The sequence below is a fragment of the Erinaceus europaeus genome, chromosome 5, assembly GCF_950295315.1.
Source record: "Erinaceus europaeus chromosome 5, mEriEur2.1, whole genome shotgun sequence".
In the NCBI taxonomy this organism is placed as follows: domain Eukaryota; kingdom Metazoa; phylum Chordata; class Mammalia; order Eulipotyphla; family Erinaceidae; genus Erinaceus; species Erinaceus europaeus.
In genome coordinates, this window is record NC_080166.1 from 88,291,183 (window position 1) to 88,579,540 (window position 288,358).

The window sequence follows — 288,358 nt, forward strand, 5'->3', positions numbered from 1 at the left end:
CTGTTTCATAAGAGACAGTATTCACTGAGTTACCTATTTCAGTCCCAAATTATTCTGAAATGAAACATTCCTGTTTCCTAAGGTTTTGGAAAATAAGTCATGGGTCTACATTATGGTCATTTTACAGATAAATCACAGAAGTATGAGGTGGTACGGCATATTGCAACATCACACATCTTGTCAGTAGTAAGCATGCTTATTTTCCTGTAAACATCTCATTGTTTGTTTTTACCAGAACCCTGTTCATCTCTGGTGTGTGTGCCCATGCTGGGGATTCAACCTATGACCTTAGATGCCTTGAGCATGAAAGTGTTTTTGCAAAACCATGATGTTCTCTCTACAGCCCAGAGGCTTCATGCTTTTCTTAACCCTCTTTTCTTTTTCACTAACTCTAAAATCTCAAACACAGAATGTTAAATGTATACCTAAAACAAATGTATCAGTTTTTGAAAAGACTTACAGAATAAATTGACTGCACCCACTATTTCTGGCTACAGCATCACATTAGATTCCAGAGATATTGATTAGCCTAGTGGGCCAGTTGCATTTGTGACACTAATTTGTGAGTGTGTGTGTGTGTGTGTGTGTGTGTGTGTGTGTGTGTGTGTGTGTGTCTGAGTGTGTGTGTGTGAGCATGTGTGTGATTGTGTATACCAGTGTGTGTGCATGTTAGTGTATGTGAACATGTGTGTGCAATCATGTGAGTGTGTGTATGTGTGTGTGTGTTTGTGAGTGTGTGACAGTGACACTAAAAGGGTACAAATGCTGAGCCAGCTTGTACTGTCCAAAAATAAAAATCACTTTGAATTACTATATAGTAACTGGTCTGCAATGTGGAATTACAGAGCAAGCAACACTTTCAAAAGACTTAAATGCATCTTGATTGGAACTTCACAGATGAAATCTCCAGCTTTGTCACAGAGTAGCTTGGGGGCATGTTAAGAAACTGAGTTTTTTCTTCTAGCTGAGAAATCAAAGTATTGAATGACCTTGAATAAACAACTAAACAGTTTTTGACATCATGGGTTCCCAGATCTAAACTCTAAATTATGTTTAGAGTTCTATTTCCATGAATTCTAAATGAAATAAGCACACAAGTACAGTTAACTGAGTCTTTTTTTAGGAAGATCTAAAAAAAAAAAAGAAGAAGAATATGTTTCAGTATCTAAAATTCTGGAGCTGCTGTCGTATTTTGACAGTATTAAAAGCCAAACTCAGATAAGGTATCTGAAAATTTCCCCATAAAGTTAAACATATAAACTAGCTAGCAAATTACTTAACAGCTTTTTTTTTTTCTTTCCTTTTTTTTTCAACAGGTCACTGCTTAACTATGCTCCGGTTTACAGTGGTACCAGGGACTGAACCTGGGATCATGGAGCCTCAGGCATGGAAGGCTCTGCAGAACCATTATGCTATCTCTCCAGCCCAATATTTTTTTCTAAAGTGGCAAAATAATAATTTCATAATCACAGCTCTATACACCTCATACTTCATAATGAGTTAATAATTCCAGTGTATTTCTTCCCACCTACATGCATTATGAATGTGCCCCAGTTTCAGTTATTGGAAGAGCAGAATACTGCAGATTCAAGTTCTATTATCAGGAGCAAAGAGCAGGTTCCTGCTCTCAGATGTGTGATGTCAGATTTCTAGAGCAGTATGAGGTCCATTACTCCAAAACCTCTCCCCCAGTAAGACCCTGGCAGATGTCTGCTTGCCTGTTGAATCACTAATGTCAAAGCATTCCTTCAAAATTAATCTGAGTTCCTGACAGAGTATACACACTGTGATAAAAGTATAGAAAAGTTCAGACAAACCAGGGATTCAGATGGTAGACTATCTTAGAAGTTTTAAAGGGTTGATGTCAAGTCTAAGCCTTTTCTCTCCATTCCAAAACTGAGATTTTAAAAAATTAATTAGATAAGAAAGCATACAAAAATGTGTTTTCAAAAAAGAACTTGGGGATTGGGGCCATAGCATAATGGTTATGGGAAAAGTTGCATCACTAAAGCTCTGAGATCCCAGATAGAGTACCTAGCATCACCATAAGCCAAGTGGTCTGGAGGAAACAAAAGAAAAAAAGGTATTTGAGCAGATGGAACGAAGCATAGAACTTGCAGGTGTGAGGTTATTTTGATGTAATCTATCTCTATCTCTATCTCTATCTCTATCTCTCTCTCTCTCTCTCTCTCTCTCACACACACACACACACACACACACAGAGACAAACACAGCAAGCAATACTTTTTTATTGCAACCAGGGTTATTTCAGTGCCTGCATAATGAATCAATAGCTCTCAGTGGCTTTGCCCTCATTTTCCCTTTATTTGTTAGAACAAAGAGAAACTGAGAGGACATGGAGAGATAAAAAAGAGAGAGAGAGCTAAAGAAACTTGAAATACTTACTTCACTACTCATAAACTCTCATTACTAAAAATATTAAAAAACAGTTCTTGGGCCAGGGAGACTGCTTAGTACTTAACATCATTCTCTATGTACCTCTCTGTCTCTTTTTTCTTCTTTCTTTCTTTCTTTCTTTCTTTCTTTCTCTCTTTCTTCCTTTTTTGCCTCTAGGGTTATCTCTGAGGCTTGGTGCCAGCACTATGAATCCACAGCTCCTGGAGGACATTTTTCCCTTTTTTATTTGTTGGGTAGGACAGAGAGAAATTGATAGAGGAGGGGAAGATAGAGAGATGGAGAGAAAGATAGACACATTCAGATCTACTTCACTGCTTGTGAAGTGACCTCCTCCCAGCAGGTGGGGAGCAGGAGGCTAGAACCAGGATCCTTGCATGGGTCCTTGTGCTTAACCCTCTCTTTCTCATTTCTAAATATAGCAATAACTAAAAATATTTAAAATAAGAAGACCTTGGGCATAGGAGCTTTCTTCAGAGTCCTGCCAAAGATTTATAAGCCTGTGACTTCAAGAACCCAGTTTCAACCGCCTGCTTTCTGTAGTTTTCTGGGAAGAAGACTGCATTGGGAGTTGCTATGTAGAAGAGCTGCATTCTGCTGTGTGTCCACAAGGTGGCAGAAAACCCCAGAGTTGTGCCTAGAGATTCTGTGCAATGAGGAGAGCTCAGGATTTGTGCCCCGTGGATGTCAAAGTTTGAATTGCACACAGGCTTCACAAATCATTTATTCATTGCTCTTGGTTGTGGATATCTCCCTTTGGCTCTCTAAGTGGATGGAGTTTCTCTACTGGTTTGGGAAGACTCCATTGGAAGCTTCTGAATTCTTGTGCTCCACTGCATTCTGCTGCATGTCCACAAGAGGGCAGCATAAGAGCAAGACTGAGGCTCACAGGGAGGATCCCTTGGGATACTGGCCAATGAGATTGCTGGCAAGGTTTTTGGGTGTGCCCAAGGAGCCTGGCCTGTCAGAGTGCAGACATTGTCCAGAGGGAAGGACTCAGAAAATAGACCACTAAGAAAAACCAGATAGGGGATTTGGGGGCACATTTACAGAAACTGACCACTCAGAGGCCAGCAGAAGGGCCTGGGGGCAGGCCTTAGAGACACTGCCCAATGAGCATGAGGAGAGGGCTGTGTGGGTGGTTCTTCTGGCTGCTGGCCAATTGAAGAACAGTAGCACTGACCTTCCTGGGCAAGCCCTAAAATAGTAGCCAGTGAGATTGCTGGCATGGGTTCTGGGCAAGTCCTAAGTCCCTGGCATATCAGGGCATGGACAGAGGCTTGTGGGCGGGCATTCCGAAGGAAGCTCACCAATGAGAGCCGAGAGATGGCCTTTTGCGGGGGTTGTGTTTCCAAGAACTGTGAATCAAAGTCCAGATGGGGGCCCTCAGTGGCAGCCCTTGCAGACACTGTCCAGTGAGCATGTAGGGAGGGCGCTGTGGGTGGTCATGGACAATGCTTGCCAGTCACCCTCAAGGAGCACTCACACCCCCTCCCCCGTCCCTGGGCGGAGACAAACAGTCCTGGCCAATGAGAGTCAAGAAAGGGCAAGCTGGCAGTGTCGCCAGACCCTGGCCATTTTGAGGGTTGGCAGGTGTTCCAGAGCTGGCTCTGGGGAATCCAGCCCCCTTCTGCTGAATGACAGCAGGCTGCTGGGAAGAGCCTCAGTGCCTGGCAGTGATTCCATTGCTGGTATCTCCAGCTTTGGAATTCAAAGACGGGAATTTCTGCCCTCCCATCAATCTGCTGCATGTCCCCAAGAAGGCAGCAAAACAGCACAATTCAGGCAGTGGTTACTAAGCATTTTGGGACAATACAGGGTGCAGAATTCCTCCACAGTGCATATGCACATATGAGTTGCACAGATTCAGGAAACATTAATTACACCTGTGATGTAGCAGGGCACTTTGGGGCAGGGAGACCGTGACTCACTAGCACTGCACCAGCAAACATGATCTGCCATCAGTGCTAAGATAAGCCTGTTTTTCAAAAAAGTACCAATCACATAACATCTATTTTTTTCTCTCTCTCTCTCCCTTTCTCCCTTTCTGCCTCTAGATCAATCCGAACACTCTCAAATAATGGGAGAGAGAGAGAGATGGTGCAGGAATCTGCACAGGAGAGGCTGAGGCTGGAACAGGGAGGGAGATGCAGTCAAGCAGCCTGGAGCTCTTGGCTGGAGCACCACCAAGACTGGTTCAGATTTCCACAGGTGCGGGTGGTTTAGGCGAGGGGCCTGGCTCACAGGTGCTGCTTCTCAGAGGGGCTGAGTCCTAGATATTCTAAACCTCAGCTTCAGGTAAGAGAGTCTCTTCACATCACCACTATCTGATCTATTGCTGCCCATCTCGGTCTCTGCATCTTTCTCTCTGTAACTCTAGCTCTAGTTACTAAAGATAACAATAAAATAAAATAGGATAAAACAGTACATAAGAAAGGAGAGCTTGGGCAGAAGTGATCATCTATCTCTCTAAACTTTTCTCTCTTTATGAAAATTATTAACAAAGTAAAGTAAAATAAAAATATTAAAAAATAACTCCTTAGGCAGGGAGGCTGCTTAATGGCTAATATATATATATATATATATATATATATATATATACATATATATATATATATATATCTTTGTGTGTGTGTGTGTGTGCGCATGTCTCTGTCTCTCAGTAGCCAAACATAATAATACAATAAAATGCAAATATTTAAAATATGAAAACCTTGGGCATAGGAGCTAACTTCAGAGCTCTGTCAAAGACTTTCATGCCTGTGGCTTCAAGAACTCAGTTTCAACCCCCAGAACCACCAGGCCTTGAGATGAACAGTGTTCTGGGGTTTCTCTGTGTGTTTTTCTCACTGGATCTGTGGCAAGAAAAAGATGGTGAAGACGATATTCAGAGAAATACTGGAGCCCTTTGCTTGGCTCTAGGCTCCCTTCAGGTGCATTCTACTCCTTGTCCACAAGGTGGCAGCATTTTACAGCAGTGCCTCTGCTGGGCTCACCTTGCTCCCACTGGACTTCCCCTTGGGTGTTCATGTGGGGAGGCTGTTTGCAGCCTGTTCACAGGGTCTGTTCTTGGCAGCTTCCTTGCCAGGAGCTAGAGAGAGGCAGGGGACAGTTCACTGTGCAGAGCACCAGGCTTGCAGGCCTGAGGTGCCAGGTTCTCTGGCCTAATGGGCTGGTCACAGAGACACAGGGGTCCTAAGCTCTGCCTTGGCTCCCCCGCCCTCTGTCCCTGTGGTCAGTCCCTTTCTGTCTCCTGCACTGTTCAAACCCCCTGCCAGGAAAAAGACTATTTGAGAACCTCTGCTGGGTACTGGGCAGTTATGAACTGCATGGAGTTCCCAGACTTGCATGCACAAGAACCAGGCTTGGAGCCCTGTGCCCCACCTGCAGGGGGAGGAGAGGTGAAGTGGGTGTTCAGGGGCATCTATTTCTCTCTCCCTCTCTCTATCACCCTCCCCTCTATTTCTCAGGGTGCTTCAAAATCAAAGAGAAAGAGCAAATGACAGAGGGTTGGGGGTAATAGCTGCTGGCATCCTTGGATGCCCACTGCTGGCCCAGAGCCTCAGCAAGCAACCTAGTGGTATCAAAACCAGAAAAGGGGGTGTGAATAGAAATCATAATGGTGGCAGAAAGACACTCTCATGCCTGAGGCTCTGAATTCCCAGCTCAGTGCCCCACAACACGATAAGCCAGACCTGATCAGTGTTCCAGTTTAAAACAAATAAATAAAATAAGTAGACAAGAAACAGAAAGAAGAAATAAGTACAATGAAGAGGAGATTTTAAATGACAGAAAGAGACAGATCGACAGAGAGAGGAGAGAGAAAAAGAAAGAAATAGAAAATGGGGGGGAGGAGTCGGGCGGTAGCACAGCGGTTAAGCACAGGTGGCGCAAAGCACAAGGACCGGCATAAGGATCCTGGTTCGAGCCCCCGGCTCCCCACCTGCCGGAGAGTCGCTTCACATGCAGTGAAGCAGGTGTGCAGGTGTCTATCTTTCTCTCCCCCTCTCTGTCTTCCCCTCCTCTCTCCATTTCTCTCTGTCCTATCCAACAACGAACACATCAATAACAACAGCAACAATAAAGAAACAAGGGCAACAAAAGGGAAAATAAATAAATATAATAAAAATTCTAAAAAAAGAAAATGGAGGGGACACATATGCAGTAATCCACACAGGTGGTGATAGGGATTGAACTCGTAAAATGAAGGACATGGTTGTAGCTTGTCATTGGGCAGCAATCAAATCAGAGAGAGACAGTGAGAGAGACAGAAATCCCATTGTCTTGGGTTGCTTAGTGCTAGGAGAATGGAAAATCCATACAGCAGGAACAGTTTTGGGCAGTACAAGGGGACTTGTGTCAAGGACTCGTCTTTGGCCAGGGAGTTGGAGAATTTGCATTTACAATTCTGCACAAGAACTCACTCTTTTTTTTTTCTACAGGGGGAAAACAGGTTTGTGTATTTAGCTAAGTAAGTCAAGAGAGGGGGGTCACAGCAGCTGGGCCTGGAAAGGGAAGGGGATAGATCTGGGGCTCTCAGGTGTAAGCATCACTGTCCTGCATTAAGTCATGTGGCAGGCTGATTCATTCTGGACCTGAATCAACAGTCTGTGGGCTCCTGTTGAAAGAAGCCCTTGAAGGACCTGCGTAAGGATCCCAGTTTGAACCCCCAACTCCCCACCTGCAGGGGAGTTGCTTCACAGGCAGTGAACAGGTCTGCAGGTGTTTATCTTTCTCTCCTCCTCTCTGTCTCCCCTTCCTCTCTCCAGTCCTCTCTGTCCTATCCAACAACAACAATAATAACTACAACAATAAAAACAACAATGGCAACAAGAGGGAAAGTAGATAAATAAAATTTTCTTAAAAGTTTTTTAAATTAAAAAAAAAAAGCCCTTGGAGCCAGGCAGATAGCTTAATGTTTATGTCCAAAGCTTTCATGCCTGAGGTTTCAAGGCTTCAGGCTTATTGCCCAACTCTCCAGCATAAGTCTGAGCTGAACAGTGCTCTGCTCTCTGGAGTTATTTATTTTTTATTTACGTATCTTATTAATTCATTTTTTACCATAGCCCTGCTCAGCCCTGCATCATGGTGAGTCAGGACCCAGAGAACTCCAGGTATGAGAGACTATTTGCATCAGCGTTATTATTTTACACTTGCCCAACTCACTCTCTCTGTATCTCTGGCTTTCATTACTAAACTTCAGAACAATATGAAATAGGAAAAAATTAAGTAAAAAGGAGAGCTTGAGTGAAAGTGACTGCATAGCATTTATCATATTTCTTTCTTAAAACCCATCTCATTACTCAGAATAATAACAAAGTAAAGTAAAAATATTTTAAAAGAAATTCCTTGGTTGTGAGACAGTTATATACATAGCATCGTTGTCTCTGTCTCTCCCTCACTGTCTCCCTCTCTCACACAATTTCTGTATTTCCATAAATAAATATAATAATACAAGAAATTATAAATATTAAAAATAAACAGACCTTTTTTCTTATGAGCTATAGTAAAGAGTTCTTCTGCCAAGGACTTTCATTCCTGTGACTTCAAGAACACAGTATCATTCCTGGCACTGTCTTTAGCTTGAGCTGATAGCTGATAGCATTCTGGTGTTTCTCTGTGTATTTTTCTCCCTGGGTCTTTGTGAGGAAAAACAACTGGAGGGAATATTTAGAGAAATACAGGAGCCGTTAAGTTGGTTCTAGTCTCCCATAAGGTGCATTCTGCTCTGTGTCCACAAGGCAGTGACATAACATAGCAGGGGCCCTGCTGGACGGGACTTGCTCCCACTGCTCTGCCCCTTGGTCTGGACTAGTGGTTGCTTTGGGCAAGGTGCTTGCAGTCTGCTCACAGGATTTCTTCTCGGGAGCTTCTTTTCCCAGGAGCTAGAAAGAGACAGTAAACAGGGTTCACTGGGCAGAGCAGCAGGTTTGTAAGGCTGAGGCCCTAGGTTCTCTGGCATGGTGGGGTTGTCCACAGTGCCAGAAGAGTCCTGGAGCCCTGCCTTTGCTCCCCCTGTGTCTGCACCACGGGTCAGTCCGCTTCCATCTCCTGCACTGCTCCAACCCCCTTCCTGGGAAAAAAAGTGATTTGAGCTCCTGTGCTGGGCTGCTGGACTGCTGTGCTATGACGAACCCGCTGGAGTTCCCAGACTTCTGTTCACAAGGACCAGGGTTGGAACCCCGTTCCCCACCTGCAGCTGGGGGGAAGGTAGGTCTGCAGGGGTCTTGCTTTCTCTCCACATCTCTATCTCACCCCTTCCTCTCAATTTCTCAGTGCACATTGAACTCAGAAAGAACAAATGGGAGAGTGTTGGGGAGGGGGTGGAGAAGATACAGGCAAGCCTGGGTTCCTAGTGCTGGCACAGAGCCTCAGAAACCAACCTAGTGGTATCCAAACAAGAAAAGGGGGCAGAGGCAGATACCATAGTGGTGATGCAAAGACACTCTCCTGCCTGAGGCTCTGAAGTTCCAGGTTCAGTGTCCCCCACCACCTCATCAGTGCTCTTGTTTTAAAACAAAGAGAGTAAGAAGAAAAAAAAAAGTGGAAAAAAGTACAGATCAGAACAAATGGAAGAAAAAAGAAAGAAAGAAAGAAAGAACAAGAGAGAAAGAAAAAGAAAGAAAGAAAGAACAAGAGAGAAAGAAAGAAAGAAAGAAAGAAAGAAAGAAAGAAAGAAAGAAAGAAAGAAAGAAAGCACAATGGGGGGAAAGCACATTTGTAGGAAACCTCACAGGTCCTGATGGGGATTGAACTGGTTGAATGAAGGTCTAGGCTGGTGCTTGTCATTGGAGCGGCAATCAGAAAGTGCATCAATGTTTCCAACCTGTGCACAGTGCCTGGTGTCATGGTGGAGGTCAGCTTAGCAGGAATCCTTCAAGGGGCTTCATTCCCTTGCAGCTATTGACCCAGGAAGCTTTGAGCTTCCCCCCTCATTGATACAATTGTCTGTGGTGTCCCAGGAGGTGGGTCTGTGCACAGGGCCTTGGATGGTGATGTCTGAGTTCCTTTGACCTTTATCTGAGCAATAAATGCTATAAATCTTTGTGTGTGTGTGTGTGTGTGTGTGTGTGTGTGTGTGTGTGTGTGTGTGTGTGTGTGTGTGTGTTGGTGTGTGGTTGTAATAAATACCATCTTGAAAATGTTACATCCTACTTTGATACCATTTTGAAAAAAAATCAGAGAGAGACAGTGAGAAAGAGAGAGAGAGAGAAATCCCATTTGGCTTGGGTTGCTGAGCGCTAGGAGAATGGAAAATCCATACAGCAGGAACAGAGTTTTGGGCAGTAAAAGGGGACTTGTGTGAAGGTCTCCTCTTTGGCCAGGGAGCTGGAGAATTTGCATTTGCTAGGCTGCACAGGAAGTCACTCTTTTTTTTTTTCTACAGGGGGTAAACAGGTTTGTATATTTAGCCAAGTAAGTCAAAAGAGAGGGTCACAGAAGTTGGGCCTGGAAAGGGCAGGGAATAGAGCTGGGGCTCTCAGGTGTAAGCATCACTGTCCTGCATTGAATCATATGGCAGGCTGCTCCATCCTAGGCCTGAATCAACAGTCTGTGGGCTCCTGTTGAAAGAAGCCCATGGGGCCAGGAAGATAGCTTAATGGTTATGTCCAAAACTTTCATGCCTGTGATTGCAAGGCTTCAGGCTGAATGCCTAGCTCTCCAGCATAAGTCAGAGCTGAGCAGCGCTCTACTCTCATTCATATATATATAGTTTGTTTCACCAGAGTCTTGCTGTGCCCTGCCTCATGATGATTGGGAACCTCAAAACTTCAGGTATGAGATTCTCCTCACATCAGCTATATGCTATTTGCCCCTACCCATCTCCCTCTCTCTGTATCTTTCTGTAGATGTAGCTCTCATCACTAAACATAACCGTAAAATAAAATATGATCTGATAGTAAGTCAAAAAGGAGAGCTTGGGGAGAACTGACTGCCCAGTATTTATCATCTTTGTACCTACATCTCTTTACTAAAAATATTAAAATCAATAAAATATTTTAAAAGAAGTCCTTGGACTAGAAGACAGCTTAGTAGCTAGCATCTTTGTTTATCTCTGTCTCTCTCTTTATAGCTTAATATAATGATACAATGAAATATAAATATTTAAAAATAAGATTACCTTGTGCTTAGGAGCTATCTTCAGAGTTCTTCCAAAGACTTTCATGCCAGTGGCTTCAAGAACCCAGCTTCAATTCCTGTCACCACCTTTAGCTTGAAACAGATAGTGTTGTAGTGTTTCTCTGTGTGCTTTTCTGCCTGGCTGTGTGTGAGGAAAAGAAAGTAGACAGGGACTTGAGCGGTAGCACTGTGGGTTAAGCATAGTTGGTTCATAGCTCAAGGACCAGTTTAAGGATCCCGGTTCGAGCCCCAAGCTCCCCACCTGCAGGGGAGTTGCTTCACAGGTGGTGAAGCAGGTCTGCAGGTGTCTCTCTTTCTCTCCCCTTCTCTGTCTTCCCCTCCTCTCTCCATTTCTCTCTGTCCTATCCAACAATGATGACATCAATAACAACAACAATAAAATAACAAGGGCAACAAAAGGGAATAAATAAAATAAAATAAAAAAGAAAGTGAAGACAATACTGGGAGAAATATGAGAGCCATTCAGTAGGGTCTGTTCTCCCTTTAGGTGCATTCTGCTCTGTGTCCACAAGGCGACGACATAACACAGCAGGACCGGTGCTGGGCGGGACTTGCTCCCACTGCACTGCCCCTTGGTTGTTGCTTTGGGCAGGGTGTTTGCAGTCTGCTCAGAGGATCTGTTCCCAGGAGCTAGAGAGAGACAGTAAACAGGGCTCACTGGGCAGAGCGGCAGGCTTGTAAGGCTGAGGCGCTAGGTTCCCTGGCATGGTGGGTTGTCCACAGTGCCAGAAGGGTCCTGGAGCTCTGCCTTTGCTCCCCCTGTGTCTGCACCACGGGTCAGACCCCTTCCATCTCCTTCACTGCTCCAACCCCCTTCCTGGAAAAAAGTGATTTGAGCACCTGTGCTGGGCTGCTGGGCTGTGAGGAACCCGCTGGTGTTCCCAGACTTTCATGGACAAGAGCCAGGATGGAGGCCCATTCCTTCTCCCCCTGCAGGGGGAGGTGAGGTGAGGCAGGTCGGTTGAGGGGGTCTCTCTTTCTCTCCATGTCTCTATCTCACTTCTTCCTCTCAATTTCTTAGTGTACTTTCAAGTCAGAGAGAATGAACAAACTCTCACTCTCTGATACACTCACTTTTATTTTATTTTATTTTATTTTATTTTATTTTACCAGAGTCTTGCTCAGCCTTGAGTCATGGTATTACAGGAACCTCATAGCTTCAGATAGGAGTCTCTTTGCATCAGCATTATGATATCTACCCCTGCCCATCTCCCTCTCTGTATCTCTAGCTCTCATCACTAAACATAACTATAAAATAAAATGTGACGAAATAGTAAGTAAGTAAATAGAGCTTGGGCAGAAGTGACTGCTTAGGAGTCATCATCTTTCTGTCTTAATATCTGTCTCTCATTACTAAAAATATTTAAAAAGTAAAAAAGAGAAAAATATTTTAAAAGAAGTCCTTGGGCTGGGAGACAGCTTAGTAGCTAGCATCATTCTCTTTGTATCTCTCTCTCTCTCTTTCTCCATAGCCAAATATAATAATACAATAAAATATCTAAACTAAGAAGACCTGCTTAGAAGATATGCTAGGAGTTGTGCCAAAGACTTTCATGGCTTTGGTCTCAAAAATCCAATTTCAATACCTGGAACCACCATTAGCTTTAGCTGAGCAGTGTTCTGGTGTTTGTCTGTCTGCCTTTCTTCCTGGATCTGTGTCAAGAAAAGAACATAAAGACAATATTCAGAGAAATACTGGAGTCCTTTGGTTGGGTCTAGTCTCCTAACATGCATTCTGCTCCATGTCCACAAGGCGGCGACATAGCACAGCAGGGCCCCTGTTGAGCGGTCCTTGTTCCCACTGCACTGCCCCTTGGTATGGACTAGTTATTGCTTTGGGCAGGGTGTTTGCAGTCTGCTCACAGGATCTGTTCTTGGAAGCTTTCTTCCTGTAGGCTAGAGAGGCAGGAGACAGGGTTCACTAGGCAGAGCACCGGGCCAGGTTCCATGGTGGGATGACCAGAGACAGAAGGGTCCTGGAGCCTTGGTTCCCCCATCTCTGTGTCATGGGTCAGTCCTTTTCTTTCTCCTGCACTGCTCCAACTCCCTTACAGGAATAAATAAATAAATAAATAAATTTTAAAAAGTGATTTCAGGGGGTTGGATGGTAGTGCATTGGGTTAAGCTCACATGGCACAAAGCGCAAAGGCCAACATAAGGATCCTGGTTTGAGCCCCTTGCTCCCACAGCATTGCAAGCAGTGAAGCAGGTCTGTAGGTGTTTATCTTTCTCTCCCCCTCTTCTCTCCATTTCTCTCTGTCCTATTCAAAGATAGCAGCAACAACAACAACAATAATAATAACCACAACAATGATAAAACAACAAGGGCAACAAAAGGGGAAAAAATTATCTCCAGGAGCAGTGGATTCATGATGCAGGCACTGAGCCCCAGCAATAACCCTGGAGGCAATCAGTCAATCAATCAATCAATAAATAGCAATTTGAGCAGCTCTGCTGTACTGCTGAGCTGTGAGGAACCCGCTGGAGTTCTCAGACCTCTGTGCACAAGAACCAGGGATAGAGCCCCGTTCCTAACCTGCACCAGAAGGAAAAGTGAGGCAGGTCTGTGGGGGTCTCTCACTCCATGTCTCTATCTCACCCCTTCCTATCAATTTTTCAGTGCACTTTAAAGTCAGAGAGAAAGAACAAATGAGAAAGTGTTGGGGTGGGGAGCCACCAGCAACCCTGGATTCCTAGTGCTGGTGCAGTAGAGTCAGCAATCCACCTAGTGGTATCCAAACTAGAAAAGGGGGGAGGGCTAGATACCAGAGTGGTGATATAAAGACACTCTCAGGCCTGAGGCTCTGAAGTCCCAGGTTCAATGCCCCACACCACCAGAAGCAATAATAACAAATCAATGTCTTTAATTTGTTTATTTTTGCTGCCAGGGCTATCACTAGGGCTCAGTGCCAACACTGCGAATCCACTGCTCCTGGAAGCCTTTTTTTATTATATTCCAATTTTATTGGATAGGACAGAGAGAAATTGAGAGAGGAAAGGGGATATGGAGAGGGAAAGACACCTTCAGATCTGCTTCATGGCTCATGAAGTGTCCCCCTGCAGGTGGGGAGTGGGAGCTTAAACCCTGGCCCTTGTGTGGTCCTTGTGCATAGTAATACCCATGCTTAATTGGGTATACCACTGTCTGGCACCATGAATGAATTTATTTTAATTTTAACTTCCATTTTGGGATAGATCAAAAAGATGGCCTCTGAGCAGTTGCCTGGGATTCTGGGGACATTGAGAACATGCCATGCTGGTTAGCAGGGTCAGTCCTGTGTCCCCCCAGCAGGGACCTGAAACTGACTCACTCCAACTCCCGCCCCAGGCTCAGGCCTCCAGGGCTTTCCAGCTCCCCAGCTGCCTCAGGCTTTCTCAGTTGGACACCACCATCACCTGGGCTCCCCCCACCAGGTGACTTTTATTTGAGATGGGAAGACATGGAGGGAAGATCTCACAGTTCTGAAGCTTCCTCCTTCAGAGGCCGTGTCTTGCCGTCACCCAGCGGGCATCTCACCTCCTCACAAGTCAGAAACTAATTCTGTGCCCACCAGTCCCTAGAGTTCTGTTTGATTTCCTTGTCTGAAATAGTCTCTTGCTTTGTCAAGTCGGCATTCAAATCTTCAAATCTTAAATAATCTTGACAGGTAGGATGTAGGCGAGTAGGCAGATAGGTATGTGAGGCTTACATACACAGATGTAGGGAATTCTTATAAATTTATTACTATTTTCTTAATGAGAGAATGACCATGTGCATCACTCTGGAACTTGTGGTGCCTGGCATGGAACTTGGGTCTCATGCTAAAGGATCCAACACTAGCCACCGTGCCACCTCCTGAGCCCTGTGGCCATGAGGCATCTGAGCACACAGGGTTTGCACGGACATTGTGGAGCTCTCAGCTGGGCTTCTCGGGAGAAGTGATTAAGGTTTGCAAAGACCTTCAAATGAGTGAGCTGGATAGATTTCACCTGGAGGAGAAGCCCTGCTAACCAGAGGGGAAGGAGGAGAAAACACCTAAGAGACACCAGGACGGGACGGACAGAAGACACTGGAGGAAGAGGGAGCAGGCATCTCCACAAAGGACAACACAATATGTGCTGTTTCCTGTATCTTTGAAATCTTTTTTTGTGGCTGGGGGTGGGGGGGTGTCTGTCAGCAGTCTCTCTATGGCTTGGGCTTTCCACGGGGCAACCTTGGTCTTAGTGGGTCTCGAACTCTTCTGCCATCACCCAGAAAACTCTAATAAGCTCTCTGGGTCCTCGGGACACTTGACTGCAGTTTGCTTTTGGCCCCTCAGATGCTCCTGAATCCTTAAATCTTTCTCCTCAGAAAAGCTCTAAGATCCGTCTCTCGGCTGCACTTACAGCCCAGGCTCCAGCTGCTGTGCTGGGTAGTCAGAGAGCCAGTGCTGATCCTGCAGGGACTGGGACCTGCTTCCTGCCCTTTTCCAGCCTCTCCTTCTGCCTCCGGGGCTGAAAATTAAAATCATTAATCACTCCGGTTGTGTTCACGGCAGACTTGTTGCTGAGAACTCAGGGAATAGCAGGGCTGGGATCTTCCTCACTTTTATATTCTCTCTGCTTCCTAGTGTGTCACTTAGCCCCATGTCCTCTCCTGCCACTCTCAGAAGTCTGGATGGCAGACAAGGTTGGAGTCAAGCTGCAGAGGACAGAGGGCACCCTGCAGACACTTGCAGTTCCTGCTTGAAAGATGAAGACCTGCCTCAGGGAATTGGACCTGAAGAGATTTTATGGTTTGTAAGTTTCTCCTGTGGTGTAAGCAACAGGTTTCTAGGGGCCTCCCGCCTCTCAGCCCTCTCCCCTATCTTTATTTAATAAGAGTTCATGAGAATAAAACGCATCAACAAAAATAAACTGCTTCATGTTGTTAGTGCAATTTCTACAGCGGCTAGAACCGGGGACCTGGGACTTGTGAAGTAAGTGCTTCCACAGGGCTACTGAGCCAGCCCCCACCCTCCTCAGCCTTACTGAGTACATGTCTTCTCCAGGCTGCCGGGACCTAAGGCTCGAACAAGTGTGAAAAACTTTCCAGGGGTGGGGGATCTGAGCCAGAGACCTGGGATGTGAGGCAAGACCACTAGCAATGTTCCTATTACCCCACCCTACATGGACTTTTGCCCATAAGTCTCTTCCAGGCCCCAACAAGCAGGAAAAACACTCGTCTCCTGGGGGGATCTGATCCCAGGACGTGATAGGCGAGAGCGTTGAGCATGTTCCTATGGGCTCTCCCTCCCACCCTTCGAGGACTTTTGTGTACTTAGCTCTCCACCAGATCTCACCCCTCTCAGGCTCAAACCCACATGAAAATGCTAGGCAATCTCAGCAGAGCTCCAGCCTGGGATCTGGGGTGTGTGAGGTGTGAGAGGCCAGAGCGTTTCCATGGAGCTATTCTCCTGCCCTACAAGGACTTCTGAGTACTTAGCTCTCCACCAGCTCAGAACACCTGCCTGGGACCAGTCCTGGGAGCTGGGGCGTGAGAGGCGAGAGCTATGGGGGCTATTCACCCACCCCCTGGACTTTTCCCCCAAGTCTCCTCCAGGCTGCAGATTGGGGTGGGGGAGGCTGAGGCCTGGAAAGCTGATAATGCTTCACACACTGGGGTGGTGGGGTTACTAGGGGGACTGAACCCCGGACCCGGGACATGAGAAACATGCGAGTTCCTGGGACTGTTCCCCCAAACTGACTTTGACAACTCCTTCACACTGTGACAACCAAAGACTGAACCTAAGGCCCCGGAGTCAATGTCCCCCACACCCAAACAACTCTCAGCTTCCTGCAGGTGAACTCCGCTATAGCAGGCCCTGCTTGGAGAAGGGGCGGGGCAGGGTGAGAACTGACCAATGTGGAAACAGGAGGGGAAACCCCAAACTTCTGCAGGCCAGGGGCTTGGGAGGTCCTCTGGGGACAGGTGGATGGGTTCACCTGGGTTAGCAGCCCGTGTCCAGCAGTGGGCCGTGGGGACATGGCCACATCTGTTGACTCCAGAGGTTGGTACCCTGCTCCTCAGTCCCATTATGCCATATGCCCAGCCTTCACCCCCCCACTCCTGCCACCCAGTGCCCGCCTTGCTGTCTTGGATTGGAAAGCACGCAGAGCACACTCACGCAATAGACTCCACGGGCTGGGGCCAAGAGTGCCTGCCGCCACAAGCCAGAGCTGACGGGGACTCTGGACAAAAGGAAAAGTACATCAAAACTGACCATCTTTAAAAAAGATTTATTAGAGAATGAACCAGAGTATCACTCCAGCCTTGGCAGTGGCTGGAGTCAAACTCTGGGCCTCACACATGCAAGTCCCTTGCTCTAACTGCAGTGCCATCTCCCTGCCGCAGGGTTCTTTCAGGCCAGGGAGAGAGCTCAGTGGGAGAGCAGAGGACCTGTGTGCCCAAGGCCTCCCGTGCAAGAGTTCACCCCCAACCCCACCCCGCACCCAGGTCCAGTGCTCTCCTCCTGGAAGCCATTCAAGAACAGGAGGGGGGAGAGGAGAGCAGCATGAGGACTCACCATGCTTCCTTCCAGGTGTGGGGGGCTGCCCTGGGGATAGGGGTGACCCCTCACTGCTCAAGGCTTTTCCCCCAGCGCAGATGGCACAGTCCTGTGTCCACACTGAGATCCCACCCTGGATGTGGGACAGGGCTGCAGAGGCTGCAGTGCCACCATAGTAGCTCAAGTCCTGCATCTGCACATTCATGGACTTGCAGGCAGTGCCCACATATGCTGGGGCATCTTCACATCTGGCCCCACCTACCAGGGGCTGGCCCCGCCCACCAAGTGCTGGCTGATCCTGGCAGCTCCCAGATGACCTGCAGCAGAGGGAGGGTGTGGAGCCCCAACCCAGATTAACCACACCTGAGGCATCCTTGGCCCTGCCAATCAGCCCGTCCATCCCCACGAAAGTGACTTAGGAGATGTTCTGCATTGGCATGGCCATAAGTCTAGCCGAGGCAACAGTGGGGCTGTGCAGAGAGGTGCCTTGATGTGTGGCATAAATAAACAAAGAACTGGAAGTAAAGGTGAGGCAGCCCGGATGGAGAAGCTCCCCTCCTTGTGGGACTGTGCCTATGAACCTGCACCCAAGTGCCAGGCAGGGACGCAGAAGCCCGTCCTGCAAATGCCCCTGTGATTCTCCAGCTCCCTCACTGACACTTCACTCCATGACTTTGAAGTGACCCACAGGACAGCCTGCCTGGGAGGTTTCCAGAGAATACAAAATCAAGGAGTGAGGGCATCTTAAACCTTTGCTGTCAGCAGACCACACTGTCAGCTGCCTTTATGGGGGTTTATATAGTCCAGCTTAAATGTTAAAGGGAAGAGATGCTTTGTTGCAGGAACTCTCAGAGTGACAGACACGGTGTTTACCGTCACTCTAACATGCTAAAATTAAGGGAAGCCAGAACCCTGTGTGATGAGTCAGTTTCCCGTGTGAGGAGGTGCAGTCTTGGGGGGGGGGGTCATCTCTGTTTCTCCCTTCATCTTATAAGACAAATGTGGGGCCAGGGAGGTGGCATAGGGGGTGAAGCTTTGGAGTCTCAGGCCGAGGCACTGACTTAGATCCCCTGCATAGCAGGTGCAAGAGTGATGCTCTGGTTCAACTTTCCTCTTCCTGATTCTCCTCCTCCTCCATCCTCCATGAATAAATATTTTTTACAAAGTGATAAAAATAAAGAAAACAAAATGAACAAGAGAAGAGTTCACAAAAAGTAGTGGAATAAGATAAAGCCCTGCCAGTTACATGTACACACACACATACACACACACACACACACACACACACACACACTCACACTCACACTCACAGATGAAAAGTACTGGGGAGCTATAGTAACACTTTGTGTTAGCAAGCAGGACCTGCATGTTTTCTTTTGTCAAGAAAGATGCCACATAATTTCAAGATAGCATAAGCAGCACAAGGGTAAAGGTAACAAAAATAAAATCAATTTTTACAATTTAAATAGCATGAGTTATTTACAACCTAGTAAACACAATCACCAACTTATTTTTAAAGAGTGGTTTTCTCTCAAAATATTTTAATGACAGCAATACAGAGAGAAAAATACAGATTGAGAGAGAGAGAGAAAGAGAGAGAGAGAAGAGCACTGCTCAGCTCTGGCTGATGTTGGTGCTGGGGATTAGACCTGGGACTACAGAGTCTCAGGCAGGAAAGTCATTTGCTGAACCATCATGTTGTCTCCCCAGCCCCCAACTTATTTTTTCTAACCTTTTTTTCTTTATTGGTTATCTCTCTCTCTATCTATCTATCTCTCTCCTTCTCTTTGTCTCTCTCATGGAGTCTCAAGCTCTTTACATCAGGAATTTCATGCCTATGGAAAAAAAAAAGCCAATGCTTTCATCTCTCGTGTTAAAAGCAAACAAACCTGGCAAGTATTTTTATACACAACTAGAAACAGTAGAGCAAAGTGCTGATATTTGACCTGAAAACTTACCTACTTAGTAAGGAAGCTCCAGGCTATGCTTTGGAAAAGCCCACTTCATTGGGGAAGGTTTCTGACTGACAGTACAGCTGCTGACACCGGGATACAGTTCTCTCCCTTCTCTCTCAGTCCTGTCAAATTTGAAAAAGAAAGAAAGAAGGAAAATATGGCCACCAGGACTAGTGATTCATCCTATAGGCAAAGAGTCCAACAGATAACCCATGTGGCAATGGGAAATAAGAAAAAAAGACAGAGAGACAGACAGACTGCAGAAGTTCTTTAAACACCAGTCAGCATATGAGAACACCTGCACAGGGGAAGCTTCACAAGAGGCAGAGCATTCTGTGATCCCTCTCTTTTTCCAATCTGCTTTCACGTCTCCCTGTCCACATTTCTCCCTCACTGGCTCTTACCTCTAAATTAAAAATTAAACAGCAGTCAGTCATTATCCATGGAATCTACCAGGTGCCTAACTAAAGAAAGATGTTCATAGAATATAAATTAATATATTCTAAACACTAGATACTCAATATGACATAGGGAAAAAACAAAACAATGGTCTAAGAGTAATTTGTGCAGTTCACCTGTTAAAATCCACTGTGCAAAAAGCCACATTACACAGAATACTTAGAAACAACCAGATGGGGAGTCGGGCTGTAGCACAGTGGGTTAGCGCAGGTGGGGCAAAGCACAAGGACCGGCATAAGGATCCTGGTTCGAACCCCGGCTCCCCACCTGCAGGGGAGTCACTTCACAGGCGGTGAAGCAGGTCTGCAGGTGTCTATCTTTCTCTCCTCCTCTCTGTCTTCCCCTCCCCTCTCCATTTCTCTCTGTCCTATCCAACAACGACAACAACAATAATAATTACAACAATAAAACAACAAGGGCAACAAAAGGGAATAAATTTAAAAAAAAGAAACAACCAGATGGGGGGCCAGGCAGTAGCACACTTGGCACAAAGCGTAAGGACCAGTATAAGGATCCCGGTTTCAGTCCCTGGCTCCTCACCTGCAGGGGGGTTACATCATAGGCAGTGAAGCAGGTCTGCAGGTGTCTATCTTTCTCTACCCTCTCTGTCTTCCCCTCCTCTCTCAATTTCTGTCTTAGCTGAAAATGAGAGCAATAATAACAACAACAATAATAATAACAATGACAATGATAAACACAAGGGCACCAAAAGTGGGGGGGTAAAGTAGCTTCCAGGAGCAGTGGATTCGTAGTGCACACACCGAGCACCAGCAAAGAAAGGAAGAAAGGAAGAAAGGAAGAAAGGAAGAAAGGAAGAAAGGAAGAAAGAAAGAAAGAAAGAAAGAAAGAAAGAAAGAAAGAAAGAAAGAAAGAAAGAGAACAGATGGTGGTATTCTTCTGCCACCTTGTGGACATGCTGAAGAATACATCTGACTAAGAAAAAGACTATCTTTAGTTAATAATACATGTTTACATGGAACCTCATTTAAAAAAATCTTTAGGAAATGCACTGTAAGGGGTCAGGGGTCAGCACACCTGGCTAAATGCACACACTACAGTGCACAAGGATCCGGGTTTAAATCCCAGCTCCCCACCTGCAGGGGAAAAGCTTCTCAAGTGTTGAAGCGGGGCTGTGCCTCTCTGTCTCTCTCCCTCTCTATCGCCCCTTGCCTTTCAATTTCTCTGTTTCTGTCCCATAATAAATAAATAAATAAATAAATAAATAAATAAATAGCTTTAAAATGAAATGCACTGTGAACAAAACCCGAGCTCCCCTTCCCACAAAACACTTAAAACTCAGAACTGTGGTGTTTGCTGCTGCCTTGTGGACACACCGTAGAATACATCTGAATAGACAAATTCATCAATTCCCAATGTAAGCTTTATATATTCAAAGATATTTGTGTCACTGCACTTCAAAATAATGGAGGGTGAGGGAGACAGCATACCGGTGATGCAAAGAGACTCTCTGCCTGAGGTTCTCAGGTCAGCCCCTCAAACCAGAGCTGAGCATGAGCCAGAGCTGAGCAGTGCTCTAGTAAAATAATAATAATAATAATAATATAGAAGTAGGGGAGATGGCTCAGTGGTGGGCAGCAGGTGTTGAATATGTGATCTCAGGTTCAATCCTGGGCCCTCCTGGGTCTGGCTGCATATCTACAGCCCTTGCCCTCTTTACATGGATAGAATTTGCTTTTAAATGAAGAAATACAGACCATAAGCTTCTCAGAATAGGAGAAAGATCCCGAGAACATGGGGAGGTAGACAAACATACCAGATAGAAATAGCCTCCGGTACCCAGGGACCGCTGGCTTTACCACCCTCCATTGGAATTAGCAGTAAAACCTGTGGCCAGCAGCCAGCTAGACTAGGGCCTGGGCCTAAGACACCCATCAGTGGAATTTGAAGAAGAAAAACCTGTGGCCAGAGGCCAAAAGGAGTCATCCCCTAAGTGGTAGAGACTTGGCCTAGGTAGTTAGTGCTCCAAATTACCAGTAACCACACAGGTCAAGAAGTAAAGATTGAAGGATGCCGGCATCCACCTAAGAGCCCTCAGGACATTTAGGGTGTTCTCAGCTGGCTCCCCTGCCTGAGAGGTACCTGACCTGGACTGGCAGTCAGGAAGGGCTTCCTGCAGGAGAGGACAGCTCAGCTGAGCCTTAAAGAGCAGCTGGGTGGCCCAGGGGAACTTGATGGAAGGTGGTGTGGTGCAGTGGTGTATCTCCTTTCTGTCTGTCTGTCAGTCTCCTCTCCCTTTATCACTCCCTCTGTATTTCACTGTAACTAAAGAATAGAGCTGGAGAGAGAGTGTAATGGCTAAGTTGCTGAGTACAGTAATTTAGCAAAATTGTGTTTGTATTATTAAAGGTAAAAAGAACTGCATAGAAAAAAAAGTTACTAGGGGTCAGCAAAGTAGCTCACTTGAGAGGCTCCAACAGTGGGGTACCTGGTGAAGCACATACACTACAGAGTACAAGGACTCAGGTTCAAACCCCTAGCCCCCACCTGCAGGGGGAAAGCTTCACGAGTGGTGAAGCAGGGCTGAAGGTGTCTTTCTGCCTCCCCCTCTCCTCTCAATTTCTCCGTCTCTACCCAATAATAATAATAAATACAACAGTTCACTTGTATGGTGTGCCACGTCTCCATGTGTGCCTTGCAGGATCCAGCCTGGCCCTCGCCACAGTGAAGGAAGCTTCCAGGCTTGGTCTCACTCTGCCTGGCTGCCTCTATTTATCGTTAAAAATATTACTTCAGGGGGAAAAAAAGGATTCCGCCCTTTTTGAAATATAGGTTTTTTAATATATTTATTCATTAATAGATAGAGACAGAGAAATTGGGAGGGGAGGGTAAGATGGAGAGGGAGAGAGACAGAGAGATATCTGCAGCCCTGCTTCACCAAGCGCAAAGCCTCACCCCCACCCCCCTACAGACCTGCCCTGGCAGACAACCACAACAAAGTGTCCTAAAACCTCCAGAGCCCTGCCCAACCTGGGAAAGACAGGAACAGGCTGGGGGTATGGATCCACCTGCCAACACCCATGTCCAGCAGAGAAACAGAAGTCAGACCTTCCACCTTCTTCTGCACCCCATAAATAACTTTTGTCCATATTCCCAGAGGGATAAAGAATAGGGAAGTGGTCCAGGAGGTGGCACAGTAGATAAAGCAATGGACTCTCAAACATGAGGTCCTGAGTTCAGAACCCAGCAGGATATGAACCAGAATCATGTCTGGTTCTTTCTCTCTCTCCTCCTTTCTCATTAAGAAATAAATAAAATCTTTAAAAAAAAAATAGGGAAGCTTCCAATGGAGGGGATGGGACACAGAACTCTGGTGGTGGGTACTGTGAATCGTACCCCTATTATATCACAATCTTGTTAATCATTATTATATCACTAATAAAAGTGAATAAAAATTAATTTTTTAAAAAAGGTCAGCTTTGAGTCACTCTGCTTCTAGAGCTGTCTGGATGAAGGTGCATAAAGCAGCCCCAGTTGACAGGAGCAGATTCTGAGCAGCTCAGGCACCGGCCCTCCCTCATCCTAGGCCCCAGTCTGAAGTGTGTCTCAAACCTACCCTCTAATAATGAGGTTCTCTCTCTCCCTGTCTGCCTGTTTGTCTCTCTCTCTCTCTCTTTCCTCCTCTCTCTCTCTCTCTCTCTCTCTCTCTGTCTCTCTCTCATGGAGTCTCAAGCTCTTTACATCAGGAATTTCATGCCTATGGAAAAAAAAAGCCAATGCTTTCATCTCTAGTGTTAAAAGCAAACAAACCTGGCAAGTATTTTTATACACAACTAGAAACAGTAGAGCAAAGTGCTGATATTTGGCCTGAAAACTTACCTACTTAGTAAGGAAGCTCCAGGCTATGCTTTGGAAAAGCCCACTTCATTGGGGAAGGTTTCTGACTGACAGTACAGCTGCTGACACCGGGATACAGTTCTCTCCCTTCTCTCTCAGTCCTGTCAAATTTGAAAAAGAAAGAAAGAAGGAAAATATGGCCACCAGGACTAGTGATTCATCCTATAGGCAAAGAGTCCAACAGATAACCCATGTGGCAATGGGAAGTAAGAAAAAAGACAGAGACACAGACAGACTGCAGAAGTTCTTTAAACACCAGTCAGCATATGAGAACACCTGCACAGGGGAAGCTTCACAAGAGGCAGAGCATTCTGTGACCCCTCTCTCTCTCCCCCTCTTTCACTCCCCAATCTGCATTCATGTCTCCCTATCCACATTTCTCCCTTACTGGCTCTCATCTCTAAATTAAAAACAAGGGAGTCGGGCTGTAGTGCAGTGTGTTAAGCACAGGTGGCGCCAAGCGTAAGGACTGGAGTAAGGATCCCTGTTCAAGCCCCTGGCTCCCCACCTGCAGAGGCGTCGCTTCACAAGCGGTGAAGCAGGTCTGCAGGTGTCTATCTTTCTCTCCTCCTCTCTGTCTTCCCCCTCCTCTCTCCATTTCTCTCTGCACTATCCAACAATGACGACAATAATAACTACAACAATAAAACAACAAGGGCAACAAAAGGGAATAATAAATAAATAAACATTTAAAAAATTAAGATAAATAAATCTTAAATAAGTATTAAAAACAAAACAACAGTCTGTCATGATCCCTGGAATCTACCAGGTGTCTAACTAAATACTAATTAATACATTCTAAACACTAAATACTTAATAAGTCATAGGGAAAAAAACAAAACAATGGTCTGAGAGTAATTTGTGCAATTCACCTGCTTAAATCCACTGTGCAAAAAGCCACATTACAAAGAATGCTTAGAAACGACCAGATGCCCCCCCCCCCACCCGCAGTAGCACACTTGGCACAAAGCGCAAGGACCTGCATAAGGATACCGGTTTCAGTCCCTGGCTCCTCACCTGCAGGGGGGTCACATCACAGGTGGAGAAGCAGGTCTGCAGATGTCTATATTTCTCTCCCCCCCTCCGTCTTCCCCTCTTCTCTCCATTTCTCTCTGTCCTAGCTGAAAAAACGAGAGCAATAAGAACAACAACAATAAGGGGAGTCAGGTGGTAGCACAACAGGATAAGCGCATGTGGCACAAAGTGCAAGGACCAGTGGAAGGATCCCGGCTCCACACCTGCAGGCTAGTCGCTTTGTCTGTCTTTCTGTCCCCTTCTGTCTTCCCCTCCTTGCTCCATTTCTCTCTGTTCTATCCCACAACAATGACATCAACAATAACTACAACAATATATCAACAAGGCCAACTAAAGGGAATAAATAAATATTTTAAAAATTAAAAGAACAACAACAATAATAATAACAATGACAACGATAAACAACAAGGGCCCCAAGAGGAGAAAAAAAATAGCTTCCAGTAGCAGTGGATTCCTAGTGTAGGCACCGAGCCCCAGCATAACCCTGGAGACAAAAACAAACAAACAAAAAACACAGATAGTGGTGTTTTGCTGCTGCCTTGTGGACACCCTGAAGAATGCATTTGATTACGAAAAAGACTCTCCATATCTTTAGATAATAATATATATGTTTACATGGGACCTCATTTTAAAAAAATCTCTAATAAACGCACTGTGAGTGGTCAGGGGGAAGCACACCTGGCTAAACGCACACACTACAGTGCACAAAGACCCGGGTTCAAGCCTCACCGGACCCGTGTTCCAGCCTCGCAGGACCCAGGTTCAAGCCGCTATTGAGACTGAGATTTTGGCAGGGGTAGATAGCATAAAGCATATGGAAACAGACTCTCATGCCAAAGTCCCAGGTTCAATCCTATACCTTATCATAAGACAGAGCTGAACAGTGCTCTGGTAAAAAAAAAAAAAAAAATCAAACAAATATATTTATCAAACAAACAAACAAAAAAACTGGGTTCTTGAAGCCACAAGCATGAAAGTCTTAGGAAGAACTTCACTCATAGCTCCTAAGACCCCAGATCTTCTTATTTTAAATATTTGCATTGTACTGTATTAAATTTAGCTACTGATAGAGAAATAGATAATGTTGCTAGCTAGTAAGCTGTCTCCCAGCCCATGGAATTCTTTTTAAAATATGTTTATTTTACTTTACTTTGTTAGTAAGTTTAGTAATGAGAGATAGGTTTAAAGAGAGAGAAGGATGATAACTAAGAGGCAGTTGGTTCTGCCCAAGCTCTTCTTTCTGATCTACTATTTCATCCTATTTTACTTTACCGTTATCTTTAGGAATGAGAGCTAGAGACCCATGAGAAAGATACAGACACTGATATGAGCAGGTGTTGGGAGCTGCAGGTCCCTTGTAAGGCAAGGCCCCTGGGCTTGTGAGCAAAAGGCCTACAAAGCAGCCTTTCTGCAAAGCTCCTCACATTTTCTCCTAATTGGATCAAAAAGAATTGAAGGTATAGATCAAATGGAACTGAAAGTAAGATAAACACTTTGCAGACTCCCTGAGATTATAATTGTCTAACTACGTGAACTTTTGCCCCAACTGTATCTTGCTTATGTTTTGAGAAACTGTACTTTGCATATGCACCTGGATTAAGTTTTGAGAAAACTTATGCAGAGCCAGCATAATTAAGCTTCTTGCTGTGTGTGTTATAAAAGGACTGTGAGAAAATAAACTGGTGCTCTCAGCCATTGGACTGTTGGCCCTCCTGATCCCATCTTTTGTATGTCTGTCTATTCTTCATCCTCACGCCCTCTCCAGGTTTCGGTTCGACTTGTCGGCTGGCACCAACAAAGTGGCGCTGGAACAGGGACCTGGCGCAAGGGATAATGAGAAAGACCCCGTGGAAGTGAAGTCACAGGGGATTCTTTTCTCATCCTCATTCCCTCTTCAGGTTCAGGACCTGGCAGGAGGGACAACGTGAAGGACCCCGCGGGAATGCACCGGTGAAAAAAGAAAATGGCGTGGGAGTCAAGGTATAGTCTGGAGTAATAAACTATAGGGCAGCAATCAAGTAGAGAACTTTTTGCATAGGTTCTGAAAAGCGTGCTTAAAAGTAGGAGAGCTGCAGATTACTAAGGTCTTGCAATTAGTAGAGGAAGTTTGTTCTTGGTTCCCGAAAGGTGAAACTATTAGTTACAAAACGTGGCTACAATTAGGAGAAGAAACTTACAGATAAAATTTATCAAATAAATGTCAGGCTGTCTAATGTAGAGCTGTATAGATGTTTTAGATAACCAGTTATCTATCTTTTTTCATTTCATTCAAGAAGTGTGCCCCTGGTTTCCCCAAGAAAGAACTTTAGATATTGAAATATGAGGGAGACTAGGTGAAAAATTAAAAGAGTTTTATGTTCAAACTTGACCAAAAAATGTTCCGGTTGAAACCTTTTCACTTTGAAACTTGTTAAGAGATTTTTCAGATCTTACTCATGATTTACTTTTACTTTCACAGCGACTTGCTACTTCTGATATAGTTGTTACCGAGATAACTCCCCTATTTAGAAAGACTACAAAAATTATTATCAAACAATTGGCTTTTGAGAGTACAAATTCTATTTGTCAAACTTTAATTAATCCTTTTAGAGAGTCGGGCTCACATCCTCCATAGCCTTGGCTGCCGCCACTTCCCTGTCCACCACACCCCGAGAGGGGGAGAGAGAAAGAGAAAAAAGTGGCAAAAAAGAGGATGGAAGGGAGAAAATTCCTTTCCAGCTTTTGCTTCAGTTTCTCATCACTGGGGCCAAAAAAACACCATTAATAAACCCCTGGTTAAATAGAAAGGTTTGCTGACAAACAAATGAAAAAGACCAGATGCCCTACCAACATTGGGGCGAGGGTATGCTTATCTTTCCACAGGAGCAGATTCTCCCATTTAGAATTCCTGCAGTTGCAGTCAAAGGACCTGAGGACACCTCCACCCCTGCCACAAAATAGCTCACCTTACAAATGCAACAGCTGATCCAGGAAAAGACTTCATCAACTCTCTCTAATTTGAATAGTAACAAAAAAGATTTTTGGATTTTAAAATTAATGATGTTGAGATCTAAAATATTTAATGATGCTTAGAGTGAATTTTCTGTTATTCCCTTTCCTCCTTGTACTAAGTTTCTAAAAGATTATAATCATACTTGGGAGTGTATAGATAAAACTAAAAGAATGTTGCAGAAAAGTTGTGGAAGTCGAAAAGGGAACTCAAGTAAAATTAAGAGGAGGCTCTGATGAATGAGGTTTAGTGTAAATAGGATGTGTGGGTAAAAGTAAGTGAAGATGTGTGGGTAAGAGTAAGTGAACTTTCATTGGCTGGGGGTTGGTGAACTCTCATATGTGCCGGTGGTGTTGGCCAGGGGGGAGTGTCCATGGCATGTGCTTGCTTTGCAGTGGAGGATTTCTTTACGTGGGTTAAAAATGGGTTAAGAAGGAAAGCTGTTAGATTTAGCTCCAAGGAAAAATGTTTATTCATACAGAAGGTTAGAGCAGGGAGATGATCAAAACACAATTGGTTATTTCAAGGGAACTTCCAAGGGAATAGGTAGAGCCCAAGAAAAATATACCCTTCAAAGACAGTCTCATGAACCCCCTATTTGTTTCTCCCATAGTAACCATTCAAAATGTTTACAGGTAAAAAGAATCTGTGACAATCAGGAGATCAGTCAATGAGCTGGTCAGGGTGGCCAGAGACTAAGTAGACTGTTAACATCACTGGATTGCCCCTTGATCAAAGACAGTTTCTGAATGGAACTCCTCCTATGGAACTTTTGCCCTGTGACTATCAACTTTCCGGGACAACAAGAAAGCTGGTATGGAGATCCTGCCACAGAGATCAAGCAGTACAATATGACATTCCAGGCTTAATTTTGTTAATAATCTATCCAAAAATATCACTCAAACTTAGAGAAAACAAAAAGACATAGATGATAAGATGGGAGCCGTCATGTTTGCTTTAACCTGTTTATTGCCAATAATTACCAGGAGTCTAATTAAGTCAATCCATATTATTTAAGTGAGACTACACCAAGTCCAGTTACATAATCAAAATTCTTAATAAAATAAAAAAGGGGTAGGCAGGAGCAGATATCATAAGGACGACACAAAGAGACTCTCATAGCTGAAGCTCTGAGGTTCCCACAGCTACATGAATTGGGATTGATCTAGGTATAGGAAAAAAGAAAAAGAAAGGGGTGTCAAGTGGTAGCTCAGTGAGTTAAGCGCATGTGGCGCAAGGTCAAGGACCTGCTTAAGGATCCCAGTTCGAGCCCCCAGCTCTCCACCTGCAGGGGAGTCGCTTCACAGGCGGTGAAGCAGGTCTGCAGGTGTCTATCTTTCTCTCCCCCTCTCTGTCTTCCCCTCCTCTCTCCATTTCTCTCTGTCCTAACAACAACTACATCAATAACAACAACAATAATAACTACAACAACAAAACAACAAGGGCAACAAAAGGGAATGAATAAATAAATAAATACATATTTTTTTTAATCTTTAAAAAAAAAAGAAAGAAACTTTCCATGGAGTCGGGTGGTAACATAGCATGTTAAGTGCAAGTGGTGCAAAGCGCAAGGACTGGCATAAGGATCCCAAATTGAGCCCCATCTCCCCACCTGCACGGGGGTCACTTTACAAGCAGTGAAGCAGGTCTGCAGTTGTCTACCTTTCTCTGCCCGTCTCTATTTTCCCCTCTTGGTTTCTCTCTGTCCTACCCAACAACAATGACATCAATAACCACAAGAACAATAAAACAAGTCCAACAAAACGGGAATATATAATATAAATTTAAATTTTATATATATATGAGAGATTCCAGATTGAGGGTGGCCACACCACTCCTCAGATCAGACTTACACCAGAGAGCTGGGAGTTGAAACTCAAGCCTTGGGACATCAAGCATAGAGCCTTTGACATCACCATTGTGCCATAGCCCCTAAGGTGTTCTTTTTTTTTTTTTTTTTTTCTTTTTCCTTCTCCAGGGTTATTGCTGGGCTCGGTGCCTGCACCATGAATCCACCGCTCCTGGAGGCCATTTTTTTCTCCCTTGTGTTGCCCTTGTTGTAGCTTCGTTGTGGCTGTTATTATTGCCCTTGTTGACGCAATTCGTTGTTGGATAGGACAGAGAGAAATGGAGAGAGGAGGGGAAGACAGAGAAGGGGAGAGAAAGATAGACACCTGCAGACCTGCTTCACCGCCTGTGAGGCGACTCCCCTGCAGGTGGGGAGCCGGGGGCTCGAACCGGGATCCTTACGCCGGTCCCTGCGCTTTTGCGCCACATGCGCTTAACCCACTGCGCCACCGCCCGACCCCCCAGGTGTTCTTTCAATTTGAGCCCACAGATTGTTGATTCAGGCCAAGAATGGCGCAGCCTGTCAGAGGGTTCAATGCAGGACAGAGATTCTCACATCTCAGAACTCAGTTTGATTCCCTCTCCCTTACCAGACCTAACTGTTCTGATCCTGTCTTTACTGGCATGAGAGCTTAACCCACTGCACTATGGCCCGGCCCCCACAAACAGACTGTTATGCCTACAGCCCCCGGAACCGAAAAGCTTGGGGTGCTTTTCTTTATTATTATTTTTTTCCCTACTAGGAGACTGTTCAGCTCTGACTTGTAGTGGTATGAAGGGATTGAGCCTGGGACTTCAGAGCCTGAGGAATGTAAACAGTTTGCATAACCACTATGCTGTCTCCCCTGTGGGGAGCTGTTCTGGGGCCTTGCTTTGGCTGATTACTCCTTTTTCCTCTCAGAGACCAAGATCATGGGCTCTCATAATGGAAGGTACCTTTAATAAATAATACCTTTAATAAATAATACCTTTAATAAGGTACCTCATTCTAAGAAAGACTTTTTTTTTTTAAGCAGAACCTTGGTAAGCCAACTGACATATGGTGGTGTGGAGGATTGAACATCACACTTCGGAGCCTCAGGCATAACATTCTGTTTACAGGGGCTGGGCGGTAGTGCAGTGGGTGAAGCACACATGGCACAAAGTGCAAGGACTGGCTTAAGGATCCTGGTTCAAGCCCCTGGCTCCCCACCTTCAGGGGGTTGCTTCATGGGCAGTGAAGCAGGTCTGCAGGTGTCTGTTTTTCTCTTCCCCTCTCTGCTCCCCTCCTCTCTCAATTTCTCTCTGTCCTATGCAACAACAGCAGTGACAACAACAATAATAATGACAACAACAAGGGTAATAACAAGGGCAAAAAAAAAATGGGGAAAATGGCCTCCAAGAGCAGTGTATTCCTAGTGCAGGCAGGGAGCCTCAGCAATAACCCTGAAGGTGAAAAATAATAATAATAATGCCAAGGGGCTGGATATGGTTGAGCAGCCGCAGTGGAATATTACAGAGGCAGTTTCCCACTGAACCCACCTGTCACCATATTTTTGCATTGCACCCCAAATATATATCTACATCATCAGGGTTATCTGCTCCACTGCTGGTAAAACTTCCTACACATATGCTTATGAGGTTGTGACAGTAGCCAGAGGGATTGAACTCTCCTTCCCCTGTGCTTTACTAGGGAACCACCCCACCCCACCCCATTTTACATTTAAAAGAGAACAAGTGTGGGTCGTGGGAGTTAGCATAATGGCTATGCAAATGTAAACCTAATTGCAAGGCCTGAGGCTCAATCCCTCATAACAACATATACTAGAGTTATGCAGTACTTTGGTAAAAAACAAACAAACAAACAAACAAAAAAACAGAAAAGAGGGACTGGGTGTGGCCCACCTGGTTGAGTATACATGTTACAGGGTGCAAGGACCCAGGTTCAAGTCTCAGTCCCCACCTGTGGGGGAAAGCTTTGTGAGTGGTGAAATCTGTCTGCAGGTGTCTCTCTATCTCTGTCTCTCTCCCTGCCACCCCCTAACCTCTTGATTTCTGGCTGTCCCTATCCAATAAATAAGTAGATAAAAAAAAAACAGAAAATAAAAAAAGGAAAGTAATCAGCAACAATGCCTGATGAAATAGCTCACTTGAAAGTTTTTTTTCCATGTGTGAAACTCAAGTTTGAACCCAGCCTCCACTTTGAAAAAAGTTTCAGTGCTCTGTATTCTCTCTCTCTCTCTCTCTCTCTCTGTCTCCCATATACACACCCTCTGTCTCTGTTAAAATGAAACTAAAACCAGCAAAGATACAATGAAATACAGCCCCATAGTTTACAAAGATGAGTCTGTGTCATTTGAAAAAAAACCTGATAGAGCTGGTGACTGTGCTAAGCCAAAAAGAATTGAGAGTCTGTTGGTAGCGCAGCAGGTTAAGCGCACGTGGCGCAAAAAGAATTGAAAGACAAATCCAACATAATATTTCTTATTTGTGAACTTTATATAACCAGAGCAAACCAATTTACAAGAAAGGGATCACCACACAGGAAGTTCTGCCCCAGAAACCTCTGGAGCACAGGGCCTACCCACCCAAATACCTGACTCTAATTCTCACCCACATGCCCCACCAGGGGTCCCATACTTCCATAAAGCAAAAAGCACCCCCCAAGGTGCTCTCCAACCCAGAAATCCACCTAGAGCATGACTGACTTGGTACATGTGGCTTTCAAAGCTTCAGACAAGTCAGGAAAACACTAAGTCTAAAAAACTCAGTTCAGTCATGCAGCTCACAAGATCTTCAGCAGCAGAGATGGGGGCCCACTTGTCCATGCCTTGTATCTGTGGCCAGGCTGTAATGTCTTCTGGGGGTCAGCCATTTCAAAGCCTGCTTCCCTAAAGCAGACCAAGCCTTGCTTACCTCTCCCAGGAAAGCCAAAATCAGATTTCAGTCAAAACAAGCCCACTCACCTACCAACTCCAGGCTGACACTTTACAATGTCTATGGGAGTGATGCTGGTGGTGAAGGTTAAGAAAGTGGAGGCTGGTGTTAGCGAGCATAAATCAAACCACCATCCACTGTAAGGAAGCAAAGATGTATATTGACGAATTGCAATCCGGGCTGAGATGGTGACTGGTGTTAGTCTAACAAGCTCGACCCCGAACAGGGCTCAAACCATACAATTTATAGGAATTCAGACTACACTCAGGGAGGGGGAGCACATCACCTTATCAACCTACATCCAATAACAGGCTATAGCAAACACAAGATCCAGTCATTTCAAACTTAGCAAAAGCATGATCCATTCAAAGCAAAGCGCGGGCTAGTTTCAAATATAGTAAGATCACACAACCAATAGAATTCAACCAGGCACATCCTCCTGCCATCGGCTATGACCACCCATCCGGTAGACAGCACACCACAAAGTCTGTTCAAAGGTCCTGATAAGGCTTGTCCCCATGTAGGGTCCTTCGAACAATGGGTGGCCTTCACTGATGAGGTCCTGATAAGGCTTGTCCCCAGGCAGGGTCCTTCGAACAATGGGTGGCCTTCACTGATTAGGTCCTGCTTATTCAAGGGGGAAGGGGCAAGGAATTTTCCACCTCATACTACAAGCAATTCATACTAAAAGCACTTAACAAACAACTGCATAAAAAGGGAATTTCAAGGCTACTGCCTTTTACATTCCCCACTTGTCTTAGCCGAGAATCAAATCTTTGATTCATCTTCATCTTTTTTTTCTTTTTGGGTCAGTGGGATCAGCAACTGTCCTCTTCAAAGGAATGTGATGAATCTAGTGGCACTTTCCGGCAACCTTTGCAGCAGTTGGTGTACTCAGGATCACAATATAAGGTCTTTCTCACTGGGTGTGCCTTGTGGAGCAGGCAGCAGGTGACAGGGTCCTTCCCAAAGGCTTGTAGCACAGCATTCTAATTGTCCTGCAATATAGGCTGGAGATCTGTAAAAACTTGGTAACAGTTGTGGGATAGATCAGAGACAAGAGCATCACAGATCATGACAGCAGCAGTCTGCCAAAAACCATTTCAAAGGGAGACAGTTTGTTTACAATGGGAGACAGTGTACTCTCAGAAGGGCCTGAGCCAGGAGCGATACCCATCCCCTGCCAGTTTCAAGGGTTAATTTAGTTAAAGTCTCCTTTAAGGTCTAATTTATCTCTCTACCTGCCCAGGGATATGGGACTCGTTAGCATAATGAAATTTCCAATTTGTTCCCATTTCTCTGGCCACTAACCGAGACACAAAAACAGTGAATGTCTGCTTACCAGAACCAATGGTGAGAGGGAACTCTCCACCTGGGCACTGTTTTATCTAAAATTTTCTTGCTCACCATCTATGCCCCCTCAGACTTTATTGGTTATACCTCTACCCAACTTGAAAATGTGTCTATAAATATCAGCAAGTACTTATACCCAAAAGTCTCTGATTTTACTTCTGTAAAATCTATTTAGTCTCTAGTCCTAATCTCTTGCCCATCTTATTTCTCCTTACTGTATCCAGGGTCCTTTGGAAGCAGGGAGCCTAGTAGAATCAATGTCAAGGCTGGCTCTGCTTGTTGTGTAGTTGCACAAGTGGTTTCATCTGCCCTCTAGTTTCTTTTCTGATGTCTGGAACAATGGGTCACGGCTGCTTCTTGCAGGGTCCATGCGGCCTCCAGTAGGTTCTTTTGCTGGATCATCTTCCCGGTGGGAGTCAGGAATCTTCTCTCCCCACATGCTCTGTGCACACACCATGTAGCAAAGGCATACCTCTTGGCAGTCATGCTTTTGTAGGGAGCCTCAGGATCCGTCTCCAACATCAGGGTGGCAGGGTTCAGGCCGGTGGCAGCACTGAATTTCACTCATGGCTGGTCTAGGAACAGAACTTGGTAGCAGGTTAGGTGGGCATTGGACTTGCCCCAGTGATGGCTTGTCTGCTTTCCTTACCAGCTGTGCCACAGGTGCTACTGTCTTCAGGCATTTTGTCCATCCAGCAGCTACAGGGTTCAATATTTGACAAATAGGCAACGGGTCTGTGCCATGGCCCAAGTTTTTGGGTCAGCACTCCCCGGCTTATGCCTTTAAGTTCATCCACCAGCAGTCTAAATGGCTTGTTGATAAAACAGCCTTTCTTCCAGTGTCCTTTTTCTTTGCAGTAACATCACTGATCTTTCTCTACCCTTAGCCCCCAATTTTCTGACTTTCCTTTTCCTTCTGGGCACTGCCCCAACTTTCTCTTTCTTTCTTTCTTTCTTTCTTCCTTTCTTTCTTTCCAAAGTCTAGTGTCAAAACATTTACCAACTTCTTAAAAACCCTCTGAGCAATCTCTCAGCTTTTCTTTAAAATCTTTCTGTCTTCTGTAACTTTTTTTCTAACACCTGGGGCAGATTTGAGCAACAAAACGCCAAATTTAGTGTCATTCTATTTACCTTAGAGAAATTTGTGGGCCATTTTACTGCCTCTTGGAGACCCCCTAAGAGAACCTGGCAGTATGATTGAAGGGGTATCACTGCCGTACTCGTACATTTGTAACCAGTAAGACATACACAAAACCAGATTAAGAGCTTACCAAAACTGACAATCTAATGACCAGAATTTGCCTATACATCTCTATGTAATTTTAGAAGGTCTTTTTAACAAACAGATATACCAGTATAGTATATAAAGTCAATATCTAATGTGTTGACATAATAAAATGATCACCATTTTTTAGCATTATTTTAAACTGCTTGGACAATTTAAGCACAATATCAAAACAGTTTTTGTTAAGATCTTTACTCATCACAAAGCTATCATGAATAAGTGTAGATATAAAACTCTTAATAGATTTTACCCCTTAGAACTCTAATATGGCAACTTAAAAGGCTAAAATAAACCTCATAACTTAAATATTCAAAATAATAATTTTGTTAAATCAGGATTTGCCAAAACAAATCTTCTATCAGACCAAAAATACCATTTGTCAAGAATAAATCTCTGACAGTGTCTTAAAACAAACCAGATAATTTTTAAAAGCAGAAAGATATAAAGAGGAAAACCAGAGCAAAAGCCTCAGGCTAGAAAATCATTAATATAACCACTGTGTTATTTTTCACTCACCTAAGCCAGTTCTACTTCTTTAGTTGAGAAGGTATTTTAAAACGTTTACATGTCAATAACCTTTCTGCCATTTTCCACACAAGAGATAGAGACACATCTTCAGTGTGTGATACCTAACTTAAGAGGCTCTGTTTGAATTTTAAAGAGCATACATTTAAAAGTTACCTTTTTAACCTACTGTAGCAATTTCTATGACCAGGATCTCTAAACCAAATTCAGTTTAACTAAATTTTTCCTTAAACTTTAAACAAACTCTAATTACTTAGAGAGTTAACACATACTAGTGACTTCTCAAAGCATTTTCAATGTCAGACAAATGCCAAATTTGCTGTGGACCAATATCTATAAAATAGATAATTTGCATATCAATTTGGAGAAGATGAATTGTCACATTAAATACTTAAGACTTTAAATCTTTAGCTGTCTTAGCAAATGAATTTTTACCCTTATATTACCACATAAGAACTGTATTGAAAACTCTTTTTTTTAAAGAACTTTGATAAGAATGCAGCTTTAAAGTTACTTACACTTTTAACCTTAAGATTAACATTTTTAGGCCACAAAAACAAACCTAAAACACACATATAAACATGTAAGACATCTCATAGCCACCTTTTAATCATTTATATATCTGGGCTGATTGCTTAGGGGAAAAGAGCAGCTTTTAACCAGTACAGACACATCTTAGCAACATACCTGGTCAAACACAAATTTAGATCTGCACTCACACAATTTTTCAAGATGAAACATCTCACATTTATATACTAAGATTTTTCTTTTATCCAATAGCTCCTAGGACAACCTTAACTAGCCCTAAATAAACAAAGAGGAAGAAACAAATTCTTTCAGCTTCTCTCCACGAGGAGCCCAAGAGGACCAAGGACAGTTTTCAGACAGCTCCAGTCAGCTCTGGGGGCATGGGTAAAGCCACACACATGCTAGCACTATCACCCATCTGCACCCATGGGCCCGTCCCAGGTCACAGCCACACCGAGGCAGGGCGGGGTGTCGCCCCTGCACTAGAGCTGCTGCCTGGCCCAGCTCCAGGCCCCTGCTGTGACCAGCCAGCCTGACTCCTGTGAGGGCGGGGTGGCACCCTCAGGGTCCTGCCTGGACTAGCCTAAGGACATGATTCTGCTACTCAGGCTTAAAAGAGAGACAAAGACAAGGCAAAATTCAGCTGGCAACTTCAGGCCGGAACCAAATCTGGTCCCGTCGCTCTGAGATGATTTCTTAATGTTGACCAAAAAGACACAGGGACACAAAAAAGCACAGAAGCACATCTTACATCGAAGGTGAGCCTCTCTGAGGAACAAAAAGTCATGAGTTTATATTTATGCACTCCTACCCCCAAACTATGAGTAACCAGGTCCAGTGGGGTAGATGCCGCCTGGCCCATTCCTGCAAAGTGAAAGTAAGTGAACACGAAACACAGACTGACAAACAGACAAGACACACACAGACAGACAAGCGCGCTTAACAAATGTCCAGACAATACCTAACACCCCAGATTTCACGGGTTCTTTTTATACTCTTTCTTACAGCCAGCTGGCACACCATTTTCTCATTCTCACACACTTTTTCCCTATCAACCCAAAGGGTGTCCACTTGGGACCTTCTTCCCTTTTTAGGTTGCAAGAAGTTTTTATTAATGGAGACTCCAGTTTTTCTAAAAAAAAATTTTTAACCTTTAACCTCCTGTGGTACTGTAACACAAAATAAGGGAAGGAGACAAACAAAAAGACAAACCGCAAATTCTGCGAGACCAACAAGGCAGATTGTAAGTGGGGAAAAGGAACTGACATCTGACGGATGTCAGGCACACAACGATGCTCGCCTGGCCGGGCCCCTCGTGGGACCTTAAGGGGTCTTAGCTTAGGGGTGACCGTATGATCCCCGGTCTAGGTCTCAACTACATTGAGAACCCCCTCTTAGCTGAAACGACCCCACGGACACGCAGGTTAGAGCCCACTCAAGCCCCGTAGCTTTTCAGGCCGTGAGGCACATAACATTCACACACACGCAGCAGACCATCCATTCAGTCAAGATTGGGCAATTACCATTCCGGCCGCTGCTACTAAGGAATGTTGCTAATTAGGCCTTCAGGAGAGGCCACCGGAGAGTAGCTCCGGCCAGACCCCCTCAGTTGCACTAATAGGCTCAGCCTTTTCGCGAATTGCCAAAGTGAGGAGAGTAAAGGAGACAAACACAGAGTGGCCACGAGAGACAGTTCGGAAGCGGACCCTGTTCCAGATCCTTAGGGGACCCTGTTTCAGGTCCCGGGTGAACCCTGTTTCAGGTCCCGGGGCGGACCCTGTTCCAGATCCTTACCCCAGCAGCCTGGGAGTCGTCACTCCCCAGCGCTGCGGTCTGGGATTTTTAACGCGGCGCAATCCACAGACCCCCAGGCCCCGCGGGAACTTACACAAAAATCAAGCTTGACTCACTGATCCTCCGGAGGTGCAGAGCTGGAAAAGAAATGGTACCATACAAAATTCAGGCCTGACTTACCGGCGCCGGGCAGGACTTCCAAGGCCTCCGAGGGTCCGGACCCAGGATGGGGTGTCCTCAGGAATACCCGTCTGAGGGATCTCGCTGGGGCCTCCAAATGTTAGCGAGCATAAATCAAACCACCATCCACTGTAAGGAAGCAAAGATGTTTATTAACGAATTGCAATCCGGGCCGAGATGGTGACTGGTGTTAGTCTACCAAACTCGACCCCGAACAGGGCTCAAACCATACAATTTATAGGAATTCAGACTACACTCAGGGAGGGGGAGCACATCACCTTATCAACCTACATCCAATAACAGGCTATAGCAAACACAAGATCCAATCATTTCAAACTTAGCAAAAGCATGATCCATTCAAAGCAAAGCGCGGGCTAGTTTCAAATATAGTAAGATCACACAACCAATAGAATTCAACCAGGCACATCCTCCTGCCATCGGCTATGACCACCCATCCGGTAGACAGCACACCACAAAGTCTGTTCAAAGGTCCTGATAAGGCTTGTCCCCATGTAGGGTCCTTCGAACAATGGGTGGCCTTCACTGATGAGGTCCTGATAAGGCTTGTCCTCAGGCAGGGTCCTTTGAACAATGGGTGGCCTTCACTGATTAGGTCCTGCTTATTCAAGGGGGAAGGGGCAAGGAATTTTCCACCTCATACTACAAGCAACTCATACTAAAAGCACTTAACAAACAACTGCATAAAAAGGGAATTTCAAGGCTACTGCCTTTTACAGCTGGGGCTTGAATTCTTAAATATGCATCTGCTCAGAAGCTAGCCTGCAGCTTCCCCTTTGCAAAGGGAGCTGGGGGCTGGGGGCTGGATTTTGGCTTTCTAGGTAGTTTCTTTTCTCCTCTTCTAACTGCTCCTCTTTCTTTTCCTTCTTGTTACCAGAAACTTCTTGGTTAGGTTTTATGGTTGTGCTGAAAACTGAACCTGGGACTTCAGTGCCTCAGGCATGAAAGTCTACTGCAGGGAGTTGGGCAGTAGCATAGCAGGTTAAGCACACCTGGTGTAAAGCTCAAGGACTGGTAAGGTACCTGGTTCCAGCCCCCAGCTCCCCACAAGCAGGGAAGTCACTTCACAGGATGTGAAGCAGGTCTGCAGGTGTCTATCTTTCTCTCCCTCCTCTCTCCATTTCTGTCTGTCCTATCTAACAACGGCGATATCAATAACAACAACAATAATAACTACAACAATGAAAAACAACAAAGAACAAAAGAGAAAATAAATATTTAAAAAAAAGAAAGTCTATTGCATACAATGCTCTGAATAGTTTCTTTGACTGTCTTCAAAGCACTCATGTCCAGCTTCATCTGTTCTTGACACTAGTAATAGCCAATGCAAATAGTTTTTCATCTCTACCAAACCAACTGTCATGGGTCTTCCTATTTATTTATGTATGTATGTATGTATGTATGTATGTATGTATGTATGTTTAACCAGAACACTGCTCAGCTCTGGCTTCTGGTAGTGCTGGGGGATGGGTGCAGCTTGAACCTGATGCTCTGAAGCCCCAGGCAGGAGAGTCTCTTTGTATAACAATTATGCTAACTCCCTACCCTAAGTAAATCTAAAAAAGGAAGGTAGGGCAGTCAACAGCATCCCTGGAAATGCATTGCTTTACCCTGTGAATGGGCCAGGTTTGAGGCTGGACCCCACCTCATTGAAGGAAGCTTTGGTGTTATGGTCTCTTTCATTCTTTCTGTCTCTGTGCTCTCTATCTATATCAAAATTAAATCAACAGGGGATCAGGTAGTGGCACATCTGTTTAAGTGCACACATTATAGTGCACAAGGTCCTAGGTTCAAGCCCTCGGTCCCCAACTGCAGGGGGAAAGCTTCATGAGTGCTGAATCGGGGCTGCAGGTGTTTCTCTGATTCTTCCCTTCTCTCTCTCCCCATCCCCTCTTAATTTCTCCCTGTTTATGCAATAATAGATAAATAAATAGAAATTTTAAAACATTAAAAACAAAATTAAATAAAGAGAAGTTATGAGATACTCAGTGGAAATTGATGGTGCAACTGAAAATATCATAAATATTCATCAGTTCCAAATGGATGAAGCAGGAGGTGATTCTGCCCTTGTTCATCCCCTCCTGGAGCTTTCACATTTGTCTTTCTGCCATTCACCTTCCCCATCTATGACCAGTGAATTTCTCTGCACTGGCAGAGGCAGGTTTTGCAACAGTCAGTTCCCACATTCTCCTGCACCTTGACTCCAGAGCATTCTGGTCCTGCCTTGCCCAGACCTCTCAGTCCCCTGTGTGTTCCTGGGGAGAAGACATGGTGCTTCTGGATAAAGCCCCATCTCTGACTGCACATCCTGCCATAACTACAGTCCTTGTTGGGAGACTCAATTAACATTTAATCCAAACAGAGATGGCATGGTTATGCCTAGGTGGTGGCACAATGCATAAAGAACATTAGTGTCTCAAGGATGAAGTCCCAGATTAGATCCCTGGCACTACATAGGACAGAGTAATGTTTCAATCTCTCTCTCTCATACATACACACACACACACACACACACACACACACACACACACACACACACACACATCTTTCAAGAAAACCTAATTTGTTTATATTCATTTTGGATAGACACTGAGAGGGAAAAGGAAAATTGAGAGTGGAAGAGAGACCCTGCAGCACTGTTTCACCATTCATGAAGCTTCCTCCCTGCAAGTGGGAACTGGAGACTTCAACCCAAGTCCTTGCAAATAGTAACAGGTGCATTCAGCCAGGTGTACCACCACCCAGCTCCTTTCATTATCCTTCTAATACATGTACTAATAAATATGTATAAACATTTACTGACATTGACTTGTAGGTACTTAATAATTTTCATAATCTGACCTCTATATTTCTTGTAGAAATCACAAATACATTTTTGGGATTGTGTGTTTTTTTTTTTGGGGGGGGTTGCCTGTTAGTCAACCCAGCTTGCTATATAAAGGACAGGTGAGACGGAGCATGCTCAGTCTGCTATGGCAGTAGACTATGTAAAGAACAGGAAGGGCCTTCTGGAATCCTGGGATCCTGTGGAAACAGTGTGACTGAAGGTATGTTTCTACAACCAAAGGAGTTTGTTTTCTCTAAACTCTGGCTACTGCCCTTATAACCAGCACTTATTCAGTCTCTAATGGAAACTTTCATGATCTGATGCTCAGAATGTGTCTGTAACTTTCTTGAAGAAAGGAAAACAAAATACAACATAACATTTAAGGTGGGACAACATTTACATGTATTTCAGAAAGTGATTCCCAGCTGAAATGTATATCTTGTGGTGCTAGGGACTGAACCTGAGACTTATGGTCCCTCAGGCCTGAAAGTCTTTTTGCATAACCATCATGCTATCTCTTCAGCCCCTCATTGGTTTTTAAAGTTGCAAAATTAGTACTTGAGGTTTAAAAGTTCATATCAAAGCAAATAAAACATGGTCCATAAAATGTTGCAGTGCATAAAGCATTGGATTCTTACACATAAGGTCCTGCTTTCAGTCCCCCACAGCACAAGAGGCAGAGTGGTGTCTGATCCCTTCTCTCTCTCTCTCTCTCTCTCTCTCTCTATCTATCTCTCCTCTTCCTAACTTCTTCATGAATAATCTTTCAAAAAAAGGAAAAAAAAACACCTGGAGCCAGGTGGTGGTGCACCTGGTTGAACAAGGAACCATGTTCAAGCCCTGGTTCCCACCTACAAGGGGGAAGCTTCGCAAGTGGTGAAGCTGTACTGCAAATGTCTTTCTATTTCTATCTCTTCCTACTTCCCCTGTCCCTCTCCATTCATGGCTGTCTCTATCCAATTAATACATTAAAATAATGAATTTATTTTAATTAAGAAATAATTATTAGCCTTAAAACTAAACCCAGACACTGTAGAACATGCTGTGTGTGTGTGTGTGTGTATGTGTGTGCACGTGTGTGTGTGTGTGTGTGTGTGTGCGCATGTTTGTGTGTGTGTGCGCGAGCACCTAAAGTAGGTTTCTTAAGTCACTTTAAGATGTAATCATAAAGTTGTGTTGGTGGTATGGTGATGAGCATAGCTGCCTTCCAAGATGTATTCATAAATGCAAATGGTGATACTTGGTTTTTTTTTATACTGCCTGGGTTTCATTCAAATTTTGCACTTGCCTAATTCTACTGGTTGTGGTAGATTTTATATTCTTTTCTCTTTTTAATGTATTAATTATTAGTTATTTAATATTACAAAAGTTACAAAAAGTATAAGAAAATAGGGGTATAATTCCATACAGTTCCAACTATGAGAGTTCTGTGTCTCTGTTCCCCTCCATTGGAAACTGCAGTAGTTTGCCATGATCACCAACATGGGCTGAATTTATATCTGTCTATATCTTTGTGTCTTGATACTTATCTGGGGGTGATGTGAAACTGTCACTATTGTGACTACAGTCTTATGAATCAGTATTTCCACCATACAGTAATCTGGGGAAAAAACTAACTATAAACATATCCATCTCCTGTGTTTTTTGTCACTGTGCCTGCCTAATCCCACCACTCACAGTAGACTTTTCCCCCCTCTTCTGCAAATAGAGAGAGAGAGACAGAGAGAGAGAGAGAGAGAGAGAGAGAGAGGAAAACAGAGAGAAGAGATGACAGAGCACAGCTTCTCCCTGACATGGTGCTGCCAAGTGTCACTGGGGACTTGAACTTGAGTCCTCAAGCACTGTGAAGTATGTATTGTTGGGTATCATCCCCTGTCACCCTGCTCACTCTTTATTTCTTTATTTTTATTGTCACATAAGTTATCACTGCGGCTCAGTGCCTGCACTACAAATCCATTTCTCCCAGCAACCATTTATTCCCTTTTATTTATTTATTTTTCTACTTTGTATTAGGGCAGAGAGAAATTGAGACGGGGAGGGAGATAGCGACAGACACCAGCAGACCTGCTTCATTCCTAGTTGCTGCCTGCCCATATCCAGCACACACTAAAGGGAACTACAACTCCCAGAAGATGCCAGTCCTGGAGGTCGGGTCACCATGGAAACGAGAGCTGTTGACATCAGTGATTGATACAAATCCCGGAAATCCTGGTGATGTGCCGACTGGTGGGGGCATGTGAATTGGGAAGGAGGTGCTGCCAGCAGCCCCCAAGGGCCAGGCCGGAATTGGCAAGTTCTGGCCCCTGGGACCGAGCTACGCAGGGTGACATGAGGTGCCCAGAGCACAACCTGGGCAGTGGTGGGTGTTGTATGCTGGGAGGGTAGGTATGGGGAACTGCTGGAGGCTGCAGTCCATGCAGGGCACACTGGGAGAAAGTCCAGTGGGGCAGGGCTTCTGGGTCAGTGCACAATACGGGAGAGTGTGAAAGCAGAGTTCCAAGATGATGGTGGGGCTGGTGCGGTGGGGCTCCAGTGCTGGAAGCTGGGTCTGTGGATCCGGCTGCTGCAGGGCCCCCACTGCCAATTGCCATGTAGGTGGCCTTGTGGGGACTGTAGTCCAGCCTCTCCCTGGTTCCCCTGGAAGCTGGAGGAAGAGAGATGTGGCCTTATAAGTTAAACTCTTTTTTCACTTTTTTTTTTTTTAGAATTATTTATTTCATAGGAGCTAGAGAGTTTCACATACCCCAGCAAGAAATCAGAAGACCACTCTCACTCTGTTACCTGCAGCTCTGATGAAGGAACTGGGAAGCAAAGACATCTGACTCCCACCCTATTTATCCACTGAGCTATTTCCCCATCTGCCATCTTTCCTACTTGAAAAGCAATAGGTTGATTGCAGAGGCCCCAGGCCAGAGCTTTGAATCCAGGAATGCTGGCATCTCCTCCCCCAAAATCCCTGACAATTGTCCTTTCTCTTTTATTATAAAGTCCACAGAGAGGGGGCCTGGTGGTAGTGCAGCAGCAGGTTAAGGGCACATGTAAGAAGCCTGAGGAACCATGCAAGGAACAATGAGTGGAGCCCCTGGTCATCACTTGCAAGGGTGGTCGCCTAACAAGTGGTGAAGCCAGTCTGCAGGTGTTTATCTTTCTCTCTCTTTCCCCATCTCCCACACCCCTCTCAATTTCTCTGTCCCATCCAATACAGTAGAGACAAAATGCCCTCCAGGAGCAGTGGATTCTTAGTGCATGCACTGAGCCTCAGCAATAAAACTGGTAGCAAATAAATAAATCAATAAATACTGGAAAAATTACCCCGAGAGGGGATCGAGCAATAGCACAGTGGTTAAGAGCAGGTGGCACCAAGTACAAGGACCAGCGTCAACATCCCAGTTCGAGCCCCTGGCTCCCCACCTGCAGGCACCAAGCCCTGGTGGCAAAAATAACCCTGGAGGCAAAAATAAATAAATAAAAATAAAAATACCCTGAGAAATTGAGAGGGGAGGATAGGATAGCAAAGTAGAGAGAAACAGAGACCCCAAACACATTTGCTTCACCTCTCCTTTCCCTGATGTTGAGCAGCAGGGCTGTAAACCTGGTCTCTTGCAGGAAGTCTGGGAACCCAGCACCCAGCACCGACATTAGCTTCTCAAGTCTTTCCTGGAAGAGGGTTTGAACAGTGCAAGAGATGAAAAGGGACTGACCCAGGGGACAGAAAGGGCAGCAGGTTAAGTGCACAGGGTGCAAAGCTGTGCAAAGCGCTAGGACTGGCATAAGTATCCAGATTTGAGGCCCCAACTCCCCATCTGCAGGGGGAGGGGTCCCTTCACAAGCAGTGCAGCAGGTCTGCAGGTGGCTTTCTTTTTTCTCTCTTTCCTTCTTTCTTTTGAGAATTTATTTATTTATTTATGAAAGACAGGCAAAGAGAGAGAAAGAACTAGACATCACTCTGGTACCTGTGATGCTGGGGACTGAAGTCAGGACCTCATGGTTGAGAATCCAATGCTTTATCCACTGTGCCAGCTCCTGGACCATGGTGGTTATCTTTCTCTCCCCCTCTTTGTCTTCCCCTCTTCTCTCCCTTTCTCTGTCCTATTCAACAACAACAGAAGCAATGGCAACAATAACAATAACAACAAGGGCAACAAAATGGAAAAAAATACCCTCCAGGAACAGTGGATTCCTAGTGCAGGCATGGAGCCCAAGGGAAAAACCTGAAGGTTAAAAAAAAAAAAAGAAAGAAAGAAAATCCTGCCTTGGGCTCCTAGGTCCCAGGAGAGCTAATTAAGATGGAAAGTCCTAGGTCCCACCATAGATTGCTCCACATCCTTGCTCTGTCCCAGTTGGTTACTAGAAAGTTTGAGAGGAGCAGTGTTAGAAGACTTTTAGAGGGGACTCGGGTGGTAGTGCAGTGGGTTAAGAACGTGTGGCGCAAAGCGCAAGGACTGTTGTAAAGATCCCTGTTCGAGCCCCCGGCTCCCCACCTGCAGGGGAGTCGCTTCACAGGCGGTGAAGCAGGTCTGCAGGTGTCTATCTTTCTCTCCCACTCTGTCTTCCTCTCCTCTCTTCATTTCTTTCAGTTCTATTTAACAACAATGACATCAATAACAATAATAATAACTACAACAGCAATAAAAAAGAAGACTTTTAGAGGGTTTTCAGAAAAAAGAAAAAAAAAATCTTCTTTTCTAATGTCCAGACATTATTTTCTGTGGCTAAGTAGCAGAGGAAGGCTCTGGAAAACTCTAATCTGTCATGGTTCTGAGCCATGCATCAAGACAGGTATCCTTCCATATGCTTCCATATGTCAATCTACTGTCCAACTTTCTTTTTTTTTCCTTGCCTCCAGGCTTATTGCTGGGGCTCAGCATCTACACTATAATTCTACTGCTACTGTGGCCATTTATTTTTATTTTTTCATAGGACAGAGAAATTGAGAGGGGACTATGCTACTGCCCTGCCCCCAGGTGTTCAGCTTTCCATATCTCTGTCCGTCATGCATCTATCCATCCACCTATCCACTTACCATCTGTCCATCTATCCATCCATCCTCTCACCATCCATTCACTCATCATCTATCCATCATCCATCCACTTAGCATTCATATGCCCATCATCCATCCATCCATCAATCCGTCCATCCATCCCCTCACCATCCATTCACTCATCATCTATCCATCCATCCATCTGCTTAGAATTCATATACCCACCATCCATCCATCTATCTATCCATCCTCTCACCATCCATTCACTCATCATCTAGCCATCATCCGTCCACTTAGCATTCATATACCCACCATCCATCCATCCATCCATCCATCCTCTGACCATCCATTCACTCATCATCTATCCATCCATCCATCCATCCATCCATCCACTTAGCATTCATATACCCATCCACTCACTATTCTGCTAGCTAGCTGGTCAGGTGGTCACTCCTCCACTCACCCATGCATCCGTATCCATGCACTTTTTGCCTCACCAGTGTTCTCTCACACATTTATTCACCTCGCTAACTCTACACATGCACTTTCCTCTGTATGTTTTCCTTGAGGAGGGAGCTGGAGGCAGAGACATCCTCAGAGGCAGCTTTATGAGTCTCCCATTGCCACCACTTAATGCCAGTAAATTTCTCAGCTTAATGATTTTAAAAACACAAACTTATTATAACTCATGAGCTCAATGAAATTTTTAAAGTGAGTGAAAATCAAAATGCATTATTCCTGAAGACATCTAGTGGAATAGGCTTCTTGTCCTTTCTAGGGAAGTTGGCTCATGATCTCTCTCTCTCTCTCTCTCTCTCTCTCTCTCTCTCTCTCCTGTGCTTCAGTCACATCTCATCTTTCTCTGACTTTCGTATCTCTTTCTTATAGGGACCCATATACACAAAGATAATCTAAGACACTCTCTCCATCCCCATCTCAGGAGTATTCATTTAATGACACCTGCAAAATGTCTTTGATTAGGTAAGGTAGCATATGCACAGATTCAGGACTTTGATGTTAACATTTTTTTTTCTTTTTTGAAAAAAAATGTGTGAGGGACTGTGCTGCCTACTGTAGCACTTTGTGCATGTGTGTGTTGGTGGGACTCTCAGCTGGGTGTGGCCATAGCAGGTGGACACAATCCTGGCTTAGAGAGCAGGCAGTTTTCACTATTGAACACTTCAAATTGAAAAGCTATGGAAATGCTTGCTTCCCCACTGGATTATGGGTAAGTGCATCCACTCCTCTAACCCTGGGTTTTGGGGTCCATGACAGGAGAAGCACAGGTAGGGAGTGAGAACCCATGAGGGGAACATGGAGAACTGGGTGTAGGGCTGGCAGTCAGTGAGGGTCTTTTGATGTGACCTGAGGGTGGGCCTCAGGGTGGAGGAAGCTTAACTCACAGTAGCTTGAGGGGGGACAGATGGGGCAGCTTGAAAGGCACCCCACTGCTCCACCTCAGCTCCCTGCCTGTGATGTCTGAGAACAGACTGTCCCCCTGCTAGAGGCAGAGAGGGGATCCCCTACCCTGTATCCTCTGGACACTGGGGGCCAGAGCCATAACTTTTTCTCCAGGAAACAGCACTCTCAGTTTAATAGAGGATGGCTCCCAGGCCAGAGAAGCAAGCCCCCAAAGTGTGTCCCCGGAGGACTGAACCTGGGGCCCAGGCATATGGAAGAAAAAACACCCTCTGCCTCTGCACTGACCCTGCCTGGGTCCTCGATGGCTTGTTTCTTGCCCCCCCCCCCCCCCCCCCCGTGCTTTCCTCTCAGGGCTGGGGCACAGGAAGCCAGATCTCTACTTTCCTGCTGGCCTTGCATTAGTAATGTCACCACCCCATGGGCTCTTGCTAGCACTCTCCACATGGCCTTAGAGGCGAGGGACTGAGATCTCCCCGAGGTGGCATGGCCGGGACCCTGAAGTTCTGCCAGCCTGGAGTATTCATGCCAAGTGGACCGTGCCTGCTTGCTCAGGGACCAGAGTGCTAACATCCGTGTGCTAGATTGGGAACCATACCCAAATCTGGCCGCTGCTGTGGACCCGCCAGCCTCTGGAATAAGAAGGACCCACACCCTCTGCCCCCCAGCTAGGACACAGCTGTGGAGCATGCAGCCCTTTTTGCCTGCTGGATACCTGACTCTTTGCTAAAGGTTCCTGAGCTCCTCTCTGACTCCTGTCTCTGTTTCTCTCATGTTCTTTCTCATGGCAGGGTCAAAGCCTAGAGCTAGAGGGCCCTGTGAGCCCACACATTGGACCAGTAACATGGCTCACCTGAAGAGTGCACCTACTTTGTCATGTACAGGACCTAAATTTGAATGTGACCCCCACCACACCAGAGGAAGCACTTCTGTGTTGTGGTATCTTGTACTCTATCCCTCTATCTCTTTCCTTCTCGGAAAAAAAAAAAAAAAAAAAAAAAACTTGGCTCAGTGTTGAAGCCCATGAGATGACCAAACAAAAAATAACTTCTTGCAAAAAAAAAAAAAAAAGAGAGAGAGAGAGAGAGAGACATCTGTGAGTGAAATACTGCTCACACCTGCTCAGGGGGAGGGGATGCAGCTCTTAGGCCCCCTGGGTCAGGACACTCTTCCCACTCCTCAGTTTCTGCTCTGTCACCATCACGTGACCATGCTTGTCTTGTCTTTAATTTTTTTAATATATTTATATATTTCCCTTTTGTTGCCCCCCTTTTTTGTGGGGAGCCACATGTGCCCTCAAGGTTGCTATTGGCATGGCCATAGAGTCTTTGTTAAAAGATAAGTTCCGGGAGTCGGGCTGTAGCGCAGCGGGTTAAAGCGCAGGTGGCACAAAGCACAAGGACCGGCATAAGGATTCCGGTTCGAGCCCCGGCTCCCCACCTGCAGGGGAGTCGCTTCACAGGCGGTGAAGCAGGTCTGCAGGTGTCTATCTTTCTCTCCTCCTCTCTGTCTTCCCCTCCTCTCTCCATTTCTCTCTGTCCTATCCAACAATGACGACAACAACAATAATAACTACAACAAGGGCAACAAAGGGAATAAATAAATAAAATAAATATAAAAAAATTAAAGATAAGTTCCTGGGAGTCGGGCGGTAGCACAGCAGGTTAAGCACACATGGTGCAAAGTGCAAGGACTGGCATAAAGATCCCGGTTCAGCTCACATCTTCACTATAGAGCCCCTACTTCCCCCAGTCCTGGAACCCTTGGATAGGGCCCACTTTCCCGTATGCATCTCCCAATCCAAACCAAATAATATTGCATCCGCCGATCACAACCTAACCAACGCAACGATTGCCACCTCAACATGCTTCACCTCAGACTGTATCCAGAGACTTCACGTGTGGAATGACAACCCTTCAACTTCATTACTCGGGTGAGACCTTTCCTTTTATAGTACACTCTAATTTCATCTCAGGTAGTTCACTTTCTAACAAAGTCCCATAATCTAGATATACACCAGTTTCTGTGAGAGAGAGCTTATGTGCACACGTATCCATAAACTACTGCAAAATATATACCTGAAAGCAGAAGTACACTAGAGTTTGCAGTGAGTATCTCCCTAACACTTCCTCTCCACTATTCCAAGCTTGGGATCCATGATTGCTCAACAAATTGTTTGGCTTCATATGTTAACTCTCTTTTCAATCACCAGGTTCCAGATGCCACCAGGATGCTGGCTAGGCTTCCCTGGATTGAAGACCCCACCAATGTGTCCTGGAGCTCAGCTTCCCCAGAGACACACCCTACTAGGGAAAGAGAGAGGCAGACTGGGGGTATGGACCGACCAGTCAACGCCCATGTTCAGCGGGGAAGCAATTACAGAAGCCAGACCTTCTACCTTCTGCAACCCTCAATGACCCTGGGTCCATGCTCCCAGAGGGCTAGAGAATGGGAAAGCTACCATGGGAGGGGGTGGGTTATGGGGATTGGGTGGTGGGAATTGTGTGGAGTTGTACCCCTCCTACCTTATGTTTTTGTTCACTAATCCTTTCTTAAATAAAAAATTTAAAAAAAAAAAGATCCCGGTTCAGGCCCCTGGCTCCCCACCTGCAGGGGGTTTCTTCACAATCAGTGAAGCAGGTCTGCAGGTGTCTCTCTTTCTCTCCTCCTCTCTCCATTTCTTTCTGTCCTATCCAATAAACCACAATATCAATAACAACAACAATAATAATTACAACAATAAAACAACAAGGGCAACAAAAGGCAATAAATACACACACACACACACACACACACATATATATATATGTTCCCACTTCCCTACACCTTAGAGTCTTTGTTAAAAGATAAGTTCTTTTTCCCCATGAATCACCCAGGACCTTCCAGATAATGGCTGATTACCATGATAAATAAAAATAATAATAATAAATAAATAGGAAAGATACATCCCCCAATACTCAGTTGGCTAAGGCACCAAAACTCTTTTTCTATAAAAAATTCAAATCAGATGCCCTGCTAACCACGAGAAGCAGATTGTTTGTGTTTCTTCCACAGGAATCCCGGAAAAAAACCATCTGGACCCCTGCACACCCTGACATCACCCACTAGATGGCACAACTACAGTGGCACACCCCCCCCCCAAACCCTAGATGTCACCTTACGCGATCTGAAGAACCTGATTCACAGACTCTTACGCAATCTGAAGAACCTGATTCACAGACTCCAAGGACAGAACTTTTTTACTGCCTGTCTGCCTTTCCTGCTTCTGCTTTGCCTGTCACGTTTTGGCAGTTCCAGCTCACTCTCTACAGAAAGCGGAATTCCAGAGGCTGATCTTCCTCATGCAGCATTTCATCCCCTGCCATTTCTCCCCCTAGTCGCCTACTTTGGTCTGAGACTTCTATCGGACTTGCTGGTATACCCTTTAGACACTTTAGACAATTTTACAGCAGCTTCCTTCCCTTCACGTTGCTGGTTTTTCATAGACTGACCCTGAGTAGTTCATAGACTTTACAGACTGTTGCCCTGGCCATTAGATAAAAGGAAAGGGGGAGATGCTGGGAAATTGTGCCAATGCAGTCACATCTGCCATGTTGTCCCCTCAGGCTATTGCTAGTTCCCGTGAGAGTTGGGACATTCTCGGAGCGCCTGTTCCTGTGCCCTCAGGGCATTGTCTATTCCCCGCAATGGTTGCAGTGCTCTGGTTGCTCCTCCCCCTTCCCATTCTCACGAGAGTTGTTATCCTACCCTGGAGTGCTGTGGCTACTCCTCCCCCTTCCCATTCTTGCGAGAGCTGCTCCCATAGAAGCCCTTCTCCTTCAGCACCTCGCTCTCTTGCGGGCACTTCACTTTGGTGTTTAGATGCAGGAAAGGTTACTGCGTGAGGCGGCCTAGGAACCTAAAGATCTGGAATGACAGGGACAAGAGACACGAAAGAATGACAGCAAGACAGGTTTCTGATCAAGCTGCAAAATTTTATTGTGTTCACAGGCGTTTTAAGGCTTTGGGGAAGGGGGAGCATAGGGGGAAGGGGGAGGCAGAGATCGCGGTGGAGGGTCCCTTGCAACTATTTCTGTTAAACTATAACTATATGGTATGTCACTATAACTATATGGTATGTCACTTAGTTTCTGGCAAACATCCTTCCTACGGGAATTAGAAACTTATCTCGAAGGCTTCTGTTGTTTCAAGGCTTAGCTTCTATCAAGCAGAGAAATGGCTTCTGGCACAACTCTGAGGTGCCAGTGCAAATAAAGATTTGTGTTTCCTCTTCGCTCCAGATCTCCTCTCTCTCTTCTCCGCGGCGCAGCCCGACACTTTTTATTGTTGTTATTGATGTCATTATTGTTGGACAGGGCAGAGAGAAATGGAGAGAGAAGGGGAAGACAGAGAGAGGAAGAGAAAGATAGACACCTGCAGATCTGCTTCACGCTTGTGAAGTAACCCCCTGTAGATGGGGAGAACCCTTGCAGGTGGGGAGCCAGGACTATAAGCAGAATCCTTGTCCTGGTCCTTTCTCTTTGTCCTGTATGTACTTAACCTGGTGCACCACCGCCTGCCCCCTAACTCTGTGTTCTTTATAAGCTTGCCTAGCAAAGAAGCCCTCTTTCCATAGGAAGGAAAAAAAAAAAAAGAGAGATCAATTCAAATATAATCACTTCTGGGAAGACGTCCCAAATAAAGAACATTTCCTTAAAAACTGTTGCTTTTGTTTAAGAATAAGAGATTATGTTCCATAATGCATTTCAGTAAAATTGGCACTGTATGAGGATGCATTGTTTTATTCCCGAAGCTTCACTTACCCCTGGAGTTGTCTAATTCTCCATCTCAATAAACAAAACATAAAACATCCTTAAATGGTGTGCAGAGTGCTAGTATTGTTTGGGAATTCCCAGGACAACATACATAGTAAAGTCAGGGATAGAAGACATTTTTTTTTTGAGCTCCCTGCTATTTCCCCCTCGAATTTATGGAATATGCATAATAATCAGCAGGTGAACCTGAAGTAGAAACAGAATGTGACAATCTGTGGCTTTGCAACAGTAAATAAACTACCTTCTGAGTTGCTTTCCAGTGACGTCAATGGGGACCACTGAACACCAATGATAACCACTAATGAGTTACATTAACTATAGAATTATTAAATTGTTAGATGTGATAATACTATTGTGGTAATTTTATTTATTTATTGGACAGAGACAGAAATTGAGAGGGAAGGAGGAGACAGAAAGAAAGACACCTGCAGTACTGCTTCATTGCTGGTGAAGCTTTACCCCTGCAAGTGGGGGCTGAGACTTGAACCTGGGTCCTATGCATTGTAACATGTGTGTTTAACCACTGGTGCCACTGCCCCAGCACCCATTGTGGTCACTTTAAAAAAATCATAAATTATTAAAAGATTTACATAGCAGGAGTTGGGCGGTAGCGCAGCAGGTTAAGCGCATGTGGCGTGAAGTGCAAGGACCGGTGGAAGGATCCTGGTTAGAGCTCCAGGCTCCCCACCTGCAGGGAAGTCTCTTCATAGGCAGTGAAGCAGGTCTGCAGGTCCTTTATTTGCACCTCAAGCTAGAGTGTTACATGACAGCAGTGATAACAGTGACAATGAAGCGCAGGAAATGGTTGGATGTTAGCTGATGGATTAAATGAAATTTATCTCTCAATAAGGCAACCTCAATATTTGTGTTTTTATTGTTATCATCACCTCCAGGGTTATCGCTGGGGCTCAGTGTCAACACTACAAATCCACTGCTCCTGAAAGCCACTTTTTCCATATTATTGGACAGGACAGAGAGAAATTGAAAAAGGAAGATAGAGAGGGATAGAGAAAGAGAGCCACCTGCAGACCCGCTTCATGGCTTTTGAAGTCTCCCTGCTGCATGTGGGGAGCCAGGAGCTTGAAACCCCATCCTTGCGCTTTGTACTATGTTTGCTTAGCCAGGTGCATCACTGCCCAGGCCCCAATATTTGTATTTTGCACTATTAATTCCACTCTTAGTGCAAAATATACATGTTCAAATGAAATATTGCTATTTTTGAGTAACTTGCATAAATTCAGATATTTGTAGGTATTTATCTCTTATCTATAGGTATTTATCTTTTTAATATTTTTAATCTTTATTTAGGAATATAGACTGAAGTCTATAAAGAAGGGGGAGACAGAGATAGAGAGGGAGAGAGAGTCCTGCAACCTTACCTCACCACTTGTAAAGCTTTCCCTTGCAGGTGGGGGCCGGGGGCTTGAACCCAGGTCCTTGTGCACTGTGCTATGTTTGCTCAACCTGATGCACTGCTGCCGAGCCCTTGTAGACATCAGTCTTAATACACGCATTCCTAGTTGCCACATTATCCAAGTAATGCAAGTAGAGGCTGGATGTCCTTTCTGCCTTGTTTCTGTGTATCCCGTTAGTGAGCTGCAGACCCCAGCAATAACCATGGAAGTGGTAGTAGTACTAATAAAATTAATAATAGTAATACAAATTGTATAGTGCAGGCACTTTGCACATATACCAAGAGGGAAGAGATTATTCCACTTTAGGTATAATAAGAGCAAGAATTATATTTATTTACAAAAGAGCTAGTCACATTTTGGTTTCAGAGCATCTGAATAGCACATGTATTTAATATGAGGATGTCTCCGGGCAACACAGGCTTGTACAAAGATCACAGTTTCATATTCTTAAACTACCAGTGACTATCCCACGTAAGCCAAGCTACTGAGACGTGGGTATTTAGGTCATCTCTTGCCGCATGAAAGCAAATTTCGTGCAAGCTATTAAACTGTGAGTCAAGCACAGTTTACCTCACAGTCTACTCACAGAATGTATCCTCTCCTAGCATCGAATTTGGAAGAACTTGAGAGTTCACTTTAGGTTTTCCAAGGAAGGATGGCAAGTTTATTTGCAAACACTGTCCAATGTTAGAAAATACAGGCTCTGAAGTCTGAGTAGTTTTACACGGTCTCTCTGGAAGAATTTCAAATCTCAGTAGGATGTACAATTCTGAGTTATCAAAGTTAAAATCTGGGAGTCTGGGTGGTGGTGCACCCGGTTAAACACATATTACCGGGCAGAGGGTAGATAGCCTAATGGTTATGCAAACAGACTCTCATGCCTGAGGTACCAAAGTCCCAGGTTCAATCCCCTGCACCACCATAAGCCAGAGCTGAACAGTGCTCTGGTTAAAAAAATAAACAACAAAAAAAAAAACACATATTACCAAGCACAAAGACCTGGGTTCAAGCCCCTGATCCCCACCTACAGGAAGGTCACTTCATGAGTGGTGAAGCAGGTTTGCAGGTGTCTTTCTCCTTCGAGTTCTTGCTGATGAAGCTAAAAGCTTGTGTGGCAAATGCTGGTATTCCTCTCTGATCCTGCACAGCTTTCTGGAATTGGTTCTTTTTTTTCTTTTTTTAAATTTTTTATTTAAGAAAGGATTAATTAAAAAAACAATAGGGTAGGAGGGGTACAATTCCACACAATTCCCACCACCCAATCTCCATATCCTACCCCCTCCCCTGATAGCTTTCACATTCTCTATCCCTCTGGGAGCATGGACCCAGGGTCATTGTGGGTTGCAGAAAGTAGAAGGTCTGGCTCCTGTAACTGCTTCCCCACTGAACATGGGCGTTGACTGGTCTGTCCATACTCCCAGTCTGCCTCTCTCTTTCCCTAGTAGGATGGGTCTCTGGGGAAGCGGAGCTCCAGGACACATTGGTGGGGCCTTCAGTCCAGCTGGCATCTGGAACCTGGTGACTGAAAAGAGAGTTAACATATGAAGCCAAACAAATTGTTGAGCAATCATGGACCCAAAGCTTGGAATAGTGGAGAGGAAGTGTTTGGGGGGTACTCACTGCAAACTCTAGTGTACTTCTGCTTTCAGGTATATATTTTGCAGTAGTTTACGGATACATGTGAAGATATGCTCTCTCTCACAGAAACTGGTGTATATCTAGGTTTTGGGACTTTGATAGACAGTGAACCACCTGAGATGGAATTAGAGTATACTATGAAAGGAAAGGTCTCACCTGAGTAATGAAGCTGAAGGGTTGTCATTCCACACGTGAAGTCTCTGGACACAGTCTGAAGTGAAGCATGTTGAGGTGGCAATCGTTGTGTTGGTTAGGTTGTGATCAGCAGAAGCAATATTATTTGATATAGATTGGGAGAGGCATACGGAAAAGTGGGCCCTATACAATGGTTCTAGGATTGGGGGAAGTAGAGGCTCTATAGTGGAGATGAGAGGTTCCTGCTGTCTTAGGGTTCAAAAAGACAATCGATAGTTAATGTTATCATCACATTATTTGGTAGTTGGGTTAACTTTGAAAAGTCCTTTTGTTAGGGTTTGCTGTATAGTACCCAGTATCTTGTATATAGCTGTGCTATTGATTGCTTCTGATCTACTTGGTCTAGGCTTTTGAGAGAGTCTGCATATCAATTACACAGCCTATATATTGAAAAGATTCAGTTTGTGTTTTGAAAAACTTCGAGACATACAATTAATTTTCCCCCTCTCGTATTAACTAGTGATTTATATGACTACATTTTACTAGGAGTGTACATAAACACCATTCCCACCACCAAAAGACTGTGACCCATCCCTCCCACCCATTCCCACCCCCAACAGTCCCAGGAAGCTGCATGTCTACTCCTCACCACAGGGTTTTTACTTTGGTGCCCTACTTATAATTTGCTCAGGTCCTGCTTTTAGTTTCCCTTTCAGATCTTCTTCCTCAACTTCTGTTGATGAGTGGGGTCATCCCATACTCATTTTTATCTTTCTGACTAAGCTCACTTAACATAATTCCTTCTAGCTCTGTCCAAGAAGGGTCAGCGAAAGTGGGTTCATTGTTCTTGATAGCTGCATAGTATTCTATTGTGTATATATACCACAGCTTTCTCAGCCACTCATCTGTTGTTGGGCACCTGGGTTGCTTCCAGGTTTTAGCTATTATGAATTGTGCTGCTATGAACATAGGAGTACACACCTCTTTTTGGTTGGGTGTTATGGAGTCCTTGGGGTATAACCCCAGGAGAGGAATTACTGGATCATATGGAAGGTCCATGTCTAGCCTTGTGAGAGTTTTCCAGACTGCTCTCCACAGAGGCTGTACCAATTTACATTCCCACCAGCAGTGTAAAAGGGTTCCTCTGTCCCCACAGCCTCTCCAGCATTTGTTGCTGCTGTCCTTTTTGATGTATGCCATTCTTACAGGAGTGAGGTGGTATCTTAGTGTTGTCTTAATTTGCATTTCTCTGACAATCAGTGACCTAGAGCAGTTTTTCATATGTTTGTTAGCCTTTTGGATCTCCTCTGTAGTGAATGTTTTGTTCATATCCTCTGCCCATTTTTTGATGGGGTCATTTGCTTTTTTGGTGCTAAGTTTGCTGAGCTCTTTATATATTTGGTGATTAGTTTCTTATCTGATGTCTGGCATGTGAAGATCTTCTCCCATTCTGTGAGGGGTCTCTCTGTTTAATAGTTTCTTTGGATGTGCAGAAGCTTTTCAATTTGATGTTGTCCCATTGGTTTGTTTCTGCTTTAGTCTTCCTTGCAATTGGGTTTGATTCATCAAAGATGTCCTTGAGGTGTATGTGGGAAAGTGTTTTACCAATGTTTTCCTCTAAGTATTTGATTGTTTCTGGTCTGACATCTAGGTCTTTGATCCATTTGGAGTTGATTTTTGTTTCTGGTGAGATAAAGTGGTTCAATTTCATTCTTCTGCATGTTACAACCCAGTTTTCCCATTTATTGAAGAGAGCCTCCTTTTTCCATTTAATCCTTTGGGCCCACTTATCAAATATTAGATGTCCATAGTTGTGGGGATTTATTTCTGGGCTTTCAATTCTGTTCCACTGGTCTGTGTGCCTATTTTTGTTCCAGTACCATGCTGTTTTGATGATGATGGCTTTACAATATAGTTTAAGGTCTGGGCTTGTGATGCCTCCATTTCTGTTTCTTTTCCTTAAGATGGTTTTGGCAATTCTAGGTGTTTTCATGTTCCAGATAAATGATTGTAGTGTTTGTTCTATTCTCTTAAAGAAGCTTGGTGGAACTTTGATGGGTATTGCATTAAATCTGTATATGCCTCTAGGGAGAATATTCATTTTGATGATATTCATTCTTCCTATCCATGAGCATGGGATATCTTTTCACTTCTTGGTACCAGTTTCTATTTCCTTGAGTGGCGACTCATAGTTTTCAGCATACAAGTCTTTCACTTCTTTGGTCAACTTTATTCCTAGGTATTTGATTGATTTTGCTGAAACAGTAAATGGGAGTGATTTCTGGATGTCTTCTTCAGATTTAGTGTTTGCATAAATAAAGGCCACTGATTTTTGTACATTGATTTTGTAGCCTGATACCTTGCTATATTGCCTAATAACAGTAATTTTCTGCTGGATTCTTTAGGTCTTTCTATGTATACTATCATATCATCTGCAAATAGTGAGAGCTTGACTTCTTCCCTTCCAATCTGTATTCCTTTGATTCCTTTCTCTTGCCTGATTGCTATGGCAAGAACGTCCAATACTATGTTGAAGAGTAACGATGACAGTGGACAGCCCTGTCTAGTCCCCGATCTGAGGGGGAATGCTTTCAGCTTCTGTCCATTGAGTATGATGTTGGCTGTAGGTTTGCTATATATAGACTCCACTATCTTGAGGAATTTCCCATCTATTCCCATTTTTGTAGAGTTTTGAGCATGAACGGGTGTTGGATTTTGTCAAAGGCTTTCTCTGCATCTATTGAGATAATCACGTGATTTTTGGCTTTGCTTTTATTGATGTGGTGAATGACATTGATTGACTTGCGGATGTTGAACCAGCCTTGCATTCCTGGGATGAATCCCACTTGGTCGTGATGAACAATCTTTTTGATATGTTGCTGTATCCGGTTGGCCAAGATCTTGTTTAACATTTTGGCATCTATGTTCATCAGAGATATTGGTCTGTAGTTTTCCTTTTTTGTTCTGTCCCTATCAGCTTTTGGTATCAGGGTGATGTTGGCTTCATAAAAGGTGGAAGGGAATATTCCTGTTTCTTCAATCTTATGGAAAAGCTTCAGAAGTATGGGTACTGTTTCCTGAAAGTTTTGTAGAATTTATTTGTGAAGCCATCTGTTCCAGGACTTTTGTTGTTGGGGAGGTTCTTAATAACGGTTTCAATTTCTTTGTCTGTGATTAGTGCATTTAGATTTTGTAGTTCTTCTTGGTTCAGTTTTGGAAGGGCATATGCCTCTAGGAATTGTTCCATTTCTTCCAGATTCTCTAGCTTGGTGGCGTATAGTTCTTCATAGAAGTTTCGCAGGATTCTCTGGATTTCTGTGGTGTCAGTTGTGATATCTCCTCCATTGTTTACAATTCTATTAATTTGAGTCTTCTCTCTTTTTTGTTTGGTGAGTCTGGCTAGGGGTTTGTCAATTTTGTTTAATCTTTCAAAGAACCAACATTTGGCTTCATTGATATTTTGTATGGTTCTTTTATTTTCGATGTTGTTTATTTATGCTCTAACTTTAGTGATTTCTGTCATCTGGTTGCTTTAGGGTTCCTTTGTTCCTCTTCCTCTAAGTCCTTGAGGTGTGCAGTAAGGTCGTTCATTTGAGCTTCTTCTTGGTGTTTAATATGTGATTGTATAGCTGTAATTTTCCCTCTCAGTACTGCTTTAGTGTGTCCCAAATATTTTGATAGGTTGTGTCTTCATTTTCATTTGTTTCCAGGAACATTTGAATTTCCTGTTTGAGTGAATCTCTGGCCCAGTGGTTCTTAAGGAGTATGTTGTTTAGTTTCCAAATTCTGTCTTTTAATAATTTTCTGTTTGTTGTTAAATGTTAGTTTTACTCCACTGTGGTCTGAGAAGATACTTGGGATGATTTCAATGTTGTATTTATTGATGCAGTCTTTGTGGCCTAACATGTGGTCTATCCTTGAGTATGTATTATGTGGATTTGAAAAGAAGGTGTATTCAAGTTTTTTGGGGTGAAGGAGTCTGAAAATGTCCAAGAGGTCTAGTCTGTCAATCTCTTCATTCAATTTTCTTGTTTCTTTGTTGATTTTCTGCTTTGTTGATTTGCCTAAGTGTGAGAGTGGGGTATTGAAGTCTCCCACTATTATTGTACTACTATTGATGTATTTTTGAAATTCTTTCAGTAAGTGCTTGATGTATATAGATGGTCCCTCATTGGGTACATAGACGTTAATAATTGTTAAGTCTTCTTGGCTGATTGATCCTCTAATCATTATGTAATGAATGTCCTTGCCTATCTTTTATTACTTTATTTAATTTAAAATCTATCATGTCTGAGATGAGAATGGCTGTTCCTGCTCTTTTTTGTGGTTCGTTAGCCTGTATGATAGTTTTCCATCCTTTCACTTTAAGTCTGTGTTTATCTTGTTGTGACAGATGGGATTCTTGCAAGCAGCATATGGTTGGATTATGTTTTCTGATCCATCCCCCAACTCTGTGTTTAAGCCCTTGACATTTATTGATATTATGGATTTAATGTATTGTAGTGCCATTGTTCAAAAAAATTTTTTTTCTGTTTGCTCTGATATATTGCCAGTATTATAGTGATGTTCTTGTTTATAAGAGGTCTTTTAGAACCTCTTTCGGGGCCGGTTTGGTGATGGTTGCCTCCTTTAACTGTTGTTTGTCTAAGAAGGTTTTGATCCCTCCATCTAGTTTGAATGAAAGTCTAGCAGGATATATTTTCCTTGGTTGAAACCCTTTTTCATTCAGGGCTCGATAGATATCTTGCCATTCTCTTCTGGCTTTTAGAGTTTGAGTGGAGAATTCTGCAGATAATCTTCTGGGTTTTCCCTTGTATGTGACTTTTTGTTTCTCTCTTGCAGCCTTTAGAATCCTTTCCTTATCCTTACTTCTTCTCATTGTGACTATGATATGTCTTGGTGTCTTGAGGTCTGGGTTGATTCTGTTTGGTACTCTCTGGGCCTCTTGAATCTTGATGTCCTTTCTGTTATTCAGGTCTGGGAAGTTTTCTTCTATTATTTCCTCTAGAATGTTTGCTTCCCCTTCCTCTCTTTCTTCCTCTGGCAGGCCAATTATGTGAATGTTACTTCTTTTGAGATCATCCTATATGTCTCTTTTGTTGTTTTCAGTGTCTCTCAATCTCTTTTTGAGCTCTTTCACCTCTTTATTAGTTTTCTCTAACTCATCCTCTGTCTGACTAATTCTGTTTTCTGCTTGTTAGTCTGCTTTCCCTTGCCTCAGCTTCTTTCTTCATTACAGCTATTTCAGATTTCAGTTCTCTAATTGCCTCAAGATAATCAGTATTTTCCTTGGGGGTCTCAACTGTTGTTTCCCTAATACTGCCATTCCTTTCCTCCAGTGTTGTTTTCATTTCTGTGATTAATAAGTTTATTACTGCTTGAATACTTTTCTTATCTATGGTTACTTCTGGCTGATTTGTAGTTTCTTCTGGGCTCTTGTCATCATTCACTGGAGTAGCAGTTTTGTTTTTGATCTACCCATTTTTTTGATTTATGTGTTTCTTTTTTTTATGCTCTGTTGTTCTTCAGTTGTTGTGTCTTGAGTACAAGCAACACTGTACTAAATACCTTTATGACAACTGCACTCACCAACCTCAGGAATTACAGTAGCAACTGAAGCAAGTATTGAAGCAGTTTAATCACTACCAGTTATCCAAACAATTTCTCCAGTCTGTGAAAAAATAATAACCAAATCCCAGTGAAGAAGAAAGAGAAAAGAAAGGATAGAGAAAATAGACAGTTATGTGAATCTACTATCCACTGTATATTCTAGGGTTAACAAGAGGGGAAAGGGAAGTAGAGCAGAGATACACACATAGAGAGTCCACTCTGAGTCAGATTTCTTCCCCCAAATAATTCACAAATTCAGAAAGGCAAAGAAGGAAGGATGAAGTGTATGACAAGATAAAAAAAAAAAGAAAAAAAAGAAAAAAGAGACAAGAGAGAGAAAAGAGAAAAGATAAGAAAAAGAGTTGTAATTAAAAAGCAGTGAAAGGAAAGTTTTTTTTTGATTACTTTATTTTTAATTTAATTTAATTTTTTTTAATTAGCTAGGAGGAGGAGGGAGGGGAGAGTCTGTAGAGGAGGTAGGAGCAACGAGACAAGTTCCTCCCACAATAAATAAGATGCCCACTACCCTAGCAATGAATGATACCCTAAGAGTTAATTCTGATCAACCTAAAGGGGGGAAGATATATGTCTTCACATAATACCAATAATGAAATAGAGTAGGGTTAAAAAAAAAAAACCTGTCCCAGATTACCTCAAATCTCGTGATCAGAGGCAGCTGATTGTAAATAAAGAGAAAAAAAAAAACCCTCAGGACTAGACAAGGATAGCTGAAATAGACAGTTATGTAGAGCTACTATCCACTGTATATTCTAGGGGTAGCTAAAGGAGGAAGCGATGTTGAGCAGAGATACTCGCAGTGAGAGTCCAACTCTGAGTCAGAATTCTTCCCCAAAATAATTCCCAAATATGTATCAGTGAATTCAAAAAAGCACACTGTTTGGTGGTGTGGGGGATGGGGCCTGTGGCTTTGGAAGCTGTAGGATTAAGGAAGAAAGGATGGCAAGAATGAGAAAAAGGAAAATAAAAGAAACAGAGAGAGCAAAAAGAAAAAGATACGAAAAAGAACAGTCATAAAAGAGCGGTGAAAGGAAAGAGTTTTTTTTTCTTTAATTTATTTTTATTTATTTAATTAGCTATGTGGGGTGAGGTGGGGGGGGGGTTGGCGACTTAGAAAAAAGGCCAGAGGTTTCAGAAGGGTATAGACTTAGAATGAATGATACTCCCTGGTGGGACAGGAATTTTGGTAAAGAAAGGGGCTCAGCAGGGGAGCCTGCTAGGAGCTGGTCCCCAGGGACTGGTTATGGGGGGGGAAGGGGGAGGAGGTGTGCTTAATAATTTAAAAGAAAGAAAAAAAAATTTTCCCTTTTTTCCTACTCTATATTTTAACCCAAATTAAGTTATAGTCACCTCCTTGGTGTCACTGCTAGGACCCCTTATTGACTGGCCTGCTAAAGGCAGAAAATCCTACCATTTCCAGAAGATGTGGTCAGAGCTCAAGCCACTAGCAGCTTCTCAGTCCATCATCTTCCAGGAAACCCCCCCAACTTTTTTTTTAATAGAAACAGAAATCAAGAGGGAAGGGGAGATAGAGAGTGTGAGAGAAAGAGAGAATCCCAATACCTGCTTCTAAGTTTTTGAAGCTTCCTCCCTGCAGGTGGAGACCAGACTGGGAGCTTGGATCCTGGTCCTTATGCATTGTAACATGTCGAACTGGTTCTCTTCTTCAGATGTGTTTGCTCTGCTTGGCTTTTACTTTGCTTTCCTCAACAGTTAGGCCCCTGTAAATGGCTAATACATTAAATCATGGCACTCAATCCACACTCCAGAGAAATTCATCCTGAAAAAGGACAATTTCTGCTAATGTCCACATCTAGGAAGGATAGTCTACGCTTCTGATTCCGAAGTAAATTATTAGCTTAGAGGTCATAGTTAGACTTAACGGTCCCCGGTAAGCCTCCACTGTCACCCTACAGGTGTGGAGACTAGAAATTGTATATTTTATCTCCGAATCTCAGACTAGAGAAATATTTTTACCCACCTGCAGGAGGAAAGCTTCACAAGTGGTGAAGCAGGGCTGCAGGTTTCTCTCTCGCCCTCTATCTCCCCCTCCCCTCTCAATCTGTCTTAGCAGAGTCCTTTCTTCCCCTGTGCCTTTATTTGGTGGTGTTGCTGTGGTTTATTCTTTGTTTCAGTGGGAGATGTCAAAGTCAAAACCTGTTGGCGACTACCACTTAGCCAACTGCTGATTTCCTGCTGCTTGATCTTATTAAGCACCAAACTTTGGTCAGGAAGAGTTTCCTTTCTGTATTTCCTTTGCTGTTTGCACATACATTCCTTCTGTGTTCCATGTCCATTTTTTGTTGCACAGATTCAATCAAAAAGATAATGATAACAGAAGCCCTTTCCATTGTCAATAAAAAAAATACTTCCAGTTCCCTGTGTTAAGCCTTGTTTTCTAGTCACAATGAGTGTAATGAGTCATCAGCAACTATAATGAAAATTGCCTTTTTAAGCCAATCTCAGTATTGGTCACCATCACAAGAGGGAGTACTAAACTTGCTTACGAGTGCATTGCATTTTAATCTCCTAAGACAAAACCCTGCCTGAACAAAGACACATGGGGGCGATACTCCAGCTCACTCCAGCACGGAATCTTCATGCACAGAGATGCGATGTGATGCAGTAATGCAGTCTATCTGTGCTTAGGCTTGCAGGCCAATAATCACACATTCGGTTTCTTTTCTAAAACCTGATTAGAAACCACAGACTCTCACATCTAGAGGTAAAAAGAATATTAAGAAAGCATAAAGACCCCTTCACTGTATCAAATAATTTCTGCCACATTCTAAAATTCACTGACTAAATAGAACTCAGAATCTGTATTCATTTTGACCATCAATATTATGAATGTTCACATTTTAATGAGTATGATTTTATATAAACGAAGCTGTTTTTTAAGGCAAAGCAGTTCTCATTTGCACACATTTTTATAGCAAAATAAGTCAGTGAATTAGAAAACAAGTTTCCATATATATTTATATGTATATGTATATTTTCAGAGCTCTACTCAGCTCTTGCTGATGGTGGTGCACGGCACTGAACCTGGGATCACAGAATCTCAGCTATAAAAGTCATTAACATAACCATTATGCTTTCTGCCCTCTATACACTTTTAAAGGAAATGTTTCTATTCTCATTATTCTGATGTACTCAGATAAAAATATTTTCATGGAAATCCCAGCAGAATCTCATGCAGAATGCATTTCAGCCCATTCAAGTAAGCACACCTTTTTAAGGATGGTCTATTGTTCATCTTGAAGGTACATTTAATTCTGTGTAGTTGAAGGAGCACCTGGTCAAAGCGCCTTGTGCTAGGTATTACGATAGGCAATCATTTTCCTTCCAAGATGTAAGCAAATCTGGTGAGCCTATGTTTCTTTCCCATCTTGAGGCACATGAGAAGAATAGTATTACTCTCTGACTCTCCAAACCAGAGACATAGCCTCAGCCAGATACAGCCAAGAGCTGCCTCCTTGCATTTCAGACAGTCTTCCAGTCCCATTCCACAGGGATGTAACAACATAAGACTGTCTGCTTTCCTGTCCCTTCAAATTTGATTACCAGGAAAATGGGCAAGAGGACTGAAGACACCACCTTGGCATACTTCTCAGATCCGCCTGCATTTCTGCCTTACAAAGAATGCACCAGCGGGGACAGAAATTGCATTTCAAAGTCACTGACCTTAGGCTTCAGAGTCCAACTTTTTACCCACTCAGTGCTCCACCTCAAATTAATTGAACGTTATATGAACAAAAAAATAGGGAGGTACATTTCAATGCTATGACACAGCAAATGATTTGGGTAAGATAACAGTGTGGTGATGGATACTCAAGAGTTTAAGTTACTCATTTTGAATTTATAAACTGAATGTCTATGCAGTTCATTTAACTCAGATTTTTGAAAGAATGAAAAGGGAGTAGCTAGATGAATAAATTTCATCCTCAAGTATGACGTGTGAAAAGAGAGTATCAAGAACTGCAGAACAGCTCACCCAAACAGTGGGCCCAGGTTCCAGCCTGGCTCCCATGCCCTGGAGGAAGCCCTGATGCTCCCCGTTTCTGTCCCTGTTTCTGAAAAAAAGTTGGTTCACAGCAGTAAAGTTCCTGCGATGGCCAGAAAGAAAGAAGAAAAGAGGGAGAGAGAAGAGGGGAGGGGATAAGAGGGGAGAAAGGAAGGAAGAAAGGGAGGGAGGGAGGAAGGAAGGAAGGAAGGAAAGAAGGAAGGGAAAGAAATTTCATTCAAAAAGGAAATTCCTTGTGTTGCGGGAGACTTGGGACCCCAGAAGGCAGCTTAAAAGCAGGATTTTAAGGTCCACACTGTATCAGCAAGCAGTTCAACAGCATTTTTTACACACACACACACACACACACACACACACACACACCCTCAATATTCTGACTTCCAAGCACATCTTTTCATTTGGATGTCACAATATTACTAGTGAACTATTTAAAAGTAATCAGAGGTGTCACATACAAATCTGAATTTTCAGATTCTCTAAAAAATCTTTCTTGGCATAGCACATAAACTTGTACATTTCTTCCAGAACTGCCCTTGACAGTCTGTCCCCAAGTCATTATTCCATAGTGCATGATTTAAGATCCGATCCTGGAAGGGGGCTCAAAGCAGTCCTCATCTTCAGCACAACAGATTGGAATCAATGACCTCGCAGCTCTCGCCAGGCCTGTCATTTCCTCTGACACAGTGGCCAAGGCACTGCTGTATCCAGCGCACCCCATAGTCTGCAGGGACTCGACTAGTCCAGTGTTTCTTCCCAGAATCTCTCCGGATCATCACCTTTCACTTCAGACTCCATCTCTTTGTTTTAAAAATAACCAGGCATGTAGGCACTTAAAAATATTAGAAAATATTCAGAATTTCCATACACCCCCCAATGTAATTATTTCTGACTTCAATTTGAGTGTTCGGTGTTGGACCAAAGCTTCAGATTCCTCGTTCAGGAAGTGGTTCTGTATTTTCACTTTCAAAGAAAATGTTCTGGGATAGAGTACACTTTTAAAAAACTTATCTGTTACCTGTATATGGGTGTATGCATGTGCATGTGCGCGTGTGTGCGTGTGTGTGTGTGTGTGTATGTATGCATTTTAACTTTTAAGCCACATTCCAGACAACTGGTGGCAAAGTGGGTTGATCAGGAAGAAGGTATCTCACAAATCTTCAAGTACAGGTTTTTCAACAAAGCTTCAAAAATTTACATTTCGATTTGCAAGTAATTTCTATTAAAATTTTTTGTTCTGAAAGTCATTGTTTTTTTTTTTTAAGCAGCTAGAGTTCAATTAGAAAATCAACTCAAACATAAAATATCAGGATGCCTTCTTTAGCACTTCTTCTATGTGTCCAAAAATGCTGGGGTCTTCAATGGTAGGTGTTATCTGAAAAAAACAAAAACAGAAATTAACGAAGAGATGAGAATTAAAATAGAATCCAATAAATTCCTTCACCCCCTTTTGACTTCTGTAGTCAAACAAGTATATACAACATTATATTCTACAGGACTTGTTAATGCTCCTCTGGACATAATCAGAGATAAGGAAAACTGGTTCTCAACTCTGGCCCTAGATGATTCTTTCTCACCCTTTTCTCTCTCTCTCTCTTTTTCCCCCTTCCTTCCTTCCTTCCTTCCTTCCTTCCTTCCTTCCTCCCTCCTTCCCTCCCTCCCTCCCTCCCTCCCTTCCTTCCTTCCTTCCTTCCTTCCTTCCTTCCTTCCTTCCTTCCTTCCTTCCCTCCTTTTCCCTTAAGATTCACAATGGAGCATTCATTACTCTGCTCTGGCTAACAGTACAAGGGAAGGAACTAGAACTAGCTTCCTCTCAAATGACAGATGGATATAACCCTGGCCTTTTTATGTGCCTTTATAGGTAAATTGGTTTTTGTTTTTTTTCTCATACAAATACTCTTACTGTTACACTGCTTCATAATAGAGTCTGAGGATTAGACATACATTAATTAAACAGACCTAGTCATGTTTAATGTGCATGCAAATTGAAAAGCCACATGTTTGGATCAGCCTGTCTCCGAAAACGATTTCCACCCAATAGAACAGAAATAACTAGCCTATGTATTGGCTAGAACTTTAAAACCATCTAGCAGTTTCAATCACTTATTCATTCACTAATAGCCAGTCTGAAAGAAATATGTGGAGCCCTGACTTCCTAATCTCACAGGGAGAGCTTATCTCACTGAAAACAGAAAGAAGAAAATCCTCATCAATGAGAATCTACCCCACCTGCATCAAATATCCTCAACCAGAATCAGAAGAACACCAAGCCCAGGCCATTCTCATTGGATAATCTCAACCAGAATTTGGGTCAGAAAACCTGAGACATGATCCACTTCCAGGGACCTCCAGGCCAAAAGCTAACAAGTCCTAAACATATAAAAAGGCCCCCAGCCTACCCCTAGGGGTGGCCCTCCACTGTAGACCCCCTAACCAGCCATGGAGAGTCCCCACTCCTAACTCTTCTTCCCTGATTAAGTCTTTTCTCTATTTGTTCTCCCAACTCCGCTTGAAGTATTTTGCTTCGACGTATTTTATGCCTTGTAACTCTAACACTTCACACCACACAAAGCTAACACAGTTGGGACTGCTTTGAAAGGAAATTTATTTTTAATTCAATGACTTGAGATTCCACAAGTTAGTTTGAATTTAATTGCTCAGTTTACTGACGGTAAAATGTTTTCACATACTGGTTTTTATTGAATCATCGACATAATTAGTCTACATAACTCTCCAAAGCAATCACTTTTTAAAAAATATTTATTTTATTTATTTATTCCCTTTTGTTGCCCTTGTTGTTTTATTGTTGTAGTTATTATTGTTGTTGTCGTTGTTGGATAGGACAGAGAGAAATGGAGAGAGGAGGGGAAGACAGAGAGGAGGAGAGAAAGATAGACACCTGCAGACCTGCTTCACCGCTTATGAAGCGACTCCCCTGCAGGTGGGGAGCCGGGGTTGGAACCGGGATCCTTATGCCGGTCCTTGTGCTTTGCGCCACCTGCGCTTAACCCGCTGCGCTACAGCCCGACTCCCAGCAATCACTTTTTAAAATACTCTTGGTACTTATTTTTAATGAGTGAGAAAGAGAGAGACACCAGAGTCCTGTTCAGCTCTGGCTAATGGTGGTGCTGGGAACCGAACCTCAGAGCCTCAGGCATGATTTCTCTTCTCAACTCTTTTAAATTTATTTATTTTAATGAGAGAAATGGGGGAGAGAGAGAGACAGAAAGACAGACAGAAACCAGAGCCCTGCTCAGCTTTGTCTGATGATGGTGCTAGAGAGTGTATCTGGGCCCTCAGAGCCTCAGTCTGTTGCAGAACCATTATGCTATCTCTCTGGCCTTCTCCAAACCAATTATTCTGACACAACGATTATGCCTTTCCTAGGAATCATAAAAAGGAAAGAGAAAGAGAGAAAGAAAGAGAGAAAGAAAGAAAAGAAAAGAAAGAAAGATGTACTCCTATATGATCTTAGAGATATAATTCAGGGGGGCAGGCAGTGGTGCACCTGGTTAAGTGCTCACACTACAGTGCACAAGGATCTGAGTTCACGCCTCTGGTCCCCACCTGCAGGGGAGAAGCTTCACGAGTGGTAAAGCAGGTCAGCAAATATATCTCTGTCTTTCTCCTTCTCTCCTCTCAATTTCTGTCTCTAATAATAAATAAATAAAAATAAAAGAATCTGTTAAAAAGAGAGAGAGAGATGCAATCCATGCCTCATTTCTTAAAGATGTTTATGGATGCCAGAGCAATAGTATAAAAACTTTCAGGCCCATCTTGTCTGTTTGGGAATCTCAGGACTCTCCTACTAGGGCCCCAGCTGGGCTTTATATGTTAACTCTTTTTTCAGCCACCAGATTCCAGGTGCTAAGATGATGCCAACCAGACCTCCCTGGGCAGATGACCCCACCAATGTGTTCTGGAGCCCTGTGTTCCCAGATCCCTGCCGCACTAAGGAAAGAGAGAGACAGGCTGGGAGTATGGACCAACCTGTCAACGCCCATGTTCAGCAAGGAAGCAATTCCAGAAGCCAGACCTTCCACCTTCTGCACCCCATAATGACCTTGGGTCCATACTCCCAGAGGGATAAAGAATAGAAAAGCTATCAGGGGAGGGGGTGGGATACAGAGTTCTAGTGGTGGGAATTTTGTGGAGTTGTACCCCTCTTATCCTGTGTTGTCGGTATTTCCTTTTTATAAATAAAATTTAAAAAAAAAAAAGAGAGAAAGAAAGAGAGAAACAACCACAACAAAAACAGTAGGTCTGGCATTTTCAGAGACAAACTCATCAAATAAAAATTTTGATGATAAACCATTAATCTCCCAATAAAGAAATAAAATATTTTATGAAAAAAAAAACTTTCAGGGACCCAGCCCCAGGCCTCTTGAATACTTTACCTTGTAGGGCTTTCCATTGACAAGGGCAGACAATGCTGACCTCGGGATCTTGCCAGATCTGGTTTTGGGTAACTGCTTGACAAACACGGCGTTTCGAAAGGCAGCCACCGGCCCAATGGTCTGGCGAACGTGTTTCACGATGCCCTCTAAGATCTGTTCCTCCGTGGCATTTACATCTAGGGGGTGGGTCCAGACAGCAGCAGTGGGTCACACAGAGGGAAACCAGCTAGGCCCCAGCCACACAGGGGACCAAAGGGCTCACCTGTCCTCAAGGCACACAGGGCCAGCGGGCCAGGCCCCAGACATGCAGGGGAACAGAGGGCTCACCTGTCCTCAACACACACAGGGCCAGTGGAACGTGGCCTTTCAGCGGGTCCTCCTTGCCCACCACGGCACAGTCCACCACGGCGCCATGGGAAAGAACAGACTGCAACAATAACAACAGAACAGCATTCATTAGAACTTGCCTGCCTTATAAATTTAAGTTTACTTGGGAACAAAAGATGGCATTGTGTCCTTTGGGGTAAAGGGGATGAGAGTGGAGAAGTTGAGGCTCAGTGAAGCCAGTCAGTAAGTGAAGGACAACGACAGAATGGTCTCACTCACATGAGGAAGATAGACCTTTGAAGATACAAATGAAAAAGAAAAAAGGAAAGCGAGACAAATGGGATTCTAAGCAAGATGGCAGAGGGTGAAGGGTGGTTTTGTGGGTTCTGCCTGGAGCGGCTGGTGTGATTCCTAAGCCGGCATGTGCTATGGAGAACAAGACTAGGAGGAGAGTTGATTGATTCTTGCAGATGCTTGCTCTCACAACCTTCCAGACAGCTGAGGTGACACAGACTGAGGAGAATCTTAAGAGGCATATGTGGGCTTGAATATTATTAGTTTATAGATGGTAATGAAAACTATGGGTGAGGATGTGTATGGGATTATCTGGAGAGAAGAGAGCAGGAGAGAATGAAAAAGATAAGAAACCATGGGAGTCGGGCAGTAGTGCAGTGGGTTAAGCTCAGGTGGCGCAAAGCGCAAGGACTGGCGTAAGGATCCTGGTTCAAGACCCCGGCTCCCCACTTGCAGGGGGGTCGCTCCACAAGTGATGAAGCAGGTCTGCAGGTGTCTGTCTTTCTCTCCCCCTGTCTTCCCCTCCTCTCTCCATTTCTCTCTGTCCTTTCCAACAATGATAACATCAATAACTACAACAATAAAACAAGGGCAACAAAAGGGAATACATAAATATTAAAAAAAGATAAGAAACCATAACATCCGGGCAGGGCTAAATATCCTAATGGTTATGCAAAGAGAGACTCTCATGCTTGAGGCTCCAAAGTCCCAGGTTCAATCCCCTGCACCACCATAAACAAGAGCTGAGCAGTGCTCTGGTAAAAAAAAAAAAAAAAAAGGAAAGAATGAACGAAAGAAAGGAAGGAAGAAAGAAACCATAACATACAATGGTTGCAGTTGAGCACACATGTTATAGTGTTCAAGGACCCGGGTTCAAGCCCTTGGTCCCCACCTGCAGGGGAAAGCTTTAAGAGAGGTAAAGCAGGACTGCAGGTGTCTCTGTCTCTCGCCCTCCTCTCTTGATTTCTGACTGTCTCTGTCCAATAAATAGTTTTTTTTTATAAAAAGGAAAACTAACACAGTAGACTAAGCATGCACAGCCAGTGACGTAAGGATATCCAGGGAATCTGGGATGTGCCCCTTTCAAGTCCCAATCTGATTCTTCTTCAATTGATTAAATTGAGATAAAAATGAGCTTTTCTCTTCTCTGAACTCCCCAAAGACTCAAAAGCCTGGAAAAATGTATCCAGAAAACTTATATCAGGGGGATAGGAAGGCCAAAAAAGGGCCCTCAACACCAGCTGGACAGGGACTCAGAACCTGTGACCAAGAACCTTTGTTTTGCCATATTACAAAGTGGGAAGAGAATTCAGGAACACTGGAGGAAATCAGGCTTGTCTCCCTGACCTGAATTGGAAAAATGAAAAGGAAGTAAAACCCAATTTCTGCCTTTTTGCTCACACACCATCATGCATGCATGCCCTCACTTCTCCTGAATCAAGATTTTAAAAGCCTGAAACAATGCTATTCTCTGCCGTTCTTTGCAAAGGAGTGAAATTAGACACACTGAGAACAGACTCCTCATCTTCTTTCCCCATCACAATTCTTCCCCTAGTGAAACAAACAAACCAACATTTTAACTGCAAGGAATATCAAAATGTCTTGTATGCTATCATTTTATGCTCCATTTTAATTCATGCTTCCATCCTAAGTCTTTGTGTGTGTTTTTTTTTTAAAGAAGTGGATAGAAAAAGTTCACTGATATCTTTATTTATTGGATAGACATTGAGAGGAATTTAGAAACAGAGAGGAAGGGAGACAGAGAGATACCTGCAGCCCTGCTTCCTCGTGGGAGACGTGCTAACTATACGCCTTGTCTTGATGCTGAATGCGAGCAACTACTAAAGCAGTATGATGAGTCGGGCGACCCAGATGTGGCTGACCATCTCATTGCCTCCCTGGATGCAGCACGCCAAGCCCGCTGGCAACAACTCACGGAAAGTCTGAACTTCACCCACTCAAGTAGGAAGGCCTGGAAGCTTCTTCATAGTCTGGGTGCCGGTAGCCAACCCCCTCCCATTTCCCACCCTCCCTTATCTCCAAACTCAGTGGCCAGTCACCTAACTCAAGTTGGACGTGCTAAGATCGACCCAGTCTGGAAAAGAGAAATTTCCCATGAGTGGTCATCCCACTTCCGTTTATCTTGTCCATCTCCAAAACTCTCTCCCTTTACACTGTCTGAACTGGAAGACGCTCTGAAGAGGGTTAAACCGGGAACAGCTGCTGGCTATGATAACATCACCCCAGAGCTCATTCTTAACTTGGGCCCCGCGGCAAAGAAGTGGCTCACTTCATTCCTGTCCCACATCTTGGAATCTGAATCTATGCCCAAAATTTGGCGTCATGTGAAGATAATAGCAGTTTTGAAACCAAAGAAAGACCCAACACTGGCCGCCAGCTATAGACCAATTTCTCTCCTCTCCGTGTGTTACAAACTCCTTGAGAGGCTGCTTCTGTCACATATTTCTCATCTTACAGAGAAATTCCTATCACCCGCCCAAGCTGGTTTCCGCCCAGGAAGATCTACCTGCGAACAAGTCCTGGCCCTCTCAACTTACATTGGAAATAGATTCCAGAAGAATTTAAAGACGGGTGCTGTCTTTGTTGATCTCACAGCAGCCTATGACACGGTCTGGCACCGTGGTCTCCTAGTCAAGATCTCAAGATGCCTGCCTCCATGGGTGGCCAACACTATATCGTTTCTTCTCCAAAACAGAAGATTCCGGGTGCATCTGGGTGACAAGTCTAGCAGATGGAGACTTGTCTCAAGTGGCCTCCCCCAGGGCTCTGTTCTGGCTCCTACACTATTTAATATTTACATCAATGACCTTCCAGAAACTTCTTCAAGGAAGTTCATCTACACCGATGACATCTGCTGTGCAACTCAGGCATCCAAGTTTGACATCCTCGAGGAAACACTCACGAAAGACATGTCTCTGATATCTGATTACTGTAAAAAATGGCGACTAATCCCTAGCACTGCAAAAACGGTATCATCTGTTTTCCATCTACACCATGCCTCGGCCTCGCGTGAGCTTAATGTGCAGCTTGGCGATACGAGAATCCGGCATGAAGCCCAGACAGTCTATCTTGGCGTTACTCTCGATCGCACCCTGTCATTTCACGAACATCTCATAAAAACTGCAGCAAAGGTGGGCGCGAGGAATCACATCATTGCAAGACTGGCCAGCTCCTCATGGGGCGCGAGCGCTTCCACACTACGATCATCATCCCTGGCATTATGCTATTCCACTGCAGAATATTATGCTATTCCCCAGTATGGTTCCATAGCCATCATGTCCACTTGGTCGATTCCACATTATATTCCTCCATGAGGATAATTTCTGGAACCATCCGTTCCACCCCGGTTCCATGGCTGCCAGTTCTTAGCAACATCGCCCTGCCAGATATTCGTTGGGATGCGGCATCATCTAAGTTCATTTCCCACGTCTACGCTTGACCGGACCTGCCAATATACACGGATATCTTCGCCCACCCTGTCCAACGCTTGACGTCTCATCATCCAATCTGGTCCCTTACGCCTACACTGAACTTCTCTGCTCCAGACTCTTGGAAACAGAGCTGGCAGTCAGCTGAGGTAAAGAACAAACACCTCATCACAGACCCCTGCAAGCGTCAACCCGGCTTTGACCTAGCACGTTATGATTGGGCCCTCCTCAATCTATCGAACAGGCCATGGCCGGTGCGCCGCTATGTTCCATCGCTGGGGAGCCAGAGACGACCCGAACTGCCCCTGGGGCCACAGACAGACTATGACCCACACAGTCAACGACTGCCACCTCTCCAGATTCAAAGGAGGTCTCGAAACTTTACATCAGGCTCAACCTGATGCTGTTGACTGGCTACGGAAGAAGGGCAAACGCTAGAAGAAGAAGCCCTGCTTCACCACTCGTGAAGCTTCCTCTCTGCAGTTGGGGGGCAGGGGCCTGAACCCAGGTCCTTGTGCACTATAACGTGTGTGCTTAACCAGGTGCACCACCGCCTGGCCCTGGTATATATACTTTAAAATTAGGAATAAATAATTTCTTTTAAAAAATATTTTATTTATTTATGAGAAACATAGGAGGAGAGAGAGAGAAAAAGAACCAGACATCACTCTGGTACATGTGTTGCCGGGGATCAAACTCAAGACCTCAAGTTTGAGAGTCCAATACTTTATTCATTGCACCACTCCCCAGACCACACCATAATTTCCTATATTCCCAAATATGGATAAATTCTTAACTATCTGTAAGAAACAATCATTCTTCTAACTGTGTCATCTTTTAGTGAAGTTCCCTAGTCCAGTGAACACAATATCATATTAACTTCTTAGTATAAACAGAGGCTATCAAAAGAAGGCAGACTTCTATGCTGGCTCCAAAAACAACATTTGCAAGTCAGGTAATGATTCCAAGAACACTAACTGTTTAAAATGAGAGCATGAAAGTATGTTGGGTAACATCTGAACAACAGAAACAGCTACAGGTCCTATGTTGAGGGGAAAACAGTCATTCATAACTTCTCTCCATAGAAAATCCATGAATCATTTGTTGTAAACTGGCATTAAAGTGCAAAAAAATAAATAAATGGTTATGTCATTTAAAAGGTAACTCTCCAGCAGGTTAAGCGCACGTGGCACAAAACACAAGGACCAGTGTCAGGATCCAGGTTCGAACCCCCGGCTCCCCACCTGCAGGGGAGTAGCTTCTCAGGCAGTGAAGCAGGTCTGCAGGTGTCTATCTTTCTGTCTTCCCTTCCTCTCTCCATTTCTCTCTGTCCTATCCAACAACGACGACAACAATAATAACTACAACAATGAAACAACAAGGGCAACAAATGGGAATAAATAAATAAAGAAAAAGGGTAACTCACCAAAAATGCAGGGTTTTTTTGGATTTTGTTTCAGTTGTTGCCAGGGCTTCACTGCTCTGGGCAAACATATGCTCCCAGAAGCAACTGCTCTGTGCCTGAGATGGTTCCTTCTTGCCTTGCCCTGCCCCTCTAAAAACAGAATGTTGGCAAAGACACAGAACCTTTTCCCATCCCCAGGGACACTGTACAGGTCAACTTTCTGGGACAGAACCCAGCTACCACTGCAGAGAGGCTAACACCCTTGTCTTTTCTACTCAGAAGACACAAAGGTGTGGAGTATGTCTTCCCAAATGGATCAAGCAAGCTTTAATCAATATGCTCAAGAAGGTCTCTTCCAATAAGCTTCACCTTGGTATGAAAAAACAAGGTCAACTGAGACCCTGTGGACCTCTGGAACTCTGTCACTGTGTTTAAAAAATTGTAAAAAAAAAAAAAAAGTAAAAAGAGGGAAGGTCCTGGAGGCCAACATTAATGATAACTCTTTTCTTTGTCTTGATACTTAGCCCTTTCCTTTAAATTAAGAAGAAATCCCCATTTTCTTTCTCCATAACCTAAAGGGATATAATCTGGTTGGAGGCCAGTTGGTTGCACACCTGGTTGAGCACACATGTTACAGTGAACAAGGACCCAGGTTCAAGTTCCTGGTACCCACCTGCAAAGGGGAAGTTTCAGGAGTGGTGAAGCAGGGCTGCAGGTGTCTCTCTCACTCTCTACTCCCTCTTCCCTCTCAATTTCTTTTTTTAAATTTTTTTTTAAAGTTTATTCCCTTTTGTTGCCCTTGTTGTAGTTATTGTTGATGTCATCGTTGTTGGGTAGGACCGAGAGAAATGGAGAGAAGAGGGCAAGACAGAGAGGGGGAGAGAAAGACACCTACAGACCCGAACATGAAAAGAAGATCACAAAAAGGAAGGAGCTGAAGAAGGTGAAATCATCATTTTTAACAGCTGAGTAGTATTCCACTTTGTCTATAGACTACAACTTACTCAGCCACTCATCTGTTGTTAGACACCTGGGTTACTTCCAGGTTTTGGCTATTACAATTTGTGCTGCTATGAACATAGGTGTACACAAATCTTTCTGGATGGGTGTGTTTGGTTCCTTCACCCCATCTTGGATGGAGCTTGAAGAAATCATGTTAAGTGAGATAATTCAGAAACAAAAGGATGAATATGGGATGACCTCACTCACAGACAGAAGTTGAAAAACAAGATCAGAAGGGAAAACACGAAGCAGAACTTGGACTGGAGTTGGTGTACTGCACCAAAGTAAAAGACTCTGGGGTTTGTGGGGGGACGTTTCAGGTCCTGGAACAGGAGCAGAGGAGGACTTTGCGGGGGTTGAATTATTATGTGGAAAACTGGGAAACGTTACACATGTTCGAGCCCCTGATCCCCACCTGCAAGGGGAAAGCTTTGCGAGTAGTGAAGCAGGGCTGCAGGTGATTCTCTCAGTCTCTCTTCCTATCAACCCCTTCCCTCTCAATCTCTGGCTGTCTCTATCTAATAAACAAATAAAGATAAAAAACAATATAAAATGTAATTAAGAGAGAATAAATGCTAGGGGAGGAGGGCAGTGGACAAAAAGGAAAGGCAAACAGAGGAATAATTATAGATTTGTAGGTGCAAAACCCAACTTATCTGGAAGTCATTCCAATGCAAACCGTCCCAAGTACCAGTTGAAAGTAGCACACAACAAGAAGCAACCATATCAAGCTACCGTGTAATTTGCAACAAGTTACAAGTGCTGAAAATGACTGACTGACACCCAGACAGGAGTGGGGGTATAGGGTATGGATATCTACATGGAAGAAAGGGAGGGGAGTCACAGAAGGAACCTCCAGGTTGCATGAAGGGTGTGGCAGTCACCCCGGTACAATGGTTATCCTCCAGGTTGACTCTGACACCGCTCTGCTCCCAAGGGCTGCCTGAAGCCAAAGACCCACATCCATCCATACCTCTTCAATGGCACCCGCAGAAAGCCTGTGGCCAGCAACATTTATGACATCATCAACACGAGACATGACATACAGGTAGCCTTCTGCATCCATATAGCCCGCATCCATGGTGTCGTAGTAGCCCTGGAAATTGGAGCAGGTATGCAGTTAGCAGGAAGGGTGAGAGGACAGACACTATCGCTTGCAAACGTGGCCAAACAGAAAATGTCAAAGACAGCCCTTTGCTCTGTGCATTTTACTGTTTGCATCATTAGTCTATGGAAAGAAATTACTTTTTTTCTGAAAGCCTCCTAAGATCTCTCTGCTCTTCTAATGGCAATGAATAAATTAAGGTACTCTTAAATATATTCAAGTTAAGTGTTTGGACTCAGAACTGTGAAATTTAAGAACCCAACTTATTATTTTCTAATGAAGTATGAGTTCACTACTTCCACTATTGCAAAGTAATTCCTCAATATATTTCTTCATTCATTCCACTAATGTTTAATTATTTATTTATTTTATTATTTATTTTCCCTTTTGTTACCCTTATTGTTTTTTATTGTTGATGTTGTCATTGTTGGATAGGACAGAGAGAAATGGAGAGAGGAGGGGAAGACAGAGAGTGGGAGAGAAAGATAAACACCTGCAGACCTGTTTCACCACCTGTGAAGCAACTCCCCTGAAGGTGGGAGCTGGAGGCTCGAACCAGGATCCTTGCACCAGTCCTTGCGCATTGTGCCACATGCACTTAACCTACTGCACTATTGCCCAACCCCCAATTCCACTAATTTTTAAAAGCTTTGAAGCTCTGTACGAATAATTACAAGAAAGAACACCACTTTATTAACATGACTGACTGGGTATTGGACTCAGCTTCAGTGACACAGTAAAAAGCATGAAATTTAATTTGTAATTAACTCAAAGTAGCAGCACATCCCCCACTGCTCCACAAGTCACGCAAAGAAATGAACAGCCAAAAGGAGACAAAGAGTGGGTCAGACCAAAAAGAATTTGGGTCCATCCTCCCAGATGGGGAGAAATGTTAGGGGAAGATGACCAGAGGGCTCTGAGTTCCAACCCCATCAAGACCCGGAGAGAGAAGAGGAAAAAGGGAGGGACATTTGGATATAGTAATAGGTATAGGTGTGACTTGGAAAGGAAGAGAAGATGGGACCATAGTACTATACAAATATAGACAGGTAGTTTTAGAAATAATAGTTAACCCATATCTGCAACCTTAGGAGAACTTCCGTAGCTTCCAGTGGAGGGGATAGGGATACAGAACTCTGGAGGTGGGAACAGTGTGAAGTTATACCCATTATATTGTAATTTTGTAAATCAATATTAAATCACTAATAAAATTTTTAAAAGAAGTGGGTGAGACAGCATAATGGTTTTGCAAAGGGACTCTGATGCCTTAGGCTCAAAAGCTCTAGGTTCAGTCCCAAGCAAGTCTCATGCACCACCATAAAACCTGAGTAGTGCTCTGGTGTAAAAAAATAAAATAAAGGAGAAAAAAAAAAAGACATAGAAAGAAGTAAATATTCCTTTTCCCAATAATGACACAGATGTTTATGAACATGTGCTGTAGGGAAAATCCAGAGGAGCAACTATTTATGCTTCTTAAAATTTCTAAGACTCATATGCTCATCTGTTGAAAGGAACAATAAGAATATTTATAGGCTTCTGAATCACGAAGATAGGTGATGCATTTAGAGCAATGACACTGGATGAGTCCTCAATGGTTGATTAATTAATGCAATTAATATGAGAGAGACAGTTGGAAGTAGAGTTAAGTGCAAAGATGCCACAATCAAATGCATGGGTTCAAATGTTACCTCCATTACTTTTTAAAAAAAATTTAAAAATTTTATTAGGGATTTAATAATGATTAACAAGATTGTAAAATAGCAGGGGTACAACTACACACACTTCTCACCACCAGAGTTCTGTGTCCCATCCTGACCATGGGAAGCTTCCTTATTTTTTATCCCTCTGGGAGTATGGACCAAAATTCTTTATGGGGAGCAGACGGTGGGAGTTCTGGCTTCTGTAATTGCTTCACCACTGGACATGGATATTGGCAGGTGGGTCCATACCCCCAACCTGTTTCTGTCTTTCCCTAGTGGGGGAGGGGCCTGGGGAGGGGAGGTTCCAGGACATTTTGGTAAGGTTGTCTGCCCAAGGAAGTCAGGTTGGCATCAGTACAGCGTCTGCAACTTGGTGTCTGAAAGGCAGTAAGATATAAAGCAGAACAAAGTGTTTAACAAACAGGAAAAAAGGGTCAGAATAGAGCAGATGGGATTAGGGGTCTCCAGGTGGGAAGAAGCTAGGAAGTCAAGTTCCTCGATCTTCCTGTGCTATTATTAAGCTTGCAGGTGAGAGGTCTGAGATGAAGGATCAAGTCACTCCATACTGGTCAAGCAAACACTTGAGGTCTGAAGGAGCTTCCAATGTTAAGTGTGATCATGCTAAGACCCCATGACCCATATCATCAGGCCCTAATTAATCACAGAAGCTCTGCTAACTGGAGAGTAACCCACCAGGGAGACTGTGGTCAGCTACGCTGACAGATCTCCCTGCCTGCCACCCTCCCTTGAGCCATGCTTCTTCCTCTCAGCATCACTGAACTCAGCACTCTCTCAAAGAAAGCTGTTTTCCATTTCAAGCTGTTTTTCTATGTGATTAGACGAGCTGCATTTCACAAAAGTTAGAAGGTTAGGTACTTTCATCAAGCAAATTCTGATCGCTATGGGTATCAGAAAAAGAGTTCCAAAGCATTTAGCAGAGAAAGCACACACACACACACACACACACACACACACACACACACACACACACACACACACACACACACAAATGGAGAGTACTAGAAAATGCTTCTTTTGAGCAAGCCAAATGATTTTTTTTTTTGCCTCCAGGGTTATCACTGGGGCTCGGTACCTGCACTACAAATCCACTGCTCCTGGAGGCCATTTCCCCCATTTTGTTGCCCTTGTTGTGCTGTTTGTAGTTGTTATTGTTGTCATAGCTGTTTTTGTTGGATAGGACAGAGAGAGGAGGGGAAGACTGAGAGGGAGAGAGAGAGACAGACACCTGCAGACATGCTTCACCGCTTGCGAAGCTATCCCCCTGCAGGTGGGGAACTGGGGGGCTCGAACCGGGATCCTTAAGCCAGTCCTTGCGCTTTGCGCCATGTGCACTTAACCTGCTGCACTACCACCCAGCCCCCTCCAAATGGTTTTTTTCTCATGTAATCAAGAGAGGAGTGTTGACTCCTGATCAGGTGCTCTTACTCAGGAGTTCAGTAGAGGAAGTAATATAGAAAGACAACACAGTTTTAACTGAGAAAAAAAAAAAATACCGTCATTGCCAAAGACTGTTAGAGTCTAGGAAAAGATGCTAAAGGAATCTAAGCAATTCATCTTCCGGAAACATATGACCTATTCACATCCATAGGGGACATCATCATAAACCTTTCTGTAGGCTTCTTCAGGACTACTCTCACAATGAACTAACAATGGTAGAGATAGCCCCACAGTCTGAAGGGAGGCAGGGTCAGCCTGCTCTGCCACTTTAGGATGGGTCTTGAGTGTTCCCAGCTGTGGCCATAGACTGTAAGCTCAGACTGACAGGGACTCAGAGGTCACACAGGCTCCTGTGCTGAATATGACTAGACATGGGCCCAGAATTAGATCATTGCGGTAAACAGTTCATTGCTTTATATATTTTTGGTTTTTGAGAAACTCTCTGCCTTAATCCTGATTCCTAGTTCTACTCTCAAATCAGACACCATCTTCCCAGACAATATTTCTGGTCCCGCCCTATGTTACCTATCAAGTTCAAGCAAAGATTACTAAGACATAAATTCCTAATAACATTCTCAAAAGAGACTTTGTAGCTTCCTTCTACCTTAAGGTCCCTCTACTCCTACTTCCTGTTCCTGTTTATTAAACATTTTGTCCTACTTTTTATGTTAACACCTTTCAGATACCAAGTTTCAGATGCTACCATGATTTGAACTTGATTTCCCTGGGCAGACGACCTTACCAATATGTCCTGGAACCTCCCCTCCCCAGAGCCCTGCCCCACTAGGGAAAAACAGAAACAGGTTGGGGGTATGGATCCACCTGCCAACACCCATGTCCAGTGGAGAAGTAATTATAGAAGGCAGACTTCCACCTTCTGTTCCCTGTAAGGATCTCTGGTCCGTATACCCAAAGGAATAAGGAATAGGGAAGCTTCCAATGGAGGGGATGGGACATGGAACTCTGGTGGTGGGAACTATATAGAATTATACCTCTATCATTTTACAATCTTATAAATTAATATTGATTACTAATAAAATTAAAATAAATGACTTATTTAGACAACTATGGATTCTGCATTCTTACCACTATCATCGGAACACTGGTCTAGATAAACTTTTGCTTAATTTTTATTCATATTTATTTATTATTTCTTACATTGCCTTATTGGAAGGATTAATGGTTTATAGTTGACAGTAAACTACAGTAGTTTGTACACGTGTCATATTTCCCAGTTTTCCACCTAATAATTCAACCCCTACTAGGTACTCCTCTGACATCGTGATCCAGTACCTGGCACCCCCACCCCCCACCCGCTCCAGAGTCCTCTACTTTGGAGCAGTACACCAACTCCATTCTAAGTCCAGATAAACCTTTAAGTGATGCTTTGTGACCTCAGACTCAAGGGACACACTGGTTAGTCTTTCCATAGACAAAACATACAGAGATGCTCATGACAATGTGAAAAGAAAAGCATAATGAGACTCTTACAGGAAATTTCTCGAAGTATAAATGCTTGAACGCTTCCTGGTTCTTCCAGAGTCCTGAAAAAGCCCCGGGTGGTAATGGCAACCTGACACAGAAACACAACAGTCAGAATTAGGCTGAGATGCTCATGGAGGCCACTGATCAGAGTCAACAACTTCCCAGTGTGATGGATGATTGTGATTCAAAGCCTCCTGGGAGTGTCATCCCTAAGTCAGCTGTCCACGTTATGTCTACATGAAGCAGTTCACCATGACAGACAGGGATCACTGAAGAAGGATGTTACTTCCTGGAAAATGCCCAGAAGGCACAGGCATTTTATATTCAACTGGCTATTAGAAACAGTCAGTCGTTTAGTAAGAAGCATAGCACCACAAAAATGGAATGAGAAAGGCCATGTTTCGACAAGTAAGGACCTGGGTAAAGGTGGCTATTGCCTATCTACAGAGGAGAAGATTTGCAAATGTTGAACTAGTGCTGCAGATCTCTCTCTCTCTCTCTCTCTCTCTCTCTCTCCTCCTTCACCTCCCATTTTTCTCTATCCTATCTGAAGGAAGGAAGAAAGGAAGGAAGGAAGGGAGGAAGGAAGGGAGGGAGGGAGGGAGGAAGGAAGGGAAGGCAGGGAAGGGGAGGGAGGGAGAGAGGAAGAAAGGAAGGAAGCAAGCTGAGGGAGAAAGGAAGAACCATTGAAATAGTTGCTTAAAAGGAATATTCTGCTATGAGAATCAACTAAACAAATTTACTTTTTGAAGTACGAAAGTACCAACTGTTATACCTTTGTCCATCTCTCAGTTAAGAAGAACTTATCTTCACAGTCAGTGTGCCTCTCCACTCTGGGAATTCCTGCTTTCTCTTCTCTTTTTATGATTTATTTATTTATTTATTTATTATTGGATAGTCAGAAAAATTGAGAAGAGAATGAGATAGGTAGAGAAACATTTGCAGTCTTGCTTCACCAGGGGCTTGAACCCGGGTCCCTGTACATTGTAATGTGTTCTCTCAACCAGGTGGCCCACCCCACCGCCTGGCCACCTATTCTTGTTTTTTTTTAAACTTTTTAAAAAATTTATTTACAAAATAAAAAATAGGAAATATCCACAAAACCATAGGATAAGAGGGGTACAATTCCACACAATTCCCACTACCAGAGTTCTGTATCCCATCCCCTCTAATGGAAGCTTCCATATTCTTTATTTTTCTGGGACCATCGACCCAGGATCATTATGGGGTGCAGAAGGTGGGACGTCTGGCTTCTGTAATTGCTTTCCCACTGAACACAGGCATTGACAAGTGGATCCATACCCCCAGCCTGTTTCTGTTTTTCCCTAGTGGGGCAAGGCTCTGGGGAAGTGGGTTTCCAGGACACATTGGTGAGGTTGTCTGCCCAGGGAAGTCAGGCTGGTGTCTTCTGCAACCTGGATCAAATCGACAGAGTTCACAGTTAACAGTATTTATATACTTTTTTCATATTTGGGAGCTACTCTCTTCCCTGATCCAGCTTTCTAGTCCTTTTTCCATCCTTGACACCATCTTCCCAGATAATATCTTTAGCTGTCAGACTCAGGCAAAAACTAGTAAAGTCATGGGCCCCTTGGAATAGACCTAAAATAGACCTACTAACCTTTTTCAAACTGGAGACCCCAAATCTCACCTGCTGTATTCTTGCCTTTAGGTGCTTGATTATGAAACAATTTTTTATTTTGCTTTATATCTATTCCTGTTTTTTAATGACTTAGACTTATAACTTCTCACTCTTACATAGATACAGGAGTTTATAAATGAGAAGGTAGTGTGTGTTTCATCCTTCCAGCCAATTCCCTCCTCCCCTCCCTTATGAGAATCAGGTTTTACACACGTGGTGAAGAAATTCTACGTCTCTCCCACTCTCGCTCTTTAAATCAATACATTCTCATCTCAGTTCCCTGTAGAAAGTGCCACTTAGTAAGTTTATGTCTTCAATTTGCTTTCTGGACAGAGACGGTAAGTGATGACAGCTGGATTCCTGCTTCATTTGGGAACGTGTGTACTGTAAGATACATACATGACCCTCCCATACTTTCCCTGAGAAAACACTAAGTGAAGTAACGAGTGAAAGCTGGTGCTGGGAAGATGAAAGTGAGGCAGGAAGCTTACTGGCCCCAAGAAGAGCACCGTACACTGCCCACCCCACCATGAAGCCCCCAGGACTTAGACTCTCACACTCCGCCACAGCTTGTGCTGTGTCCAGCTGTGACAGCCAGCTGCTACAACGTTCAGGTCCTCCTGGGAGACCTTCCTTGCTCTGCTTCTTTTTTTATCTTATAGGCCTCTCCCTCTCCCTCTCCCTCTCCCTCTCCCTCTCCCTCCCCTCCCTCTCTAAATTATATATCTTTATTTATTGGATAGAGACAACCAGAAACTAAGAGGGGAGGTAGAAAGGGAAAGAGACAGAGACACCTGCAGCCACGCTTTGCCACTCCAAAGTTTTCCCCTGCAGGTGGGAATTGGGGGCCTGAACCTGGGTTCTTATGCACCGTAATATGCACTCAACCAGAAGTGCCACCACCTGGTCCTGATTTTTGTATAATTTTAAGATGGAAAAAATAACTATAGCTGAGTTACTGTTATAACTAAGTTCTGGACCTTACATCATCACATGGTCCATACCATTCCTTAAATATATAATTAAAGAAAACACAATGGAAAGCTTTTAGTAGTCTGTTAAAAAAAAAAAATCCTGCAGAAAGGGAGTCGCTTCACAGGTGCTGAAGCAGGTCTGCAATGTCTTTCTCTCCCCCTGTCTTCCCCTCCTCTCTCAGTTTCTCTCTGTTCTATCCAACGATGACAACAATAATAATAACAACAATAGCTACAACAATAAAACAACAAGGGCAACAAAAAGAGAATAATTAAAAAAAAAAAAAACCCTGCAGAATGCCGCTTATTATCATTAGAACTATTAAGCATAATGTGTATGTGGTCAGAAGCCAGCTCACCCAGTAGGGTGTATGCCTGTCATGTCCATGGCCTAGGTCTGAGCCCTTGCTCCACATGGGAGGAGGACCACAGCACCAAGGGATGATCTGTGTGACATAGTGTCTCTCCTCTCTTTCTTTCTCCCTTTATCTAAACTACAAAAAGAACTCTCAGTGTTTTCAACAGTCACCCAAATGAGTTAGTGCTCAGGGTGACTGACCACAGCTTGGCCTTCCTGGTGGCCCAGTAGAGCCAGGGTTTGCCAAGGAGCTTTTTTTTTTTTTTTTTTTTTTTAACCTTTCTTGGTGTCATGGGAGAAAAAAAAAAAAAAAACCTGATACTGTCCAGAAATTAGTTAAGTCTGCAGTTTCTAATACAAGATGATCTGATAATCTGCTCTCTCTCTCTCTCTTTTTTTTTCTGAGATAAACATGGGAATAACAATTTGTAAGGAATAGATTATAGGGGGGCAGGTGGTGGCACATCTGTACTATTCTAGCCTTTAGGTCCATGATTAGTCAACAACTTGTTTGGCTTTATATGCTAACTCTTCTTTCAGCCACCAGGTTTTAGATGATACCATGATGCCAAATGGATTTCCCTGGGCAGATGACCCCACCAATGTGTCCTGGAGCCCCACTTCCCCAGAGCCCCACCCCACTAGGGAAAGAGAGAAACAGGTTGGCAGTATGGATCAACTTGCCAATGCCCATGTTCAGCGGGGAAGCAATTACAGAAGCCAGTCCTTCCACCTTCTGCACCCCATAATGACCCTAGGTCCATACTCTCAGAGGGCTAAAGAATCGGAAAGCTATCAGGGGATGGGATGGGTTATGGAGTTCTGGTAGTGGGAACTGTGTGGAGTTGTGCCCCTCTTATCCCATGGTTTTTGTCAATGTTTCCTTTTTATAAACAAAAATTTTAAAAAGAAAGAAAGAAAGGAAAAGAAAAAAGTCACCTGAGTAGGAGAGAAATTCATCAGATACTTGATGTAGAAAGGTGATGTAGGATGGGCGGGGAGGCCAAGGAGCCAGTGGAGAGAAAAAGAAAATGAGCAAGTTAGAGAAGAAAGCAGCAGAGGCACTAACAGCTCATTCATACACACATGCACACATCTGCTCTCTTCATTCAATCCATGTTTGCCGGATACTTGCTATTCCTTGGCCTCTGTGTTAGACGCTGGCAAACACAGCTATCAATTATGGCTTAAACTGAAAGAAGATTTTGGCATATTGTGCAATACAGTAATTAAGATGTTTAGAATACAGATCATGAGAGAGACACATCCTGACTGAATGATGTCCACTTAGGAGTAACCACAATTTCCTTCTCTCTGGGCAGGCAAAAACAAACGAACAGAACGTCTGGGAAATCAATGTGTGTTCTAGCTGTCCATCTACTGGTAACACTTAGGTCCCCATGCGTAATACCATACCTCTGCCTCACACAGCTTTGGGAAGTCTACTAAAGATCACACTGAAAACTGCCATTTACAGAGGAATAGAATCAGCACCCCCATCCATGGCATCCTTTGTTTCATTCAAATGAGGTTGACGGAAAGTCGTCTTGACCCACTCCTGCAAACCTGTCAAGAGTCCAGCACACTGCACTAAGGGCCAAGAGTCGATTATCTGGGGGCTGAGACACTGGCAGTCACCAGAGGGGTCCCTGGTGGGTCCCTGGCACCTGGTCATTGGCTGCAGGGCACAGCAGAAGGGAGACAAGTCCACATCCAAGTGCAACAGAGGATCAGGTCAGAGAAACATGTAAGCCCAACACAGAGGGACAGCCAGAGAACTATGGCTCTAGTAGTGACATCACTATGGAAGGGAGGAAGGCGCCACCTTCTACTCCCCAGAAAGAATTTTGGTCCACAATCCCAGAGGGATAAAGAATTGGAAGCTTCCCATGGAGGGGACGGAACAGAAAACTCTGGTGGTGGGAACTGTGTGGCATTGTACCCCTCTTATCTTGCAATCTTGTTCATCATTATTAAATCACTAAAATTAAAAAAAAAAATTTTTTTTGTCCTGCTGTATGTTGCTGGGAAATTAGGAACTTGCCATTTTATTTATATTTTAAAAATATTTATTTATTCTCTTTTGTTGCCCTTGTTTTTTGTTGTAGTTATTGTTGTTATTAATGTCAGAATTCTTGGATAAGACAGAGAGAAATGGAGAGAGGAGGGGAAGAGAAAGGTAGACACCTGCAGACCTGCTTCACCGCTTGCGAAGTGACCCCCCTGCAGGTGGGGAGCTGGGGGCTTGAACCGGGATCCTTACTCAGGTCCTTTCGCTTTGCACCACATGCGCTTAACCTGCTGCGCTACTGCCTGACTCCCAGGGACTCGCCATTTTAATGGGGGATGTAAAAAATGTAATGTAAAAAATGGCGACTAATCCCTAGCACTGCAAAAACGGTATCATCTGTTTTCCATCTACACCATGCCTCGGCCTCGCGTGAGCTTAATGTGCAGCTTGGCGATACGAGAATCCGGCATGAAGCCCAGACAGTCTATCTTGGCGTTACTCTCGATCGCACCCTGTCATTTCACGAACATCTCATAAAAACTGCAGCAAAGGTGGGCGCGAGGAATAACATCATTGCAAGACTGGCCAGCTCCTCATGGGGCGCGAGCGCTTCCACACTACGATCATCATCTCTGGCATTATGCTATTCCACTGCAGAATACTGTGCCCCAGTATGGTTCTGCAGCCCCCATGTCCACTTGGTCGATTCCAAATTATATTCTTCCATGAGGATAATTTCTGGAACCATCCGTTCCACCCCGGTCCCATGGCTGCCAGTTCTTAGCAACATCGCCCCGCCAGATATTCATCGGGATGCGGCATCATCTAAGTTCATTTCCCACGTCTACGCTCGACCGGACCTGCCAATATACGCGGATATCTTCGCCCACCCTGTCCAACGCTTGACGTCTCATCATCCAATCTGGTCCCCTATGCCTACACTGAACTTCTCTGTTCCAGTCTCTTGGAAACAGAGTTGGCAGTCGGCTGAGGTAAAGAACAAACACCTCATCTCAGACCCCTGCAAGCGCCAACCCGGCTTTGACCTAGCACGTTATGATTGGGCCCTCCTCAGTCGCTATCGAACAGGCCATGGCCGGTGCGCCGCTATGTTCCATCGCTGGGGAGCCAGAGACGACCCGAACTGCCCCTGCAGCTACAGACAGACTATGACCCACATAGTCAACGACTGCCACCTCTCCAGATTCAAAGGAGGTCTCGAAACTTTACATCAGGCTCAACCTGATGCTGTTGACTGGCTAAGGAAGAAGAGCAAACGCTAGAAGAAGAAGCCATTTTAATTCTACACTTTGGAACTCAAGGAGTCATTTCAGAAGCACCTTCTAAAAGTCATGATTTTTTTTTTATTCCTAGTAACTCAGAGACCATATCCATTAAGTTAACTGCCTGGTGTAGCTTTCAAAAAAAAAAAAAAATCAAAAAGATTTTCTAATATCCATGGAGACATGAAGTTTTCTCTTCTAGGAGAGAAAAACTGGCTGAATGAAGGTAATCTACAAGAACTTCAGGATTCCTATTGATTACCTCCGGGGTCAACAGCAATTCACGATGACTAAAATGTCTGTCTTCAAGCTCAGGAGCCCTCCAGGAGAACAAAGCAGTGATTTTTAGAAAGTCTTAGCAAAGAGTTAGCAAAATACTAATGTGGATCAAGAGGGCATTAACATTTTTTTCTCAAAATTTTCACATATGTATGATGTGAGGGTGAGTCATTTCAATATGATAAATCATTACAGAGAATATTTAATAAGATGTGGAACTAAGACTACAGCTTTGGATTTTAAAGGTACTGTCCGAGAACGATCATTTCCAAATGTTACTTACAGTATTCATAACACCCCTTACTGAAACAAGAAGCTTTAACTGTACTTACAAACAGCAATCGAGGTTGAGATTGAAACAGTGAGACGTTTTTTAAATTTTGTTATAGTTTGAGCCCCTTATTTAAGTATGCAGATTATTTCTTCTCTTTATAATCATTACAAATATAATTAAGAGAATATACACACTAGGCAATACTGCGATTTCAACAAAGTCCATTTAGCTCTCACATAATATAATAATGATTTTTTAAAAGGCAAGAGTAAAAATGAGAATGGGAAAATGACACAATGGCCATCAAAAAAGATTCTTCTCTGAGGTTCTGAGATCCCAGGTTCAGTCCCCAGCCATCAGCCAGCTGAGCAGGGCTCTGATCTTTCAATATTTCTTTCATTGTAAATTAAATATATTTTAAAATAATATAATTGAGAATGATGGACTACTAATGATTCTCAGTGATAACTTTGGATGGCAGTTCAGGTTAAAGTACTTCACAGACTTCTGTTTTTACCAGAGTCCTGCTCAGTTCTGGCTTATGGTGCTGCGGACTGAACCTGGGACCTCTGAGCCTCAAGAATACAATGGTGTTTTTTAAAATTTTTCTCTTTGAGAGAGAGGTATACAGAGAAAAGCTCAGAGATAGAAGATGGATAGATATCAACCAGAGCACTGCTCAGCCAGTTTGTGGGTTTGTGGCAGTGCTGGAGAATAAACCTGGGACTTTGGACCTGGGGATGGAACCCCAGGCATGAAAGATCTTTTTCATAACCATTACACTGCCCCCCACCCCACCACAAAATGGTTTCTCTGTGTTCAGCAGAGAACACCGCTGATTCTGGGTTGCAGTGGTGGAAGGGACTGGATCTGGGTGCCTTCATAGCCTCAGGCACTGAAGCCCTTCTGCAGAGACACTACACTGGCTATTACATTTTAATATATGCTGTACATGTTTGGGAGCCATAGAAAATGAGAAAATATGGCCTAAGAATTGCTCACAGATTGAATTTTATGGGTAAGATAAAATATTCATAAATATGTATACCACATACCAATACTTAAAAATTTATAAATACATTTATTCATAAACTGTGTATATGGGACAAGTAAAATATTTGGAGCTTGATAGTGGTGTTATGATGAGGTATCTTAAAAAATCCATTATTGGATAAAGACAGAAATTGAGGGGGGGGGAGGGAGAGAGACAGAGAGACACCAGCAGCCCTGCTTCACCACTCATGAAGCTTCTCCCCTGCAGGTGAGGACCAGGGGCTTGAACCCGGGTCCTTGCACACTGTAGCTCAACCAGGTGCACCACCACCCGGTCCCTGGTAGATGTGTTTAATTGAATGTGTATACATTTTCATTAGACATTTCTCAAAGTTGGAGGTCAACATATTTCTTTAAAATTTAGTATTACTGTGATTTTGTAGGTAACAAAATGTCTGATAAAACCTCTCTCTCTCTTTTTAATAGGAACAGAGAAGGCAGGGAGAAAGTTCAGACCACAGCACCGATGTGTCCATCAGTGAGGTGGCGGCTGGGCTCAAACCTGGGCGGCACACCTTGTGAAGCAGCAGACTATCCAAGTGAGCTATTTAGCAGGCATCACCAGACATCTTCTCTAGATGCCCAAGCTGCTTTGGGTGCCCACCGAACTGGTCTCTACACAAGACCTTACGTTTCTTCAGTTTATGAGTGTAGTTTTGACTACAGTCTGCATGAAGAGAATTTACATCCTTCAAATTATTAATACATTTCATTGTTATTATATCAAGCTGGGCCTTTCCCTTTTCCTGAATGAGTCAAACATATTTATAATGTACTCTTGGAAAGTATTAATTGGCCAATTCCCATTCCGGGTGACGCAAGCACCTCAAGGCAGATAGGACAGCTATGGTGAGGCACTAAGTCTCCTTAGTTGAAATCACACAGGAGAAAACCCTGTTCCCACTTTCAGCAGCCAAGGAGGGGCATGGATAACTGTCAGGTAGATGCACCAAGAAGAGACTGGCCAATGGGCACCACTGGGAAAGACAATCCTTCATCCTGCTCTCTCTGGCTGATCTCACTTCACGATTCCTTCAAGCTCCATCCAGAATGAGGTGAAGAGGGTGAATTCCTCATTCTTAATAGAGGAGTAGCACCATAGCAAGGAATTCTGGGGAAGGATGACAGGGAGAGAGCTGGTAGGAGGGCAGTGCTGAGTCCTGGTGCAGGATGATGGGAAAGAACCTAAGCTGGGGGTGAGAGCGTCTGCAGACACCTGTCACAGGGAAGTGTCAGCAACTGTGGGGCAAACACTGAGCCCCAAATAAATAGGAAAAAAGGAAGAGAAAGAGGAGGAGAAGAAAGATGGAGAGAAGAAAGAGGAGGAGGAGGTAGAGGAGGAGAAAGATGGAGAGAAGAAAGAGGAGGAGGAAGTGGAGGAAGAGGAGAAAAAGAGGAGGAAGAAGAGGAAGAGGAAAAGGAAGAAGAGGAGGAGAAAAAAAATGGAGAGAAGAGGATGAGGAGGTGAAAGAGGAGGAGGAAGAGGAGAAAGAAGAGAGGAGGAAGAAGAAGAGGAAAAAGGAAGAGGAGGAAGAGAAAGAAAAAAGGAGGAAAAAGAGGAGGAAAAAGAGGAGGAGGAAGAGAAGAAAGCAAAGAAAATCTTCCTCTCATGGATAAAGATGAGTTCCCAAAATAAGGCTCAAGGTTCTGTTAAATAAAAGAGATTTTGGTGATAATTTTCTTTTCTTAACACTTCTACCTTTTCTTCTGATTTATAGTATATGAACCATACACTGTTTTGAATATTTATTCACACTGTCAAGGAAGGAATCCAATCTCACTACATACAATATACTGCACCACCAAATAGCTTACAGTGAAATGACAAATCTCCACCTACAGGATAAGATACTTGTTTAAAAATACAGAAGAAGGAAATGCCTTTAAAAAAAAATTTTTTTTTTGTTCCCACCAGGGTTATCACTGGGGCTCCCGGAGGTTGGTGCTGACACTATTTTTCTATTACATATCAGCACTGTTTGCCTAACAGACAGACAGTGACGGAAAGTGTCAAACTGTGGTACTTGATGAGCCAGAAATTTTATGTCATGCTACTATTGAACCCCATAACTGTATATGTCAAATCTGATCAATACCACAGCAATGACTAAGATGGGGGGCAGGGCAAAGCAGAATATTCAACTTAGCATGATTTATGACCACAATCATTAAAATAAAGACTAAGAACTAGAACAGAAATAAACATTCTTAAGAGGCAGCCTAAAGTTAAAAATGCAAGATAGGGCTAAGAAAAACCAAATACACAAATACCAATAATAAGAATCAAAAAGGAGAAACAAATCATTATATTACAAAATTAATGATGCATAGCTCAAGGGTGAGGAAACCAAAACACGGTTGACTTGGTAGCACTGTTTTAGTATTTAAATGCCTCTTGTCATATATGCGTTACTTATATAATAAGAAAATATTATTAAAAACACAAAATATTAGCAGGCCAGGCAGTGTCACAACTAGTTAAACACTCACATCACTGTGTGGAAGGACCCAGGTTCCAGCCCCTGGTCTCCATCTGAAGGGAGAGAGCTTCACGAGTGGTGAGGCAGGGCTGCAGGTGTCTCTCTGTCTCCCTCTCTTTCTCCTTATTCCCTCTCAATTTCTCTCTGTCTTTAACCAATACTAAGTAATTAAATAAAATCTCAAAAAATATAAAGATATGAAACATGTTTCAAAAACTATCTGACGCTGGTTCATGTTTTGGGGCTTCCATGTTTCAGTGACATGAAGTTGGCAGAGTAAGTGCCAATGGTGAACACTAGATTTCCGCCTCACTAGTAGCGTCTCCACAGTCATTCACTCCTCCTGTCATTCCCACCAACTTGTGGTCTGCTCAGCTGGAGATCAGTAGATTCTACTTACTTCACCACGATGTTTCCCAGACTCCAAGCTTTCAGTTTTTGCATGTTGTCATCCAAAATCATAACTGCAAGATAAAACAGAAATCTTACTTCTTTCCACTTTTTTATTGAGATTAATGGTTTACAATAAGTACAGTTGTTGATACATGTGTAAAGTTTCTCAGTTTTCTGCAAAAGACTCTCACCACTACTTGGTCCTCTTTTGCCATCATGCACCAGGACCTAAACACTCTTCCCCGAGCCCTAGAGCCCTATACTTTGGCGCAATACACCAAACCCAGTCCAAGTTCTGCTCTGCGTTTCCTCTTCTGTTCTTGTTTCTTAAGTCTTGCCCATGAGTGGCACACCTGGTTAAACACACACATTACAGAGTGCAAGGACCCTGGTTCAATCCCCTGCTCTCCATCTACAGGTGTCTAACTTTCTCTCTCCCTAACTCCCCCACCCCCTCTTCAATTTCTCTATCCTATCAGAAGAAAAAGAAAGAGAGAAAGAAAGAAAGGAAGGAAGGAAGAAAGAAAGAAAGGAGGGAAGGAAGGAAGGAAGGAAGGAAGGAAGGAAGGAAGGAAGAAAGAAAGAAAGGAAGAAAGAAAGAAAGGCTACCAAGAGTGGTGGATTCTTAGTGTATATACCAAGCCCTAGCTATAACCCAGGTGGCAATGAAGAAAGAAAAAAAATTCAGACAGTCAGTCATTGTCAATAAGCTTTATCATACAATTTCATTCTTTAACATTACATTTTATTCTAACTGGTGATGCATAAAATTAAATAACATCCTTAAAAAATAATAACTCGGGGGAGTCGGGCGGTAGCACAGTGGGTTAAGTGCACATAGCACAAAGCACCAGGTCAGCATAAGGATCCCAGTTCAAGTCCCCGGCTCCCCACCTGCAGAGGAATTGCTTCACAGGTGGTAAAGCAGGTCTGCAGGTGTCTATCTTTCTCTCCCCCTCTCTGTCTTCCCCTCCTCTCTCCATTTCTCTCTGTCCTATCCAACAATGACGACATCAATAACAACAACAATAACTACAACAATAAAACAAGGGCAACAAAAAGGAATAAATAAATAAATAAATACTTTAAAAAATAAAAATAAATAACTCGGGGTTGGGTGGTGACACACCTGGTTGGGAGCACATGTTACAGTGTGCAAGGATCCAGAACCAAGCCCTGGGTCTACCCTGCAGGGGGGAAGCTTCACAAGTGGTGAAGCAGGGCTTCAGGGGTCTCTGTTCCCCTCTTCCTCTCAATTTCTCTCTGTTTGTATCCAATAAATAAATAAAATAATAGAATTTTTAAAAAAATAACTCATGAAGATATAATTATAGTGGCTGTCTACCCACAGGTTAGAATCAGAAATGAAAGCAAAGCAACCAAAAATTTAAAAAAGAAAAGAAATACCTGGTGAATCAAATAGACAGAAAATGAGTTACAAAGGGAAAAAGATGAGGAAATAGAAAACCATTAGCAAAATGATAGATTTGTATCAGTTATTATATAAATGTAAATTATTTAAATGAATCAATTAAGTTAGATTTGGTTTTTTGGTGTGGTTTTTGTTTGTTTTTATTTTGGAAACAAACAGACCAGGCAGGTAGCACCCAAGCAAGGTGTGCCACCACCTGGCCCCCATCCTTTCTTTTTTGTAAACAAACACAGAAACTAACAGAGCAATAAGACAATTCATTGTGAGAACAAAAGAAAGGAAGAATCAATCTGTCTACTAGTAAGAGTCATCAACGGACAGTACCATAGGACCATTGTTATTTACATTTGTAAATGATGGAAACCCTAGATTTGAAGTAGCCCTGATTACAAATATATATATAGTGCTTACCTAAGAATAAGGCATTCATTAAGTAGACATGTTAAAGTCATATAATTGTAACGGCTGCATTATTTTAGAGCCCACGAGCATAACTTTTAAATCCTTAAAATGCAATTTTATGCCTCAGCTAATAATCTCAAGAAAAATGCCTTTCCCCCTAAAAATAAATATATAATGATTAGAATAAAAACACCTATTCTTTTTTTAAAATTTTTTTTTATATTTATTGTATTTATTTATTCCCTTTTGTTGCCCTTGTTTTTTTTTATTGTTGTAGTTATTATTGTTGTTGTTGTTGTTAGATAGGACAGAGAGAAATGGAGAGAGGAGGGGAAGACAGAGAGGAGGAGAGAAAGATAGACACCTGCAGACCTACTTCACCGCCTGTGAAGCGACTCCCCTGCAGGTGGGGATCCGGGGTTCGAACCGGGATCCTTATGCCGGACCTTGTGCTTTGCGCCACCTGCCCTTAACCCGCTGCGCTACAGCCCAACTCCCAAAAACACCTATTCTTAAAAATTTCCATCTTTTCTAAATTTAGCCCTCAACATGTCAGCTGTAAAAAAGCATCCTTCATTGCTGTGAGGCCATGAGCATATATAAATAGACCAAAATGCCTCATAAAAACAGAGAACATATCTTTATTCCTTAAAAAAAACTTCATTTTCTTTCAGAATCTCCCTTAAGGATTTAATACTCCAGGATGTCAGTAACTGCATCAGCTGTTTTTACATATACTCAAACACATTCTATCCTAAACTTTAGAAGTTCAATTTTTCAAACATTTAAGAAAAAGGTAAGATTTAAAAGGCATTCAAAACATGTTAAAGAAGTATTTTATTCTTTTCATTTTTATTTGATAAGACAGAGAGAAATTGAGAGGGAAGGAGGCACAGAGAAGAGAGAGGAAGAGAGACACCAGCAGCCTTGCTTCACGTCTGGAAAGCCCTCCCCCGTAGATGAGGACTGGGGGCTTGAACCCGGGTCCTTGTGCATGATAATACGTGCTCAGCCAGGTGTGTCACTGCCTAGTCTGAAAGTCTGGTAAAAGCTGGAAAACCCTCATTCTGACTTGCCACTTAAAATCTCTTTCCAATCAGTCTGACTGGCCTGCTCAACCTTTGCAAATAGCATCCTAAATGCCGTCAGTGCTAAAAGTGAAAATCTTGAAGGTTTCAGAGCTCAGAGTTTACATCCACATCCAGTAACCTTGATTTCAAACTGTAAGCTCTAACGCACCATCACCAACATCTTTTAAGCTTTAATTAGACCCTTCATGTTACTTCACTCACTCAAGTTATTTCCCTGAAGGAATCCATGGAACAAAAAAGCAACTATTGCTGTAAAAAAAAAGTAACTACTCTCTGGGTCTACTGTGTGTTTGAGCAAGGATGGTTGACCCTCCGGAAGCTTGTCTATCAGACTCCCCTTGGCATGCCAGCCTTGTGGTTGAGCGAGATGTGGCCAGTGTATACGCGGGGAATTCCAACCTTCCTATCAGCCTCTCTGCATCACCCCACTCCTCCTCCCTCTAGCGGGCTTTGCCTTCCTTATGTTTCTATTTCCCTGTTCCTGCATCACCATTCATACCTTCTCATTGCCTTGCTCTCTTTTCCCTTATAAGGAGATATTGGTCTCACTGGCCAGCTTGGCCACTCCCCCTGCAGAGCTACCCCTTTATAAACTTGTAACTGCGTCAATAAAACATCCTGTTTTCCGCCACGGTACCCTAAGGAGGTTTGTGTATCTTCCGCTGCCATGGTACTCTGGAAGACCCCTTAGTGAACTCATTCCTGTCTCTGCTAGCCCCGCTCTCGGTTCCCAGCTCTCAGTCTGTCTCCTGGTGGCCAACAGGCCAGCCTGGGAAGTGGGAGCCAGTCTGGCTCATTTCCCCCCAAGGAACCCGACACTACTCTTTTGTCTCTAGAGCATCTTGCTTTAAGATTCTGTCCCGATGCCTACTAGTGGTGTAGATTTCTGTCTCCCACTAGACTACCAGTTTGTTAAGGGCAGAAGCCAAGCCTGACTGACATCGGCTTCTCCCAGCCACAGTGGCCGTGGACTATGTGTGTCTGACCGTACTCCACTGTACCTCCAATCTCCAATCTCCCTGTATCAAAATGAGTCATTCATTTCTTTCTTTTTTTTTTTCTTTTTTGCTTTCAGGGTTATTGCTGGGACTTGGTGCCTGCACTACAAATCCACTGCTCCTGGAGGCTATTTTTCCCCATTTTATTGCTGTTGTTATTGTGGTTGTTGTTATTATTATTGCTATTACTGTTGAATAGGACAAAGGGAAATTGAGAGAGGAGGGGATGAGAGAGAGGGTGAGAGAAAGATAGACACCTGCAGACCTGCTTCACTGCTTGTGAGATGACCCCCCTATAGGTGGGGAACCGGGGGCTTAAACTGGGATTCTTACACAGATCCTTGAGCTTTGCACTATGTGTGCTTAACCCAGTGTGCTACTGCCCAGCCCCCTGAGTAATTCATTTCTAATGGTGTTGACACAAGGCTGAAGGAAAAATAAATCAATAAAATGAAAAGTCTGCATAAGGTACTCAATGGATGAAAAATTAGATTTAGCCCACAGAGTATTTTCCACATAACATGTATTTCTTTCCTTTTACCAAAAGAATACTGCTTTTCAGAAGTCTAACAGCAAGAGCTGGGTGGTGGCACACCTGGTTGAGCACACATGTTACAATGTACAAGGCCCCAGGTTCAAGCCCCTGGTCCCCACCTGCAAAGGGAAAGCTTCACGAATGGTAAAGCAGGGCTACAGGTGTCTCTCTGTCTTTCTCCCTCTCTGTCTCTCCCTATCCTCTCTATTTCTGGCTGTCTCTACCCAGTAAATAAATAAAGATAATACAATTTTAAACTTTAAAAAACAAGTCTAACAGCATGCACTGTGCTTTGGAATCTCTGAATAACCGCTAATACATAAAAATTATGACTCATAGAATCAGGCCTTTCTTGGCTATAAATACTTTCTCTGACACCTAACCTGTGGTGTCTCTAAGCCAATGGCTTTGAGATGAGAAAGTTCTCTAGTGAATTCCCAGGAAGCATCAAAGCCTAACTCTTTCTTACAGTGAGCCATGAAAATGGCACCGTGGCACTGAAAGGGAGCAGTGTAACATCTCCCATAATCATCAGACCCTAAAAATATCTCAGTACAAAAGTGACTTCCCTATGTGTGCGTGTATGTGAAAAGGGGACAGATGACAGAACTGTTCACAAAGAGCATTTCACTAAGGTTGGGCTCACCTTTCCACGCCTGTCCGAGAAAGTAGCTTGACTTCAAAAAGGGTATATTTCTGCTCTTTAAAATAACCTTGTCCCTTTTTATAAATACATCTGCTAGACTAAAGCCCAATGATCTATAATTCCTTGCTAGTCATTGTCCCTGAAGGAAAAAAACATTGTTTTTTTGTGCTAGAGAAAGAAATAAGGGACAGATCTTTAAGTGCTGTATTTACATGCAAATAGGAGGAACAAAACAAGAATCCTCTTCCATTTTCAAAGTAACTTTTTTCCTCACAAATTAAGCTGCCTTGTGTGACACTATAAGTCAGACACTGCAAGCTCTCTGCCTGTTTGTCCTTGTGAGTCTCAGTCATCTAGCCTCTCTGGCTTCTCTAGAACATCAGGAACTATGAGGCTGAGACACTATCTTTCTACTTACAGGTGATCATGTTAACGTTTCATTGTGTCTTGTCACAAGGATCAGCCATACGCAGCACATGGAGGATGGCCTGGAGGACAGCATAGTACCTAGTATATCTCATGCGATCTGGACAGCACTAGGCACAGAAATACAGTGTTTTATTTATGTCCGGCATCACAAGTAAGTAGGGTCAGGGCTTACCATTGTAACCAGGGACGCTTTTCCCTGCTTGTCCAGGAGGAGGTGTTTTTGAATTCCCTAATCCAATGCAGGATGCTGTGATGGGGGATCCAGTCTCTGGCAAGAAAGATGGCTTGTCATTCCATGTTTCCACGTGAGAATGTGGTGTTAATTCAGCGCCTCCCCCTCCCCAGCTGGTCACCACATTTAATTGCATTAATAACAGATGAGAAATTCAAATGAATTATTTTGAGAGAAAAAAAACAGTAATATGATCCAGATGCCTCTGTGTGTGTGTTTCTATTTGCTATTGATAGTTTGTTGCAAGATTGTAAGATGACAGTGTACAGGTCCACACCAAAGTTATGTATCCCCACCCACCCACCTCCCAAAGAGAACCACTAGAGTTCTCACAAGTCTGAAAGAGTTTGCTTGCTTCTGTTTTTTTTTTTTCCAAGTTCATGTAAATCAGATCTCTAGATTCCACATGAGTGAAACCATCTGGCAATCGTCTTCCATCTCTTTATATATTTTGCTAAGCAGAATCACCTCCAAAGGGACACAATAACATCTTTTTTGATTGTAGAGTAGTATTCCATGGAATATATATCCCTTAACCTCTTTACTTTATATTTATTTATTTATTTATGTATAGCCAGAGAACTGCTCTAACAGTGGCTAACAGTGGTGTGGGGGCTTGAACCTGGGACTTTGGAGTCTCAGGCATGAAAGTCTCTTTGCATAACCATTATGCTATCTACCCCCGCCCTCCCATAACTTCTTTAGCCAGTCATCTGACAATGGGCATCTAGGCTGCTTACACTCTTTGGCTGTTGTAAATAATGAGGCTATGAACACAGGGGTGCATATGTCCCTTCTAACTAGTGCTTGAGTGTCTACTGGATAAATGCCTAAGAGTGGTATTGCTGGGTTACAAGGTAATTCCATTTTTATTTGTTTAAGAACACTTCCTATGGTCTTCCAAAGGGGCTGCCCCAGTTTTATTTCAGATTCTGAAAAGAGATGTTGGTGTTTTTTTCTTCCTATTCCATCCAGGGAAAGGAGTGTAGAAAGAGGAAGTGAGAATAAATCCTAGTCTTCTTATATTTTAAAGACAGAGAGAGAGGAAGAGAGAGAGAGGAGGAGGAGGAGGAGGAGAAGGAGGAGGAGGAGGAGGAGGAAGAGGAAGAGGAGAAGGAGAAGGAGGAGAAGAAGGAGAAGGAGAAGAAGAAGAAGAAGGAGAAGGAGAAGGAGAAGGAGAGGGAGAGGGAGAGGGAGAGGGAGAGGGAGAGGGAGAGGGAGAGGAAGAGGAAGAAGAGGAGGAAGAAGAAGAAAGCACTGAAGCTTTCTCCAATATAGTGGAAAATGGATTTTAAGCTGGGCTGTGTTCATGACCAAGGAGCACACTGCCCAAGTGAGATCTGCCTTGTCTGAAACACCAGACCTTAACTGCAACATGGCTAACAAGGATGCCCTCAGCATTTCCATCTGAGCAAACTGACTTTGTAAGTACTCGCTGATACCCTCAAGTACCATGCTATGGTGATTTCATCATTTATAAGCATTTAACCTTTAGCTGTCCTGTTTTAGTTTGTGATTGTAAGACAAGGAAGATGACTGTATCCTTCAGATGACTGATCTGACAATGGTTTAAAGGCAGTGAAGTTTTTTTTTTCCCATGCAGGCTTAGAGAATATAAGCTCACACACTGAGCACTAGTCATTTGGACATCATGACATTCTTTTGATTTTAACTCAGGGTTTTGAAGAGTATTACTGATGGTGACATATGAAGGACACCATCTGACAAGATGGCAGTTCCTCCGACTTCAAGCAGCCTGAGTCCAGGGGCCATTCATGCTTAGGACAGGAGGAGTGGAAGAAAGCCCACAGAGGTTGCTCTAGTAGCTTGCTTTGTTCTCCCTGTACTTTTCAGCACCCTAAGACCCCAGGACTAACACACCTGCACAGGAATACTCAGACATTCATGCACACGGACTGTATAACCACCCCGGACTGTGAGCTGGTGCTGATGCAAAGTGAGCTCTGGCTAGGGAACCTGAAAACACGCTCTGATCCTTAACCAGCAGCCCTGTGTTAGCAGAGTGGACACCAGAGGCCTAGAGGGAGAGGCTATATCCTTAGCTCCTCTCAGATTTCAGCACCAAAATGTTAGAATTGATTAATTTGAATTAACTCCTTCCTATGAGCTTGAAAATCATTTTCATCTCAGCAGAACCAAACGCCATCTAGTCAAATATTCTGTGCTCATGGAAGTGTTGGCTGACTAATAAATCCATTCTTGAACAAGATTTGAGTCTCTGATTCCCATTGTTAAGATCAAGGTTCTTTAAAAAAAAAAAATCACAGGCTGTAACCTGCAAATGAATTGGAGAGCAGGAGAAGCAGAGGACTTGGGGAAGCATGAAAATGGTTTCATTCTGTCAGGACCTTCTCTTACTGCAGGAATGATATTCAAAGGTCAGTCATTCAATATATATATTAATTGAATGTATCCTATCACTGTAAGGTTGTTTTGTGTGGTTTTTTTTTGGGGGGGGGGCAGTGAGGGGGTAAGAGTGGAAGCAGAAATAGCAGGATAAGCAAAGGTTGAGAAGCACTTCCACTATCAAGGTAGGTCTCAGAAGTAGGGGAGGAGAGGTTCAGGGAGGGGTTGGGGAGGAGTTGGCAGACTGGGTGAGAGGTGATAAGAGAGAAAGTAGGAGGGAACAACAGAAGACAGGGCTGGAAATTTGCAAGATGAGTTGCTCAGAACTGCATCTAGAAAAACCTCTTTGCTCTCTGACTGGAGAGCTCAGCTGAGACTCCCCCAGCACAGAGGAAGACATCTGCAGATGAGAAGCAGACATGGGATTCAGCTGGAGCTCCTCACAGAATGAAAAGGTCATGGTGCTTGTCTGTCTCTGAGGAAAGAGCCAGAGAAGCTCCAGGGCAGCCCCAGAATTCTCTGCTCACAAAATAGTGAACAAAAGAAGAATAGACGTGAGAAAGGGATGAGTCTGGATTTCCATCCCTGCTGTCACAAATAGCAGGGCCTCAGCTTTTTCAAAAAGCACTTTATTCATTTAAAAAATATTTTTATTTGTTGATTCTTGGATAGAGACAGAGAAATTGAGAAGGAAGGGAAGATAGAGAGGGAGAGAGAGGGGGGTCAGGCTGTGTGCTTTACCTAATGCGTCTTAGTATGAAGCACAAGGACCTGCACAGGGATCCTGGTTCAAGCCCCTGGCTCCCCACCTACTGGGGGTTCACTTCACAATCGGTGAAGCAGGTCTGCAGGTGTCTGTCTTTCTCTCTTCCTCTCTGTCTTCCCCTCTTCTCTCAATTTCTCTCTATCCTATCCAATAAAAAACAAAATAAAATAATTTTAAAAAAGGAAAAAAATGACCTCCAAGAGTAGTGGATTCATAGTGCTGGCACCACGCCCCAGCGGTAAAACATGGAGGCAAAAAAAAGGGGGTCGGGTGGTGGTGCAACTGGTTGGGAATACACGTTGCAATGCTCAAGGACCCAGGTTTGAGCCCCCAGTCCCCACCTGTAGGGGGAAAGCTTTGTGAGTAATGAAGCAGGACTGCAGGTGTCTCTCCCCCTCCCTATCACCCTCTCCCCGCTCAATTTCTGGCTGTCTCTATTCAATAAATAAATAAAGATAATCCAATAAATAAATAAAGATCATTAATTCTTTATTATCTTTATTTATTGGATAGGGACAGCCAGAAATCAAGAGGGAAGGGGTGATAGAGAGGGAAACAGACAGAGAGACACCTGCAGCCCTGCTTCAACACTTGCAGAGATTTTCTCCTGCAGGTGGGAACCGGGAGCTCGAACCTGGGTCCTTGCGCATTATAATATCTGTGCTCAACTAGGTGTGCCACCACCCAGCCCCTAATAAAGATAATTTTTTTAAAAAACAGCTATTTAAAAAAATTCTGGTTCTACTCTTAAGCAGTTAACTGACTCCAGGAGTTAAGTTACCTGGGAGATGTTTTGTCACATATATACTGAGACCCGGGTTCTAGATTTTCTTGAGTTTGCTCTTCAGGCCAATGTGGGGAAGAAGGTCTTTATGTTCACAAAGTTTGGCTGATCACAGAAACCAAAGAGAACTGTCTGTGGAGTGTCTGCTAGAGGCCAGGAACTCTGCCACACCCCTTAAACACACTTCACTCTGTTTCCAGCTTTCTCCAAGCCCCTGAGGACATGCGTGAATAGAACATGAAGATGAAGCAAGGATCTGCCAGTGGCTGTGTCAGGAATCAAAGCACTTTGACTGAGATTCCGTGTCCCTTCTCACCAACTACATTGCTTTTCCAAGGAGAGCAGTCACCTTTTGTTTTTCAGATCGGAACTGACAGCAAAGGGGAGTTTGGAACTTTGGGGCGGGGGTGCTGTGGGCCCAGCGTGCAAGCAATGATATTTAACAGGGGTAAAACTAATTTCCATAGTGCGGTTCATTGATGAAGGGTAGAAACTTGGTTTTTCTTGGAAATATCTACTGAAATGTGACTTGTTCTCAGCTTTCTACAGTAGTTGAGATGTGACTCTTGCTGAGAAGAGTTAGGGCAGCTAGTATTTCCAAGTTCAAGCCAGTTCTGTGATTCAGCAATTCCCCAGTGCTTATTCTCTCGTCACTGATCATTATCACTAGTAAGGTGAGAACATCAAACTCCTCTCAACATTAGCACTCATATAAAATGAGAACAGAGATTCTTAAATATATTCAGTTATACATATTCACCCTGCCTCACATGTAGTAATCTTACTTAACAACAGCAACAACACACTTATTCTCCCGATGGTGTAATGTTGTGAAGATGAACACGCTCAATCTCATGACTGCTAGTGTACTAGGGGTCTTTATTCTCCAACAGACTACCAATTTGTAAACAGTCATTCACTTTAATAAAAGAGAAAGGGTCTTCATCATGCCTGTCCTACTGCTGACAAAAAGATCATTCCTCTCACAAGCAAAAGACCCAGGTAGCTCACCTCTCAAATTATCAGGAAAATCACATAGCAACTAATTAATACAACACCAAATAATTAGGAGGGATGTGGCTGCCAAGCAATAAGACTGAGGGGGTGGGGGGATCCCTCTCTTCCTGATGGGTATTGTCATAGTACTGCCAGCTCACTACACAGTGCAGAAATGATGCTGTCTACACAACTGTCTACTAAGGCATAACTGCTCCTGCTAAATATCAAAGAAATAAATTCACCATGCACACAAAGGCCCCTAATTTCATCTGCTCTATTCTGCCTTTGGGTTCCTGTTTATTAAACAATTTGTCCTGCTTTATATCTTACTGTCTTTCAGACACCAAGCTGCAGATGCTACCATGACACTATCCTGACTTCCCTGGGCAGATGACCTCACCAATATGTCCTAGAACCTCCTTTCCACAGAGCCCTGCCCCACTAGGGAAAGATAGAAACAGGCTAGGGGGATGGATTCACCTGCCAACACCCATGTCCAGTGGAGGAGCAGTTACAGAAGCCAGAACTCCCACCTTCTGGACCCCATAAAGAATTCTGGTCCGTACTCCCAGAGAGATAAAGAATAGGAAAGCTTCCAATGGAGGGGATGGGACATGGAACTCTGGTGATGGGAACTGTGTGGAATTGTACCCCTGTGATCTTACCATCTAGCTAATCATTATTAAATCACCAATAAAAGATTAAAAAGAAAGAAAGAAAAGAAGAAATGTCCCATGATGTTGAAAGGCATACAAAAGTGTATTACGTCACTAGGACAGTGTGCATGCTTGGTCATGGGCAAAACTGAGGTTGGAGTTGGCCCCCCATCACAATGAAAAAAAAAAAGTGGTGCTGTGGTGTCTTTCTTTCTGTCTCTCTACTTCTGTCTCTGCATCTGAAAACATTGGCCTCAAGCTGGAAAGCCTTAGTGACAACAACAATTAGATAAGGACTCATCTTTTCACTAGCAACTCCCTGCATCCTACAATTTGACTTTGGTACATCCTGGTGGACTGCCCTGCTCCCGGCTAAATGGCAGCACAGTCCTCCAGCTTTTGCATGTCATGAGGAGTTGACTTGGGAGTCCAGTTCAAGCCACCACTGAGAACTAGAGTGATAATCTGCAGGGGTGGAGATGGGAACACAGACCTTTGGTAATGGGAGTGGAGAAAAAAAACTCATATATATATATAAAAGAGAGCAGAGAACTTGGAGGCAGGGTGGTGGCGCACCTGACTAAATGCACACGTAACAATGTTCAAGGACCCAGGTTCAAGTCCCTGGTCGCTACCTTTAGGAGTAAGAGTCACAAGTGGTAAAGCTGGTCTGCAGGTGTCTCTGTGTCTCTCCTATTTCCCTTTCCCCTCTCAATTTCTGACTGTCTCTAGCCAATAAATAAATAAATAAAGATAACTTAAAAATTAAGAAAGCGGGAGTTGGGCTGTAGTGCAGCAGGCTAAGCGCAGGTGGCGCAAAGCACAAGGACCGGCATAAGGATCCCGGTTCGAACCCCGGCTCCCCACCTTCATGGGAGTCGCTTCACAGGCGGTGAAGCGGGTCTGCAGGTGTCTTTCTCTCCTCCTCTCTGTCTTCCCCTCCTCTCTCCATTTCTCTCTGTCCTATCCAACAACAACAACAACAATAACAATAACTACAACAATAAAACAACAAGGGCAACAAAAGGGAATAAATAAACAAAATAAATATAAAAAAAAGATTTAAAAAAAATTAAGAAAGCAGAGAACTTGCATGTCCCTGAGTTCAGTCCCCTGTACTGTATATGCCAGTGTGGTCGTCTTTCTTGGAACTTTATTCATGATTGTGTGAGAGCCAACTTAACTCCAATATTAAATGCTACAGATATTTTATTTAGTGTACTTAGAGCATGAGCTAAAAAAATTAAGTAAGTGGTCCAGGAGGTGACACACTGACTAAAGCGTTGGACTCTCAAGCACGAAGTTCTGAGTTCGATCCCTGGCAGCACAGAGTGATGTCTGGTTCTTTCTCTCTCTCCTCCTATCTTTCTCATGAATATATGTATATATAATAAAAATTCAATCCACTGTGTTTGAAAGCGGAACTCTGCACTTGGGTCAGTTCCTACTAACTGATCTACGACACCAGAGCTGATGGATTCAGTTGTTAGGTTTCCAAACCCAGAAGTAGGCAAGGACAAAGGTGAGAACAGCAGGCACCTGGCAATGCCTCAGTCCAGGGGAGTTCAAGCCCCCACCTCCCCACCTGCAGGGGCAAAGCTTCAGGAGTGGTGAAGCAGGGCTGCCTGGGTCTCTTTAACTCCCCCTACCCTTTCAGTTTCAATCTTCTCTATAAAAAGAAAAGGAGAGAAAAGGAGAGAGAAGAAAGGAAGATAAAAAGGTGGTGGCGGAATAAAGACCGCCAGGTGCTGTGTATTTGGCAGACAGGCACTGAACACCAGTGACTATTCTGGTTAACAAGAAAAATAGAAAGGTAAAACCGTCAGACGTGGGGGCCCAGGAAGTGGTGCAGCAGGGAAAGCTTAGTCATGCTTGAGACCCTGATTCCTGTCTACAGCCTGTATGGGAGCAACCTGGGAAGTACCCAGTGACCCCACCCGTGGTGGACTGACACTGCCTCTTTGTTTATCTCTGTACTTATTTACTAGTATTTTTAGTATATTTTAAATTTGTTCTTATTTATTTTGGATAGAGCAGAGAGAAACAGGGCAAGGGAAGATAGAGAGCAAATGAGACAGAGAGACACCTGTAGTCCTGCTTTACCAATCGAGAAGCTTCCCCCACCCCTGCAGGTGGGGACCAGGGGCTTGAACCAGGGTCCTTGAGCACTGCAGTGTGTGAGCTCAACCAGATGCGCCACCGCCCCGCCTCCTCCTACTTTATTCTGTCATAGCCAGGCTTCATCTCTCAAGGCTAACTTGAGATGGAGAGAGAAAGAGACAGAAAGACAGGAGTACCTACTGGGTCATGCTCACTACCCAGGCTTGCACCAGCCACCATTGCTCTGGGGGAAGCTTCTGTGCTGGGCTGTCTCTGCTGGTGCAAGCCTGGGCTGTGAGCATGACCCAGCAGGTACCCTCTGAGACAGGTGAGATGTCCTGCAGGCCAGAGTGGTTGTTTTCATGGGATCTACCCATTCCTCTTTAACAACAGAGTGGATTTTTTTAAAAGATGAAAACAGGAAAACCTTTGATGTGCTAAAGTCCCTGAATTTCTTCCCCCAGTAGCCTCTTAGGAGAAGGGGGGAGAAGAATCCAGGAAAGGAACATTTGGTTACAGATAAAGACACTGTATTCCAAGTTGTGCAGCCGGAGAAAGGCTTGCTCTTACTCGCTGACACTCAAGTCACACAGAAGAGTTCTGTAAGGGATTCAAGATGGAGGATTCAAGTAAAGTCACCAGGCGGGTTAATTTCCTCACTGTCTTGTTCGCCATATGGAGCGTCTTGTGTCTTAGTCAGAGGGAGACATTTTACACAAGCTTTTCTGGGAGGTACAAGACAACAGTGTTTGCAAGAAAGTCGCACACCTAGCCCATCTGCAAAACGTTTCTTTCTTTTTTTTAAACTCAATACTTAATTATTTGTAAGAATAGAAAGATATAACAGGGATTAGAATTGCATAATATACATTAGATATTTATGAAAAAGACATCCTGTAGTTTCCTGTTTTTTTTTTCTAGCTTCTGCAAGGCAATTAGCTATAATTATTATATGAGCTGCAACAGTAATTGTATTTTTAGGTTTTTAGTCATTATCACCTCCCAAATGCTCTCCTTCATTGTACAGTTTCACAGTAAAATTGTACACCATTTATTAGAAGAGTACAAAGAAATCAGGGCAAATTCATATGAATGAAACCTAGAGGCCCAAAGACTTTAAGTACTGATTTAGTAGCAGCATTAATGGCATCAACCTTCTATTTATTCATATTATTAACGAAAAAGAAGCTTAGAGGTGAGGTCATTAAATACATCTAAAATATAAATATGTGTTTCCTGGTCCACATAAGGAAATCATTTAATCTACCTCACATTCTATCTGGTCTTCAAAAAAAGGTCAGAGGCAATTACAAAGAGGTGCTGCACATCACCAGGTCCATTTTCAAAACAAGGAGGGCGCAGGGAAAGTCCCTGCAGTGTTTCTTTTTATCAGATGTTTCTGCTGTTCCTCTGCTTATTAAACCCCTGTATGCCTGAATCCTGATAGTCTCCTTTGCTTTTGTTTTTATCACTGGATTCTGGGATAGTTTTTTAGGCCACATTCAACTAACAAAAAGTGAAATCAAAGGGTAGCGGTATGGTGCTAGAAACTTTTTATAGACCCAGAGCGGAATCAAAATAAAGATACAAGAAATGCACACCATTGTCTCAGGCTTGGGGTCCTAGACTGTTAATACTAGTGACCACCAAGCCCAGGCGAAAGGTCCGCACTTCGCAAAATGTCCCCATCTGCAGGGAAAAAGCTTCATAAGTGGTGAAGCAGGGTGGCAGGTGTCTTTCTGTCTCTCTACCTCTCTACCTCCCCATCTCCTTCCAATTTCTCTGTTTCTATCCAATAACAGATAAATGAAAATATTTTTAAAAATCATGAACATGTGAGCCGAATCTAAAATAAATGAGTAAATAAATAAGAAAATGTTAACAAGTGCTCCTTGTCTGATCTCAAGAAAATCTCCTCTTACTTCTCAAATGGATCTGGACAGTACAGTGCTCTGACGAAGTGTTTCCTGTTCACTGTATGAATTGGGGTGTGCCTGTGTTGTCAATGGGGTTTCACCACTCTGAGCCAACTTGTTCAAAGAGAGAGAGGGGCCAGGTGGTGGCATATCTGGTTAAGTGCACGTAGTGCTAAGCACAAGGATCTGGGTTCAAGCCCCTGGTCTTCACCTGCAGGGGGAAATTTCACAAGTGAAGCAAGTCTGCAGGTTTCTGTCTCTTTTCCTCTCCTTACTCTAAATTTCTGCCTCTCTCTATTTAATAAATAAATACAATAAAAATTTTAAAAAGAGAGGACACCATCAAACTGAAGCTCCTTATTATATCTTCAAGGTTACCAAGCCTACTGAAAATCTCATGAAACCTGACATGTAAGACAGTAGGAAATTCACAAATTGAAGTGATTTCCTGAGGGTGGTGGTACACCTGGTTGAGCACACATGTTACAACGTGAAAGGACCCAGGTTCAAGCCCTGATCCCAACCTGCAGGAGGGAAGACTCGAGTGGTGAAGCAGGGCTGCAGCTCTCTCTCTCTCTCTCTCTCTCTCTCTCTCTCCCTCTCCCTCTCTCATCTCCCCCTTCCCTCTCAATTTCTGGCTGCCTCTAATAAATAAGATAATAAAAAATAAAAGAAGTGATTTTTCCTGAAATAGTAATGACCCACATAGTGCTTGTCTTTCCCTTCTGAGTTCACATAGACTTGATGCCCACTTTAGAAAGGTAGACCACTGGAGGGGCTTAACTGCAGCCTCTCCATCTCCATCTAAATACCAGAACATCTGGTTGACTTTGAAAACAATGAATTGAGTTCCCTGAAGCCAAGGAGTGGAATGGACCTGAACTGTCTGTTCGTAACTGACATCTGCACCACCTACGATGGATTCATTTCCTGAAGAGATCTACCTTACCAAATCAAGTGACCACCTGCCTACCCTCTCCGTGCCTATCCAAGTACATTCATGTGCTTTCACTGAGTAGGATAAAATTAATGTTTTTTAAAAAATTATTTATTATTGGATGGAGACAGAGAAACTGAGAGGGGAGGAAGAGACAGAGAGGGAGAGACGGGCTTGAACCCTGTCGTGTGTGCACTAATCAGTTGCACCACCACCTGGCCCCATCCTTGGTTAGGATAATAAGCTCCAAAGAACTGAATTAGAAGATGGGGAGAACAGGTCATTATTAACAGAATATGCAATGTGCTGCAAGTAATGAGCAGTCACTCAAAGCTGAGCAACATGACAGCACACTGACGCACACCAGCTATTAATTCTCTTTGAACAATACATTCAAGATGCAGATTCACAAGGAGACTCACTAGCCACCAGGGCCTCCCTCCCATGCCTGTCCCTCAGGCTTCACTGAGCTTCTGTGAGAGGCTGGCGGCCTTAGCCACATACACCTGCACTGGCTCCGATGGACAAAGATGTTGATGAGAATAAGGAAATGGATCCCAATTTTAAGGATTCATGCAACTTGCTGGTTTCCTTCAACAAGCTATGACTTTGTCCATCTTTAAAAGAGAAAATGAAAGTGCCAACCTTTTTAAATGGGGACACAGCCCCTCTAATTTGAGGAGGAGAGGAAAGTCTACACATGGGCTACAAGACAGTTGCCCCCTCTTGCCCAGGGAAACACTTCCTCATCTTCTGGTGCACAGAGAATGAATAACATTACAGAAACCATTTAGATCTGGATCAGCAAGGGTGGGGCTGCCTCCCTCTCTGGAGGAAGGCTGGACTGGCCTACTCTGCCACTTAAGGAAGAAAGGTCCTGCAATGAGTGTAGCCTAGAATGTTCCCAGCTGTGACCATGGACTGTGAGCTCAGACTGACAGGGACTCAGAGGTCACACAGGCTCCTGTACTGAATATGGGCCCCAGATCAGATCGATGGGGTTTACAGTTAACAATACTTATTTACTTTCCCCATATTTGGGAACTACTTTCTTCCCTGATACAGATTTCTAGTTCTATTCCGAACTCTGACACCATCTCCCCAGACAAAGTCTTTGGCTCACCTGCATGTCAGCTGTCAGGCTCAGGAAAAAATTAGTAAAGTCATAGGCCCCTTGGAATATACCTAAAATAGTTTTTTCCAAAATGGAGGCCCCAAATCTATCAGCTATATTAGTACCTTTATGTTCCTGATTATTAAACAATTTGTTCTGCTTGCTTTTTCAGCCACCAAGATGCAGATGCTACTACGAAGCCAACCTGACTTCCCTGGGCAGACAACCTCACCAATGTGTCCTGGAAACTCACCTCCTCAGAGCCCTGCCTCACTAGGGAAAGAGAGAAACAGACTGGGGGTGTGGGTCCACCTGCCAACACCTATGTCCAGTGGAGAAGCAATTACAGAAGCCAGAACTCCCACCTTCTGCTCCCCATAAAAATTTGGGTCCATCCTCCCAGAGGGATAAAGAATAGGAAAGTTTTCATTGGAGGGAGTGGGACATAGATCTCTGGTGGTGGAATGGTGTGGAATTGTGCCCCTCTTAGCTTATGGTTTTGTTGATCATTATTAAATGAATAATAATAATAATAATACTCTCTAGTCCTTCACTTGTTTTTATGTTTGTTTATTTATTTATTGCCACCAGTGTTTATCACTGGGGCTTGGTGCCCCCACAATGAATCCATGGCTCCCAGCAACCATTTTTTTTTTTTTTAGCTTGAAAGGACAGAGAGAAATTGAGAGGGAGGAGAGATAGAGAGGGGAAAAGGCAGCAAGACCTGCAGCCCTTCTTCACTGCTAGCGAAACTTCCCCCCTGCAGGTGGGGAGTTATGTGTTTGTACATAGGAGACTGCTCTAGCTTCAAATTCACTCAAGTTTTTCCTTCCCTAAAGAGTTGCCAAAGAGAACTGAGAGAAGAAACTTCTCTTTTAACGAATCAAACTGGAGAGAATTAGAAGATCTTTTTTTGATTTTCATTTTATTTAAGAGATACATGGTCTGCCCCTACTACTCATTTTATATTTCATATCACAGAAAAGATAGAAAACACATTTTCCAAAGATACCCAAGGGTATCTTTGGAAAAGGGTCACGCACCACAAGCAAACAATCCTGAAATATCAGACCCTGACCCTCATTTACACTGACTCCTTTGATCTTCTAGACTCTAGTTAACTGCGAAGTCAGACCAAATCGCTGAAAGGAACTTTACTAATGTTTTTAATCAAAATTTGATACTCGACTCCCATATATTCAGAAGACAGGAATTCTGAAACCATTAAAATTAAAAAGGCCAAACTAACTCATCGGACTGGACTGAAACCTGCATCTACAAAGACTACATGTTCTCCTCAAGTCTACGCCCAACCTTGCAAGATCCCCATATTCAGAGAAAACAACAAATAACTTTCAGATAATTGGTTCGTTGTCACAGATACACAATACTCACACACAGCACAAAGGGATGTTGATTTTTTTTATATATTTATTTATTCCCTTTTGTTGCCCTTGTTGTTTTATTGTTGTAGTTATTATTGTTGTTGTCGTTGTTGGATAGGACAGAGAGAAATGGAGAGAGGAGGGGAAGACAGAGAGGAGGAGAGAAAGATAGACACCTGCAGACCTGCTTCACCGCCTGTGAAGCGACTCCCCTGCAGGTGGGGAGCCGGGGTTCGAACCGGGATCCTTATGCCGGTCCTTGTGCTTTGCGCTACCAGCGCTTAACCCGCTGCGCTGACTCCCTGGGATGTTGATTTTTTAAAAATTTGTATTAACCTGCATATTAGAGAAATGCAAATTAGAACTCCACTGAGATCCCATTTTACACTTGAGAGAATGGCTTCCATCAACACACCAGGAAAGGACAGGTGCTAGAGAGGCTGTGGGGACAAGGGAACTCTGCTCCACTGCTGGTGGGGATGCAAAGCTGTCCCTTTGGAGATTGTGTGGAGAGTCCTTTAACAAATAAAAATGGAATTACCTTATCACCCAGCAAGCCCACTCTTGGAAATTTATCCAGTGGACACTTAAGCACTAATTAGAAGGGACACCTGCACCCCTGTGTTCACAGCTGCGTTATTCACAACAGCCAGAGAGTGGAATCAGCCTACGTGCCCATCATCAGATGACTGGCTAAAGAAGTTGTGGGATATAGACTCCATGGAATACTACTCTGCAATAAAAAAAGATGACATTGTGTCCTTTGGGACAAAATGGATAGAATTGGAGGTGATTCTGCTTAGTGAAATAAGTAAAGAGAATAAATACAACTACCAGATGGTTTCACTTATATGTGGAATCTAGAGATCTGATTTACATGATGTTGCAAAAAAAATAAACCAAAGAAAACAGAAGCAAGCAGACTTGTGAGAACTCTGGTGGTTCTCTTTGTGAGCTAGAGGGTGGGAATACAGTTCTTGGGTGGTGTGTGGTGTGGAACTATACATTATAATCTTGTAACAGAATATTAATAACAACAATGTTATCATGATGCCAACTAGACTTCCCTGGGCAGATGACCCCACCAAAGTGTCCTGGAGCTCTGCTTCCTCAGAGCCCTGCCCCTCTAGGGAAAGAGAGAGACAGGCTGGGAGTATGGATTGACCTGTCAATGTCCATGTTCATTGGGGAAACAATTATAGAAGCCAGACCTTCCACCTTCTGCACCCCATAATGACCCTGGGTCCATACTCCCAGAGGGATAAAGAATAGGAAAGCTATCAGGGGAGGGGATGTGATACAGAGCTCTGGTGGTGGGTATCGTACCCCTCTTATCCTATGGTCTTGTCAGCATTTTCATTTTATAAGTAAATAAATTAATAATAAAAAGAATATTAATAACAAATCAAAAGTTAAAAACAATAATAACGGAATGGTGGAATTGTACGGGCATCAAGTCCCAGTGATAATCTTGGTGGCAAAAAAATAAATAAATAAAATAAATTACACTTATGTAATGGATGATTCATGTTCTGAAGAAAAATAAGTTTCCCTGCTCTAAATGCTAAGAATCAAAGAAGTAGTTTTACATAAGACAGGGAGGAACAAGGGTGCACAAGCAATCCTAAGAGAGGAAATGTGCTTCAAATACTCTGGGCGCAGTGAGCACAGTGCTTTGGAATAGCCCAGAGAAGAAAGCTGGGCGGTCATAGTCATTTACACCATGCCCCGTGGCAAAGGCACCAGTGTGTTTCAAACAACAGGAGTAGCAAGGGTGGCTGAGTGCAACAGGACTTCAAAGGACAGCTTGAGATTTCAGGACTTGCTGGGTGTAGGGAACAAAGAGAAGGCAGACAAAAAAAGGTCTCCAGAGCTTTAAAGCAGGAGCCCAGGGATGGTGGCATCAAGGTCACTGCATTTACAAAGACTTATAAACAACAAATAAACAAAAGCCAAAGGAGGTAGAACTGCTTCCTTCCACTCCCTGAATGCTTAGAATGGCCTGAATGCTCTGTTCCTGCTTGTCCTAGTTCAGACTATATACCAAGGCTTACTTTGATATTTCTATTTAGTTATTATTGGATAGAGACAGAAAGAAACAGAGAGGAGGGAGAGATAGAGAAGGAGAGAGACAGAAAGACACCTGCTGCCCTGCTTCACCGCTCGTGAAGCTTCCCCTCTGTAGGTGGGGGCCAGGGGCTTGTACTGTGATGTGTGTACTTGACCAGGTGCACCACCACCTGGCCCTTTCCAAAGCTTGCTTTGTCTCAAGATTTAGACATTCTATGTGCAATGTGCAGGCCCGTGTATGGAGAGCACTCACCCGTCTGCCACCAGTGGTCCAAGACTGGTACTCTGAAGACCTTTCTGGACCATTCCAGGGTCTCCACGTCACACCGCTCCCCAGCCACAAACAGTGTTTTGAACCTGCAAATAAGCAGGAGGGTGAATTCAAATGATCTTTCTTTACTGGATAGAGACAGCCAGAAATCAAGAGGGGTGGAGGAGAAAGAAAGGGGGAGAGACAGGGAGACACCCCAACCACAAATAATGTTTGAACCAGCAAAAAAGCAGGAGAGTGAATCTAAAGAATGACTCCTTGAAAATAAAACCTAGCTTCACCCACACTTCTGAGTCATAGAGGAATCTCAGCACAACAAGTAATTGCAGGAAAGCAGCCATGATTGTCATACTGTTGAACAGAGACAGACAGCACTCTTCACTCTTCCTTTTGATCCAAATATAACCAAAGGAACACCACTTCACCCAAGTGAGATGCTTCAAAGGTAGAATTCTCAGCTAAGCTTCTCAGGGTTAAACGGCTCTTTGTCACATACTTGTCCTTTTCACCTAATAATCAAAGATGGGTAACATTTCACTCCTTGACTTTATTGCCACTAATTTTAGCTCTGGATTGATTACTGCATTTCCACTTCAGGTTATAGACAAAAATACACCCCCAAGGATCTGCTCAGGCAACAAACACACTCTTAACATAACACTTGCTCTTTGACTCAGAATTATTTCGCAAGGTAAAAAAGACTCTGCTTTCAAACACGTTCTTCTATTCAGAGGGTATTTCTGGGGACAATCGATGACTGAAAGCAAAATGCCAGTGTGGCATGCCAGGCTGAAAAGGCCATTATCCGAAGCAATATAAAGTTACAAAGATTTATAGAAAAATCTTTGACATGGAGCATCACGTCACAAAAATAGAAAGAGTGAGATAGGAAAATAGAGCCCACTTAACACTTCTGGCAGGGAGTAGTAAATAGAAATTAATGACAACTGCTTGTACCAGGCTCCTGACCTAAGCCCTTTTCCCCATGGTGTTTGTAAAATTCCCTACAGCCTCTGATCTTGATGACCTCTGCCCATCTCTTAGTCCTTGTGTGCATAATCTGAATCACTTTTGGTCAACCTTTCTTTTTGTATAAAAAGGACATCTTACTGAACATCAGAGCCCAGGAATTTAGCATAAGCTGCCTCTAGTGCCAACTAAACTGTTTTCCAGCATCCAGGTGTCATGGCCTTTGTTCTGCTTCCCACCTTTACAGCGGAACTTGGAGATCACAACTATTTTTCAACCAACCTCAACACCTGCATGGCCTGTTAAAACACAGAGGAAGAGGGGCTCTATGCAGAGAAGAATCAATACACCTTCATCAAAGAAGAAAACAATTTAAGCAAGTAAGACCTGCCACCCCAACGTGCACCGTAGGTAACAGAGCCAAAGGAACAATACTTTATCAACCACCTCTTGAAGATTCCATATTCCCACATCTATGTTTGGACAACTAGACCTGTCCTTTTTCTATAAACATGTATTTCTAGCAGTAATTATTTATTTATTCTATGTTTCCCACAGTGAAAAGTGAGCTTCTTAGTGGTATTCATCTAAATTTTTATCTAAATTCCAAATAGGCATTTTGATAATGCAGGATTTAAAGGTACTTAAGGATGTTAAGAGTAGGGATAGCTAGTGTGATAGTTATACAAAGAGAATCTCAAGAATGAGGCTCTGAGGTCTCAGGTTCAATTCCCGCCTCAGTTCCATCAGCTAGAGCTGAGCCAGGCTCTGGTAACTTCCTGCATCTGGGGCTTGAGTGAGTGAGTATTCACAGTACTCATCTTTATGACAGTGTCTACAGCCAGATCACCCTCACCATGAGTGAGTATTCACAGAACTCATCTTTATGATAGTGTCTACAGCCAGATCACCCTCACCACTCCAGACCTTGGGAAACACTGGCAAGACCCAGGCTGGAACCCCCAGCAATGCATATATTGTAGTGGTGATATCTTTCTTCTTCCATCTTTCCCTCCCTCCCTTACCTTCTCTCTCTTCCTCCCTCCCTCCCTCCTTCCTCCCTTTCCCTACCTCTCCCTCTCTCTCCTTAAATAAATAAGCAGACAAACATTAAAAGTAACTACTTCTTAGTAACATGAACCCTTGTCAAGAGTACTGGGTGTTGGTGTACATGTACAAAGACCCAGGTTCAAGCCCCTGGTCCCCACCTGCAGGGGGAAAGCTTTGCAAGTGGTGAAGCAGGTCTGCAGGTGTCTCTCTCTGTCTCTCTCCCTATCTATCTTCCCCATCCCTTCTCAATTTCTTTCTGTCTCTACCCAATTAATAAATAAAGATAATATAAAAAAATTAAAGCTGAATTCTAGTGATGGTTTCAGGTAACAAATTAGAGACAGAAGGAAATTGAAGTGAATGTTTCTTTCAAGGCTCATAAACTACCAAACAAGAGAAAATTACCATTCACTTGTGCCAACAGACGCTAATAGAAATGCACTGTCCCGGTGATGCTCATCAGCTCCCGTTCACATGACAGAACCTCATTACTCCTTGGCATCCACGTCCCTGTGCTTATCTCCTGCATTCTGGCTTCTCCTGCTTCTCTACTAGAATTCACTCTCAAAATGTAAATGCAGCAATGGTACGGCCTCCCCACTCTCAGAAGGGAGGCTGGTCAGCATACTCTGCCCCTTGAGGAAGATGGGTCCTGAAATGAGTGCAGTCTAGAATGTTCCCAGCTGTGACCATGGACTGTGAGCTCATACTGACAGGGACTCAGAGGTCACACAGGCTCCTGTGCTAACTGTGAATAGACATGGGCTCTGGGTCAGATAGATGGGGTTAATAGTTAATGGTACTTACATATTTTCCTCATATTTGGGAGCTACTTTGCCCTAATCAGGCTTTCTAATCCTATTCTCAACTCTGACACCATCTTCCCAGATAATACTTTTCATCCCACCTATATGTTAGCTATCAGGCTCAGGCAAAAATGACTCAAGTCATGGGCCCCTTGGAATAAACCTAAAATAGATTTCCTAGCTTCTTCCCACATGAAAACACCCAATCTCATCTGCTCTGTTCCTACCTTTGGGTTCCTGTTTATTGAACAATTTGTTCTGCTTTATATCTTAATGCTTTTCAGCCACCAAGCTGCAGATGCTACCATGACATCATCCTGACTTCTCTGGACAGACGACCTCATCAATGTGTCCTGGAACCTCCCCTCCCCAGAGTCCTGCCCCACTAGGAAAAGAGAGAAACCAGCTGAGGGGTGTGGATTCATCTGCCAACACCCATGTCCAGTGGAGAAGCAATTACAGAAGCCAGAATTCCCACCTTCTGTTCCCCATAAATAATTTGGATCCATTCTCCCAGAGGGATAAAGAATAGGAAAGCTCCCAATGGAGGGGATGGGGCAGGGAACTCTGGTGATTGGAACTGTGTGGAATTGTACCTCTGTGATCTTACAATCTTGTTAATCATTATTAAATAAGTAATAAAATTTTAAATGCATTTGGTACTATATTACATATATATATATATATATATATATATATATATATATATATATATCTGCTTTCTGTCAGCAACCAACAAATATTTCAGCAAGAGATTCTGCTAATCTCTCAAGTGTGTGATCACAAAATGATCTAAATGTGGAAAGAAAAAACAAACAAAAACCATATCTTAGAATGAACAGTGCAATGAACAACAGATGAGGTTTAATGGTTTCAAAGAGAAGAACTGTCCAGGAAGCAAGGCTGACACTGCCTTGCTACAGTCCAGTCTTTAGGCTATTAGCCCAAGCAAACAATGGTCATAAAAAACTGGGAAACTAAACAAAAACCTGCAGCTAAAAAATGAACATGAATCCCAGCAAGACACCATTGTTGACAGTACATATTAAAGACCTACAGTGTGGGTTAAAGCCCCCAACCCCCACCTGCAGGGGGAAAGCTTCACGAGTGGTGAAGCAGTGCTGCAGGTGTCTCTGTCTCTCAACCTCTACTTTCCCCTTCATCTCAATTCTTGGCTGTCTCTATCCAATAAATAAAAGATAATAAAACATTTTTAAAAGACCTACAGCATAGAGTGTGTACTACAGGATTCCCAGGGGTTCACCTGAAAATGCAGCCTTCTAAAACACTCAAATCCACTGCAAATCAGCTAAACCTCTCACTGAATTAATGTGATCTTCTTTTAATGTCATCTGCTTGCAATATAAAAATGCCCTATGTGACTCTAGACATCCAGAGCGTCTGAGTGGCTATATGATTTTTCCATATACAGTGATGTATCAGGAGACAAAGTCATTAGACGAACTCATGAGAGCAAAAGCAGAAGACACAGAAAAGCTGGACAACCCTTGGAGGAAGCTTTGTTCCCCTCTCTCTGCCTCTGTCTCTATAAAAGCTGGCTGAGAACAGTGACACGTCAGTGACAGCGATAGGTAAATATAATAATGACAGACACTTCCAAATAACTATGAAGACCATGGTTATGAAACATATGTATGGAGTAAATAAATAAATAAATAAGAAGCTAGAGGGGAGAGTGTGAAACAGGGGTTGGCAAGGTGCAGACACATAGCCCCAAATATGGTGCCTTGGCCCATCAATTATGTAAGGTTGAAGGGCTGAGATGAACAGCATATTCAGGAAAGGTTTTCTGCCCTTCACTGGAAGTATGTCATCATACAACCAGGTAGCACACCTGGTTGAGCTCACGTTACAATGTTTAAGGACCTGGGTTCAAGCCCCAGTCCTCACCTGCAGGGGGGGAAAGCTTTGCCTGTGGTGAAGCAGGGATGCAGGTCTCTCTTTATCTCTCTTTCCCTTTCTCTAAATGAATCCAATGAATAAATAAAAATTCAAAATAATTAAACATATGTATGTATTTTAGCAGACATTAGAAATGATGAAACAGAACCAAATGGAAATCTTTAAACTTAAAAAAAATATCAAAACATGAAAATGAACAACTAAAGGTTATGCACAACTGGAAAGGGCTAGAAACCCAACATTTTGATTAAAGAAAAAAAAACATTACCAAAATGCAACTGAGAAAAGTAAAGAGGGTATAATGTGAAGTAGAGCTATGCAATACAGCTGATCTTATAAAATTTTTTAAGACATTTGTACTTAGTTTTCAATTCTAAATAAGAAAGAACAAGGTAGAAGAAAAAAACTGAGGTAAAAAACCAAACAAAACTGAAGTCTATAATTCATGAAAATTATGAAGGCTCGTATTGCATAGCAGTTTGAGCCTTGAGACATTAAACTTATTATTTAAAAATATTCCGACAGTGCAAGCAGTAGCTCAGGTAGTTTCCCTTGTAAATATCACAAAACATGTTCCAAATTCTTTTACCTGGGAACAAACCTGAAACTAATATCTATGATGCTGTAAAAAAAAAAAAGAAGAAAGAAAGAAAAGAAAAAGGTAAATGTGTAATCAATCATGGTCTAAAACACAGGTTTAATAATCCTCACTGTTAGGTAGGACAGCAGAATTTTTTAAAATCTTTATTGGTAGAGACAGAGAGAAATTGAGAGGGAAGGGGTGATAGAAAGGGAGAGAGACAGAGACACCTGCAGCCCTAATCCACAGCTCATGAAGCTTTCCCCTGCAGGTGGGGACCAGAGGACTGTAATGTGTGTGCTTTTCCAATTCTGTTGGAGCCTGGGGGCTCGAACCCGGGTTCTTGACCATTGTAGCATGTGTACTCAACCAGGTGCACTCAACCAGGTGCGCCACTGCCCAGCCCCATTAACAGATTTTTTTTTTTAGTCACACTAAGATGACAGTGACGGTGGATAAATGTCACTATATATTGATCAAAAGTCCACAGAATTATCAAGATTGAGTACTAATTAGGCACAACTAAAAAAGAAGTAAGAGATATCAAAAAGAAATTAAAGAGATACAGAAAAACAACAACAGAGACCTGTGGGATGACGTCAAAAGAAACAATATATGCATTATTGGCTTACCAGAGGAAGAAAGAGAGGTAGAGAGGAAGAAAGCATTCTTCAGACCATAATAGCTGAAAACTTCTCTAGTCTAGACAACATCAAAGACATAAAGATTCAAGAAGCCCAGAGGGTCCCAAACAGAATTAACCCAGACTAAAAGACACCAAGACACATCCTATTTAGAATGGAAAGGAATAAGGATAAAGAAAGGATCCTGAAGACTGCAAGAGAAAAAGGAAGAGTCACTTACAGAGGAAAACCCATCATATTAGCAGCAGACTTCTCCACACAAACACTACAGGCCAGAAGAGAATGGCAAGGTATCTATTGAGGGCACAATAAGAATGGCTTTCACCAAGACTACTGTATACTTCTAAACTGTCATTCAGACTAGATGGAGGCATCAAAACCTTCTCAGACAGGCAACAATTGAAGGAATCAACTATCACCAAGCCTGCCCTGAAAGGAGTTCTGAAAGGTCTCCTATAAACAGTCAGAGCACCATAAATAGGACATATATCAGAACACTCTAAAACTCTACAAGAATGGTGTTAAAATATCTTCAATCTTTGATATCAATCAATGTCAATGGCCTGAAGTCACCTATTAAAAGGCACAGAATAGGAAGATGGATGAGAAAACACAACCCAATAATATGCTGTCTACAGGAAACCCACCTAACTCAACAAGACACACACAGACTCAAAGTGAAAGGATGGAAAACTATAATACAAGCCAATAGCCCACAAAAAGGGGCAGGAACAGCTATTCTCATATCTGATACAATAGACATTAAGATAAATAAGATTTAAAAAGATAGGACTGCACACTACTTAATGCTAAGAGGATCAGTCAATCAAGAGGACTTAACAATTATTAACATCTATGCACCCAATGAGAAGCCATCTAAATAAATCAAACGTCTACTGAAAGAGCTACAGCAACATATTAACAGCGACACAGTCATAGTATGGGACTTCAACACCCCCACTCTCTCAGCTTGACAGATCATCCAGGCAGAAAATCAATAAAGACATGAGGGAGTTAAATGAAGAGATAGATAAACTAGAACAACTGGACATTTTCAGAGTCATTCATCTCTAGAAACTGGAATACACATTTTACTCAAGTCCATATGGGTCATTCTCAAGGATAGACCATATTTTAGGCCACAAAGACAGTATCAGAAAACTCAGCAGCATGGAAATTATCCTAAGCATCTTCTCAGAACACAGTGGAATTTAACTAACACTTAACAATCAACAAAAGATTAGTAAGAGTCCCAAAATGTGGAAGCTCAACAGTACACTCCTTAAAAACTACTGGGTCCAAGAGGAAATAAAGGAAGAAATCAAAATGTTTCAAGATTTCAATGAAAATGACGACACAAGCTATCAAAATGTTTTGGGACACAGCTAAGGCAGTACTGAGAGAGAAGTTCACAGTCATACAAGCACACATTAGGAAACAGGAAAAACACAAATAAACAGTCTGATTGCACATCTTAAAGACCTAGCAGATGAAGAACAAAGGAACCATAAAGCAACCAGAAGGACAGAAATCACTAAAGTTAGGGCAGAAATCAATAACATTAAAAATAAGAAAACCATACAAAAGATCCACGAAAGTATTGGTTCTTCAAAAGAGTGAACAAAATCGACAAACCTTTAGCCAGACTCACAAAACAAAAAAGGGAGAAGACCCAAATAAATAGGATAGTAAATGAAAGAGGAGATTGCACAACAAACACCACAGAAATTCAACATATCATGCAAGGCTTCTATGAACAACTATATGCTATCAAGTTAGAGAACCTGGAAGAAATGGACGATTTCCTAGATACCTAGAACTTCCAAAATTAGGTAAAGAGGAACTAGATAACATGAACAGGCTCATCACAGCTAATGAAATTGAAACAGTTATCAAAAATCTTCCCAAAAATAAAAGTCCTGGGCCAGATAGTTTTACAAAAGAATTCTACAAAACCTTCAAAGAAGAACTAATATCTCTACTTTTAAAAGTCTTCCAGAAGATTGAAGACACTGGAATACTCCCTTCCAGCTTCTATGAAGCCAACATCACCCAAAAGCAGACAGGGACACAACCAAAAAAGAAAACTACAGACCAATATCTCTGATGAACACAGATGCTAAAATACTGAACAAAATTCTATCCAACCAGATACAGCAGTATATTAAAAAAATTATTCATCATGACCAAGTGGGGGTTATGCCAGCCATGCAGTGTTGGTTTAATATACGTAAATCAATCAACGTGATCCACCACATCAGCAAAAGCAAGACCATAAACCACATGGTCATATTAATAGATGCAGAGAAAGCCTTTGACAAAATACAACATTCCTTTATGATGAAAACACTATAAAAATGGGAATAGATGAAAAAATTCCTGAAGATAATGAAGTCTATATATAGCAAACCTACAGCCAACATCATATTCAATGGTGAAAAAATGGAAGCATTTCCCCTCAGATCAGGTACTAGACAGGGCTGCCCACTATCACCACTACTATTCAACATAGTGTTGGAAGTTCTTGCCATAGCAATCAAGCAGGAGCAAGGAAATAAAGGCATACAGATAGGAAGAGAAGAAGTCAAACTCTCCCTATTTGCAGGTGACATGATAGTATACATAGAAAAACCTAAGGAATCCAGCAAGAAGCTTTTGGAAATCATCAGGCAATACAGTAAGGTGTCAGGCTGCAAAATTAACATTCAAAAGTCACTGGCATTCCTCTATGCAAACACTTAGTTAGAAGAAGTTGAAATCTAGATATCAATTCCTTTTACTATAGCAACAAAAGCAATCAAATATATAGAAATAAACCTAACCAAAGAAGTGAAAGACTTGTACACTGAAAATTATGAATCACTACTCAAGGAAATTGAAAAAGACACAAAGATGTGGAAAGATATTCCATGTTCATGGGTTGGAAGAATTAACATCATCAAAATGATATACTACCCAGAGCCATATACAAATTTAATGCTATCCCCATCAAGACCCTAAACACATTTTTTTTAGAAGAATAGAACAAATGCTACAAATGTTTATCTGGAACCAGAAAATACCTAATATTGCCAAAACAATCTTGAGAAGAAAGAACAGAACTGGAGGCATCACACTCTCAGATCTGAAATTGTATTATAGGGCCATTGTCATCAAAACTGCTTGGTACTGGAATAGGAACAGACATATTGACCAGTGGAATAGAATTGAGAGCCCAGAAGTAAGCCCCCACACCTATGGATATCTAATCTTTGACAAAGGTGCCCAGACTATTGAATGGGGAAAGCAGAGTCTCTTCAACCAACGGTGTTGGAAAAAATGGGTTGAAACATGCAGAGGATGAAACTGAACCACTATATTTCACCAAATACAAAAATAAGTTCCAAGTGGATCAAGGACTTGTATGTTAGAGCACAAACTATCCGATACTTAGAGGAAAATATTGAAAGAACTCTTTTTCACATAAATTTTAAAGACATCTTCAATGAAATGAATCCAATTACAAAGAAGACTAAGGCAAGCATAAACCTATGGGACTACATCAAATTAAAAACCTTCTGCACAGCTAAAGAAACTACTACCCAAACCAAGAGACCCCTCATGGAATGGGAGAAGATCTTTACATGCTATACATCAGACAAATGGCTAATAACCAAAATATATAAATAACTTGCAAATCTCAACAACAAGAAAACTAATAACCCAATCCAAAAATGGGGGCAGCACATGGACATAATATTCACCACAGAAGAGATCCAAAAGACCAAGAAACACATGAAAAAATGCTCCAAGTCTCTGATTGTCAGAGAAATACAAATAAAGATAACAATGAGATATAGCTTCACTCCTGTGAGAATGTCATACATCAGAAAAGGTAATAGCAGCGAATGCTGGAGAGGTTGTGGGGTCAAAGGAACCCTCCTGCACTGCTGGTGGGAATGTAAATCTGTCCAACCTCTGTGGAGAACAGTCTGGAGAACTCTCAGAAGCCTAGAAATGGACCTACCCTATGACCCTGCAATTCCTCTCCTGGGGATATATCCTAAGGAACTCAACACACCCATCCAAAAAGAATTGTGTAAACAAATGTTCTTAGAAGCACAATTTTTAATAACCAAAACCTGCAAGCAACCCAGGTGTCCAACAACAGATGAGTGGCTGAGGAAGTTGTGATATATATAGATATAGATATATAGATATAGACATAGATATACACACACACACAATGGAATACTACTCAGCTATTAAAAATGGTGACTTCACCGTTTTCAGCCGATCTTGGATGGACCTTGAAAAATTCATGTTAAGTGAAATAAGTCAGAAACAGAAGGATGAATATGAGATGATCTCACTATCAGGCAGAAGTTGAAAAACAAGATCAGAAAAGAAAACACAAGTAGAACCTGAACTGGAATTGGTGTATTGCACCAAAGTAAAAGACTCTGGGGTGGGAGGGTGAGTGGGGAGAATACAGATCCAAGAAGGATGGCAGAGGACCTAGTGGAGGTTGTATTGTTATATGGAAAACTGGGAAATGTTATGCATGTACAAACTATTGTATTTACTGTTGAATGTAAAGCATTAATTTCCCAATAAAGAAATTTAAAAAAACAAAGACTAGGGAAGCTTCCAAAGGAGGGGATGGGACATGGAACTCCTGTAGTGGGAAATGTGTGGAGTTGTATCCCTCCTATCCTATGGTCTTTTCAATAGGTCCATTTTATAAATAAAAATAAATTTAAAAAATCAAACTCAAAGTTCATTCCATCATCAATTGAAGCATCTCAGGTTCAGAGGATCACTTTAGAAACATGGATGAGACTAAAAATATGATCTCTCTAGAGCACACCTGCAAACCCGAACTAGTGCTGTGCCCAGTAGGGCACTGTGTGCGCTGTGGCTCTCTGGAGGGACCCAGCACATTCCATTCTGGGGCTGGAGCTGGGGAGAGGGGACTGAGCAGAGCTCAGGACTCTACTAAGCTACTCTACTCACAAGAGTTCTCCAGGGAGTGACCCACACCTGTGAAACTGATGCTCTGTACCACTGCCCGGACCACCAACATCAGGCAGTTTATGGACATGGAATATTGCACCAAAGCAAAGGACTCTGGGAGGGAGGGAGAGCACAGAGTGAAACACGAACTGGACATGGGGTATTGCACGAGAGGAAAGGACTCTGGGATGGAGGGCACACTATGAAGGTATTTTTCCAGTCTTCAATGGAAAAGCCCACTTTGACCATTCTCCCTCACACTATGGGGATCTTAGCCACTGGTCTCTGGCAGGAATAGGAACCTACCAGATGCTGCTCTTTGGTGATCTGTAGACTCTTCCCTGGAGCTCATTAGACTGCATCTGCAAGCACACTTAGTGTTCTGCAGTTCCAACCTGTCGCCCTCAGTGATAAGTTCACTATATAAATCCTCACTAATGTGTCCTGGAGCCCTGCTTCACTGGAACCCTGCCCCACTAGGGAGAGAGAGACAGGAGAGAGAGTTTGGATCAACCTGCCAACACCCATGTTCATTCAGCAGGGAAGCAATTACAGAAGCCAGTGCTTTCACCTTCTGCACCCCACAATGACCCTGGGTCCATACTCCCAGAGCGATAGAGAATAGGAAAGCTGTCAGGGGAGGGGACGGGATACAGAGTTCTAGTGGTGGGAATTGTGTGGAGTTGTACCCCTCTTATCCTATGGTTTTTGTCCATTCTGATAGAGGGTATCGCTCTACCAACTGGAAAATCCTTAACAGATATATTCTACGTATGATCTGAATGCATTGCTGAAGAGAAATCCCCTGCAGTGGTCTGGAAGGTGATGCAGTGGGTAAAGCATTGGACCCTCAAGCATGAGAAACCACCTGCAGCAGATTCCTGCTCTAACCATGTGCTTTACTGGCATTCTATTTCCTGCCGAGCTTAGGGAGGTTGCTTTTCAGGGTTTTTCTTTTTTAACGGTTCTTTGTTGTGGTGATTCTTGTTTTTATTTTACTGAGAGGAAGATAGGTAGTAGATAGATAGATAGATAGATAGATAGATAGATAGATAGATAGACAGACAAATGACAGATAGATAGACATAAAAACAGAGAGATAAGATAGACAGGCAGACAGATAGGTAGATAGATAGATTAACTGATAGACATATAGATGATAAATAGATATAGAGAGAAAGCAGAGCCCTGGTTGGCTCTGGCTTATGGTGGTTCTGGGGAATTGAACCTGAGACCTTGAACTCTCAGGCGTGAGAGACTATTTGCATACCCAGTACACTGTTTCTCTAGCCCTATTTTAATGCGTTTTTAAGCAATTGTCCTGTATGCTATTCCCACCTTCCTTCCCTATCCACTAGGATTGTGATTGATGTAAACACCCATCTGAGGACTGACCCTGTAATGATGGCATAGGCATTTTCATCTACCGTGTCCTGGGATAACATTTCCAGACAACAACCAGGCAGCTAGATTCAGTCTCCTTTCTCTGGGATTCTTTCTGTCTCATTCAGAAATGCAAGGTGTATGCAAGGTCTTTCTAAGCCACAGTCCAAGAAAACCTAGTGATCAAATTTCTAGCAAACTGGATATAGCAGTATATGAAAAAGATTGTTTATCATGACCAAGTGGGGCTTATTCCAGGGATGCAAGGTTAATTTAATTCTTCTGCATGTTTCAACCCAAAGAAACCATGTGGGATGGAATGGAATACTACTAAGCTATTAAAAATGGTAAATTCACCTATTTTACCTCATCTTGGATGGAGCTTAAAGGAATCAGGTGAAGTGAGATCAGCCAGAAAGAGAAGGATGAAGATGGAATGATCTCACTCATAGAAAGAAGTTGAAAAACAAGATCAGAAGGGAAAACACAAAGCAGAACTTGGACTGCAGTTGGTGTAGTGCACCAAAGTAAAAGACTCTGGGTGGGGGGGTCAGGTCCTGGGACATGATGGCAGAGGAGGAACTAGTGTATTGTTATGTGAAAAACTGAGAAATGTTACACATTTAGAAGCTCTTGCATTTTACTGTCAACTGTAAACCATGAATCCCTCAATAAAGAATTTTTTTTTAAGTATGTACAGACAGAAAAAAAAACCAATCCAAGAAAACCACAGATAGCCACAATCCTCTCCCTCCTCCTCCTCTTCCACTGCCTCCTCATCCTCCTCTTTCACCACCTCCCCCCACCCCCTCCTCTGTCTTCACAGTTGACAGTTGCCACCATGCTGCCAGCATCTGGGTGTGCACCAGCAAGCCTCTCACAGCAGCCACTCTCAGCACTCTGCAAATCTTTTCCCTTCCCAATCCCCAGAAACGTTTCTTTGCCGCTCACTCCAGATGCTCTGCTTTGTCTCTTCTGGATTAGCTCTCAATTAGATTGTGTTAACCAACTGGGAAAGAAAGCCAGCATGTATGAGCTACAGTCAAACTGAAAATAGATATTCTAGCACAAATGTAATTAAAACTGAACAGAAGATCTCAGGCAAAATGAATCAGGCTGGTGTGATGAAAAAGAGCAATGAAATCAAAAGTAGAAGGTAGGAGGAGCTCGGGGTGGGGGGACAGGCAGTGGTGTACCTGTTTAAGCATACATACTATGGAACACAAGGACCCGGGTTCAAGCCCCCAGTCCCCATATGCAGGAGGAAGCGTCATGAGTAGTGAAGCAGTACTGCAGGTGTCTCTCTCCCCCCCAATTTCTCTCTGTCTCTATCCAAAAGTAAATAAATAAAAATTTAAAAAGAAAATTAAAAAAGAAAAATAGAAACAAACAAAGAGAGCAAAAGAGAGACCTATCTTGCTGCCAAAACCACATTATGCCCAGTGATCAGAAGGCATTTCTCAGGAGAGTGATACCACAGAAATGACCAGCTCGGTTCCTTCAAATGCCCCCACACTGTCAGAAGTTGTGGAGATGAGAAAGATCCTAGCATGAATGCCAGCTGGAGACTCACCAGAGGAGCACAGCCAAGGACGAGGCCTTGAGTTCAAGCTCAGTCCCCACTGCAAGTGTGTGTGCATGTTGGGGAGAACCGTGAGCAGTGGAGCAGTGTTGCAAGAGTGTCTCTTTCTCTCTGTCTCTCACCCTCTACCAAAAATGGGGGGAAGAGACATAAGGAGAGAGAGAGAGAAGAAAGCAAGAGAAAGATAGAGAAAGGAAGGAGAAAGATCAAAAGAGGGGGGAGGAGAGAGGGAAGGAGAGAGAGAGAGGAAGAGAGAGGGAGAGGGAGAGAGAGACTTGGCTGCCAATAACTCTGGACCTGAGCAGTCATTGAGTCCCAGCAATAACTCTTGTGGGAAAAAAATAAAAATAAAAATAAAAATAAAAATCCCAATGAGTTTAGCAAAACCTGTTTCTACCACTTGGCTGAAATAGAGGGATCTACTGAATTGGAGGAAATTGAACTGCAGTGAATGATAAATACACAAGTACCAAGGCTGGATCTTACTGTCAGCTGTAAATCATTAATCTCCCCAAGAAAGAAAAATAAAGTAAGATAAAAATTTGCAATGGAGGCAGCTCAGCATGAGCGGACATGACCTGAATGCCTGAGGGCTGTGAAGTCCCAGGTCCCATCAGCACTGCATCTCAGAGCTGAGCTATATTCTACCAGAAGACACCCTGTCTCAAATACATATACTTGGTGCTGGATGGCATATCTGCATAATTCTTCCACTCCCTGAAGACTACACTGATTTTTAATTTCATTTTTTTTCCATTTTTAATTGGACAGGACAGAGAGAAATTAAGAGGGAAGGGGAGAGAGAGGGAGAGTGACAGAGAGACACCTCAGACCTGTTTCACAACTCATGAAGCATCTCCCCTGCAGGGAGTGGAGCTAGGGGCTTGAACTTGGATCAAGGGTCCTTGTGCTTAGTACTTTGTGCACTTAACTGGGTGTATCGCCTGCCTAGCCACCTTTAATTTCAGATAGGGAGAGACAAAGTGAATGTTTTGTTTTGCTCTCAGCACCTGCAGCTATGTGGCTAACATGGATATAAGGTCCCACATACTTTTGAGTTAATTTTGCTGGATTAAGAGATTTTGACCATTGTGAGCGAGGCTGGCCAGGTTTTGTGAATTCCAGCTGATATCTTGGCATCTTTCTCAACAAATTCCTTCCTTTTTACCCCCTCCTTTTGCCCCCTCTCCCCCCTCCTCTTCCCCCTCCAAGGACCAAACCATATCTACATACCCAACTTTCACTTTACGTGTCCAAATGATAGAACAATACACATATACATCCACCCATCCCCTTCAACCTAGGAAACACGATAACCTTTCCCTATGCTCTCTCTGCACACACTCTATACCTTGAGACCAAACTAACTCAACATTCTTCTTCTGACACCAATCCTCGACATCAGTTGCCTGATTATTTCCTTCCAAGTAGCAACAATCAGGGGAAAAATCATATGTAGGGGGAATGGCAAAAAGACAGCTGAGACAGAGACAGCAAAATCGACACCCAGACGATTCCCCCAGGGTGTGGCCCACAGTGCCCCTGTGCCATGCTGGGGGAGGGGGTGGTGTCAAGGCCAGGTGAGCAATGTCAGGCCCAACATGAAAGAATGATTTAAAAAATTTAAAACAATTAAACCCACTTATAACTTGAAGAAACTCTTCATTCAGTGTATGGTAACAATGATCAATTTCAAAGAGGTCCAATGAGAACTGATGTTGGAAACTGCCTAGATGGTACAAATTGCTATAATTTCCTCTGAATGTACATATCATTAAGCTCCAATGGATGTCAATAAATCCATCACAAATACACCTAAGCCATCCCAGGCATGTCATTAGAGAACAATAGAGAAATCATTTCCTTCAGTCTTCCAAGGAAAGCAATTTGTAGACTGTAATTGTTATGTTTTATCTGTGCACTTTCCCTCTATTTAAAACAGTTTTCAATTGCCCATAGATGGCTAGATTTCTATACATGTAAGGTTCAAATTGAAATAAACAGTATACGGGTATTTAAAAACCTCCCTGGTACCTTGTCAGATAAAGCAAGGACTAGAAACTGGATAAGGGCAAGAGAGTGGTACACATTAATAATGCCTTTTTGGTCAATTCCAAGCCACCCCATCATCTGGTCCCTATTCAGGGAATCCTAGGATTCCCACATAGACCTCTAACACACCCCTCTCTCCACCATCACTGGTCACTTCCATGAGGAGCGTCATCACAAGCCCTCTCCTGAGCCTCTCCAGGACCTTGTCCTCACTGTAGAGCAGCGATGGCAGGGACTTCCCACTCTCTGAAGGGATGCTGGGTCAGCCTACGCTGCCCCTCAAGGAAGACGGGTCCTGAAATGAGTGCAGCCTAGAATGTTCCCAGCTGTGAGCATGGGCTGTGAGCTCAGACTGACAGGGACTCGGATGTCACACAGGCTCCTGTGCTAAATGTGAATAGACATGCGCCCTCAGTCAGGTGGATGGGGTTAATAGTTAATGGTATTTACATACTTTCCTCATGTTTGGGAGCTACTCTCTACCCTAATCCAGCTTTTCAGTCCTATTTTCAACTCTGACACCATCTTCCCAGACAAGAGTTTTAGTCCACCTGCATGTTAGCTGTCAGGCTCAGCCAAAGATTACTGAAGTCATGGGCCCCTAGGAACATACCTAAAATAGACTTCCTAGCTTCTTCCCACATGAAGACCCCTAATTTCATCTGCTCTATTCCCACTTTTGGGTGCCTGTTTAATGAATGGTTTGTTTTATATCTTACTGTTTTTCAGCTACCAAGTTGCAGATGCTACCATGACTACCTATCTGACTTCCCTGGGCAGATGGCTTTACCAATGTGTCCTGGAACCTCCTCTACCCAGAGCCCTGCCCCACTAGAGAAAGAGAGAGAGAGAGGCTGGGAGTATGGATTCACCTGCCAAGACCCATGTCCAGTGGAGGAGCAATTACAGAAGCCAGAACTCCCATTTTCTGCACCCCATAATGATCCTGGGTCCATACTCCCAGAGGGATAAAGAATAGGGAAGCTTCCAATGGAGGGAATGGGACACAGAACTCTGATGGTGGGAATTATATGGAGTTTACCCCTGTTATATTACAATTTTGTTAATAATTATTAAGTCACTAATAAAAAAATATATATTAAAAAATATGGGGCCAGATGGTGGTGCACCTGTTTGAATGCATATATTATAGTGTGCAGGAGCCCAGGTTTAAGCCTTCCATCTCTGACTGCAGGGGGAAAGCATTGAGAGTGGGGAAGCAGGGCTGCAGGTGTCTCTCTGTTTCTCTCCTTCTCTATCTCCCCACTCCCCCCTCGATTTCTTGTTGTCTTTTCCAATAAATAAATAAAGATACTTTTTTTTAAAATCCTCCGTGGTATTGCTTAGATACTAAATGTGAAAGATACCAGAATGGCTGTTCCTGATAACACTCAGAATAGTTTGGTTCTTCCCACAGATGCATCCCAGTACTGGGAAAAATAAATAGACGTAGTATTCACTTACTCATTGTGACCCTGAACACCTAGAACCCACCTGGTGAGAGCATACTGCTGCCCCAATGCGGCCCCAGGGTCCTGCTGACGGATGGCTCGAATGGCAGTGGGTGCGGTGAACAAGGCAGCCACCCCATGCTCCGCCAGCACTCGGAAGTAGGCCCCTGCATCTGGTGTTCCCACAGGCTTCCCCTGCAATGAGATGAGTTTAGAATGGCCCTGGGTAAATGGTTCACATCTCATTACCAGCTCAATACTTACATATTGAACACAGCAACATTAACAATCGCCCTGGATTAGGTGGGTGGGGTAAAGAGCTAATTCTATTCATAGATTTTTCCAAGATTGAGAGCTACTCTCTGCCCTAATCTAATGTTCTAGCCCTTTTCTCAACTCTGACACTATCTTCTCAGAAAGTATTTCAGTCCCACTCCATGTTAAGCTCTCAAACTCAAGCAAAAACTATGATACTTATGGCCCTCTAAGAACATGGATTTACTAGTTTCTTTCCACCCTAGGATTCCTATTTTCATCTGCTCTATTCTTACTTTTTGGTTCCTGTTCATTAATCATTTTGTCCCACTTTATATCTTACTGCCTTTCAGCCAACAAGTTGCCGATGCTACCATGATGCCATCATGCTTTCCCTGGGAGAGGACCTCATCAATATGTCCTGGAACCTCACCTCCCTAGAGCCTTGCCCCACTAGGGAAAGACAGAAACAGGTTGGGGTGTGGATCCACCTGCCAACACCCATGTCCATTGGAGAAGCAATTACAGAAACCAGGGGAATCTTCTGCACCCCATAAAGAATTCTGATCATACTCCCTGTGGTGGAGAAATGATAGGGGAAAGATGACCAGAGGGCTCTGAACTGCAACTCCATTAGGACCCAGAGGGAGAAGAGAGAAAATGGAGGTATATTTTGGTACATTAGTAGGTATATGTGTGACCTGGAAAGGAAGAGAAGATAGGATTATAGAAAAAAAAAGAGCAAACATATACAAATATAGATAATATAGAAATAATAGTTAACCTACATTTGCAACCTTAGGAGAACTGCTGTAGCTTCCAGTAGAGGGATTGGAGATCAAGAGCTCTGGTGGTGGGAATGGTGTGGAGTTGGATTCCTGTTTATCTTGTCATTGTGTAAATCAATATTAAATTACTAGTACAAAAATTTAAAAAGGTATGAAAAAATAAATAAAAGTAAGAGGGTTCTCAATTAATCTTAATTTTCAAACTGACCCATGCTCTATAATCCAGAAAGCCAGACAATAGGGCTGGGTAGTGGGTGGCACACCTCCAGGTTTAAGTGCACACACTCCAGTGCCCTGGGGCCCTGATTCAAGTCCCCATTCCCCACCTGCAGCGGGACACTTCAGGAGTGATGAATCAGGTCTGCATGTGCTTCTCTCTCTCTCCCTCCTCCCCCCTCAAAGTTTCTCACTCTTATATCAAATTAAAGATAAGATAAATATTAAAAAGAAAGCTATGCTGTGACCCTGAGATTCCTCTCCAGGAGATATATATTACAGAACCAAACACACCCATCCAAAAAGATTTGTGTATATCTATGTTCATAACAGCACAATTTGTAATAGCTAAAACCTGGAAGCAACCCAGGTGTCCAACAACAGATGAGTGGCTGAGAAAGTTGTGGACAATATACACAATGGAATATTACTCAGTTATTAAGAATGATGTATTCACATTCTTCACCTCATCTTGGGTGGAGCCTGAAGGAATCATGTTAAGTGAGATAAGTCAGAAAGAGAAGGCTGAATATGGGAGGAAGCCACTCACAGGCATAAGTTGAAAAACAAGATCAGAAGGGAAAGCACTAAGCAGAACTTGAACTGGAGTTGGTGTGTTACACCAAAGTAAAGGACTCTGGGATGGGGGGGGGGGTTGTTCAGGTCCTGGAACAAGATGGCAAAGGAGGACCTAGTGGAAGTTGAATTGTTATGTGGAAAATTGAGAAATGTTATACATGTACAAACTGTTATATTTACTGTTGACTGTAAAGGACAACTTCACCAATATGTCCTGGAACCTCCCCTCCTTAGACCCCCTGCGCCATGAGGGAAAAATAGAAACAGGCTGGGGGGATGGATCCACCTGCCAACACGCATGCCCAGTGGAGAAGCCATTACAGAAGTTGGAACTCCCACCTTCTGCTCCCAAAAAAACAACCTTGATCCATACTCCCAATGGGGGGAAAGTGATAGGAAGATAAGAAGTCTCTGAACTCCAGCTCCATCAGCACCCTGAGAGAGAGGAGGAAAAGGAGAGGGACATGCGGAGGTAGTAATGTTGTCATGAGTGTCTTGGAGGGGAAAAGAGGATTGGATCAAGAAGAAAAAGGGGTAACTATGTATAAATGTGGACAGATAGGTGTAAAGATGATGGTTAGCCCATGTCTACAACCTTGGGGGAACTGTGGCGGCTTGCAGTGGGGAGACTGAAGATTCAGAACTCTAGTGGTGGGAACGATATGGAATTATACTCTTGTTGACATGTAATTCTCTAAATCACAAATAAAATAAAATAAAATTTCCAGATACAGTCTAGGGCCTCATATGCAGGTTTTGACTCACAAATCTTGAAACCGCAGGCATCTTACTCTAAAATGAATCAACACACATCCCCTTTTCTTATCAATGAGGTAAACACTGGAGGTTGGGGGGGTTGCTTGTTTGGTTTTGGCTTTTTGTTGTCACCATGGCTTTACCACCCCAGGTTGACTATGTTTCAGATATAGTGACAAAGAGAGAAAAAGGGAGCGACCACAGGATGGAAGCTTTCTTCAGTGCTGTAGCACCTTCACCTTACATCCCAGGGGTTCAAATCTGGGGACCCTCCAAGGAGGGTGCTGTGCAGCCGAGTTACCTTTCAGAGGGTGAGAGGGAAACACTGTGCGTTTCTTTCTTTGATTCATTAGTCCTTGACAGACTCTGTTTTGACTTACAAAACACGATGTGTTAACTGGCCTAACAGGATTGGCCCACCCTTCTTATGCTTCTATTTTCTTGCCTGCTAATTAAACACCAATTCCTTCTACTATATACATTTAATAAGTTAAAAACACTAAGATGGAGACCAGACAGTGGCGCACCCGGTTAAAAGTGCATAGTACCAAGAGTTCAGGACCCACTCAAAGATCTGGGTTCCAGCCCCAGCTCCCTGCCTGAAGGGGGAAAGCTTCATGGGTGGTGAAGCAGGTCTGCAGATGTCTCTCTTCTTTCTCTCTATCTCCCTGTCCTCTCTCAATTTCTTTCTGACCACCCCCCCAAAAAAAGCTTTCCTCCTGCAGGTGGGGAGTGGGGACTGGAACCCGGGTCCTTGTGTTTAGTACTATGTGTGCTCAACCAGGTGCACCACCTAAGTTATAGCATTTTTAAAATTGTAACTCATGCGCGCTATCCAAGCTGAGCTTCCTGGAGAAAACAACATTGATTTCAGTAATTTCTCTGCTGGAGATTTACCAAAAGGAAACAAAGACATTGATTTCAGAGCCTGTACACTCCATCAGGGGATAAAACTTATGGGTAGCTCAATTACACACACACACACAGTGAAGTTTTACAAGCAAGAAATGTACATAGCAAACACTGTAGACAAGTTGAAAGATGACAATAACTCTATAACTCTGTTTCTCTCTCTCTCACACACACACACACCAGTCTTCCTGTGCTTTCTCAGACTTTGACATACTATGTGCAATGTTCCTAGCTGTGACCACAGAATGTGAGCTCAGACCTACAGGGATGTAAAGGTTACAAGGACTTCTGTGCTGACTATGGGCCCAAATCAAACCGATGGGGTTTACAGTCAATGATATCTGTAAACATTCCCCATATTTGAGAGCTACTCTCTTCCCTGATCCAGCTTTCTAGTCCTTTTTCCAACTATGACACCATTTCCTCAGACGGTAACTTGGGTCCACCTGCATACTAGATGTCAGGCGCAGGCAAAAACTAGTAAAGTCATGCCCCCCTTGGAATATACCTAAAATAGACCTGCCAGCCTTTTCCAAAACGGAGACCCCAAATCCTCATCTGCAATATTCTTGCCTTTAGGTTCATGATTAGCCAACAATTTGTTCTGCTTTATATCTTAACTCTGTTTCAGCCACTAGGTTCCAGACACATTGGTGGGGTTGTCTGCCCAGGGAAGTCCAGTTGGCATCATGGTAACATCTGGAACCTGGTGGCTGAAAAAGAGTTAAGATATAAAGCAGAACAAATTGTGGGGGAAACAAATACTGTACAATCCAGATAAAACATGAGAGAGACCAAGCATTTAAAGGCACCTGTGTAGAAACCCCTCATCAGATGGCTTCCCAGACTCCAGATCCAGCACAGAAGCCACAGAAGCAGCCAAAGATGTAGAAGACTTGCTGATGGGCTAAGGAGACAGCATCCTGCTGATAAAAATGGATTTTGTGTCTGAGGCTACAAGATCCCAGGTTCAACCCCCATCACTACCATGATCTAAAGATGAGCAGTGCTCTGGGGGGAAAAATGCCAATAATTTAGAAGTAGTTAGTATCCTCCATTTGTTTATTTATTTATTTATTTATTTATTTATTTATTTATTTATTTTAGCCTTCAGGGTTATCTCTGGGGCTCAGTGCCTGCATTATGAATCCACTGCTCCTGGTGCCTATTCTTTCCCCCTTTTATTCGATAGAAACAGAGAAATCGAGAGAGGAGGGAAGATAAGAGAGATACCTGCAGCCCCCACTCCACCACATGTGAAGCTTTCCCCCTGCAGGTGGGGACTAGGGGCTTGAACTGGGATCCTTGGTAGGGTCCTTGCACTTTGTACTATGTGTGCTTAACCCAGTGCACTATCCCCCCCAAAAGTATCCTTTTTATTTTCATATGAGATGTTATTTTTTTTTTTTGGAATCACCTTAAAGTTTTCAGTCAAGTCTCTAAATAGAAAATAACCATCACTATTTTACACTGTGTGTACAGTAAGTCCTATTTTATAAACACATAACTATTTGTTTACATGTCATGTCTTAGTATATGTGTAATTTATATTTGACATGCATTGTCTCGAGTCCAACTACGTATAAAGCAGATTATAGAACTTATTTTCACATAGTTCACTTTATAAAGGAAAGAGTTCTCTCTTCCTTGGGGCCCAGTGGTGGCACACCTGGTTGAGCACACAGGCTGCCATGTGTGCACAAGGACCCAGGTTCAAGCCTCCCAGTCCCCACCTCCAGGGGGAAAGCTTCATGAGCAAGTACTGCAGCTATCTCTCTGTCTCTCCCTCCATCCCTCAACTCCCTTCTTAATTTCTATCTGTCCTATCAAATCAAAAATAAAAAAGAAAAGTAAAAACGGCCACTAGCAGCAGTAGATACATCCTGTAGGCACTGTGCCCCAGAGATAAATATATATTTCTTCCTTTCTATGAATTCCAGAAAATAACATTCAGTGAATACCAAATATTCTGATATTTTAACAGATGCAAGACTCGGGGCTGGAAAATGTCTCAATGGGATAGTGTGTCCACTTTGTCTTGTTTGTGGCCCAGGGTACGGTGCGACTAGCACTGAACAGGAGGCATCTCTGGTGCCATGGTCTCTTTCCCCCTCTCCACCTCTCACTCTTTCTATCTCAGAAACATCTGCCAGAGTGTGGACAGCCCCACTCTCCAAAGGGAGGCTGGGTCAGCCTACTCTGCCTCTCCAGGAAGACAGGTCCTGAAATGAGTGCAGCCTAGAATGTTCCCAGCCATAACCATGGACTGTGAGCTCAAGACGTCACACAGGCTCGTGTGTTGAATAGGAATAGATAATGGGCCCTGGGTCAGATCAATGTGGTTAACAGTTAATGGTATTGGAATTACTCTCTGCCCTGATCCAGCTTTCTAGACCTATTGTCAACTCTGACACCATCTCCCCAGAAAATACTTCAGCCCACCCGCGTGTTAGCTTGTTAGGCTCAGGCAAAAATTACTGAAGTTATAGGCCCTTTGAAACATACCTAAAATAGACTTCCTAGCTTCTTCCCATATAAAGACTCCTAATTTCATCTGCTCTATTTCTACCTTTAGGTTCCTGTTTTTTAAACAATTTGTCCTGCTTTCTATCTTACTGCCTTTCAGCTACCATGTTGTAGATGCTACCATGACTCCATCTTCACTTCCCTGGGCAGATGACCTCACCAATGTGTCCTGGAACCTCCCCTCCCCAGAGCCCTGCCCCACTAGGGGAAAACAGAAACAGGCTGGGGGTGTGGATCCACCTGCCAACATCCATGTCCAGCAGAGAAGCAATTACAGAAGCCAGAACTCCCACCTTCTGCACCCATAAAGAATTTTGGTCCTGAGTGGCCAGGTGGTAGTACACTGAGCTAAGCACACATAGTACTAACTACAAGAACCCACCTAGGATCCTGGTTCAAGGTCCTGGCTCCCCACCTACAGGGGGTCATTTCACAAGCAGTGAAGTAGGTCTGCAGGTATCTGTCTTTCTCTCTGTCTCTGTCTCTCTCTCTTTCCCTCTTCTCTAGATTTCTCTCTGTCCTGTCCAGTAAAATGGAAAAAAAATGGCCACCAGGAGCAATAGATTCATAGTGCCAGCACCAAAGCCCAGCAATAACCCTGGAGGCACAAACACAAAAAAGAATTATGGTCCATCCTCCCAGAGGGATAAAGAATAGGGAAGCTTCCAATGGAGGGGATGGGACACAGAACTCTGGTGGTGGGAACTTTGTGGAGTTGTACTTCTGTGATCTTACAATCTTGTTAGTCATTATTAGATCACTAATAAAAAAGAACTTTAATGTTACTACTCATTTAAAATTATAATCAAACTTAAACTATGGTGGTACATGGCTTTATTTCTCTCTAGAAAAAATAACATTACAGGAAGTATAGGAATGATGAGTTCAATTACTTTGTTCACTATATAAACAAGGATTTTTTTGTTTTGTTTTTTCACCTAATGGAAAAGTGTAGCTTCCTAGATAGAAATACAAAGAATATACACTAAAGTGATTCTAAATATTAACTTGGTCTCCACCTAAATCCAGGGCCTAAGACGGAAAATCATGGTGTGGAGGGTACACACACCCACACATACACACAGCCCCTGCTGGCCAAGTGATAAGTGAAGACTCCTTTTCACTTTAGGATGGATAGTTTTAATCAATCAAGCATACTTCCCCTGCATTTTGCATGATTAAGCAAAGTGATCATCTTAGAAATAGTTCATTTGCACAATAAAGCATTTCTTGGCTCCTGGAGGGCACTGTGCTATGATTAAGGGCACAGAAATGACAACCACCTCTTGCCCTTAAAGAGTTTAAAGTACCACAGTCAGAAGAATCTAGACATAGCATAAAAGAGCAAAGAACACTTCAATCAACCCTAGGAAAGCAGAGTAAGTATCAGAGAGGAGTTTAATATGATATTTAAGTTTATCCCTTAAGACACAAAACTGCTTTGCAGTATCACTGGAACAGAAGTGGAATTTGAGTAGAGGTAACAACTCAGTCAGAGATAGTAAGTACCAGCATGATAAACGTACTGGGTAGAAACCTTCCTCGAGGTTAGGAATCACACCCAGACTTGCAGTGTAAGCAAAGGGCAGCTGACGCCATGTATTCAGACCACATGAATAAATCTGAATTATATTAAAATACAGGACTTCCTTGAAGGCTCTCAACTTACTTTAAAACTAGCTTATGTTACCTTATTCTGTCTCTTTTCTTTTTAAGCTATAGAGGGAAAAGGGAAACAGCATAATTGTGTTTGTAGAAAACATTCATGCCTGACACTATAAGACCTTAAGGTCGATCCCCAACACCATCATAAGCCAGAGCTGAGCAGGGCTCTGGTGTCTCAATATCTCTTGTGCTATTATCTATCTGTCTGTCTATTCGTCCATCTGTCCATCCATCCATCCATCCATCCATCCATCCATCATCTATGTATTTATCTATCTACCTACCTATCTACCTATCATCTATCTAATTAAAGTTCTTCTAAATTAAGTTGTTTAGGTGGTGTTGGCTTGTTTGCATGCTGTAGGTGTTTGATTTCACATGTCTTCACGATATATGTCACCACGCTACCACCAAAGTCCTAGTTTCCCTCCAGCAACATGTACCGGCCCCCTGGGCATTTACAGCCCCTTTCCTCCTCCCACACGGGGGGGGGGGGGGGGGGAGCTCATTCTGCAGTCAGAGTCCAAGGGCCTGGATTTCATGCCTTCCTCTCTCCCGTGCTCTGCTTCCTTGTCTGGCACTTATATGTGAGATCATCCGCCACTGGCCCTTCACCTTCTGAGTTATTTCATTGATCATAAGCACTTTCAGCTTTCTTACACGTTGTTATAAAGGCACGATTTCAGCTTTCTCGTAACAATGCATCACTCCATTGCGTGTACAGACAACAAGTTGGATGGAACTGGAGAAGATGATGCTCAGGGAAGCAAGTCAGGAGGTGAAGGACAGCAATAGGATGGTCTCGTCTCACCCATGTGCAGAACAGAAAGAACTGAGTACATGACTGTGAAAGAACAGTATCAAGCTATTTCCAAGGCTGTGGCAGAACTAGAGTGGTTGCTTATCAGTGGTGGTAGGGATGCGGACACAGACTGTTGGGAATGGTGAAAAAAAGTAAATGAAAGAAGTGATAAAGAAATAGATGAGAATTTTTTAATTTACTGTTGAAAACTCAGGCTGTTCCCGGGTTTGAGCTATTGTAAATACTGATCAGTGTACAGGGCGCATGTGTCCTTAAAGTTTAGTGTCCTTTTTTTAAAAAAATTAAATTAATTACTTATTATTGTATAGGACAGAGAGAAATTGAGAGGGGAGAAGGAGACAGAGAGGCACCTGCAGGCCTGCTTCACCACTCGTGACTTTCCCCCTGCAGGTGGGGACTGGGAGCTTGAACCCGGGTCCTTAAGCACTATAATGTGAGCATTTAACCAGGTGCACCACCACCTGGGCCCCCAGTTTAATGTTTTCTTCAGATAGCTAGCCAGGAATGAAATTGCTGGATCACATGGGTATTCTATGCCTAGTTTTTTGGGTAAACTCGATAGTGTCTTACAATCCTACTGACATCACACCATGGTTTCCTCTCCAAATTCTCACAGCAGGTTACACCTGCTCCTTTTTTAGCACAGTTAATCCACACAAGTGTAACACAGTGTCTGGTAACTTTCTTATTCTTGGGTGGATTAGTTCACACATCAGAAACTTAAAATGATGTGTTTGACTTCAATCTGCTAAGTCTATGCGACTCTCTGGCCCCCCTCCCCTCTCTCTCCCTTTCTCCTTCTCCTTCTCCTCCTGCTCCTTCTCCTCCTGCTCCTGCTCCTTCTCCTTCTTTTTCTTCTTCTTCTTCTACTTCTCCTCTTCCTCCTCCTTCTCCTCCTCCTCTTCCTTCTTCTCCTCCTTTTTCTCTTCTACACAAAGCTACGATCCATAACTGGAAATATCTAGCTAAAATTAAGAAAACATCAAACCTTGGAAATCCAGGAATTTATAAGAACACAAAAAAGGCGAAGATGTTACTTGCTTTTTAAAAAAAAAAAAAAAAACCTGTTTTCTAGGATTCTAAAGTCAGCATATCTTTGGTAGCTCTACATTCAGCCTGTTGGTATCTGTTCTTTTCAAAATGTGCTGGTTTTGTTTTTTTGTTTGCCTCTGGGGTTAACACTGGGGCTCAGTGCTGACACCATCAATCCACTGCTCCAGGCAGCCATTTTTTTCCATTTTATTGGATAGGACAAAGAGAAATCGAGAGGGAAAGGGGAGGTAGAGAGGGAGAGAGACAGAGACACACCTGCTTCACCGCTTATGAAGTTTCCCCCCTGCAGGTGGGGTCTGGAGACTCAAACCGGGATATGTGCGCTTAGCCCAGTACACCACCGTCTGGCCAATAATATATGCTCTTTACTGACTTTGCACAACACAATTTATATTGTTGGCTAAGAGTATACATACCTACTTGATTAGTCTTTTGAAGCTATAGTCTCTTTATTTCATGAGAAAGAGAGAGAGAGAGGAAGAGAGAGAGAGAAACAGAGTATCACTCCTGACATATGTAATTCCAGAGATAGAACTCAGGCATGTTCTCTCCCACGGAACCATGTCCCTGACGTGGTGTGTGTGCATGCGTGTGTGTGTGTGTGTGTGTGTGTGTGTACCACAGCACTGTTCAGCTCTGGTTTATGGTGGTGCAGGTCATTGAACCTGGGACCTCCAATCTGCACCTCAGACATGAAAGTCTGTTGTGTAAGTCACTGTGTTATGGAACCATCAGGCTCTCACAAGATTTCTCAACATAAGCCCGAGAAGCAAGCAGGGAATGTAATGACATTTTGACAATTGTAAGAGATAGTAATTATTATCCACATGTACTTTATCCTGCCAAATAATCCTTCAAGGATGAATGAGAAATGAAAAGCTCCTCAAACATACAGAGACTGACTCTGTAATAGATTATCAATGAAAACTCAAGCAAAGGCAACAAAAGCACCAACCATGTAGGAAAGGGAGGGCCAGAAGGTCAGAGGTGACCCATGTGAGTGAACCCAGCAGAGGCCTCCACAGCAGGACAGAAACTCTTCCATCTCCATCTTGGCCTCACCTTCGCTGGTGACAGAAGAAAAATTATTGGGTGGGAGAGTTCAAGTAAAGAAGGACAGAACTGAGGTAACTCTGCAGCAAAGTACAACATAGGGGAAAGTTAGGAAGGGGAAGAGGGAATGAAACTTGGGCTGAGGGATGAGTACTATAAGAAAGCAAAGAGTTCTGAGGAAGAAAAGCCACCTGAGATCTGGGGAAGAGGGGTCTGAGGCCCCTGATGGAAGACAGAAATGTCCAGCAGACACCTGTTGTGAAGAAAGGGGAAACCATATGCACACGTAGACAGATGTCCCGTCATTCATTAACCAGCTCCAATAAAATTAAAAGGAAAGAACAAAACAAAACACCATACTATGATCCAGACCCTGAAATTGCATTCTTTTCCCACACGGGGAGAAAATATTAACAGATCCTCTACTCTTACACCCCTCCAGGTTTTTTCATTCCCTACTTAGGCAAACTTTTCAAGATCTTTCAATAGTACCTGTAGCATGGATAGGTGGTGTGACTTCCGTTTGCTTACCTCATATAAGACTGTTGGATTCCCATGTAGAAGAGGTCCGTAGCAAATATAGGAATGTCCCACCACCCAGCCTAAGTCAGAAGCTGCCCACCATACCTACAAAATAAATAAATAAAATAAGAAGACAACGTAATGATGGTGTCGGTCAGTTAGAGAAATGTCAGGGCCAGGTGGTGGTATACCTAGTTAAGTGCACATAGTACTAAGCACAAGGAATCACACAAGGTTCTGGGTTCAAGCCACCACCCCCCACCTGCGGGGGGGGGGGGGGCGCTGTCACTTCACAAGCAGTGAAGCAGGTCTGCAGGTGTCTCTCTTTCTCTCCCCCTCTCCTCACAATTTCTCTCTGGAAAAAATGGCCACCAGGAGCAGTGGATTCAGAGTTCTGGCACCATGTCCCAGTGAGAACCTTGGAGGCAAGGGGGTGGGGGAGATATTTCATGTTATGTGACTGTAAACCAGGGTTACCTCTCCAGGCTTAAGTCCATAAATAGAAGACATTGTCCAGTTGAGCATGACAGCATAGCCACCAGTGGGTCTAACCACACCCTACAGGAGAGAAAAAGAAAAGAGATCAATAAGCAATATGTTAAAAGAAGAAGAGGAGGAGGAAGTGGACAAGGAGGAGAAAAAAACAGGTTCTAGGTCTTTGTTCTACCCACTTGAAATAATTCCTATTTAAATTATTTTATATTTCGGGGCTGGGGAAGTCACTCAGCAGAAGTGCACTTACCTCGCCTGTGTGAGATCCTGGGTATGATCTCTTTGTATGTATTATATTTATTGGATAGAGACAGCCAGAAATCGAGAGGTGAGGGGGAGATAGAGAGGGAGAGAGACAGAGACTCCTGTGGTCCTGCTTCACTACTCATGAAGCTTCCCCCTACAGGTGGGGAACAGGGGCTTAAACCCAGGTCCTTGCGTATTGTAACATGCTCTCAACCATGTGCGCCACCACCTGGCCCCCTAGGTATAATCTCTAACACCACATGAAATGACAGGTTTGTGCTCTGCTCTCTCTCTCTCTCTCTTACACACACACACACACACACACACACACACACTATTAAAAATAACTTGAAGTGGGCCCAGGAAGTGATGCAGCTGGTAAATCTCATAAGTTACTATGTGCAAGGACACAGGTTCAACTCCGGAGTCCTCATCTTCAGGAGGATGCCTGGTGAGTGGTGGTGTACTCTGCACATGTCTCCCCATCTCCCCATTTCTCTCTACATCTATCACAACTGAAAGCAAAAAAAAATATAAAGGAAAAAATGGCCACCGGAACAGTAGACTTATCATGCAGGCATTAAGCCTCATAAATAAATCTGATGGCAAAAAATAATAACTAAATAAAGTTTTTAAAAACAAGTAGTTTATATCCTTTAAACTGGGCCAGATTGTGGTGCACCTGGTTAAGCACTCACATTACAGTGCACAAAAACCCAGGTTCAAGCTCCTGGTCCCCACCTGCAGGGGAAAAGCTTCACAAGTGGTGAAGCAGCGCTGCAGGGGTCTCTCTGTCTTTCTTCCACTCTATCTCCCCCTTCCTCTTAGTTTCTCTCTGTCTCTACCCAATTACTTTGTCTTCATAATTTCAATTCGTGCCTGCAATAATAAACCCACAATCATCAGTCAACATCAATCTATTTCTAGGTCCAATTCACAGACTATTCTTGACTTTCTAAATAAAACTTGTCATTTCATGAAATTACACGCAATAAAAATGTTTGCAGGTGTGACAGAAATTATGTTTGAAGATATATTTTCAGAAAAACAAAAACTTCCAAGATTAAGTGCATAGGGAGCTCAAAGGTAACTATATGCCTAAAATACAAAGCAATACAAGAATCTCTATTCTTAAAATTATCAAGCAAGAGACAGAGAGAGAGAGATCCAATAGGATCCTAATTACCATAGTCTCCTGGGCACTCACTACTTCTCTAATAATCAGGAATTTCAAGGAATTAATCATGATGAATTGGACTTGAGGCTGACATTATTCTCTTTACATAGTATTAAGCTGTCGAAAAAGTCACAGCTTATTTTTCTATGTAGCATTCACATCATGACTTTTCTGACAGCCCAAGATGTTGGACCTAAGTACAAACTACTGCATCATGACTGTCTTGCATCAGCTCCTAGCAACTACCCGAACATTGCGCACTTAACTTTATATCAGATTCATATTTCCAGACTGGACAAGAGTGACCACAGTGAATAGCTGGCAGCAAACTCAATCATCAGTTTTGTTAATCTCCTTGCTACAAAGAGGAGTTATCATTGATATAAAAGATTAGGCGATTAGGCACAGAATACTCAGAATGAACAAGTGAGCATATTCTGGTCTATTCTAAGGTCTGCTCTATTCATTTGCCATTTTTAAATATTGTTCAGTAGAGCAAACTATAAAGGCTTTATGCAGAAATTTATTTTTACCTAAAAGGACAAGTATGCCTTAACTGATAGGTGTATTTTTTTTTATCAGTTTTAACAACTGAATAGCATTTCTTTTATTTTTCCCCCTTTAATGGTTTACAATCAACAGTAAAATACAGTAGTTGGTACATGTGTAACATTTCTGTTTTCCACATCACACTCTAACCCCCTACCTATATCCTCTTCTGCCATCACAGTCCAGGACCTGAACCCTCTCCGAACCCCAGAATCTTTTACTTTGGTGCAATACACTAACTCCAGTCCAAGTTCTGCTTAGTGTTTCCCTTCGGATCTTTTTCTTTTTCCAATTTCTTTATTGGGGACTGATGGTTTATGGTCAGCAGTAAAATAAAATATAATAGTTTGTGCATGCATAACATTTCTTTGTTTTCCACATAACACACTAACCCCTTCTAGGTCCCCCTGTCATCCTGTTCCCCCCACCCCAGAGTCCTTTACTTTGGTGCAATACACCAACTCCAGTCCAAGTTCTACTTAGTGTTTTCCTTTCTGATCTTGTTTTTCAACTTCTGTTTATGAGTGAGATCATCCCATATTCATCCTTCTCTTTCTGGCTGATCTCACTTAACATGATTCCTTCAAGCTCCATCCAAAAAAGGGGTAAAGAAGGTGAATTCACCATTTTTAATAGCTGAAAAGAGACTCTCATGTCTGAGGCTCCTAAGTCCCAGGCTCAATCCCCTTCAGCATCATAAACTAGAGCTGAGCAGTGCTCTGATTAAAAATAATAATAATAATAATAATAATAATAATCCACTGGGAAAAAAATAGCTAAGTAGTGAGTAGTATTTCATTGTGTATGTAGATAGATATATTTTCTTTTTTGGCAAAGTACGCACATCTATGAACTGGGAAAAATGAAAACAAACTGGTGTTCTGCTAGTTGATAAAATCCCTGCCCTCTTCAGGTCTCCCTAATAAAACGCAGTCTTTAAGATGTGGGGGAAACCTCCTCTCCCAGCAGCACCCGGCCTCCTGGAGAGCTCGCAGGCAGCCTCTTGGACTTGTGCACTGTAACATGTGCATTCGACCAGATGTGCCACCCAGCCCCTCCTTTCTCTATCTTTCTCCCTCTCTCTCTCTCACCCATAGGTTAGATAACTTGAACAAGTCAGCTAACACATAGGAATAAAATATCATATTATGTACAAAAGCATAGCAGGATGAAAGAGTTTATCTATTATTTTTCTGTCATGCCTTTTTTTGCTCTTACTTTTGGTTTCTCTTCCCCAGTTATTCTTTGGCGCTGGAGGGAGGTGGGGAGGAGGAGGAAAAGCCTCCATAATTTCAACCATGCCATCACATCTTGCACTCTCTAAGGACATCCAGATGAGGAGCTCTCTCTTAAATTGTGGAGCATTTTGATACAGGTTGAATACAGACACCAGGTCAAGCAAGCTAGGAGCCCACAATAAGACATAAACATATGCAGAGCAGCTCAGCTGTGGTTGCTGGAATATTTGCTACAATGAATGGATTAACCTGTCAGACAACAACCTGACAACTCCAGGGCTGCCAGATGCAGAGACGCTAACATGCCCTAAATATATCTGCGGAGTCAAACCAAATGGCAGACAGCCTTATGCACATCTCCTCTGAGCCTGTGAGAAGCAAGCGTTTTTCAGTGGAATAATCCCCAGAGCATAAAACACTGTCTCATGAAGATCACGGAACAAGGAAAGCTTCAGTGTGACACAAGGGTTTTATTTCCATGCCTCTTGAAGGTCTGCATACTCATCTTTCCTCCACTTCTATTCTGGGAGTCCTAATATTAAAATTTCAGATCCTATTAATTCCTGTTACAGCTACCAAAAGGAAAGTCAGGATCTTATGAATATTTGTTTGGCAGCTGACACATTCATGAATCTTGATGCTGCTGATGTCCCTTTCTGGAAACATCTTTCCTGTTCAGCTGATTTAAAGACCTTCAAGGTCATCACTGTGACACATCAAACCGTTCAACACTCTAGGTAAATCGCCTGGTGTTCAAACTATCCATGCAATTCTCAGACTTGTATATATAAACAGAGAACTGAATCCCCCAGGCAAAAAAAAAAAAAAAAATCACACTGAATGAAAGGTATGATTCACTTTTAAATGTAAAAATATTTCATTTAAAATATATAGTTTGGCAGAGGTCAGTCGGTGGCACACCTGGTTGAGTGCACACATTACAGTGAGCAAGGACCCCAGGGTTCAAGCCCCTGGTCTCCACCTGCAGGGGGGAAAGCTTCACAAGTGGTGAAGCAGGACTGTGGGTGTCTCTCCCCCTTCTCTCTCAATTTCTCTTCATCTCTATCCAACAATAAAAAATAAATAAAACATATAGTTTGGGTTCAAGCCAGGTCCCCACTGCACTGGCTAAAATTTCAGTACGGTGATACTAGGGTATCTTCCCTCTCTCTCACTATCTGTCTCTATCAGAAAAAAACTGTGTGTGTGTGTGTGTGTGTGTGTGTGTGTGTGTATGTGTGTGTGTGTGTGTATGTGAATGTATATGTCCCACAAACTGGTGGAAGGTGTGGTGTGCTGACTTACCCTGAGGAGATATACTATACACCTGTGACAACAAAAAGTCATTTAAGTCAACATTTCCAAGAAAATAATCTATAAAATATATTGTTTTCAATATATTTAAATAAGTACTAGATCAAATATCTATTAATTTTAATAACCTTCAAAAACCAATCTATGTTGTCTATGTGAAGATTAACGGAGAAACTGAGATAAACAAAACATCAATAATATCAAATATAATTAATTCCTCTTATATGTAGACACAGTATTTCTGTAAGAAAAAAAAGGTGCCGGAGTCTAAAAACAAGACACTGTCTGCAAAGAATTTTCTGCCCACAATCCAATATTCTCAGTGCAAGAAGAGCCCTGCCTCCCTTATGGAGACGCAGCCCTAAGAGAATGAATACCTTTGGGAGCCCTGTGGTTCCGGAAGTGTAGAGGATATACAGCGGGTGTTCTGAGAGGACAGGGACACAGTCATGGGGGTGTGCTCTAGCCATCTCTTCATCCCAGTCAAGGTCACGGCCTGGAGTCAGAGGAACAGCTTCCTGCACAGCAGAGACACCGGGGGAGACATTGAATATGGAGACCAACACGGGAGACAAAGACAATGGGGAAGAGCTAAAACTATAGGGGTGTGAGCACAGGCCGGACGGGCTGGATAGCATTACACATCCCATTCCTCACCTACCACCTTTCTTTTCTTTCCAGATAGAGACAAACACAGAGAGACAGACGGAGAGAGAGAGAGAGAGAGAGAGAGAGATGGCCAGCACTGGAGCTTCCTTCATGGGAGCAGGGGTCAGGCTTGAACCTGGATTCCACACATGGCAAAACAGAACACTCTGCAAATGATCGATTTCACACTCCCCATCCCATTCTTTCCTTCCTTCCTCTCCCTTTCTTTCTTTCTTTCTTTCTTTCTTTCTTTCTTTCTTTCTTTCTGTCTTTCTTTCTCTCTGTCTCTCTCTCTCTCTCTCTTCCTTTTATTAATAGTTTGTTACAAGACTATAAGCTTACAATGTATAGTTCCACACACACATCCACCAATGTTCTGTGTCCCCACCCTCTCACCTCCCAAAGAGAACCACCAGAGTTCTCACAATGTCATTCATCTCTTTACTAATTTTTCTAAGCATCACCACCTCCAATTCCATCCATTTTGTCCCAAAGGCACACAGTCTCATCTTTTTGGTTGCAGAGTAGTATTCCATGGAGTCTATATCCCAGAGCTTCTTTAGCCAGTCAGTCACCAGATGATGGGCATCCCATTCATTTCTAAATAGTGTAGAGTCACAAGCTAAGATACAGGCTGACCAGGCCAGGCAAAAGCTTGCCAAGCAGGAGGCACACTCTTCACACAAGGACCAGGGCTCGTGCTATAAGGGAGCATCAGTACATGGAAAACTGCACAGATGGTAACTCAGTGCTAGAGTCTCTCTCTCTCTCCCAATTTCTATCTGAGAGAGGGAAAGAGAGAGAGAGATACGCAAGGAAGCTGTGGAATCACTCATGCTGTGAATGTTCCTATGAAGTTCAGGCAGCAAAGAAAGAAAGAAAAGAAAGTTTACAGTCATAACAACTGGGCTGTGAAGTTGGATGATGACGGTCTCTAACTTAAGAAGGCAAACATGGCATCTGCTGCCTAGTGGAGAAAGACCAGTCCAAGCCTGAGCTTTCTGAGGAGCACAAGTAGGAGACCTGGGAAGTGTTTGATCTCTTTGATGCAGCCAGTACAAGGACCCTAGATGTAATGGAACTTAAGGTGGTATTGAGAGTGCTGGGTCTTGAGCCCAAAAAAGAAGAGATCAAGAAAATGGTAAATGACAAAGAAGGGACAGGAAAAATGAACTCTGCTGACTTTTTGATGGTGATAACCCAGAAACTGTCTCACAAAGATAACAAAGAAGAAATCCTAAAAGCTTTCAAGCTCTTCGAAGATGATGAAACTGGGAAGGTGTCATTTAAGAATCTCAAGCATGTGGCCAAGGAACTGGGTGAGAACCTCACTGATGACGAGCTGCAGAAGATGATCCATGAAGCAGACTGAGGTAGAAATGGGAAATGAGCGAACGGGAGTTTCTGCGTATCATGAGAAAGTCTAGCCTCTACTGAGCCCAGTGTCCTCAACTCTGCCACAAGCACATGCAGATTTAGAGGCTTCCATTCTGTGAAACCTGGCTTTTAGGAACACAACCCTCACCCTCACGCCACCCCACCTTAAGTAGCATCCCTGAGTCCCCTTTAAAAAAAAGAGCACAGCAAAAGAAACCACCACCCAAACAAAGAGACCCTTCACAGAATGGGAGACAGATGAATAAGTAAGGCTGAGTTAGTTGTGGTCTATATACATAATGGAATACTACTCAGCTATTAAAAATGGTGAAGTCACCTTTTTCACCTCATCTTGGATGGAGCTTGAAGGGATCATATGAAGTGAGATAAGTCAGAAACAAAAGAATGAATATGGGATGATCTCACTCATGGTCAGAAGTTGGAAAACAAGATCAGAACGGAAAACACTAAGCAGAATTGGACTGGAGCTGGTGTATTGCACCAAAGTAAAGACTCTGGGGTGGGGGGAAAGGCACAGGTCCTGGAACATGATGGCGGAGGAGGACCTAGTGGGGTTTGAATTGTTATGTATGCACAAACTGTTGTATTTTATTGTCAACTATAAACCATTAACCCTCAATAAAGAAATTAAAACAGAAGGAGAGAAAGGAAGGAAAGAAGAAAGAAGGAAAGAAAGAAAGAAAATTCACAAGAAGTCCAACAGTTCACTGATAAATGTTGTATTTAAATTTTGAACCGGCCTTAAGAAAATCAAAATGATGCAACTCCGCTGCCCTCAGCAGAGCTTACCTAGTCCACAGTGATGTGCCTCTCAGTGTCTACACATTGCTACTAGCTCTAGAAAGCGTTTTCTATCTTTATAAGCTTTCCCTTTAACTTTCGGGCTGTTGTCTTCACAGTAAATGTCAACAAATCCATGAAGCTTTCTATTTTTACAAGGACCACTTAAAAGTAATATTGCAGTATCTTTCCAAATGATAGAATATTAAACTATCTGTGGGAATTAAAAAAGAAAGAGAGAAAAGAGTTAAAAAATTAAAAAAAAAAAAAACTATCTGTGGGCATAGGTGAAACAACTCTGCTTGTTTTATCCAGAACAAAAATCAGTGTTGACTATATAGGAACCCATGATCCAATGTGAAATGTTATCCAAGTTTCCCTCCATCTAGTTCATTGGTGAGCATTCAAGAAAGGTTTGCTTTCTTTTATGTCCCTAGAACCAATGTCTGTGATAAACATTAACACAGATTCATAAGTTAGAAACACCTTAAAATAAATTCAATGTTCCTTCCTAAGAACAATATCAATGCAATAAGCCCGGGAGAAGAAGAGTAAGGAAAGAGCTTATGCAGAGGAAAAAAGGGGAGGGGGACCAATGGGGCATTAGAGCTGTTTAAATAGAGTCATTCTCCTGTAAGCGTCTAATTATTACCTAAAAAGTGTTCATTTAGCTTGAAATGACACCCAGGCAGTTCATGGTTGATGAACCTGTGGTCTCCACTCAAGGCAAAGCTACACTTACATTCCTGGGTAAGACATGGTAAAGACCACCACCTACAGGGTCTATGAAACCACTCAAGATGTTCCCTGAGCAGTGGCGCACCTGGTTGAGCACACATTACAGTGCAAAAGGATGCAGGTTCAAGCCCCCACTCCCCACCTGCAGAGGAAAAGCTTCACAAGAGGTGAAGCAAGACTGCAGATGTCTGTGTCTCTCTTCCTCTCCTTCTCCCTCTTCCCTTCTCAATTTCTCTCTGACTCTATCCAATAATAAATAAATTTAATTTAAAAATGAAAAAAAAAGTTCCCTAAACAGAATCCAGAGACTTAGAAATACAAAGGTATTTCTTTCTTTTTTTTTTTTTACTTTCTTTTTTTTTTTATTTATGGGGGTGGTTGATGGTTTATAGTCGACAGTAAAATAGAGCAGATGGTATATGTGTAACACTTCTCAGTTTTCCAGATAACACTCTACCCTCCACTAGGTCCTCCTCTGCCATCATGATCCAGGATCTGAACCCTCCCCCACCCCAGAGTTTTATTTTGGTGCAATATACCAACTCCAGTCCAAGTTCTACTTAGTGTTTTCTTATTTTTCAGCTTCTCTTTTTTATTATTAGTGATTTAATACTGATATACAATATTGTGGGTTATAAGGGGGGCACAATTCACACAACTCCCACCACCAGCATGCCATATCCCATCCCCTCCACTGGAAGCTTTCCTATTCTTTTTTTTTTTTCATGTTTCTTCAAAGGACTCCCATATTCACATAAATATGATGACAAATTGATATCACATATGTGACTAATATGATGCCTATGGATAAGCATACTGATAGTTAACAATCTGAAGGAACTGTGCATTTCCATTTTCCTTGTGTGTGTGTGTAGGGGTATCACATGTATAATGACAGAATATCTACTGAGTGACACTGCTGACAGACTGAGCAGAATGAATACACAGCTGGGTTCAGCATGGTTATTCCACTGGGTAAAAGAGATTATATACAAAGAAGGTGGTTTCCCCTTGTTACATTACTTGCAGACATGTCTTTCCCAGATGTTTTTTTCCAGAAAACCAAGATTAGGAGAGCAGCAGGGGTGAGGGATGCAGATGTACTGGTGCTTGCCTGTGGCCAAAAAGGGTGAGGCTGCCAGGATTTAACCTTTTCTGGCCAAGGAGAGAGAGAGAGAGAGAGAGAGAGAGAGAGAGAGAGAGAGAGAAGGATCTGCAGTACTGATTAATGAGAGAGACAGAGGGAGAGGGAGAGGGAGAGGGAGAGAATGAGAGAGAGATGATTAATGAGAGAGACAGAGGGAGAGGGAGAGGGAGAGAATGAGAGAGAGAGAGAGAGAGAGAAGGATCTGTAGTACTGATTAATGAGATATATCACTGAGCTGCAGAAACTGTGTCTCTCAACTTAAAGCAAAGCCAGGCCACTGGACCTAATTACTATCTAAACAGCAAGTCTGTCATGAAATACAAGAAATAGTCAATGTCCTCTCCTCTAAGAAAGGTAAGTGACAGAGAGGAGGAGGGGAGGGAATTGGGAGGGAGGGAGGGAGGGGGACTGAGAGTGGATCTCTGCTCAGTAAGAGGTGTGCATTGAAAAATAGGAATAGAAGCATTAACAGTTACAGCCAACGTCTTTACAAAGTAAAACAAAAAGCGTATTTTGTTGGTTAAGATCATTAATATAGAATTCAAACACTGGGTCTAACACTTTTTTTTTCCTCCAGAGTTATCATTGGGGCTCAGTGCCAGCATTACAAATCCAACACTATCTGCAGTCATTTTTTCCCTCTATTTTATTTTATTTTGGTTAGGGCAGAGAGAAATTGAGAGGGGAGGGGAGGCAAAGACGGGAAGAGACACCTGCAGAACTGCTTCACCACTTGGGAAGCATTCCCTTTTAGCAGGTGGGGAGATGGGGGCTCAAACCCAGGTCCTTACACAAGACCTTGCACTTAGTATCATGTGCACTTAACCTCTACCACTTATTAGTTGCAACTCTGGGCTATGACCTCTCTATGACTCAATTTTTTCTTCTGTACAATGAGGTCAGTAATAGCACCTACTCCAATAGGTGATGAAAGTCAAATACAAAAAATTATTGGAAAGTAGCTAAGACCAAACCTAACATAGGTTCTTTATAAATTCTATATGAGTTCATAGACGTGTGATCAGTATGCACACGCCCATGTGAACAAAGGGTGTGGGTGCGTGAGTCTAAATTCCTACTTTCCCTCTAATCTCATATGTCATTTCTTTACTGCTAACTCTGCATTCCCTCACTTAACAGAGACTTAGCCTTTGAAAACAAGACTCTTGAGGTCATCTGGAAGGAATGAGATCCTTCTTTAAGACAGCGAGAACATTAAAATCAGAGTGCAGCAGTTCACGAACCACAGACTACTAAAACTTCACACAGGAATTGAACGTAGTAATGGAAATTGCTAGCTCATAATCAGGATGCCATAGCTGTAATGCTCTCTGTTCTGATGTCTTATCATTTAAGCACTTTCGGCTGACAAGCTCTCCAAGAGTTCCACAACATTATAATCCTTCTTTGCATTCATTTAATATATCCTCTGCAAAAGGGGGGAAAAAAGGTTTCATCCGCTAGAAAGCAAAGCTATAAATAGTTGGACACTTGCCTGGATGTAAACTAGGGGTCAAGTTTACTAGGCACAGAATTATAAAATAACCTTACTGATGAAAACAGGATGACCCCAGTCATAGACAGAAGTTGAGAAGTAAGAACAGAAGGAAAAACACAAAGCAGAACTAGAGTTGGTGGAGTTGGTGTATTGCACCAAAGTAGAGGACTCTGGGGTGGTGTGAAGGGTTCAGGTCCTGGAACATGATGGCAGAGGAGGACCTAGTGGGGGGTTAGGTTGTTATGTGGGAAACTGAGAAATATTATACATGCACCAACTACTGTATTTTACTTTATTCCCCCAATAAAGGAAATAAATGAATAAAAAACTGATATATATACATACATCCTGGGGCCAGGCAGTGGCACACCTAGTTGAGTGCACATGTTACAATGCACAAGGACCCTGGCTTGAGCCCCCAGTTCCACACCTGCAGGGGAAAAGCTTTGTGAATGGTGAAGCAGTGTTGCAGGTATCTCTCTGTCTCTCTCCCTCTCTATCTCCCCCTACTCTCTCAATTTCTGGCTGTCTCTGTCCAATAAATATAAGATAATAAAAAATAAATATATATGTACATACATATATTCTTACAGATGTTATACTGCTTTCTCTTCCTCTGTGGATCACAGAATAAGTTATACATAAACAAGTCATATCTGGTTGTCCTCAAAATGGTTTTTTTTGCCTCCAGGGTTATTGCTGGGGCTCAGTGTCTGCACTATGAATCCACTGCTCCTGTAGGCCATTTTTCCTATTTTGTTGCCCTTGTTTTTATTGTTGTTGATCTCATTGTTGCCACTGCTGTTGTTGTTGGATAGGACAAAGAGAAATCAAGAGAGGAGGGGAAGACAGAAAGGGGGAGAGAAAGACAGACACCTGCAGACCTGCTTCATCACCTGTGAAGTGACTCCTCTGCAGGTGGGGAGCTGGAGGCTCAAACCAGGATTCTTATGCCGGTCCTTATGCTTTGTGCCATGTGCGCTTAACCTGCTGGGCTACCACCAGGCCCCCTCAAAATGTTTTTTTAAGATTTTATTTATTAATGAGAAAGATATGAGGAGAGAGAAAGAACCAGACATCACTCTGGTATATGTGGTGCCGGGGACTGAACTCAGGACCTCATGGCTATTACAAACTGCACTACTGTGAACACAGGTGCACATAGATCTTTTTGGATGGGTGTTTGGTTCCTTAGGATCTATCCCCAGTAGAGAAATGGAAGGGTCACAGGGCAGGTCCACTTCTAGCCTTCTGAGAGTTCTCCAGACTGCTCTCCACAGGGGTTGGACCCATTGACATTTCCACCAGCAGTGTAGGAGGATCCTTTGTCCCCACAACCTTGCTTGAGAGTCCAGTGTTTATTCCAATGTGCCACCTCCTGGACCACTCTCAAAATGCTTTTTCCTTTCAGACTACATCTTCACAAAGTTTTCACATCAAAGTATTTTACGTGCAAATGATCTGCCCCTCTCAACAGACAGAATAGCTGTCCCAGTGTTAAACATGCAGTCAGGGCACAAGCGCATCTGCCAGAGAGACAAGTTTCTGGGTCCTTCTTTTCTTTACTCTATTCCCACTTTCCCTCCCTCCCTGCTTTCTGATGGGTTTTTGCACCTGTGATTCTACCACTTCTAGCAGATGATTGTTTTCCCTTTCAATGTCTGATAAAGAAACAAAGAAAGAGATATAGCAGGAGAAACGGAAGGAGAATCACCACAGCACCAAGCAACTGCTTGTAAGGATACCTGCTGCTCCTGTGCAGTGGCTGAGGGTTCAAAGCCAGGCCCTCAAAATACATGGTGAAGTGTCAATTCTCATCTGGGCCCCTGGATTCTTTCTTAAAAAAGAAATGATGCGGGAGTCGGGAGGTGGCGCAGTGGGTTAAGCGCACGTGGCGCAAAGCGCAGGGACCCGCGTAAGGATCCCGGTTCGAGCCCCCGGCTCCCCACCGGCAGGGGCGTCGCTTCACGGGCGGTGAAGCAGGTCTGCAGGTGTCTATCTTTCTCTCCCCTCTCTCTCTGTCTTCCCCTCCTCTCTCCATTTCTCTCTGTCCTATCCAACAACAAAGCAACGTCAACAATAGCAATAATAACCGCAACGAGGCTGCAACAACTAGGGCAACAAAAAGGGGGAAAAATGGCCTCCAGGAGCGGTGGATTCATGGTGCAGGCACCAAGCCCAGCAATAACCCTGGAGGAAAAAAAAAAAAAAAAAAAAAAAGAAATGATGCTCATTCAAAGAGTTGTAAGCCAGATTTAAAACTGTGGCCGTGCAGGGTGGGGGTAGATAGCATAATGGTTATGCGAAGAGATGCTCATGCCTAAGGCTCCAAAGTCTCAGGTTCAATCCCCTGCACCACCATCAGCCAGAGCTGAGCAGTGCTCTGGTAAAATTAATTAACTAATTAATTAATTAGTAAAATAAAAATGGGTCCATGTTTACATTTAACAGTATTTATATACTTTTCCCAGATTTGGGAGCTACTCTCTGCCCTGATCCAGCTTTCTAATCCTATTCTCAACCCTGACACCATCTCCCCAGACAATACCTTAAGCTCACCTGCACGTTAGTTGTCAGGGTCAAGCAAAAATTAGTAAAATCATGGGCCCCTTGGAATATACCTAAAATAGACCTACTAGCTTTTTCCATAATGGAGACCCCCAAATCTCATCTACTATATTCTTGCCTTTAGGTTCCAGATTATTAAACAATTCCTTCTTGTTTTTTCAGTCTCCAGGTTACAGATGCTACCATGATTCTAACCTGACTTCCCTGGGCAGAGGACACCACCAATGTGTCCTGGAACCTCCCCTCCACAGAGCCCTGCCCCACTAGGGAAAGACAGAAACATGCTGGAGGTATGGATCCACCTGCCAACACCCATGTCCAGTGGAGAAGCAGTTACAGAAGCCAGAACTCCTACCTTCTGCTCCCCATAACAATCCTTGGTCCATACTCCAAGAGATAAAAAGAATAATAGGGAAGCTTCCAGTGGAAGGGGTGGGATATGGAACCCTGGTGATGGGAAGTGTGTGGAATTTTACCCCTCTTATCCTATGATTTTATTGATATTTTGTTTTGTATTTTATAAGTAAATTTAAAAAACAAATAAATAAAAATGTGTCCATTAGTAGACAATCATTGAAATCATAAAGTCAGAGCCTGCTAATATTGCTATCATAATTTCAGTATATAAGTGATAGAATACTAGACTGCATAGAGATTCTGATTTATTAATTTCTGGACAATTCTGTCTTTTAATCTTCTGATTTTAAGCTAATCTTTCAGGAAAGGAAAACATCACATATTACACACACACATATATCTGGGTTACAAGTAACAATGATATAAAGGAAGTATAATAAATGATTTATAAATCAACAGTCTCCATCGGTCAATCCAAATTATCCTCACCCAATTATTAGATGCAAGAACCAAACTCAATAATCAGGTTACCATATTTGGACGGTTATAAATGAGAACTTTGTCTGGTGCATGCTGTCCTATTCTCAGCGCCTCTTCGAGAAGTGGTATGTATTCTACTCTCCTGCCAGGTTCAATACCAAATGATGCTGTCACGACCAGTTTGGGCTGAAATGACAAAAACAAATAAAACATCTTTGAAAAAACTTGCTGAATTAAAAAAAAAAGGCCCACCACCCCAAACATAGAGACCTCCCACAGAGTGGGAGATCTTCATATGCCATACATCAGACAAAAGACTAATAACCAAAATATATAAATAGCTCACCAAACTCAGCAACAAGAAAACAAATAACCCCATCCAAAAATGGGGAGAGAATATGAACAGAATATTCACCACAGAAGATATCAAAAAGGCCAACAAATACATGAAAAAATGCTCCAAGTCATTGACTGTCAGAAAAATGCAAATAAAGACAACAATGAGATACCATTTCACTCCTGTAAAAATGTCATGCCTCAGAAAAGGCTACAGCAACACATGCTGGAGAGGTTGTGGGGACAAAGGAACCCTCCAGCACTGCTGGTGGGAATATAAATTGGTCCCAACTCTGTGGAGAGCAGTCTGGAGAACTCTCAGTAGGCTAGAAATAGACCTACCCTATGACCCTGCAATTCCTCTCCTGGGGATATATCCTAAGGAGCCAAACATACCCATTCAAAAAGATTTGTGTATACCTATGTTCATAGCAGGACAATTTGTAATAGCCAAAACCTGGAAGCAACCCAGGTGTCCAACAACAGACGAGTGGCTGAGCAAGTTGTGGTTCTATAGACACAATGGAATACTACTCAGCTGTTAAAAATGGTGACTTCACCATTTTCAGCTCATCTTGGATGGAGCCTGAAGGAATCCTATGAAATGAGATCAGCCAGAAAGAGAAGGATGAATATGGGATGATCCCACTCACAGGCATAAATTAAAAAACAAGATCAGAAGAGAAAACACCCAGCAGAACCTGGACTGGAGTTGGTATATTGCAACAAAGTAAAAGACTGGGGTTGGGTTCAGGTACTGAACATGATGGCAGAGGAGGACCTAGTGGGGGTTGTATTGTTGTGTGAAAAACTGAGAAATGTCACACATGTACAAACTATTGTGTCTACTGTCTACTGTAAAACATTAATCCTCAATAGATTTTTTAAAAAGGCAAAGAGGAATGACTTATTACAGTATTAAAGGTCAAAATTTGAATATAACCTCAGTTTCAGGATCACATATCTCTAAAGAAATGCTGGAATGATTATGTTCTCTCTAAAATAAACAAAGGACCTTAAAACCAGTAGCTCTTTCTGAAGTGTTACAGACCTCATCACTTCCACCCAAGTTCCACTGGCTCACAGCTTCATATTCAGCGGCCCTTCTGCTAAGTAACTATGATGTCTAAAAGGGAAAATCACCACCTTCCCAAGGACAAGGCGACCCTACAGCTGCAAGCCCCAAGGGTTTCTCGTTTTTGTAGTTCCTATACAGGCAAGCTTTTGCAGGTGTGTGCGTGCATGTGCGTATGTGCGTGTGTGTGTCCGTGCATACATGCGTGTGCACTCGTGTGTGTACATGTGTGTGTTTGTGTCCCTGCATGTGTGTGCGTGTGTGTGTGCATGTGCGTGCATGTGCATGTGTGTGTGTCCGTGCACATGTTTTTGTGCGTATGTGTGATTTAATAATGATGAACAAGTTTGTAAGATAACAGGGGTACAGTTCCACACAGTTCCCACCACCATGCATGGAGAGGACAGGAAGGAAGCTGGGTAGAGCTTCCTGGAAACATTCTGGCCCGCCTCCCAGGCCCCACAGGAGCCAGGGGTCCTCCAAGCACATGGCTCCCCAGGAGAATCTGGAGACCTCCAAGCTCTCAAGGCAAAGATGGAGCCCAGTGAGCCCAGTGTCTCCTGTTTGCTATCACATAATCTCTCAGTGAGCGTTTGTGAAGCTGAACACAAGTCTCGTCAATCTGCAGAAACAAGTGCACAGTTATTCTTCCAAGTACACTACTTCTTTACTTAGCAACCCCAAACCAAGGAGACAGATGATAAACTACTCAGAGGTCACACAGGCTCCTGTGCTAAATATAAAGAGATAGGGTACTGGGTCAGATCGATGGACTTTACAGTTAATGGTATTTATATACTTTCTTCAAGTTTGGGAGCTACTCTCTGCCCTGATCCAGCTTTCTAGTCCTATTCTCAACTCTGACACCATCTCCCTAGACAATACTTTTTTTTTTTTTTTGCCTCCAGGGTTATTGCCTGGGCTCGGTGCCTCCATCACGAATACACTGCTCCTGGAGACCATTTTTCCCACTTTTGTTGCCCTTGTTGTTTTATCATTGTTGTGGTTATTATTATTGCTGTTGTTGTTGCCATTGTTGGATAGGACAGAGATAAATCAATAGAGGAGGGGAGACAGAGAGGAGGAGAGAAGACAGACACCTGCAGACCTGCTTCACTGCCTGTGAAGCGACCCCCCCTGCAGACCTGCTTCACAACCTGTGAAGCAACTTCCCTACAGGTGGGGAGCCAGAGGCTCTAACTCGGATCCTTACACTGGTCCTTGCACTTCGAGCCACATTCGCTTAACCCTCTAGACAATGTTTTTAATACACCTGCATGTTAGCTGTCAGGTTCAGGCAAAAATTACCAAAGTCATGGGACCTTTGGAACACACCTAAAACAGACTTCCTAGCTTCTTTCCACACAAAGACCTCTAGTTTCATTTGCTCTATTCCTACCTTTGGGTTCCTGTTTATTAAACAATTTGTCCTGCTTTATATTTTGCTGCTATGTAACCACCAAGTTGCAGATGCTACTATGGTGCCATTCTGACTTCCCTGGGCAGACAACCTCACCAATGTGTTCTGGAACCTCACCTCCCCAGAGCCTTGCCCCACTAGAGAAAGACAGAAACAGGCTGGGGGTATGGATCCACCTGCCAACACCCATGTCCAGTGGAGAAGCAATTACAGAAGCCAGAACTCCCACCTTCTGATCCCCATAAAGAATTTTGGTCCACTTGTCCTCATCATAAAGCAATGACAGGAGTGATAGCACCACTATCCAAAGGGAGGCTGGGTCAGCCTACTCTGCCCCTCCAGGAAGACAGCTCCTAAAATGAGTGCAGCCTAGAATGTCCCTCCCAGATGTGACCATAGCTGCAAGTTCAGACCAATAGAGACTCAAAGGTTATACAGGCCCTGGTGCTAGATATAGATATAGATACAGATGATAGAGATAGAGATAGAGATAGAGATAGAGATAGAGATAGAGATAGAGATAGATAGATATAGATAGATATAGATAGATATAGATATAGATGCCCTGGTTCAGATGGTTGATGGTAAATAATTTTAGCCATAGAATTTTTTTTTCAAGAATGGGATCTACCCTAATCCAACTTTCTAGCCTTTTTCTCTACTCTAACACCATTCTTTCAGACAATATTCTTACCCAACTTCAGGCTAGCTACTAAACTCAAGCAAAACTACCATAGTGATGTGCCCCCAAGGAACATGCCTAAAATAGATTTCCTAGCTTTCTTCTACCCTAAAATCTCTATTCTCATTCACTCTAATCCTCCTATTTGGTTCCTGTTCATTAACCATTTTGTTTCAACTTAGGTCACTCCACCTTCCAGACACCAAGTTACAGATGACTACATTCTGACCTCTCTGGGCAGACAACCTCATCAATGTGTCCTGGAATCCCACCTCTCCAGAGCCCCATCCCACTGGGGAAAGATAGAGACAGGCCAGGGCTATAGATCCACCTGTCAACACCCATGTCCAGCAGAGAAGCAGTTACAGAAGCCAGACCTCCCACCTTCTGTACAAAAAAAAAAAAAAAAAAACCTTGATCCATACTCCCAGAGGAGAGCAGTGATAGGAGGAAGATAAGAAGGCTCTGAACTCCAGCTCCATCAGCACCCGGAAAGAGAGAAGGAAAAGGAGAGGGACACATGGAGATAGTAATGTTGTCATGAGTGGCTTGGAGGGGAAGAGAGGATTGAATCAGGAGAAAATGGGGCAACTATGTATAAATGTGGACAGATAGTTGTAGAGACGATGGCTGGCCCATGTCTACAACCTTAGGGAACTGTGGTGGATTGTAGTGGGGAGACTGAAGATTCAGAACTCTGATGGTGGGAATGGTGTGGATTCAAACCCCTGTTGACATGTAATTTTGTAAAATAAAAATTAATTAATTAATTTAAAAAAGAAACAAAAAAAGAAAAGGAAAAGAATTTTGGGGTAAAAAGAATTTTACCCCAGAGGGATAAAGGGAAGCTAGGGACCTGGTGATGGTGCACCTGTTTAAGTGCACACATTTCAGTGCATGAGGACCCGGGTTCAAGCCCATGGCCCCCACCTGCAGGGGAGGAAGCTTCATGAGTGGTGAAGCAGGGCTGCAGTTTTTCTTTCTCTCTCTCTCTCTCTCTTTCTCTTTCATGATTAAAATAAACTTTAACGTTTTACAAAAGGCTGCAGGGTGGCACTCAGAAACAAATCCAGAAGTCTGCTTCAGGTACAGCTGGACCCAGTGCCTGAGGATAGGTGTCTGTCTGTCTCTCTCCCGCTCTATCTCTCCCTACCTCTTGATTTCTGACTGTCTCTATCCAATAAATAAAGAAAATAAAAAATTGAAAAAATAGGGAAGCTTCCCATGGAGGGGAAGGGATGAGGAACTCTGGTGATGGGAACTGTGTGAAACTGTACCCCTGTGATCTTACAATTCTGTCAATCATTATTAAATCACTAAGAAACATAAAAAATAAACTACTCAGGAGTCAAAGGACCACTCTAAGATTTCACATGCATTTCTGAACTCTGATTTCTCATTACAATACCTTTCAGACATGAAAAGGTTTGTGTTATGTCAAGTGTATGCATGCTTAGAACTTTCTGCCTTTTGAATATTCATGGAGCTGAGGCTTGGTGCCTTCTATAGCTTGGCCCAGATTAGCCATGATGGAATCGGGGGGGGGGGGGGGGGCACTTCTGACTGATTGCAGACCTTTCTCTTTGCTACATCAAGCTCCCTTAAAAAAAGAGAAATAGGGAGTCGGGCGGTGGCGCAGTGGGTTAAGCTCACGTGGCGCAAAGCGCAGGGACCCGCGTAAGGATCCCGGTTAAAGCCCCCGGCTCCCCACCTGCAGGGGAGTCGCTTCACAGGCGGTGAAGCAGGTCTGCAGGTGTCTATCTTTCTCTCCCCTCTCTCTCTGTCTTCCCCTCCTCTCTCCATTTCTCTCTGTTCTATCCAACAACAAAGCAACGTCAACAATGACAATAATAACCGCAACAAGGCTGCAACAACTAGGGCAACAAAAAGGGGAAAAAATGGCCTCCAGGAGCGGTGGATTCATGGTGCAGGCACCGAGCCCAGCAATAACCCTGGAGGAAAAAAAAAAAAAGAGAAATAAATCTTGTCTCCTTTTACTACTTTTTTAAAGGTCAAGCATATGAATATAATTCTTATTTTAATATCTACAATATCTACAAAAATAGCTCTAAATAATATAGCCTAAGCTAGAATCCTGAATAAATGAAAACAAGCTATACAACATATTAAGACAGAAGCCAGACCTCCCACCTTCTGCACCCCATAAAGAATTTGGGTCCATCCTCCCAAAGGGATAAAGAATAGGGAAGCTTCCAATGGAGGGGATGGGACAGGGAACTCTGGTGGTGGGAACTGTGTGTAATTGTACCCCTGTGATCTTACCATCTTGCTAATCATTATTAAACCACTAGTAAAAAAGGAAAAGAAACAAAGGATATAGAACTTATTAAAATGGTGTAACATTATACAGTTAAAAGTAGAGTCTTTCTTGGAATAAACAGTCATTTGACAGTACTACTGGCATTTGGCCATATTATTCTGCATTTGTCTTTTACTCCCCAAAATATGGCAAGCTAGCTTGCAAGGCATACAGTTTAATGCACAGAATAATCACTTCATTGAGGACATGTTGACTTGCAGAGCTGCTGTCACTGGGCTACAGTCCCAGGTCTCCCGAAACAGATGTCTGCACAGCTTACCTTCCTCCTCTTCCTCTTCTTCCTCCTCCTTTCTCTCCTCCTCCCCCTCCTCCTCTTTCTTCTCCCCCTCCTCCTCTTCCTCCACAGTGAGGCAACTGCCCTCTTATGGGACATGTCATGTTCCCCACAGAACCTAGCAAGATGTCCTTCACACAGCAGGGCTTCCCCAATGTAATTATGTATGTAATATATGCCAAAGAGAATATAAACATTAATCGTCCCATTTGAAAGCAGAGGATACTAAGCACTGATTCCTTCAGAGTAATTCGTCTCAGACAGATATGGCCATAGCACAGCTACTGGCCATCCTTAATGATAACACTCACCTTTGCATGATCAATCCGACTGCTCAGTTCTTTGGACGCAAATCCCCCAAAGATGAGGCTATGTATGGCCCCTATCCTTGCACATGCCAGCATGGTGTACATGGCCTGTGGGATCATTGGCATGTAGATGACCACTGTGTCGCCTTTCTTGACGCCATGTTTAACCAGAACGCCAGCCAGTTTAGACACCTGGAAGAAAGTCAGGAATCATATCATCTGTGTTTTATGAGTTGCTGCACGAAGCCTCTAAATTAAGGCAGAAACACAAGAAGATCACCCTGCTGATGGTGAATTAAAGAAGACTGAAGGTGGGGGTGGGGGTGCACCTGGCTGAGTGCACACATGTCACAGTGCTCAAGGACCCAGGTTCAAGCCTCCGGTCCTCCCAACAAGAGGAAGATTCACAAGTGGTGAAGCAGGGCTTCAGGTCTCTCTCTCTCTTTCTCACATATTTTATCATCTTTATTTAATTATTGGATAGAGATAGCCATAAATTGAGAGGGAAGGGAGAAATAGAGATAGACAGAGTCAGGGCCAGGTGGTGGTGCACCTGTTTGAGCAAACACATTACACTGCACAAGGACTCAGGTTCAAGCCCCAGGTCCCCACCCACAGGGGCAAAGCTTCACAAGTGGTGAAGTAGGGCTGCAGGTGTCTCTCTGTCTGTCTCCCTCTCTACCTCCCTCTACCCTCTTGATTTTTGGTTGTCTCTATCTGATAAGATAGTAAAAAAAAATCATTTTTTAAAAGAAAGGGGGGAAAAAGAAGACTGAATAACATATATATGGTGTGCTAGTGATGGGGTTTCTAGTGACCAGCTTCTGTATTATAATAATCAATGACAATCAGCCTTTAGGAAAAGAGATCCCAGGATATCTGGCCTTTTTTTGGCCACAGGCTTGTCTACCCCATGGCCTCATATTCTGCATGGCCAGCCAAGAGCTGGAACTCCTGGAATGCAGAAGGGGTGTCCATGGAGCCACGGCTCTGGGTGGCACAGTGCCTGGTCACCGCCCATTGGTGCCTGATGGGAATGAGAGGGGTGTGCAGCCATGAGATCTGCTGACATCCTCCTGAGAACTGGAGACCTTGAATGAAACTCAGAGACTTCCTTATCAGGGCACCACCTTATGTAGACTCCACCCATAAAACCTGGTTAAGCACACGTGTCACCATGAACAAGGACCCAGGTTCAAGCCTCTGCCGTCATAGCAGCTCCTAGGAGGAGAATCAGCTCCAGTGGATAGGGGCCACATTCTGTCATTTAAAAAATGCATATTATGTAATTATAGGTGTCAGACTGTTCTCTTTTCTCTCTGGTTTGTTTGTTTGTTTATCCCCAGAGTTTTTGTTTTGACTCGAATCCACTGCCCCTGACAGCCTCCCTCCACCCCATCTTATTGGACAAGACAGAGAGAATTTGAGAGAGGAGGGGAGAGGGAGACAAGACACCTACAGTCCTACTTCATCGCTCATGAAGCATCCTTTCTGAAGGTGGAGAGAGGGGTTCACACCCAGATCCTTGGGCGGTCCTTACACTTAGTACTATGTTCAATTAAGCAGATGCACCACTGCCCTGCTCCTCATTTTTTTGGGGGGTGAGGGGAGCCTCCAGGGTTCTCTCTAGGGCTTCACGTCTGCTCTACAAATACAAATTCATCACTCCCGGAGGCCCCATTTTCCCTTTTTCCCCTTCCTTCCTACCTTTCTTTCTTTATAGCTTATTGGATAGGACAGAGATAAATTGAGAGAGCGGAGAGGGAGGGAGAGAGGGAGAGAAAGAGAGACACCTGCAAACCAGCTTCACCACTCGTGAAGCTTCTCCCCTGCAGGTGGACAGCAGAGGCTTGAACTGGGTCTTTGTTCATGGTGACATGTGTGCTTAACCAGGTTTGACACCACCTGGAAACCCCCAGTTGTTTTCCTCTATTTTAGTAAAGCCAACAAAGGCAAGGATTTCTACTCTCAGAGCACTTCGATTTTAGCCTGGGCCATAGTGACATTAAATAGAACCAGCACATTGCACACTGATTTTAAAGGCTCTGGGTGTGGAGCAGAAGAGGAGGAGGGCAGAGGAGGAAGACCTGGAGCCCACAGGAGGGGAGACTAAGCTTCTCAGTGAGACATCCCAAAGAGACTTCCCTAGGAAAAGAGCCTATGCAGGGGTCATGCCATGGCGAGCAACCCAGCTGAGTGCACAGATCACCTGGAGCTAGCGTCCAGCTGCAAGCCCCCCTGTCGTGTAGAAGCTTCCTGAGCAGACAGGCAGAGAGGTAGGTGTCTTTCTCTTGCTTGCTTTCTTTTCTCTATCTTCTGGACCATTGTCAATTTCTCTGTCTTATCAAATAAAAAAAAAAAGTCAGGAGGAGTAGTGGATTCATTGTGCAGACAACAACCCTGGTGGCAATATAAATAAATAAATAAATAAATAAATAAACAAACAAACAAACAAATAGTTGTTTTAGAAAAGACTGGGGGGATGGGTGGAAAGAGACTTGGGACAAAGTGTCTATCTGAACACATATGAGAGACTCTGGAAGAGAAATAACAAGAAGGTGACCAGGTGAGAGAGTTCAAGGGCCCGTTCCATGGTTTGTCTTTGAATGTAATGGTTCAAAATGATAAACTACAGAAGCCTGTACCCCGCCCCAAGAAGAAATAAGGCCACATGGCTACCCAAGGCTCTTTTTGTTCCATGCCACCTCTCCTGCTTTTCTGAACAAACTCAGAGGTTCCTGCGGCCTGCTCAGCACCCCCTTTTCTCTATCTCCCTCTCTGTGCACTGAGGAAAGATATGTAAAGGTTAAGGAGCCTCCTCCTAAGAGGTGAGAAACAGCAAGCAGTCATCTCACCATTTTTACTCCTCCTACAAGGCGAGTTCTCCTCTACTGCTGTTTTTGGAGAACATGCAACTTCCCAGCAGGAAACTACAGGAAGGCCACACCAAAGCCATATAAATCACAAGCTCAGAGGCCAGAAGGAGCTTCGGAGCCTTGTACCTGCGGCAGGTGGGCTCTGCAGAAATGCTTGCGTCTGCCTAAGTCTTAGGACTGGGAGATACAGCAAAAAGGATTGTGTAATCCACGCCCCCCACTTTTTTTTTGTTTGTTTTTACAGTTATAAGCTCCAACTGTTATCAACATCTGCTGCTGTTGAATAAACTAACCAAGCCCCGACCTACAGGTGACACAGATTCCAGTCTCAGTTCCAGTCTCAGTTCACAAGGATGCCATGCTTGTCCAAATTCTCTATTATCTGGGTTAATAATAATAATATTAATAAAATGAAAATCAATTTAACATATTGTGGGGGAAAAAATATATGGGGGCCCAGGCAGTGGTGCACTGGGTTAAACGCAGAAAGTACTAAGCACAAGGACCAGTGTAAGGATCCTGGTTTGAACCCCTGACCAACTGTGGTACAAGGGTGTATTTGAGTTGGGACTATAGGTTTTCTCAAAAAAAAAATTATCCATCATTAAAATTAGGAGGTTTTGGGACCTGGTGATGGCACACCTGGTAAAGCAAACATCTTAATGTTTTAATGGACTTCCGAACTTTCTCCCAACCTAAGATTCCCTACTCTCATCTGCTCTGTTCCCACTGTTTGGTTTCTGTTCATTAAGCATTTTGTCTGACTTGACGTCCTGCCACCTTGCAGCCACCAAATTGCAGATGTTACCATGACACCATCCTAGCTTCCCTGGGAAAATGACCTCACTAATGTGTTCTGGAACCTCGCCTACCCAGAGCCCTGCCCCACTAGAGAAAGACAGAAACAGGCTGGGGGTGTGGATCCATCTGCCAACACCCGTGTCCAGTGGAGAAGCAATTATAGAAGCCAGAGCTCCCACCTTCTGTACCCCATAAAAAATTTTGATCCAAACTCCCAGAGGGGAAGAAGTGATAAGAGGGCTCTGAACTCCAGCTCCATCAGGACCCGAAGCAAGAGGAGGAAAAAAAGAGGGGCATTTGGATGTAGTAATAGGGTCATGTGTGGCTTGGAGGGGAAGAGAGGACTGGACCTGGGAGAAAAGGGGGGGCACTTATGTATAAATGTAGACAAATAGTTGTAGAGATGGTGGTTAACCCACGTCTGCAACCTTAGGAGAACCGTGGAGGACTTTAGTGGACGGATCAGGGATTCAGAACTCTGGTGGTAGGTATGGTGTAGAACTATACCCTTGTTGACATGTAATTTTATAAATCAATATTAAATCACTAATAAAAATAATATTCAATTAAAAAATAAAGCACACATGTTAATATGTGTGAGAACCTGGGTTCAAGCCCCCAGTTCCCAGCTGCGATGGATGCCTCACAAGTGGTGGAGCAGTACTGAAGATCTGTTTCTCTCCCACTCTCAGTTTCTCTCTATCCTACCCAATAAACTAGAAAAAAAAGGAGAGAGAGAGAGAGAGGGAGAAAGAGAGAGAGAGGAAAAATGGCCAGTACTCCTGGATTTGTAGTGCTGGCACTAAGCATCAGCGACAAGCCTAGTACACATGGGGCAAAGCACAAGGACAGGCTTAAGGATCCCGGTTCGAGCCCCCAGCTCCCTACCTGCAGGTGAAGCAGGTCTGCAGGTGTCTACCTTTCTCTCCCCTCTGTCTTCCCCAATTCTCTCCATTTCTCTCTGTTCTATTCAACAACGATGGCATCAATAACAACAACAATAATAATAACCACAACAGCGATAAAACTAACAAGGGCAACAAAAAGGGAAAAAAATGGCCTCCAAGAGCAGTGTATTCGTGGTGCCGGCACCGAGCCCCTGCAGAGGTGAAGCAGAGCTATAAATGTCTCTCTGTCTCTCTCCTTCACTACCTCCTCCTCCCCTTTCAATTTCTGTTTCTATCCAATATTAAATAAGTAATTTTAAAAAATTAAATAGTTAACTAAATCATTATATATCCTGTGCATGTTGTAATATGCTTACACAAAAGTTCATGGGAATATAATTTACATCAAGAATTAATATTCTTTTCCCACATCTCCTTTAGACACTTGTGTTAACTACCACTTGCCCTGATCAGACTGGCCTTACATCAAGTGAAGATGCACCAGGTGGGCATGACCACTAGATGGCGGCTGGTGGGCCCCAGAGCCATGCTTCCCACACCTGCTTCCCAGTGTTCTGGGCACTACAGGCAACACCAGGGGAGTTACAAAAACAAAATTTACAGGGGCGATGGGGGCCAGGCAGTGGTGCACCCGGTTAAGAGCACATAGTACTAAGCGCAAGGCCCCACCAGCAGGGGGACCCCTCACCAAGTGGTGAAGCAGGTCTGCAGGAGTCTGTCTCTCCCTCTCTTGTCTCCCCTCCCTTCTCCATTTCTCTCTGTCCTAGAGAACAAAATGAGAAAACAAAGTCAAAAACAAAACTTATACATGGTCAGTAGAGAAAACTTCTGTTTCAGTAGTCCCGATGGCTAGAGATCCCTCCAGCAAGATTTGCCACTGTTACTTGTAAAAATAATAATACTAATAAAATAAAAAAGATTGTACGTACCAATAGCTATGGTGTGTGTGTGTGTCTGTGTGTGTGTGTGTGTGTGTGTGTGTGTTCATCAGGACTCCCCTGTTGCAGACTGTTTTAGACAGAGACAGAGGCAGAGAGGTGTAGAAGAACACCCAGCACCCAGCACCCCAGCACTGAGACTTCCTCCAACAAGGTGTAGTTCAGGCTCACAGCCAGCCTCGAGCTCCACAGAGCAGGCATACTACCCGGTGAGCTATTTTGTAGATCCCTGCCGAGCCTTCTGGTAAAAAGGATCCTTAGAAAGGATTAGTGGTTGTCCTGAGAGGTGGCTCACCAGAGAACTGGACCCTCAAGCATAAAGTCATCAGTTTGATCCCCACCTTCGAAAATGGCAGAGCAATCTTCTTTTTTCCTCTTTGTTAATAATTTTTTTTTGCCTCCAGGGTTATTGCTGGGACTCAGTGTCTGCACTAGGAATCCACTGCTCCTCAAAGCTATTTTTTCCCTTTTGTTGCCCTGTTTTATCATTGTTGCTATTATTATTGTTGTTGACATTATCGTTGGATAGGACAGAAAGAAATGGAGAGAGGAGGGAAAGACAAAGAGAAGAGAAAGATAGACACCTGCAGACCTGCTTCACTGCTTGTGAAGCGAACCCCCTGCAGGTGGGGAGCCAAGGGCTTGAACCAGGATCCTTAACCCGATCCTTCCACTTTGCGCCATGTGCGCTTAACCAACTGCACAATCCCCTTAATAAATATTTTTTAAAAACAATTTTAAAGAACTGCTAGTGAACTAGAAAAATATCACAGTGGCTGATTCAAGACTTTGATGCCTAAAACTGGGAGATGCCACATTCAATCTCCAGCACTTCCATAAATCAGAATTGAAAGCATTTATAGAAAAGTGTGTGAGATTATGTGAACATACTCCTCTTAAAAATATCCCTTACTTGGGAGTCGGGCTGTAGTACAGCGGGCTAAGCTCAGGTGGCGCAAAGCACAAAAACCGGCATAAGGATCCCGGTTCAAACCCCGGCTCCCCACCTGCAGGGGAGTCGCTTCACAGGCGGTGAAGCAGGTCTGCAGGTGTCTATCTTTCTCTCCTCCTCTCTGTCTTCCCCTCCCTCTCTCCATTTCTCTCTGTCCTATCCAACAACAACAATAATAACTACAACAATAAAACAACAAGGGCAACAAAAGGGAAAAAAATAAATTAAATAAATATTTTTTAAAAAGTAAAAAAAAATATATATATATATATATCCCTTACTCACTACAAAATCTGGATAAGGGCAAGAGTCTGGCACACTTTAATGATGGCCCTTTTGGTCACTATCAGGCCACCTCATCACCTGGGGCCCTAGTCAGGGAGTCCTGGGATTTCCACGCAGACATGATGGGCCTAGACCTCTAACAGATCCCCTCTCTCCACTGTCACTGGTCATCTCCATCAGGAACAACATAACGGGTCCCTCTGTGGGCCCCCATAGGATTTTGCCCTCCACATGGATCAACAATGGTAGGGTCTCCCTACTGAAGGGAGGCTGGGTCAGCCTACTCTGCCCCTTGAGGAAGATAGGTCCTGAAATGAGTGCAGCCTAGAATGTTCCCAGACGTGACCATGGACTGTGATCTCAGACTGGCAGGGACACAGAGGTCACACAAGCTCCTGTGGTGAATATGGGCCCCAGATCAAATCGATGGGGTTTACAATTAACAGTATTTATATACTTTCCCCATATTTGGTAGCTACTCTCTTCCCTGGTCCAGCTTTCTAGTCCCTTTTAAAACTCTGACACCATCTCCCCAGCCAATATCTTTAGCCTACCTGCATGTTAGCTGTTAAACTCAGGCAAAAATTAGTAAAGTAATGGGGCCTTTGGAATATACCTAAAATAGGCTTCCTAGATTTTTCCAAAGTGGAGGTCACCCCAAGTCTCATCTGCTATACTCTTACCTCTACGTTCTGGATTATTAAACAATTTTTTCTGCTTTACATCTTAATGCTTTTCAGCCACCAAGTTACAGATGTTACCATGACACCATCGTGACTTCCCTGGGCAACGACCTCACCAATGTGTCCTGGAACCCCACCTCCCCAGAGCCCTGCCCCACTAGGGAAAGACAGAAACAGGCTGGGGGTGTGGATCCACCTGCCAACTCCCATATCCAGTGGAAAAGCAATTACAGAAGCCAGAACTCCCACCTTTCTGTACCCCATAAAGAATTTTGGTCCATACTGCCAGAGGAATAAAGAATAGGGAAGCTTCCAATGGAGGGGATGGGAACTGTGTGGAATTGTACCCCTCTTATCCTACGGTCTTATCGATCATTATTAAATTAATGAATAAAATTTTAAGAAAGTAAACGTGTTATTCATAAGTGGAACTTAAGAGTCAAGAATAGTTAGGGAAAACATAAGGTGAACCCTGGATGGGTGTGTTGTATTTCAAAGAGGTCTGGGGAAGGAGGGAGAGGAGTGGGATGTAGGGAGAGGGTACTGGGGTCTCAGAGTGTGTTGGTAGAGAGGGGTAGATCAGGGGAGAGTGTCTGCAGGCACCTGTCATGGGGAGGTGAGAGCTGATACCTCTGTGTCAACACTACTAACCCAAAGAGTGAAATATAGAAGCGTAATACTGGGGACAGGCAGTGATAACCCCGTTAAGCACACATAGTATGATGCAAGGACCCACGCAAGGATCCAGGTTCAAGTCCGAGGCTCCCCACCTGCAGCAGGGATGCTCCACAAGTAGTGAGACAGAGCTACAAGTATCTCTCTCTCTCTCCCTATCTCCCCTCCTTTCTCAATTTCTCTCTGTCCTGTCCAATAAAATGGAAAAAAAAGATGGCTGCCAGGAGCAGTGGATTCATAGTGCTGGCACCGAGCCTCAAGTTTATTTTGAGGTTTGGCTTTGCTTTTGTTTTTCTTCCCTGAGGTAAGGAATAGACTAGGGGTTTAGAACTTCAAGGAAGAACTCACTGGATGAAAGAACCAAATGCTCTCCTTACAAGTTTGTTCTACTACAGAGAGGTTCCTGTGACTGAAAAGCACCTGGAGAGTACCCCCCAAATTGGGACCATAGCCCCAATTTTACTTATCTGGGGAGTTCGACAATTGCTTCAAATTTCCCTGAGTCTGCAGGACTTCAACTCCCTTAGCTGGAAATAATAACCATGCCAAAGGTGCCTATTTGGGGAAGGTCTACTGTGGCCTTCTTGGTACTAGAAGCAAATGAACCTGTTTATCCTACGAATGAACTTGAAGAAAGGTGTGACATGAGACATTTATTGGATTCCACAAAAGAGTGTTGGCCTAACGTGGGTCCATGTCACTTTGGCACTTGCTGGCTCAAGATAACAGCAAGAAGTTAATCATTAACACAAAATCCTCCTCCAGTCCCCCCATGGGATGGGTACTTTGGGGGCTCATAACCTTATCTATGTGTCTATCAAAGATACACACACACACACACACACACACACATACACACATACACACACACACAAACACACACACACATTTTCTTAAATTTTATTTTATTTCAACCAGACTCTGCTCAACTCTGGCTCATGGTGGTGCAGGGGATTAAACCTAGGACTTTGGAGCCTCAGGAATGAAAATATCTTTGTATAACCATTATGCTGTCTAAATCTGCCTGAAAAACAGTACTTTTAACACATTTTATTTTATTAACACATTTGAACACCTTCCTCGTCTCTTGGTTTTTTTCATTACCGGTAGAGAGCATCTCTGACTCCAAGTCTGAGGTCAAGAGAGGTGGATACAGCAGTATATTAAAAAATATATCTCCCCTATCTTGAAGGAGTTTTTACTCTGGTAAGTGGAATGCTAGTAAAAAGTACACTGAAGGGGCCAGGTGGTAGCGCACCTGGTTGAGTGTGCACAGTACAGTGCACAAGAACCCAAGTTCAAGCCCTCGGTCCCCACCTACAGGGAAGAAGCTTCACAAGTGGTGAAGCAGGGCTGTAGTTGTGTCTCTCTGTCTCTTCCCTCTCTATCTCCCACTCCCACTTGGGGACTCTCGTATACACAAACAGGAGTGCAATTTGGGAAAAACCTTGCGGAATAGTGTTTGTCACTTTTTACTCATCAGTCATCTCTCTCCTGTGCACACTCGAAAAAAAGTGTATAGATAAAAAGTGTATAGATATCGCCAACACAATTTGGACACAAACATATTTATCTTTCTATTTGCAAAAGTCTAAAACCTGTCATTACCCACATGACCGAACTATAACCTCCTGCAATGAAGCAAAAGAATCTAATAAAAGTGTTGGGTGAAACATGCCAGATGCAAAATAGTACACTATGTTATTCAATTTACACAAAGTTCAAAAGCAGGTAAAGCTTGTCGTGGAAAGTTCAAAAGCAGGTATAGCTTGTCATGAATCCTGTTGGGTATCTAGATACAATCGTGAAGGACTATGGGGAAAACCGACTAATGGATAGAATACTTCAGGCTTGTAGTACAGGGAATATATTCTGTCTCTTCATCTTATTGACTGAATGTGCTCTGTTTCTTGTTTTGTAAAATTTTCTTTATTTCATATTGAGAGAGAGAGAGAGAGATTGGGGGAAGAGAGACGGAAAGACACCAACAGAGAGAGCACTGCTCAGCTCTGGCTTGAGGTGATGCTGGGTAGAAACTGGAACCTTAGAGTCTCAGGCATGAAAGCCTTTTGCAGATCTGTTAAGTTCTATCTCCCCCTCCCTACAGTGCTCTGCCTTTTAAACACATAACAAGCTCTATACTTAAGATCTGTGCACTCTTTGCAATTCAATGAAAGTTTTGAAACACAGCATGCTAGAAGAAGACAAAATGTATACATTCTGTCTTCTATCAGCATCATTCACTTACCCAGGAAGCATGTGAAAGGTCCTTTCCCTTTACAGAGAGACACTTTTTAACACAGTGCAAGTATTTACTGCCAATCCAGTAAGTTTGGACACTTGGGAAGAAAATGCAGCATGTGCCCTGCTGTATCTCCCTCCACCCCAATAAAGCAATCACTGGCAAGGCTGAGTTTCTGCATGTTCTTTTGGCTTTTGCATTTTAAATTTCTGCTTCAGAAAATACTGATAATTCAACAGACAAGGGAACTAGATTATCCTGTGCATTTTGAAGAAGTTGGAATTCACAAACTGAGGAGAGCATTCTAAACGAAAGAGCCAAGATCTCAGGGGACTCTGATTTCAGAGTTCTCTTCTCAATAATCCCACCTTGATAACCACTGCTATCACTGCACTTCAAAAATTAACCTTTTGTGGAGATAACATACACTTTCAGCTTTAATTAAATTGGGAGAACAGGACACGGTGGACTTTCTCTCCCCTCAGGAGCTCTTGCCTCTGCTATGCCTTCTGTCTACAGGTGTTCCTCCAATTTCTTGTTCTCCTTATCGGTGGTTTGAGTGAACTTTGGACACTGGCTCTTTCAAACAGATCCCCTAATCCTCAGTTACCCCTGCTACGCTGTGTGTACCCCTTAGGAGTGCCTTCTATGCTTCCACCCTATGCTTCCACCTGCCATTCGTTCTCTGAATAGGACACACCTTTATCGTAGCCTCTAGGACTTTCTTGTGATTTTTCAGCCCCTTCTAAGTAGTAAATGACTGTGGGTAGGCAACATATCTAGATAATGTCCAGCCCAGGCCTGCCTGAACTCTCAGCATGTACCATTCTGGAGGAAGCTTCAGTACTGTACTATCTTTCCCTCTGTCTATCTCCATCTGTCCCTTCCCATCTGAAGAAAAGAAAAAAGGGGGGAGGGCAGCAGACGATAGTGCACCTGGTTAAGCTCTCACATTACAGTGTGCAAGGATGCAGGTTCAAGCCCCTGGTACCCACCTGCAGGAGGAAAGCTTTGCAAGTGGCGAAGAAGGCTGTAGGTGTCTGTCTCTCTCCCACCCCCCTCTCAATTTCTCTTTATTTCTTACCAATAATAAATAAGTAAATAAATAAAAGTCTACCCTGAGTGGTGAAGTCCCAGTGACCAAACAAACTGCACTGACTGGTCCCATCTAAACTGAATCTCTGTGGCTTGCAAGTTTCAGCAAAATAAACATGTGTTGACTTGGTAACAGCAGGTCTTGAATCAAGAAAGGCACTTAAATAACCATACCCGAAAGAGGATTGCCGGGAGGAAGCTCTACTGTTGAGTAACTATAAAACTGTCAGAAGCTTCCCCTCACAGAAACAAGTTAGCCTGAGATGAGTTAGCTTATGTATCAGATGTATTATGTTTATACGTTAATTTTGGAAATAAGCCTTACTCCACTGCTCGTAAAGCCCCCACAGGTGGGGGATGGAGGGCTTGAGCCCAAATCCTTGTGCATGGTAAACTGTGCACTCTGTTAAGTGCGCCACTAGTTTTATTTCAAACTCCTCCTAGCTTCCCATTGTCCTATGGGATGTGTCATTTATCAGAGTCTAGTTAGCTAGACTTTCTCTTTTACAATTCCCACATACATTTAAATTATTGCTCTAGCATACTGATTCCCAGTCTGAGCAAAACTTGTCTGATTTTTCTCATTTGATTATTTGCAACAACTCAAAACTAGAGAAGCAACTGTTTTCTTAAGTTGCATGTCTTAAACCTCTTAGAAGGCTCAGCAGAAGCCTTCTATCGATATAAAAGGATGTAACTTGGGGAGTCAGAGAGTTGGTGCAGCATTCTAAAAGCGAACAGAAAATTTAAGCCAGGAGTGTAAACAAGGCAACGGCTTTGAAATCTTTCTTCAGAAGCCAGGGCTTCCCTGTGGCCTGGGAGGTGGGTCAGCAGCAGGAAAACAAGACTCACCTGTCTTGTCTTCAATCCCTGGAAGTCCTTTAACCAGAGTGATGCTCTGGTTCTCTCTCATAAAATAAATACATTTTTTATAAAAAAGGTGGAATCTACCACGACAGACTAGTCAACCAATGATTATTATCTGCTATACAAATATAGACAGATCACTGTAGAAATAACAGTCAACCCATATATGTGACCTTAGGAGAGCTGCTGTAACTTCCAGTGGAGGGACTGGGGAATCGGAACTCTGGTGGTAGGAATGGTGCAAAGTTTACCTCTGTTATCTTGTCAATTGTAAATGAATACTAAATCACTAAAAAAAAAAAAAATTTAAACAACCAAAAAGGTATAGTCTCTATCAGCAGGGTCTAGATTCTACTCTCTGAATGTTGCCCAGTTGTGGGGCCAGGCGATGGTTGAGTGCACATATTACTGTGCACAAGGACCCGGGTTCGAGCCCCTGGCTGTCACCTGCAGGAGGAAAGCTTCAGGAGTGGTGAAACAGTGTTGTAGGTGTCTCTCTGTCTCTCTCCCTATCTCCCCAATAAATATGTAAAGATAATTAAAAATGAAAAAATGAAATTTGAATGTTGACCAGCTGTAAGGAAAATACTTCTCCAGTGGGAAAGAGAAATGGTTTCTTCTTAGGAAGAAATCTAAAGTGTCCTGTTGGGTGATGATGGAACAAGAGCAGAGCCAAGAAGAAGAAGGCAGGCAGGAGGCAGTTTTGACAACAGTGCAGCTCTGCTGCTAAAGAACTCATGTTACCACGCAGGGGTCCCTGGTCCCAACCTGCATGTGGGGAAGAGTCACAGGAAGTAAAGCAATGCTGTGGATGTCTCTGTCTCTCACCACTTCTTCTCCATTTCTGTTTTTATCAAAAAAATGGGAGAAAAATAATAGAAGAGCCACTGGACTGGACTGGGGACAATGTGGACGGAAAGCAAAGGCCTGAGGGGACCGAAACATATCCGTAGAAAGTAATGAATGAAAGATGGCGACTTTGGAGCTCCAATAGCTTCAAGAGCCAGAAGCTTGCAACCCTGGATCTGCTGGATAGGGTAGGATGCTGAACATGGGCTGGTCAGAGTGACACTGAAATACAGTCCCATAACTCTCTTGGGCTAAGAAACAGAGGTCAGAGGGACAAAGGAAAATTCTTTGATTATTTCTGTGCTCACCCCCCCCTCAGTACCAGCCCCCAGGGGCAGTGCAGCCACTCCTAGCAGGCTCCCTGCTGAGCTATTTCCTTTACCAAAATTCCTGGCTCACCAGGGGTGTCATTCTAAGCCTCTTCCTTTAACTTCTCTTTTTTTCTTAAGTGGCTGGAGCTCTATTTGAGTGACAAAATACTTGAACAATCAGAGCCTTATCCCTGCCTGGGAAAGACTACCTGGAGGTTTTTTTTTGGACACTAGTTACAATTGGCTGTCTTTGCTCAGGCTGTATGCAGCCAATCAAGCAGTCCAAGCTTCAGACTGACTGTTAGGGGTTTTATTTTATTTTATTTTATTTTTTTATTACTACAATTATTATATACACATGTCCCTTTTCCATCCACCTTCTTCAGATTGACCAAAATTAACCGTTGTTGTTTTTCCATTGCTAGGTGACTGGGTGTCCTATCCACTGTGAGAGGAACTTGTTTCTCTCTACCTCTTCTCTCCACTCTCCTTTTTCCCTCCTCCTAGCTAATTAAAAAAAAAAAACTCTTTCCTTTCACTGTTCTTCCTTTTTCTTTCTTTATTTATTCCTTCCTTTTCTTTCTTTTGTTTTAATTCTTTTCATCCTTCCTCTTGCTTTTGTTTTCTGAATTCACTGATACTCACTTGTGAATTACTTTGGGGAAGAAATCTGACTCGGAGTGGACTCTATGTGTGTGTGCCTTCTCTACTTCCCTTTTTCCCCTTTCTATCCCTAGAATTTATAGTAGACAGTAGATTTGCATAATTGTCTATTCTTGCTTTTCCCATATGACCCAGTAATTCCTCTCTTGGGGATATACCCCAAGGACTCCATAACACCCAACCAAAAAGATATGTGTAACCTATGTTCATAGCAGCACATTTCGTAATAGCTAAATCCTGGAAGCAACCCACATGCCCAACAATAGATGAGTGGCTGTGAAAGCTGTGGTATATATACACAACAAAATACTATGCAGCTATTAAGAACAATGAACCCACCTTCTCTGACCCATCTTGGACAGAGCTAGAAGGAATTATGTTAAGTGAGCTAAGTAAGAAAGATAAAAATGAGTATGGGATGATCCCACTCATCAATAGAAGTTGAGAAAGAAGAACAGAAAGGGAAACTAAAAGCAGGATTTGACTAAATCTGGAGTAGGGCACCAAAGTAAAAACCCTGGGGTGAGGGGGAAAGTGGATATTCAGCTTACCAGGGCAGCGGGGTGTTGGGGGGTGGGATGGGATATAGTCTTTTGGTGGTGGGAATGGTGTTTATGTACATTCCTATCAATTTGTAGTCATATAACTATTCAATTAATATGAGGGGAAAATTGATTGTATGTCTCAAACTTTTCAAAGCACAGAATGAGTCTTTTTAGGCTGAGTCTTTAATATGTTGATTTTCTCAAAAGTCTAGACCAGGGAGAACAGAAGCAACTGGTGGCACAGCTATATATAAATAATGTCAAAGGACATAAATTATGGTGATGTTGGGTATTATACAGCAAATCCTAACAAAGGGATTTTTCAAAGTTAACCCAATTACCAAATAATGTGATGATAACAATAACTATCCATTGTCTTCTTGAACCCTAAGACAGCAGGAACCTCATATTTCGACTATAGAGCCTATATTTCCCTCAGTCCTGGAATATCTAGGGTGGGGCGCACTTTCCTGCATGCTTCTTTCAACTCATACCAAATAATATTGTATCCACCGATCCCAACCTAATCAACACAACAAGTACCATCTCAGCATGCTCCACTTCAGACTGTGTCCAGAGACTTCAGGTGTGGGATGACAACCTTTCAACTTCATTACTCAGGTGAGACCTTTCCTTTCAAAATATTCTCTAATTCCATTCCAGGTGTTTCACTTCCTAACAATGTCCCAATACCTAGATATAGACTAGGTCCCGTGAGATAGAGCATATGTTCATGCCTATCCATAAACTAGGGCAAAATATATACCTGAAAGCAAAAGTGCACAAAAGTCTGCAGTGAGTCAGTATAAAGTTCCTAATGAAATAGTACCTAACTAGACTTAGGTACCCTCCTCACCTACTTTCTGTTACAGTTCTCTCACTAACTCCAAAGCTAACCTTAGCAAAACAAGGACAGAAAAAGCCGAATAAGGGCAAGAGACTGGCATACTGAATAAGGGCAAGAGACTGGCCCCATAATGATGGGGCCCTGTTCGGGGAGACCTGAGATTCCCAAACAGACAGGATGGGCCTAGACTTCAAATAAATCCCTCTTTTCATTCTTACAGGTCATCTCTATTAGGAACAACAAAATAGACCCCTTTGTGGACCTCCCATAGGACCTTACCCTCTACTTGTATCAACAATGGTAGAGAATGTTCCATCCTCCGAAGGGAGGATGGACAACATACTCTATGCTACACCTGAGGAAGATGGGTCGATATTGGGGCAGCTTGGAATCTTTTACTCAGGACCACAGAATGTGAGCTCAGATCTATAGGGATGCAGAGGTCACATAGGCTCCTACGCTGAATATGAGCCCCAGACCAAATAAAATTGATAAGGTTTACAGTCAACAATATTTATACCTTTTCCCCATATTAGGGAGCTACACTCCTCCCTGAACCAGCTTTCTGTCCCTTTTCTAGCCATGACATCACATCCCCAGACAATAACTTGGATCCACCTGCATATCATATTTCAGGCTCAGAGAAAAAAAAAAAAAACACTAGTACAGCTACAGGTCCTTTGATATATAACTAAAATATGCCTACAAGCTATCTACAAAGTGGAGGACTCCCCCAACTCTTCATCTGCACTATTCCAGCCTTAGGTCCATGATTGTTCAACAATTTGTTTGGCTTTGTATGTTAACTCTCTTTTCAGCCACCAGGTTCCAGATGCTAGCAGGATGCCAACCAGACGACCCCACCAAAATGTCCTGGAGCTCTGCTTCCCCAAAGCCCCACCCTGCTAGGGAAAGAGAGGCGCAGGCTGGGAATATGGATCGACCAGTCAACGCCCATGTTCAGTGGGGAAGCAATTACAGAAGTCAGACCTTCCACCTTCTGCATCCCACAATGACCTTGGGCCCATACTCCCAGAGGGATAAAGAATAGGAAAACTATCAGAGGAGGGGATGGAATACGGAGGTCTGGTGGTTGGAATTGTGTGAAGTTGTACCCCTCTTATCCTATGGTTTTGTCAATGTTTCCTTTTTATAAATAAAAAATTTAAAAAAAAAGAATAGGAAAGCTATAGGGGGAGGGGATGGGATACGGAGATGTGGTGGTGGGAATTGTGTGGCTTTGTATTCCTCTTATCCTATGGTTTTGCTAATGTCTCCTTTTTTAAATAAATAAAAAAGTAAAAAAGAAAGTTATGAATGTCTCCCTGCCAGTACTGCAGCACACACAGTGCAGAAAACATCTGGAGTAAGGTCATAGCACAGCATCCGCCATAAAGGAAAGCATGGAGGCATATCAGTGAATTCAGAGGATTCACTCATATGTCTGAGAGAAAGACAGACACCTGCAGAACTGCTTCACCGCCTGTGAAGTGACTCCCTGTAGGTGGGGAGCCGGGGGCTCCAACCAGGATCCTCACGTGGGTCCTTGAGCTTTGTGCCATGTGCACTTAACCCACTGTGCTACCACCCAACTCCCAGGTGTCTTTCTCTCCCCCCTCTGTCTTCCCCTCCTCTCTCCTTTTCTCTCTGTCCTATCCAACAACAATGCCATCAATCACAATAACAATAACAACTACAACAATAAATCAAGGGCAACAAAAGGGAATAAATAAATCATTTTAAAAATTAAAAAAGAAAAGTCATGACACATTTTCACAGAGAAAAATCCATCATGATTGTTCTAGGAGGTGGCACAGTGGATTAAGCATTGGACTCTCAAACAGGTGGTCCTGAGTTCAATCCCTAGCAGCACATGTACTGGAGTGACGTCAGGTTCTTTCTCTCTCTCTCCTCCTATCCTTCTCATTAATAAATAAATAAACAATACCATTTTAAAAAAGAAAACAAGAAAAATCCATCATGACTAAGTACATAGATAGATAGACAGATGACAGATGACAAGAGAGAGAGAGAGGGAGAGGGAGAGGGAGAGGGAGAGGGAGAGGGAGAGGGAGAGGGAGAGGGAGAGGGAGAGGGAGAGGGAGAGGGAGAGGGAGAGGGAGAGGGAGAGTTACCTGCTCCAGGACTTCTTTATAGGCAATAGTTGCCTTGGTATTTGTAACAGGACTGTCATAGATGATAGCAATTTTATCTCCTTTACCATTTTCAACATGACGATCGATGGCGTTGTAGCAAATGTTGAGCATTCCTTCCACAAACCTGAACAGAAATGGAAAATGAAAAGTAAAGGACTCTTCTAAATACACTCCCTCTCTCCCAGCCCCCCGTGTTCTAGCTGGCCGAGGGTGCTCACAGCAGTGGCCCCTCACCCACCCCCCACACAACACAGGGTCAACATGGCTGTGAGGGAGATATTGAAGGCTGGACAGAAGTGACATTTTTATTCAATCAACATGCATTTCTTTTGATATGGACGAGACCAAAAATAGACTTGAGGCTTGCAGGAGGATGCCCTGTATTTCCTTGTGCAACAGTGAGAAGTCTCACAAACAGGGACTTCACATGGGTGAGATGAGCTGCTGGTAAACACAGAGCACATGTGCCAGGCCAAGCTGGGAAAAGACCTTTGCTGGAGTGAAAAGGGAGTAGCTGCTACTAAAAAAAAAAAAAAAAAAAAAAATCAGGGGTCGAGCAGTAGCGCAGCAGGTTAAGTGCACATGGCACAAAGCGCAAGGACCAGGAGTAAGGATCCTGGTTCCAGCCCCCCTCCACTCCCCACCTGCAGGCAGTGAAGCAGGTCTGCAGGTGTCTATCTTTCTCTCTCCCTCTCTGTCTTCCCCTCCTCTCTCCATTTCTCTCTGTCCTACCTAACAACGACAAAATCAATAATAACAATAATAACTACAACAACAATAAAAAAACAAGAGCAACAAAAGGGAAAATAAATAATAATAATTTTTTTAAAATCACAGGAAAGTTCCATTCTTCTTTGAGATTCTGGTTCAGTGAAATGAGGTTTTCCGGATTTCCTAAGGAATGTGTGTGAGCCAGTCTGCACGTGCAGATCCCTTAGAAGCTGAACAGAGGACATACACGGCAAGTGTTTAGGAGACTCTGAAAATGGCAAGTGTTTAGGAGACTCTGAAAATAATCACTTGCGACCCCTAACTGGCCAGTGCTTTCCTCTTGACAAACAGGCACGATGAACATGCACGGAGGCGCACGGCTAGAGGCAACAAGAGTTCCTGAGGCCAAAATAACAAGCTTCATGTTTGTCCATTTTCTGAGAGTAGGATATGCATAAGTGTAGTGGTCTGGGTGGGAGAGGGTGCAGTGGGCAACACACTGGACTCTCAAGCATGAGACCCCAAGTTCAATCCCCAGCGCAGGTACCAGAGTGATATCTGGTTCTTTCTCTCTCTCCTCCTATCTTTCTCATGAATAAATAAATAATTAGTCTTTTAAAAGGGAGAAAGACATGTAAGTACAAATGTGACCCATTTGCTGCAACAAGACTACCAAATATAACAATGAAAATAAAAGTGGGGATCAATATTTTTAATAAGGAAGAAGAGGGGTGGGGAGACACCATAATGATTCTGCAAAAGACTTTCCTGCCTGAGAAGCTGAAGTATCAGGTTCAGTCCCCAGCACTACCATCAGCCAGAGCTAAGCAAGGCTTTGGTGTCTCTGTCTCTCTTTCCCTTTCTGCCTCTCTCTCCCTTTCTGTCTCTCTGTCTCTGCCTAAAAATAACCCGGTTAAGTGCACACAATGAAGTGTGCAAGGACCCAGGCCTTCTCACACCACCATGACAAGTGGTGACACTTGCAACACCTGGTCACTCAGCCTGTCCAGAGTTAACGTCCAGACCTGGCCATCATGTTCTTCTGGCAAGGAAGGAGTGAAGGGGACAGGTTGTTTTCTGATGTGCTTGGTCAGACTAGGGCAGTTTTTGTCTGAACATTCTCTCTCTTGCTAACTTACCCCTTTGCAGGGTGTGTGTTTGTGTGTGTGTGTGTGTGTAAGGTATTTTTATTCTTAATATTATGATTTATTATTGGGTAGAGCAGAGGGAAATTGAGAGAGGAGGGGGAGATAAGCGAAGGAGAAAGACAGAGAGACACCTGTAGCCCTACTCCACCACTCATGCAGCTTTCCTCCAGCAAGTGGGGACCAGACACTCGAACCTGGGACGTCGTGCACTTAACTAGGCAGCCACTGCCTGGCCCCACTGCCCCAGTTCTTTCACATAAATTAGTGAGACTGAGAACACATTGGTCATAGGGTTGAAAGGATATGGCGAATTTGGGAAGCTTCCCCTGTAGGTGGGGGCTGTTGCCTTGTACCCAGGTCTCCCTGCACTGTGATGTGTGCATCTAACCAGGTGCCTCAATGCCTGGGCCCTTATTTATTTATTCTTTGCTAAGAGGGAGAGGGTAGTGGTTTCCAATGGTCTTTTTTTTTTTTTTTTGCCTCCAGGTTTATTGCTGGAGCTTGGTGCCAGCACTGCAAATCCACTGCTCCTGGAGGTCATTTTTTCCCCATTTTTTGTTGCCCTTGTTGTTCTTCTCGTTATTATTGTTATTGTTGTTACTGATGTCATTATTGTTGGATAGGACAGAGAGAAATCGAGAGAGGAGGGGAAGACAGAGAGGGGGACAGAAAGACAGATACCTGCAGACCTGCTTCACTACCTGTGAAGCGACCCCCCTGCTGGTGGAGAGCCAGGAGTTTGAACTGGGATCCTTACACCGGTCCTTGTGCTTTCCAACAGTCTCTAACACAGAGACACAGCCTTTTGTCTCCCCTTGACCAGGATACCAATGTCCCTGCATCCTGTCCCTCTCCCTCCCTCCCCAGCATCCCTTGCTTGGGTGCACTACTTCACAAGTCTCCTCTTACATCTTTACTTGCTGTTCTTAGTCCCACCTCTAAGTGAGATGGTTCCACACTGGTTTTTGCCTGGTTTGTCTCACTCCACCTGTTACCTCGAGTTCAGACCACAATACTGCAAATGAGATGGCCTCAACAGTTTTAACTCCACTAAAAAGCACTCCGTTGTGTATATGGACCACAACTTCCTTAGCCACTATCTGTCATGGGCATCTAGGTTGTTTCCATGTTTGGGCTATTACGAACTGTGCTGCTGTGAACACTGGTGCACGTAGGTCTTTTCAGATAGGTGTCTTTGTCTTCCCAGGGTAAATCTCTAGGAGAGAGACTTCTGGGTCACACCTATCACCTTGTTGCCACCCGTCAAGGGAGACAGGTGAAGCAAAAAGAGAAGATGCAGGGAGATGACCACCATGCCAGAGCTCCCTGCACAGAGCTCCTGGCTAGCCTGCCTCCTCCCTGCCCCTGTCTTTCTGCATGTGCCTATACACACCACCGTGGGTCTTCAGGGGGATTCCTATAGAGGGAGTTCAGGGGCAAGTGCATTTTATTCTTCCTATCTAGAAGATAGGAGTCCTGAAGTAATATTTGCTGGAGCTATGAGATAGTTCATACAATAGAGTGCACACCTTACCCTACTAGAGACTCTGTCCATGCCCCAGTGCATCATGGGGCAGCAGAGAACTGCAAGCATGGTAATGTGACGCTCTAACATCTCTCTACCCCCCCCCCCAGCCTCTCTCTGATTCCCCTCTCTAATGTTGACCTGGGGAAGGCCTTTCAGCAATGGTACTATATACACATGCACAGGCCCAGGCATTAGAATAAAGAAGATCCTGGTGGTTCAGGAGGTAGCACAGTGGATAAAGCATTGGACTTTCAAACATGAGGTCTGGAGTTCAATCCTCTGCTGCACATGTACCAGAGTGATGTCTGGTTCTCTCTCTCTCTCTCTCTCTCTTTCTCTCTTGCTCTCTCTCTCTTTCTATCCCTCTCATTGATAAATAAATAAGATATTTTTAAAAAAGAGAGTTGGGCGGTAGCACAGTGGGTTAAGCGCACATGGTGCAAAGCACAAGGAGCAGTGTGAGGATCTCAGTTCAAGCCCCCAGATCCCCACCTGCAGGAGGCAGTCGCTTCACAAGCAGTGAAGCAGGTCTGCAAGTGTCTATCTTTCTCTCCCCCTCTCTGTCTTCCCCTCCTCTCTCCATTTCTCTCTGTCCTATCCAACAACGACAACAACAACTACAATAATAACCACAACAATAAAACAATAAGGGCAACAAAGGGGTATAAATATTTTTTTTTAATTTTTTTAAAAAGAAGACTCTGTAGGGCCCCCCCACCACTGAAGGCCTAAGTTCATGAGGATCATTAGCTCACTAAGCCCCCGCTCTAAGAGACAGCTGTTGACTTATCAGAAAAGTCCTGATGCATTTTTACATAGAAAAATATGTCATAAGTCATTCTCTCAGACAATATTCTTACACAATCTCAGGCCAGCTACCAAACTCAAGCACAACTACCATCGTTGTGTGCCCCCAGGAACATGCCTAAAATGGACTTCCTAGCTTTCTTCTACCCTAAAATCCCTAATCTCATCTGTTCTGTACCTACTGTTTGGTTCCTGTCCATAAGTCATTTTGTCTCAACTTAGGTCATGCCACCTTTCAACCACCAAGTTGCAGATGCTACCATGATGCCATCCTGACTTCCTGGGCAGACGACCTCACCAATGTGTCCTGGAACCTCCCCTCCCCAGAAGCCTGCCCCACTAGGGAAAGATAGAAACAGGCTGGGAGTGTGGATCCACCTGCCTACACCCATGTCCATCAGGAAGCGATTACAGAAGCCAGAACCCCCACCTTCTGCACCCAAAAAGAATTTTGGTCCATACTTCCAGTGGGGAAGAAATGTCAGGAGAAGATGGGCAGAGGGTTCTGAACTCCTACTCCATCAGGAACCAGAGAGAGAAGAGGGAAAAAGGAGGGACATTTGGATGTAGTAATAAGTGTAGGTATGATTTGGAAAGAAGGAGAACATGGGACCATAGTAAAAAAAAAGGTGAGGGGCAAATGTAGGCAGAGAGTTGTATAAATAATAGTTAATCATGAGTGGGGGTAGATTGCATAATGGTCATGCAAAGAGACTCTCATGCCTGAGGCTCCAAAGTCCCAGGTTCAATCACCTGCACCACCATAAGCCAGAGATGAGCAAGGCTCTGGTTAAAAATAATAATAATAATAGTCAACCCATATCTACAACCTTGGGAGATCTGCTGTAGCTTCCAATAGAGTGGTGGGGATACAGAAATCTGGTAGTGGAACAGTGAAGAGTTTACCCCTGTGATCTTGTCATTTTGTAAATCAATATTAAATAATTAATAAAATTTTAAAAAATATGTTACAATTTTTCTGACAACCCAGTATTAATATAGGCCTCACCTTACACAAGAGGAAACACATCTGACAGTAACTTCCTCAAAGCAGTCTGACCTCAGGATTAATTAAGCCTTTATCATCAGCCATCTTCTCTATCTATACAAGCAAAACTCAAGGAACCAGAGGCTTTTACTGACACGCATGGTAGCTGAATGTTAACTTAACATTCTTAACTTAGATCCACCTGCATATCAGATTTCAGGCTCAGAGGAAAAAAAAAACTAGTATAGCCACAGGCCCTTTGAAATATAACTAAAACATGTCTACCAGCTATCTACAAAATGGAGGACCCCCCCCCCAACTCTCCATCTGCACTATTCTAGCCTTTAAGTTCATGATTGATCAGCAATTTGTTTGGCTTTGTATGTTAACTCTCTTTTCAGCCACCAGGTTCCAGATGCTAGCAGAATGCCAAACAGACTTCCCTGGACAGATAACCCCAGCAATGTGTCCTGGAGCTCTGCTTTTCCAGAGCCCCACCTTACGAGGGAAAGAGAGAGGCAGGCTGGGAGTAGGGATTGACCAATCAACACCCATGTTCAGCGAGGAAGCAATTACAGAAGCCAGACCTTCCACCTTCTGTATCCCACAATGACCTTGGGCCCATACTCCCAGAAGGATAAAGAATAGGAAAACTATCAGAGGAGGGGATGGAATACAGAGGTCTGGTGGTGGGAATTGTACCCCTCTTATCCTATGGTTTTGTCAATGTTTTCTTTTTATAAATAAAGAAATAAAAATTATTTATTTATTAATGAGAAAGATAGGAGAGAGAGGAAAAAAAAGAATCAGATATCACTCTGGTACATGTGCTACTGGGGATTGAACCCAGGACCTCATGCTTGGAAGTTTAATGCTTTATCCATTGCATCATGTCCTAGACCACAGTAAATAAATGTATTTTAAAAAGGAAGGGGGGGCAGGGTGGTAGTGCAGCGGGTTAAGCGGGCACGAAGCACAAGGACTAGCACAAGGATCCAGGTTCGCGCCCCAGGCTCCCCACCTGCAGGGGGGTCGCTTATCAAGTGGTGAACCAGGTCTGCAGGTATCTGTCTTTCTCTCCCCCTCTCTGTCTTCCCCTCCTTTCTCGATTTCTCTCTGTCCTATCCAACAACAACAACATCAATGGCAACAACAACAAATGGGAAAAGATGGCCTCCAGGAGCAGTGGATTCGTAGTGCAGGCAGGAGTCCCAGCGATAACGCTGTAGGCAAAAAAAAAAAAAAAAAGAGGAGGAGGGAAGGAGGAGAAGGAGGAAGAAGGGAGGGAGAAAGAAAGGAAAGTGTATGGCAGTGAGTATAATGGCCCAAGATGACACAGGGGAGGTTATCTTTTTTGTTTTATTTTGTTTTGTTTGCAATAATAAAAGGTGTGATAATACCCAAGAGGGAAAGAATGGCACAGTGAACAGCTATGTTGGAGAGAGAAGTAGGAGAAGAATGAAAAGAGCATTAACAAAAAAGCCCAGACTCCTGAGGGACCAGCTAGAGAGAGCCATATGTCGAGCCTGCCCTACCACCTGTTTGTGTAAAGTAACATTTTTACTAAATCAGCCACCCTCACTGTGTACAGAGTTCTCCACAGCAGCTTTGTTCAGTAGTAGCAGAAGAGCTGAAGGGCTGCAACAGGGCCTGTCTCTCCTGCAGGCTGAAAGTGTTTGCTATCTGAACCTTGAAAGAAACACTGCCAATTCTTACTCTAGAGAAGTTCAAGTCAATAGAAATGCTTAACCCCTCTGGGGGTCCCCATAGGACCTTGCCCTCAATGTGGATCAACAATGGTAGAGAATGTTCCATCCTCCAAAGGAAGGCTGGATAGCATACTCTACCTAACACCTGAAGAAGATGGGTCCTGAGATTGGTGCAACTCACAATGTTCTTACTCATGACTGCAGAATGCGAGTTCAGACCTACAGGAATATAGAAGTTACACAGGCTCCTGTGCTGACTACGGGCTTCAGATCAAATCGATGGGGTTTACTGTCAACAATATTTATACACCTTTCCCATATTTGGGAGCTACTCTCTTCCCTGATCCAGCTTTCTAGTCCTTTTTCCAGCCATGACATCATCTCCCCAGACAATAAACTGGGTCCACCTGCATATCAGATGTCAGGCTCAGGCAAAAAATAATGAAGTCATAGGCCCTCTGTAATATACCTAAAATAGACCTACTAGCTATTCCCAAAATGGAGACCCCAAATCTTCATCTGAAATATTCCAGCCTTTAGATTCATGATTAATCAACAATTTGTATGGCTTTATATGTTAACTCTTTTTAGCCACCAGGTTCTAGATGCTACCATGATGCCAACTGGACTTCCTTGGACAGACAACCCCACCAATATGTCCTGGACCTCTGCTTCCCCAGAGCCCCACCCCACTAAGGGAAGAGAGTGACAGGCTAGGAGTATGAATCAGCATGTCAATGCCTTTGTTCAGCAGGGAAGCCATTACAGAAGCCAGACCTCCCACCTTCTGCACCCCATAATGACCCTGGGTCCATATTCCCAGAGGAATAAAGAACAAGAAAGCTATCAGGGGAAGAATGGGATACGGTACTCTGGTGGTAGGAATTATACCCCTTTTATCCTATGGTCTTGTCAGTGTTTCCATTTTATAAACAGATAAATTAAAAAAAAAAAGAAAAAAGAAAAAAAGAAAGAAAGAGAGAGAGAAAGAAATGTCTAGGGCCCTGGGTCAGATTGACAAGGTTAACAGTGATATTTATTTACTTTCCTCATCTTTGGGAGCTACTCTCTGCCCTGATCCAGCTTTCTAGTCCAATTCCCAACTCTGACACCATCTTCCCAGATAATATCTTTAGCCCACCTGCATGTTAGCTGTCAGGCTCAGGCAAAAATTACTAAAGTCACAAATCCCTTGGATCATACCTAAAATAGACTTCCCACCTCCTTCCCACATGAAGACCCCTAATTTCATCTGTTCTATTCCTGCCTCTGGGTTTATTGAACAATTTGCTTTCTATCTTACCACCATCCAGCCACCAAGTTGTAGATGCTATCATGACGCCATCCTGACTTCCCTGGGCAGACGACCTCACCAATGTGTTTGGAACCTCCCCTCCCCAGATCCCTGCCCCACTATGGAAAGACAGAAACAGGCTGGGGGTGTGGATCCATCTGCCAACACTCATGTCCAGTGGAGAAGCAATTACAGAAGCCAGATCTCTCACCTTCTGCACCCATAAAGAATTTTGCTCCATACTCACAGAGAAGGAGAAATGTTAGGGGAAGATGAACAGAGAGGGCTCTCAACTCAAACTCCATCAGGACTCAGAAAGAGAAGAGGAAAAAGGGAAGGACATTAGGAAGTAGCAGTAAGTGTAGGTGTGAATTAGAAAGGAAGAGAAGGTAGGAACATAGGGAAAAAATAGGCAAATATATACAAATATAGACAGTTATAGTCAACCCACATCTGTGAGCTTGGGAGAACCACTGCAGTTTCCAATGGAGGGAATGGGGACACAGAACTCTGGTGGTGGGAATGGTGTGGAACTGTACCCATTACGTTGCAATATTGTAAATCAATGTTAAAACACTAATAAAAGAGTCAATTTAAAAAATTTTCTGCAAAGATGGAAACAAGTTATATCACCACTACTGAATGGAGCTGGTTACAGATGATCTTTGACTGAATTAAATGTAATCTGACATTTTAGGGGGTCAGTAAATAGCTCAGAAGGGGCACCCTTCACTTTGCACACAGACCCAGACTCAAGTTCCCTGGCTGTCACCTGGGAGCCCCTATTGAAGACAGGAGTTTCAGGAGCAGTGCCTCTCCTCCTTTCTGTCTCTTTCTCTCTCTTGCATCTCTCTATCTCTCTATTTCTCTCTCTAGTCTCCAGGGTTCTGGCTGGGGTTTGGTGTGGCACTATGAATCCACTACTCCTGGTGGCCATTTTTCCCATTTCCTGATAGGACAGAGAGAAACTGAGACAGGAGGGGAGATAGAGAGGGAGAGAGAGACAAAGAGACACCTGCAGACCTGCTTCACGACTTGTGGAGCTTCCCTCCTACAGGTGGAGACCAGGGGGCTCGAACCTGGGTCTTTGCACAAGTCCTTGCGCTTTGTACTGTGTGTGCTTAACCCAGTGCACCACTGCCTGGCCCCCACATTTCTTTGTCTTACTTTCTAAAATAAATTTTAAAAGGCCACCAGAAGTATAATTGTGCTAGCACCAAGCTCCAGCTATACTACACCACTAATGGAAAAAGAAAAAAGGAAGCAGAGAGAGAAGGAGAGAGGAAAGAAAGGAAGAAAGAGGGGGACAGAGGGAGGGAGTGGGGAGGGGGGGGTAAGGGAAGGAAGGGGAAGGGAAAGGGAAGGGGGAGGGGAGGGGAGAGGGGGGAGGGGAGGGGAGGGGAGGGAGATGGAGTTGCAAAGGCAGGAAGGCCCAGCAGAAACCCAGTGGCAAACTAAATAACCTGAGTTCTTTAGTCACACTCGGCCTTCTGAGGGTTTTTATGTCCACATTTGGCTCAGGTGATAGAGGAACTCCATGCTCAGGTGTACTGGATCTTAATTGGATCACAGTCATGTGATAGCTGTTACAAAACAGACCCAAGCAAGGGACCCTAACACAACACAGACCAAAGCAAGGGAACCTAACATCCTAACACAAGACGGGGGGAGGGGGAAAAAGGGGGGAGGGAGGAGGGGAAGGAGAAGGGGGAAAGGTGGGAGGAGGGGGAGGAGGGAGGAGGTGGAGGGGAAAGAGGACAGGAATAGAGGAATGGAGGAGGAAGAAGAGAAGGGAGAGAGGAGAGGGAGGAGGAGGGGAGGAGGGGTGGAGGGCGAGGAAAGGCAGTCACAGAAAACCCAAGATATTTTGTGATTATTGTTTTTATATGTGACTATCAAGTCTATGTTCTCTTTTTTAAAATTTTATTATTATTTATTATTGGATAGAGACAGAGAGACATTGAGAGGGGAGGGGAGAAACAGAGAGACACCTGCAGCCTTGCTTCACCACTTGTAAAGCTTTCCCCCTGCAGGTGGGGGCCAGGGGCTTGAACCCGGGCTCCTTGAGCACCTTAGTGTGTGCACTCAACCAGGTGTGTTACTGCCTGGCCCCTCAAGTCTGTTTTCTTTAAAGGAAACCTGGAACAAGAAACAAGGAGAGGGAGAGTGGAGAAAAGAAACCATTTTTAAAATAGAAAGGTAGAGGTTGGGTGGTGACATACTCAGTAGAGTGCACAAGATACTGCACACCAAGACCCAGGTTCAAGTCCCCAGTTGCCACCCACAGGAGAGAAACTTCATGAGCAGTGAAGCAATGCTGCAGGTGTCTCTCCCTCCCTCCCTCCCTCTCTCTCTATGCTTCCCTGTGTATCTCTTCTGGCTTCCCCATCTATAAAAAGAAAGGGAAGGAAAAGGAAGAAGAGGGGAGGGGAGAGGAGGGGAGGAGAGGGGATAGGAGGAAGAAAGAGAGGAAGGAAGGGAAGGATGGAGGAAGAAAGGAAGGAAGGAAAGAAGGAAGGAAGAGGGGAAGAAAGGGAGAGAAAATGGGGGAAAGAAAGAGAGAAAGGAAGTAAGAGAGAGAAGTGACAGCCAGGAGTGGTGGAGATGTGCAAGAACCAAACCCTAGCAAAAACCCTAGCTGGGGAAAAAAAGAAAAAAGAAAGAAAGAAAGAAAGAGAGGAAGAAAGAAAGAAAGAAGGAAAGAAGGAAAGATGGAGGAAAGGAAAGGAAAAAAGAAAGAGAAGAAAAAGGAAAGGAGGTGGCCAGGCTCTGGTGCATCCAGTTGAGAGCACCTGTTACCAAGTGCAAGGACCCCAGTTCCCACCTGCAGGGGGGAAAACTTCACAAGTGGTGAAGCAGGGCTGCAGGTGTCTCTCTCACTTCCCTCCCCTCTCAATCTCTATGTCCTATCAAAGAAAATGAAAAATAAAATAAAACCATTTAAGAAAAGAAATTAAAGAAAAGGGGAGAGGATAGGAAGGCAGCACCAATTTGTCAGTGATCGACAGTCTGTTGGATTCAGAGTTCTCCATGTGTAGACATTGCACCACTGAATCCTGTCAGGAAGTCAGTTCCATTTTCACATGAAAAATGAGTCTCAGAGAGATTATATAACATCTCAGAATTCTAAAACTAACAGACAAAAGACTGGAACTCAGTGCTTTCTGTCTCCAAAGGAAGAAAAACCAATGTCTGAAACTATGTTTCAGGGGCAGTTCTGTAAACTATTTTTAAGGCCATTCTTAAATGAGTCCATCTATTTATTTGTTTGTTTGTTTGTTTATTGGCTAGAGACAGCTGGAAGTTGAGAGGGAAAGAGATGGAGAGACACCTGCAGCCCTGCTTTACCACTTGTGAAACTTTCCCCCTGTGGGGGTGATGGGGGGAAGCAGGGGCTTGAGTTTGGGTCCTTGTGCATGGGAACAGGTGCACTCAACCAAGGGAGCCTCTACCCAGCCCCTTCTATCATATTCTATACTGTTCTGCCTGATTCCATTCCATTCTATTCTATTCTAATCTAATGAAGAGAAATCAGGGAGACAGAGAGACACCTGCAGCCTGCTCATGAATCTTTTCCCCCTGCAGGTGGGGACAAGGGGTTCAAACTTGAGTCCTTGTGCACTTTAATGTGTGTGCTTAACCAGGTGCTCCTTCCAGAAACCCTTGTTGTTAATTCTGTGTGTGCCTACTTCTCCTGGGCAGAGGCCCCCGTGCTGGCTCCTGCTCACAGCACACAGCCAATGCTCAGTGTTGATTCTTAAGCAAAGGGTTGCAAGCATGAATGCAAGTGGAGTAGCTCTCCTCTGACCCAGAAACACGAGGTCAAGCCACAAGTAGCTCAGACCTCTACTATTGCACACAGACAGAGGCTACTTTCAGCAGTTGAGAGAGGGCGTCATATTGCATGACTCGTCCAGTCCAGTGGCATCCCGGCTGAATTACCCACACTCAGCCTTGGGAAGTATCAGCTGACCGACCCGCCTGTCCCAGGAAACTTTCCAAACTGGGTACGAGCTGACTTGAGTCTTCTGTTCACTTCATCGCTATGGCCACTGTTCTCACAGAAGAATTTGGAAAGCATCTCTCTCCCTCAGTTATTTTTAAGGATGATACCTAACACAGAAAGAGCAACTTTTGTTTTTAGCCCGACCATGTCCTATGCATCAGTCTATGTACTCAGAATCCAGCCCGACCCTGACAGCCTTGGTCACAGACTGTCCCATCTCAACATGAGAAGGAAACAACCAACACACAAAGCCAGACGTGCATCCTTGCCAAATCATCTCAGATTAAAACAGAGTGAGTGCCAATAGAAAAAGAAAGAATAGAAAGAAACCAATACCTGTTATGTGAACTAAATTCTCTGCCAGGAGAGAAAAAAAAAAAAAAAAGGAGAATGATCTCAAAGATCCTTGGGTTGGGAGTCCTACCTGACAGTTCAACTCAGAATACAAAGTGAGAGCACCCACTCGCCCCGTTGCTCTTACAGTTATTCCCTTTATTGGGGCATTAATGGTTCATAGTCAACTGTAAAATAGTTGTTGGTACATGTGTCACATTTCTCAGCTTTCTTTTATATTTTTATTTAATTTTAATTGATTTATTATTGGATAGAGACAGAAACTACCAGGGGAAGGAGAGATAGAGGGAGACAGAGACACCTGCAGCCCTGCCCCACCACCCGTGAAGCTTTCTTTCCCCCTCCTACAGGTGGGGATCAGGGGCTTGAACCCAGGTCCTTGTGCACTGTGATGTGTGCTCTTAACCAGGTGCGCCACCACCTGGCCCCTCTCAGTTTTCCTATCACTCTCTGACCCCCACTAGGTCCTTCCCTGCCATCATGTTCCAGGACATAAACCCTCCCCCACCCGAGTCCTTCACTTTGGTGCAATACACCAACTCCAATCCAAGCACTGCTCAGTGTTTCCCCTCCGTATTTTTATTTTAAAGGACATGCAGGATAAGTAGACAGCTGGAAAAAGGAGATGGGATGTGACTCAGGAAAAGACAGCTACTTGATGCTGAAAGGCAAATGTGAAAACAATCCAAACGCATGCACTTTAAACAACATGAACTTACTAAGATCTACATCTGACCCTGCATGAATGTAAGTTTAAGTCATTTTGAGGCGGGGACCAGAGCACCTCTTAGCACTAGAGTTAAAGACACTGCAGAGACGACCTGGGGCCTCTTTAGTCCTTAGCACTAGCACTGCTGTGTCTTCCTTACAACTTAAAGTAGGTTCTAAAGGAAACTGCACCCGCCTGCACTTCTTATTTATTTTATTAAGATTAGTGATTTAATAAGGGTCGACAAGATTGTGGGATACTAGGAGTTCAATTCCACACAGTCCCTAACACCAGAGTTCCCTGTCCCATCCCCTCCATAGGAAGCTTCCCTATTCTTTATCCCTCTGGGAGTATGGACCAAAGATCTTTATGGGGAGCAGAAGGTAGGAGTTCTGGCTTCTGTAATTGCTTCTCCACTGGACATGGGTGTTGGCAGGTGGATCCACACCCCCAGGTTGTTTTTGTCTTTCACTAGTGGGTCACGGCTCTGGGGAGGGGAGGTTCCAGGACACACTGGTAAGATTGTTTGCCAAAAAAAACTTGCCTTTTTTTTTTTTTATCCCTCTGAGAGTATGGACCCAAATTCTTTATGGGGAGCTGAAGGTGGGAGTTCCGGCTTCTGTAATTGCTTCTCCACTGGACATGGGCGTTGGCAGGTGGATCCACACCCCCAGCCTGTTTCTACCTTTCTCTACTGGGGCAGGGCTCTAGGGCGGTGGGGCTCCAGGACAAGTCTGCCCTCCTTTAAAATAGAGTATGTAGGGGGTCAGATGGTGGCACACCAGGTTAAGCAAACTCACACATTACAGTGTGCAAGAACCCAGGTTCAAGCCCCTGGTCCCCACCCACCGGGAGAAAGCTTCAGGAGTGGTGAAGCAGGGCTGCAGGTGTCTCTGTCTCTCTCCCTCTCTGTCTCCCCCTCCCTCTCAGTCTGCATGCACATGATTCTGCTATTAAAAAATGTGTGTGGGAGGATGAAGGATCCCAAGTTGTTATAATGGGAAAACCAGCCACTAAAAAGTATGGATAATCAATCCCACTTTCTTATCAGAACAAAAATATAGACTACATATTTTAAAAAGTCAAGATGCATACACACAGAGAGATATGAATGCATGCAAAAGCTGAAACACTTATTTTTTAAATACATAGGTATTCATTTATTTTTGAGATAGACAAAGCAGAGATGGGTTTAGAAAAGAGAGAGAGAGACAAGACTGTTCCATTTTGATAGATGCCAGTGTTCAAGATTAAACTCAGGGTCTCTGGGAGCATAGGCATAAATAAATAATTTTAAAATATCTTATTTATTTATTATTGGATAGAGACAGAGAGAAACTGACAGGGAGACAGAAAGGGAGATAGACAGAGAGACACCTGCAACCCTGCTTCACCACTTCTGAAGCTTTCCCCCTGCAGGTGGGGACCGGGGGATTGGATCTGGGTCCTTGCACACTGTAATATGAGCACTTAACCAGGTGCACCACAGATAATTTTTTTAAAGAAACTGGTAAGCATAAATAAATTTTGTGATCTACCCGATTTTATTGTGTCAATGTCAGTTTCACTTTGATACTTAACTATAAAGATTCTCCAATACCTAAAAGTAATTCTATTTGTTACCTCAAGTAGTTTTCTATCTTAATTAAAGGGAATGGCAGTCTCATATCCAAACAAACAACAACAAAAGAAATCCTATTATCATACCAAATTGGAATGAACATTCTACTTGCAGAGAGCTAGGAAAACCTGGGTTGACAGTCAAGAAAGGCCCATCAGTCTATTTTTGCCACTTCTTGTGATTCTGCAATTATTACCAAAAAAAAAAAAATGAGACAAAAAAGAAGCAACTGGTATTGTCACTATATGTAATAAGATTAAATGGCATAAATCATGGATCAATCTGCCAGTGCTCATGTCCAGTGGAGAAGCAATTACAGAAGCCAGAACTCCCATCTTCTGCAGCCCATAAAGAATTTTGGCCCACACTCCCAGAGGGATAAAGAATAGGGAAGCTTCCAATGGAGGGGATGGGACAGGGAACCATGGTGGTGGGAACTGTGTAGAATTATATTTCTCCTATTCAACAGACTTGTCGATCATTATTAAATCAAGTGTGTGTGTGTGTGTGTGTGTGTGTGTGTGTGTGTGTGTGTGTTTTGATATGACCAAAATACAGACTGATGGCAATTTTAGATAATGGACCCATTGCTTCACTATCTGTGTCAGCTTTCAAGTGTTTGTGTAGTTAGGACTGAACTCAATCCTCTTCCATTGAGAACATGAGGCACACATCTGTTTCCAGCAGAATTACTTCTGAGAAAGCAGCTGTCAGTGGAAAGTCATTCAGACCTACATCCAAGCCTAGCTGGTCTCAGGACTATAAAACTTGTGTTTTTTAATTGGCCACACTCGACCTGTCCCTGAGCTCCCCACCTCCCCTTCATACTAAAACAAACTGAAACAACAGTTCATAGAGATATATCCATAAAGATCGGTCTACTAGATTAAGGAGCTCTGTGGCATAGAGTTTAAGTTTTTTTTAATATTTATTTATTCCTTTTTTGTTGCCCTTGTTGTTTTATTGTTGTAGTTATTATTGTTGTTGTTATTGATGTCATCATTGTTGGATAGGCCAGAGAGAAATGGAGAGAGGAGTGGGAGACAGAGTGGGGGAGAGAAAGATAGACACCTGCAGACCTGCTTCACTGCCTGTGAAGCGACTCCCCTGCAGGCGGGGAGCTGGGGGCTCGAACCAGGATCCTTATGCCAGTCCTTGCGTTTTGCGCCACCTGCGCTTAACCCGCTGCACTACCGCCCAACTCCCGGGTAGAGTTTAATTTTATTGCGCCTCTCACCCGAGTCCTGTCCTCAAAATGACTGAAGGGAAAATGACATCTTTTTTCTATCTTTGCCGCTTCTCCACTGTCTATACCAGACATCCAAAGATAAGACTCTCTCATTAAATTCAATGATTTAAAATCTGAATACAGTGCAGCCTGCTCAATCATTCAGGAGCTCACTATCAGCTCCTAGCAGCCAGGCCTCTGATTTCCCCTTCTTTCCCTTCTGGTGATTGTGTCTGCCTCACCTGCCTGCACACTGGCACCTTTAGCAGGAAAGGAGAGGCTGCACAAAAAGATAAAACTAAAATAGGCCTGTGTTTCTATCTGCTCAAAGACTCATTAATTAGAAGGCAGCCACTGGGCACTGAACTAGGAGGCTACAACTGTGTTCTAATTCTTCTAATTCTCCACACCGAAACAAAGGCAATCCACAGTAGAGTTGACTGTCCAATACACTGGATTACATGGTCCATATTATCAGAAAGCTTATCGTTCAAATCAGTCTTGTTTACTCTTCTTTTTTAAACCAGAACATGAAAACTATCCTATAAGCAGAAAGAATGCCCCCCAGCCTCACCCCTTGGATGTATGATACTGTTCTTCAAAACTGAGACGATCCGAACTCTCTCATTCAGAACGTGGAGTACTGCCTTACTTGTACAAGACATTCTTTGGATGAACAAGACATAGAAGGGATGACCTGACCAATGTGTCCTGGAACCTCCCCAAAGCCCTGCCCCACTAGGGAAAGACAGAAACAGGCTGGGTGTGTGGATCCACCTGCCAACACCCATGTCCAGTGGAGAAGCAATTACAGAAGCCAGAATTCCCACCTTCTGCACCCCATAAAGAATTTGAGTCTATAGGGCTGAGTGGTGGTGCACCTGGTTGAGTGCAAATGTTACAATGTGCAAGGATCCAGGTTCGAGCCCCTACTCTCCACCTGCAAGTAAAAGTTTTGAGAGTCATGAAGCAGGGCTGCAGGTAGGTGTCTGTCTGTCTCTCTCCCTCTCTATCTCTCCCTTTCCTCTCTATTTCTGGCTGTCTCTATCAAAAAATAAAGATAATAAAAATTTTAATTTAAGGAGTCGAGCAGTAGCACAGTGGGTTAAGTGCATGTGGCTCGAAGTGCAAGGACCAGCCTAACGGTCCTGGTTTGAGCCCCAGCTCCCCACCTGCAGGGGAGTCGCTTCACAGGCAGTGAAGCAGGTCTGCAAGTGTCTATCTTTCTCTGCCCCTCTCTGTCTTTCCTCTCTCCATTTCTCTCTGTCCTATCCAACAACGATAATAATAATAACTACAACAACATTAAAAAAGGGAAAATAAAAAATAGAATTACATTAAAAAAATTTTAAGTTAATTAATAATAATAATAATAATAATTTTGGTCCATACTCCCAGAGGGATAAAGAACAGGGAAGCTTCCAATGGAGGGCATGGGACACAGAGCTCTGGTGGTGGGAACTGTGTGGAATTGTACCCTTGCTATCTTACGATCTTGTTCATCATTATTAAATCACTAATAAAAAAGAAAGACAGAAGCAACACGAGTAAATAAGGAATATGTTTGAGAGCACCCTGAGCCCCTTCTACCTTTTTCTTTTCTCTGTCATCACCGAGGCTTCATGGCTCCAGACTTTGACAAAATAAAAGTGATAGAGTGGACCAGGTGGTGGCACACCTGGTTAATCGCACATATCACTGTGCACAAGATCTGGGTTCAAACCCCTGGTCCCCACCTGCAAGAGGAAAGCTTTGTGAATGGTAAAGCAGGGCTGTAGGTGTCTCTCTCCCTCTCTACCTTCCCCGCCCTCTTGATTTCTAACTATCTCTATCCAATAAACAAATAAAAAATCTAAAAAAGAAAGAAAAGGTGACAGAGAAATGAAGAACAGGCACTGTCCCAGCCCCAAGCTCCTGTGTTTGTATGTTGATGTAACTGCCAACATTATCACCTGTGAGCTGCTGCAGACCACCTGGAGTCATATGAACTTTATAAGTATCTTTTTTTATAAATATAAACTCAAGAATGTTTTTTTTATAAACTCAAGAATGTCAAGATGGGGCCCAGCCTGGGGCACACAGGGTTAAGAGCCACATTACAGTGAGCAAGGACCTGGGTTCAAGCCGCTGGTCCCCACCTGCAGGGGGAAGCTTCACAAGTGGTGAAGCAGGGCTGCAGATGTCTCTCTGCCTCTCTCTCTAATTCCCCCTTCTTGCTATCTCTGTCCAATAAAGACAATGAAAATATATTAAATGAAGAATGTCAGATCATGCTGTTGGCAATGAGTCTTGTATCTGCCCTCCAGAGTCAGGTAGTGGGTACCCCTTCTTAGCCAAAGGATGGTCACAGCTCAGTTCAGCAAGGGCATCCTGGCCACCTGTAACAATGGAGTATTACAGAGAAGCAAGGCTCAACCCGGGAAATGGCAACTCTTCAGTCAGTCACTCCTGACTGAGAAGCCACAGCTTTGCGAATTTCATATTTACGTTTAAACCGACCTCACCATATGTGTCCCTCGAGTTAGGAAAGTGGTGGAGGTTAGAAGAACGAAGAGAGTAAATCAGGAAATCCAAAAAAGTAAATGTGAGGGAATGTTTCCTTTGCAGTTCATAAAAGTCTCATTTTTCCTTGAATGGCAGTCAGCAAACAACAGAGCCCTGCAACTTATCCAGCACCAGAAGTATGCAAGTGGAGACAAAAGGAAATCACAGCAGGACGTGCTGTCTGCAGCTCAGCAATCTGCAAACTCTCCACAGTGAAAAAGCAGTTTCGATTTTTTTTTCCTTGTAACTGACCTGAGCTGGTGTTTTTGTATAAGACACTATAAATTGTTAGAAAAAAAAAAAATGCAAAAGCAGACAGACTTTCCATTTGCAGGCCTACCTTTTCATGACTTAGCAAAGCAGGCATTCAATTCTTCTGACAAATTACCAGTTTTTAGACATTTATTCTCCTGTGTCCTTTGGCCCCAGACTCCTGGGAGTTTTCAGATTAGCGTCTGCATGACAATTTTAAAAAAATATTTATTTATTCCATTTTGTTGCCCTTGTTGTTTTATTGTTGTAGTTATTGTTGTCATCATTGTTGGATAGGACAGAGAGAAATGGAGAGAGGAGGGGAAGACAGAGAGAGAGAGAAAGACAGACACCTGCAGACCTGCTTCACCACCTGTGAAGCGGCTCCCCTGCAGGTGAGGAGCCCGGGGCTCGAACCTGGATCCTAGCTCCGGCCCTTGTGCTTTGCACCACATGCACTCAACTCGCTGCGCTACCGCCCGACTCCCCTGCATGACAATTTAAAGGGGCAAAAAATAAGTGCTAGGAGATTTGATGGTTATGCAAATAACTTTCAGGCCTGAAGCTCTGAAGTCAAAAGTTCAATCCCCAGCACCACCATAAACAGCAACTGAGCAGTGCTCACATCTCTGTATCTTTTTCCCTGTATCACTCTCTTTCTCTCATTAAAATAAAATATTTTATAAAAAGTAAAGTTTCGGGAGTTGGGCAGTAGCGCAGCAGGTTAAGCACACGTGGCGCAAAGCCCAAGGCCCAGGTAAGGATCCCGGCTCAAGCCCCTGGCTCCCCACCTGCAGGGGAGTCGCTTCACAGGAGGTGAAGCAGGTCTGCAGGTGTCTATCTTTCTCTCCCCCTCTCTGTCTTCCCCTCCTCTCTCCATTTCCCTCTGTCCTATCCAACAACAATGACAACAATAACTACAATAACAAGGGCTACAAAAGGGAATAAATAAAAATAAATTTTAAAAGAATTTTAAAAAGTAAAAGTTTCCCCTCTTGCTTAAATAAACATGCTTACAACTCTCAGAAGAATCTTTTGCTGTGCACAAATACCTGTACACAAGCACCTGGCTGACTCTGAACTCTAACACAGGCAGTGGGGACAAAATGGGACTAACTGGAGAGGAAATAGGACCTGGTGGAAAAGTGTAAATTCTAACCCATCTGGTTTCTCACCCCAATATGCCTCCTGCAAGCCACGTGAATAAGATTAAGTTATTTAACCTTCCTTGATGTCTTACTGAAACAAATCTCCTAGTGAGGATAAATACTACCTCAGGTGCCTCATTGTGATTGCATTTATTTACCTATTTTGCAGAGCCAAGGAATGACCAATTCCACCACTCCTCACTACGTGGAATTTTCTTTGGTATGGCCACAAAAGACACTGCTTTCATTATCACCAGTCTCTCCCCCCCCCCCCCCCCACTACCGGAGAAGAGACTAGCTTCACCACTATCAGAGAAGGGAAAGAAGCTCAGTCGCCAATCAGGGAGGAATCAAGACTGAATTTCCTTCTCTCTGTTTTTAATTTCTTTACTGGGGGATTAATGTTTTACAGTTGACAGTAAATACAATAGTTTGTACATGCATAACATTTCTCAGTTTTCCTCATAACAATACAACCCCCACTAGGTCCTCTGTCATCCTTTTCCAGGACCTGTATTCTCCCCACCACCACCTTAGAGTCTTTTACTTTGGTGCAATACACCAACTCCAGTTCAGGTTCTACTTCTGTTTTCTCTTCTGATCTTGTTTATCAACTTCTGTCTCTGAGTGAGATCCATCCCATATTCATCCTTCTCTTTCTGACTTATCTCACTTAACACGATTTCTTCAGGCTCCATCCAAGATCGGCTGAAAACGGTGAAACCACCATTTTTAATAGCTGAGCAGTATTCCATTGTGTAAATAGGCCACAACATGCTCAGCCACTCATCTGTTGTTGGACACCTGGGTTGCTTTCAGGTTTTGGCTATTTGCAAATTGTACTGCTATGAATACAAGTGTACACAGATCTTTTTGGATGGATGTGTTTGGTTCCTTAGGATATACCCCCAGGAGAGGAATTGCAGGATCATAGGGTAGGTCCATTTCTAGCCTTCTGAGAGTTTTCTCCAGTCTGCTCTCCACAGGGGTTGGACCCATTGACATTCCCACCAGCAGTACAGGAGGGCTCCTTTGTCCCCACAACCTCTCCAGCATTTGTTGCTGCTACCTTTTCTGATATGTGACATTCTTACTCTCTCTAATATTATTTTCCTTCTCTTTAAAATATATTTATTTTTTGTTTATTTATTTATTATTGGGTAGAAACAGAGAAATTAAGAGGGGGAAAGGGAGTAGTCCAGGAGGTGGGGTAGTGGATAAAGCACTGGACTCTCAAGCATGAAGTCTCGAGTTCAATCCCTGGCAGCACATGTGCCAGAGTGATGTCTGGTTCTTTCTCTCTCTCCTATCTTTCTCAGAAATAAATAAATAATTTTTTTTAAAAAGGGGGGGGGAGAGGGAGAGAGACACCTGCAGTCCTACTTCACCACTTGTGAAGCTTCCCCACTGCAGGTGGGGACCTGGGGCTCTAACCACACTCCTCGCACAACGTAGTATGAGCTCTTAACCAGGAGCACCACCGTCTGCTTCTCTTTTCATTACAGACTCACCGGATATCCCACCTTACTGGAACCAGCTCTCTGAAGACTCAAAGGAAGCCTAAAATACACAGTGTGTCTGGCATCATCTGTGGCGTCATTCAAGCACCTGAGAGAAACCACACATACTTGGACTGATTTTGCAAAGTGAGAGACTCAGACCAGAGCTGAGAGCTGAGCGCAGTGGGATTCAGCAAACACCTGTGAGGTCATATGCAAGGCCCGCCTACCTGCAAACCTGCCTCACATGCACAGAAGGAAAGCAGGACCCAGAGGGAGTTGGTGGTGGCACACCCAGCTGAGCGCTCACATCACAGGGCACAAGGATCCCAGTTCAAGCTCCCAGTCCCCTTTGGCAGGGGACTGAACTCTCGTGAGTCCAGCTTCACGAGTTCTGAAACAGGGCTGCAGAAGTCAGTCTCTACTCTCTATCTCCCCCTTCCCTCTTGATTTCTCTGTCTCTATCCAATAAATAAGCAAAAATAAATATTGGGCTGGGGAGACAGTATAATGGTTCTGCAAAGAGTTTCATACCTAGGGCAGAGGTAGATAGGATAGCAGTTGTACAAAAAGACTCTCATACTTGAGACTCCAAAGTCCCAGATTCAATTCCCTGCACCACCATCAGCCAGAGCTAAGCAGTGCTTTGGTGGGGGGTGTGGAGATTTTCATACCTGTGGGGTCCCAAGTTCAATCCCCAGCACCACCACCAGAGCTGGCCAGTGCTCTGGTGTCTTGTCTCTTCTCTTCTCTCTCTCTCTCTCTTTGTATCTCTCATTAAAAATTAAAATATAAAAATATGTGAAGAGATGAAGAGCCGTAAAATGTCAATGTGAGGTGGGGAAATCAAATAAAATCAGCAATACACACCATCAATCACGTCCTAGTAGTTTCTCTAACTGAGAAGTTAGAAAGAAGAGTTCAAATATCCATAGATGGCTTAATTCAACTGTTTATCACTAGGGTCTCATAAAAATAACACACAGCAAACAATGAATAATGCTGTCATTATAGATTTTCCTTAGGCTTAGAAAGACAGTGAAGCATTTTTCAGGGAGGAGATTAATAACGCTCGCCATGCCCAGAAACACCGGGAAGCTACAGCGCATACCAAGCTCCCACTCTCCTGCCTGTAATGTAATAAGTACCTGCAGATTCTCGGCATATAACTAAATCAATCTGGTGAAGGTTATCTATATATCATGTCCTGCCTAATATGGATAGTTTCCAAATGCTTCTGAGATTTCAACTCGGATATTTAAAAACTGGTTTCAATGGTTTCAGTGTAAAAGGGTTAGAGAAAAGGAAGAAAAACACCAAAGCTGAGATGAGAAATTAAATCCAAACTGTCTCCAGGATCAAACCCTCAAGCTGCTTCTTGGTCCTCTCACAAACACTGTGTGTCTACTTCCATCCCCAATAGATGGGAATAAAAATCCACCCTTCCTCCCAGGGCTGTTATAAATATTTATGGAAAGTAAAGCACTTAGTCCCTGGCTATGAATATAGTAACTGTCAGGGATTTTATTATTTATTATTAGATAGAGAGAAATTAAGGGGGGAGATAGAGAGGGAGAGAGACAGAGATACCTGCAGCCCTGCTTCACCACTCATGAAGCTTTTCCCTGCAGATGGAGGCCAGGGGCTTGAACCTGAGTCCCTGTGCACTCAACCAGGTGTGCCACTGCCTAGCCCCTAGTCAGTTTTTTTTTTCCCCTCCAGGATTATTGCTGGGGCTTGGTGCCTGCACCATGAATCCACTGCTCCTGGAGGCCATTTTGTGCTGCCCTTGTTGTTATTATTGTTGTTGTTATTGCTGCTACTGTTGGACGGGACAGAGAGAAATCGAGAGAGGAGCAGAAGACAGAGAGGGAAGAGAAAGACAGACACCTGCAGACCTGCTTCACTGCTTGTGAAGGGACTCCCCTGCAGATGGGGAGCCGGGGCTCAAACCGGGATCCTCGTGCTTCACGCCATGTTCACTTAACCCACTGCACTATCCCCAGGTAAATAATTTTTCAATATGCTGGGCATTGTTAGATTCACCCATGGGCCTATGGCCCCAACTCCACAGAGTCTGTCATCCCGCCCCAGACAGTAATGCTGGGCCCTGTGCAGGAAGACTGCAAACTTGCAATAGGCTTCCAAAGTAAATGTACACTCCTCCCATGCACTTCACTGCGGCTTCCAGCCCCCTGGCCCAAGCACTCACTGCCAACTACACTCTTTGCAGAGGAATCCGATGACTCTGCTGCAGGTGCAATTTCTCACCTCCCCATGACAGGTGTCTGCAAAATACTCCCCACTTCCAACTTGGGTCCCTTCGCACTGTCCTGCACCAGGACTCCAAAGCCCCTCCACCCCCACAGCTCTCTGCTCTCTCTCCCCAGAGTCTTTTGCTTTGAGGCAAAGCACCACACCCAGCTCAAGTGTCACACTGTGACTCCCTCTCTGTCCTTGTTTCTCAAGTTCCACCTGGCATTCATCCTTCTTCCACTGCCTGCTGTTTATCAAAGTCGACCTTCTTTCAAAGGAGAATAGGAAAAGAGAGGAGAGGAAGTAGCAGTGGTAGCGCTGAATACCTCCAGCCCCTGAGCCTCTCTCTTCCACAAGCTCTCTGATATGGTGAGAGAAAAAGAAGGTACCTTCAGTGGGTGCTTAGAGCTTGAACTTCCTCCCACACCCACATTGGGGAGTGGGTCGGTCACAGCTGATTAAATTTCTATTGTTCTCTTGTCAGGCAATCCATCCTCACTTATGTAATGACAGCATTCCTGTAGCTCTTTCTGCATGCCTTCCCGAAGGCTCAGCTGCAGGACAGACTAGGAAAATCAGTTACAGCCCAGCACCTACAGAGCTGCTGACCTTCAGAACACAGGAGGAGGCCCATCCTTTGAAACTTGTCTTTCTTTCTCCACGCTGCCATTCTCAAAGCCATATTTTCTGGCAGGTCATGTGGACTATGTATGTGCCTTCTTAGAATATTTTTGTATTTATTAAAAAATGACGATTTTAAAATTGTAAATGCATGCACAGTATTTTTACTGTGGAGACATCCATTTCATTTTGTTTTTGTCAAAAGGAAATGGCAGGTTTTCCACCCATAGATGGAGTTTGCATTCAAGCCAGAATTATGATTTTATTAAAAATCTAATAATTATAAGAGCATTTTCACATAATAATAAGTTTTGTTTTTTTTAAGACTGAATTTTCCAGGGATCAGGTAGTGGCGCACCTGGTTGAGAGAACACATTACAGTGTCGAAGGATCCAGGTTTGAGCCCCTAGTCCCCACATGCAGGGGGAAATCTTCATGAGTGATGTGGCAGGGCTGCAGGTGTCTCTCTGTCTCTCTCCCTTCCCTCCTGATTTCTGGCTGTCTCTATCCAGTAAATAAAGATAATTTTTAAAAAAAAATTTAAAAGACTGAATTTTCTCTATCTGCTGAAGAATAAAAATTCAGTAGGGAAATTAAATTACTTCCCAGTTACATGAAACCTACACTGTATTTTTCTTATTTCTGTTTCTTTGAAAACTGTCAAAGAAAAGATACAAGATAGTCCCTTTCACCCTGAATCACTTATTAGCACTATGTCTGATAAGTCCAGGACAATTCTGTATGTAGTTGCTACAAATAAGGACATTTTCCTAAAAAATCACAAAATATCCATGAAACTCAGAAAATTAACACTGATAATATTACTACTATCTGACCCTTAAATTCCATTGTTATTGTTTTCTTCTCTCTGGAAAGTCAACGATAGCCTAAGTATTTTTTTAAATTTATTTATTATTTATTTATTTATTCCCTTTTGTTGCCCTTGTTTTATTGTTGTAGTTATTATTGTTGTTGTTGTTGTTGGATAGGACAGAGAGAAATGGAGAGAGATGGGGGAAGACAGAGAGAGGGAGAGAAAGATAGACACCTGCAGACCTGCTTCACCGCTTGTGAAGCAACTCTCCTGCAGGTGGGGAGCCGGGGCTTGAACCGGGATCCTTACGCCGGTCCTTGTGCTTTGCGCCACCTGCGCTTAACCCACTGCGCTACAGCCCGACTCCCAGCCTAAGTATTTTTAATTTAATTTATTCATTATTGGATAGAGACAGAGATAAATTGAGAGGGAGATAGAGAGGGACAGATACAGAGACCTGTAGCCCTGCTTCACCACTCGTTGAGCTTTGCCTCTGCAAGTGGGGGCCAGGGGCTTGAACCCGGGTCCTTACACACTGTAATATGTGTGCTCAACCAGGTGTGCCACAGGCTGGCCCCCAATCAAATGTCTAGCTACCTGTTTGTTGACAGAATCATTGCAGTGGGAGCTCTGCCAAGTAGCTCCTTACAGTTCTTTGAGGGTTTCCGTCTGGTTTGCTGTTGTTGCTTCAATAGAGAGAAGGGGAGAGAAGGAGAGAAAGAGTGGTCCAGGAGGTGGCGCAGTGGATAAAGCACTGTACTCTCAAGCATGAGGTGCTGAGTTCAATCCCCGGCAGCACATGTACCAGAGTGATGTCTGTTTCTTTCTCTCTCTCCTATCTTTCTTGTGAATAAATAAATTCTGAGAGAGAGAGAGAGAGAGAAGGAGAGGAAGAGAGGGAGGAGGAACTAGAGGACCCGGGTGCTGAAGCTTCCTCCAACGTGGCAGGGCCCAGGCCTGAAGCCAGCTCACACCCACGGCAAAGCAGCACAGCAGCGAAACACCTGTCCTGCTCTTTCTGTGAACTTCCATTATCTCCGGAGAAGCAGGTAAGCCACCACAGTAAGGTGAACTTCCAAAAGTGGGGAGGCCTTCTGCAGAGAATTAGATCGTGAAATATGCAGGATTCCTACCTCACAGTCTTCTCTCCATTGGCACTTAATGTTTCACCTAAGGGGTGGGGGGGGGGGAGGTAGGAAAGTAAAGAAAGTGAGGAAACTGCCCCCAAGTAACTAGTTACTTGGTATTTCCATCCTGGGTTCACTCTGCAATCCTCCTGTGTGATTGTGGCTGGGTTCACTCTGCAATCCTCCTGTGTGATTGTGGCCTTTGTGTCGACTGTGGACATCCCATGACTGAGAGCCACTGGTCATCTGAGTCAAGATGGCTTCTGTCTTTCTGTGGCCTCTGTCTCTTTGCTCCTCAACTACCACTGACTTTCCCGTTATTACCTCTTCCCACACTCCTCCACAGCACCACTAACATCCGCTACTTGACCTTCTTTCTTTTTTTTTTAAATTTTTTATTTAAGAAAGGGTTAATGAACAAAAACATAAGGTAGGAGGGGGACAACTCCACACAATTCCCACCACCCAATCTCCATAACCCACCCCCTCCCATGATAGCTTTCCCATTCTCTAGCCCTCTGGGAGCATGGACCCAGGGTCGTTGAGGGTTGCAGAAGGTAGAAGTTGACCTTCTTTCTTAACAAATCCCCTCTCAGTGGGATTTTTTTTGTTTTCTTCCTTCTAGCTTTCCCCAAAGCCTAGCTTCTAGAATGCCCCCAACCCCCACTGTCCCTACCTACCTACCATCCTCCTTGGCCTCCAGCCCTCGCAATGCATAGTCAGGGCTATAACTCCAAACAAGCTCTCTTTAGGTTTCCAATCCAGTATTTATTTCAAAATCATGTTTCCCACAGAAACATCTGATGCACATTCTTATGGATACCATAAGTTTTTTGGTTTTTTTCCCCCCCTTCTCTGTACCCACTGCCAGGCATCCTCAGACTTCATTTTGTCTGGAACACCAGCCACTCAGCTCCAGGCAAATCATGTCAGGCGTGAACTCTGGCCACTGCTGACATAAACTCTGGGTTTTGCTGCTATTGTTCTTGTTTGCTTGTTTTGCTTTTCTCTTGACATAATTTTATTTTTACTTTTTCTTCATAGTGGGACACAAGACTATAAGTCTGCAGAGGATATTCCATAGTGTAGCCACCCCCAAAGCTGTGTGTCCCCACCCTCCCACCTCCCAGTGACCACCACCAGAATTCCCACAAAGTCTTAGAAACTGTTTGCTTGCTTCTGTTGTTTGCTTTTTAAGTTCATGTGAATCAGATCTCTAAACTCTACATATGAGTGAAACCCTCTGGAAGTTGTCTTTCATCCCTTATTTCATGAATCATCCCCTCCATTTCATCTATTTTGTCCCAAAGGACACAGTATCCTCTTATTTAATTGCAGAAAAATTCTCTTTTTTCTTTATATTTGTTTATTTTCCTTTTTGCTGCCCTTGTTTTTTATTGTTGTTGTTGTTATTGATGATGTCATTGTTGAATAGGACAGAGAGAAATGGAGAAAGAAGGGGTGGGGAGGAGAGAAAGACAGACACCTGCAGACCTGTTTCACCACCTGTGAAGCGACTCCCCTGCAGTTGGGGAGCCTGGGGCTCCAGCTGGGATCCTTACTCCCGTCCTTGCGCTTTCTGCCACATACACTTAACCCGCTGCGCTACCGCCCAACTCCCAATTTTCTTTTATTTAAAAGGGGATTTCCAAAAGTGCATTGTTAAAGCAAGTTTGTATTTATGATTACATACTTCAGCATTTAGATATTGACAGGTCCATAAAACACAAAGCACCTAGACCACAGTTCCACAGGCTCAGACTCACAGTCTTACATAGAAGTGACTACAGGTACCTTAGCTTGCTCACTGCAAACATACTAAAACCATCCTCAGAGTACGGGGTTATTGGAAAAGTCGGAGCTTTTTTCTTTTTTCTATGTTTGCTATGCAAAAATGCATCCTGACTTTCCTAATCACCCAGCATTTTCTGAATTCAAGGAACAGTCAATCAAAATGACCACCATAAACCAACTGGTCTACAATACTGACGGGCCCTTCTAATTCTCTGTCTTTGTCAGATTATACCCAACCTAGAAATGTTTCCAGGTAGGGGAGACAGCATAATGGTCATGCAAACAGACTCTCATTCCTGACACTCTGAAGTTCCAGGTTCAATCCCCCACAACACCATAAGCCAGAGTTGAGCAGTGCTCTTGTATAAAAAATAATAATAAGTATTATTATTTTTAAAGCATTGGGTTTTAAAAAATATTTTATGTATTCATTAATAATAAAGATAGGAGGAGAGAGCAAGAACCAGACACCACTCTGGTACATGTGCTGCCGGGGACTGAACTCAGCACTTTATGCTTGAGAGTCCAATGCTTTATCCACTGTCTTGCACCACTATTATCATTAAATAACCAAAAAAAAAATAGAAATGTTTTCTAAGTCTTACCTAAAGACCTAATTCTAATGCCCTCCCCCACTCTGAAACCTTGCTGCACCATTAGCTAATACCACACCAACATTCCAAAACCAAGCCAAGTCCAAGCTATTCTCTAAGCTTGTCCCCACTCCGTGTTATATAAGAAAATCCTATTATCATTGTTCCCCTTTTACAGTCAAGAATATTGACACTGGCCTGATAAACATAGAAGAACTGAGGTTGAAATCAAGCCAATCTTGTCCCCTTGCAAGAAAGAACTGGAGATTTATGTACTATTTATCCATTAAGTAACACATAAAACAAACAAACAAACAAAAAATGTGGGGCCAGGTGGTAGCGCACCTGGTTCAGTGCCCATGATACAAGGACCCAGGTTCGAGCACCTGGTCCCCACCTGCATGGGGAAAGCCTCACAAGTGGTGAAGTAGGGCTACAGGTGTCTCTCTGTCTCTCTGTCTCCCTCTACCCTCGTGATTTCTGGCTGCCTCTATCCAATAAATAAAAATAATTTAAAAAATTTAAAAATACAGTCGGGCTCTTTTTCCAGTTCTTGATCACTTCCTTGTAGCTCCATAAGCCATGGTCCTGTTGCCTTCTTGTAGTATTGAGGGTTTGCTAAGCATCTAACCCCTCTACCATGATCTCAGCGCCAGTTCCAAACGTTACTCAAGACTCTTTCCTGGGTCCTTCCAGAGAATGTGAGGTTACCTCTTCAGGAACTACCGGACTTCACAGCCTCTCCTGCAACTCTTACGGATACAGTGCTGTAGACTCTGCTTTCTTTTGTCTAATGTCTACTAATTGATTAGAAAATTCACTTAGAAAAGCATCTTAAAATGTAAGATTCAATCATTTTCCCCAAAAATAATTTCTCAAAAATATTATCAACATTTCAAAATAAAAGGCTTGGAAAAGAATAAATGGTAAGTGCTGGGAAGACAGCATGATGGTTATGCAAAGTGACTTCCATGCCTGAGGCTCCAAGGTCCCAGGTTCAATCCCCAGCACCACCATCAGCCAGAGCTGAGCAGGGCTCTGGTCTCTTTCCACTCTCTCTGTATCTTTCATTAAAATAAATAAATAAAATATTTTTAAGAAACATACTTTAAAAAAAATAATAACTGGCAAATAAAAATCATTACAAAAATATCAATAGCAGCCTGAATAATTGCCACAAAAGAACTTTGATGAAAACAAAAAGACTGGATCAAAGAAAAGAGATATCGGAAAAGGAAAAACGAATAAAAATATATTTGTCATAAATAAGTAAAAACTACTAGCAGAAACACTAAGAGTCTCTAAACAGACCCATGGGGTAGGTGTAGATTATACAGTGGAACTGTTGGCATACAACTCTCAGAAGCATGGACACCAGTCAGAAAGAGCCATTCTCCCTCAGACTTGCTCGGCAGAGAGACAAGGGTTTGTGTGAAGGTCTTTGCATCCAGTCCTTCTGAGGGAGGCTGCTGTGTCCCTCCAGGAAGGGGCTGTAGCTGCCTGGCTTCGTCTGAACAGACCAGGGGTGTGGAGATGTGGGAAAGTCTGCCCGCAGAAAGATTCTAAGCCAAGACATGTCAGCACTGCTCGGTTGCTGCTCTAAGGTCCATCTTCCCCGTTTCTTCCAAGTATGCCTCCACTTCCTCTGTGTCCCACCCGCAGGGAGTCAGTGTGTGTACCTTACCTGTGACCCCCATTCAGTGTGGGGCCAAGCGGCTTCTTTCAGTACTAAGTAGCTGATCCTGTGGGCTGGAAAAGCTACAGTATCTGCATTCTGGGCATGTGGGCCTGAATCATCCTCTCTCCTCTCTCACTCTCCTTCTGTTCTCCTCTCTCTCCTCTTTTCTCTTCTATTCTCTTCTCTTCCCTTCTGCTTTCTCTCTCTCCTCCCTTTCTCCTCTCTCTCTCCTCTGCCTCTCTCCTCTCTTTCTCTTTTCCCTCTCTCTCTCCTCTCTCTTTCCTCTCTCTCTCCTTTCTCCTCTTTCTCTCCCTCCTCTCTGAGGTCTCCTCTCTCTCCTGTCTCCTCTCTCTCCCCTTCTCTCATCCCTCCCCTCTCTCCCCCTACATCTCTCCTCTCTCTCCCTCCCTCCTCTCCTTCCTCTCTCTCTCCTCCCTCCCCTCTTTACTCTCCTCCCCCCCTCAAATCTCTCCCTCTCCCTCTCCTCTCTCCTCCTCTCTCTCTTTTCCTTTGACACCAGGTTTGTCTCTGTGGCTCAGTGCCTACAGAACAACTACACCAATTTGGCCATTTCCCCCTCTAGATCAGAGGTGGGGAACACTGGGCCCAGAGTCCCTATATGGGCTGTGACATGAAATCATTTGGTCTGGCCCTGCCAAGGCAAGCCAAGAAGTTTAATCAATCTAGGGGCTTTTGCATAGTAACATTAAGTGCTACATTTTAAGTTGACAGGTTTTTTTTTTGGCCCACAAATCATGTTAAAAATATCCACAGGGACCTTGACAGGAAAAAAAAAAAAGTCCCCCATACCTGCTCTAGATAGTGAGAGACAGAGTTATAGGGGAAAAGGGGGGAGGCTGGGGGCCAGGTGGTAGCGCACTGGGTTAAGTGCACATAGTACAAAGTTCAGGGATCTTCACAAGGATCCAGGTTCAAGTCCCAGCTCCCCACCTATACGGGAAAGGTTCACAATTGGTGAAGCAGGTCTGTAGGTGTCTATCTCTATCTTCCCTTCCTCTCTCAATTTCTCTCTGGTGTTATTTCTATTATCTATAATAATAAATAAATAAGTTTTTCAAAGTTAGCTTTATAAAAGAGATGCTGAATTCCAAGAGCTTATTCTCACTCAATAAAAATAAATAAATAAATAAATCAGAAAAGCTTGTTGAGGAAAGAGAATCTCTCTTGCCTTTGAGTAGGCCTGCAAACATCAGAGACTATGACTACGTGTATGTCAGGCCCAACTAACAACAATTAGCCAACTCCTGGCTCTGCTCAAGGAACTGCTATCAACCTCCTTCCCCAAGTCCCACTTTCAAGGGTAATAAGCTCCTTCACATGAAGTGGTGGCTGTTCCTTTTTGCCAAAAACACAGCACAGTAAAAAATAAATAAATAAATAAATAAATAAATCATCAAATAAATGCATCCTGCTATCTGACAATTGATTTTTAAAACCCCTCTGGGTCAGTTCAGCCCTAGACCTTGACAATACAAAGGGAAATAAATAACCAACTAAAGGCATTCACTCTGTCTGAGTACAGCTCTGGAGACTGTTTCCCACGGAGAACTAGAGTACTCACAGGTAGGTGTCTAATACCATGTGGATTCAAATCCACAGCACTTGGTGAATGAAGCCAGGCATTCCAAGGCTGACTTCCCTCCCCCATCTCTGCCCTGTCAGCCAAACATCACAGTAAGACTGAATCAAGGCTGAAAGAAATACTGACTCCAAGCTTCATCTCTGACTTGTCTCCATCAAAGTGGCAGTATGGTCAGACCTGTATGGCCACAGATGCCAAGAAAGGAAGAGTATGAAGAGAAGGACTTGGGGCCGGGGATGGCTCACCTGGTTGAGCACACATGTTACAATGTGCAAGGACCTGGGTTCAAGTCTCTGGCCCCCACCTGCAGGGGGAATGCTTCACAAGTGGTGAAGCTGGGTTGCAGGTGTCTGCCTGTCTCACTCCCTATCACCCACCCCTCTCACCTCTCAATTTCTGGCTATCTTTATCCAATAAATAAGTAAATATGATTTTAAAATAGCCTTTCAAAGAGGACTTTAGAAAGAAATGTCAAACCTCCTCCGCCAGAGCCCTGCCCCCCTAGGGAAAGATAGAGACAGGCTGAGGGTGTGGATCCACCTGCCAACACCCATGTCCAGCGGAGAAGCAATTACAGAAGCCAGAACTCCCCCCTTCTGCATCCCATAAAGATTCTTTGCTCCATGCTCCCAGAGGGATAAAGAACAGGGTAGCTTCAGGACCAGGTGGTGGAGCACCTCGTTGAGAGAACATGTTTCAATGCACAAGGGCCAGGACTCGAGCACCTCAGCCCCCACCTGCAGGGGGAAAGCTTCATGAGTGGTGAAGCAGGGCTGCAGGTGTCTCTGTCTCTCTCCCTCTCTATTATCCCCCTTTCTCTCAATTTCTGGCTGTCTCTACCCAGTAAATAAATAAGAGATTAAAAAAGAAGAAGAATAGGGAAGCTTTCAATGGAGAGGGTGGGACACAAAACTCTGGTGGTAGAAACTGTGTGGAATTGTACCCCTGGGTGGGGGTGTAGATAGCATAATGGTTATGCAAAGAGACTCTCACATCCAAGGCTCCAAAGTCTCAGGTTCAATCGCCAACCATCATAAGCCAGAACTGAGCAGTGCTCTAGTTATAATAAATAAAAGGAATTGTACCCCTGTGATTTTACAATCTTGAGTGCTATTAAATAACTAATAAAAATTTTAAAAAATAAAGAATCATCAAATGTTCATGAGCCCAACTGGCTATGGTGGTGATCACTGGGGGGTGGAAGTAAACCACAGCAATCACACAATTTTGAAAGGGCTTTAAAAAGATGTGTTCATCGCCCAAGAATAAGATCTTCTTTTCCTGTTTTTTTATTTATTTTTTATATTTATTTATTTTCCCTTTTGTTGCCCTTGTTTCTTTTATTGTTGTTGTAGTTATTGTTGTTGTTATTGATGTCGTCATTATTAGATAGGACAGAGAGAAAAATGGAGAGAGGAGGGGGAGAAAAAGATAGACACCTGCAGACCTGCTTCACCACCTGTGAAAAGACTCTCCTGCAGGTGGGGAGTCGGAGACTCAAACTGGGATGTTTACTAAGGTCCTTGCACTTCATGCCAGGTGCGCTTAACCCACTGCGCTACCACCAGACTCCCCTTTTCTTGTTTTTAATGCCAGGATCTGTGAGTAAACATTCTCAGTAAACACACTGTAAGCACACCATTTTAGGAAATATAGCCAGGCAGCAAGAGATGAACCATTTGTCTGTGAGGACGCTGATTAGCAACCTGTAAGGGAAGCCGGAACGGACACCATCCAGCTGTGAGAAAGGCAGTCCTGAGCTCCAACCTCCTGACGTCCTGAAGGGACAGCCCTCAAATATGTGTAAACACGGCACAAAACTGGGGCAAAAAGGAGATCCCTCATGGACAAAGATGTTGGTTTGCAGGATTCATGTCACCATGAGGGTATGTTTCCACTTTTCCCCAAGTAGGCATCAACACAGCCACTCAGCCCTCTCTAAACCATTATCCCTGGTCACCACAGGACATGGAGGACTTTTCTAAGATTTTTTTATATTATCTTTATTGAATAAAGACAGTCAGAAATCAAGAGGGAAGGGGGAGAGAAAGAGAGGGAGAAAGACAGAGAGACACCTGAAGCCCTGCTTCACCACTCATAAAGCTTTCTCTCCTGCAGGTGGGGACCGGGGGCTTGAACCCGGGTCCTTGCACACTGTAACATGTACACTCAACCAGGTATGCCACCACCCAGCCCCAAAATTTTTTCACAATGGCATTTGCTTCTTTTTTTAATATATTTATTTATTATTGCATACAGACAGAAATTGAGAGGGGAGTGGGAGGTAGAGAGAGAGAGACAGAGAGACACCTGCAACCCTGCTTATCACTCACAAAGCTTTCCCCCTGTAGGTGGGGACCGGGGGCTTGAATTCAGGACCTTGAGCAGTGTAGTGTGTGTGCCACCTGGCCCAAAGGACTTTCCAGTTGATTTCTAAATATTGTTTTCTTGGAGGAATGACCCCCCCTATAAATACTGGCAATACCATGGTTTGTGACAGTTACAAGCATACACCATTTGGGGAACAAGACTCAGGAAATGCTGCATCCACTGTGCTGTGATCTGCAGAGTACTAGGAGCATCTCCTGCTCCTGAAGTAACTCCAGAATGAGACTATAATGACAACCTTTCTTGGGGCAGAGTGGGGTGGCGCACCTAGTTGAGCACACATGTTACAGTGCACAAGGACCCAGGTTCAACCCCACTGTCTCCACTTGTAGGAAAAAAGCTTTGTGAATTGTGAAGCAGGGCTGCAGGTGTCTTCTTGTTTTTCTCCCTCTCTATCTCCCCTTCCCTCTTGATTTCTGGCTGTCTCTATCCAATAAATAAATTATTTAAGGACAGTTCTTCTTCCATTAACGTTTGTCAGTCCTATTTCCTCCCAGATTTTTATTACCTCACCCCGCACACACAAGATGTCTGTACTTAGTGAACAGACTGAAAAGAACAAAGCACAGAGATGAAGTAGCTAGCCTGTCAACACACAGCCAGCAGCTCCCAGAGTCTTAACACAAAGTCAAGTCTTGCAGCTCCAGACCCCACACTCTTACTCCCCAGGGCGCCTAGTATCAGGGCAAATGCCTACCTCATTCCTGTGTCCCCAGGACAGGGTTCACGGCCGGCCAGGTCAGGCACACGGAAGAGCGTCACACACTACTGAAAGATTGAACGGGGCAGGGAGGGGACTTGGATGCCACAGGTCACAGTGAGGACACGCGCAGACTGGCCCAAATGCCCTTTCCCACTCTCAGTTCTCTGAACTTCAGGGTGAGAGACAGTCTTCAAATGCGAACCCTGTGAGGGGCTCTGAAGTAAGGATGGGAAAGCGGACTTTAGTGTTTCTTGAGCTTTCCTTAAGACAGATCCTGGTGACTGCAGCTGAGAGAACACACCCCCAAGGGTTAGGCACACAGTCCAGAAAGCAATCAGAACTGAGTGTCCAGAGTGCTCTGTACACTAAGTTTGGCTTTATCTGCAATGTCGTCAGTTTGGGGTGACAAATATCAGTGTGCTCACTTCGGCAGCATAAATACTAAAGTGGAACAACACAGAGATCAGCATGGCCCCTACACAAGGAGATGACAGGCAAATTTGTGAAGTGTTGCGTATTTTTTTTTATAAAAATTTAAAATGACATTAGTAACTACTTGTAACTGTAGCTCTTGGAAGATGAACTTTATTCCTACCTCAATTTCTTTTTTATTTTTTTAATTTTCCCTTTCGTTGCCCTTGTTGTTTTATTGCTGTAGTTGTTACTGATGTTGTTATTCATGTTGTTGTTGGATAGGATATAGAGAAATGGAGAGAGGAGGGGAAGGAAAGACAGACACCTGCAGACCTGCTTCACCGCCTGTGAAGCGACACCACTGCAGGTGGGGAGCCAGGGCTTGAACTGGGATCCTTAAGCTGGTCCTTGCGCTTCCCGCCACATGCATTTAACCCGCTGCGCTACCGCCCAACTCCCCCTACCTCAATTTCTAACACTGTTTGGCCTATATATGTTTTTTGTGTGTTTTTGCCTCCAGGGTTATCACTGCAGCTTGGCTCCAGCACCATAAATCCACTGCTACTGGTGGTGGGTTTTTTCCCCCAATTTTATTGGATAGGACAGAGAAACTGAGAGGAGATGGGGGAGACAGAAAGAGACACCCGCAGACCTGCTTCACTGTTTGAGACGCTTCCCCCCTGCAGGTGTGGAGCCAGGGATTCGAACCCAGTTCCTCACACAGGTCCCTGTGCTTAGTACTATGTGTGCTTGATCATGTGCATCACAGTCCGTCCTCCTTTATGTGTTTTTACGAGTGTCAAACTGTGGCTTCAGGCACAAGGAGGCCATGGATGGTGCCCGGACACTTGGCACCACACAGGAAGCCTTTTCCAGGCCAGTCTGAGTAGCAGGCTTTCACTTCCACCTCCCCACTTATCTTTTCAATTTTTTGTTATTGGATAGACAGAGAAAAACTGAGAGGGGAGAGGGAGATAGAGAGACAGAGAGACACCTGCAGCCCTGCTTCACCACTCGTGAAGCTTCCCCCCTACAGGTGGGGACTAGAGGCTTGAACCTGGTCTTTGGGCACTGTAACATATGCACTCAACCAGGTGCGCCACCAGCCCCCCCCCTGTCATATTTCATTTGGGGTTAATGATTTATAATAGTTGGTGATACATGGATAAACTCTTTAGCTATTATTTTTTTAACAGAGCACTACTCAGCTCTGCTTGGCGGTGGAGCTGGGATTGAACCTGGGACCTCAGGCATGAGGGCTTTTTTGTTTGTTTGTTTGTTTGTTTTGTTTTGTTTTTTGCATAACCATGATACTGTTTCCCCTACCCCAAACCATTATTTCACAAACACAATAACAATCACTTTTGAAGCTGCTTTTCCACCTCCTGGAGTTTCCTATGTAAAAGCAATGTCCTTGCTAACTTTCAGAACTTGTCTATTCACTGCCATGATGCCACAATGGGCAGAGGATCTCTCCAGTGTGTCCTGGAACCTCATCTCTCTTGAGACCTACCCCACTTGTAACTGTAGCTTCTGGAAGACAAACTTTATTTCTACCTCAATTTCTAGCACTGCTTAGCCTATATATAGCTTTTGTTTGTAGCAACAGGCTGGGGGTATGGATCCACCTGCCAAGACCCATGTCCAGCAGGAAGCGATTACAGAAGCCAGAACTCCCACCTTCTGCACCCCATAAAGAATTTTGGTCCATACTCCCAGAAGGATAAAGAACAGGGAAGCTTCCCATGGAGGGGATGGGACACAGACTCTGGTGGTGGGAACTGTGTGGAATGGTACCCCTGTTATCCTACAATCTTGTTCATCATTATTAAATCACTAAAGAAAAAAAAAAAAAAAAACCTTGTCTCTTCTGTCCCATCAAAAGCAGGCATGAGCTTATCAACCAATGTCCCTCAGCTCTGGTCTGGTCGCTTCTGCGTGCATGGCTGTGTCCCCTAAGAGGTAGCTCTGGCCTTGGGGACAGGGTCTGGTTTCCATGCCTTCAACATCCCCTGGGTCAAGCAGAGGCCTGCCATGAGGTGAGAGTGTGTCTATAGGAAAGGGGACCTCCTGGGGGGAGACCCAGCTGGGGAAGCCAGGACTATGGAGCCTACAACTGAGCTTACCTGGGGGCCCTGACCCCCCCCCCCCAGAAGGCACCAAGGGGCCACTCACCAGCGCGTGGCAGGGGGGTGTCTCTGCTCCAGGGTGATGGTCCAGGGCCTGTACCAGCTGATCTGCTGGGCAGCTTGGCCCCAGAACCTCTCGGGGTCGGACACCGAGGCCGCCCAGTGGGTCTTGTACTCACTGCCCCCGGATGCCAGAGCCCGGCAGCCCCGGCTTCCCTGGGGCCCCAGCAGTGCCCTGCGGCCTGGGCCTGCTCCCCGGGCTGTGGGGGGACCGGGCAGGGGTCCCCCGAGGCCCCCTGCACCTGTGACTCTGCGACATTGCAGCCAGGAAGGCTTCATGGCCACGCACCCTCCCCGGGACACTCCACCCACCCTGGGGTGCGCTTCTCTGGCAGTTTAGGGTGCTGGATGCTGCAGACTTCCTGGGGCCCATGGGGAGGCGGGGACATCTGGGGCCCCGGAAATCCTGGGAGAGTCGTCAGGAAAAACAGACCTGGATCTTGGGGGTGGGGGCGCAACAGACTGGATGGGGGGGGGGGGGCGAGGTGGCCTGGCTGCAGGAAGCTCACAGCCCAGGCTGTGCCCAAAAACAGGCTGGAGGTCTGCGGGGTTGGGGTGACTCTGTGGAGATCACAGCCCAGGCTGTGCCCCCACCCTAGAAAAAAAAAAGGACGCCCCCCTTTCAAGAAACCAAAGTTCCACCAGAGAAGCCCATGCACCCAATTTGCTGAGTTTTGCAGCAAGCAAGCTCACGTGCACAGCACCGGAGGCTTAGCTCATCTTCAGAGAGAGAGCCGGGCCTGCAGGCACAGAGGGCGTCGCAGCCCCTGAGCTTGGTCGCTAGGCCCGGGGCACCTTGTCATTCAAAAAAAAATTTTTTTTCTCCTTTCTTCAGCTCAGTCTTGAAAAGCAGCAAAGTCCAGACAATCCAGAGCGAGGACTACTCCGGGATTTCCCTGCAGCTGGAAGGGGAGAGGCATGGAAGGAGGCCGCCACACCCTCCCTCGGGGCTGTGATTGACAGGCCACTCTGGGAGGTGACCCAACTTAGGACCTGGCTTCAGCTGCAGGCTACATCTCCCTAGGGGGAAAGACAGAAAGGACTTGTTGCACTTCCTTCTTCTCAGTTGGTTTCTTTCAACTTTCTGTGACTTCTTCCTTGATAAAACAAATGTATATAAAAGCAGCAGATAAAGGGAGAGGAAATATATATATATATATATATATATATATATCTGGGCTGGAGAGTTTACCCAAAGAAACTCATGCCTGAGACTATAAGGTTCCAGGTTCAATACCCCACACCACTATGAACCAGAGCTGAGCTGGGCTCTGGTCTTGGTGTATCTATCTCTATCTCTCTCTCTCTCTCTCTCTCTCTCTCATACACAAACACACACACACACACACACACACGAACACCACCACCATTAAAAAATAAACAAAACAGTGTTAACAAAGAAAAAAGAGCTAAGTAAATAAGAAATGAAATCAAATTAAAAGAGACAGGGGAAACAAAGACTCTTAAGAGACAAAGAAACTGTATAAAATAGTATCTGAGCTCACTGTTCTTCAAAGTCCTTAACTTGTTTTTTATACCTTATGAAATTCAGAAGCAACTATTTACCTTAGTATGACAAACACATCTTGTGTGAGTGGGATCCTGTTTACTGTTTGAAATGCAAACATATGTATTGCCAAATCAAAGGTGAGAAATAGTGGGATGATGCCCTTGACTCAAAGGAGAACTGTAAACTTGAGAAGCTGCAAACAAATTAATCTACAAGAGAACAAAAATGGAGATAAAGTTTGAAAAGAGCACAGATAAATCTAAGGCAAAACAAAGCTGTTCTAAATAACCACTGGGCTATTCCCTTTCAACTGAGAAACAAAACACAGGACTTGTCTGTGACACCTGCATTCTAATTTACTCCTTCCAAAGGCTTCAAATCAAATGATTTCCAATAACAAGAGACAGGAGTCACCAAGTGAATGCAGAGAAAGTTAGAATCCCCTTTCACCTGCCTCCCTCCTGTCTTCTGCCCTGTAGTTGATCTCTAATTTGTTCAGTACAGGATTCTTTATCCCCAAATCACCCCACCTCAATAAACATGTTTGTTGAAATTACTGTGTTGAAATGTTTGTCTACCCAATCTGTGAGCAACTCTGGGCCGAGTGTACAGGAGATATAATCAAGGCAGAAAGAGGACAGTCTGCACCTGATGTATGCCCACCTTGTACTCTTAAAGAGAGCAGCTCCTGTGCTTTTCAAAAGAATACAAAGAAGTGGGGAGTTATAGCCTCACTTCTCTTTTTAACTCTTCTTTTTCTTTTTTTTAAGTATTTTATTTATTTTATTTTTGAGAGAGATACAAACACCAGAGCACTGCACAGCTCTGGCTTATTGTGGTGCAGGGGATTGAACCTGTGACATTGGAGTCTCAGGCATGAGAGATTCTTTGCATAATCATTATGCTATCTACCCCCACCCTATAGCCTCACTTCTTTGTAAGGAATCTTTGCAAGTGAAATTGCAAGGTAGGTTGTCTGGGATCATGCAAGATTCAGAATTCAAACTTTAGCAGAATCACACCTTGCCTATGCCCAAGTCTTGAACACGTATACCTTGCCATACAGGTGCAGCCAATACTGACCAGCGCTTTCCTAGGTGAGAGGCTCACTCAGGTCCAATCTGCCCTCATACAGGCACACATCCAAACAGACCATACAGACTTCACTATTTTTCTCTTCCCATGATGTGAATGAGGTGGGAAGTCTAATTAATGAACTAAATCCAAAAGGATGGGGGTGGGGGAGTGGCACACCCAGTAAAGTAAGCAAGTTATAGTGTGCAAGGACATGGGTTCAATCCCCTGACACCCACCTGTGGTCTCTCTCCCTTTTCCCCTCCCCTCTCAATGTCTCTGGCTCCATCTAAAATAAATAATTAAAAGGACAAAAGCAAAAACAGGACTGGTCTCACCCTCCACATGAACACACACTTTGGCAGACAAAGTCACTTTCAGTTTATCATCTTGCTTGAAATAAGTGTAAAAAATGAATGCTAGCATACACTCTTTTTCTTTTCTGTTTTATTTAATAGAACAGATAGAAACTGAGAGGGGAGGGAGACACAGAAAGGGAGAGAGACAGAGACATCTGCAGCTCTTACTTCACTCATGAAGCTTCCTCCCTGCAGGTGAAGGCCAGGAGCTTGAACCCTGGTCCCTGCACATGCTAGCAGCTGCCCTCAACCCAGTGAGCCACTGGCCTGTCCCCTTAATTAGCTGCTTTCTGTTTCAGGGCAGGTGAAGATCCTGAATGGAGGCACAGCATAGCCAAGGCATGCAGCAAGCTGGATGTAGAGTATAGAGGCAGATAAAGTCTGGGCGTTTAGACTGGAAGCTTTCACTGGATGCAGGTAGGAAGGTGAAGCATAGTGTGCCAGGCAGGCCAACACCTGAGAATAAAGGTCCCCCGCGAGTAGAGAAGGCTTCAGTCTCAGTGTGAATCCTACTGCCTGGCCACTAGCTAGGTATGAAAACTTGGAGAGTATGTGACTCCCAAGTTCTGTCACTTCAGGATGTGCTTGACTCTGATCATCATGTCCTCTTAGGAATGTTGCAAGGTTTAAACATGTGCCAATCGCTTCCCATCCAGGCAGCAGCAAAGCAAACTGACTTAGAATAGCAGTTAAACTCTGAGAAAACACACACACACACACACACACACACACACACACACACCAACCTCCCAAACCACAAGCCTCACTTATACTCTTAGAGAATATTTCAAGGAGCTATAGTTAGTTAGCTCACCAAGTAGAGTATGTGCCTTACCATCCTCAAGATTCTGGGTTCGAGTCCAGGCACCACAACACATGATGGAAACTTCATGGATGGTGGAATGACACTGGGGTATCTCTTTCCTCACTCTAAATTAAAAAAAAAAAGGATGAAGTTTGGGCCTTAGTGGTGTCACAAAGGTATAACACCCTGGGCTCATTCATTTCCCAGCCCCACATTACAAAAGAAAAAAGCTAGAAAAGAAAATTTAGGGAGCAGGAAAAAATAACTCAGGGGATGGGATGCCTGACTTGCTTTGTCTATGACACAGGTTCAAGACCCAGTACCATGTGGGAATGCCATGACATTGAGCAGAGTTCTGCTGCTGTGCTATCTCTTCTTTTCTCTCTCTGAATGAAAAAAGTGAATGGGGGACAGTGGAAAAACAGAAAGAAAGGAAGAATGAAAGAAAGAAGTAGAGAAGGAAAGAATGAATGAGAGGAAAAGAACATAAAAAGAGAGGAAGGAAGGAAGGGAGAGAGGGAAGGAGGAAGAGAAGAAAGAGAATAGGAAGGGAATGAAAGAAAAATTCAAAAGACATTCTAATCTAAGCAGGCAAGAACATTCTTCTCAAGTTAAATGTATATATCCTATATTTCAAAAACAAAGTTTGGGTTGGATTCATTAGTCTTTTCACCCTTGAAATCCTTGAAAACCCCCAGCTTAAAATATATAAATATATGTTAAATAATGAAATTAAAGAAACTTCCAGAGGCATGGCTATAGAGTAATAGCAGCTGTGTTTAGCTCTCCCCAAATCAATTTGGAAAGAAAGAAAGAAAGAAAGAAAGAAAGAAAGAAAGAAAGAAGGAAAGAAAGAAAGAAAGAAAGAAAGAAAGAAAGAAAGAAAGAAAGAAAGAGGAGGTGGGGCTATGGAGCAGCAGCAGCTGTGTTTCTCTCCTCTCCTCTCCAGGGTCAACTAGGAATATCAAAGGAGACCACCCGGGACCACAACAAGACAGGAGAACAACTTCAGGAACCCACCAAATCACCAGTGAGTGCAAATACATGTGGCTGGCCTACAGAGAGGAGCCTTAGGAGAGATTAAGTGGCAGGTAACAGTCCAGCAGTTTACAGTTAACAGTCCAGCTGGTAAACTGAGACACCAACAAAAAGACAACTGAAGGGAGGAGAGAACTCCCCTGAGTCTCACCAAATGCAACTGTGAGTCCCCATTGCTACTGGCCTCAGAATCTAGAGCAGCAGCAGGGAGGCCCTATGCTGACACCAGGGAACAAAGAAATAACCAGGAAACTCAGGAAAAGATCTGAACCTTGGTGGCTTAGTGGTGGGGCTGTGAAAGTCTCTTTGCATAACCATTGGATTATCTATGCCCCACCTGCTTTATTTCTTGGTCAGAAGTCAGGGATTAAGCTAAGAATCCTACTTATAGTTTAAAAACCCTCAGGCTCCCATAGCCTACAAGGAAGAAAAGGAACAAAAGAGGTTTTTAAACCAATGAACTCAAACTGAGGGATTAAAATAATATTGAATCAACTGTCAGTTTCCACAACTGTGAACCCTTTAATTAACTTACATAAACAAACGTCAATCCAGGCAAGAGTGATCAGTATTTGAGTAGTACTGAGAGAGGGACCTATAACATACTAAATAGAATGGTTAAACCAACAAGAAGAAATATTGGAAAATGAGCCAGGACAGGAGTTCGGCTAAAAGCCTCCCAAAGTGTGAAGCACAAAATAATGAGGTCAACATCCAAACACTAGTTAAGGAAATAATCACAGGAGTAAGAAAAGAGTTTGGAAGAATTGTCATCAGAAATGCAGAAACAACAAATGAGACCCTGGAAGAAAACCCTAATTATCTCAAGGTTATTAGAAAGGTGAAAGCTGACATAGCTGAGCTAAAAGCACAACTAGCTGAACAAGCTAAAACAGTATCAGAACAGGGTAATAAAACAGATGAACTCCAGAAATAGCAGAGGGAAGAGAGAATAGAATAAATGAGGCTGAAGACAGAATTAGCAAGATTGAGGATGAGTTAGAGACAACTAAAAAATAAGTAAGAGATCTCAAAAAGAGATTAAGAGATAGGAAAACAACAACAGAGACCTATGGGATGACTTCAGAAGAAATAACATAAGGATTATTGGCTTACCAGAGGAAGAAAGAGAGGGAGAAGAATAAAGCATTCTTCAGGACATAATAGCTTGAAGGTTCTCTAGTCTAGACAACATCAAAGACATAAGAAGCCCAAAAGGTCCCAAACAGAATTAACCTAGACTTAAAGACACCAAGACACATCCTATTTAAAATGGAAAAGAATAAGGATAAAGAAAGGATCCTGAAGGATGCTAGAGAAAAACAGTCACCTACAGAGTAAAACCCATAAGATTAGCAATAGACTTCTCTGCACAAACACTACAGGCCAGAAGAGAATGGCAAGATATCTATCAAGTGCTCAATGAGAAAGGCTTTCAACCAAGACTATTCTGCTAGAATGTCATTCAGACTAGATAAAAACATTCTCAGACAAGCAACAGTTGAAAGAATCAACTATCATCAAGGCTATGCTGAAAGAAGTTCTGAAAGGTCTCCTATAAACAGTCAGACCACCATAAATAAGACATCTATCAGAACACTCTAAAACACAACAAGAATGGCTTTAAAATATCTTCAGTCTTTAATATCAATCAATGTCAATGGTCAGAATTCACCTATTAAAAGGCACAGACTAGGAAGATGGATCAGAAAACACAACCCAACAATATGCTGTCTACAGGAAACCAACCTAACTCAACAAGACAAGCACAGACTCAAAGTGAAAGGATAGAAAACTACAAGCCAATGGCCCCCCCACACACACAAAAAAAGCAGGAACAGCTAATTTCATATCTGACATGATAGACTTTAAAATAAATAAAATTAAAAACAATAGGAATGGACACTACTTAATGCTCAGAGGATCAGTCAATCAAGAGGACTTAACAATTATTAACCTCTATGCACCCAATGAGAAGCCACCTAAATACATCAAAAATCTACTGAAAGACCTACAGCAATATAAAAACAGCAATACAGTCATAGTAGGGGACTTCAACACCCCACTCTCTCAACTTGACAGATCATCCAGGCAGAAAATCAATAAAGAAATCAGGGATCTAAACGAGGAGATAGATAAACTACAACTATTGGACATTTTCAGAGTCATTCATCCCAAGAAACTGGAATACATATTTTACTCAATTCCACATGGGTCATTCTCAAGGATAGATCATATGTTAGGCCACAAAGACAGCATCGCAAATTCAAGAGCATTGAAATCATGCCAAGCATCTCCTCAGACCACAGTGGAATTTAACTAACACTTAACAATCAACAAAAGATTTGTAATAGTCCCAAAATGTGGAAGCTCAACAGTACACTACTTAACAACTACTGGATCAAAGAGGAAATCAAGGAATAAATCAAAATGTTTGTAGAGTTCAATGAAAATGAAGACACAAGCTATCAAAATGTTTGGGACACAGATAAGGCAGTACTGAGAGGGAAGTTCATAGCCATACAAGTACACATTAGGAAACAAACAAACAAACAAAAAAAGCACAAATGAACAGCCTAATTGTATACCTTAAAGACCTAGAAGAAGTAGAACAAAGGAACCCTAAAGCAACCAGAAGGACAGAAATCACTAAAGTTAGGGCAGAAATCAATAACATTGAAAATAAGAAAACCATACAAGAGATCATCAAATGTAAATGTTGGTTCTTCAAAAAAGTGAACAAGATCAACAAACCTTTAGCCAGACTTCCAAAACAAAAAAGGGAGAAGACCCAAATACATAGGATCATAAATGAAAAAGGAGATATCACACCGCAGAAATTCAATATACCATGTGAGGCTTCTATGAACAACTATATGCCACCAAGCTAGAGAACCTGGAAGAAATGGACGATTTCCTAGATACCTACAAACTTCCAAAATTAAGTAAAGAAGAACTAGATAACCTGAACAGGCTCATCACAGCTAATGAAATTGAAACAGTTATCAAAAATCTTCCCAAAAATAAAAGTCCTGGACCAAATGGTTTTACAAAAGAATTCTACAAACCTTCAAAGAAGAACTAATATCTCCACTTTTAAAAGTCTTCCAGAAGATTGAAGACACTGGAATACTCCCTTCCAGCTTCTATGAAGCCAACATCACTTTGATACCAAAGGCAAACAGGGACACAGCCTAAAAGGAAAACTCCAGACCAATATCTCTGATGAACATAGATGCGAAAATATTGAACAAAATTATAGCCAACCAGATACAGCAGTATATTAAAAAGATTGTTCATCATGACCAAGTGGGGTTCATCCCAGGGATGTAAGGTTGGTTTAATATACGTAAATCAATCAACGTGATCCACCACATCAATAAAAGCAAGCCCAAAAACCACACAGTTATGTCAATAGATGCAGAGAAAGCCTTTGACAAAATACAACAAAACTTTATGATGAAAACACTACAAAAAAAGGGGAACAGATGGGAAATTCCTCAAGATAGTGGAGTGTATATATAGCAAACCTACAGGCAACATCATACTCAATGGTGAAAAACTGGAAGCATTTCCCCTCAGATCAGGTACTAGACAGCGCTGCCCACTATCACCATTACTAGTCAACACAGTGTTGGAAGTTCTTGCCATAGCAATCAGGCAGGAGCAAGGAATTAAAGGGATACAGATTGGAAGAGAAGAAGTCAAACTCTCCCTATTAGCAGATGACATGATTGCATACATAGAAAAACCTAAGGAATCCAGCAAGAAGCTTTTGGAAATCATCAGGTAATACAGTAAGGTGTCAGGCTACAAAAAATGAACATTTAAAAGTCAGTGGCATTCCTCTATGCAAACACTAAGTTAGAAGAAGTTGAAATCCAGAAATCAATTCCTTTTACTATAGCAACCAAAACAATAAAATATCTAGAAAAATATAATAACATAAAAAATAAAATATCTAAATCAATAAAATAAGCCTTACCAAATAAGTGAAAGAGATGTATGCTGAAAATGATGAGTCACTACTCAAGGAATTTGAAAAAGACACAAAGCAGTGGAAAGATATTCCATGTTCATGGGTTGGAAGAATTAACATCATCAAAATGAATATACTACCCAGAGCCATATACAAATTTAATGCTATCCCCATCAAGACCCCAACCACATTTTTTAGGAGAATAGAACAACTGCTACAAATGTTTATCTGGAACCAGAAAAGACCTAGAATTGCCAAAACAATCTTGAGAAGAAAGAACAGAACTGGAGACATCACACTCCCAGATCTGAAATTGTACTATAGGGTAATAGCCCTCAAAACTGCTTGGTACTGGAACATGAATAGACACACTGACCAGTGGAATAGAATTGAGAGCCCAGAAGTAAGCTCCCACACCTATGGACATCTAGTCTTTGATAAAGGTGCCCAGACTATTAAATGGGGAAAGCAGGGTCTCTTCAACCAATGGTGTTGGAAAAAATGGGTTGAAACATGCAGAAGAATGAAACTAAACCACTATATTTCACAAATAAAAAAGTAAATTCCAAGTGTATCAAGGACTTGAATGATAGACCTGAAACTGTCAGATACTTAGAGGAAAATATTGGCAGAACTCTTTTCTGCATAAATTTTAAAGACATCTTCAATGAAACAAATCCAGTTACAAAGAAGACTAAGGCATGTATAAACCTATGGGACTACATCAAATCAAAAAGCTTCTTCACAGCTAAAGAAACCACTACCCAAACCAAGAGACCCCTCACAGAATGGGAGAAGATCTTTACATTCCATACATCAGACAAGAGTTTAATAGCCAAAATATATAAAGAGCTTGCCAAACTCAACAACAAGAAAACAAATAACCCCATCCAAAAGTGGGGAGAGGACATGGACAGAATACTCAACCTACATCTAAAAGCCCGAGAAACACATGAAAAAATGCTCTAAGTCTTTGACTGTCAGAAATGCGAATAAAGACAACAATGAGATATCACTTCACTCCTGTGAGAATGTCATACATCAAAAAAGGTAGCAGCAGCAAATTCTGGAGAGGTTGTGGGGTCAAAGGAACCCTCCTTCACTGCTGGTGGGAATGTAAGTCTGTCCAACCTCTGTGGAGAACAGTCTGGAGTACTCTCAGAAGCCTAGAAATGGACCTACCCTTGATCCTGCAATTCCTCTCCTGAGGATATATCCTAAGGAACCCAACACACCCATCCAGAGAGATTTGTGTACACATATGCTCTTAGCAGCACAATTTGCAATAGCCAAAACCTGCCTGGAAGCAACCCAGGTGTCCAACAATAGCTGAGTGGTTGAGCAAGTTGTGGTATATATACACAATGGAATACTACTCAGCTATTAAAAATGGTAACTTCACCATTTTCAGCCGATCTTGGATGGACCTTGAAAAAATTCATGTTAAGTGAAATAAGTCAGAAACAGAAGGATGAATATGGGATGATCTCTCTCTCAGGCAGAAGTTGAAAATCAAAATCGGAAGAGAAAACACAAGTAGAACCAGAACTGGAGTTGGTAAATTGCACCAAAGTAAAAGACTTTGGGGTAGGTAGGGGGGGAAGAATACAGGTCCAAAAAGGATGACAGAGGACCTAGTGGGGGTTATATTGTTATATGGACAACTGGGAAATGTTATGTATGTACAAACTATTGTATTTACTGTTGAATGTAAAACATTAATTCCCCAATAAAGAAAAATTTTTTTTAAAAAAGAGATAAAGAAAAGCAATGAAAATCACCTGAAAACTTAACAAACTACCATCACGATATTTTTAGAAACTCACCAAGACAGAGGTGAGTACAGACAGGTGTGGCTAGTGGACAGGAAAAGTCATAAAGAGGGACAGTTGGCTGGCTCCAGACTCGGAGTTTGGCAGCTGAGGCTCACCACTTCCAATCACTAGTTTAGAAACTGAATTGGTAATCAAAAAGCTACCCAAGAATAAAAGCCCAGGCACAGATGGCTTTACTAACAAATTCTACAAGACTTTCACAGAAGAACTAATACCTATTCTCCTCAAGCTGTTCTAGTACAAGCAGGCAAACACTAAGAAACCCATTCTTTTTTATTTTTTTTACTTTTTATTTATAACAAGGAAACACTGATAAAAACCAAAGGATAAGAGGGGTACAACTCCACACAATATCTACCATGAGAACGCCGTATCCTATGAGCAAACATCAATTTGATTCTCAAAGCAGAAACAGACTCTACCAGAAAAGAAAACTCTAGACCTACACCCCTGATGAACACTGATGCAAAAAGCCTAGACAAGATCTTGACAATTCATGTCTCAGCTGTAGTTGGTGAGTTTTGTCAAGCTTGATAGTTAAAGATAATTGTTGTTTTGGCAGAAATCTGTTCTGTTCCCTGTTACTCTATGGCCACACCTCCCAGAAGTCTGGAACTACAGTTTGACGACAGGAAAATAAATACATACATACATATATACATACATACATACATACAGAAATCTTATGACTAGATTTTTTTTCCCAATTTTTTATTTTTTTCCCCTAAGATTGGTTACACCTGGACAGATTAACTTTTTACTGAGAATGCAATTGATGGAAGACTACTTAATTTGAAAGTAATTGCAAATCACCCTGGTCATGTATTCTGCTGGTCATACAACGCATACTTTCCCATAAAATTGTATAAAACAGATGTCTAACTCTGGGGAAACAGAAGCACCACTAAGACTTTGGCTTGTGAGAACAAGTACACATTTTCAGAAATGTGGCAGTGCTTGGCTCAGCTGTAGAGCCCACATGTTACCAGGAAGGTGGACCTGAGTTAGAGCCCCCAGGCACCAGATGGGAACTGCTTCAGAAGGGAAGTTTCATGAGTGCTGGAGTAGGGCTGTGGTGTCTTCCTTTCTCTGTCTCTCTCCATTTCTGTCTTTCTCCATCTAAAGGAAAGAAAGAAAAAAAAAAAATCCGGAGTCTTTTAACTACTAAGCCCCAGTGATAACCCTAGTGAGAAAAAGATTAAGTATTATATTTATTTTAATGAGAGAGTTCTGGCTTATGATGTTGTTGAGGATTGAACCTGGTACCTGTGAGCCTTAGGCATAAGTGCCTTTTGCACAACCATTATGCTATCTCCCCAGTTCCCCAGACCCAGCTAAAATTTTTTTTATTTTTAATTACTTTTATTTATTGCATAGAGACAGCCAGAAATCAAGAGGGAAGGGGGGATGATTGATAGATAGATAGATAGAGAGAGAGAGAGAGAGAGAAAGACAACTGCAGCACTGCTTCATCACTCATGAAGCTTTCTCCCTGCATGCAGGGATCAGGGACTCTAACCCGGGTCCTTGTGCACTGTAACATATGCACTCAACTGGGTACCACCACCTGATCCCACCAGCTAAAATTTTTTAAGCAAAAATTTTCACATTCATCTAATTTCTTAGATATAGTCTCCATGAGCACAGTGGATTTATTCTTTTTTTTATTTGTTTATTTTTTATTTAAGAAAGGATAAATTAACAAATCCATAGGGTAGGAGGGGTACAACTCCACACAATTCCCACCACCCAATCTCCATATCCCATCCCCTCCCCTGATAGCTTTCCCATTCTCTATCCCTCTGGGAGCATGGACCCAGGGTCATTGTGGGTTGCAGCAGGTGGAAGGTCTGCCTTCTGTAATTGCTTCCCCGCTGAACATGGACATTGACTGGTCGGTCCATACTCCCAGTCTGCCTCTCTCCCTAGTAGGGTGGGTCTCTGGGGAAGCAGAGCTCCAGGACATATTGGTGGGGTCTTCAGTCCAGGGAAGCCTGGCCGGCATCCTGATGACATCTGGAACCTGGTGACTGAAAAGAGAGTTAACATACAAAGCCAAACAAATTGTTGAGCAATCATGGATCCAAAGGTTGGAATAGTGGAGAGGAAGTGTTAGGGGGGTACTCACTGCAAACTCTAGTGTACTTCTGCTTTCAGGTATATATTTTGCAGTAGTTTATGGATTTTCACATTCATCTAATTTCTTAGATATAGTCTCCATGAGCACAGTGGATTTATTCTAATTTTGTTTTTTAATTTTTGTTGTGCTCCTTTTTTATTTGCTTTTTTCCCTTTTGTTGTCATTGTTGTTTTATTGTTGTAGTTGTTATTGTTGTTATTGATGTCATCATTGTTGGATAGGACAGAGAGAGGAGGGGAAGACAGAGAGGGGGAGAGAAAGACTTCTGCAGCGAGCCTGTGAAGCAACTCCCCTGCAGGTGGGGAGCCAGGGGCTCCTAACAGGATCCTTATGTTGGTCCTTGCACTTCATACCATGTGCCCTTAACCCACTGCACTACTACACCCAATTGTGTTCTTCTTTAAGAACATTAAAAAAAATTTTTTTAATTATCTTTATTGGATACAGAAAGCTAGAAATCAAGAGGGTAGGGGGAGATAGAGAGAGAAAGAGAAAGAGAGACACCTGCAGCGCTGCTTTACCACTCGAAAAGCTTTCTCTCTGCTGGTGGGGACCAGGGACTTGAACCTGGGTCCTTTTTCACTGTAACATGTATACTCAACTAGGTATGCCACCACCTGGTTCCTACTTTATTCAAGTTTTGCAAAGCCTTTCTGGAAATTATGCTGATTTTCATGGCTTAAACATATTTTTAAACTTCTAAAGAGATGGAGTGTACTGTAAACCTGGGAATTGGTAAACAAAGTCACAACACCTTGGGGTTACTAGAAAAACTTTTTATTTCTGACGTGTCAGACCCAGAATCAAGAGAGATGGGGAAGTCAGAGAGGAGGAGAGAAAGACAGACAGCTGCAGACCTGCTTCACCACTTGTGAAGCGAACCCTCTGCAGGTGGGGAGCTGGGGACTCTAACAGGAACCCTTATACCACTTTTTGTGCTTTGCATCATGTGCACTTAACTAGCTGCGCTACTGCCCAGCCCCCTTAGTCTAAATTTTAAAGGCATCTTCAATGAAATGAATCCAGTTACAAAGAAGACGAAGAAGGCAAGAATAAGCTAATGGGACTATATCAAATTGAAAAGCTTCTGCACAGCAAAAGAAATCAATACCCAAACAAAGAGACCCCTCACAGAATGGGAGAAGATCTTTACATGCTATACATCAGACAAGAGGCTAATAACTAAAATATATAAAGAGCTTGCCAAACTCAACAAAAAGAAAACAAATAACCCCATCTAAAAATGGGGAGAGGACATGGACAGAATATTCACCACAGAAGAGATCCAAAAGGCCAACAAATATATGAAAAAATGCTCTAAGTCATTCACTGTCAGAGAAATGCAAATAAACACAACAATCAACATCAACAGCTGGCTTCAAATGTGCCAGGGATTTAACAACACCAGGAGGAAGAGGGGGTTAGATTTAGGATTTACAGGTGGCCTGCAGGAGCCTGGGACCAGTGCCATTAATTTCATTATACCCTACTTCATTCCCTCTTTGATGCCCTGACTCAAAATGGGTCAGATGGCATCACCATTTTCATCTGGATCCACAAATCTACACAGTGCTAAGCTCTGTGCTGCTGTTTTTCTCTCACCAGCAGATTCTATGAAAGAGGTCACAAATCTGGTAACAAGAGGGGCAAGATAAGGAGGGCTAAACATGCCCCTAAAAGCAGGAGTTAGCACAGGGGGTTAAACACACATGGCGCAAAGTGCAAGGACCTGCATAAGGATCCCAGTTTGAGCCCCCTGTTCCCCTCTTGTGGAGGTCGTTTCACAGATAGTGAAGCAGGTCTGCAGGTGTCTATCTTTCTCTCTCTCTCTCTGTCTTCCCCTCCTCTCTCCATTTCTCTCTGTCCTATCCAACAACAACATCAATATCAGTAATAATAATAACCACAGCAAAGGTAAAATGACTAAAAGGGGGGAAAGACTCCAGGAGCAGTGAATTCATGTTGCAGGCAGGCATGGAGCCCCATCAATAACCCTGGAGGCAAAAAAAGAAGTAGGAGTATCATGCTGGCTAGTTTTGAAGTCCTTCCAGGGTAGAGAACCTCCCTCCAAATAGGGAGTTGGGGTCCCTCCCAGCCCTTCCAAGTTTGTACAGGCACATGTGCTGTTTTCCTAATGTTAGTAGCAATATCTGTCACAGCCCTTCAGCTATCAGAAAGTGTCAGGCTTTCCACACACTCCTCTTTCCTCAGCAAGTAAATAGTCCAAGGCCAGGTGGTTCTGATGTGGCAGCATACATCTGAGTCTGCTGTGTTGCTAAAAACTCTAATGCAGATACAGTTTGATTAGTGATGATCTCTAACACCACCTGTAGCCTGATTATTCTGTGGTTCATATACACCCAGATGTTTGATACCCTCAACTACCATCCTGGGCCCAGGTGGCTGGACCATATGTTTCTATAATTCTCAGGGGGGGGCACTCATCCCCCACCCCAATCACTTTGTCAGCCTCCAATATCAACCTCAAGGGCTCTCTTCTTCCTTGACTCTAGATCCTGGAACAAAGGAACTCCCAAATATTTTCCAGTCTGATTAGATAACAAGAAGAAACCCCATCAAAGTCCCACCTAATTTCTCTAAAAGAATAGAACAAAAAAAAAAAACAATCACTTATCTGGAATCAGAAAATACCTAGAATTGCCAAAATAATCTTGAGAAAAAGAAACAGAAATGGAGACATCACACTCCCAGATCTCAAACTATATTATAAATCCATCATAATCAAAACAGCCTGGTACTGGAACAAAAATAGGCACACAGACCAGTGGAACAGAATTGAAAGCCCAGAACTAAACCCCCACACCTATGGACATCTAATCTTTGATAAGGGGGCCCAAATTGTTAAATAGAGGAAGGAGGGTCTTTTCAATAAATGGTGGTGGGGAAACTGGATTGAAACATGCAGAAGAATGAAACTGAAACACTTTATCTCACCAGAAACAAAAGTCAACTCCAAATGGGCCAAGGACCTGGGTGTTATACTAGAAACTATCAAATACTTACTTAGAGGAAAACATTGGTGGAACACCTTCCCACCTAAATCTCAAGAACATCTTTGATGGTACAAACCGAACTGCAAGGAAGACTAAATCAAAAACAAATCAATGAAACTACATCAAATTGAAGAGCTTCTGCACAACAAAAGAAACCATCCCTCACAGAATGGGAGATCTTCATACACCATACATCAGATAAGAGACTAATAACCAAAATATATAAAGAGCTTACCAAACTCAGCACCAAAAGAAGCAAATGACACCATGCAAAAGCGTAGACAGAATAGAAAGAAGAAACCAGGCTGAATTATACATATAGTGCAGCTTCCCTTTCACTGTGCTAGGAGCTGAGACTATGCCCCTTTCCACAAATCTAAAATAGCCCATCTGGCACCTTCCACTCTTTGCCACTCACCCCAAAATTTGTTAATTGTAGGGACACCTCAAAATGTCTTGGGCCAACATAATATTTTTTTGGCCTCCAGGGTTATTGCTGGGGCTCAGTGCTGGCACTACAGATCTGCTGCTCCTGGAGGCCATTTTCTCCCCTCATTTTGTTGCCCTTGTTATTGTATTTATTGTTATTGTTGTCATTACTGTTGTTGTTGTTGGATAAAACAGCGAGAAATTGAGAGAGGAGGGGAAGACAGAGAAGGGGAAAGACAGACACTTTCAGACCTGCTTCACCAACTTCAGAGCTAGAACCAGGATCCTTATTTGGGTCCTTATGCTTTGTGCACATGCGTTTAATCCACTGCACTACCGCCCAGCCCCAGCCAACATAATTCTATAATCCTGTTCTAAACAGGCTCTCACCCATGGGGGTTCTGCCCTATGTTCTGCCAACTGTCAATATAAGGGACCTGATCTAAGTAGCCTGGACTTCTTACAACAACTTGATGTACCTGCCTATAACCGCCTTATTCAGCAAACCTTCAGATACCCACCCCAAGAGGAGGGAAGGCCACTCTACCTGACAGAGAGTACCAAGTCTTTTTGGAGTAAGTTTTATATCACCATTTCCTGAGAAGCCTTTCTTAGAATTTGTCCATGCATTGCGATGAAGTTTGTTTACTCTGGTGTCTACCCATGGCCCATCCGTGATTGATGCCATAAGTCAGGTGGAAATCGCTTCGTCCATTTGGGACAGGCTTCCACTTAGACCCGGACCTTTACCCCATCAGTTGGGTGGTGTTCCTTGCCTCCTGTCTCCGGGCCAGTCACACCATCCTGGACTGTGGTGCACCAGAGTTGTCTCCAGGAGCTGTTGGAGGAGTCTCTCTCCCCTCCGGACTATGGGTCCAGCAGTGCCTTAGGTAGAGCAAGTTTCCTCCAGCCTGCAGGGCTAACAGCCCTCAGTGACAAGGGAGGTGGAAACACACCACCTGTGTCCTTTCTCCCAGTTCCCAGCCAACAAAATGTAAAACTGGGAATTGGTAAACAAAGTTATGACAACTTGGGGTTGCCAGACCCAGAATCAGCTAATGCCCAAAAGCCCCTGGGCCCTGCTGTGCTGTAAGATGTCCCTCTTAAAAATAAAGAAAAGTTGACAAGGAGATGATTCACAATTATGCACACAAAGGCAGAGGTCATGAAGGTCAGAGGCTGTCTGGGACATTTTCAAACACCAGTAGATGGGTTCAAATCTGCTTTTACCAACACCAAGAGGAAGAGGGCTTAGGTTAGGATTTAGGGGTGGCCTGGAGGAACCTGGGACAGGTGCCATTAATTTTAGTATACCCAACTTCTGTACTAACTCAACTCCCATTTTGAAATTTTGTTGTTTTGTCCACAAAGCAATGGCAATAAAGGCAAGGAAGAAAAACACAGATGAAAAAAATTGCTTTATAATATTTCAGTGGAAAAAAAATAGAAGCAAGCAAACTGCCTCTCAGACTCTGGGAACTCTGGTGGTTTTCTTTGGGAAGTAGGAGGGTGGGACACAGAACAGTAGTGGTGGGTATGGTGTGAAACTGTACGCTGTAATCTTACAGTCTTGTACCATACTATTAATAACAAATAAAAATTATTTTAAAAATAAATGTAAGGTTGAGGATTACAGTAGGAGAGAGGGAGCTAGGAAGAAAACAGAAAAACTTATAGTCTATGGAAAGACATATAGATTTTTTTAAAGATTATTGTTTTTTAAATTTTGTTTATTTACTATTGGAAAGAGACAGAAAGAAATTGGGAGGGGAAGGAGAGATAAACAGGGAGAGAGACAGAGAGACACCTATGGCTCTGCTTCACCACTGGCAAAGCTTTCCTGTGCAGGTGGGCGCCGGGACCTTGAATGGGGGTCTTTGTGCACTGTAATGTGAGTGCTTAACCAGATATGCCACCACCCAGTCCCTAGAAACATAGATTTTTACAATGAGCGCACTGGAGATTGATTGGGTAGATTTCACAAACCAGGCTTAGTTGACTAATGCATGCTTTCAAAGTTTTGGAGACTCTCTTTCACCCTCCTGTTTTTGGTTCTTATGGTAGCCACTAGCTCTTGAATCTGTGGTAACAAGTTTTGAAGTATCAAAAACAGAGATACCTTGTGTTTGTGTTATAGCCAAGAACAAGATGGAAACCAAGCTGGGCAGAAAGAGATGTTTATTACACTTGTGGGCTGAGCCCAAGAAAGTGCTCAGCCCAAACCCTGGGTTAAACTGCCTTTAACAGTCTATTCCAAGTCTATAAGCACAAGCAAGCAAGCCAGGAAGTACAGAAGCAGAATGCAAAGCAGATAGCTCTTGCAGTTACAACTACAGGAAATTGTGTAAGCCACCACCATCAATAGCAATGGCATTGTCAATTAGAGCTGCATTGTTCAGGGGATGGAGTAGTCTACTTTACGTATGACAGAGTAGTCTGACCTGACTTTAAACTGATTAAAAAAAAAATTATTCTATGAAGATTCACTTATGAACAAAGCAATGTATTGCACAACAACAGTTGTATAACAATAAAAATATGTAATGCCAGAGTTTCTTTAGAAATGTTTAGTTTATTCTCATAAAAAGCCAACATAGCAATTTAATAGGCTAGAGATTAACTATGAATACATCAGATCTGAGAAAATGGACTTTGTGTCATAGTGGCTTTTTAAATTTTTATTTATTTGTTTCTTATTGGGTAGAGACAGAGATAAATTGAGAGGGGAATGGGGAGATAGAGAGGGAGAGAGACAGAGAGACACCTGCAGCCCTGCTTCGCCACTCGTGAAGCTTCCCCCCCCCCCCCCCGCAGGTGGGGACCAGGGGCTTGAACCTTGGGCCTTGTGCACTATAATGTGTGCGCTCAACCAGGTGCACCACCACTTGGCCCCTGGACTTTGTGTCATAAGGTAGAACTTTACACCCGCAAGAAATCAAGATGGCTATTTTGAATTGGTTCTTTCTTTCTTTCTTTCTTTCTTTCTTTCTTTCTTTCTTTTTTTGCCTCCAGGGTTATTGCTGGGGCTCCGTGCCTGCACTATGAATCGACTGCTCCTGCAGACCATTTTTTCCCCTTTTGTTGCCCTTGTTGTTTTTTTATCATTGTTGTGGTTATTATTTTTGTTGTTGTTGCTATCGTTGGATAGGACAGAGAGAAATCGAGAGAGGAAGGGAAGACAGAGAGGGGGAGAGAAAGATAGACACCTGCAGACCTGCTTCACTGCCTGTGAAGCGACTCCCCTACAGGTGGGGATCCATGGGCTGGAACCCAATCACTACGCTGGTCCTTACGCTTTGCACCACGTGCACTTAACCTGCTGCGCTAAAGCCCGACTCCCAAATTGGTTATTTCTATTAGATACAGGAATATCAGTGCTAAATTTTGAGAAGTTAATAGACTTTGTTCTCCATCGAGGACTGAATAGGTATCTTGATTTTAAGTGTTGTGCTGGATTTCATAAAGAAGACTATGAATTATTATACATACAAATTAATATTCACACTCATTCAAGAAACAATCAAACTGCATGGTCAGCCAGCCATGTCAAATGGTGTGAGTTTGTCAGTTCAAGGACTTCTTGAAATGTTGTTGTAGGTAAGTAAGCATTCCAGTAGCATCTGAAAATACTACCCTCAGGCTTCTGGTGGAGCCTATTCTGCCAGTCTGAGCGAAGCCCACCTGGTCACAGCTCACCATCATAGTAAATACAGGGCTCCCAAAGTAGGCAGATGCTCACCTCCAAGCGATTTGTTCAGTCTAATGAAATTCAGTTTGACAGAAAGAATGCCATGGGCAGTCAGTCTCCTGTCTGACCTCTTACAGGTCCTTCTTCCTGGCACTATATAGTCGTTGCTTTAATCTAAGGACATTTCTAAATACAATCATTACCCAAAACAGCTTTATACAACTGTCCATACCTGTTCAAATATAAAAACCACTGGTATAATTCAGTTGTCACTTAGAGATTTCTGGACTTTCTCTAGGAACAGTGGTTTCGAATCCATGACCCTATGTGGCAATTGTTATGTTTCTATAATAACATTCTATTAACTGTTCTGAGCACTTCATTATACATAATTAGAGATGGAAGTGCAAAGGAAATGAAAATAAAAAGTCAGCTTGGGGTTTGATTTCATTCATTTTCAAGGCACTTGAGCAAAAGGAAACCCTGCCATCTGCTCCATGGATAGAAGAGCCACATGTTTGTAATAGAGCCATCGTAGTCGTTTGATAGGCATTGCAATTTCCAGAGGAAATATCATAAGGTTATCTTTGAAGGTGTTTCTCACAGTATCTGGACCCTCAGCAATTTTATCAATTTATGATTCTTGATATATGTCATATTTCCCCTGTTCCGTTCTTAGCTTTTATGTTATAAATCTATGTAAGTGTTTTAGATAATAAAAATAGTTTTGTCCTATTTCCTTGAATGAGAGAGAGAGAAAGAGAGAGAGAGGAAAGGAGAGAGAGAGAAGGAGATATTAGGAAGAATCTGCTTTCCTGGGCATAATTCCTGAAATTTCAAAAGCACAAGGGTTTAGATTTTCATTTACAGGAGAAAAAAGGAGCTTTCTAAATAGTGTATGAAGTTACCAGTTGACATCCACTAGTCCCTGCAGGAGATTTCTCTTCTATTGGTAGACATTTAAAAAGAACAAATAATAATTTTTTTAAAAATACTGGGCTGGGGAGATAGCATAATGGTTATGCAAAAAGCCCTTCATGAGGCACCAAAGGTCCCAGGTTCAATTTCTGGTACCATCATAAGCCAGAGCTGAGCAGTGCTCTGGTAAAACAAACAAGCAAACAAACAAACAAGTCACAAGAAATTACTTAGCAAGAAAGTAGATGTTTCCAAATATCCATGGCTGATTTTTGTACTACACTCTTATCACTTGTTCCTTGCTTTTTTTTTCTCACTGATATAAAAGTGCTCAAATATGGACTAACTAGATTAAATATAACATTCATGCTCAAGGAAGGATCAAGAAGTCATCGGTAAAATCTTCTTAAAATCCTCTCTAGAATGATAAGGTCCAGAGTATGTGCCAAGAGTCTGGCTGCTGCCCCACTAGGGAAAGATAGAAACAGGCTGGGGGGATGGATCCACCTGCCAAGACCCATGTCCAGCAGAGAAGCAATTACAGAAGGCAGAACTCCCACCTTCTGTACCCCATAAAGAATTTTGGTCCATACTTCCAGAGGGATAAAGAATAGGGAAGGTATATCTTTTCCCCTAACTTATGGATACATGTACATAAACCTTATCTTATGGGCCCTGGTCTATATCTAGGTTTTGAGGTTTTGTTAAGAAGTGTGCCACCCAAAATGGAGTTAAGGAGTACTCTGAGCTAGGAAAGGTCTCACCAGAGCAATGAAACTGAAGGGTTGACATTCCACACCTGACGTATCTAGGCACAGTCCGAAGTGAAGCATGCCAAGGTAGTACTGACTACATTGATTAGGTTGGGATCAGCAGATGCAGTATCACTTGGTATAATTTGAGAGAAGCATGCAGGAAAGTGAGCCCCATTCTAGAGGTTCCAGGACTGGGAGATGTTAGGGAGAAATATATACCTTAAAGCAAAAGTGCACAATAATTTGTAGTGAGTCAGTAAATGAAGCAAGAACATATAAAGAACTAAAAAGACACCTTGAAGTACCTAACAAAACAGTTTCTACTTAGACCTAGATATCCTCACCTACCTCCTAATACATTTCCTTCAGTCACTCTAAAGTCAACCTTGTCAGACAAAGTAAGGACTACAAAAGCTGGATAAGGGCAAGAGACTGGCATACTTTAATGATGACTCTTTAGTCACTACCAGGCCACCCCATCACCTGGGGCCCTAGTCAGGGAGTCCTGGGATTCCCACACAGACATGAAGGGCCTAGACCTCTAAAGATCACTCTCACCACTGTCACTGGTCATCTCCATCAGGAACAACATAATGGACCCCTTTGTGGGCCCCTATAGGACTTTGCACTCAATGTGGACCAACAATGGTAGGGACTGTTCCATTCTCTGAAGGGAGGTTGGACAACAAACTCTACCTACCACCTGAGGAAGATGGGTCCTGATTAATGCAGCCTGGAATGTTCCTAGCTGTGACCACAGAATGTGAGCTCAGATCTACAGGGATGCGGAGGTTACACAGTCTCCTGTGCTGACTATGGGCCCCGGATCAAATTGGTGTGGTTTACAGTTAACAATATTTGTATACTTTTCTCATATTTTGTAGCTATTCTCTTCCCTGATCTAGCTTTCCAGTCCTTTTCTCAACTATGACACCATCTCCCCAGACAATAACCTGGGTCCACCTGCATATTAGATGTCAGGCGAATGCAAAAACTAGTAAAATCATGGGCCCTTGGAATATACCTAAAAAGGACTTACTTTTCCGAAACAGAGACCCTAAATCTTTATCTACAATATTCTTGCCTTTAGGCTCATGAGTAGTCAACAATCTGTTCTGCTTTATATCTTAACTCTTTTTCAGCCACCAGGTTCCGATACCATGATGCCTACCTGACTTCCTTGGGCAGAGGACCCCACCATGTGTGCCAGAGCCCCACTTCCCAAGAGCCCTGCTCCCCTAGGGAAAGAGATAGAGAGCCTGGGAGTATGGATAGACCTGATAACACCCATGTTCAGAGGGGAAGCAATTACAGAAGGCAGACTTTTGACCCCAACAGGAGTTGGGGACAATTAGCATAAGAATGACATCAGCCTGAGGCAATGTCATTGACTTACAAGGGGATGTGTTTAAGGACCCACTTGGTTTAAGGACTCCCTCTTGATTACATTATCTTCACCAAGGACTCTCCATTTGCCATGGCCCCAGATTGACCCTGGTCTTTTCACATGGTGATCTTGCGTAACTTAGTTTTCCAACTTTGGACTTTTGCCTATTTTCCTAGTTAGACTTTTCCCTTTACATTCTCAGTGGTTTTATGAATAAACCTCTCTTTTGCTTAATCTTAAATGGAGCTGCTTATTTTGAAGCACCTAGATATTTGCCTTTTACCCGTTTCATCCAAATATAGCCTTTAATAGTTTAAGCCCATTCTCCACACCCTGCAACCAATCCTTTATGTGTTGTAGGCTAAAGCTCCTTTCCAGTTAAAGTTCCAACAACAGACCTTCCACCTTCTGCTCCCAATAAATACCCTGGGTCCATATTGTCAGAGGGGTAAAGAATAGGAATGCTATCAAGGAAAGAGATGGGATATGGAGCTCTGGGTATGGGCATTGTTTGGAAATATACCCCTCTTATCCTATGGTCTTGCCAATATTCCATTTTATAAATTAAAAAAAAAAACTAAAATGAACAGGGAAGCTTCCAATGGAGGGGATGGGACTGCGAACTCTGGTGGTGGGAACTATATGGAATTTTACCCCTCTTAAACCACAGTCCTGTCAATCATTAAATTACTAGTTAAAAAAAAAAAAAAAGTCTGGGTATTTTTGTCTCCTCACCTCTCTCGGGTAAACTAGGAATACCAAAGAGATCATCTGGGACTACAACAAGACAGGACTAGAACGACTTCAGGAACCCACCAAATCGCCAGTGAGTGCACATACCTGTTACAAATAAACAGTCTGATTGCACACCTTAAAGACCTAGAAGAAGAAGAACAAAGGAACCCTAAAGCAACCAGGACAGAAATCACTGAAGTTAGGGCAGAAATCAATAACATTGAGAATAAGAAAACCATACAAAAGATCAACAAAAGTAAATCTTGGTTCTTTGAAAGCGTGAACAAAATCAACAAACCTTTAGCCAGACTCACAAAACAAAAAAGGGTGAAGACCCAAATACATAGGATCATAAATGAAAGAGGAGATATCACACCGCAGAAATTCAATATATCATGTGAGGGTTCTATGAACAACTATATGCCACCAAGCTAGAGAACCTGGAAGAAATGGACGATTTCCTAGATACCTACGAACTTACAAAATTAAGTAAAGAGGAACTAGATAACCTGAACAGGCTCATCACAGTTAATGAAATTGAAACAGTTATCAAAAGACTTCCCAAAAATAAAAGTCCTGGACCAAATGGTTTTACAAAAGAATTCTACAAAACCTTCAAAGAAGAACTAATATCTCCACTTTTAAAAGTCTTCCAGAAGATTGAAGACACTGGAATACTCCCTTCCAGCTTCTGTGAAGCCAACATCACTTTGATACCAAAGGCAAACAGGGACCACAACCTAAAAGGAAAACTCCAGACCAATATCTGATGAACATAGATGCTAAAATATTGAACAAAATTCTAGCCAACCAGATACAGCAGTATATTAAAAAGATTGTTCATCATGACCAAGTGGGGTTCATCCCAGGGATGCAAGGTTGGTTTAATATACGTAAATCAATCAACGTGATCCACCACATCAATAAAAGCAAGCCCAAAAACCACATGGTTATGTCAATAGATGCAGAGAAAGCCTTTGACAAAATACAACAAAACTTTATGATGAAAACACTACAAAAAAGGGGAATAGATGGGAAATTCCTCAAGATAGTGGAGTGTATATATAGCAAACCTACAGGCAACATCATACTCAATGGTGAAAAACTGGAAGCATTTCCCCTCAGATCAAGTACTAGACAGGGCCACCCACTATCACCATTACTATTCAACAGTGTTGGAAGTTCTTGCCATAGCAATCATGCAGGAGCAAGGAATTAAAGGGATACAGATTGGAAGAGAAGAAGTCAAACTCTCCCTATTAGCAGATGACATGATTGTATACATAGAAAAACCTAAGGAATTCAGCAAGAAGCTTTTGGAAATCATCAGGCAATTCAGTAAGGTGTCAGGCTACAAAATGAACATTCAAAAGTCAGTGGCATTCCTCTATGCAAACACTAAGTTAGAAGAAGTTGAAATCCAGAAATCAATTCCTTTTACTATAGCAACCAAAACAATAAAATATCTAGGAACAAACCTAACCAAAGAAGTGAAAGACTTGTATACTGAAAATTAAGTCACTACTCAAGGAAATTGAAAAAGACACAAAGAAATGGAAAGATATTCCATGTTCATGGGTTGGAAGAATTAACATCATCAAAATGAATATATTACCCAGAGCCATATACAAATTGAATGTATCCCCATCAAGATCCCAAACACATTTTTAGGAGAATAGAACAAATGCTACAAATGTTTATCTGGAACCAGAAAAGACCTAGAATTGCCAAAACAATCTTGAGAAGAAAGAACAGAACTGGAGACATCACACTCCCAGATCTGAAATTGTACTATAGGGTAATAGCCCTCAAAACTGCTTGGTACTGGAACATGAATAGACACACTGACCAGTGGAATAGAATTGAGAGCCCAGAAGTAAGCTCCCATACCTATGGACATCTAGTCTTTGACAAATGTGCCCAGACTATTAAATGGGGAAAGCAGGGTCTCTTCAACCAATGGTGTTGGAAAAAATGGGTTGAAACATGCAGAAGAATGAAACTGAACCACTATATTTCACCAAACACAAAAGTAAATTCCAAGTAGATCAAGGATTTGGATGTTAGACCAGAAGCTATCAGATACTTAGAGGACAATATTGGCAGAACTTTTTTTCTGCATAAATTTTAAAGACATCTTCAATGAAATGAATCTAATTACAAAGAAGACTAAGGCAAGAATAAACCTATGGGACTAGATCAAATTAAAAAGACATGGACAGAATATTCACCACAGAAGAGATCCAAAAGGCTGAGAAACACATGAAAAATTGCTCCATGTCTTTGATTGTCAGAGAATTGCAAATAAAGACAACAATGAGATACCATTTCACTTCTGTGAGAATGTCATACATCAGAAAAGACAGCAGCAACAAATACTGGAGAGGTTGTGGGGACAAAGGATCCCTCCTGCACTGCTTGTGGGAATGTAAATTGGTCCAACCTCTGTGGAGAGCAGTTTGGAGAACTTTCACAAGGCTAGACATGGACCTACCCTATGACCCTGCAATTCCTCTCCTGGGGATATATCCTAAGGAACCCAACACACCCATCCAAAAAGATCTGTGTACTCATGTTCTTAGTAGTACAGTTTGTAATAGCCAAAACCTGGAAGCAACCCAGTTGTCCAACAACAGATGAGTGGCTGAGCAAGTTGTGGTCTATATACACAATGGAATACTACTCAGCTATTAAAAATGGTGACTTCACTGTTTTCAGCCGATCTTGGATGGACCTTGAAAAATTCATGTTAAGTGAAATAAGTCAGAAACAGAAGGATGAATATGGGATGATCTCACTCTCAGGCAGAAGTTGAAAAACAAGACCAGAAGAGAAAACACAAGTAGAACCTGAACTGGAATTGGTGTATTGCACCAAAGTAAAAGTCTCTGGGTTTGGGGGGTGGGGTGGGGTGGGGTGGGGTGGTGGAGAATACAGGTCCAAAAAGGATGACTGAGGACCTAGTGGGAAATGTTATGCATATACAAACAGTTGTTTTTACTGTCGAATGTAAAACATTAATTCCCCAATAAAAGAAAAAAAAAAGTCTGGCTGTTGTTCATGATACAGTACTGGTACTCACATTAGAGCTTTGCCACAAGCACAATCCAACAGGCAAACCTTAGATGTGGAAACTGAACTTGCAGATGGGGGTAGATAGCATAATGGTTATACAAACAGACTCTCCTCCCTGATGCTCCTAAGTCCCAGGTGGAATTCCCCACAATACCATCAGCCAGAGCTGAGTGGGGCTGAGCTCACTGCTCTTTCTCCTTTTCCTCTGCACCTCAACAAATAGTTTTCTTGTGGAATGTGCTGTGAACTTCTCTGTTACCTTCAGGTTTTGTTTACTTTCATAAAATGAGTCAAGTTGCAGAGCATATAAACAGAACTTCGGAAAGGTATAGTAAGGGCTGTTTCCCAAGTACCCTGCTGAAGAAAAGCAGTGCTGTGCTTAGCTGTGCAACTAACATCACTTCTTCTTCTAGCGTTTGCCCTTCTTCCGTAGCCAGTTAACAGCGTCAGGTTGAGCCTGATGTAAAGTTTCGAGACCTCCTTTGAATCTGGAGAGGTGACTATGTGGGTCATTGTCTGTAGCCGCAGGGGCAGTTCGGGTTGTCTCTGGCTCCCCAGCGATGGAACATAGCGGCGCACCGGCCATGGCCTGTTGGATAGCGATTGAGGAGGGCCCAATCATAACGTGCTAGGTCAAAGCCGGGTTGACGCTTGCAGGGGTCTGTGATGAGGTGATAAATATAAACAGGATTGCTTATCTGCTTGCTTGGAAAATCTCAAAAAACAAGAGACCACGTTACACCTGTGTCATATAGACCAAATGTTGGAGAGGCTATGGGGAAGAAGGAACTCTCTACACTGTTGGTGGGAATGTAAGTTGGTTCAACCTCTATGGAAATCAGTCCAGAGAGTTGTCAGAACTCCCCAGATGGACCTATTTTATGACTTAGCAGTCCCTCTCCTAGAGACTTACTCAGGGAAAACAAAAACATCTATCAAAAAAATACCTATGCACAACAATCTTCATAAATGCAAAGTTTGTAATAGCCCATGCTTGGAAACAACCTGGATGCCCAACAACAGAGGAGGGACTAAGAAAGTTGTGGTACACATACACAATGGAGTACTATACAGCCACTCAAAATGATGAGTGGGCTTCCTTTGCAATACTGTGGTCAGAACTTGAAGGCATCATGCTGAGTGAGAAAAGCCAGAGAGAGAAAGACCAATACCAAATGATCTCACATACAAGTGGAACTTAAGAACAAAGGGCAGTCAGGGAGGACATAAGGTGGGACCTGGACTGTATGTGGAATATCACACCAAAGCAAAAAGGCATTCTGGTGGAGGGAAAGGGGCAGGATGGAGGGGCCCTGGGGTCCTGGGGTGTCCCCTAGATTCCTATCAAGGGGATATGAGAAGCTGTGTCTACGTGCTAAAGACTAGACTGGAAACCCATCATCTCCCCCACCCCAATAAAATAAAAATAAATTAAATACATGTTTAAGAAATTTTGGGGTTCAAGAGGTTTGCTTAGTGATAGAACACCAGCCTTGCATATGAGAGATCCTGAATTTTTTCTATCACTCTTTCATTAAAAAATGAAATAAACTAAATATATTCAACTTGAGAGGTGACCCAGTGATAGGTCTAGTGTTCACTCTCAAACATTGCATTAAAAATAAATTTTTTTATGAACTGATATTTTCTCTCTTTGCTTTTAAAGGTTTTTTAAAAATGTATTTGTTTATTTATTATTGGGCTGAGACAGAGAAAATTGATAAGGGATGGGAAGACAGAGAGGGAGAGAGTCAGAGAGACACCTACAGCCCTGCTTCACCCTCCTGAAGCTTTCCTCCTGCTGGTGGGGACCAGGGGCTTGAACCTGGGTCCTTATGCACTGTAATGTGTGTGCTTAGCCAGGTGTACCAGCACCGGAGCCCTGTATTAAAATGTTTAATAAAACAGTAGGAGAGGTTATACATGCACATTTTGGAAATGGGAAATTCAGAAGAGGAGCCGGTAGTGGCTCACCTGGTTGAGTGCACGTTACAGTGTGCAAGAACTTAGGTTCAAGCTCCCTGGTCCCCACCTGCAGGGGGAAAGCTTCACGAGTGGTGAAGCAGGGCTGCAGATGTCTCTCTGTCTCTTTCCCTCTCTATCACCCCTTCCCTCTCAATGTCTAGCTGTCTCTACCCAATAAATAAATAAAAGGATAATAAGAAAAAAAAATTTAAAAGAAAATTCAGAAAATAGTTTTAGCAATTTTCAAATTTATGAAAGAAACACTAAATTTGGTCAGTTGGGGGTAATGGCTCTAGAGGGGACAATTAAGATCAACTGGAAAAAAGAAAACCTTAAGGATATCATAGACATCCTTTTTACATGGGATAAATATATTAAACAGGAAGGCTTTTGAATTCTAGATAATATTAGATTATTATTATTAGATTATATTGAATTGGTGCTAGTAAAATTATTCACATGTGTATGCCCACACCTATTGTTGGCTCTGTTTTCCTTGAAATATAACAGTTTTCATTTTGTCTTGGTTTATTTTTATTGTTACAGGGAACTTGAAATGTTTTTTTTTGTTTGTTTCAAAATGAATTTCAACTATGCTACAGATTGATTTTTTTTTCATTCTGAGTGTAAAATTAAATTGTTTTGGTAGAATAATCAGTAGTCAACAGCTCACAATCATATTAGTAATTTTACTATCATAATTCTTAATATTGAACCGAAGATTTTATGTTTCTTTTTAGGAGTTTTACTAAATAGAATCAATTTATAGCCGCCTTTAAGCTTCCTATGCTACTTTTATGGCCTCTTATTTAGTGTAAATATAATGAAATATATTTGATGGCTAATAAAATGATTTAACCTGGTAGTACCAAGGCTCTCCATAGTTCTGGCTATAAACGTTTTCAGTGGGGGCCTGGCGGTAGCACAGCAGATTAAGCACACATGGCACAAAGCACAAGGACCAGCCCAAGGATCCCGGTTCGAGTCCCCGGCTCCCCACCTGCAGGAGAGTCGCTTCACAGGTGGTGAAGCAGATCTGCAGGTGTCTATCTTTCTCTCCCTCTCTCTGTCTTCCCCTCCTCTCTCCATTTCTCTCTGTCCTATCCAACAATGACAACATAATCAACAACAACAACAACAATAATAACTACAACAATAAAACAACAACAGGGCAACAAAGGGGGGGACGCAAATTAAAAAGTTTTCAATGTAGGTGACATAGTTTGGAATAAAAGAAGTGAACGATATAGTTGATTTCACCTGGTTTTCTTTCCCTCAACTGTATTCTTTGATTTCTCTTTTCAGACTTAGCCACAATGTATGGCATCTCTAACTTCCTGCATACCTTTGCCTTATTATTACACAAACGCCTGCCAGTGCTGTGTATTATTAGCTTGCCTGCCATTCCAATACATAAACCATGACACAAAATGTGATCTTTCTTCATGTGATTTTGTTTTTAAAAGAGTAAATGCAGTCCTGTAAACTATTCCCTCTCTAATCCCCCTTAAGCTTTTTAACAATTAATTTGTGGAATAGTTAATGCATCCACATAGTTACAAAGCCAATAGTAGGCATAAAATGCTACTGAGGGGTGTGGCTGGGGAGATTGCATAATGGTTCTGCAAGGAGACTCTCATGTCTGAGACTGCAAAGTCCCAGGTTCAATCCCCCTGCACCACCAGAGCTGAGCAGTGCTCTGGTAAAATTAAAACTATTAATAATAATAAATTAAAAAAAAACATTACTGAGCTTTGAGTCTCCCTCCCACTCTGTGCCTCAGCTACCAGCTTCCACCCACCTCTGTGTCCCAAAATAGGTGCTCATGGCTACTTGTCTCCTATGTGTCCATCCAGAAATGTTTTAAATGTATAAAGAAATAGTCACACAATAGTCACTTCCCTGCATATTGATTTTTTTTAACTTAACATTTCTTTTACCTTTTAAAAAAAGCCTACTGATTTTCTTTCTATAGAGACAGAGAAATTTCTAGGCAGGGGAATAGAGAGGAAGAGAGAAGACACCTGCTGTCCTATTTCACTATTTGTGAAGCTTCCCAACCCCCACACTGCCCCACAGATGGGGACAGGTAGCTTGAAAGCAGGTCTCTGCACATGGTCAGGTGAATGTTCCAGCGGGTGCGCCACTACCAGCCCCTGTTGTAATATCTCTGGCCTTTCTAGGTGTAGCTGCGTCTGATCTTATGACTGAATTTACAAGTATCAAACTATTATTCAATTGAAATGCATTTACGTGAACCATTTCTAGTGATTAGGAATAGTGCAGCAGTAACTTACATTTCACGTATTATGAGTTTGCACAAATGAGTTGTATAAGTTGTCTTTTACAACTTTAAGATTGTTAGCACTTTAAACTGATGAATATTTGCTGTCCAGAATTTCTGTGGTATGAGAATCCAAGCACAGTTTAGCCAGATTCTTTCTCCTCAACTGTTCTTACAAGACTGTCATCAGGGGTTAGCTCGGGGTTTATTTACAGCTCTGCTCTCAAGCTCACTGGGCTTTTCTTGGGATTCAGTTGCTTGGAGACTTTTTTTTCCCCTCCAGGGTTATCTCTGGGGCTTGGTGCCTGTACTATGAATTCACTGCTCCTGGAGGCCATTTTCCCCATTTGTTGCCCTTGTTACTATTGCTGTTGTTACATAGGACAGAGAGAAATCAAAAGAGAAGGGGTAGAGAGGAGGAGAGAAAGATAGACACCTACACATCTGCTTCACTACCTGTGAAGAGAACCCCTACCCCTAGAGGTGGGGTGCCGGGATAGCCTGAGGGTGCTTCTTCCGGAGCTAGTGCTCTCTGGGCTGGAGAGAACTCAACTGGAGCCGATCTAGGCTGCTGTGTGGGAGAGGGATCAGGAACTCGTGCCGCACTAACTTCGCAGGAGATACACTCTGGAACTCTCGGAGCCGGAAAGCAATTTCCAAGTGTCTTTAATCAGAAGAGCAGCTGTTTTTATACTCTCCAAGTAGGGTGGAAACAGGATGTGACTGACATAGAAAGGGTGGAGAGAAAAGTGACTGGTGGAAGATCAGGGTGTGACAAGGAGAGGGGGCGGAGCAGGTGAGAATTCTACCACTGAACCACCAATGCCCTGGAGGGAAGGTGGTGCTTTATGTAAATGTAAAAGTGATTTATGTAAATAGACCGCAGCTTTGAATGGGATCAAATTAATCTCATACAGACATACTGGTGCTTAAGCCGGGGGAGCTGGCATACTATCCAACAGTGGGGAGCTGGGGGCTTGAACCAGGAACCTGGTGCTGGTCCTTGTGCTTCATGCCATGTGCGCTTAACGCGCTGCGATATTGCCTGACCCCACTTGGTGACTTGGAGACTTTTGAACCAGTGTCTAACACACTATTTGCTTCAAGGCTTTTACTGCCTGCTGGAAAGGCTTCTCCATGGAGCAGCTTAGAAGATAGAATCTTGTTTTTTCCCAGAGCAAGACTGAGAGAGAGGGCTCTGGTGGGTCAGAGAGAAACTGAGAAGAAAAAAAAGGAAAGGAAAGGAGAAGAAAAGGAGAGAGGAAGAAAAGGAAGAGAAGGAGGAAAGACTGTTTCCATGAAGATGAACTATTTATCACAACAGAATTAACATCAGTGAGGACCTCCAAATGAAAACAATACAATCAAGTTTCTTTGCTCACATTGCAGTGGAACTACTAGTAGTTAATCACACTAATATGGCCCTGGGTTAGATGGATGGGGTTTGCAGTAAATGGTATTTTATACTTCCTCATGTTTGGGAGCTACTCTCTCCCTGATCCAGCTTTTTAGGCCTATTCTCAACTCTGACACCATCTTCCCAGACAATATTTTTAGCCCACCTGAATGTTAGCTGTCAGGCTCAGGCAAAAATTAGTAAAGTCATGGGCCCCTAGGAACATACCTAAAATAGATCTCCTAGCTTCTTCCCACACAAAGATCCCTAGTTCTGTCTGTTCTATTCCTACCTTTGGGTTCCTGTTTATTAGACAATTTGTCCTGCTTTATATCTTACCACCTTTCAGCCACCAAGTTGCAGATGCTACCATGAGGCCATCCTGACTTCCCTGGACAGATGACCTCACCAATGTGTCCTGGAACCTCCCCTCCCCAGAACCCTGCCCCACTAGGGAAAGATAGAAACAGGCTGGGTGTGTGGATCCACCTGCCAACACCCATGTCCAGTGGAGAAGCAATTACAGGAGCCAGACCTCCCACCTACTGCACCCCATAAATAATTCTGGGGGAGTCAGGCAGCGCAGCATGTTAAGTGCATGTGGTGTGAAGTGCAAAGACAAGCTTAAGGATCCCTGTTCGAGCCCCCAGCTCCCCACCTGCAGGGAGCCTGCTTCACAGACGGTGAAGCAGGTCTGCAGGTGTGTCTATCTTTCTCTCCCCCTCTCTGTCCTCCCCTTCTCTCTCCATTTCTCTTTGATCTATCTAATAAGGACAACAACAACAATAACTACAACAACAGTAAAAAATAAGGGCAACAAAAAGGAAAAAAAATATATATATAAATAATAAAATTAAAAAAAAACAATTCTGGTCCATACTTTCAGAGGGATAAAGAATAAGGAAGCTTCCTATGGAGGGAATGGGACAGGGAACTCTAGTGGTAAGAACTGTGTGGAATGGTATCCTGTTATCTTATAATCTTGCTAATCATTATTAAATCACTAATAAAAAATCTAAAGAATCACACTAATATCAGAAAACAAAACATTTTTCTGCTAGCCACGTATTGAAATTGAATAGTATTAGGCAGGAGAGATAACTCAGGCTGGTAGAATACATGCTGCATGCCTTAGATTCTAGAACTTTTATGTTCAAACCTCAGCCATGTGCTCTGGCCTTTTTCTCTTGGATCATTCTCTCACCAAATAAATAAATAACTTTTAAAAATTAATTAGTTAAATGGGTCAACAAAAATTATGTACCAAAAGCTATGCAGAACTTAATATCATAAGTTAGGACTAAGATATTTAAAACAGTAAAAACTTCTCTGCTTTTCTCATTCCTTCCTTCCTCTCTCTCTCTCTCTCTCTCTCTCTTTCCCTCCCTTGTTATCTTTTGGATATATGTAGACAGAGAAATTGAAAGGGAAGTAGTAAGAGAGAGAGAAGGAGAGGGAGAAAGAGAGAGGGAGAGGGAGAGGGAGAGGGAGAGGGAGAGGGAGAGGGAGAGGGAGAGGGAGAGGGAGAGGGAGAGGGAGAGACACCTGCAGCATTCTTTCACTACTGGTGAAAACCTCTCCCCTTCAGGTAGAGGCCTGGGACTTGAACCCAGGTCCTTGCCTATGGTAATGTGTATTCTGCCACCTGGACCTCACAAAACCTTGTCACTTTAATGCATACTTTTCAAAAAATTTTCATATATATATATGAAATATATATATATGCCTTTGCTTTTATGCTTTTGTGCTTCATTTTTTTTCTCTCTCAATGAGAAACATTAATGTACTGTACTTTCTTTACCATTTTATAAACTTTTGCTTTTCCATTGGAGACTATAATTCCTGTAAGAGATGATGCAATGTATGGTTCTGCTGCTGCTAACTGTATTCCTTCTGCCCAAGACCATCTGGAGCCTGCTCTCCATGGGTTGAGCGCATGCAGCAGCTGGCTTCCTTGTGCAGGGGAGCATTTGTTCAGAAGCTCTTAGAAGGCACTGGGGTAAAACCCATGCTAGTGTTTGTTTTTATAAGCTAGAGCCAAGTTTCCTTCCTTTGGGAATTCTCATTGGCACTGTCATCAGGTAAGGAAAAATTTTACTGAATCAGTATATAAAATTAATTGCCAATATTTATACCAGGTTTTCTGGACATCTATACATTCCAAGATCAGCCCCCTTCTATATTCTTTTTTTTTTTTTAATTCTTTATTATGGGATTAATGATTTACAGTCAACAATAAACACAATAGTTAGTACATGCAAAACATTTCCCAGTTTTCCACATAACAACCCCCTCTAGGTCCTCCTCTGCCATCATGTGCCAGGACATGAACCCTCCTCCCACCCACCCCAGAGTCCTTTACTTTGGTGCAATGCACCAACTCCAGTTCAAGTTCTGCTTGATATTTTCCTTTCTGATCTTATTTTTCAACTTCTGTCCATGAGTGAGATCATCCCATATTCATTGTTCTCTTTCTGACTTGTCTCAATTCACAGGATTCCTTCAAGTTCCATCCAAGATGCGGTGAAGAAGGTGAATTCACCGTTTTGGTTTTTTTTTTTTTTAATATTTATTTTATTTATTTATTCCCTTTTGTTGTCCTTGTTGTTTTATTGTTGTAGTTACTATTGTTGTTGTCGTTGTTGGATAGGACAGAGAGAAATGGAGAGAGGAGGGGAAGACCGCCTGTGAAGCGACTCCCCTGCAGGTAGGGAGCCGGGATTCGAACCGGGATCCTTATGCCAGTCCTTGTGCTTTGCGCCACCTGCGCTTAACCTGCTGCGCTACAGCCCGACTCCCCACGAATTCACCGTTTTTAATAGATGAGTAGTATTCCATTGTGTATCTAGACCCCAACTTTCTCAGCCCCTCTATCTTTTGGTGCTTGTGTGGCCCTGGGAGCTTGACACCTTCTATTAACTCTGCTCATTCCATGGTCCTTGCACACCCAAGTGTGAATCATTAGCCAACCTTTCTCTGTGGACTGTTTTGTATTAAAAAAAAAAAAAAAGAAAGAAAGAAAGAAACTGCTGTGTTTCTGGGCCCAGAACTTGTAGCATGAGCTAATTCTGGGTTGGTGCCAATCAACCCTGCTTCCCGGCACCCTGAGTGTCCTGGATTTTGTTCAGATTTCCTGTTTACATCACTTCCCTGCAAGTAATATCACCCACCCATTTGTGTTTTTCTGGCAAGCAGTTTCACAATCTTCTCTTTTGCTTCTCGTGTGTGGACTTGAGAAAGCTTTCACAATTACTTGCTCAGAGTGGACTGTCTGTTTGCTAACATCTGCTTGATTGGGAAACCCCATCTTATTTATTTCAAAGTGATAAACAGATACCCACAGAATGTACAGGTAATTTCTTATTCTCTGTTGTCCCCTCTTCCCTACCCCTCCCCCCATATTCACTATTCTTTTTATTTATTTATTTAAAAAGGGAGACATTAACAAAACCATAAGATAGGAGGGGTACAACTCCACACAATTCCCACCACCAGATCTCTATATCCCATCCCGTCCCCTGATAGCTTTCCCATTCTCTAGCCCTCTGGGAGTATGGACCCAAGGTCCTTGTGGGTTGCAAAAGGTGGAAGGTCTGGCTTCTGTAATTGCTTCCCCGCTGAACATGGGTGTTGACAGGTCTATCTTATTGTTTCTTTTAGTAGCTACTGAGAAAAATGCTATTATCACATATTGGTTGTGTTAATCTGCCTATTTTTTCTCTTTATTTCTTTTTTAGTTTTGGTCATCTCTGGTGCTTCACTATTCTAGGATAACTTTTTTACATAGAAAGACCAAGACAGAGAAGCAGGAAGAAAAAGAGGGAAAGAAACCACAACACTGAAGCTTCCTCCATGCAGTAGGACCAGGCTTGAATCTAGGTCACACACATTACAAAGCAGTGCACTATCTCTGTAAACTAAGTAGCCAGCTTTTGCTCTTTATTTTTCCCTTACAATTTATCAATTTATTTTAACTTATGTCTTTTGAAGATATTTTATATCTACCTGATGAGATGAGACTCTTATCATTAGTAAAGATCTCTCAAGCTAAATCTAAAATATTTTGCTTGTAAATTAATTAGTGTAGCTATATCAAACACCAATTTATTATTGTTTTCTCTCCTTCAACATTTTTTATTATTCAAATTCTATGACTTTTACAAAGCCCTAGTTCAATTCCTGATGGGTGTTTTATAGAATGAATTCTATTGACTTTTGTCTTCGCAGGTATGCAAAGTATCCTTATTCTACCTTCATTCTTCCTCTCTGCCTTCTGCATTGCCAGTTAGTTTTGAGTTCTTCATTTTTATGTAGTTTTGAGCATGTGTTTCTTGTTAGAGACTTTCCTCAAATATAGTTTAATGTCTGAAGACTGCTTATTTATAACAGTAGATGGTATAAAAGATTCTTGAGATTTTCGTGTGTAGGAAACCATTATATAAAAAGCAAGCAGAAATTTACTTTTTCTTTTTTTAATTAAAATCTCTAATTTTTTATCTTTATTTATTTATTGGATAGAGAAAACCAGAGATCAAGACAGAAGGGAGAGGTAGAGAGGGAGAGACACCTGCAGCACTGCTTCACCACTTACAAAGCTTTCCCCTCTGCAGGTGGGGACTGGAGGCTTGAACCCAGGTCCTTGTACATTGTAACATGTGCGTTCTACCAGGTTGTGCTACCACCCAGCCTCTCTGTCTTTGTTCTATCAGGGATCTACTAGCTCTAGTTTATGGTGGTGCTAGGGATTGGAATTTGGAGTTCAGAGCCTTAGATATGAAAGTTGTTTTGCATAACCATTATGCTGTCTTCCCAGCTCAGATTAGAGGTATTTCTTCACAATCTTAACTTGGTCATTTGAGACTATATCACATGGGTATCCCAATTAGTATTGGATTATGGTGGCACTGGGGTAGTGTAGGAATGCAGGTATATTATTGACTGGTTTCAGAATTGGTGTAGGTAATATAGACTACAATCACAATTTGTTCCAACCTATCAAAACAAAGAGATTTTTCCTTGGGACCCTGGTGGTGGCATACTTGGTTGAGTGCACCTGCTACCATCAACAAGGATCTAAGTTCAGTTCCCACCTACAGGGGGATACTTCAGGAGCTGTGAAGCAGTACTGTAGTTCCCTCTTTTTCTTCTTCTGCATCTCCCCCCTCTACTCTCAATCCTGTCAAGTAAAAGAAAAACAAAATAAATAGCATTTTTCCTGGCAGTACTTTGGGGTCTTTGCACTTTCTGTTTACCCCTTAGATTATTCATGCCTGAGCAGAGTGCCAGCTGCAGAAGTCGGAGGCTTAATGAGTTTCAAGGGGATACCTCACTCCAAGAACAAAAACCAGAGAAGGAAGAGTACACAAGGGCCTGCATACTAATATGGCCCCCTGTTGGAACCCATCTCAGGAGGACAAAATGTAAGATAGTCCCTAGCCGAGGGGCATTGCCTTTGGAGAGGCCTTTACTTCCAGCTGGGCTCTTTGTATAAGTTAATTGCCTGCAGAGACGACACTAAGTGACCAAACACCCAGAAGCAGACATGACCATCACTTTGTTGTCTTACTCTGCACCTGCTCAGGTTGGATTTAAGAGACTACTTTGTTCTGCTGCTCTTTTCCGTCTACCTTTCTTTTTAAAAGAATCATTGTTTGTAATAGAAATGAGATGGGACAATAAAATAAACATTTAACTTATTAGTATTCTACACATGCATTCTTTTTTTTTTCTTGGAAAGAGAGCTCTCATTTACTTTGGTTCAGCTAATGCATCATAAAACGCATATATTAATATGTGCTCTGTGGTGCTAGCCTGTTGGGACAGCAAGTGAAGTTAATTTAAAAGAGTGTAATTTAAAGTTACTCTATGAAACACATGAAAAATGGAAAATGGAGGGCTAAGGTAATCATTCAGGCTTTTCAGATTAAGCACACACCACCACCCCCCCCCCCCCCCCCCCCCCCCCCCGGCTATTTGTAGCAAGAAGAGGAAGATCTTGAAGCTGCATCATTTACATCCATCCTCCCCCCCATGGCATCTATGGGCTGGTGTATTGCAAACAACAAAACAAAACAAAACAGAAGGATCTCAGCATTCCAGTGGGTCATCAAAGTACTGACTTGGAATTTTACAATGGAAAATAGCAAGTCAGGGAGAATTCTTCCAGACAATCTTTTCAGTAGCCTTTCAGAAGCTTTCATGAGGTTTTCTGAACACGGGAATATTATTTGGTTCTGTTTTGAAGACTGTGCACAGACAGATGTTATCTGAAGTCTCTAGTTTCCTCTGATTTCAAAGAGAACGCATTTTAGTCCTGAAAGCAGACAGGCTGAATCCTCTGCACTTCAAAGAGCATGCTGACCAGCCACTCAGGTGCCGATTAGGAAGTCCACAGGCAAGAGAGATAAACTTAACAGGACATTAAAGTCATGAGTAAAGGTATACAGAACAGCCATTGACACCTGCCCACAAACTCTTCTTTCCACTGTCGGGGGCTGGCATGTCCTCAATAAAATGATTTGGAAAAAGAAAAGAAAACTCTAATTTTGAAACGTTACACAGGATCCAAACGTGCCTTGAATCTACACAAGCATGCATGTTTCAAAGGGACTTAGATTGGACAGTAGGTCTGGAGACAAAAGAAGACACAAGCGGAGAGTAGGGTGGTAGCGCAGTGGGTTAAGTGCATGTGGTGTGAAGCACAAGGACTGGCGTAAGGATCCCGATTGGAGCCCCCGGCTCCCCACCTACAGGGGAGTCACTTCACAGGTGGTGAAGCAGGTCTGTAGGTGTCTGTCTTCCTATCCCCCTCTCTGTCTTCCCCTCCTCTCTTCATTTCTCTCCGTCCTATCTAACAAAGATGACATCAATAACAACAACAACAGTAACTACAACAACAATAAAAAACAAAGGTAACAAAAAGGAAAATAAATAAATATTTTTTTTTAATTTTAAAAAGACACGGGAGTCGGGCTGTAGCGCAGCGGGTTAAGCGCAGGTGGCGCAAAGCACAAGGACCGGCATAAGGATCCCGGTTCGAACCCCGGCTCCCCACCTGCAGGGGAGTCGCTTCACAGGCGGTGAAGCAGGTCTGCAGATGTCTATCTTTCTCTCCTCCTCTCTGTCTTCCCCTCCTCTCTCCATTTCTCTCTGTCTTATCCAACAATGACAACAACAATAATAACTACAACAATAAAACAACAAGGGCAACAAAAAGGAATAAATAAAATAAATATTTAAAAAAAATTTTTAAAAAGACACAAGTCATGGTTATTTACTCCCACCTCAGCAGCCTTGTCTATGTCCAGCAGAATGATTTTGAAAACACGGTTCAACTATACAAGAGTGAAAATAGAATCTACTTGTGTTTTAAAATTTTTTTTTTTGATCACTGGAGAAAAATGAAGGGAATGACTAATTTATTTCAGGCACTTTACATATATAATTTGTTTATTATTGGATAGAGACAAGAAAATTGAGAAGGGAAAGAGAGATACAGAGGGAGAGAGACAGAGAGACATCTAGAGTCCTGCTTCACTGCTCATGAAGCCTTTCCCCCTGGAGGTGGGGACCAGGGGCTTGAACCCAGGTCCTTCAGCATTGTGATGTGACCTCTTAGACAGGTGCACCACTCCCTGCCCCTCCCTCATATATAATTTGTATTTATGTTGTCGATGCTAAGAACACTTCCGTTTTGGCAAGTAAGGAAAGGTACTAATTTGCTCAATCTGCATGGTTAGTATCAGAGTCTGGATCTGAACTTTGTAGTTTGTGACAAAAACCATGCTCTTTCCCACATTCCCTGCAACAAGGGAAACAAATTAGCTTTTATATGTAGTTTTTATTAATTGGGCATAAGTTGAAACTTTTTTTAATTGAATAGGTTAATGCTTTACAGAGCAGTCATTGGCATATGCATACAATTTCATTATGTGCCAGGACCCAAGAGTATTCTGTCTCTCCTTCCTGCCCCTCTGTCCCAGAGTCCTTTGCTTTGGTGCAATACCCCATGTCCATCCATGTCTCACTCTGTGCTCTCCCTCCCTCCTCAGAGTCCTTTACTTTGGTGCAATACACCATGTCCAGCCCATGGGGAATTGATGGTTTATAGTATAGTTGTTGACACATGGGCACAATTTTTTATTTCCTGAGATTGGTGTCTGCAAAACACTCTCACCGTCACACTAGGTGTCTTTCCACCATCAGATCCTAAGACCCCAAAGCACCTGCAGCCCTCTCCCCTCCCTCCTTACCCAGAGTCCATTGCTTTGGTTCAATATACACCATCCAGTCCAAATTCAACTGCTTTCCCCGCCCCCTTTCTGTCTTTGTATCTTTTCTTCCACCAATGATGTTTGTTAGATTGTTTTAATTATTTGTTTTATTTACTTATTACTGGATAGGACAGAGAGAGAAATTGAGAGGGCAGGGGAGATGGAGAGAGACAGAGAGATGGGGTAGGGATAGATAGCATACTGGTTCTGCCAAGAGAGATAGACACTCATGAAGCTTCCCCCCTGCAGGTGGGGACCAGGTGCTTGAATCCAGGTCCTTGCACACTACAGTGTGTGTGCTTGACTAGGTGTATCACCTCCTGGCCCCCTTTTTGTTTTAATTCTTTTAAATATTTTATTTTATTTTAAATTTTAAATATTTTAATTTATTTATTGTTGGATAGAGACAGAGAGAAGTTGAGAAAGGAGGGGTGTATAGTAAGTCTATGTTTGGTATATTCCAAGGGGCCCATGACTGAACTAGTTTTTGCCTGAGCCTGACAGCTAACACACAGGTGGACCCAAGGTATTGTCTGGGAAGATGGTGTCATAGTTGGAAAAAGGACTGGCAATCTGGATCAGGGAAGAGAATAGCTACCAAATATGGGAAAAGTATATAAATATTGTTAACTGTAAACCCCATTGATTTGGTCTGGGGCCCATAGTCAGCACAGGAGCCTGTGTAACCTCTGCATCCCTATAGGTCTGAGCTCACATTCTGTGGTCACGGCTAAGAACAGTCCAGGCTGCACTAATTTCAGGACCCATCTTCCTTGGGTGGTAAGTCGACTTTGTTCTTCAACCTCCCTTTGGAGAATGGAACATTCCCTACCATTGTTGAGCTACACTGAGGGCAAGGTCTTATGAGGGCCCATAGAGGGGTCCATTATGTTGTTACTGATGGAGATGACAAGTGGCAGTGGCGAGGGAGATCTGTTAGAGGTATGGGCCCATCATGTCTGTGTGGGAATCCCAGGATTCCATGACTAGGGCCCCAGCTGATGGGGTGGACAGGTATTAAGTAAAGAGTCATCATTAAAGTATGCAGTCCTTCATTTAAAACCATTTCTGGGATCCAGGTGGTGGCACACCTGGTTGAATGCACAAGCCCCCAGTCCCCACCTGCAGGGGGGAAGCTTTGTGAGTGGCAAAGCAGGGCTGCAGGTGTCTCTCTGTTTCTCTCTCTTTCTCCCCCTCCCCTCTCAATTTCTGACCGTCTCTATCCAATAAATAAATATAATAAATTTTTAAAAGATTCTAAAAAATGAATAAAACCCATTTCTGTGTGAATAATTATGGGAAGGAATATTCTTATTGCTTCTGGACGATGCCACATAGGAATCTGAAGGGAAGCTCAGTGTTTGGCCTCACAGTAACTGCCCCATGAGGAGGAGAGGAGAATGTCAGTTGTGGAGTCAAGGCCAATGTCCCTGCAGTCTAACCCCTAGGGGGACTGCAGAGTCAAGGAAACCATGCACACCATGCATCTAGACCAGCACTGACAGGCAATACAAGATAAATGAATGTGAATTACACCATTCTTCTAACATTTTGCATTTGCCTTTGTTGTGTCTGATGATTTTCATTAGCAGATGATATAAAATATAGATCCCAATATTACGTACACAGTAGAAATAATTAGAAAGAATTATCTGAGATACTTATCTTGTTTAATGGGATGAGTCAGCCATTACTGAATGAGCAGAGTCTGGCTACAGAAAGAGCCAGATCATATCTTTTGATTCAAACGATTTCCTTCTCTCACACTCCCTCACTTTTTTTTCCATGAAAAATATTTATCAGTTAAACTAATCATTGAGTAATGGTTGATTTGGTGATAACAACTACATGTCCTTGACAGCATTTTCAAAAGTACTGCTTCTGATTGTTCTTGTAAAGAAATCAGAAGAGGGGCTGGGAAAGGATCCTAGTTTGAGCCCCCGGGTCCCTACCTGCAAAGGGGTCGCTTCACAAGTGGTGAAGCAGGTCTGCGGGTGTAGCTCTTTCTCTCTCCCTCTCTGTCTTCCCTCCTCTCTCAATTTCTCTCTGTCCTATCCAATAAAATTGGGGAAGGGGAACTCCAGGAGCTGTGGATTCATAGTGCTAGCACCAAGCTCCAGCAATAACCTTGGAGAAAAAAAATATAAATCAAAACAGATGATATTTTAAAGTTTTTGTTGGGAACAGGTAGTGGTGCTCCTGGAAGCGCACAGGTGCTACCATGCAAGAGGCCCTGGGTTCAAGTCCCTGACCCCTCCTGCAAGTAGTGGAGCAGGGCTGCAGGTGTCTCTCTGCCCCCCTCCTCCTCCTTCTCTCTCAATTCCTTTCTGGTTTTATCAAACAAATAAATCTTGAAGAATAAGATACAACTGCTGGTTAGTGATTTAAAGTGGTTTAAAAATCATAAGAGTTCATAGGTATTGTTCCAAACCTGCAGATGGATTTTTCAGGAAGCATATTTCTGAAATTGACAGTAAGAAAACAACTCATTAGCCTTCCTAGTCAGAACTGAACTGATATACTGGTTACACTCCCATGGGTGTGACAGACACAGAATTCACATATTCTGATAATCTCAGTTTTATTTTTTTTTTAATATTTATTATTGGATAAATACAGAGATAAATGGAGAGGGGAGGGAGGAGAGAGAGGAAGAGAGACAGAGAGACACCTGCAGCCCTGCTCCACCACTCGTGAAGCTTTCTCCCTGCAGGTGGGGACCTGGGTCCTTGTGCACTATCATGGGGGCCACTGTCTAGACTGAACGATCACATTTTTGTTTTCCTCATCTTTGCACCTGCCTCAAATCTCTTTTTAGTACTATTACTATTCTAAGAGATTCTATGGGAGGAAGACGCAAAGTGACACAGAAAGGGAAGAACTCTCCATGCTCAGGGAAAGAGACTTGCTGCGCCCTGATCACCAGCCTCACAGAAAGAACTTCTCTTTCTGAGACAGACTAAAGGGGACGAGCTGGGAATAAACAAGCCATCACCCTCACAAGAAAAGCTGATAGAACTCCTGCCTGAACCAGACAATTGTGACAGAAATATCCCTGGATGGATCATAAAGCAAGACCACCAGGCCTTCCTATGTCAAAAACAGCCCAGAGCCAAGATGTAGAAAGGCCTCCAGCCTGTCCCAGGGCTCCTCAGCTCCCCAGCCTGGGCTTTCCCACCTCCCTGTGCTCCTCAACTCTCTGGCTGGGCTCTCTCACCTCCCTGGGATCATCAGCTCCCAAGCCTCCTGGGCTCTCTCACCTCCCTGGTATCCTCAACTCCCCTGGCTGGACTCTCTCACTTCCCTGGTATCCTCATCTCCCTGACTGGGCTCTCTCACTTCCCTGGTATCCTCATCTCCCTGACTGGGCTCTCTCACCTTCCTGGGCTTCTCAACTCAACTCCCCTGGCTGGGCTCTCTCGCCTCCCTGGGATCCTCGGCTTCCCTGACTGGGCTCTCTCACCTCCCAGGGATCCTCAGCTTCCCTGACTGAGCTCTCTCACCTCCTTGGGGTCCTCAGCTCCCTGGCTTGGCTCTTTCACCACCCTGGGCACCTCAGCTCCTCTGCCTGGGCTCTCTCACCTCCCTGGCCAGGGCTCCTCAGCTCTCCTGACTACTGTACCTGTACTTAAGAATCTCTTTTCCAGCTACTACACCAAATCCTTCCTTGTCTACATTTTGACTCTACTTGTCTCATCTGTGTCTCATATTTCTAATGCACAGGAGCCCTGAAGGTCCTGAGTTCACTGTGCCCAACTCATAGGCACACAAAGAAGAGCTACCCATCCCTTGAATCATAACTACTCCCTCCTGGAAGAGATCAACAGATGGGTCCACTTAGATTTTAAATGTCCAACAATTCTCTCAATTACGTTCAGGATGAATCTTTCTGTTTAAAAAATAAGAGAAAGAGGGAAGGGAGCAGGTGGCGGAGCACCTTCTTGAGTGCTCATGTTCCAATGCGCAAGGCCTCAGATTCAATCCCCTGGTCCTCACCTGCATAGGGAAAACTTTGCAAGTGGTGAAGCAGGGTTGCAGGTGTCTGTCTCTATTTCCCCCTTCCCTATTGATTTCTGACTGTCCCTATGCAATAAAAAATAAATAGATAATAAAAAATTTAAAAATCAAGAGAAAGGGTTAAATATATCAGAGATTGATCAACATTTGCTATTATGTATAATGTCCCTGATTTAAATATAATTCCTTATCGGTGTTTAGTGGAAGTTGAGGGAATGGGACGTAAGTATGGAGATCAGTAGAGACTGGACAAAGGAAAACAAAAGCTATTTAACAGAGACACTTCTTTAGCTTTATATCCCAGCTCTGTGCCTAGTTGTAGTGGCGAGCATAGGTACTTCATGATTATTTAGAGTGACTTGGTGATGCTTTACTACTGAGCTTTCTCTGTTGTCTGTGTGCAAAATCATTCTTGCAAGGCTAGCATGGGGGTGCCTTTTCCAGGATGTGTACTCTCTGGGTTGGAGAGAATGCGACTGGAGCCATCTTGGGCTGCTACTCACTCAGTGACATGAGAGAGATGACCCAGGAACAGAGCTGGTGGTGGCGAGGCGATTCAATTCTTTATTGATCAGAGAGCCAAGGCTTTTAAGAGTTGGACCCAGAAGTGGCAAGTCAGAAATGGAAATGGCTTGACATGGTTTGGAAAGGGGTGGAGAAAGGAAAAGGGGGACTGGGAAAGGTAGGAACTTCCTTAGCAACTGTTGTGAGGGTTTTAACTGGAAGGATTAATAATACTCTGCAGGCAGGGAGAGTTTTGAGGGTAGAAGGAAGATAGATCAAAGGAATGGAATGGGTGGGGATCTTTCAGGCAAAACTATGATTATGCAGATAATAAGGGAGCAGGCCATAGCATCAGGAATGCAGGGTGCTTTGTGAGGAAGGGAGGCTGATAAGATAAGGCAAACCTTGGAGGGTCTTGTGTCCCTCCTTGCTTGATCTCTCAATGGAGAGAGTGAGACTGACAGGATGGACTTGCCCCTCAGGTCAAACCCTGCCAAGCTCAACCACATCCTCACACTTTCCCTACAATTTCACTGATCAACTTTTTAATGACTATATTTGAAAAAACTGTGATGGAGTGAAGCTGTGCAAGTCAAATCATGAAGTGGGGAGGAGCGGCTGTGTCATGACAGTAACATCCCTGCACTCGGAGAGGGCAAACCACATCAGTAGCCAGTCCTACAGCATACATGCAGCATCCAGAGACGGTCATCTGCAATCTCCTGCCATTACACTGACCTTTAACACAACACTTTAAAAAAAAAAAAATTTATTATCTTTTTATTTATTTATTTATTGGATAGAAATAGCCAGAAATTGAGAGGGAAGGGGGTGACAGAGAGGGAAAGAGACAGAGAGACACCTGCAGCCCTGCCTCCCCACTCGTGAAACTTTCCACCTGCAGGTGGGAACTGGGGGCTTGAACCTGGGTCCTTGCACATTGTAACATGTGTACTCAACCACGTGCACCACCACCCAGCCCCTCACTCTTTTTTTCTTTAATTTTTTAAAATTTTTATTTATTTACTGGATAAAGAGAGTCAGAAATCGAGAGGGAAGGAAGAGACATAGAGGGACAGAGACAGAGAGACACCAGTAGCCCTGCTTCACCACTTGTGAAGCTTTCCCCCTGCAGGTGGGAACTGTGGACTCAAACCTGGGTCCTTAAGCACTTTACTATGTGTGCACTCAATTAGATGTGCCATCCATCACCCGGCCCCCACAACACTCTTTGTATAAGCAGAGAGAATGTGAATACAAAGCAAACACACAGCAGCAACAGCAACAAAACGCTGAAGGAATCAAACTCACAAGTGCGAATGCCATTTCTTAGACAAGATGACTATGGAAGACTAGTCACATCCTTTCCCGGAGAGTCAATCATTCCACAGCCGAGCTTTCTGGTTAAAAGTTGAAGTTCTGGGCCAATTGTAGCACACCTGGTTAAGCATACACATTACAGTGCACAAAGACCTGGGTTCAAGCCCCTGGTCCCCACTTGCAGGGGGAAAGCTTCACAAGTGTTGAATCAGGGCTGCGGGTGTCTCTCTGTCTCTTTCCTTCTCTATCTCCCCCTCAATTTCCCTCTGTCTCTATCCAATAATAACTAGATAAATAAAATTTTTAAAAGATTTGAATATATCACATGCTTACTATGTTTTATGGCAAAGTAGGAGAGATTTTGCAGATGTGAATTATTAAAACAGAAAAGAGCAGGCAGGAAGAAAGAGAGGGAGGAAGCAGTGGCTTCTGGGAGCAGTGAATTTATCATTCAGGCATCAAGACCCAGCCATAACCTTGGTGGCAATAAAAAAAAAAGTAACAAAAAATTTAAAAAAGTAGAACATGAGGCTAGAGACTTGTAGCTTGCTTATTTATTTAAAAACCAGGAGGTGGGTATCATGTTAAACAGAAACAAGAGGGGGCCTTGGAGCCATGGGGTAACTGGGTCTCCAGAATCAAGGTCGGCTTCCCCTCAAGCTTTTATCAAGAGTGAATTTTGTTGTTTACCCCAAGGCAAGATGCAAGGGGATGGGCTAGGTGTGTGAGTTTTTATTTGCCATTCTTCTGTTGCAACATCCCTCTGAAAAAAAAATGTAAATAAGTTTCTGCAAATAAAGTGTAAGAAAGTTACTATCTTGTGCTAACTCAGTTTGTCATTGTCAGGGTCATGTCTGGTAGTCCTATCCCTTTCAGATCAAGATGCCTCTTTGTCAGGTGTGGTGTTAGATTTACTCTATGTTTAGAAAGTGTATTGAGAAATGTTTCCTTTCTTTATGTTCTTGAGATTGTTAACATTATTTCTTTCTTTTTCCTTTTAAGTGAAGAACTCAACAGCAAAGGCTGGAGAGAGAGGGAGAGGGAGAGGGAGAGGGAGAGGGAGAGGGAGAGGGAGAGGGAGAGGGAGAGGGAGAGGGAGAGGGAGAGGGAGAGGACATTTTGTTACAGGTTCAATTTCTTCAGTACATATACACTTCTTCTGGCAGTATTTTTTATTATGTTCCTTTTGGTAAATTGCTTTTCTTAAGTTTGTTTTTTCTTTTGTCCTCTCTTCCTTCTGTATTAGTTTTATAGAGAGTTTTCTCTGTTCTGGGCCTCAGTGCTACTCAACTACCAATGAGACTATAGGGAAGGAATGTAATTTTCCTTTCTCTCTCTGGTTCCTTGACTAAGGTCTCTCAATAATAATAATAATTATTATTATTATTATTAATGACAGATTACAGGGGGAAACAGAGAAAAAGATAAGTAACCTATATATAAAAAAAATCATCTATCTGTGACTTAGGCTCATGGGAGATGGCCAGAAGTGAGTAGCTCTCAGACCATCATACCAAATACCCTCCTTGGCTAGTGGCAACAGAAAGATGAGGGAATAGGTTGGAGGGGGTGGTTGGGGGAGGGAGGAGGAAGGTCTATTAATGAGATGTTATTAGGAAAACTACATAGTATATAGCAAGGTCTTTGTTACCTTGTAGATCAAACCTTTCCCTTCCCTGTACACATATTACTTGTTTTCATTTTAGTCCAGAGAGGGACTTAGAAATGTAAATAGCTCATACAGGGTGGGGTGGGGGTGGGGGGTGGGAGGTAGAGCATAATGGTTATGCAAAGAGAGCCTCATGCCTGAGGCTCCAAATCCCAGGTTCAATACCACCCCCACCCCCCCACACAGTCATAAGCTAGAGCTAAGAGAAAAAAAGAAATACCTCATACAAACAGTAATTTCCACTTACTTTTTAATTTTCACAGTGACTTCTGTGTCTTAAAAATAGTCAACCCTGCTTCCCAGATTCCTGCCCCACTAAGGAAATAAAGAGACAGGCTGGGAGTATGGATCCACCTGTTAACACCCATGTTCAGCAGGGAAGCAATTCCAGAAGCCAGACCTTCTTCCATTATATGCACCCCCTAATGACCCTGGGTCCATACTCCTAGAGGGATAAAGAATAGGAAAGGTATCGGGGGAGGGGTGGGGATAGAGTCCTGGTGGTGGGAATTATGTGGAGTTGTACCCCTCTTATCCTATGGTTTTTGCCAGTGTTTCCTTTTTATAAATAAAAATTTTTAAGGAAAGAATATTTAGAATAAAAATAGTCACACACACACACACACACACACACACACACACACAGCCTAGGGTAGGGGAGAGAGTAGCTCAACTCTCCCCTGCCTTCTAGTCCTTTTTCCAACTATGACACAATCTCCCCAGACAATAACCTATGTCCACCTGCATGTTAGCTGTCAGGCTCAGGCAAAAATTAGTAAAGTCATGGGCCCCTTGGAATATACCTAAAATAGACCTACTAGCTTTTTGCAAAACGAAAACCCCAAATCTTCATCTGCAATATTGCTTCCAGGTTCTGGTGATTACAAATTGTGCTGCTATGAACATAGGTATACACAGATCTTTTCCAATAGGTGTTTCTGTCTCCTTTGGGTAAATCCCCAGGAGAGGAAATGCTGGGTCACAGGGTAAGTGCGTTACTAATGCCCCCAATAAGCCTCTAAATTGTTTTCCACAATGGCTGGACCATTTTGCACTCCCACTAGTAGATGAAGAAGTATCCCTTTTTCTCCACATCCTCTCTAACATTTGTTATTTCTGCCTTTTTTGATGAATGATATTCTCACAGGTATACAGTGATATATATATATATATAATTGTTGTCTTTATTGACATTTCTCCTTTGTTACTTGATTCCCTGATATTTAATTGCTTTTGCTGCCATAGGAAAGGAGAGTGCTTTCTGGATTTTTTCTTCTAATTTAGAGTTTGCATAGAGGAATGCCACTGACATTTGTATATTGATGGTATAGTCCACGAGTTTTCTACTAGACTCTTTAGAGTTTTGCATATATACAAACATGTCATCTGTAAATAGTGATATTTGACATCTGTCTTCCAAAGCTGTATCTATCTGAGGCCTTTCTCTTGCCTAATTGCTATGGCCAGGACTTCCAAGGCAATGTTGAGTAGTAGCAGTGATAATGGGCAGCTCTGCCATGAAACTGACTAAAGAGGGAAAGTTTTCAATTTTTCCCTATGGAGTAGGATGTTGGCTGTTAGTTTACTGCATATAGATTCAACTAGTTTGAGGAATTTCCCATCTATCCCCAATTTTTTAAATGGTTTGATCATGAAAGGATGTTGGTCCTTGTTGAAGGCTTTCTCTGCCTCTATTGAGATGATCGTGTGGTTTCTGGTTTTACACTTGTTGATGTGGTGGGTCACATTTATTGACTGACGTATACTGAACCTGCCCTGCTTTCCTGGATGAAACCTACTTGATTGTGATGCATGATCTTCTTGATGTATTGCTGTATGTGACTGGCTAGAATTTTGCTGAATATCTTAGCATCTATGTCCATCAGCAACATTGGTCTGTGGTTTTCTTTTTCTGCTGCCTCTCTGTCTACTTTGGGTATTAGTGACTTCACAGTACTTTAAAGGAAATTGAATAAGCCATTCACTTCATGTTAGGCTCTCACCTTTTTTTAAACTTTTTTTTTTGTCTCCAGGGTTATTGCTGCAACTTTGTGCCAGCACTATGAATCCACTGTTCCTAGAAGCTATTTTTTCCCTTTTGTTGCCCTTGTTGTTTATCGTTGTTGTTATTATTATTATTGCTGTCATTGTTGCTGGATAGAACAGAGAGAAATCAAGAGAGGAGGAGAAGACAGAGAGGAGGAAAGAAAGATAGACCTCTGCAAACCTGCTTCACCGCCTGTGAAGCAACCCCCCTGCAGTTGGGAGCCAGGGTCTCGAACTGGAATTCTTATGCCAGTCCTTGCACTTTGTACCATGTGTGCTTAACCTGCTGTGCCACCTCCCAGCCCCGGTTTTTTTAAAATTTATTTATAAAATGGAAATACTGATAAGACCATAGGATAAGACTGGTACCATTCCACACAATTCCGACCACCAGAACTCTGTATCCCATCCTTTCCCTTGAAAACTTTCCTATTCTTTGCCCCTCTGGGAGTATGGACCCAGGGTCATTATGGGGTGCAGAAGGTAGAAGGTCTGGCTTTTGTAATTTCTTCCCCCCAAACATGGACATTGACCTCGATCCATATTCCCAGCCTGCCTCTCTCTTTCCCTAGTGGGACAGGGCTCTTGGGAAGCGGGCTCCAGGACATATTGTTAGGGTCGTCTGCCCAGGGATGTCAGGTTGGCATTATGGTAGCATCTGCAACTTGGTGGCTGAAGAAGAGTGAAGATATAAAGCAGAACAAGTTGTTAACTAATCATAAACCTAAAGGCAGGAATATTGCAGATGAAGATTTGGGGATCTCCATTCTGGAAAAAGCTCATAGATCTAGTTTAGGTATATTCCAAGGGGTTCATGACCTTACTAGTTTTTGTCTGAGCCTTACATCTAACATGCAGGTGACCTAAGTTATTGTCTGAGGAGATGGTATCATAGTTGGAAAAAAGGGCTAGAAGGCTGGATCAGGGAAGAGAGTCGCTCCCAAATATGGGGAAAGTATATAAATATTGTAAACTGTAAACCCCATCGATTTGATCTGGGGCCCATAGTCAGCACAGGAGCCTATGTAACCTCTGCATCCCTGTAGGTCTGAGATCACATTCTGTAGTCACAGCTAGGAACATTCCAGGATGCACTAATTTCAGGACCCATCTTCTTAGGGTAGTGGGTATATTATGTTGTCCAACCTCCTTTTAGAGAATGGAACAGTCCCTATCATTGTTGAACCACATTGAGGGCAAGGTCTTACAGAGGGTTCCACAGAGGTATCCACAGAGGGGTCCATTATGTTGTTCCTTATGGAGATGACCAGTGACAGTGGTGAGAGGGATCTGTTAGAGGTCTAGGCCCTTCATGTCTGTGTGGGAATCCCAGGATTCCTTGACCAGGGCTGCAGCTGATGGGTTGGCCTGGTAGTGACTAAAGAGTCATCATTAAAGTATGCCAGTCTCTTGCCCATATCTAGCTTTTGTAGTCCTTATTTTGTGTGACAAGTTTAGCTTTCGATTGATTGAGGGGTGTGGAATACGGGGTAGGTTAGGAAGGTATCTAGGTCTAAGTAGAAACTGTTTCATTAGGCACTTTATGGTGTCTCTTTAGGTCTTTCTGCTTGCTTGCTACATTTTTGACTCACTGTAAACTATTGTGCACATCCACCCAGAGGTAGATGTTTCCCCCTAATTTATGGATACATGTATATACACCCTATCTCAGGGGCCCTGGTCTATCTAGGTTCTGAGGTTTGTTAAGAAGTGCACCACCTGAAGTGGAATTAAGGGGTCCTGTGAGCGAGGAAAGGTCTCACCGTCTCACCAGAGTAATGAAGCTGAAGAGGTTCTCTCACCTTCTAAGATTCTACTTCTAGTGGATGCTGAAATTTTCCAGTCAGCACTTTGGTCCTTACCTGACAGCCTTCAAGCAGACACTTCTGCACACTGCAGTAAGTGCCATATCTACACAGCTTCCAGCATTTTCATGTCTTCTACTTCTGTGTAATATATCATTTGAGACTCTTCCTGTCCCTCCTCACCCTTGCCTCATATAATCCCTTTGATATTTCTTCTGGTTTCTAAAAGAGAGATTTAGGATCAATAACTGAGCCATTGCTATGTTTTTTGGATAATGGATTTGTAAAATATTTATAGTGACTTAATAATTCTGCTACAGCAAAAAGAATCTTTTCTCTCTGCTGAAGTCTCTGCTCTTTGAATATATGAGCATACTTTTTATAGCATCTCATTAGTACTGAAGTTAATGTTAAATTAAACTTTTTCATCAACTAATTTAATTTTAAGTTAATTAATGTTCAGACATCCTGTGTGTATTCAAAGAATGTATGATTAGCATTTTAAAAACTAAATTGAGTTGGTACCTAGGGAATTATACCAACAGTGGTAGCTGGATTGCAAAGTATCTTGTAGGAGAATGATAAATATAAAAGGAATCCAAAAGAAAACACAGTGAACCATCTGTTTGCATCTCTTTAATATCTATAAAGCTAAGTAGGTAATTAGAATGATAGGCTTTTAAAAACATTTAAAATATGTTTTTTTATTTATTATTGGATAGAGACAGAGAAAAGTTGAGAGGAGGGAGAGATAGAGAAGGAGAGAGACAGAGAGACACCTGCAGCCCTGCTTCACCACTTGTGAAGCTTTCCCCCGGCAGGTGGGGACGAGGGACTTGAACCTGAGTTCTTGTGCACTGTAACATGTGTGTGCTTAAATCAGGTGCCTGGTCCCCAATCTGCTTTTTTTTTCTTAAATTATGATATTTCTAATTATTCTTATCATGTATTGGGCTATTTTGTTTATTCTTTTATGGGCTTGATCTGAGTCATGTGTATGTATGATATATCAAATCAAAATTTGTGTCTTGGACTCTGAGGTTTCATATATAAACTGAAATGTGTCTGATGAAATTTATTATTAATTACTGTAGTTTTTTTCATTGCTCTCTCTTTTTCTAATATTATAATTAAAGAAAGAGAGAAATAGACATGCATAGAGGCACTCTGGTGTTCTTGCCACTCCCAGGTAGTGTCAGGGATGGGAGCCAGAACCCTATTCATGTGAGGTAGACTCTCCAACACGAAGCTATTGACCCAGCCTCTCTGAATCAATATGTAACCAAGTCCCCAATCCCAACACCTTTGGTTATAGATTCTGAATCATGACCAGCACACAAGATCCACTCTCAGCCAACCTTTGGAGGTCTTCTACATGTAAATTTATTATTCAGCACTTATAAATATTTCATAGTTCCTTCCCCAGCTAACAAATCATCTCTAAAAATTTCAGTGGCTCATTTAGATTAATGAGGACTAACCTATCCCATAATACCACACTTCATACATATTCAGACTTGGCAAGTTGCTACCTGCTTCTTGGAGAACTTCCTGCATCACGTTTTGGTTATAATTCTCAACACAACATATGCTGCGTCCTTTTAGCAATCTTGTTTCAAAGTTTTAATTCTGAATTTCTATCCTAATTCAATGGACACTTTACAGGTGCTTCACAGAAACTGCTTCTAAGACTAAATTGAAATTACTTCTGGAAAATTATCACAGCCGTGTTCAGGGAGAAGTCAGCTTGTCACACAGGGCTTACACGGGTTCGTCTCCTGGGTTACTGTGGGCATTTTTTAAAGCTTTTTTTTATATTTATTTAATTTATTTATTCCCTTTTGTTGCCCTTGTTGTTGTTATTATTGTTGTTGTCGTTGTTGGATAGGATAGAGAGAAATGGAGAGAGGAGGGGAAGACAGAGAGGAGGAGAGAAAGACAGACACCTGCAGACCTGCTTCACCGCCTGTGAAGCAACTCCCCTGCAGGTGGGGAGCTGGGGTTCGAACCAGGATCCTTATGCCGGTCCTTGTGCTTTGCGCCACCTGCGCTTAGCCCGCTGCGCTGCAGCCCGACTCCCAACTGTGGGCATTTTTACATGAACTGCAGTCTCTCTCTCTCTTTTTCTCTCTTTCTCTCGTTTTTCTATCTCAAGTGAAATAAATAAAACGAATCTCTTTTATTCCAAAGTATTAGAACAGCATTATAGTTATATTAATAATCTGTGACATGCACACATATATTTTTCTGTAGCTCACATCTAGCTGAAAAATCCATTTGCTTATGAATAACTTAATTATCCATATCTACAAAGTTTGTTGTTTTTTTTTTTTCTTTCTTTCTTCCTTTTCTCCTCTTCCTCTTCCTTCTTCATCTTTGCCTTCTGGTTTTATTGTCTTTGAGATTATTGCTGTGGCTCTGTGCCAGTACTGCTATTCCAGTGCTCCTGGTGGCCATTTATTCTTTTTTCTTTCCATTTGATTAGATGGGGCAGAGAGAAATTGAGAGTGGAGAAGCTTCCCTTCTTCAGGTGGGGAGCAGGGCCTAGAACCTGGGTTCTAGAGCACTGTAGTGTGTGTGCTCAATCCAGTGCACCACTGCCTGGCCCCTGTTTTTCTTTTTTTTTTTCCTTCAAAAGATCTATTAATTAATTTAAACCTGAGTCCTTGTAGCATGTGCTCCACAGTGCCACCACCTGGCCCTAGTTTATTTGTCTATCCTCACCCATAGTGTGTATATAATTGCATAGAGCCTATTATTTGATCTGAAGAAAGAATATAAGAAATTCCTGATACCCTGGATTCATTTACAGTATTAAATGAGTGGCAAAATCATAAGCTGACCATGCACAAGGGAGATGGTTGATGCTGGCAAACTAAAGTACTAGGGGTCCAGGTGGTGGTGCTTCTGATTAAGTGCACACATTACAGTGCACAAGGACCCAGGTTCAAGGCCCTGGTCTCTACCTGTAGTGGGAAAACTATGCAAGTGGTGAAGCAGGGCTGAAGGTATCTCTGTCTCTCCCTTCCTTTTCGATTTCTGGCTGTTTCTAGCCAATAAATAAATAAAAATAATTTAAAAGATCATTCAAAAAAATTACAGTATTAGTAGTATATTGGACCTCCATCTAGCCTCTGAGAGTGCATCTCACACAGCCATCCTCATTGGGAGTGGCTTCAAGCTACCAAAAATAATCTCCTTGAAAACTAGACTTCGTTGCTATTCCCACTACCTTCTGGCATAGGCAGCACTCTGGGAAATACAGACTCCGACATGGTTGGCTCCTTGTGTCTTTCAGGTGCACACTAGTGTCTAATGGAGCCAAGCGTTCTGTGACGGAGGAGGCAGGAGCATCAGTGCCAGGGCCGCTGGAGCCACAGCTCATGTTGGCGTGAGTGCTGCGGTGAAGAAGCAGCCGTATGCCAGGTGGAGCAAAGTCACTAAGCTGGCTGATTACATCAGAGAGCTTCCAATGTAATCAGCCAGGACATCTTTACCAAGTTGGCATTTCAAATCCTTATACAGAAGTTGAATAAACTGCCAGGATATACATGTGGCTTATATGTTCATAGTAGGTGTTTAGCAAGAGCATTACCATTGTGAATGGAGGGGGGCGGATAGCAAAATGGAGAGAATTATGGCTGATTTGTTTGGGTAATGCTAGACTTACCTTTCATGACTCTGGTTTATTGGCTTAAATCACACAACTAACTTATTAAGGATTGTTGTGTGGCGGGGAACCCACATGAAGCCTCAGCTGAGAAAAACAGACTTCAGTTGCTTGCATCTGCCACCTGGATTTCTGTTTCATTCTCCACTTAGAGTCAATCAGAATTAGATCACAGCTCCTTTTAAAGTTGCCCTGGCCCTCTGCGGCTCTGTGCCTCCTGGCTTCTCTGCAGCATGGCCTGGCAGCATCCTTCTTGATTAAGAGGTGTAGTTGGTTGTTGGTGATGAAGTTTTGCACTGTCCCCTGACCCACAGATTTCACTCTAATTTCCCCCTTTTTTCATTCCATTGTGGAAGTGATAAAGATCAGGGTACAGTGCACACATCTTTTCTCTAACCTGTGAAGTTGATGACGTGACAAACGGCCATGGAGATGCATGTGACCTGGGTTCGAGTTCCAGGCCTCTACTTAGGGACGTGAGTTCAGGGAAAGCTTCACAAGCTGTGTAGGAGGTCTGTGACATCTCTCCTTCATTTATCTCTCCCTCTCTCCTTCTCACCCTAAATTTTTTTTAAATGCATCTCTTTTTTTTTAAATATTTATTTTATTTATTTATTCCCTTGTTTTTTTTATTGTTGTTGTTGTTGTTGGATAGGACAGAGAGAAATGGAGAGAGGAGGGGAAGACAGAGAGGAGGAGAGAAAGATAGACACCTGCAGACCTGCTTCACCACCTGTGAAGCGACTCCCCTGCAGGTGGGGAGCCGGGGTTCAAACCGGGATCCTTATGCCGGTCCTTGTGCTTTGTGCCACCTGCGCGTAACCCGCTGCACCACAGCCCGACTCCCCTCCCTAAATTTTTTTTTTAAAGTCTGCCATCAGCAGTAGAATCGTACAGGTGTGGGCCCCCAGCTTTAACCCCACTGATAGAAAACTCTGAGAATAAATGAAATAAATGTTGACTACTCCAGCCTTGCTACATAGCAAAGATGGTACATTTCTCTAAAGTTGAACTTGGTACCAAGTGATATCTTAGGGCTTTTAAGACTCTGACAGGATTGAAGTTACAAGTATAGAGTTGATGTGGGTTTTTCTTTTATAATATCATATTTATTCATTAGAGAGAGACACAGAGAGACAGAGAGAGAGAGAGAGAGACCAGCACCCTGTTCAGCTCTGGCTTATGGTGGTGCAGGGGATCAAACCTGGGACTTCAGAGCCTCAGGTATGAAAGTTAATTTGCACAACTATTATATCATCTCCCCAACCCTGATGTGGGCTTGTCTTTATCACTTGAAAATAGATTGTGTTATGTATTCTGGTCACTGCTGGATCCATATGGCAAAACACATCTGTTTAGTATCTTTTAAATTTGGGGGGGGGGTGTTATGTAAGTTGTTATGTATTCTGGTCACTGCTCAGCTCTTCCTTATGGTGGTGCCTGGGATTGAAACTGGACCTCAGAGTTGTTTACAGAACCATTATCTCCCTGGCAACAAAGCAGATCCTTTATAAAGAAGGCTTGGTATTACTAGAAATGAAAAAAGAAGAGGGGGATTCTGGGTGGTAGCAAAAGGATCCAAGTTCAAGTTCCTGGTCCCCCTCTGGTCGCCTTCTCTCCAACCCAGAGAGTACATGTCTGGGAAGAGGAGTCTTGTCCCCATCTGCAGGGGGGGAGATTCCTAGTGGTGAAGCAGGGCTATAGGTGTCTCTCTGTCTCTCTCCCTCTCTTTGTCTCCCTTCCCTCTCAATTTCTCTTGTCTCTATCTGATAAATAGATATTTTTAAAGAATAATATGGGACTGGGTGATGGTACACCTGGCTGAGAGTACATGTTACAACGTCCCCACCTGCAGGGGGAAAGCTTTGTAAGTGGTGAAGCAGGGCTGCAGGTCTCTCTCTCTCTCTCTCTCTCTCTCTCTATCTCTCTCTCCCTCTCCCTCTCCCTCTTTCTTTATTTTTTTATTTTTGTTATTATCTTTATTTATCAAATAGAGAGCATCAGAAATCAAAAGGGAAGGGGGAAACAGAGAGAGAGACATACTCTGGTCCCTGTGCATTGTACATGTTCACTTGACTAGGTATAACAACACCCGGCCTTTCCTCCTCCCCCCATCTATCTATCTGTCTCCCTTTCCCTCTTGATTTCTGTCTGTCTCTATCCAATAAATAAATAAAAATGATTAAAAAGTTAATAGGACCAGGGACATGAACAGTTTCTCATTGCTTCAGATGTTGAGATATATATAAACCCCTGACTGACAAGGGTACAGTTTGCCTTTCTGGGAATTTTCATTTTCTTTCAAACTAAGGGAATCAGACTTTCCATCTACAGGACATAAATTCAGAGTTCTCCTTAAGGAACAAAATCATACAAAGATTCAAAGTTCACAGAGCAGAGAGTAGATTTTATCCCCTCTTAAGGCTAGTGTCCTCATTTCCCTCAGCACTCAAGTTTAATTTAGGTCTTAGGCATGAGTTTATTTTCACAGAGGTATTTATAGGGAAGAGAGAAGAGAGAGAAGTGAGATTTGAATTTCTCCAGTGTTCAAGATATCAAGATTTTCTCCAGGGAACAAGGACAACTTCCTGCATGGGACAGACTGGCAGCTAAGTGCTGGGTCCTGGAGCCAATGGGCCAAGCCAGTTGCTCTCCTGGATCTCACCTCTTCCACAGGACTGCGGTGCCTATTGCATGAAACACTTCTGCACGGTCAGGACAAAGCTCATTAGATAGTGCATTGGATAGCTCACGTACAAACCTGGCTCCCACCACTTTGGAAGAAGCTTTTGTGCTGTGGTCTCTCTCACTCTCTCCCTTCTCATTTGTCCTTGCCTTAAATTCAGGAGGCTAAACCCTCCTGGAGTCAAAGATTGAGAGGTTTTAAGTTTCCTTCTCTTTCTTTCTGGCACTAGGAACAACCTTCACTTAAAGCCAAGTGGCCCAAATGGTGCAGCTCAGTGCCATGCTGCCCAGGGCTCTGTCTTGATTGAGTCCTTTCAGCCCACACCCCTCTGTGCCCCACACACAAGCACCCACCTGAGTCTGTAGATTATGAGTTCAATTGGGTCTCTTGTATTTATTTGTTGTTTGGGGGTGGGGGAACAGATGATCCAATCCCAGTTACTCCATGGACATGCCTCTTGGAAGTCCCTCTCTCTCTCTTTCTCTCCTGCTCTTGCTGTCTGTCTATACTGGAAAAAATTAACCCAGAAGAGCAGTGAAGCCCTGGTTATGAGAGAGAAAGGCGGGGGGGAGAGAAGAAGGTAGGGAAGAAAAGAAAAAATAAGGAAAGAAAGAAGCAAGGAAAAACAAAGACCCATTGTGAAGGACTTGGTTTAGTGTCTGAGCGAACTCTCCTCAGTAAATGCTCCTTATCAAGAAAATCATCATCGTTTCTTTAACAAGTAGTCAAGAGTCAAATGTCAGGGCAGGTAGGAACAGCCACACAGAGTGGGAGAGGAGCCAGGGCAAAGTGTACAGGCAGCTTCTGGAGATATTATAATTTGTATGAAACCTAGGCTCCCTTCATTTTTCATCTTGACCACTTTTATTGGCAATGAGTCTTCGGAGTGAACCTTATCACATCACAAGACAGCAGCTGCAGTGTTGGGACAAAGCTGTGGACTTGGAACACACAGGTGTGAGTACAGTCTCTACTATTTTCCAGAGCCTTAAATGTCAGCAATTACCTCTCTGAGTCTGTTTGTATGTCCCTGAATAAAGGGGGTCATCTCACCATTGTCTGTATTTGCATTTCTCTGATAATCAGTGACTTGGAGCAAGTTCTCATATGCCTGTTTCTGCTCTTTGGATCTCTTCTTTGCTGAAGATTCTGCCCATATCCTCTCCCCATGTCTGGATGTCATCATAATGGGTTTTTGGTTTGTTTTGTCACTGAGTTTGGTAAGCTTTTGATATATTTTGGTGATTAGCTGTTCACCTCATTTTGGGTGGAGCTTGAGGGACTCATGTTAAGTGAGATAAGCCAAAAATTTCAGAGGATCTCATTCACACATAAAACTTAAGAAATAAGAACAAAAAAGGAAAATGGAAAGTAAAGCTTGGACTGTGTTTGGTGTACGGCACCAAAGTACAGGTCTTTGAAGAGGGATGGCAGAACGGGGTCTGATGTGTGTGGGGAAGGCATGAGGTTCCTGGTGATGATGGTGAAGGAAATCTAAACTGGGGGTGAGGAGATACCTACCTGTCCTGGGGAGAGAAGAACTATACTGTAAGAAAAACTATACTGTGCCAACAACTATACTGTAAGCCACCAACCCCCAATAAATTGAAAAAGCCACAGAGATAATAAAAGAAAATAAGGATGATAAGAGTCCACATCTCACAGGGTTGATATGAAGGATAATGAGAAAGATAATTACATTTCTTTATTTTTTAAATATATGTATTTATTATTGGACATACAGAGAGAGAAATTGAGAGGGGAGAGGGAAATACAGAGGGAGAAAGACAGAGAGACACCTGCAGCCCGGCTTCACCACTCATGAAGCTTCCCCTCCTGCAGGTGGAGACCAGGGGCTTGAACCTGGGTCCTTAAGCACTGTAATATGTGCACTCAACCAGGAGCACTACCAACTTGTCTTCTATAATTACATTCATCAGAACAGAGCGTCACATAGGTGAACTCAAGAAAGCTCAGTAAAATTACTTTTGAGAACACAGGGGACTTTTGGTGCCACTCCTAAAAATATATACTGTTTGCTCCTCCTGTAAGGCCTGCTTAAGGATTTTGTTTAGTATGGTAAGAGTCGATTTCTCCCATTTTTGTTGAACTTTTAGGTCTAAAGGTAGTGCTTCCAAATTTGAAGTTTCCTAGATTGATTTCAGCAAGGTGATGGTATCATGATTCAATATGAAAAAATCAAGAAACCATTGCAGTCTTTCAAGCAGGAAGAAACTCTCGACAAGGAACCGGTCACTTGAATTCACAGGAGGGGCTGGCGGTAGGTAGGGCATCTGTCCTGGACATCACACACTGTCATGTAGCTCTGTCATCAGCCTGGGCAGGGTGAGGGCACTTGAGACATCTACCCACTTCCCCTAGTGATCCAGGCTCCCTGCTGCAAGACTCATGCTCCAGTGCTGAGTCACCCCAACTTATGAGGGGGTTAATAGCAGAACAGAGGCTGTCACACTGTACAAGTGCCATCCTTCCCTGGACAGAAGGCCTCACCAGTGTGTCCTGGAACCCCACCTCTCCTGAGCCCTGCCCCACTATGGAAAGAGAAACAGGCCGGGGGTGTGGATCTACCTGCCAACACCCATGTCCAGTGGAGAAGCAATTACAGAAGCCAGACCTCCCACCTTCTGTTGTCAAAAATTCGGAGGCTCTTGTTCACCGGGCTAGCTTCAGGGGCGGGCAACAGAGACGACCAGAGACATACGGCTGGGCAGGGAAACTGTATTTCTTTATTCAGGAACAACGATTTATAAACTAAGACAAACTAATCACCAAACAGAACTCTGCTGCCTCTTTCCCCCCGCGGCAGCTCCAAGCACTCTCTAACTGTCCAACTCTGCAACTCTGTCGGGGTTCCTAGGGGCGGGGCCAAGCAGGCCCGCGAAACTAACAGGACTGACCCAATTCTCTTGGCGGGGGAGAGCTAGAACAAACCAATGTAAAGTATACAACAATTCCCCCTTTTCTTTTTAACTAAATGACTACAGTATCAAGGGTGTGTAGTGAACAGAAACCTCTATCATACAGGCATTTTTTTTTAAAAGGAAACTGGCACAAATATGGAGAAACATATAAGCAAGTAACAAGAACAAGTGTGCTGTCAAGGGAAGACCTGAGGGGGCCATATCTTGCCTCTGTGGGCAAAACTTTATCAGCTTAAAGAAAACATTTCTTGCCTCTGGGGGGCGTACTTGCCTCGATGGGCATTTGCATGGAGGCGGGGAATGGCCTAGAGTCACAAAGGCAGCTGGCTGCAATTTACTTACTATGAAACAAAACTTGTTATTAGCATATTTCTAATAGAGAAGGAATTTGAGACTTTTACATATCAACAACGTCTTTTTAACCTTTTGTTACACCCATTCAAGATGGAGTCACACCCTAGGTGTGCACAGGAAAGGAAACCTCAGGCATGAGGATAATTAGCATAGCCATTGTGAGATCTACCATTTCTAATAGAGAAGGTAATGGAGAGTTTTACACATAAACAAGTCTATTTAACCTTTTGTTTAGACCAACTTAGTTAAAATATATTGATTGTTAACTAATTTTTATCTCAGACTTTAAATGTAAGTTAATTTTATCTTTATGAGAATTACGTTGAAAATCTTTTTCATTTAACTTTCACTAGTAAGAATTTAGCCTTAAAGTTAGTGTTTACCAAACTTTAAACATACACATAAACATGGTCATTAATACACAAGGAGAGAAACCTTTGTTACGAAGACATGTCATTTTAAACACGAATTTAGATATGTACTGTCTTAGTTGTTGGGGGGGGTTCACCATCTGGAGGTGGCTTCCCGCACAGCTTCACTTCTAGGAATTGCAGGTTGCGATCTCTGCACAAATCTCTGCGTACTCCAGCTTGTCTGCCTTCAGACCGGACCGGCAGCTGGAGATCTCGTGTGCCCAGTTTCGGCAGGGAGCCCGGGGGTCCGGGAGGTCCGGGATCGTTCCAGAATTCATAGCACGAGGGAGGGCAGGCCAGCTTTGTAGAATCAGTCCTATTAGTTTCACGGGCCTGCTTGGCCCCGCCCCTAGGAACCCCGACAGAGTTGCAGAGTTGGACAGTTAGAGAGTGCTTGGTGCTGCCGTGGGGGGAAAGAGGCAGCAGATTTCTGTTTGGTGATTAGTTTGTCTTAGTTTATAAATCGTTGTTCCTGAATAAAGAAATACAGCTTCCCTGCCCAGCCGTATGTCTCTGGTCGTCTCTGTTGCCCGCCCGTGAGGCTAGCCTGGTGAGCAAGAGCCTCCAAATTTTTGACAACAAATGGCGCCCACATGGACCTGACCTGCACATCTCTCAGATAAGTAAAGACAATTTGGCTACCTATGCACTATGGCCTTCTCTTCTGCTTGTGAAGAGATCTCCAAAGGCCTCTGCTCTTTCTTCACGAGACTGTTTTGCTGTTTCTGGAACATTTATCTCTGGACCACTCTGTGGTTTCCACTCACTCAGGCGAACTCAGAACAGCCAGCGGGAATAGCCAGCTGGCGGGAGGCGAGGCGTGGAGCTGCTGTTTCCACCTGGTTAAACAGCCAGCCAGCCGGCTGCGCCCAGACAACCCCGCACACTGCGCCCACAACCCCGCAGCCCCGCAGCCCCACAGCCCCACAGCCCCGCAGCCCCGCAGCCCCGTAGCCCCACAGCCCCGCAGCCCACAGGAGGCTGACGCTTGCACACAGGAGCCCGACGCCACAACACAAGAGCCCGATGCCACCACGCAGGAGCCCGATGGCACCACGCTGGAGCCTGATGCCAACATGCAGGAGCCCGATGCCAGCACGCAGGAGCCCAATGCCAGCACGCAGGCCAGCCCACAGGAGCCGGCTCTCCACCGCGTGGCGCAGGGCACTGGACGTGTGATCCCTCCATGCTGCTCGGCCACTGCGAGCAGGGCAGCAGACATGACAGGGCCATGGGGCAGGTCCGCGGCGGCCTATCCTGGCCGCCACCCCTGGGCACCTAGGCCCACGCCTTCTACAAAGCTGGCCCGCCTGCCCTCTTGCTATAAATTCTGGACCGATCCCTGACCTCCCAGACCCCTGGGCTCCCTGCCGAAACTGGACACACGAGATCTCCAGCTGCCGGTCCGGTCTGAAGGCAGACAAGCTGAAGTACGCAGAGATTCATGCAGAGATCGCAACCTGCAATTCCTAAAAGTGAAGCTGCCCAAGAGACCACCACTGGACAATGCACCCCCCCAACAACTAAGACAGTACAGATTTAAATTCATGTTTAAAATGACATGTCTTCGTAACAAAGGTTTCTCTCCTTGTGTATTAATGACCATGTTTATGTGTATGTTTAAAGTTTGGTAAACACTAACTTTAAGGCTAAATTCTTATTAGTCAAAGTTAAATGAAAAAGGTTTTAAATGTAATTCTCATAAAGATAAAATTAACTTACATTTAAAGTCTGAGATAAAAATTAGTTAACAATAAATATATTTCAACTAAGTTGGTCTAAACAAAAGGTTAAATAGATTTGTTGATATGTAAAACTCTCCATTACCTTCTCTATTAGAAATGGTAGATCTCACAATGGCTATGCTAATTATCCTCATGCCTGAGGTTTCCTTTCCTGCACACCTGGGGTGTGTCTCCATCTTGAATGGGTGTAACAAAAGGTTAAAAAGATGTTGATATGTAAAAGTCTCAAATTCCTTCTCTATTAGAAATATGCTAATAACAAGTTTTGTTTCATAGTAAGTAAATTGCAGCCAGCTGCCTTTGTGACTCTAGGCCATTCCCCACCCCCATACAAATGCCCGTCGAGGCAAGTACGCCCCCCAGAGGCAAGAAATGTTTTTTTTAAGCTGATAAAGTTTTGCCCACAGAGGCAAGATATGGCGCCCTCAGGCCTTCCCTTGGCAGCACACTGGTTCTTGTTACTTGCTTACATGTTTCTCCATGTTTGTGCCAGTTTCTTTTTTAAAAAATGCCTGTACGATATAGGTTTCTGTTCACCTCACACCCTTGATACTGTAGTCATTTAGTTAAAAAGAAAAGGGAGAATTGTTGTATGCTTTACATTGAGTTGTTCTAGTTCTCCCCCGCCAAGAAAATTGGGTCAGTCCAGTTAGTTTCGCGGGCCCGCTTGGCCCCGCCCCTGGGAACCCCGAGAGAGGGTTCCTGAGTTCCAGAGTAAGAGAGAGTGCTTGCGCCGCCGCAAAGAGACAGCAGAGTTCTGTTTGGTGATTAGTTTGGTTTAGTTTACGAATCGTTGTTCCTGAATAAAGAAATACAGCTTCCCTGCCCAGCCGTATGTCTCTGGTCGTCTCTGTTCCCCACCCGTGAAGCTAGCCTGGCCAGCTGGAGCCGCCGGAATTTTAACAACAACCTTCTGTACCCCATAAAGAATTTTGGTCCATACTTCCAGAAGGGTAAAGAATAGGGAAGCTTCCAATGGAAGGAGTGGAGTTGGGAACTGTGTGAAATTGTACCCCTGTGATGTTACAATAATGTTTATCATCATTAAATCACTAAAATAATAATAACAATAAAAAGAAGTGTCATTCAGGTGGCAAATATCTTTCTCTTGCTCTTCCTTTTTCACTCTCCCCTCTCTTCTCTCTGCCTCTTTCTCTCACTCCTCTCTTCCAGTTAGAGGGTGAGAGTCACAGAGCAAACAGAGGGAGAGAGGAGAGAAGCACCACCCACCAATCCTAAGTCCTCCCCCTTTGCACAGTGCTCCCATGTGGTAACTCAAGGCTAGAACCTGGGACTTCAGACATGGCCAAATGTGTGTTCTCCCAGGTGAACATCTACTGGTCTCAGTTTTTTACTGGGGAGACACACAACTTTGGTGGAAGGTATGTTGACTCGCACACTGCACGTGTGGTATGAAATTACAGCCCCTGATATCTTCAATTCCTTTAAACATTGTTAAATCACAAGTAAAAAAAAAATGAGTCATCATGAAAATTAGCAAAAGGTAGTAAGATGGGATCATAGGGCAAGGAAAAGGAGAACTTAAGTGAATTGTATGGATAAAAATTTGAATGAAGCATAAATACAGATAAAGGATAAAAAATAAGCATAGAGACAAAAAGAATAATCTGTTTATGCATTATTTTATCTCCCATAATTATTTTTCTTTTTAAATGAATAACCATGAAATGAAATATATCCTTTGCAGTGAAAGCATTGATGCTGATATATAAAACTTTATTTTTTACAGTGTGGGAGCCAGGAAAATCATGGATTTTATATGACATTTAAATGGGTCCAACATTCAACTTTTATATATTTAAAGCTCATATATATTGATTAATTTTTATTTTATTTTCTATTGATTTTTTAATTAAGTATTTCTCTCGAGTAATTAATTCAACATCATGATATCATCATAAAACCAGACACCTTCATGCTACTATATTATGCATTAGGAAGATTTTGATTCTACAAATAGTCTTTGTTTCAGTTGAAACGTACTAAGTACAGAAACCTAAGTATTTCCCCAGATTTAGAAGGAGAAGCATTCTGTGTGCGCACAAGACATCCTTATGGTGTTTATTACCATCGGTAACTTCTTCTATGAGACAGAGAGAGACAGAGAGAGAGAGAGAGAGAGAGCGGTCTAAAGCTCCATCCTGAGCAGTTCTGGGGTTCAGACCCAAGGCCTGGCTCACAAGATATGTACTCATGGCCCAGCTATTTGCAGTTTCAATCTAATTCATAAACCTCTCTCCAAATGTCTCCTTTTGTGCATACTTGTGATTAAAAAGTGTTGCTCTCATTTTGTTGGTGTCTTTGTGTAGACAGAGACAAAGAAGACAGAGAAGGCAGAAAGACCAAGAGTGGAAGGGACCCGGCAGCAAAGCTCCCTTCAATGTTCTGGGGGTCAGGCTGGAACCTGAGGTACACACAAGGCCAGACAACACACTGTCCAGGTGACCTGGTTCACCAGCCCTCACCTTATTGAAACTATGAAACATAGTTGTGCTTTGTGATTTTTTTTATAACTTCTGACTTTTGCGGGTGGGGGTGGGGGGTGTATTTACTGGATTACGAGATTAAAGAGCAGACTTTTCTTTTTCTTTTCTTGCCTCCAGGGTTATTGCTGGGACTCAGTGCTTGCACCACTAATTCACTGCTCCTGGAGGCTATTTTTTTATTGCCTTGTTGTTTATCATTGTTGTTGTTATTGTCATTGCTGTCTTCGTTGTTGGATAGGACAGAGAGAAATTGAGAGAGGAGGGGAAGACAGAGGGGGAGAGAAAGATAGACACCTGTAAGACCTGCTTCACCACCTGTGAAGCGACTCCCCCGCAGGTGGTGAGCAGGGGACTCGAACTGGGATCCTTAAACCGGTCCTTGCACTTTGCACCATGTGTGCTTAACCCGCTGCACTACCGCCACCCCCTTCCCTGGAATTTTTTTTTCCTTCATCACCAGCTCTGGGCTGACTTCAGATAGAAAGAGACAGACAGCGGGTGTTGTAGAGCCAGATGTTGTAGTGCGCGGGCCGCAGAGAAGAGAGAGAGAGGGTCCGGAGCGAAGAGGAAACACAAATCTTTATTCGCGCTGGCACCTCAGAGTTGGGTGTTAGAGAAGCAGGTTGGGCCATGTGGAGGTAGAGAAAATGGCCGCCTCACGCAGTAACCTTTCCTGCCTCTGAACACCAGAGTGGAGCACCGGCAAGAGAATGAGGTGCGGAAAATGAAGGGTTTTTATAGGAGTAGCTTTCGTGAGAATGGGAAGGGGGAGGAGTAACCATAGAACTCCAGGATAGGATGATAACACTCATGAGAATGGGAGGGGGGAGGAGTAACCAGAGCACTCCAGATATCGCGGGGATATAGACAATGTCCTGAGGGCACAACATGGCTGAACAGGCACTCAGAGAATGTCCTAACTCTCCAGGGAACTAGCAGTAGCCTGAGGGGACAACATGGCAGATGTGACTGCATTGGCACAACTTCCCAGCAGCGGGAAAGAAAGTTACTGAAGTGGGTGGGGGGAGATAGCATCATGGTTATGTAAATAGGCTATTATGTCTGAGACTCCAAAGTCCTAGGTTCAATCCCTTTGCACCACCATAAGTCAGAGTTGAACAGGGCTCTGGTAAAAACAAACAAACAAATAAATAAATAAATAAATAAGAAAGAAAGTCACTAAAGCTCTGAAGCTCCCCCCACCCCCCACTGCTGCAGAGGCCGGATTGAACCTAGACTGCATGTTTAATAAAGTAGGCAAATTATCCAGGTGAATTCACTTGCTAGCCTCCAAAGTCTATTCTTAGCTTTTCTTTCTTTTTTTCAGTCTTTTTATTGTCACCAGGGTTATCCCTGGAGCTTGGTGACAACACTACAAATCCATTGCTCCCAGCAGCCATTTTTTGCTTTTTTTCTTTCCATTTTATTTTATTTAATAGGACAGAGAACAACTGAGAGGGTGGAGGTAGAGAGGAGGAGAGAAAGAGAGACGCCCGCAGACCTGCTTCACCACTTACATGTGGTGAGAGGAGGCTTCACCAGGTACACCACTTCCCAATCCCCACTTCTGCCTTTTTAAATAACTATTCTCTCTCTTCTTCTTCTTCTTCTTCTTCTTCTTCTTCTTCTTCTTCTTCTTCTTCTTCTTCTTCTTCTTCTTCTCTTTTTTCTTAATGAATCCAGAGCTTAGCAAATACATGCTTCACGGGTCCTAGGTTATCTTTTCCATTAGAAAGAGAACGAGAGAGAAACCAGCTGTCTAGGTGAGCCTGCTAACATAAATAAAATCTCCCCTCCTCTCCTCTCCTCTTCTCTTATTTTCTCTCCTCTCCCTCCCCTCTCCTCCACTCCCCCCTCCCCTCCTTTTCTCTTCTCCCCCCAAAATATGTTCTCAATTTTCCTAAATAAAGTTTAAAATTCCCATGGAAGAGAGAGAGAGAGAGAGAGAGAGAGAGACTACTGCACTAGAGCTTTCTCTCTTGCCAGGGCACCTCCTTCATAGTACTAAGTCTCACAGCAGGCTGTTCATGGCGAGGCCTGTTCCCTGCCTGGTGAGCCATTGCTCAAGCCCCAGCTTTGCTTTTAAAATTCCTTTTATTTAAACATAACCTACATCAGTCAACTACTCATCCATCTTAAGTTATCTTCACTCCACAAAAGAAACTTTCTATCACTCATTGCCCATCCCTTTCTAACTGAATCCTTAAAAAACTACTGCCTGCTTGTAGTCCTTCTGTATTTACCTATCCTGTGCATTTCATGTGAATGAAATCATATAATATTTATTTATTTGACAGAGATAGAGAGAAACTGAGGGGGCTGGGAGATATAGAGGGAGAGAGACAGAGAGACACCTGCAGCCCTGCTTCACTACTCATGAAGCTTTCCTCCTGCAGGTGGGGACCAGGCTTGAACCCAAGTCCTTGTGCACTGTAATGTGTGTGCTCAACCAAGTGCACCACTGCCTGGCCCCAAAGAGAATAGTTTTATATCTACAATATGTGAGTTTCTTTCAATCTCTTTCATCAAGTTTAATTTTCAGTAATTATCATCTTAAAGACAGAGACTGTTTCAGTCATCAAAGCAAAATTGCACCTAGTAGGTATCTACATAACATCAAACACTTACTATGCATTGGATCCTTCAAGAAATCCATTAAGGTGACTTATTTTCATTGGCAGACAACACACATTTGACTTTCTTTTCATTAACTTTATTTGTTGGATAGAGTTAGCCGGAAATTGAGAGAAAAGGAGAGATAAATAGAAAGATAGAGACATCTGCAGCCCTGCCTCACTACTCATGAAGGTTTCCTCCTGTAGGTGGGGACTAGGTGCTTGAACCCAGGTCCTTGTGCAATATAATGTGAGCATGTAACCAGGGTGCTGCCACCCTCATTTTTTTTTGTCTAGTCCCACCACCAAAGGTGTGTGTCCCACCCCTTCACCACCCCCCACCCCCAGTGAAGCTGACCATCTACCTTCTCCATCCAGAGATTTTTACTTTGGTGCCCTACTCCAAACTCAGTCAGATTCTACTTTGAGTTTCCCTTTCTGTTTTTCTTTCTCAAATTCTGTTTATGAATGGGATCATCCCATACTTATCTTTGTCTTTCTAACTTAGCTCACTTAACATAATTCCTTCTAGCTCTGACCAAGATGGGTCAGAGAAGGAGGGTTCATTGTTCTTAATAGCTGCATATTATTTCATTGTGTAAATATACCACAGCTTTCTCAGCCACTCATTTATTGTTGGGCACCTGGTTTGCTTCCAGGTTTTAGCTATTATGAATTGTGCTGCTATGAACATAGGTGTACACACATCTTTTTGGCTGGGTGTTATGGAGTCCTTGGGGTATATCCCCAAGAGAGGAAATACTGGGTCATATGGAAGGTCGATGTCTAGCCTTGTTTTCCAGACTGCTCTCCACAGAGGTTGGACCAATTGACATTCCCACCAGCAGTGCAGAAGGGTTTCTTTGTCCCCACAACCTCCCCAGCATTGGTTGCTCCTGTCATTTTTGATGTATAACATTCTCACAGGAGTGAAGTGGTATCCCAATGTTGTCTGCATTTCTCTGATAATCAGTGACCTGGAGCAATTTTTCATTTGTTTGTTACCCTTTTGGATCTCTTCTGTAATGAATGTTCAGTTCATATCCTCTGTCAATTTTTGGATGGGTTCATTTGCTTCTTTGTTGCTAAATTTGCTGAGCTCTTTGTATATTTTGATTATTAGTCTCTTGTCTGATGTATGGTATCTCCCATTCTGCA

At 43.3% G+C, this 288,358-nt stretch overlaps 1 protein-coding gene, 1 non-coding gene and 1 pseudogene across 6 annotated transcripts; 2 read left to right on the forward strand and 1 right to left on the reverse strand.

Moving 5' to 3' along the window:
• Positions 1–63,504: 63,504 nt before the first annotated feature.
• On the reverse strand, positions 63,505–218,648 carry ACSS3 (acyl-CoA synthetase short chain family member 3). Of its 5 annotated transcripts, XM_007517208.3 has the most exons (16): positions 218,235–218,646; positions 180,502–180,646; positions 162,833–163,021; positions 156,445–156,579; positions 147,157–147,297; positions 142,241–142,321; positions 141,773–141,868; positions 130,659–130,810; positions 113,163–113,266; positions 97,756–97,851; positions 92,058–92,121; positions 81,310–81,391; positions 76,529–76,651; positions 69,406–69,505; positions 69,079–69,254; positions 63,505–66,056 (listed from the first exon to the last, which is right to left on the reverse strand). In XM_007517208.3, exons 1-16 carry the CDS (start codon positions 218,525–218,527, stop codon positions 65,988–65,990), a joined length of 2,046 nt encoding a protein of 681 aa, XP_007517270.1. In that variant the 5' UTR covers positions 218,528–218,646; the 3' UTR covers positions 63,505–65,987. The 5 variants fall into 5 exon arrangements, 4 of the variants coding, with proteins under 4 accessions (XP_007517270.1, XP_060047486.1, XP_060047487.1 ...); XM_060191503.1 differs by lacking the exon at positions 97,756–97,851 and having other exon boundaries at positions 218,235–218,647; XR_009549980.1 differs by lacking the exons at positions 63,505–66,056; positions 69,079–69,254 and adding an exon at positions 91,668–91,710 and having other exon boundaries at positions 218,235–218,648.
• Positions 148,149–148,864, forward strand: LOC103108305 (centrin-2-like; annotated as a pseudogene).
• LOC132538821 (U6 spliceosomal RNA) lies at positions 216,063–216,167 on the forward strand. Its single transcript, XR_009550141.1, has one exon. It is a non-coding gene; the product is annotated as a U6 spliceosomal RNA (small nuclear RNA).
• Positions 218,649–288,358: the final 69,710 nt, after the last annotated feature.

Excerpts from the sequence above, each read along its gene's own strand:
- ACSS3 (XM_007517208.3), bottom strand. The coding sequence starts at position 218,527 with ATGAAGCCTTCCTGGCTGCAATGTCGCAGAGTCACAGGTGCAGGGGGC. Across the intron at positions 142,322-147,156 it reads GAACCACAGGGCTCCCAAAG|GGTGTGGTTAGACCCACTGG; the intron begins GTATTCATTCTC and ends TCTCTCCTGTAG. Across the intron at positions 81,392-92,057 it reads CTGGGAAACATCGTGGTGAA|GTTGCCATTACCACCCGGGG; the intron begins GTAAGTAGAATC and ends TTTCTGTGTCAG.